The 288,358-nt window shown below is 43.9% G+C and overlaps 4 protein-coding genes across 7 annotated transcripts; all 4 read left to right on the top strand.

Annotated features, from left to right (window-relative positions):
• Window positions 1–100,427: 100,427 nt before the first annotated feature.
• LOC129821522 (V-set domain-containing T-cell activation inhibitor 1-like) lies at window positions 100,428–102,947 on the top strand. The gene is made up of 5 exons (XM_055879195.1): window positions 100,428–100,515; window positions 100,693–100,757; window positions 100,977–101,354; window positions 101,449–101,703; window positions 102,477–102,947. The coding sequence occupies exons 1-5, from the start codon at window positions 100,484–100,486 to the stop codon at window positions 102,602–102,604; spliced, it is 858 nt and encodes a 285-aa protein (XP_055735170.1). The 5' UTR covers window positions 100,428–100,483; the 3' UTR covers window positions 102,605–102,947.
• Window positions 102,948–103,127: 180 nt separating this feature from the next.
• LOC129820989 (tripartite motif-containing protein 45-like) lies at window positions 103,128–110,619 on the top strand. The gene is made up of 6 exons (XM_055878179.1): window positions 103,128–104,017; window positions 104,240–104,991; window positions 106,368–106,497; window positions 106,731–106,845; window positions 106,959–107,085; window positions 107,539–110,619. The coding sequence occupies exons 1-6, from the start codon at window positions 103,524–103,526 to the stop codon at window positions 107,724–107,726; spliced, it is 1,806 nt and encodes a 601-aa protein (XP_055734154.1). The 5' UTR covers window positions 103,128–103,523; the 3' UTR covers window positions 107,727–110,619.
• Window positions 110,620–117,028: 6,409 nt separating this feature from the next.
• LOC129820988 (mannosyl-oligosaccharide 1,2-alpha-mannosidase IB) lies at window positions 117,029–245,134 on the top strand. Of its 3 annotated transcripts, none has more exons than XM_055878176.1 (15): window positions 117,029–117,254; window positions 117,893–117,958; window positions 118,572–119,041; window positions 147,996–148,251; window positions 172,326–172,422; window positions 193,019–193,137; window positions 199,543–199,623; window positions 212,504–212,598; window positions 212,710–212,833; window positions 216,129–216,222; window positions 232,030–232,145; window positions 233,683–233,902; window positions 238,450–238,622; window positions 241,783–241,898; window positions 242,148–245,134. In XM_055878176.1, exons 3-15 carry the CDS (start codon window positions 118,728–118,730, stop codon window positions 242,278–242,280), a joined length of 1,938 nt encoding a protein of 645 aa, XP_055734151.1. In that variant the 5' UTR covers window positions 117,029–117,254; window positions 117,893–117,958; window positions 118,572–118,727; the 3' UTR covers window positions 242,281–245,134. The 3 variants fall into 3 exon arrangements, with proteins under 3 accessions (XP_055734151.1, XP_055734152.1, XP_055734153.1); XM_055878177.1 differs by lacking the exon at window positions 117,029–117,254 and adding an exon at window positions 117,290–117,688; XM_055878178.1 differs by lacking the exons at window positions 117,029–117,254; window positions 117,893–117,958; window positions 118,572–119,041; window positions 147,996–148,251; window positions 172,326–172,422 and adding an exon at window positions 189,791–189,896.
• Window positions 245,135–278,984: 33,850 nt separating this feature from the next.
• Window positions 278,985–284,863, top strand: LOC129820987 (terminal nucleotidyltransferase 5C). 2 transcript variants are annotated; one of them, XM_055878173.1, is made up of 2 exons: window positions 278,985–279,075; window positions 280,341–284,863. In XM_055878173.1, exon 2 carries the CDS (start codon window positions 280,360–280,362, stop codon window positions 281,536–281,538), a length of 1,179 nt encoding a protein of 392 aa, XP_055734148.1. In that variant the 5' UTR covers window positions 278,985–279,075; window positions 280,341–280,359; the 3' UTR covers window positions 281,539–284,863. The 2 variants fall into 2 exon arrangements, with proteins under 2 accessions (XP_055734148.1, XP_055734149.1); XM_055878174.1 differs by lacking the exon at window positions 278,985–279,075 and adding an exon at window positions 279,108–279,347.
• The last annotated feature ends 3,495 nt before the right edge of the window (window positions 284,864–288,358 follow it).

Raw genomic sequence — 288,358 nt, 5'->3', positions numbered from 1 at the left:
GTTAAGGTTAGAAGCACAATTTGATCTCAGGAACAATCCTAAGGTCCTCCCGATCTGTGCAATTCTAACATTGACCGTGTGGCATTAACCCTTAACCTGTTGGGGATGGGGGCGCTGTTTAGACTATTTATGCTAATGTGGCTAATTTTTTAAACGGCTTCCCACAAAATCCTTGATCGTACAATATGCATATTATTATTATTATTGGATAGAAAACAGTCTATAGTTTCTATAGGAGTTGAAATTTTGTCTCTAAGTGGAACAGAGCCCATTCTACAGCAATTTCCCTGACATGGAGTCAGATTTGAGAAACGTTGGCCACTTTTCTGAAGTCATTTAAAAGGGCTCTGTCGTTGCTATGACTATACGGACACTTCTTACGTCTTCCCCTGGATGCCTTTACGTGATGACGATTCCAACGGGCTCGATTGCTCGTTCACAGGCCCTACAAATGAAAAAAACCTTTAGCTAGCAAGTCTTTTCTTGCTGCGTAACGCGCGTGGAAGACACCGACCCTCTCCTGTTCCAAGCGTTAGTTTAGCCTGTTATATTTCTCCGGTCATCTTTTCACTCGTTATAGGAGTTACAAACATCACAAAGTAGTTAATTTAAAGCGTTTTATAGCAATTTATATCCGTTTAGTGCGATTTTGGGACATTTATTTTTGCAACGATGTGAAAAGTTGGAAACGCTTTTCAGTTCATCCCGAACGTAGTTGACATTTCCACATGGCAAGAGGACAGCTTTCCACCAAAAGACGATTGCTCCCAAGAAAGGATCCTTTGCCCAAGATACTGATGGAAGAACAGCTCAAGGTAGGACATTTTTATTATGATAAATCGTGTTTCTGTCGAAACATTTTAGTGGCTTAGGACGCCATGTTTTTTGACGTAGCTTCGCTTGGCGCAAACTGTATTGAAAAGTAAGGATAAATTAAAAAATGTAATAACGCAATTGTATTAAGAATTAAATTGTCTATCAATCCCTGTCCACCCTATATTTTTTAGTCACGTTTATGAGTATTTATGTATAAGAGTAGATCACTGTCTAAGTGGCGCAAGGACGTTTTCTTTACCAGCTTGTCTACATTTCACATTGTCTAACCATGATTTTGGTGGCTAAATATAAACATTTTCGATCAAACTGTATATGCATGTTGTAATGTGATGTTACAGGAGTGTCATCGGAAGAATTCTGAGAAGGTTAGTGAAAAAATTAATATCTTTTGGCGATGTTGACTTTTATCGCTCACTTTGGCTAGAATCAATGCTGGGCTGCTAATTGCTATGTGCTAAGCTAATATAACGATTTATTGTGTTTTCGCTGTAAGACACTTAGAAAATCTGAAATATTGTCTGTATTCACAGGATCTGTGTCTTTCGATTCGTGTATGCTGTGTATTTTTACGAAATGTTTGATGATTAGTAGTTAGGTAAACACGTTGCTCATTGTAATTATTCTAGTCCATTTGTGATGGTGGGTGCAATTGTAAACTATGCCATATACCTGAAATATGCACTTTTTTCTAACAAAACCTATCCCATACCATAAATATGTTATCAGACTGTCATCTAATGAGTTTTTTTGTTGGTTAGGGGCTATAAATATCTTAGTTTAGCCGAATTGGTGATGGCTACTGGTGTTGGTGGACAAATAAAAGATGGTGGAATATGCTAATGTGTTTTTAGGTAATAGATGTACATCTTTACATATTGTGTCTTCCCTGTAAAACATTTTAAAAATCGGAAATGTTGACTGGATTCATAAGATCTGTGTCTTTCATTAGCTGTATTGGACTTTAATGTGTGAAAGTTAAATATTTTAAAAAAATATTTTTTTTGAATTTCGCGGCACTGGTTTTTCAGTGGGGGGGGGGGGGGGGGGGGTGCCGCAAGCCCCACGCTGATCCTAGACAGGTTAACAGTTAAAAGGTGTTTACATCAAACAGTTTACAATGACATGTCTCCCTATTGTAATACATTGACTGCACCTCTAAATTCAACCTGAAGCCTATGTGGGTCATGAATGTCTTATGAACCTGTCTTTGATGTCAGTCCATCAGGCCACCATGAGGTCTACCTGTGTCGATTCTAAGCTTCCTGGAGCAACCAGAAGTGGTTAAAATCACCCTACAAGTGTTTGCAATACCCAACCTGCAGTTTGAGAGAAATAGTGCATTCAGCCCTATGTAAATCAGTCAATTTTTAACATATAGACTTAAAACTCAGGATTCTGTAACAGCATACTCCATTCAAGATATGTGTTTACTTATAGCTTCCTGTGACAACCGGAAGAGCCTTAAGATGGTGTCATAGATGCAGTATTGAAGGGTTAAAAGGTCAGAACTTTTCAAAACTTCATATATGTGATTAGACAACCCTCATGAACTGTAAATCAGTCATTTCTCCCAAAATATGTCAAAGAAAAGCTCTCACACACACACACAGCAGGGATGGAGTGAAAAAGTACGATGCTTAAAGACACACAAAGCCTGCAATGGCATTACTATTATCTCCAGGCCGTGCCGAGTTCAACGAGATGCCCCGCTTGACCGTAGCTCGCTCGGTCTGAGCGCAGCGACCGTTACAAGAAGACGGACCCAAATGACCCTTTGACCTCAATGTCAATTTTATTTGCTTTTGGGAGACAGAGAGAGAACCGTTAAGGTTAGAAACACAATTTGACCTCAGGAATGTTCTTAAGGTCCTCCCGATCTGTGCAAGCCTAACCTTGACCTTGTGGCATTAACCCTTGATAGTTAAAAGTAGGTGTTTACATCAAACAGTTTACAATGACATGTCTCCCCATTGTAATGCATTGACTGCACCTCTAAATTCAACCTGAAGCCTATGTGGGTTATGAATGTCTTATGAACCTGTCTTTGATGTCAGTCCATCAGGCCACCATGAGGTCTACCTGTGTCGATTCTAAGCTTCCTGGAGCAACCGGAAGTGGTTAAAATCACCCTACAAGTGTTTGCAATACCCAACCTGCAGTTTGAGAGAAATAGTGCATTCAGCCCTATGTATATCAGTCAATTTTTAACATATAGACTTAAAACTCAGGATTCTGTAACAGCATACTTCAGTGAGTATATGTGTTTACTTTCAGCTTCCTGTGCCAACCGGAAGTGCCATAATTGGTGTCAAATGGGCTGTTTCGGAGGGTTAAAAATGTCAAATCTTTCCAAAACTTAATATATGTGAATAGACAACCCTCCTGAACTGTAAATCAGTCATTCATCCCATCAGATTTCAAAAAAGAAATTACACACAATTACACACCCACACAGAAATGATGGAGGGGCTTAGAGGCAGACAGTGCATGTAGTAGTTACTTTTGTTCAAACTTTTAAAGAACCGTCAGACCTAGAGTTCTGAAACTTTACAAACCTGTTCTAGACCTCAGGTCGATTGTGCACGGTGAGTTATGTGGCTCTAGAAGGTTCTCGGACCAATAAAAAGCCTTGTGTATTTGCAATGTTTTCAATTCATTTTGAGCTCAACGAAACTGACGACATTTAGAAAAGTCCCAGAGTCTCAAGACAAGGTGCATTGAAACCGGCTCGGCCCATAGAGACGGACCCCAACGATTCTGTCCGATTGCTCATTCAAGCACCCCGTAGCAAGGCAATGAAAAAAGTGGATTTTCAGCACCAATTAAGGTATTGCTCGGGCACCGAATGACCTATCGAGCCGAAACTTGGGATTCGAGGTCGCCTCACATAGGACTAAACATAATGTAAGAATTGGACCCGCAGCTAGAACATAACTACGTATTATTTGTTTTATTATGGTTTAAATAGAAGGCGCTGTGAATATTGGGCCTGCTCTGAAATATGTTATAGTTGGCTTCTAAAGGAGTTGGAAAAAGTGAGTTTGGAGTCAGATGGTATCAGTTTGGTGTCTGAAAATATCCAATTGACTGATGGACACCGACTTGCTAGTTGACTTTTGTGCAAATGCACGTTACATTTGCATTATGATGTGATGTTTTTCACTGTTGAATCATATTGCAAATGTAACGTGCATTCTTTAAATACTCGAGTTGGAGCAATCTTCCTGTCAGCAAGTGAGAAATCTGAAATGAGCCAGGCTGTTCTGAGGTCAGTTTATTCATTTGCATGTCTTCTATTGGTCGAGATGCACTGCATACGACTTCCCCTAGATGTCAGCAAATAGTGAGAATTGGAATGGAGTTGCTAGGCAGATCTGAGGCCATATAAATGGTCTTGGAACGTGGGGTGCAGTCATTTCAACATTCGCCATGACGCAAGACAGACCTCAGGATTGCGTTCTGGAAAGCTCCCGTTATAGGCCTTAGATATATCCGTCTCTGATTTTATTCGATATAGGTGTTAAAGACATCATAATGTTGTTATTTTAAACCGAGTTATATCAGTTCATATCAGTATATTGCGATTTTCGGATATTTCTTAGTGCTGCATTATAGTGAGTTGGACACGTCTTCGCCACATGGCTAATGTTTACTGCTAATTCCAAAGTTGAAGGCGACAATCTACAACCGAGCAACGATTCCTCTGGACAAAGGACAACTTGCCCAAGATTCTGATGGGAGCTCATCAAAAAGTAAGAAGTATTTATGATGTTAATTCGTTGTTCTGTTGAAAAATGTAAAACTCCTATTCCGCCATTAATTTCGGTGCGGTCTCGCTTTAACGCACGCTGTATGTCGTAGTAACGTTAATTTTAAAAATCTAACATTAAGAACTAATGTATCTTTCATTTGCTGTCCAACCTGTATTTTTTAGTCAAGTTTATGATTAGTTACTGATTAGATTAGGTGCCTCTCCCAAGATTTCTCCCGACATTTTGTTGGCAGCTTGGCTACTATTCTCATTGTATAACCACGATTTGTGCCGCTAAATATGCACATTTTCGAACAAACTCTATATGTATTGTGTAATATGATGTTATAGGACTGTCATCTGAAGAAGTTTGAGAAGGTTAGTGAAAAAATTAATACCTTTTGCTGGTTTATTCGTTATCGCTATTGTTGGCTTGAATCAATGCTGTTGTGTGGTTGGCTATTGTAGTAAGCTAATATAATGCTATTATGTGTTTCCGCTGTAAAACACTTAAAAAATCTGAAATATTGGCTGGATTCACAAGATCTTTGTCTTTCATTTGCTGTACGCTGTGTATTTTTCATAAATGTTTTATGATGAGTATTTAGGTAATTCACGTTGGTCTCTGTAGTTATTCTAGTTGCTTTGGTGAGAGTTGTGATGGTGGCTGCAATGTAAAACTATGATTTATACCTGAAATATGCACATTTTTCTAACAAAACATATGCTATACAATAAATATGTTATCAGACTGTCATCTGATGAAGTTGTTTCTTGCTTAGTGACTATTTATATCTTTATTTGGTCAAAATTGTGATAGCTACCTATGCAGGAAAAGAATTGTGGAAAAAAAAGTTGTGTCTTTTGCTATCGTGGTTAGCTAATAGAAATACATATTGTGTCTTCCCTGTAAAACATTTTAAAAATCAGAAATGCTGGCTGGATTCACAAGATGTGTATCTTTCATCTGGTGTCTTGGACTTGTGATTTCATGATATTTAGATGCTAGTATTTACTTGTGATGCTATGCTAGGCTATGCTAGGCTATGCTAGTCACCTTTTTTACTGATGGGGGTGCCCCCGGATCCGGGATTGTGATGAAGTAGAAGTTAACCTGTTTGGGCTGCAGGGGCAGTATTGAGTAGCCGGATAAAAGGTGTCCTTTTCAAACGGCCTCGTACTCAATTCTTGCTCGCACAATATGCATATTATTATTACTATTGGATAGAAAACACTCTCTAGTTTCTAAAACCGTTTGAAATACATTTCTGTGAGTAAAACAGAACTCCTTTTGCAGCAAAATGAGTAAAACAGAACTCCTTTTGCAGCAAACTTCCTGACAGGAAGTGGAAAATCTGAAATCGATGCTCTCTTCTAGGGGCTGCCTATTAAAGTCCTTGATATTTAAAAGTTTAGATTTATTTATTTTATTTCACCTTTATTTAACCAGGTAGGCAAAATGAGAACAAGTTCTCATTTACAATTGCGACCTGGCCAAGATAAAGCAAAGCAGTTCGACACATACAACAACACATAGTTACACATGGAGTAAAACAAACATACAGTCAATAATACAGTGAAAAATAAGTCTATATACAATGTGAGCAAGTGAGGTGAGATAAGGGAGGTGAAGGCAAATAAAATATATATATAAATAAAAATATAAAAAAGGCCATGGTGGCGAAGTAAATACAATATAGCAAGTAAAAAAAAACACTGGAATGGTTGGTTTTCAGTGGAAGAAGGTGCAAAGTAGAGATAGAAATAATGGGGTGCAAAGGAGCAAAATAAATAAATACAGTAGGTAAAGAGGTAGTTGTTTGGGCTAAATTATAGATGGGCTATGTACAGGTGCAGTAATCTATGAGCTGCTCTGAGAGCTGGTGCTTAAAGCTAGTGAGGGAGATAAGTGTTTCCAGATTTTTGTAGTTCGTTCCAGTCATTGGCAGCAGAAAACTGGAAGGAGAGGCGGCCAAAGGAAGAATTGGTTTTGGGGGTGACCAGAGAGATATACCTGCTGGAGCGCGTGCTACAGGTAGGTGCTGCTATGGTGACCAGCGAGCTGAGATAAGGGGGGACTTTACCTAGCAGGGTTTTGTAGATGACCTGGAGCCAGTGGGTTTGGCGACGAGTATGAAGCGAGGGGCAGCCAACGAGAGCGTACAGGTCGCAGTGGTGGGTAGTATATGGGGCTTTGGTGACAAAACGGATGGCACTGTGATAGACTGCATCCAATTTATTGAGTAGGGTTTTGGAGGCTATTTTGTAAATGACATCACCGAAGTCGAGGATTGGTAGGATGGTCAGTTTTACAAGGGTATGTTTGGCAGCATGAGTGAAGGATGCTTTGTTGCGGAATAGGAAGCCAATTCTAGATTTAACTTTGGATTGGAGATGTTTGATGTGAGTCTGGAAGGAGAGTAGGATAGGATAGATATAGTCCCGAGCCTTTTTAAATAACAGGATGTGGAATAACAGCATTTTGTCTGTAAGTCCAAAACCATGAGTCAGTCACGTAGACAAAGGGGAAGTGTTCAAGCAGAATGAGCAAGTCTCATTAGTAGATAATATGACTTTAGTTAAATGTATAGATACACTAGATCAGTTTTTTGCCACCATAAGAGATACCTGGAGTTTCAACCCCAGAAGAGGAAGCCACTGTGTAGCACTGTTTTATTTTCTGTCTGTCTGTGTCTGTGTGTCTTTTCAGCAGTGACTATCAGCTTCCTTATTGGTAAGCTGCCAGAAGTACACACTCCACAGACCGATGTTGATCATTTGAGAAAGACTCTGCCTGGGCCAAAGACGCTAGTCACGAAGGAAGGTCCCGAGCCAAATGATGGTAGATGGTCATCGTAGAAGAAGTCCTGAGCGAAAGGGACCGACGCCGGTCCGGAGTAGAGGCCCAGAAGTAGATGGTCATCATCGAAAGAGAGCCCTGCTCGGCCTTCACAACAAGGAAGACGATTTGTTGTTATCTAGAGCAGAAATGGTTGCTAATGTTACATCTGGACAAAAAGAGTGTTGGGTGTGTGGGTTGAGGCCAGTTAACTTCTTCTGGCTGCAAGCCCGAGGCCGGCCACAATATGACAACAGGCACTTCAAGTGCAGTGCGCGAAATTCAAAATATATATTTTTTAAATATTTAACTTTCACACATTAACAAGTCCAAAACAGCAAATGAAAGGCACACATCTTGTGAATCCAGCCAACATGTCCGATTTTTTTAATGTTTTACAGCGAAAACAGCATGTATATTTATGTTACCTCACCACCAAATACAAAAAAGGACAGACATTTTTCACAGCACAGGTAGCATGCACAAAGCCAACCTAACTAACCAAGAACCAACCAAACTAACCAACAAACAACTTCATCAGATGCCAGTCTTATAACATGTTATTCAATAAATCTATGTTTTGTTCGAAAAATATTTATTTCAGGTATAAATCATAGTTTACATTGCAGCTACAATCAGAAATTGCACCGAAAGCAGCCAGAATAATTACAGACACCAACGTCAAATACCTAAATACTCATCATAAAACATTTCGGAAAAATACATAGTGTAGAGCAAATGAAAGACAGGCATCTTGTGATTCCAGACAATATTTCCAATTTCTTAAGTGTTTTACAGCGTAAACACAATATAGCGTTATATTAGCTTACCACAATAGCCAGAAACACAAGCCATTTCCCAGTAGCAAAAGTTAGCGATCGTAACAAACCAGGAAAATATATATAATTTTTGACTAACGTTGATAAGCTTCATCAGATGACAGTCCTGTAACATCAGGTTATACATACACTTATGTTTTGTTCGAAAATGTGCATATTTAGAGCTGAAATCAGTACATTGTGCTAAGGTAGCATCTTTTTCCCACAACGTCCGGATATTTTTCTGACACTTTTTCTGACACACATATTCTGACCAAATAGCTATTCATAAACATAACTAAAAAATACATGTTGTATAGGAAATGATAGATACACTAGTTCTTAATGCAATCGCCATGTTAGAATTCAAAAAATAACTTCATTACGACATCCAGCTTAGATATAGCGAGAGAGTACCCAAACTCTGGGCGCAAACGACTAGTTCACATGTTCGACAGATATATGAAATAGCATCATAAAATGGGTCTTACTTTTGCTGATCTTTCATCAGAATGTTGTACAAGGGGTCCTTTGTCGGGAACAATCGTTGTTTGGATTTAGAACGGCCTTTTTCCCTCTCGATTTAGCAAGCACATTTGCCAAGTGGCGCGAATCTCTCCATGTCAACAAACGGAAGAGAACGGAACACGGCAAAACTCCCGAAAAAGATTCAATAATCTGATTAAACTATATTGAAAAAACGTACTTTACGATGATATTGTCACATGTATCAAATAAAATCAAAGCCGGAGATATTAGTCGTCCATAACGGCAGCTTATCAGAAGGCAAATCCAGGTCCCTGCTCGCTCTCTCCAGAAAACAGGAAACTGGTGACACGGCATGCCAAGAGCTATCAGATCAAGTTACACACTCAATTTCTTCTCTCACTCCTTGTCGACATCTAGTGGAAGACGTATGAAGTGCATCTGCATTTACTATCCAGGTCTGTTCCCAAACAATTTGAACTTCTACTTTTAAAAATCCACCTCTCTAAAAACAAGTCTCTCACTGTTGCCGCCTGCTATAGACCACCCTCTGCCCCCAGCTGTGCTCTGGACACCATATGTGAACTGATTGCCCCCCATCTATCTTCAGAGCTCGTGCTGCTAGGCGACCTAAATTGGAACATGCTTAACACCCCAGCCATCCTACAATCTAAGCTTGATGCCCTAAATCTCACACATAATTGATTACCTAGACACCTAGGTATCTACTAGGTTATCTACTAATGAGACTTGCTCATTCTGCTTGAACACTTCCCCTTTGTCTACGTGACTGACTCATGGTTTTGGACTTACAGACAAAATGCTGTTATTCCACATCCTGTTATTTAGCAGTAGACTGAACTAAGCTGTGAGAGACGAGCGAGACAAATTGTTTCGGGTTCCTTTTAGAAACAGTGTCGAGGCAATGAGCATCAACAAGACCTCACTACAGGCCAACCGGGGTTTCTCAGTTCCATAGTCCTTTGACTGTACATTAGGGTCACCAACCAGTCCTTCCTCACAGCTATTGTTCTGTCTGTTTGTTACATCACCCAAAGGGGGGTTGTACTTTTTCTTATAAAAACTGAGACCCAACTCTATTTCGTTGGGCTCTTAACTATCCAAATTTTGAGTGATTGTTAACCGCTCCAGATTTGCAAATCTTATAATAAAATAAGTTGTTGCAGCTCGACCTATACCTGGCAACTCCTCTGAGCATGGTGACGCAAGGGGGTCACAAGGAGAGAATTAGTCTCTTCCTCATTGACTCTCCTGCAATTCCCGTGGTGCTAGGCCTACCCTGGTTAGCTTGTCATGACCCCAATGTTTCTTGGCAACAGAGGGCTCTCATGGGGTGGTCGCGAGAGTGCTCAGGGAGGTGCTACCACAGTGGAAAGTCGAGACCAGGTCTCCACTGTGCGCATTCCTCCTTGGCTCTCGCCTTCTCTAAAAAGAGGGTGACTCAATTACCACCTCATCGTCGGGGGGATTGTGTGATAAATCTCCTGGTAGACGCCGCACTTCCCAGGAGTCACGTGTATCCCCTGTCACAGGCGAAGACGGTGGCTATGGAAACATATGTCACTGAATCCCTGCGTCAGGGGTTCATTCGGTCCTCTACTTCACCCGCCTCCTCGAGTTTCTTTTTTGTGAAGAAGAAGAAGGTAGGTCTGCGCCCGTGTATTGACTATCGAGGCCTTAACCAGATCACTGTGAGGTATAGCTACCTGCTAACGCTCATAGCCACAGCGATTGAGTCAAAGCACGGGGCGTGCTTCTTCACCAAACTAGATCTCAGGAGCGCTTACAACCTGGTGCGTATCCGGGAGGGAGAAAAGTGGAAGACGGCTTTCAGTACCACTTCAGGGCACTATGAGTACCTCGTCATGCCGTACGGGTTGATGAATGTGCCATCAGTCTTCCAAGCCTTCGTAGACGAGATTTTCAGGGACCTGCATGGGCAGGATGTAGTAGTGTATATTGATGACATTCTGATATACTACGCTACATGCGCCGAGCATGTGTCCCTGGTGCGCAGGGTGCTTGGTCGCCTGTTGGAACATGACATGTACGTCAAGGCTGAGAAATGTCTGTTCTTCCAGCAGTCCGTCTCCTTCCTAGGGTACCACATTTCCCCTTCAGGTGTGGAGATGGAGAGTGACCGCATTTCAGCCGTGCATAATTGGCCGACTCCCACCACGGTAAAGGAGGTGCAGCAGTTCTTAGTGTTTTCCAACTACTACCGGAGGTTAATCTGGGGTTTTGGTCAGGTAGCGGCTCCCATTACCTCACTGCTGAAGGGGGGCCCGGTACGTTTGCAGTGGTCGGCTGAGGCAGACAGGGCTTTTGGTAACCTGAGGGCTCTGTTTATCTCAGCTCCCGTGCTGGCCCATCCGGATCCCTCTTTTGCATTCATAGTGGAGGTGGACTCGTCCGAGGATGGGATAGGAGCTGTGCGCTCTCAGCGCTTGTGTACGCCACCAAAGCTCCGCCCCTGTGCCTTCTTCTCGAAGAAGCTCAGCCCGGCGGAGCGAAACTATGGCGTGGGGGACCCGGGAGCTGTTGGCTGTCGTAAAGGCCTTAAAGGCGTGGAGACATTGGCTTGAGGGGGCTAAACACCCTTTTCTCATCTGGACTGACCACCGCAATCTGGAGTACATCCGGGCAGCGAGGAGACTGAACCCTCGTCAGGCAAGGTGGGCCATGTTTTTCACCCGTTTTGTTTTCACCCTGTCCTACAGACCAGGCTCCCAGAACATGAAGGCAGACGGACTGTCCCGGCTGTATGACACAGAGGAGCGGCCCATGGATCATACTCTCATACTTCCGGCCTCCTGCCTGGTAGCACCGGTGTTGTGGGAGCTGGACGCGGACATTGAGCAGACGTTGCATGCAGATCCCGGTCCCATACAGTGTCCCGCTGGGCGTCTGTACGTCCCGTCTGCTGTCCGTGGCCGGTTGATCTATTGGGCCCACACGTCACCCTCCTCTGGTCATCCTGGTATTGGTCGGCCAGTGCACTGTTTGAGTGGGAGGTACTGGTGAGCTACCTTGTCTAAGGACGTGAGGGTTTATGTTTCCTCCTGCTCGGTGTGCGCCCAGTGTAAGTCTCCTAGGCACCTGCCCAGAGGGAAGCTACACCCCTTACCCGTTCCACAACGACCGTGGTAGCACCTGTCGGTGGATTTCCTTACTGATCTCCCCCCCTCACATGGTAACACCGCAATCCTGGTCGTTGTGGATCAGTTCTCTAAGTCCTGCCGTCTCCTCCCTCTGCCCGGTCTCCCTACGGCCCTACAGACTGCGGAGGCCTTGTTTACTCACGTCTTCTGGCACTGCGGGGTGCCTGAGGATATAGGGTCTGATCGAGGTCCCCAGTTCACGTCGAGGGTCTGGAAGGCGTTCATGGAACGTCTGGGGGTCTCGATTTCACCCCGAGAGTAATGGGCAGGTGGAGAGAGTAAAACAGGATGTGGGAAGGTTTCTGCGGTCTTATTGCCAGGACCGGCCCGGGGAGTGGGCGGCGTTCGTGCCCTGGGCCGAGATGGCACAGATCTCGCTCCGCCGCTCCGCCACTCCTCCACTAACCTCTCCCCCTTCCAGCGCGTACTGGGTTACCAGCCGGTTCTGGCGCCTTGGCATCAGAGTCAGACCGAGGCTCCTGCGGTGGACGACTGGTTCAGGCATACGGAGGAGACATGGGAAGCTCCCATGTTCACCTTCAGCGGGCCGTGCTGAGCCAGAAAAACAGATCAGACCATTCACCGCAGTGAGGCCACGGTGTTCGCACCGGGGGACCGGGTCTGGCTCCTGACCCAAAACCTGCCCCTCCGCCTGCCCTGCCGGAAGCTGGGCCTGCAGTTTGTGGGGCAATTTAAAGTCCTGAGGAGAGTGAACGAGGTTTGTTTAAGCTGTAACAGCTTCCCCCGATTACCGTATTAACCCCTCGTTCCATGTGTCTCTCCTCAGGCCGGCGGTGGCTGGCCCGCTCCAGGAGTCTGAGGTGCGGGAGGTTCCTCCGCCCCCTCTGGACATTGAGGGGGCACCGGCATACTCCATATGGGTTCTGGTCGAGGACGTGTTGGACCCTCCAATGCTGCAGGAGTTCCACCGTCTCCATCCGGATTGCCCTGCGCCTCGCCCTCCGGGTCCTCCCCGAGGCCAGTGTCGGCGCGCTGCTGGAGCCGCACATCAAGGGGGGGTACTGTCACGACTTCCGCCGAAGTCGGTTCCTCTCCTTGTTCAGGCGGCGCTCATCGATCCACTTTCATTTTCCATTTGTTTTGTCTTGTCTTCTCACACACCTGGTCTCAATTTCCCTCATTACATGTTGTGTATTTAACCCTCTGTTCCCCCCATGTCTTTGTGCGGAATTGTTTATTGTAAGTGCATGTGCACGTTTTCTCTGGTGTGCGACGGGTTTTGTACCCATTTGTTTATTGTTCTGGTTTCTGGTGGTTTTATGAATAATACTGCTCTGTTGATTACCCAGTTTTGCTCTTCTGCGCCTGACTTCCCTGCCGCAAGTTATGCACCCCCTTACACCTTTATAAGAACAAGATTGGGGCAAAGACCACAAAGCCCCTACTATCAATGTCCCAATTATGGATAGCCTGAGCTACAATGCAGCAGGTTTTCTGATAACTTTCCTCTCGAAAGACACGAAAAGATAAGGTTTCCCTGGGAGGAACCCTCCCTAGACTCACTGCATACTTACAAATATTGAATTTGTTTCAGAAACCTCCTGCAGGATGAGCAGTGCACACTCCCCTCACTTTGTGCTCTCCTCCGAGTTTAGGGGCAGCTCTCCGTCTGACCTTCTCGCCTTTCCGAATCATAATTAGGCGTATTGATAAATTATCCAACCCAAATTTAGAATCACAATCACATTGGTTCTCTCACTTGAATATGAAGACCCTCAACTTAGCACACACCAGTACTGGTAGAATATACATTTACATTGACACAGTATATTCACCTTCTTGACTCAATGCTCGCTTCAACTGGAAGCCAGCCGCACCAATGTGTTGGAGGAAACACCGTACACCTGGCGACCATGTCAGCACGCATGCGCCCGGCCCACAACCGGAGTCACTAGAGCGCGATGGGACAAGGACCCTCCCCTAACCCAGACGACGCTGGGCCAATTGTGCGCCGCCTCATGGGTCTCCCGGTCGCGGCCGGCTGCAACACAGCCTGGGTTCGAACCAGAATCTGTAGTGCCTTAGACCGCTGCACCACTCGAGAGGCTTCATCTTATATTTCTAGCATTAACTTTTCTCATCATGGCCCCCATTTGTGGTAATGACAGATTGATATCTCAATGCATTCTTAGTCTAAATTACTATACATTTCGCAGTGTGAAGACCTCCACAATCAACCTGATTGTCACGCCTCCTTCTGCTCCCCCTCCCTGGTGCCAGAAGGCGCCAGGCTCCCCAGCATTACACACACCTGCTTTCCCCCCCATCATGCGCATCGGCAATTATTGGACTCACTTGGACTCAATCACCTGTTTATTACCTCTCCTATATTTGTCTGTTCCCCTGTTCTGTTCCCCGCTGCAGCATTAATGTTCGTATGTCATTGTTACCCGTGTGCTGACGCTGTTCCTGTCTTGTTACCTGTCTGTTCCACATTAAATGTTCAACTACCCGTACCTGCTTCTCATCTCCAGCATCGGTTCTATCACTGATACCCCAAATAAACAATTTTGGACAAGTCTAAATCAAGTACGGGCACGGTTGACCACCCCTCTCCTTCACGGCACTTTTCTTCTGGTGTGTCTTCATTTTCTTCTTCAGATATTGTTACAGTTCGTCTTCCCAATGGCACCCATGTTGAAAGTGGATGGCCCTTGAAAATGTTCCGTTTTTCCATGCATATGATTCTCTCACCTGAGCCACCACTGTCCTTTACGGTCCATTATGTCTTGTCCATCCTCCTACTAGTACACCAGCAGCATGAGAGAAGTTTGGATGGGATCTCCTCCATGCTCACTCCACATGGACTCATGTCGCTCCTGAGAGAAAAGGCAGTTGATAGCGTCGACTGGATGCTGTGTACAGGTTGCTGGCTCGGACTCAGGTCTCACGATAGAAGTGGTGAAGGACAGGGCCATAGTGAACGCCATTTTTGTTAGCGGGGGTGAGCTTCACACTGTTCCCAGACGAATTATCCCTTCCGTGCATCTAGATACAATCTGTGGTCACCTTCACCATAACCTTGAGAGAGGACAGACCAGAACAACAGTTTAGTTGAGGGTATTTCTGATTCAATAAATCCAGACAATTTATTTACTATATGACAAATGGCACATTATTCACTGTATGACAAATTAGTACTACTACCAATATTCTCAATACAGATTTCTCAAGACAAATGTCAAAGAGAATAACAACACACCATTAATAAAACAATTTTTGCAAATTTGTTTATACTCCCTCATCATATTGGCAACCTCACCACAGAGGTACAGGGTCAGGGAGTTAGAGGGCTAATCCTTAGGGAGAAATCCCAACCATACAGACCCAATCTGATGAGATTTGTTTGTTATACAAAAACAAAGAAAAACAAAACAAAGCAACAACAGCAATACACATATATCACTCAAGGTGGTGGAAACTTCAGTCCATTTGGAGTAATTGTCAATCATTATAAACATATATTTTCAGGCAGGCATGTGAAGAAAATACATTTGCACATTTACCAAAGGGCCCCATGGGATTGGAAACTGCCCTTTGGACACATGACTCACATCGTGATTCATATGTCCAAAAAACAACGACAACACTGCCTGTTAAATCAAAATAACAAATAAAATTTGAATTACAACCCTTGATAACTCCATCTCCATAATTGCATACCGTAAGGTAATTCAAGGAATAGTAAAATAGACTAGAGACAGGTGTCCCTCATTTAGGGGCAGCGCTCTCTCTCTGTCCTTCTTGTGGTCCTAATCACACATAGGACTATTGATAAATTGTAAACTTCTTCCTAATCATTAATGTTTACATATTACATTTAAATCTCACCCAATGTCTATAGGCTCTCTAGTGAGGGTGATCAGGTCTAGTAAGAATGTGACCAAAATAGCTTTTTATACCTAAGGAATATTGCCAAGATGTGGACGTTTGTACCTCAGGCTAATACAGTGAGACTCATCCATGCTGTCACGCCCTGGCCTTAGTATTCTTTGTTTTCTTAATTATTTTAGTTAGGTCAGGGTGTGACATGGGTAATTTATGTGGGTTTTGGTGTGTCTAGAGTGGTTGTAAGGTTTAGGGGGTTTATTTAGAGTAGTTGGGTTTATGTTTAGTGTAGTTGTCTAGGTGTGTCTATGGTTGAGTGTAGGTGTTTAGGAAAGTCTATGGTTGCCTGAATTGGGTCTCAATTAAAGACAGCTGGATATTGTTGTCTCTGATTGGGAGCCATATTTAAGGTAACCATAGGCTTTAGCAGTTTGTGGGGAATTGTCTATGTCTAAACGTTAGTAGCTTGTGTGTGCACTTTCGTTTTGTAGCTTCACGGTCGTTTGTTGTTTTGTTAGTTTGTAAGTGTTTTGTTTCATTTTGCCTTCTTGTTAATAAAAGAAGATGGCTTATTTTCCACATGCTGCGTTTTGGTCCGTCTCACTCCCACACGATCGTGACACATGCTTTTATTACAAGCAGGCTTGCCTACTGTCTGGTCTACCCCAAGAAAGCAATTGGTCAACTGCCAAACATACAGAATGCTGCAGTACGGGTACTGACCAAGACCAGACGGAGAGCACACATTACACTGGTTTTAAAGTCTCTGCACTGGCTGCCTGTGAATTTTAGAATTAATTTAAAGATTATTCGATAGGTTTTTAAATCAATCCAAGATTGTGCATCTCAATATACTTTCAGAGATGCTTTTGAGTCATGTACCCAGTAGGTCCCTCAGGTCCTCTGGCACTTGCCTTTTAAACCTGTTATGGCTGCAGCCCGGTGTCGGTACACTTATGACAACAGCCCGTCAAGTGCAGGGCGCGAAATTCAAAAGATATTTTTTAGAAATATTTAACTTTCACACATTAACAGGTCCAATACAGCAAATGAAAGATACACATCTTGTGAATCCAGCCAACATGTCTGATTTTTAAAATGTTTTACAGCGAAAACACCACGTATATTTATGTTAGCTCACCACCAAATACAAAAAAGCATAGACATTTTTCACAGCACAGGTAGCTTGCACAAAACCAACCTAACTAACCAAGAACCAACCAAACTAACCAAGAAACAACTTCATCAGATGACAGTCTTATAACAAGTTATACAATAAATCTGTTTTCTTCGAAAAGTGTGCATATTTGAGGTATAAATCATAGTTTTACATTGCAGCTACAATCGGAAATAGCACCGAAGCAGCTAGAACAATTACAGAGACCAAATTGAAATACCTAAATAATCATCATAAAACATTTATGAAAAATACATGGTGTACAGCAAATTAAAGACAAACATCTTGTGAATCCAGCCAATATTTCCGATTCTTTAAGTGTTTTACAGCGAAAACACAATATAGCATTATATTAGCTTACCACAATAGCCAAAAACACAACAGCATTGATTCAAGCCAAAAGTAGCGATAACGAATAAACCAGCAAAATATATTAATTTTTTCACTAACCTTCTCAAAATTCATCAGATGACAGTCCTATAACATCATATTACACAATACATATATTTTTTTTTCGAAAATGTGCATATTTAGCGGCACAAATCGTGGTTATACAATGTTAATACTAGGCAAAATGCAATAACAATGTCCGGAGAAATCTTGGAGAGGCACCTAATCTAATCAAATAACTATACATAAACGTTACAAAAAAATACATGTTGGACAGCAAATTAAAGATAGCTTAGTTCTTAATGCAATCGGCGTGTTAGAATTCTAAAAATAACTTAATTACGACATGCAGCTTACGTTATGGCGAGAGAGCGCCCAAAATCTGGGCGCAAACTAATAGTACACATGTTCGACAGATATATGAAATAACATCATAAATGGGTCCTACTTTTGATGATCTTCCATCAGAATGTTGTACAAGGGGTCCTTTGTCGGGAACAATTGTTGTTTGGTTTTAGAATGCCATTTTTCCCTCTTGAATTAGCAAGCACACTAGCCAAGTGGCGCGAAGCTCTCCTTCCTGAACAAACGCAGAGAACGCAACACGCCTAACCTCCCGAAAAAATTTAAATAATATGATAAAACTATAATGAAAAAACGTACTTTACGATGATATTGTCACATTTATCAAATAAAATCAAAGCCGGAGATAGTAGCCGTCTATAACGACAGCTTTTCAGAAGGCAATACCCGGTTCCTTCTCGCGCCTTCCAGAAAACAGGAAATTGGTGTCACGTCATGCCAAGAGCTCTTATTCTACCTCAGATCAAGATATACACTCCATTTCTTCTCTCACTGCCTGTTGACATCTAGTGGAAGGCATATGAAGTGCAGGTATACTAATACATATCAAGCAAATGAATAGGGATGCCCTGGAACAGAGCATCGATTTCAGATTTTCCACTTCCTGTCAGGAAGTTTGCTGCAAAATTAGTTCTGTTTTACTCACAGATATAATTCAAACGGTTTTAGAAACTAGAGAGTGTTTTCTATCCAATAGTAATAATAATATGCATGTTGTACGAGCAAGAATTGAGTACGAGGCCGTTTGAAATGGGCACCTTTCATCCAAGTTACTCAATACTGCCCCTGCAGCCCAAAGAAGTTACCTTTTAACTATTCCAAAGCCTAGGACCAAGAGGCATGAAGAGGCAACCTTTAGTTATTATACCCCCACACTGGAATAGCCTGCCAGAGAACCTGAGGGGGGACGAAACTGTGGACATGCTGATTTTGAGGGAGATATTAAAACACACCTTTTTAGCTTTGCTTTTCCTTAGGTTACTTTTTATTCATTCAGTTTTGATTGTTAATCTTTGGTTTTCTATCCTCTTATGTTCTGTAGTAAATATTTTTTTAAATATAGTTTTTTTCATTGTTTATTATAACGTTTTTTCTTGTGAGGCACATTGTGTTGCATTCCATGTCTGAAATGTGCTGTATTAATAAAGCTGGATTCGATTTTATGTCAGTGACTGTGTTGTATCAAAAGAGGCCCATGTGCACCGTCGGCGTGTTTATCCAACTGATTGATTCTTTGACAGTCTTTGAGTGATAGTTATGTTGATTCCTTGAATGTCTGAGAACGAGTTTTGTAGTTCTGCAGATTGTCTGAACTGTGAGATGGAATTCCAGGAGTTGCCAAGGTTCAAAGGAAACAATGTCTTGATCTCTTCTTGGTTGATGTGTTCAATTGTTGAGTCTCTCTTAAACGGTCAGATCTTGTCCAACAGCAGTGTAAGACAACCCAGTGCACGAACACCTCAGTGACAAATCTGACTCAAGGAGCAGTGTCCATCCCTTTCCATGACATACATACAGATCTGTGGTTGTGGGTTACCAATCGAGTTCATAGCTGCTGTAAATGACACATGATGTATGTGGACTAAAATAACCCTGATGTAAAGACTTATCTATAACCCTGATGCAAACACTTACCTATAACCCTGATGTAAAGACCTACCTATAACCCTGATGTAAAGACTTACCTATAACCTTGATGTAAAGACTAACCTAAACTCAGCAAAAAAATAAACGTCTTCTCACTGTCAACTGCGTTTATTTTCAGCAAACTTAACATGTGTAAATATTTGCATGAACATAACAAGATTCAACAACTGATACATGAACTGAACAGTTCCACAGACGTGACTAACAGAAATGGAATAATGTGTCCCTGAACAAAGGTGGGGGCAAAATTAAAAGTAACAGTCAGTATCTGGTGTGGCCACCAGCTGCATTAAGTACTGCAGTGCATCTCCTCCTCATGGACTACACCAGATTTGCCTATTCTTGCTGTGAAATGTTACCCCACTCTTCCACCAAGGCACCTGCAAGTTCCCGGACATTTCTGGGGGGAATGCCCCTAGCCCTCACCCTCCGATCCAATAGGTCCCAGACGTGCTCAATGTGATTGAGGTCTGGGCTCTTCCCTGGCCATAACAGAACACTGACATTCCTGTCTTGCAGGACATCACACACAGAACGAGCAGTACGACTGGTGGCATTGTCATGCTGGAGGATCATGTCAAGGTGAGCCTGCAGCAAGGGTACCACATGAGGGAGGAGGAGGTCTTCCCTGTAATGCACAGCGTTGAGATTTCCTGCAATGACAACAAGCTTAGTCCGATGATCCTGTGATACACCGCCCCAGACCATGACGGACCCTCTACCTCCAAATCGATCCTGCTCCAGAGTACAGGCCTCGGTGTAACACTCATCCCTTCAACGATAAACGTGAATCCAACCATCACCCCTGGTGAGACTCGTCAGTGAAGACCACTTTTTGCCAGTCCTGTCTGGTCCAGCGACAGTGGGTTTGTGCCCATAGGCAATATTGTTGCCGGTGATGTCTGGTGAGGACCTGCCTTACAACAGGTCTACAAGACCTCAGTCAATCCTCTCTCAGCCTATTGCGGACAGTCTGAGCACTGATGGAGGGATTGTGCGTTCCTGGTGTAACTTGAGCAGTTGTTGTTGCCATCCTGTACCTGTCCTGTAGGTGTGATGTTCGGATGTACCGATCCTGTGCAGGTGTTGTTACACGTGGTCTGCCACTGCGAGGACGATCAGCTATCCGTCCTGTCTCCCTGTGGCGCTGTCTTACACGTCTCACAGTACGGACATTGCAATGTATTGCCCTGGCCACATCTGCAGTCCTCATGCCTCCTTGCAGCATGCCTAAGGCACGTTCATGCAGATGAGCAGGGACGCTGGGCATCTTTCTTTGGGTGTTTTTCAGAGTCAGTAGAAAGGCCTCTTTAGTGTCCTAAGTTTTCATAACTGTAACCTTAATTGCCTACCGTCTGTAAGTTGTTTGTGTCTTAATGACCGTTCCACAGGTGCATGTTCATTAATTGTTCATGGTTAATTGAACAAGCATGGGAAACTGTGTTTAAACGCTTTACAATGAGGATGTGAAGTTAATTGGATTTGTACGAATTATCTTTGAAAGACAGTGTCCTGAAAAAGGGACACCCTGATGTAAGGACTTACCTATAACCCTAATGTAAGGACTTACCTATAACCCTGATGTAAAGACTTACCTATAACAGTGATGTAAGGACTTACCTATAACCCTGATGTAAAGACTTACCTATAACCCTGATGTAAGGACTTACCTATAACCCTGATGTAAGGACTTACCTATAACCCTGATGTAAAGACTTACCTATACCCCTGATGTAAGGACTTACCTATAACCCTGATGTAAGGACTTACCTATAACCCTGATGTAAGGACTTACCTATAACCCTGATGTAAGGACTTACCTATAACCCCGATGTAAGGACTTACCTATAACCCTGATGTAAGGACTTACCTATAACCCCGATGTAAGGACTTACCTATAACCCTGATGTAAGGACTTACCTATAACCCTGATGTAAGGACTTACCTATAACCCCGATGTAAAGACTTACCTATAACCCTGATGTAAGGACTTACCTATAACCCTGATGTAAGGACTTACCTATAACCCTGATGTAAGGACTTACCTATAACCCTGATGTAAGGACTTACCTATAACCCTGATGTAAAGACTTACCTATAACCCTGATGTAAGGACTTACCTATACCCCTGATGTAAGGACTTACCTATAACCCTGATGTAAAGACTTACCTATAACCCTGATGTAAGGACTTACCTATAACCCTGATGTAAGGACTTACCTATAACCTTGATGTAAGGACTTACCTATAACCCTGATGTAAGGACTTACCTATAACCCTGATGTAAAGACTTACCTATAACCCTGATGTAAGGACTTACCTATAACCCTGATGTAAGGACTTACCTATAACCCTGATGTAAGGACTTACCTATAACCCTGATGTAAGGACTTACCTATAACCCTGATGTAAGGACTTACCTATAACCCTGATGTAAGGACTTACCTATAACCTTGATGTAAGGACTTACCTATAACCCTGATGTAAGGACTTACCTATAACCTTGATGTAAGGACTTACCTATAACCCTGATGTAAGGACTTACCTATAACCTTGATGTAAGGACTTACCTATAACCCTGATGTAAGGACTTACCTATAACCCTGATGTAAGGACTTACCTATAACCTTGATGTAAGGACTTACCTATAACCTTGATGTAAGGACTTACCTATAACCTTGATGTAAGGACTTACCTATAACCTTGATGTAAGGACTTACCTATAACCCTGATGTAAGGACTTAACTATAACCCTGATGTAAAGACTTACCTATAACCCTGATGTAAGGACGCATCTGTTAGCTGTACAGCTACAGGCAGAAACATGTTCTTTGGACTGGAGGTATGGGTGTTAAGTCTGTTTTACAGATTACATCATACTGATAAGCCCTTTCTCCAATGTTCTGTTTCCTCTGAATCTTTACCTCCCTCTACTCTGTCTGTGATATAATCAAATACTTCACAAAAAACTAATTACAACTTGTCACACCCTGGCCTTAGTTATCTTTGTTTGCATTATTATTTTAGTTAGGTCAGGGTGTGACATGGGGATGTATGTGTTTTGGTTGGTCTATGGGTTTGTATGTTTGGTTCTCAAATAGAGACAGCTGTGGTTTATTGTCTCTGATTGGGAGCCATATTTAAGGCAGCCATAGGCATTTCGGTTTTGTGGGTAATTGTCTATGTCTATGTTCTATGTTGCATGTGTGCACTTAGTTCTATTTAGCTTCACGATCGTTTGTTTTGTTCATTTTGTAAGTGTTTGTTTTTCCCTTCATTAAAGAAGATGTATTTTTCACGCGCTGCACCTTGGTCCTCTCTTTCTCAAGAAGACGATCGTGACAGAATTACCCACCAATCTAGGAACAAGCGGCGTGTCAAGCGGCAACAGGACCCACCTACACAGGATTCATGGACATGGGAGGAGATACTGGATGGAAAGGGACCTTGGGCACAACCGGGAGAATATCGCCTCCCTCGTGAAGATCTGGAGGCAGCTAAAGCCGAGAGGAGGCGATATGAGGAGGCAGCACGGAAGCAAGGCTGGAAGCCCGTGAGTACAACCCAAAAATGTCTTGGGGGGGGGGGGGGGGGGGGGGGGGCTTAAAGGGAGAGTGGCGAAGTCAGGTAGGAGACCTGCGCCTACTCCCTGTACTTACCGTGGAGAGCGAGAGTACGGGCAGACACCATGTTACGCAGTAGAGCGCATGGTGTCTCCTGTACGCGTGCATAGCCCGGTGCGGTACATTCCAGCTCCACGTATCGGCCGGGCTAGATTGAGCGTTGAGCCGGATGTCATGAAGCCGGCCCAACGCATCTGGTCACCAGTGCGTCTCCTCGGGCCGGCTTACATGGCACCAGCCTTACGCATGGTGTCCCCGGTTCGCCTACATAGCCCGGTGCGGGTTATTCCACCTCCCCGCACTGGTCGGGCCACGGGGAGCATACAACCAGGTAAGGTTGGGCAGGCTCAGTGCTCAAGGGAGCCAGTACGCCTGCACGGTCCGGTATTTCCGGCGCCACCTCCCCGCCCCAACCCAGTACCACCAGTGCCTACACCACGCACCAGGCTTCCTGTGCGTCTTCAGATCCCTGTGCTTCCTGTTGCTGCTCCCCGCACTTGCCCTGAGATGCGTGTCCCCAGCCCGGTACCACCAGTTCCGGCACCATGCACTAGGCCTAATGTGCGTCCCCAGGGTCCAGCATGCCCTGTTCCTTCTCCCCGCACTAGCCTGAAGGTGCGTGTCTTTAGCCCGGTACCTCCAGTTCCGGCACCACGCACCAGGCCTACAGTGCGTCTCAGCCGGCCAGAGTCTGCCGTCTGCCCAACGGCGCCTGAACTGCCCGTCTGCCCAACGGCGCCTGAACTGCCCGTCTGCCCAACGGTGCCTGAACTGCCCGTCTGCCCAACGCCGTCTGAACTGTCCGTCTGCCAAGCGCCGCATGAACTGCCAGTCTGTACTGAGTCTTCAAAGCCGCCCGTCTGTACTGAGCCTGCAAAGCCGCCCTTCTGCCATGAGCCTTCAGAGCCGTCCGCCAGACAGGAGCCGCTAGAGCCTTCTGCCAGACAGGAGCCGCTAGAGCCTTCCGCCAGACAGGAGCAGCCAAAGCCTTCCGCCAGACAGGATCAGCCAGAGCCTTCCGCCAAAAACAGGATCAGCCAGAGCCTTCCGCCAGACAGGATCAGCCAGAGCCTTCCGCCAGACAGGATCAGCCAGAGCCTTCCGCCAGACAGGATCAGCCAGAGCCTTCCGCCAGACAGGATCAGCCAGAGCCTTCCGCCAGCCATGAGCAGCCAGATCCGTCCGCCAGCCATGAGCAGCCAGATCCGTCAGCCAGCCATGAGCAGCCAGATCCGTCAGCCAGCCATGAGCAGCCAGATCCGTCAGCCAGCCATGAGCAGCCAGATCCGTCAGCCAGCCATGAGCAGCCAGATCCGTCAGCCAGCCATGAGCAGCCAGATCCGTCAGCCAGTCCGGAGCTGCCGTCCCTCAGTCCGGAGCTACCCATCCGTCCAGTGGCGCCCTCTGGGACGGTCTTCAGTCCGGGACTTTCTACAAGGGTCGCCGCTCCAGAGGCGCCACCAAAGCGGGTATTGACAATGGTGGAGTGGGGGCCACGTCCCGCACCCGAGCCGCCGCCATATTAAGGCCCACCCCGGACCCTCCCCTTCAATGTCAGGTTGTGCGGTCGGAGTCCGCACCTTTGGGGGGGGGGGGGGGGGGTACTGTCACACCCTGGCCTTAGTTATCTTTGTTTGCATTATTATTTTAGTTAGGTCAGGGTGTGACATGGGGATGTATGTGTTTTGGTTGGTCTTGGGGTTTGTATGTTTAACGGGGCAGAGTCCTGTCTAGGTGTTTGTATGTCTATGGCTGCCTAGATTGGTTCTCAATCAGAGACAGCTGTGGTTTACTGTCTCTGATTGGGAGCCATATTTAAGGCAGCCATAGGCATTTGGGTTTTGTGGGTAATTGTCTATGTCTATGTTCTATGTTGCATGTGTGCACTTAGTTCTATTTTGTTTTTCCCTTCATTAAAGAAGATGTATTTTTCACGCGCTGCGCCTTGGTCCTCTCTTTCTCAAGAAGACGATCGTGACACAACTTTATGTTCTGGCCAAGCAATATTAAATCCTTACAAAAACAATACATTATGGTTTGTCAAAGCTTTTTTATGTAATTACTGGATAAAAATGTAGGGTTATGATACAACATACAGTGAATTAATTTCCAAAGTACATAATTTGTTTCATGCCAGTGACAGTGTTGTTTAGCTGTATCATGACTTCTTATCTTCATACACTATATGTCTGAATGGAATCATGTTTGAGACTATTTCGCTCCCTCATGTCTAAATTTAATGTCATTGAGATCTTTGAAATAATCATCTGTGATGGATAAACAGGATCCTATGTATTCAAACCTGGTGAATAACAATTTCCCCACACACCTAGAAAGCCTTTCTAAATCAATACAGCTTGAATCAGAATGTACATTACAACACAAGAAAGGCTTATCCAGATCCTGACGAGCTACCTGGTTGAATAAAACCCTTACAATGTTGTAGGTCTAGGTTGTTCCACTAGACACTGTAACTCTTCATTACTCTTATATTCTTCTGGCAAATTGAATCCTTCAAAATGAACTTCTCCTCTGTTCTTGAATTTTCCTCCTGACCCATGATGATCTATAGGTGTGGGAGACAGATCCTCTTGGCCGTGTCTTTCCTCTCTTCTTCTCTATTGCTTCTCTATTGTTCCTCAAGCAAGGGGGGAGGTCGATGGCATCACAGATTCCCATCAGACCAACTCCTTGAATGCTCTACTTCGCAAAGTTTGCAGTTGTGTCAAAAAATATTTAATTTGTTTTTTATTTTAATTTCATTAGTTACATTTTATTTAACCTGTTTTCACTTTGTCATCATGGGGTATCGTGTGTAGATTGATGGCGATTTTAGAATCAGTCTGTACAAAATGTGGGAAAAGTCAATGGGTCTGAATACTTTCCAAATGCACTGTACATAGGTCAGCAATCTTTAAGGCACAGAGTAGTGTAGAGGGTGATAGCGGGCTAGTGACAGTGTCTAAGGTTCAGGGCAGGGTACTGGGTGGAGGCCGGCTAGTGGTGACTGTTTAACAGTCTAATGGCCTGCAGATACACTATAAGCTGTTTATCAGTCTCTCTGTCCCAGCTTTGATGCACCTGAACTGTCTCCGCTTTCTAGATGGTAGTGGAGTGAACAGGCCGAGGCTCGGGTGGCTTTTTTTATTTATTTATTTTACCGTTATTTTACCAGGTAAGTTGACTGAGAACACGTTCTCATTTGCAGCAACGACCTGGGGAATAGTTACAGGGGAGAGGAGGGGGATGAATGAGCCAATTGTAAACTGGGGATTATTAGGTGACCATGATGGTTTGAGGGCCAGATTGGGAATTTAGCCAGGACACCGGGGTTAACACCCCTACTCTTACGATAAGTGCCATGGGATCTTTAATGACCTCAGAGAGTCAGGACACCCGTTTTAACGTCCCATCCGAAAGACGGCACCCTACACAGGGCAGTGTCCCCAATCACTGCCCTGGGGCATTGGGATATTATTTTTAGACCAGAGGAAAGAGTGCCTCCTACTGGCCCTCCAACACCACTTCCAGCAGCATCTGGTCTCCCATCCAGGGACTGACCAGGACCAACCCTGCTTAGCATCAGAAGCAAGCCAACAGTGGTATGCAGGGTGGTATGCTGCTGGCTGAGGTCCTTGATGATCTTCTTGGCCTTCCTGTGACACCAGGTGCTGTAGATGTCGTGGAGGGCCGGCAGTGTGCTCCCAATGATACGTTGGGGTGACCGCACCACCCTCTGGAGAGCCCTGCAGTTGCAGATGGTGCAATTGCCGTACCAGGCGGTGATACAGGACATACCTTTATATTGACTCTACACACATGCACACCCACTCACATACAATCATCATATACGCTGCCGCTACTCAGTTTATCATATTTATCATACCTTATGCCTTGTCACCTTACCCCTATACATATCTCCCTCTGTCACTTCAGTATCCCTGCACATTGTAAATATGTGTCACGTTCGTGGAAAAAAAAACAACAAAACACGAGAACGAAACGAAACAGTCCTGAACAGTGAAAATACAAAAACACAGGAACATAAACAATCACCCACAACCCACAATACAAAACAGGCTACCTAAATATGGTTCCCAATCAGAGACAACGACTAACACCTGCCTCTGATTGAGAACCATATCAGGCCAAAGACATAGAAATAGACAAACTAGACATACAACATAGAATGCCCACTCAAATCACACCCTGACCAAACAAAACTGTCACGATCGTGTGGAGGATTGACGGACCAAAACGCAGCATTTGGAAAATAAGCCATCTTCTTTTATTTTAGAAGAAGGCAAAACGAAACAAAACACTTACGAACTAACCAAAACAATAAACGACCGTGAAGCTAATAAAACGTAGTGCACACACACAGGCTACAAACGTTCAACATAGACAATTACCCACAACAAACTAAAGCCTATGGCTACCTTAAATATGGCTCCCAATCAGAGACAACAGAAATCAGCTGTCTCTAATTGGGAACCCATTCAGGCAACCATAGACTTTCCTAGACAACTACACCCAACATAGACACAGCTAGACACATTCACTCAACACAAACCCATACACTACACCCAACACCCCCTTTACCATATAACCACCCAAAACCGACAAAACACAAAACATTCCCCCATGTCACACCCTGACCTAACTAAAATAATAAAGAAAAACAATGAATACTAAGGCCAGGGCGTGACAAAAACATAGAAACATACAAAGAAAACTATGGTCAGGGCGTGACAATATGGTACTGGAAGTTACTTTCTTGTGTGTTTTTGTTCTACCGTAAGTTATTTTTAGAATTACGTTGTTATTAATTACTGCGTTTATCAGGTATCAAAGTAAGACCCAGATGCAGACTGTCAAAGTAACAATATTTAATGTTCCAACAGGGACAAACAGAAGACAGGTCAAGGCAGGCAGAGGTCGGTAATCCAGAGGAAGGCAGAGGTACAGGTTGGCGGGCAGGCTCAGGGTCGGGGGCAGGCAGAGTGGTCAGGCAGGTGGGCACAGAGTCCAGAAAACAGGCAAAGGTCAAAACCGGGAGGACTAGCAAAAGAGAAATAGAAAGCAGGAGCAAGGGAAAAACATGCTGAAAACATACAAGACGAACAGGCACAGAGAGACAGGAAACACAGGGATAAATACACAGGGGAAACAAGCTACACCTGGAGGGGGTGGAGACAATTACAAGACAGGTGAAACAGATCAGGGCAAGACAACATTGTTGGGTTTAGAGCTTGCAAGAAAGGCAGTTCACTGTACTTGTGCACGTGACATTTGAAGGGACCATTTCAGGTCCTCAGTAATGTGCACGCTGAGGAACTTGAAGCTTTTGACCCACTACAGCCCCATCAATGTGGATGGGGACATGCGCTTTCTGCTGTCTCCTGCAGTCTGCGATTAGCACCTGTGATTTTTTGAGATTGGGGGAGATGTTATTTTCCTGGCACCCCTCTGCAAGGCACTCACCTCTGCCCTGTAGGCTGTCTCATCGTTGTTTGTAATCAGGCCTACCACTGTTGAGTCATCAGCAAACTTCATGATTGAGTTGGAGACATGCGTGGCCACGCAGTCCTGGGTGAACAGGGAGTACAGGAGGGGGCTGAGCACTCACCCCTGTGGGGCCCCTGTGTTGAGGATCAGTCAATGGCCGTAAGTCAAGTGAGTCTGATTATATTCCTATTTCTTCCCTCTGGTCAAAACGGTTAATGGAAAGTCAGTAAGCAGTGCACACACACCGGTGATGTCTGGTGAGGACCTGCCTTACAACAGGTCTACAAGACCTCAGTCAATCCTCTCTCAGCCTATTGCGGACAGCATGGGGTTTGATATTGCATGAATGACATACAGTGGGTGTGGACTCCACATGTGGAGCTACAGTGTCATGACACAAGGTGAGACCCAAATGCGGACACAGGCGGCAGATGATTGGAGTTTAAGATGTTTAATAAATCCAAAGGATTTTTTTGGACAGGCAAAAGGTCAAAACCAGTGGACAGGCAAAAGGTCAAAACCAGTTCAGAGTCCAGGACGTACCGAAGGGCAGGCAGGCTCGAGGTCAGGGCAGGGCAGGCAGAATTGTCAGGCAGGCGGGCATGGAGTCCAGAAAACAGGCAAGGGTCAGAACCGGGAGGACTAGCAAAAGGAGTACGGGAAAAAACACGCTGGTATGCTTGATAAACAAATCGAGCAGTCAGGTGTCAATCACCTGGACGAAGGAGGTGTTAAGTGAGGTGGTGTACAAGTACGATAAAGGACCAGATATCCCAGTCATAGTGTCACACTGGTATAAAGGATTTGGAGACAGGAGCAGGAATACATCATCTGGGCTTTTAATACACTCAAAACAAACACATATACAAAACACTGGGATGTACCCAAACAAAAGAGCGATTGTCACTCCCTGGCCTTAGTATTCTTTGTTTTCTTTATGTTTTTTAGTTAGGTCAGGGTGTGACATGGGGAATGTATGTGTTTTGTAGTGTCTAGGGGTGTTGTATGTGTATGGGGCAGAGTAGAGTATAGTTGTCTAGTTATGTCTGTGGCTGCCTAGATTGGTTCTCAATCAGAGACAGCTGTCATTCATTGTCTCTAATTGGGAGCCATATTTAAGGCAGCCATAGGCAGTAGGCTTTTGTGGGTAGTTGTCTATGTTGTACGCTTGTAGCTTGTGGTTGCACTTACGTCTTTAGCTTCACGGTTGTTTTGTTTTCGTTTTGTAATAGTGTTCGTTGCATGTTTTTTCCCTTCTCTAAAATAAAAGAGATGTATTTTGCACACGCTGCGCCTTGGTCCACTCTCTCTCACAAAGACGATCGTGACAGCGATGGTAAACCTCGTAGAATGACACGGGACAATGCTTGTAATACACAATGCACAAAACACGCAGCACAGGCTGAGACAACGCATAGGTACTCATATGACCAACGGACATGGAAGCAATAATCAACAGCCCAATGGGGAAACAAAGGGCACAAGTATACAAACCCAATCAGTGAAGAATTGGAACCAGGTGTGCGTAATGATACAGTTTAGTGCAGCCTAGATGGCCGGGGACGTCGACCTCCGGAACTGGTGAACAGAATGAGCAGCAGTACGGGGATCCATGACATATAGCAAGTAAAATGTTTTTGTAACCGTTACTGAAAATGTTATAGTGGAAGTATTCTGTTAGTTGTGTCAGGAAATGTTGAATATGATTAATGCCAGTCCTGAAGCTTTTGAAAAGACTAACATAAATGCAAATGATAGATGGTAGTAATAATGAGCCTGACAATTCTTTCTTCATTAACATTTAAAGGAAAAAATATGTACGGTTGAAATTGCCTAAAGAAAAATCATCAACAAATACGTATTTTCAACGTCTGTAGAAGATGTCCTTTCAGCTTTTATTAGAACTGAAAATGAACTTGATTTCACATCATTTATGTAAAAGACATATTGTCAACAGCCATGAAATATGCATTTTTAATGTCTGGAAAACATGTACGGTGTATTCAACTTTTATTCAGAACTGAAAATTTACATAATTTCAACATCCAGAAAATACATATTTTCTGTCTTTTTAATATCATAACGCTGACTGGGCTGAGTCTTTAGTAACCCATTGAATGAGATGACTCTTCTGTGCCCACTGACTCCTGATATTGGTCTGACAAAAAGAAATCAGAGTTTGAAATATCTTGCCATGAATTCCCAGGATCCCCTCTCCTGATGAACTGAAGGGGCCGAAGACAGATCCTCTCGGCCCTCTCTTTCGCAATTTCCTGCAGTTCATTCTTTAAATGATTGTTTACCTCCTCTGAAAGAATTTCTTCATACAACCTTTCATAATATGGTTGATCAAGATGGCAACGGTTGTTTGTTCTTTTGAGACAGGTGAAGCAGCACTCACACAAATGCCAGAAAACAAGGCCCCCGGTAACCAGAAGCAAGCCAATGACCTGGGAAAGAAAATAGACATCATATATTTGTCCGTAGTTAGGTTTGCTTGCAATTGGCACATATTTCCCAGTGAATGTTGTTACAGAGGTTAGATGGCTAGTTAGCTATAGTAGTTAGCTACTGCCATCAGCTGGTGTTATCATATTTAGCTTATTACACTGTTTGTAGAATATGTTCTGGCATTTGAATATAGCACTGGAATAGGGAATCCGGACACACTGTGGACACGGTAGACACATTTAAATGTAGGTCTAGATGCATGACGTGTTTGGAATTCCATGACCAAAGCTCAATGATCAGAATACTAAAGCCTATCATTCAAGGAACTTGATTTTATTTCACGGGTGCCTGTTTATTTAAGCAATAAGGTCTGAGGGGGTGTGGTATATGGCCAATATACCGTTGCGAAGAGCTGTTCTTACGCACAACGTCTAAGAGTGCCTGGATACAGCCCTTAGCCGTGGTATATTGACCATATACCACAAACCTTTCTGACTCCTGTCGTATTCGTTAGAGGTAGGTTATAGGATGAGGGGTATGGATAATAGCAATATCATTTTATTTGATAATTGGTAGCCAAGCATTCATCATGTCACCAGCTTTCAAATAAAACTAGATATTTATTGGAAATGTGCATCAAGCTCATCACCGTCCATCACTTAAAGGTAGACTCAGCGATATGACATACTGTAGATGGAGAAAGTAAACAGAATAGTGGGTCAATTTCCTCAACAACTATGCTGTTTTGGTATCCTGGCTTCCACACTGTGAACTGCGCGAAGCAAACCCATGCACATGCACGGATACTGCAGTGCTGTTTGTTGCAATGTCATTTTGCAGAGTCTACCTTTTAAAGCTGGAATCCTTAATAGTGAAACAGCCACATTCATTTGCAATATTACAACAACAACAATTACTGCAAACAACGAACAAATTCTTTCCCCCTCGGACATCATCATTGCAAGTGCGATAGAAGAGCACAATATGTAGCCTAGGTCTCCTGATTCCCCCCCCCCTTGCTGCACAATGCTCCTCAGCTTGGCAATATAAAGGTGTAGAGGGCAACCAGTGGCCCTACTGCGGATTCTGTCGTGGAAAATCGTCTCAGAAATATAACACTAGTAAGAACTTGTGAAATCAAAATAGACTTTTTAATACAATGTATCACAAGCCGGAACGATCCGCGGATCCCACCCCTTCCCAGAGCACTGGTTCGCTCTTTATACACATCCACACACATGAGATCATTACATACATTAATTAATTACTTCTCCTATGGTCATCTGCCACCATTATCCTTCATTTCAGGCTTCCTGCTTGTCTACGCCCAATAACGCCTGTATCCGCTCTTGATTAGATTATAATGGGGGCAGGACCCCCTTGTCCCCTAAAATGAATATACGTCTATCTTGCCCTAAGCACTTATGGCCTTTACCCTAAGCACTTATGGCTGTTCCTGTCAATTTTATCTTCATAATGGTGTCCTGCTTTTTCCATACATGCACTTTAAAGCACGTATGAAATTGGCCATCTGCTAATCTTTGGTTTCCTGTATTTACCAGAATGGCAAATGCACTCACGTCTGCCTTCTTCTCCTATTTTCTAGTGTACACCTGTCTATTGTTTAATAGTGTGATATCTACCTACATATGTATCAATTACTCCTACAATTCCAACTTTAACCACCATGAAGTTCATCAAAACTAATTTAATCTGCCTATAAACTCTTAAAGTGACACTACAGTCTCCTTTTCACCACATTTCACACCTGCTTTTCTACATTGTAGTGGTAGTACAATGTAGAATATCATCATGTGACTTCAAGTTTACTTAGAGATTGTTTATTATATCAATATTTGCTGCACATAAAGGACTTTCCACTGCAATTGTCGCATAATTTATTATACAAACAAAAAAATATTTCCCACCATGTCGAATGGAAAAACGAATTGTCTAACATGACATTTTTACACTTTATGCTTCCATCACACCTGTCATGATGTTTGTTTTATAAGGCAAACATGACAATATAAACTGTGGATGAAAATGTGGTTATTGAAAAGATCTGATCCAAATCCCATATATTTAAAATGACAGTTGGTTGTACAGACACTTTTCATCCATCCCAGGGCAGTCTAAATATTTACATTATCAAATTTTAAACCTAAACACACATTCACATTCACATTCCAGAGAGACATCAGAGACTGTAACGTTCTTTGCTTCACGGAAACATGGCTCACTCGAGAGACGCTAACGGAGTCGGTGCAGCCAGCTGGTTTCTTCACGCATCGCGCCGACAGAAACAAACATATTTCTGGTAAGAAGAGGGGCGGGGGTGTATGCCCTTATGATTAACGAGACGTGGTGTGATCATAACAACATACAAGTCATTCTGTTCACCTGATTTAGAATTCCTCACAATCAAATGTCGACCGCATTATCTACCAAGAGAATTCTCTTCGATTATGATCACAGCCGTATATATTCCCCCCCAAGCAGACACATCGATGGCCCTGAACGAACTTTATCTGACTTTATGTAAACTGGAAACCACACACCCTGAGGCTGCATTCATCGTAGCTGGGGATTTTAACAAGGCTAATCTGAAAACAAAACTCCCTGAATTCTATCAGCATATCGATTGTGCTACCAGGGCTGGTAAAACCTTGGATCATTGTTATACTAACTTCCGCGACGCATATAAGGCCCTCCCCCGCCCTCCTTTCGGAAAAGCTGACCACGACTCCATTTTGTTGCTTCCAGCCTACAAACAGAAACTAAAACAGCTAGCTCCGGCACTCAGGTCTGTTCAACGCTGGTCCAACCAATCTGATTCCACGCTTCAAGACTGCTTCGATCACGTGGATTAGGATATGTTCCGCATTGCGTCCAATAACAACATTGATGAATACGCTGAATCGGTGAGCGAGTTCATTAGAAAGTGCATTGACGATGTCGTACCCACAGCAACAGTTAAAACATTCCCAAACCAGAAACCGTGGATTGATGGCAGCATTCGCGTGAAACTGAAAGCACGAACCACTGCTTTTAACCACGGCAAGGTGACCGGAAACTTGACCGAATACAAACAGTGTAGCTATTCCCTCCGCAAGGCAATCAAACAAGCTAAGTGCCAGTATAGATACAAAGTAGAGTCGCAATTCAACAGCTTGACACAAGAGGTATGTGGCAGGGTCTACAGTCAATCACGGATTACAAAAAGAAAACCAGCCAGCCCCGTCGCGGACCAGGATGTCTTGCTCCCAGACAGACTAAATAACCTTTTTGCTCGCTTTGAGGACAATGCAGTGCCACTGACACGGCCCGCTACCAAAACCTGCGGGCTCTCCTTCACTGCAGCCGAGGTGAGTAAAACATTTAAACGTGTTAACCCTCGCAAGGTTGCAGGCCCAGACAGCATTCCCAGCCGCGTCCTCAGAGCATGCGGAAAACCAGCTGGCTGGTGTGTTTAAGGACACATTCAATCAATCCTTATCCCAGTCTGCTGTTCCCACATGCTTCAAGAGGGCCACCATTGTTCCTGTTCCCAAGAAAGCTAAGGTAACTGACCTAAACGACTACCGCCCCGTAGCACTCACTTCCGTCATCATGTAGTGCTTTGAGAGACTAGTCAAGGACCATATCACCTCCACCCTACCTGACACCCTAGACCCACTCCAATTTGCTTACCGACCCAATAGGTCCACAGACGACGCAATCACAACCACACTGCACACTGCACTAACCCATCTGGACAAGAGGAATACCTATGTGAGAATGCTGTTCATCGACTACAGCTCAGCATTTAACACCATAGTACCCTCCAAACTCGTCATCAAGCTCGAGACCCTGGGTCTCGACCCCGCCCTGTGCAACTGGGTCCTGGACTTCCTGACGGGCTGCCCCCAGGTGGTGAGGGTAGGTAACAACATCTCCACCCCGCTGATCCTCAACACTGGGGTCCCACAAGGGTCCGTTCTGAGCCCTCTCCTGTACTCCCTGTTCACCCACGACTGCGTGGCCATGCACGCCTCCAACTCAATCATCAAGTTTGCGGACGACATTACAGTGGTAGGCATGATTACCAACAACGACGAGACGGCCTACAGGGAGGAGGTGAGGGCCCTCGGAGTGTGGTGTCAGGAAAATAACCTCACACTCAACGTCAACAAAACAAAGGAGATGATTGTGGACTTCAGGAAACAGCAGAAGGAGCACCCCCCTATCCACATCGATGGGACAGTAGTGGAGAAGGTGGAAGGTTTTAAGTTCCTCGGTGTACACATCACGGACAAACTGAATTGGTCCACCCACACAGACAGCGTTGTGAAGAAGGCGCAGCAGCGCCTCTTCAACCTCAGGAGGCTGAAGAAATTCGGCTTGTCACCAAAAGCACTCACAAACTTCTACAGATTCACAATCGAGAGCATCCCGTCGGGCTGTATCATCGCCTGGTACGGCAATTGCTCCGCCCACAACCGCAAGGCTCTCCAGAGGGTAGTGAGGTCTGCACAATGCATCACCGGGGGCAAACTACCTGCCCTCCAGGACACCTACACCACCCGATGTCACAGGAAGGCCATAAAGATCATTAAGGACAACAACCACCCGAGCCACTGCCTGTTCACCCCGCTATCATCCAGAAGGCAAGGTCAGTACAGGTGCATCAAAGCAGGGACCGAGAGACTGAAAAATAGCTTCTATCTCAAGGCCATCAGACTGTTAAACAGCCACCACTAACATTTAGTGGCCGCTGCCAACATACTGACTCAACTCCAGCCACTTTAATAATGGGAATTGATGGAAATTATGTAAAAATGTATCACTAGCCACTTTAAACAATGCCACTTAATATAATGTTTACATACCCTACATTACTCATCTCATATGTATATGTATATACTGTACTCTATATCATCTAATGCATCTTGCCATCTTTATGTAATACATGTATCACTAGCCACTTTAAACTATGCCACTTTATGTTTATATACCCTACATTACTCATCTCATATGTATAGACTGTACTCTATACCATCTACTGCATCTTGCCTATGCCGTTCTGTACCATCACTCATTCATATATCTTTATGTACATATTCTTTATCCCTTTACACTTGTGTCTATAAGGTAGTAGTTGTGGAATTGTTAGGTTAGATTACTTGTTGGTTATTACTGCATAGTCGGAACTAGAAGCACAAGCATTTCGCTACACTCGCATTAACATCTGCTAACCATGTGTATGTAACAAATACATTTGATTTGATTTGATTTTTTTAAATGACAGGGATATTTATTAGTATTAAATACATAATTTATCGCATCTATTTTGTGACGCATTTATCAGTAACATTTTTACATTTGCTCAGCATTTAGCCCTTTTGCATGATAAAACAAAGTATAATTCTGAACATAATATAAACCATTACTTACAACTGAGTCAGTCTTGTAATCAGTGATGACAAGTCTCTCATCATAGGTCAGGTTTGTTCTACAGGGAAGTCCAACTTGTTTTGGATGGTTGTTGGTCTGATAGCACACATACCATTCTCCATCTATCAAAACAGCAGCTATCCAGTAGAGTCCTACAGACAGAAATGTGATCCCAAGTTTGGTTAATGAACAGAACCAATTGCAGGGACACTTAATGCATTTCTTGCGGCAAAACGTCTTCTGGTACATCTTATCAACTAGCACGATAGCACAAGTTATTATAGTGGGTGGGCACAGTATGTACAGTAAGCCATGATGGCCTATAGGTCGTGGGCTGTCCCATGCAGGCCTGCAGAAGCACGGAAAGTTCAAGTTCAATATGTACTCCAGAATGAAGACAGCCAGGAAAACAAAAACACCTGTAGCTTTGGTCAGCAGGACGAGAAGTCTCTGAGGAACTTCAAAATTGTGAATATTCGCCATGGCGTCTTAAATACTTTAAAAAAAATTAAATAGCAGTTTTTGATTCTCTGAAGGTCTGATGGATAGTTATGTTGATTGCTTGACTGTCTGAGTATTGTAGTCCTGCAGATGTTCTGAGAAAGAATTACTGGTTGCTGAGGTTCAAAGAGAAAATGTTCTCTTCAAAAAGAGAAAGTTAAATGGGGATTTATTGTCCGAGAGCTTTTATGCAGTATAAAATAACCCAAGTTCTGACTTGAAAGCACTAAAGTAGTTTTGCTCTACCTACTAAAGTTGTCATACATTACAGGAAGTGGTGCTGCATCAACGTAGGCATAGACCACAACATCATCCTGTCCTGCGGCATCCGAGCCCCCTGTAGTATCTGTAACAGCTCTGAACTGGTTCTCCTTCTACCTCTACAATGACTATGGCAACGCTCTGTTCAGCCAAATGAACATCATAGGTTCGAACTAATCCAGAATAGTGCTGCCAGAGTCCTTACCAGGACCAAAAATTCAAACCACACCCCTTTATCCTCTCTGACCTCCACGGGCTACCTGTCAACTATGGAGTGACTTTTAAACCCTCCTCCAACTGTTTAAACCATTGAACGGATTGTGCGGGACCTACATCAGCGACCTAATTTCTATCAACGAACCATCTTGAGCTTTTCGCTCCAACACTCACCACTGCTTCAAGTCCGTATTATTGAGAACTGAGCCTTCTGCCCCCTTCCCTCTCACCTATGAAATGCTCTCCCTGACATTCAGAGCCACTCCATGCCTAACAGAAAGGTCTCAGCAGGTACGAATTCAGTACCAAAGTATGAGTCATAAAACCTGGAAATTGCTCCAGTTGTTTTTTCACCAAAAATTTTACCATCTGGGATTTTAGAACTACTTCATATAAGGTCTTCGTTTTGTTGTAGGCTTACCCTGGCATGACGTTTTGATAACCGTGCAAATCTCTCTGACAAGGCAAAGTTTATCAATAATTAGCATAAAACTCTGCTTGTCCAAGAGAGAATTACAATGCTATAAAAAACATCACTCCAAGGTAGGCCTACACCAAGCACAACATTTATTAGCATTTTTTTTTAAATGAACGGCGGAAAACATTGTAACCATTTCTGGGTTTGGACTGTGCCGGACTGACTATAGACAACACTCTGTCTAGCTCTAGTTAGATACCTGTAATGGATATCTTCCATGCAGGGTTCTAACGCGATGCATCCAGAAGAGTATACCGGTAACTAAATCGAGTCACTACCCACTGGGCACCAACTGGTTGAATCAACGTTGTTTCAACGTAATTTTTGTCAACATCCTGTGATGTGGAATCTACATGCAAAATACATTGTATTTGAAAAATGTATGTTTTGAGGGTGAAATTTCAACCACAAGATTATGTCATCGTGCTAACGAAGTTTCAACAGAACTTGTATAAAATATGTTAAATTTGTGCCTTTAAAACAATGTCACATTTTCAACGTTATGTCCACTAACAGAAATAAAAGGTTATAATCGAAGTCCTTCCAAAGGCAGGGTTTGAGTTTTAGTGAGGTCCAGAAGGGGCATGGGAGGGGTTGTAGTGGCTGTAAAAGTTAAATTAAAAGCCACACAAAATAGTATTTGGGATTGTCTGAAGGTCTGAGGAATAGTTATGTTGATTCATTGAATGTCTGAGTATTGTAGTCCTGCAGAGGCTCTTACATCTTATACTGGAGACCCCCCCCCCCCCCCCCCCAAATGCTATTTGGAGAACATCAAAAACAAGCTGAAATTACCCCTGACATTTTCACCTTAGCTGCTGTGTTTATATACAATTAAACAACTTTAAAATGCTAGTTGGAGAACAGGAAAAACCTTGGCTGTTGTAGGTTCATTCACCCCAATCGATCTACAAACACATTTTGTATTTTGATTGCATTTTAATGAAGGCCTGTAGGGGAGATAAGCAATGTGGAGATGTTTATATTGAAATGTATTCTTTTTTTAAAGTTCCTAGCTTGTTTGATAAGATTAGTACAGATTTTCTCAGGGGAAACCACATGGGGCCCACCGAGCCACCTGACAGACATACACTCTTAGAAAAAGCTTCTCTAGCTGCCTACTTGAGCCGACTACGAGCTGGGGTAGTTAGTTTCACATCTCAGTCCCTCGGCCTGTGCGAAGGCAGAGTTATTTATTTTTATTATTAAAACTACAATACTTAAACAACACTAACGGCTGCTTAATACAAATGGCCCCTCCCATCAACGGGTGCTCTGATCAGTGGATGCGCTTGCCCCCACCTGCCCCGAGATGCCGGCAAGACGAAACATCCAGCCCAGATAGGGCTGAGTTAGCTGTTTGAGAGGGTGATGCTGCAAAAAAGGCAAATCTGAGGGAAGCAGGTGAATATAACAAACAAACCACTCTGCATCCTTCCACTCGTTCGCAAAGGGGCAGGCGCGATCAATCAGGTCCAAAATATATGCAGAGGTCCGAACCTATGTATACTGAACAAAAATATTAATGATTTTACTGAGTTACAGTTCATATAAGGAAATCAGTCAAATGAAATAAATTCATCCGGCCCTAATCTATGACTGGGCAGGGGCGCAGCCATGGGTGGGCCTGGGAGAGCATAGGCCCACTCACTTGGGAGCCAGGCCCACCCACTGGGGAGCCAGGACCAGCCAATCAGAATGAGTTTTTCCCCACAAATAGGCTTTATTACAGACACAAATACGTTTCATTAGCTGTCCGGGTGGCTCGTCTCAGACTGTCCCGCAGGTGGATAAATTGGATGTGGAGGTACTGGACTGGCGTGATTACACATGGTCTGCGGTTGTGAGGCCGGTTGGACGTATTGCCAAACACTCTAAAACGACGTTGAAGGAGGCTTATGGTAGAGAAATTAACATTAAATTCTCTGGCAACAGCTCTGGTGGACATTCCTGCAGTCAGCATGCCAAATGCACGCTCCCTCAAAATTTGAGACATCTGTAGCATTGTGTTATGTGACAACTGCACATTTCAGAATGGCCTTTTATTGTCCCCAGCACAAGGTGCACCTGTATAATGATCATGCTGTTTAATCATTTTCTTTATATGCCACATCTGTCATGTGGATGGATTATCTTAGCAAAAGAGAAATGCTCACTGACAGGGATGTAAACTAATTGGTGCACAGAATTTGAGAAAAATAAGCTTTTTGTGCATACGTTACATTTCTGGGATATTGTATTTCAGCTCATGAAACATGGGACCAACACTTAAAATGTTGCGTTTATATTTTTGTTCAGTATAGTTACGGCCCTGTTCAAAGCGTAGGTTTAACAGAGCAAATGAAATGTGACTATACTTTATCATTCATATATCAACAATTATTAAATGTAGGCCTATAGCATTTGCAAAGTCATCAACAGCAATTGTTTCAATTCAACAAAAAATAGACAATACATATAGGGGTTTCAAGCTCTGGTTGATTTACGGCGCTCAGAACATTAGTAAAATTAGCCGCCATGTTGGAGTCAACAGAAACCAGAAAATACATGATAAATGTTTCCTTACCTTTGAAGATATTCATCAGAATGCCTTCCCAGGAATCCCAGGTCCACAATAAATGCTTGATTTGTTCGATAATGTCCGTTATTTATGTACAATTAGCTACTATGGTTAGCGCGTTTGGTAAACAAATTCAAAGTCACAAAGCGCATCCACTATAACGTGACGAAATGTCCAAAAGTTCCATAACAGTCAGTAGAAACATTTCAAACGATGTATTGAATCAATCTTTAGAATGTTGTTAACATACATCTTGAATAACGTTCCAACCGGAGAATTACATTGACTTCAGTTGAGCGATGGAACGGAGCTGCCTATCACGTGAACGTGCGTGGTCAAAGCATGGTCTGCTCGTGGCAGTGGTGAATCATTCCTGTCTCCTTCGGCCCCCCTTCACATTAGAGTCATCAAACAAAGTTCTATTGACTGTTGACATCTAGTGGAAGCCGTAGGAAGTGAAAACTCATCCATATCTCGCTGTAATTTCAATGAGAGCTTGGTTGAAAATCTGCCACCCTCAGAAAAAATCCAAACAGGAAGTGGAACTTCTGTTATACTCACAGACATAATTCAAACAGTTTTAGAAACTTCAGAGTGTGTTCTATCCAATACTAATAATAATATGCAAATATTAGCAACTATGACTGAGGAGCAGGCAGTTTACTATGGGCACCTCTGTGCACCTTTCATCCAAGCTACTCAATACTGCCCCTGCAGCCATAAGAAGGTTTAACAACCAAACAATTCAATAACACTTTTGAAATACAATGAATAGCCTATTAACTTGTCGACAAGTTAACAAATTATGTTAGAATCCAACTCAACCAAAAATAATAGTTAACGAATGGGATTAAGCCAGTGGCTCAGATGGAACTATCCAAGCAGTTTATACACATCTCCTTTAAATGTTTTGAGGTTATTGTAACTATACTGTACATTCCTTCTTATGTAGTCATGTAAAGCATGTATGTTCAAGATAGCATATGTAGGTCTTCACAGGTCCGTGGAGATCTTCACAATTGCTGTAGTAATCGATGCAGAATCTCATACTGCATTGGTCACATGCACCATATACTTTTAATGTAATCTCAACTACAACATATCAGACATTGTATTCCCAATTGAGCTTTTAAATGATTGAAAGAGCAGTGATAGACATTTGGGTGACAACTAAACCAAAAATCTGATTGTTTTTCCATTGGAATTTGGTGGTGCTTTTAGATGCTTGAAAGCATAACATTACACATTGGAAATTCAACTATCTTTTGGCTGTCTTTTTGAATAAACAGTCACCAGACAGTTCATTAGGTACATCACTCCGTTCATGAAAATGGATCGCTCCTACAGACAGTGGGTCACGTGTCTTTCTATGTAAAGCAGGCAGACAGGCATCAACTGAACGTTAGAATGGGCAAAACGAGTGACCAAAGCGATTTTGTGCGTGGAATGATCGTCGGTGTCAGGCACGCCTGATCCAGTATGGTAGAAACAGCCTCCCTCCTGGGCTTTTCATTCAAACCATTGTCTCGGGTTTACCAAGAATGTGAAAAGTGAAAAACCAAAAATATTCAGTCAGACGGATACCAGGACGTGTACTCCGAGCATGCGCTGACCAACTGGCAAGTGTCTTAACTAACATTTTCAACCTGTCCCTGAGTGAGTCTGTAATACCAACATGTTTCAAGCAGACCACCATAGTCCCTGTGCCCAAGAACAGTAAGGTAACCTGCCTAAATGACTACCAACCCGTAGCACTCACGTCTGTAGCCATGAAGTGCTTTGAAAGGCTGGTCATGGCTCACATCAACATCATCATCCCAGAAACCGTAGACCCACTCCAATTTGCATACCACCCCAAAAGAGCCACAGATTATGCAATCCACACTGCCCTTTCCCACTTGGACAAAAGGAACACCTACATGAGAATGCTATTCATTGACTACAGCTCAGCGTTCAACACCATAGTGCCCTCAAAGCTCATCACTAAGCTAAGGACCCTGGGACGAAACACCTCCCTCTACAACTGGATCCTGGACTTCCTGACATGCAGCCCAGTATGGCAACAGCTCGGCCTCCGACCGCAAGACACTACAGAGGGTAGTGCATACGGCCCAGTACATCACTGGGGGCAAGCTTCCTCCCATCCAGGACCTCTATACCAGGCAGTGTCAGAGGAAGGCCCTAAAAATTCCCCAAAAGTCCACCCACCCTAGTCATAGACTGTTCTCTCTGCTACCACACGGTAAGCGGTACCGGAGCACCAAGTCTACGTCCAAAAGGCTTCTTAACAGCTTCTACCCTCAAGCTATAAGACTCCTGAACAGCTAATCCTCCCCATTTTTACTCTGCTGCTACTCAGATAATAAACAATTGTAGCGTTTTTCAGCACCGGGTTCTTTCTAAGGCAGGGTTTACACATACAAACACACACTGGTCGAGGCCAATTCTGGATCGCAGTGACCTTCTCTTGTGGTTTGATCAACCCTCGCCCTATGGAATAGCCAGATACTTTGCTTCACTTACCACCAGCGTGCATTTCTTTGGGTTGGCTGTGAGTCCTGCTTGCCTAAAGGCATCAATAACCATTGTTAATCCTACTAGGTGCTCCTCCCACGTATGGTTGTGGATTATCACATCGTCCAGGTAGGCTGCAGCATAGGATTGATGTGGGCGTAGAATGTGGTCCATCAGCCTTTGAAAAGTGTGCGGGGGCTCCATGAAGTCGAAAGGGCAGTCACACATATTGGAACAGGCCGTCTGGAGTGGAGAATGTCATCTTCTTACGAGCTGCAGGGGTCAGAGGAATGTGCCAATACCACTTGGTTAGGTCAAGTGTACTAATGAACCAGGCATTTCCCAGTCTTTCTACCATCTCATCTATTCTCAGCATGGAACAAGCATCAAATTATGAAATGGTGTTTGACTTACGGAAGTCATTACAGAATCGTACTGTACCATCTGGTTTTGACACCAGGACTATCGGGCTGGACTTCCAGCTCCAACATCTTCACCACTTCTTATTTTATTGCCGCTCTCTTTTTTTAGATTTTTTATGGACCCTTATCCCTGGAGGCGTGAGGATGTCATGTTGGATGTGATGGGTGTGTCCTGGTAAGAAAGAAAACACATCTTTATTTTTCATAACCAACTCACGTAACTTTTGGGTCTGGGAAGGCGATACATCTCCGAGGGTAATCTCTTCCAGCAGGTTCTCGGACGAAGAGGAAGTGGCCGAAAGTACTAAAGTACCCCCCCACCACACAGTGCTTCTTGACTAACCCACTTTTTTAAACAGGTTAATATGATACACCTGTTCTGGCTTCCTTCTCCCTGGCTGACAGATGAGGTAATTTTACAGGCCCCATTTTCTGCAGCACCTCGTAGGGACCCCGCAATTTGGCAAGGAATTTACATTCCGTCATGGGTACTAACACCATAACCCGATCCCCTGGGGTGAACTCTCGGGGTTGAGCTAGATGGTTTTACATTCGACTCCGGGCTTCTTGGGCCTGCTGTAAATGTTCCTTCATAATGGGCATTACACTGTTTATGTGTTCTCTCATTTCTTCTATGTGTTCTATGACAGTGTTGTGGGAGCTGGGCTGAGGTTCACAGTTTTCCTTCGTCACATCTAACAATCCCCTGGGCCTGTGGGAAAACAATAGCTCAAAAGGTGAAAAGCGAGTGGATGCCTGGGGTAATTCTCTCATGGCAAACATCAAAAACGGCAGCACCTGATCCCAGTTTCGCCCATCCCGCTCCATGGTCCGTCTGAGCATAGAAATCTCTCGACTAGATCGTCAGTCTGGGGGTGATATACAGAAGTGCGCAGTTGTTTGATTTGAAGCAATTTACATAAATCTTTCATCACCTTGGACATGAACACCGTACGTTGGTCCATCATGATTTCTCAGGGTAAACATACCCGGGAGAACATCTGTAGCAGCTCTCTGGTGATGCTCTTGGTGTTGGCACTACGCAGGGGAATAGCCTTAGGATACCTGGTGGCATAATCCACCACGGCCAGTATATGTTGAAAACCTTTCGCAGATCGTGGTAATGTTCTATTTAAATCCATAGCAGATCTATCGAATGGCAAGTCTATCACTGGCATGGGATTAAGGGATTTCGTAAACCAGAAAGGGGTGATGTTCTTTGACAGTCAGGACACCCCTGGCAATACATTACCACATCCACATACATCCCCGGACAGAAGAAGCAATGTAACACCCATACTTGTGTTTTTTCTCTCAGTAAATGTCCTCCCAACATGTAGCTATGTGCCAGGCTCAGCTCTGTCCACTGAAACGTGGTTGGAACCAACAGCTGCTCCACTGTGACATCATTGGACTTTGAAACCTGTTATAAGAGATTGTTTCTCATGAGAAAAGTAGGAAACGTGAGTACATTAGCAGGATTTATAGGTATACCATTTTATTACCTTGACATTCTGTCTGGCGTTCTGTAGTGTGGGGTCTTCCAGCTGAGCAGTACCAAACTTTCCTCTATACTGTGTTAACTCAGCAGGAAAAATCTCATTGGCATAAGAATTTCCAGGCCCCTCGCCCTGCGCTTCTTCTTACACCATTTCTGGCCCATTTAAACCCACTGGGTTTCCTGGGCCAGGGAGTTCTTTGGTAGCGGTTTCATATTCTTTTCACTGGAAAATGTAACTGGTACCTGGCATGCCCTAATACTGGCACAGCCATCTCCTCTGTCCTGTAGTTCTTTCCACAACTCTTAAAAATATGGATAGTTGCAACCCAGTAGCACGGGATATGGTAGGTTTTCAATCAACCCTAGGTTACCTCTGAACCGCCCTCTGGTGGTGTTAATCTCTACATCTGCGGTTGGGTAAGTTATTTTGGTGTCCCCATGTACACAGGTGATGTCCATGGTTGGAGTGGCAGTCCTCTGCGGCTGGGTTAGTAGTGAAGGCATGATGAGGGAGACCATGCTCCCGGAGTCTAGAAGAGCATCTACTTCTTTCCCTTGGACCTGTACCTGACAGGTGTGGTGGATGGCGGTGGGCTTGGACATGGGCAGAAACAACATGGCAGTGGTGTAGATTGGAAATGTCGACCTGCAGTGGTTCCTACTTCTTGGGACAGTTCCATATGATGTGTCCTATTTCTCCACAGCGGTAGCACTCCCGAGTGTCGGTATCAACCACTATATTCCTTGCCTTTGCTTCAGGTTGGAAAACATGGTCCTGGCGCCCACATTCCCCATCGTCCTTTAGATTCTTTCTTTTCAAACCCAGGGAGTCTGCAGTTGGGATGTCTTTCTTCCTCTTTCTTTGAGGCCTCCCTTTTCCTGGGTGGTTCTGTCCAGATGGCTGGGTTTTAGCAGTTTGTCAGTTGTTTGACATCTCTCAACGAGGTCCACCACTCTGTCCACTGTGGTGGGACTGCCCTGGCTGACAACCTTCTTTAGCTCGTAAGGTAAGCCCCGGATGTAGTGGTCAGTCACTATTCTTTCCGCAATGGCCCCATTATTGAGGATCGCAGGGTCTAGGCATTATTTTTGCTAGGTGTGACCTGGGTGCCTTCTCGGGTTGATGCATCCAAGTATGGAACTGCTGTGCCCTCAAAGAGACAGTGACTCCCAACCGTGCTAATATTTCCTTCTTCTGTGTGTCATAATCATTGGCTTGTTGTTTCCGGATCAAACCACACCTGTTGTGCTTCCCCACAAAGAAATGGAGCCAGTATTCCTGCCCATTTTATCTATGGCCATGTCTCTCATTCTGCTGTGCAATCAAATGTCTTTAGGAAAGCCTCAACGTCATTCTGCGTCATTTTCTGCAGATACCGAGTGGCCACGATGGGGAATACTTCACATTGCTTTTTGGCTGCCAGGACCACGGACAGCAAAGAAACCTTGCAGGCACATAAAGTCCATCCACAACACAATCCCTGAAACCGCTACACTATGCATAGTCACTTTATCTCTACCTATATATATATATATATATATATATATATATATATATATTACTTCAATTTTGAAATTAAGTAGTGTGTCCAGTGTGTCCTCAATTCATGTAAAAGTGTCCATTCTTTAATGCTTACCTTGTACATATGTTTGTCCTGTGTAACTAAAGGCTTTTCTTTGAGTGCTGAAATCTGTAGTTTTTGATAAACAATTCTGTGGGAGTATCAAATTGTGGCCTTTAAAATTCACTGTTTTCCATTGGAGTGGAAAGTCACGACTTCAAAACGAACACTACCACTCAATACTTTTATAAATATCCATTCTTTAATGCTTACTGTGTACCTACCTGTGCTTGTCCTGATTGTTATAGTGTTGTCAGTTGGAGTTTGAATCTATAGATTATATAAAATTCCATTCAATGCATTCCCTACCAAAACAAAAAATGGGTTGTGCAGTGACGGACTGCTCCTTCTCCATTAACAAACAATGGCTCCCTTGACAGAGGTTGCGTAAAATGTTACTTTTATAAATAACTACTGATTTCAGCATCCAAAGAAAAGCTTGCAGTTACACAGGACGAACAGTTTTTTTATTTTTATTTAACTAGGCAAATCAGTTAAGAATAAATTCTTATTTACAATGATGGCCTGGCAAAAGGCCGGGGCTGGGTTTAAAAATGTAGGACAAAACACACATCATGACAAGAGACAACACAACACTACACTACATTAAGAGAGACCTAAGACAACAACATAGCATGGCAGTAACACATGACAACACAACATGGTAGCAACACAATATGGATTGGGCACAGACAACAGCACAAAGGCAAGAAAGTAGAGACAACAATACATCACGCGAAGCAGCCACAACTGTCAGTAAGAGTGTTCATGATTGAGTCTTTGAATGAAGAGATAAAACTGTGCCAGTCTGAGTGGAGTCTGAGTTGCAGCTCGTCTGCCAGTCTGAGTTGCAGCTCGTTCCAGTCGCTAGCAGCAGCGAACTGAAAAGATGAGTGACCCAGGGATGTGTGCGTTTTGGTAAACTTTAACAGAATGTGACTGGCAGAACGGTTGTTGTATGTGGAGGATGTGGGCTGCAGTAGGTGTCTCAGATAGGGAGGAGTGAGGCCTAAGAGGGTTTTATAAATAAGCATCAACCAGTGGGTCTTGCGCCGGGTATACAGAAAGTATCAGTTTACAGAGGAGTATAGAGTGCAGTGATGTGTCCTATAAGGAGCATTGGTGGCAAATCTGATGGCAGAATGGTAAAGAACATCTAGCCGCTCGAGAACACCCTTACCCGCCGATCTATAAATTACGTCTCCGTAATCTAGCATGGGTAGGATGGTCATCTGAATCAGGGTTAGTTTGGCAGCTGGGGTGAAAGAGGAGCGATTACGAATGAATCTTAGCCTGCAGCTTTGATATGTGCTGAGTGAAGGGCAGTGTACTGTCTACAAGGTTACTCGATGTAGTTGGCGGTACATTCTTGTGGACACGTCACAACTTAACTCTGTAGAAGACATACAGTATGTCGAACACCGGAGTTAAATCTTAGCTATACTCTGTAGGAGTGCACCACATCAGTCGGGTCTTTGAAGGGCAACCTCTTCTCACCTGTACTATACATACTATATACCGACAGCTGCCTTAGCCAGTTCCCAGGGCACAACCTGATCAAATATGAGATGACACTGATTTGGTCAGTCTCCTCGAAGGGCACGGTCTGGTGCCAAATTATTTCACTGTCTGGTGTGAGCTGTCCCATCTAAATTTAAACACATCAAAAACAAGCATACCATCAATGATACAAGGTAGTAGAGGACTAAAAATACCTCGGGCTAGTCATTGACAACCAGCTGTCCTGAGATCAGTGTACTCCCAGCTAGCACAAAACATTCTCAGAACTATATGTTTCTTAGAGCTTTGTGAGAGCGTGGTTGTCCTAAGGTTATTTTGTGTACAACTTTCCCATAACTTTCTGGTAACGGTACAGGATAGCTGCTTGGCTTTGGAACATTCTTAACACATACAGTGGGGAGAACAAGTATTTGATACTGCCAATTTCGCAGGTTTTCCTACTTACAAAGCATGTAGAGGTCTGTAATTTTTATCATAGGTACACTTCAACTGTGAGAGAAAACAAAAATCCAGAAAAGCACATTGTAGGATTTTTAAGTAATTAATTTGCATTTTATTGCATGACATAAGCATTTGATCACCTACCAACCAATAAGAATTCCGGCTCTCACAGACCTGTTAGTTTTTCTTTAACCTCTACCGCTTCTCTCTCCCGGATCCGGGATACTCCTCATCAAAAAAGCTGACTAGCATAGCCTAGCCTAACGGGACAGGGATATCATATAATATACTTTTCATGAAATCACAAGTCCAATACAGCAAATGAAAGATAAACATCTTGTGAATCCAGCCATCATTTCCGATTTTTAAAATGTTTTACAGCGAAAACACAATATGTATTTCTATTAGCTAACCACAATAGCCAAACACACAACCGCATATTTTCACCATGTTTCCACCGCATAGGTAGCTTTCACAAAACCGACAAAATAGAGATATTAGTCAATAACCAAGAAACAACTTCATCAGATGACAGTCTTATAACATGTTATACAATACATTTATGTTTTGTTCGAAAATGTGCATATTTGAGGTATAAATCATAGTTTTACATTGCAGCCACCATCAAAAATAGCACCAAAGCAGCCATAATAATTACAGAGAGCAACGTGAAATACATAAATACTCATCATAATACATTTATGAAAATACATGGTGTACAGCAAATGAAAGATAAACATCTTGTGAATCCAGCCAATATTTCCGATTTTTTTAGGTGTTTTACAGCAAAAACACAATATAGAATTATATTAGCTTACCACAATAGCCAAACACACAAACGCATTTATTCACCGCAAAGGTAGCTTTCGCAAAAACCAGCAAAAGATATAAAATTAATCACTAACCTTTGGACAACTTCATCAGATGACAGTCTTATAACATCATGTAATACAATACATTTATGTTTTGTTCGAAAATGTGCATATTTAGAGCTGCAAATCCTGGTTATACATTGTGAATATGTAGCAACATTTCCCCAGAATGTCCGGAGATGTTTTGGACACTCACCTAATCTGACCAAAGAACTCATCATAAACTTCACATAAAAATACTTGTTGTATGGCAAATGAAAGATACACTGGTTCTTAACCTCTACTGCCTCAGAAACCCGGATCCGGGAGCACCCCCCACCCCCCACACACTGTTTAGCATAGCTAGCATAGCTTCACAAGTAGATAGTAGCATCTAAATATCATTAAATCACAAGTCCAAGACACCAGATGAAAGATACAGATCTTGTGAATAAAGCCACCATTTCAGATTTTTTAAATGTTTTACAGGGAAGACACAATATGTAAAGATGTAAATCTATTAGCTAAAAACACATTAGCATAATCCACCATCTTTTATTTGTCCACCAACACCAGTAGCTATCACCAATTCGGCTAAACTAAGATATTTATAGCCCCTAACCAAGAAAAAAACTCATCAGATGACAGTCTGATAACATATTTATGGTATGGGATAGGTTTTGTTAGAAAAATGTGCATATTTCAGGTAGCTGACATAGTTTACAATTGCACCCACCGTCACAAATGGACTAGAATAATTACAATGAGCAACGTGTTTACCTAACTACTAATCATCAAACATTTCGTAAAAATACACAGCATACACTAATCGAAAGACACAGATCCTGTGAATACAGACAATATTTCAGATTTTCTAAGTGTCTTACAGCGAAAACACAATAAATCGTTATATTAGCATAGCACATAGCACATAGCAGCCCAGCATTGATTCTAGCCAAAGTGAGCGATAAAAGTCAACATCGCCAAAATATATTAATTTTTTCACTAACCTTCTCAGAATTCTTCCGATGACACTCCTGTAACATCATTTTACAATATACATATACAGTTTGTTCGAAAAGGTGCATATTTAGCCATACAAAACCGTGGTTACACAATAAAAATACTAGGAAATCAAGCCTCAATATGTCTGACGTCATCTATCAGAGTGATCTAGTTTAATTGATAGCTAATCATATACTTGACTAAAAAATACAGGGTTTACAGGAATCGAAAGACAAATTAGTTCTTAATGCAACCGCTGATTTACATTTTTAAAATTATCCTTACTTTTCAATACAGGGTTCGCCAAGTGAAGCTATACCAAACAAAATGGCGAAATATGCGTTTAAAATATTTCGACAGAAACACGATTTATCATATTAAATATTGCTTACTTTGAGCTGTTCTTCCATCAGATTCTTGGGCAATGTATCCTTTCTATGTTATAAACGTCTTTTGGTCGATAGATGTCCTCTGTCCTTCGAAATGTCCACCACCAACGACCGACACCCCAAAACGTGTCCAAAGTTTCAGAGTGCACAACAAATATATTCCTCAAAATCGCACTAAACGGATATAAATTGCTATAAAACGGTTCAAATTAACTACATTATGATGTTTTTAACACCTATAACGAGTAAAAACATGACCGGAGAAATATTGCTGGTTAAAAAACGATTTGGAACGAGGCAGGTCCGATGTCCTTCACGCTTCAGGCGCACGACGAGAAAGGGCGGTCTCTATACATTTTGGTCTTTTATAATGGCTGTGAATGTCCCATCGATTCCATTGAAAACGTGATGACGTACAGACACCCAGAGGAAGACGTAGGCAGTGTCGGTTTCTTCATAGCATTCACTGTCGCCTTAAAAACAGACCCCAGATCAGAGGTAAAAATTTCTGAAATCTGAACCCTGTCATGAAAAGTGCTGTAGAAATTGTTCTGTACCACTCAGAGACAAAATTCCAACTTCTATAGAAACTAGAAGGTGTTTTCTATCCAATAATAACAATAATATGCATATTGTACGATCAAGAATTTAGCACGAGGCAGTTTAATTTGGAGACACAAATATGCTAATGCGGAACAGCACCCCCTATAGTTCCAAGAAGTTAATGCAACCGCTGTGTTAGATTTTTAAAAATAACTTTACTACAACATACAAAAAGCATTATTGTGAGACAGCGCTCACATATTCTACCCCCTGTTGGAGTGAACATATTCCACAGAAATAGAAATAACATCATAAATGTTTTCTTACTTTTGCTGAGCTTCCATCAGAATGTTGTACAAGGAGTCCTATTTCCAGAATAAATCGTTGTTTGGTTTTAGAATGTCCATTTCTTCTGTCGAATTCGCGCCACAATGCTAGCCAAGGTTGCTAACATTCCCATCCTCTCTTGACTCAAAGAACGGAAAACTCCAAAAGTCCCAATAAACGTTGAATAAACTGATAAAACTCGGTTGAAAAAACCTACTTTATGGTGTTATTATCATATGTATCAAATAAAATCAGAGCCGTAGATATTCGCCGTGTAAACCGAACGCTTTTCAGAAGACAATGTCGAGCTCCGCCGCGCGCCTTCGAAGACAAAGAAAATTCCGGACCTGTCACTCCAAAAGCTCTTGTTTGGCCTCAGATCAAGCTAGACACCCCATTCCACCTTCCACTGCCTGTTGACATCTAGTGGAAGGCGTATGACGTGCATGCATATCGATAAATAAAAGCCAGTTGAATAGGCAGGCCCTGAAACAGAGCCTCGTTTTCAGATTTTTCACTTCCTACATGGAAGTTTGCTGCAAAATTAGTTCTGTTTTACTCACAGATAGAATTCAAACAGGTTTAGAAACTTCTGAGTGTTTTCTATCCAATAGTAATAATAATATGCATATTGTATGATCTAGAAAAGAGTACGAGGCCGTTTCATTTGGGCACGATTTTTTCCAAAGTGAAAACAGCGCCCCCCTATTGACAAGAAGTTTTAAGAAGCCCTCCTGTTCTCCACTCATTACCTGTATTAACTGCAACTGTTTGAACTCGTTACCTGTATAAAAGACCTGTCCTGTCCACACACTCAATCAAACAGACTCCAACCTCTCCACAATGGCCAAGACCAGAGAGCTTTGTAAGGACATCAGGGATAAAATTGTAGACCTGCACAAGGCTGGGATGGGCTACAGGACAATAGGCAAGCAGCTTGGTGAGAAGGCAACAACTGTTGGTGCAATTATTAGAAAATGGAAGAAGTTCAAGATGACGGTCAATCACCCTCGGTCTGGGGCTCCATGCAAGATCTCACCTCGTGGGGCATCAATGATCATGAGGAAGTTGAGGGATCAGCCCAGAACTACACGGCAGGACCTGGTCAATGACCTGAAGAGAGCTGGGACCACAGTCTCAAAGAAAACCATTAGTAACACACTACGCTGTCATGGATTAAAATCCTGCAGCGCACGCAAGGTCCCCCTGCTCAAGCCAGCGCATGTCCAGGCCCGTTTGCCAATGACCATCTGGATGATCAAGAGGAGGAATGGGAGAAGGTCATGTGGTCTGATGAGACAAAAATAGAGCTTTTTGGTCTAAACTCCACTCGCCGTGTTTGGAGGAAGAAGAAGGATGAGTACAACCCCAAGAACACCATCCCAACCGTGAAGCATGGAGGTGGAAACATCATTCTTTGGGGATGCTTTTCTGCAAAGGGGACAGGACGACTGCATCGTATTGAGGGGAGGATGGATGGGGCCATGGATCGCGAGATCTTGGCCGACAACCTCCTTCCCTCAGTAAGAGCATTGGAGATGGGTCGTGGCTGTGTCTTCCAGCATGACAACGACCCGAAACACACAGCCTGGGCAACTAAGGAGTGGCTCCGTAAGAAGCATCTCAAGGTCCTGGAGATTTTCTCAATAGAAAATCTTTGGAGGGAGCTGAAAGTCCGTATTGCCTAGCGACAGCCCCGAAACATGAAGGATCTGGTGAAGGTCTGTATGGAGGAGTGGGCCAAAATCCCTGCTGCAGTGTGTGCAAACCTGGTCAAGAACTACAGGAAACGTATGATCTCTGTAATTGCAAACAAAGGTTTCTGTACCAAATATTAAGTTCTGCTTTTCTGATGTATCAAATACTTATGTCATGCAATAAAATGCAAAGTAATTACTTAAAAATCATACAATGTGATTCCGTCTCTCACAGTTGAAGTGTACCTATGATAGAAATTACAGACCTCTACATGCTTTGTAAGTAGGAAAACCTGCAAAATCGGCAGTGTATCAAATACTTGTTCTCCCCACTGTAAGTATTCAGACCCTTTACTCAGTACTTTGTTAAAGCACCTTTGACAGCGTTTTCTTGGGTATGACGCTACAAGCTCAGCACACCTGTATTTGGGGAGTTTCTCAAATTCTTCTCTGCAGATTCTCTCAAGCTCTGTCAGGTTGGATGGGGAGCGTCACTGTGTGCTTATGGTCATTGTCCTGTTGGAAGGTGAACCCTTATCCCAGTCTGAGGTCCTGAGCACTCTGATGAAAAACGCAGAAAAACATCCTCACAGCATGATGCTGCCACCACCTTGCTTTACCCTAGGGATGGTGCCAGGTTTCCTCCAGATGTGACGCTTGGCATTCAGGCCCAAGAGTTCAATCTTGGTTTCATCAGACCAGAGAATATTGTATCTCATGGTCTGAGTCCTTTTGGTGCCTTTTGGCAAACTCCAGGAGGGCTGTCATTTGCCTTTAACTGAGGAGTGGCTTCTGTTTGGCCACTCTACCATAAAGGCCTGACTGGTGGAGTGTTGCACAGATTGTTGTCCTTCTGGAAGGTTATCCAATCTCCACAGAGGAACTCTGGAGCCAGTACAGAGTAGCAGGACTGACGAGACGTGGCCCTGGAGACAGGGACCAGAGTGGGCAGAACTGTAGCGAAGAGGAAAACAGCGCCAGGCAAGGGAAAACAGGCATAATACGAAAACAGGATCTAAGCAGGAACTAACGGCTAAAAAACAGACTGACTAAGCAGAGATTACGATCTGGCAGCATGGAAGTGGCAGGGCTGAGTATTTGTAGAGGTCTTGATTATGTAACAGGTTTCTCTGTCACACCCACACACACACAGGAGAGAGCACTGGGGGAGTGGCGGCAGGTTAGGGAGACACAGGATGAGCAGTAGAGGGGCGTGGCAGGCACAGATGTGACAGTACCCCCCCACCCCATCACCTGGCACCCGAGCAGGCTTATCTGGGTGTGAGGTATAGAAAGCACGTAAGAGGGAGGGGTCCAGAATATGATGGTGGGAAACCCAGCAGCGCTCCCCAGGCTCGTATCCCTCCCAGTCCACCAGGTACTGCCAGCCACGGTCCAGACGGCGCACATCCAGAAGCTGCATGATGGTATAGGGGGTGGAGGAGCTGTGGGGGTGGAGGAGCTGCTGCAGGAGGAGACAGAAATTGACAGGTTTATTCAGGGGTAAGTGGAAGTTAGGGTGGATTGAGAGAGGCTGGGAGTTTCAAGTGCACAGCAGAGGGGTTATTGATAGGGTCAATTTCAAAGGGACTAATGAATCGGGGGGAAAGTTTCTTAGAAACCACCTTCAATGGCAGGTCCTTCGATGAGAGCCATACCTTCTGGCCTGGAGTGTAAGAAGGGCAGCCTGGGCCTTCCTCCAGGTGTGATGACAACGGCGCATATGGTCATGGACTGAGGGTACCGCCACCTCAACCTCTTGGGCGATGAATAAGGGAGGTTGATAACCGAGAGCACACTCGAAGGTTGATATACCTGACGAGGCGTTGGTGAGGGATTTGTGGTCATATTCCACCCAGGGTAGCTGAACACTCCAGGAGGAAGGATTAGCAGAAGTCATGCAGCATAGGGCAGTCTCCATCTCCTGGTTGGCCAGTTCAGTCTGGCTGTTGGTCTGGGGGTGATTTCCAGATGAAAGTCTGACATTGATACCCAGTGCTGAACAGAAGGATCTCCATACTCGGGATGTGATCTGGGGTTCCCTGTCGGAAACGATGTCAGTAGGAAAGCCATGCAGATGAAACACACGGAACACCAGCAGGTCCACAGTCTCTCTGGAGGACGGAAGCTTGGACAGGGTAATGAAGTGAGCCACTTTGGAAAATCTGTCAATTATGGTGAGGATGACTGAGTCACTGTTGGCTGGGGGAAGGCCAGTGACGAAGTTCAGAGCTATGTGTGACCAGGGGCAACGGGATTTGGAAGAGGGCAAAGCAGGCCAGACATGGGTTTAGTGGAGGTCTTGTTCCGTGCACAGACAAAGCAGGCTGAGACAAACTCCCAGACATCTCTCTCCAAGGTGCACCACCAAAAGTGCGGCCGCAGGAAGACGAGGGTCCGGTTTATACCTGGGTGACAGGTGAGTTGAGAAGAATGGGCCCACTGAAGAACATCAGAGTGAACTGAATCTAGAACAAACAGACCATTTCTAGGACCGTTACCAGAGTCAGGCTAGTTTTGCTGAGCATGGACACGATCTCCCAGGAGATGGCGACAACGATGCAGGTGGATGGCACAATGGCTTCTGGCTCGGAACCAGTGTTGTCGGCAGTAAACTGTCAGGAGAGGGCGTCAGGCATTGGTATTCCTAGGACCGGGGCAATAAGTGAGTGTGAAGTTGAATCTCCCGAAGAACAAAGCCCACCTGGCTTGCCGGGAATTCAGACGCTTGGTGGTCTGGATGTATTACAGGTTTTTGTGGTCCATCCAAACGATGAAGAAGAGAATAGAACCCTCCAGCCACTGATGCCATTTCTCAAGCGCTAGCTTCACTGCCAGGAGTTCCCGGTTACCGATGTCAAATTTTCTCTCTGCAGGTGAGCGCTTACGGGAAAATAATACACATTGGTGGAGCTTCTGATCAGAGGGGGAACGTTGGGACAGAACAGCACCTACCACGGTGTCGGAGGCATCCACCTCCACGATGAACTGGAGTTCTGGGTCTGGCTGAGTGAGGACTGGAGCGGAAGTGAAGCGACGCTTGATTTCCAGGTACTGGAAAACAGCAGGGACATTAGTGAGACCAAAAGGCATGAGCAAGTACTCAAAGTGTCCAAACGGTGTGTTGAATGCCGTTTTCCACTCGTACCCCTCTCTGATGCGGACCAGATGGTAGGCATCCGCTTGGTGAACACTGTGGCACCATGGAGGGTGGCAAAAGCAGAACTGATGAGTGGCAATGGTAACTTATTCTTCACAGTGATATTATTCAGCCCACAGAAGTCTATGCACAGCCTCAGCGACCCATCCTCTTCCTTTTCAAAGAAAAAAAAAACAGCATATACATCATCAGATACATCATCAGAGCGCGCAACAGAACATTGTACTGTCTACACTCGGTTTGTTGTTTATACTAAAACATTTTCATTAAATTGATTTTAATCCAAACTAAAGTTTTGTTGCTAAGGATTCCAAGACGCGGTTAGCCTTTACGGCTGGGACTTCAAGTTTGTGTTCCTTTTTTTGCGTGGATCCCGCGAGTGCTAGCTGGCTGTACTACAGACACCTGTTGTCGTCGTGGGAAAGACTCATTGTTATCTTTTTGTAAAACAACTGGTTGCAGTAAAGAGCCAACCTGGATACTAAGAAGATCCTGAGGGAAATCGACGAGTACCAACAGCTTTACGCTATGGAGGAACAACATACTCCATCATGGAAAGATCCGACCACCTCACAAAATAACTTTAACCTGACAAAAAAAAGAAAAAGAGATTCATCTACAGACACAGACGATTTACTTACCATTGAGGTAGAGGCTAGTGCTCTGGCTGGAATCCATGCAAAACTGGAAAAGTTGTGTGAGGAGTTAGCAGGGCTGAGGGGGAGTTTGGAGTCATGCTCCAAAGAGAAAACAAGACACTCACAGCCAAGATAAAGGCCACGATTCCAAAATGGATTGTCTACTCAGGGAAAACAGGGGCATGAAGGAGTCGCTACTAGACATACAAAAGTCATAGCATGCATGAAAATCAATTTTCTTCTGGGATTCCTGAGGACGCATCCAATAATCCAGAGGCCGCGATATGAGAATTCATGCAATCTGCCTTGAAACTTCCTATAGAGACTGTAAACAAGATGGCTTTCCACCGAGTACACAGTCTTGGAGCTCGGAGCGACAAGACCAAGGGTCCCCGACCGATCATCGCAAAATTTGAACACTACCAACAAAATGAGCTGATCATTAGCAGGGGAAGGGAGCTTAAAGGTACCAAATTCGGTCTCAATGACCAATTTCCAAGGGAGATAAACGAATGTCGTAAGAAACTGTATCCGGTACAAAGACAACAAAGGAAGAATGGTAAGCGTGCCTTTATCATTGTGGACAAACTCTTTATAGATGGACAGCTATTCCGAGACAGCTCCATAACACCGTGGCTGTACTAAATCCTACAGGGACTTCAGGTTACAAAAAAAAGAGGGTATGGGAGCTGTAAGAATATCTGAACATTATGAAGTGGATATGAACACACACGTACTCAATTACATGCTTGCTTATACATACACACACCTGATCTCACTCTTTCTCTCTTCTCTCCCTCTCTATTGTCGAGAACTGTTTTACAATTTAATATTTGTCTCTCTTTTTATATGTTTTTTTTCTACAAGTTTATATATGTTTACAACAAGCAAGGGGCAGATATCAGAATAGGGGCACTGGGGAATAATAACATATTGTACGGAATACATTTGTACTGTAGTGAAGCCGTCTCTAGAGTAATGCAAGGTCTCTTTCATGATCATGTGAAACGTCAATTGCTATCGAAATGCCGGGATGTGTTTTTCAATTATGTTAAAGGTAATTATGATGTAACTATGATGGTGATATGGATTACAATTATCATCATGAATATTAAGGCTATACGCACTACATGTTACACACAGACACTCAACCATGCAAATTGGCAGAGTTATTATTTATTTGGACATCACACATTATAGTCTTACTCTTATACAGACATCGTACACACTCTCACTATCACATCCAATATCATACACGTCAACCTACTCAGATTTTCTACAACATAATATCTTGTCTCAATTTTCTAACATCTGTGGCATTGGCTCACAGGCAAACAGGCAAGGGAATAAATACAGCAGTAACTTTACAAGCACTAATTATGGTCAATTTAGACTGAGAATAGTATCTAGTTATGGTAAGGGGTGAAATAAGTATAAGTATCTGATAAACCATTATAATTGTAACGGTTTAGCAGATTATTAAAAAAAAGAAAATAGAAAACAGAACATAAACAAACCGTGAAATAATTGCAGTGTAAACAGGCATTACACAAAAACAAGATCCCACAAACAGGGGCCTGTTGCACAAAAGTAGAATTAAGACATCCGGGATAAATGACTCAGCTGAGCTCAATGAAGCCAAAACATGTGCGTCCAGGCTTAATTGGTTGCACAAAGACCAAGCCAGGATGAGCAGACACGGATTCATTAAGCCAGGTGAAACCAATCCTGGATAGGTGCGCGCTCACGGCTCACTCAAATAGACCCCGCCACAGATCACAGATTAACTGATTTACCATGGCAACTAGAGCCGCGTACTTTTCCCCGTCGGAAGCACAAATCCTCATGGAGGCATACGAGGAGGTAAAAGATATAATTAAGAAGAAAGGCAACACCGCCACAGTGATAAAGCAAAGAGAAAAAGCGTGGCAAAGTATTGCAGACCGCCTGAATGCGTAAGTAGTGCACAATTACACAGTCACCGCTCTGCTGAAACATCACAATTACAATTCAAATATTTAATTCACATCTCCAAAAATGCAGTTGTACTGTAATTATGAAACGGTTAAATTTTTAATTGAAATGCACTGCAGATATGAGTGAAATTGTGTAAAGTAACTCCATCACACTGTATAAAGCTATGATAAATTTGATATTTTTACTGAAAACAAGACAAAAATACCAAGTAATTTTTTGCAGTGTGACTCCATTAAGTGTGTGTGTGTGTGTGTGTGTGTGTGTGTGTAGATTAAACATGAACGGGCCAAAACGGACATGGCAGCAGGTCAAAATCAAATACAAGAACATTCTGCAGAATGGTATGGTCCCTGACTAATATTTAACAAAGCACAAGCATATATTGTACCCAGAAGGTGCCTGCTCACACATTGTCTGTACTGTTTTAGCAGTGAAAAAGAATACCCACAGACAAGGCACGGGTGGTGGGTCACCAAAGGCTGACCTTACCCCAGCAGAGGACATGGCCTTGGAGCTAAATAAAGGCAGGCCCGTCTTAGAGGGGATCCCTGGGGGGAAAGAGACGAGCATAGGTTCCTCCCAAGATGCCACCCGCTTAATTCAAGGTATGTCCTTCCATCTCTACATGGGATACAACCACATTCATATTGAATCAATTTGGACTGTCTGACTTTGGTTTACCTATTGCCTTGCAGTGTCTGGTAGCGCTGTGTTCCTGTTAGAGCCACCAGCACAAGCACCAGACGATGCTGATCCAGTGAGTACACCATCAAAGGCATACTGTAGGCCTGGCATGTCTTGTCTACTAGCTTCAATATGAATCCGATTAAATGTGATAGGGTGAAGGCCCCAGTGCAGCAGCAACAGCACATGATGGAGACGATGATGAGGAGGAGCCCATCTCTCTGGATTCCAGAAGGCATGAGGTATCATGTTAAGACTGTGAAAGTACTATTTACTCTACAATGGTGAGGAGTCCTCATCAAAATCAAAAAATCAAATTTCTTTTACAGGACCCAGATGCTATACAGTGGGAAAACCAGCCTGGCAACATAGTGCGTATTAATAAAAGGACACCACATCCTGCCAAATTCCAGCTGCGCTAATTGTATTGTGTTCACAGAGCTCACAAGCTATCAGAAAGTTGTATGGCAACCACCTCCGGCGCCAAATAGAACTGGCAGACATAGACATTCAGTACAAGAAGAAAAAGATGGAAAATCTTGCACTGGAGTCCGAAATAAAAAAGAGGACTATTAGGAAACTGGACCTTGAAATAAAAAAACTTGAGAGGGAGGTGAGATATGCCTTCAATGTACACTGTATGCTAACTGTAACACATGTATTAATCATTATTTTTCTTTCCTCCCCCAGCTCCAAGAAGATGACACAGCTCAAAATAAAAATTAGGTATATTCTCGTAAAGTGAGCCATGACATATGAGCTCTTATTGTGAGCACACAGGACGGTGGCATCTTTCTAAGGTTTTTTTTATTTTCCCAGCAATCAGTACAACCAAGTCATCGTTATAAGGCATCGCCCTCTTTTGCCCACCCCCCCAGCACCAGGTGTGGCCACTAGCCTATAAGAAGGCCCAAAATTGTGTGTTCCTTTCTGCTCTGACAATGGCATGCCCATTCGTGCGAGATGTGGTGGATGAAGAAGCACTTGTGCTGAGGAGAGCCTTCAGGCGAGAAAGGGTCTTCAGGGACCGGTTGGACCCACTGGCCTTCCCTGATGACCATCTATATGAAAGATACAGGTTTTCTGCAGATGGCATCAGGTATCTATGCAGACTACTGGGTCCCAGGATTAAGCACCGCACTGCACGGAGCCATGCACTGAGTGTGGAGCAAATGGTTTGTGTGGCCTTGCGCTTTTTTGCTAGTGGAGCCTTCCTGTACTCAGTGGGGGATGCAGAACAGCTGAACAAGGCCACAATTTGCCGCACAATAAGGAGTGTGTGTCTGGCTATCAAAGCATTAGCAGATGTCTTCATCTCCTTCCCTGGCCACAGAAGACTCTGTGACATCAAAGAGGAGTTCTATAGGATTGCAGGTAAGAGGATCTACAAATTACAGGACAACTGTTAACACATAGTAGGATACTCATTACTTTGTGTGACAGGTTTCCCCAATGTCATTGGTGCAGTGGACTGCACACACATAAGGTTAAAAGCCCCCTCAGGTGCCCATGAGGCTGATTTTGTGAATAGGAAATCCTTTCACAGCATTAATGTTCAGGTGAACATAACTTTTTGATATTGTCCATTGACGAACACTCTGCATTGCCAGTGATGTGCATTGATTGGTGTAATATTCCTCATCTTATGATTTCAGATGGTCTGCAATGCTGACTGTGTGATCAGCAATGTTGTGGCAAAATGGCCTGGCTCAGTCCATGACTCCAGAATCTTTCGGGCCTCTGAAATCTATCAGTGCCTATCACAAGGTAAGCCACACAACCCCTATTTATAACCATCATGGCTGTGTCAAGAATATCACTGTGTTTATGAGGTAGTAATGATGAGATTTTGTGTTGACAGGTGAATTCTCTGGTGTGTTGCTGGGAGACAGGGGGTATGGCTGCCAGCCTTTTCTCCTGACACCTTTCACAGACCCCCAGGAAGCACAGCAGGCCTACAACCATGCCCATGCCAGGACCAGGGCCAGAGTTGAAATGACCTTTGGCCTCCTGAAGGCACGCTTTCACTGCCTTCACAAATTAAGGGTCAGCCCTGTTAGGGCATGTGATATTACTGTGGCTTGTGCTGTCCTCCACAATGTGGCCTGCCTGAGGAAGGAGAGGGCCCCCAGAGTGCCACCAGCCATGGACTGGGACAATCCGGCAATCTTCCCTGATGACGACAGTGGTCGGCTGCTGAGGGACCAATATGTGTTGAATTATTTTAGTTAGTATGTGTGCTTTCAATTTTGGTTAAATATGTCCTGCGGTGGCAGAGGAATTTGTTTTTTTTGGGGTTCGTTTTTTTACGAATTTGGCCTCTTATGATGTTTGTGCGGTATACTGTGTGTAATACAAGGCTGCAGGGAGGCTACTGCATCCATTCATTTGTCTGTTCAGTTGATGTGTATGGATTTGTCCTGCATTTATTTTAGTGTGCAGACATGCAGGGTGTGTTATATACAGACCTTTGAATGTGTATGTATCATTTTGTATAATATGCTTGGATTCTGTGCTTTCCATCTTGTAGAGTCACTGTGACTTCAGTTTCGAAAGGAGCTGATGGTTTACCTGCTTTGTTTTGTCCTTATTCAATAAAGGAACATAATGTTACACATTGTGTTTTTATATATTCATATGGAATGTGTATTTGTTTATATGACAGAGTACTAGGGCCACACTGAAGAAAAAGGATAAAGTCATAAATTTATGAGGCTGGTTCTTTCTGCAGAAAAGCTACATATTGTTTTTACAGTTTTGATACTTATGACAATGTGATACTTAATATTCTGGCACATCAGCATGTCTTTGTTTATGAAACCATACTGAAGTACAATTTCACGAAATGCCCCACATCTGTCATTTTAACAACTGTCCTCCTTTAAAACAACTGGTTACAATATTATTACGTGTTTTTTTCCCCTCTGTGGCCCTAACATTCTATCATTTTATATATAGCCTTATAGTCTATGGGAAACTGTAAATTATCTAATGATAGCAACATCATCTAAAAATTATTTTTTATCCAAAATCATTGAAATTAATGATCACAAACGTTTAAATAATGACAATGGGTCTAGTTATATGTGATAACAATGTATAGTGAGCAGTGAAATAACTATTGGTTTCCATTTGTGGTGACTGCTGACTGACATTAGGGATGAGATTAAATAGATCCTGGAATTTAGCCTGGTCTGGAGCAGGCTAGCTCCACAGAATAAATCTCCATGGTAATTTATACCATAACATATCCTCCTGCCCCCTATCCATCTTTAGTGCAACCGGATCAATTGAGCCAGGATCACCAAGATATCCTGGCTTAATCCCTTATCCTAGTTTTGTGCAACAGGCCCCAGGTGGGAAAGGCTGCCTAAATATGATCCCCAATCAGAGACAACGATAGACAGCTGCCTCTGATTGGGAACCATACCAGGCCAACATAGAAAATGAAAGAACTAGAATGCCCACCCTAATCACACCCTGACCTATCCAAATAAAGAAATAAAAAGGCTCTAAGGTCAGGGCATGACATTTACAGGAAACTCACTCTACATCCTTAGATGAAGTTGCGTGGGAAAAGGAATGGGGTGGTGAAATTATTTTCTGTCACGGACAAAGGAATTCAAAGGGTGTGAAAATATTAATTAATAAAAATGTCAATCTGAATGTGCAAATAGTCAGGAATGATTTGGCAAGGAAGGTGGATCCTTTTGAATATGAAAGTGGACGAAAAAGAGATTTGACTCATTAATCTATATGGTCCAAATCAGGATGATCCACACTTCTTAGAAAACATTTATACCAATTTATTGAACTTACAGGCAACAAATTATCTAATCATTATGGTAGGAGACTATAACACAGTGTTAAGTACCTCAATGGAACGTAAAGGTAATCACTCTACAAACTATCATCACCGTGCTCTTAAGGAAATCAGAAATATTATGGACACATTAGAAATAGTGGATATTTGGAGACTTAAAAACCCAGACCTAGTGAGATATACATGGAGGAGACTTAATCAAGCTAGTCGTCTTGACTATTTTCTTGTCTCTTTCTCTCTTGCATCAAAGGTTTCAAAAGTTTTAATAAGAGACAGAATGCGATCGGTTCATCTGTCACGCCCTGACCATGGTAAGCTGTTTTTCTCTGTGTTGGTTGGGGCGTGATAGTGACTAGGGTGGGTCATCTAGGTGTTTGTATGTCTATGTTGGCCTGATATGGTTCCCAATCAGAGACAGCTGTTTATCGTTGTCTCTGATTGGGGATCATATTTAGGTAGCCATTTTCCCCATTGTTAGTTGTGGGATCTTGTCTACAGTAAGTTGCCTTTGTGCACTCCAGTAGCTTCACGTTTTGTTTGTGCTTTTGTTGTTTTGTGAGTTTCTCTTTATTAAAATTATGTGGAACTCTATGCACGCTGTGCCTTGGTCTCATCATTACAACGATCGTGACATCATCTAATTGGCATTCACATAACTCTTATAGATTTTCCACGAGGATGTTGGAAATGTAATCAAAGTTTACTGGAGGACAACTCATTTTTAACTAAGACAAAATAATTTATAACTGATTTTTTCCAGTAGGTTCAGCAAATCTCCTTATTGTTTGGGATAACTTTAAAATGTTATTTATTTATTTTATTTAACCAGGTAGGCAAGTTGAGAACACGTTCTCATTTACAATTGCGACCTGGCCAACATAAAGCAAAGCAGTTCGACACATACAACAACACAGAGTTACACATGGAGTAAAACAAACATACAGTCAATAATACAGTAAAAAAATAAGTCTATATACAATGTGAGCAAGTGAGGTGAGATAAGGGAGGTAAAGGCAAAAAAAGGCCATGGTGGCGAAGTAAATACAATACAGCAAGTAAAACACTGGAATGGTTGATTTGCAGTAGAAGAAATGTGCAAAGTAGAGATAGAAATAATGGGGTGCAAAGGAGCAAAATAAATAAATACAGTAGGGAAAGAGGTAGTTGTTTGGGCTAAATTATAGATGGGCTATGTACAGGTGCAGTAATCTATGAGCTGCTCTGACAGCTGGTGCTTAAAGCTAGTGAGGGAGATAAGTGTTTCCAGTTTCAGAGATCTTTGTAGTTCGTTCCAGTCATTGGCAGCAGAGAACAGAGAAGGAGAGGCGGCCAAAGGAAGAATTGGTTTTGGGGGTGACCAGAGAGATATACCTGCTGGAGTACGTGCTACAGGTGGGTGCTGCTATGGTGACCAACGAGCTGAGATAATGGGGGACTTTACCTAGCAGGGTCTTGTAGATGACCTGGAGCCAATGGTTTTGGCGACGAGTATGAAGCGAGGGCCAGCCAACGAGAGTGTACAGGTCGCAGTGGTGGGTAGTATATGGGGCTTTGGTGACAAAACGGATGTCACTGTGATAGACTGCATCCAATTTATTGAGTAAGGTATTGGAGGCTATTTTGTAAATGACATCACCGAAATCGAGGATTGGTAGGATGGTCAGTTTTACAAGGGTATGTTTGGCAGCATGAGTGAAGGATGCTTTGTTGTGGAATAGGAAGCAAATTCTAGATTTAACTTTGGATTGGAGATGTTTGATGTGAGTCTGGAAGGAGAGTTTACAGTCTAACCAGACACCTAGGTATTTGTAGTTGTCCACATATTCTAGTCCAGAGTAGTGATGTTGGACAGGCGGGCAGGTTCAGGCAGCGATCGGTTGAAGAGCATGCATTTAGTTTTACTTGTATTTAAGAGCAATTGGAGGCCACGGAAGGAGAGTTGTATGGCACTGAAGCTCGCCTGGAGGGTTGTTAACACAGTGTCCAAAGAAGGGCCAGAAGTATACAGAATGGTGTCGTCTGCGTAGAGGTGGATCAGAGACTCACCAGCAGCAAGAGCGACATCATTGATGTATACAGAGAAGAGAGTCGGTCCAAGAATTGAACCCTGTGGCACCCCCATAGAGACTGCCAGAGGCCCGGACAACAGACCCTCCGATTTGACACACTGAACTCTATCAGAGAAGTAGTTGGTGAACCAGGCGAGGCAATCATTTGAGAAACCAAGGCTGTCGAGTCTGCCGATGAGGATGTGGTGATTGACAGAGTCGAAAGCCTTGGTCAGGTCAATGAATACGGCTGCACAGTATTGTTTCTTATCGATGGCGGTTAAGATATCGTTTAGGACCTTGAGAGTGGCTGAGGTGCACCCATGACCAGCTCTGAAACCAGATTGCATAGCGGAGAAGGTATGGTGGGATTCGAAATGGTCAGTAATCTGTTTGTTGACTTGGCTTTCAAAGACCTTAGAAAGGCAGGGTAGGATAGATGTAGGTCTGTAGTAGTTTGGGTCAAGAGTGTCCCACCCTTTGAAGAGAGGGATGACCGCAGCTGCTTTCCAATCTTTGGGAATCTCAGACGACCTGAAAGAGAGGTTGAACAGGCTAGTAATAGGGGTGGCAACAATTTCAGAAGATAATTTTAGAAAGAAAGGGTCCAGATTATCTAGCCCGGCTGATTTGTAGGGGTCCAGATTTTGCAGCTCTTTCAGAACATCAGCTGACTGGATTTGGGAGAAAGAGAAATGGGGAAGGCTTGGGTGAGTAGCTGTGGGGGGTGCAGTGCTGTTGACCGGGGTAGGGGTAGCCAGGTGGAAAGCATGGCCAGCCGTAGAAAAATGCTTATTGAAATTCTCAATTATAGTGGATTTGTCGGTGGTGACAGTGTTTCCTATCTTCAGTGCATTGGGCAGCTGGGAGGAGATGTTCTTGTTCTCCATGAACTTTACAGTGTCCCAGAACTTTTTGGAGTTTGTGTTGCAGGAAGCAAATTTCTGCTTGAAAAAGCTAGCCTTGGCTTTTCTAACTGCCTGTGTATATTGGTTTCTAGCTTCCCTGAAAAGTTGCATATCACGGGGGCTGTTCGATGCTAATGCAGAACGCCATAGGATGTTTTTGTGTTGGTTAAGGGCAGTCAGGTCTGGAGAGAACCAAGGGCTATATCTGTTCCTGGTTCTAAATTTCTTGAATGGGGCATGCTTATTTAAGATGGTGAGGAAGGGATATAAAAAAAATAAACAGGCATCCTCTACTGACGGGATGAGATCAATACCCTTCCAGGATACCCCGGCCAGGTCGATTAGAAAGGCCTGCTCGCTGAAGTGTTTCAGGGAGCGTTTGACAGTGATGAGTGGAGGTCGTTTGACCGCTGACCCATTACGGATGCAGGCAATGAGGCAGTGATCGCTAAAATCTTGGTTGAAAACAGCAGAGGTGTATTTAGAGGGCAAGTTGGTTAGGATGATATCTATGAGGGTGCCCGTGTTTACGGCTTTGGGGTGGTACCTGGTAGGTTCATTGATAATTTGTGTGAGATTGAGGGCATCAAGCTTAGATTGTAGGATGGCTGGGGTGTTAAGCATGTTCCAGTTTAGGTCGCCTAGCAGCACGAGCTCTGAAGATAGATGGGGGGGCAATCAGTTCACATATGGTGTCCAGAGCACAGCTGGGGGCAGAGGGTGGTCTATAGCAGGCAGCAATGGTGAGAGACTTGTTTTTAGATAGGTGGATTTTTAAAAGTAGAAGTTCAAATTGTTTGGAGACCTGGATAGTAGGACAGAACTGCAGGCTATCTTTGCAGTAGATTGCAACACCGCCCCCTTTGGCCATTCTATCTTGTCTGAAAATGTTGTAGTTAGGGATGAAAATGTCAGAATCTTTGGTGGTCTTCCTAAGCCAGGATTCAGACACGGCTAAAACATCCGGGTTGCAGAGTGTGCTAAAGCAGTGAACAAAACAAACTTAGGGAGGAGGCTTCTAATGTTAACATGCATGAAACCAAGGCTATTACGGTTACAGAAGTCATCAAAAGAGAGCGCCTGGGGAGTAGGAGTGGAGCTAGGCACTGCAGGGCCTGGATTCACCTCTACATCACCAGAGGAACAGAGGAGGAGTAGGATAAGGGTACGGCTAAAAGCTATGAGAATTGGTCGTCTAGAACAGAGTAAAAGGAAGTTTCTGGGGGCGATAAAATAGCTTCAAGGAATAATGTACAGACAAAGGTATGGTAGGATGTGAATACAGTCGAGGTAAACCAAGGTATTGATTGATGATGAGAGAGATATTGTCTCCAGAAACATCATTGAAACCAGGTGATGTCATCGCATATGTGGGTGGTGGAACTGAAAGGTTGGATAAGGTATAGTGAGCAGGGCTAGAGGCTCTACAGTGAAATAAGCCAATAAACACTAACCAGAACAGCAATGGACAAGGCATATTGACATTAAGGAGAGGCATGTTTAGTCGAGTGATCGTAAGGGTCCAGTGAGTAGAGGTTGGTTGGGGTCACGGCGATTCAGACAGCTAGCCGGGCTATCAGTAGCAAGCTAGCATATGATGGAGGTCTGTTTTTAACCACCTCGTGCGTTTCCGTCGGTAGATTAGTGGGGTTCCGTGTGGTATAGGGGATCAATCCAATTGGCAAAATAGATATAGTTATAGTGACCCAAGAAAAAATTGTCCGGTAGACTTATTCAGATAGCAGCTGATAAGACAGCTAACGATTAGCGGGCCCCAGATGAGCGTTCAGGTAACGTCGCGACAGAGGTGCCAGTTGGATAACTCCCTCGGGCAGATAACGTCGGTAGTCAGTCGTGAAGGCCCGGGTGGGGCTCCGCATTGGCAGTAAAACGGGTCCGGATAGGTGATTGTAGCCCAGGAGTGGCTGATGTAACTCTTCAGCTGGCTAGCTCCAGAATAATTGATGTTTGCTCCGGGATCGACGTAAGCAAATAGACACACGGGTAGCAGCTAGCTAGCTGCGAAATCAAGGTGTAAATGTCCAGAGCTTGCGGTTGAAATCCGGGGATATGGAGAAAAATAGGTCTGGTATGTTCTGTTCTGAGTCGCGTTGTACAAAAGTGGCGATAGATTATCGAGCTAAAGGAATATAGCTGATGACCACAAACCGTGGTTAGCTGAAATACTAACATTAGCCAGTAAACTGGGTAGCTTCTGGGTAGCTTCAGGTTAGCTTCTGGGTAGCTTCAGGTTAGCTTCTGGCTAGCTTCTGGTTAGCTTCTAGCTAGCTTCTATTGTGGATTTTCAGATTTGAGGTAAATAATACTTTTTGTAATTGGTGAGGCGGGTTGCAGGAAAGCGTTTTGAAGTTGAGTTTTTGGTAAATAAAATATATAAAAGATATGCAAAGAAAGGTGTAAATATATATATATATATACGGGACACGACAAGATGAGGACAAAAGGACATCTGACTGCTATGCCATCTTGGATGAACAAATGTACCTTCAGGGGTCATTCAATTCCATATTCATCAATAATAAAAAAAGCAGTTTCTTGCTAAAGAGACAAGACTAACAAGGGAAATCCATGAACTAATAGTACAGGTAGATAACAATAAAAACAATACTACAGCGATACAAAATAAGTTAGAGGAAAAACAAAAAGAACTTGTGGAATTCAAGAACGATCTAATGTAATCTATTACAAAAATAAAGCAAACTGGATGGAATATGGTGAAAAATGCGCAAATTTCTTCCTGAATCTCTAATACAGGAAAGCTAACAAAAATAATTTGCAGAAACTCGTTACTGAAGACGGAGTCATCTCTGATTCTCCGAATGATATTTTAAAAGACGAAGCTAATTATTTTAGGCAGATGTTTTCCGTCTCATCCTTTCGCACTGAATGAAGATTATGGTAAGGAATTCTTTCCAAATAATATTTTAAAAAATTAAATTAACAAAATGTACAGAAAGATCAGTGCGAAGGCCAAATTACAGAGGAAGAACTTTTTGAGTCTATTAAATCCTTTCAGTCTGGAAAAACTCCAGGGCTTGATGGCATACTGGTAGAGGTATATCAAGTATTTTTTGATATACTAAAAGCTCCATTGTTAGATTGTTTTAACTACTCCTATAGAAATGGTAGTCTGTCATGTACTAAGCAGGTAGGTCTGATTTCTCTATTATTAAAACAAGACCCAGATGGCAAATATAATGACCCCATCTTAAAAAACTGGAGTCCCCTTCAATGTTGTGATGCAAAAATACTAGCAAAATGCATAGCACTCAGAATTAAAAGATTCTACCAGGTATTGTTCATCCTGATCAGACAGGTTTTTTAAATGGACGATACATTGGAGAATATACGACAACTTCTAGAAATAATAGAACATCATGAAACATATAAGAAGCCAGGAATGGTAGTTAAAGGAGATTTTGAAAAGGCATTTGACTGGATATTATTTATAAATGCCTGGATTTGTTCAATTTCGGTAATTATTTTATAAAATGGTTAAAATAATGTATAGCAACCCCAGGTGTAAAATAGTGAATAACGGCTACTACTCATAGAGTTTTGACTTGTCAAGAGGAGTTAAACAAGGGTGTTCACTGTCACCATATCTATTCGTTATGGCCATCGAAATGCTAGCTATTAAAATCAGATCCAATAACAACATTAATAATTAGAAATCCAAGGCTTAAAAACAAAGGTGTCCATGTAAGCCGATGACTCAAGTTTTATATCAAGTCCGCAAGCTAGATCCCTGCAATGTCTCATTGCTCTAGATAACTTTTCTGTTCTCTCTGGACTAAACCTAATTATGATAAGTGTGCAATATTACGTATTGGATCATTAAAAAATACAACTTTTACATTACCCTGCTGTTTACCTATAAAATGGGCTGATGGTGAAGTAGACATACTCGGTATTCATATCACAAAATATATAAATAAGCTCTCCACAATGAATTTAAATAGAAAACTTGTAAAAATAGAGAAGATCCTGCAACCATGGAGAGGTAAATACCTGTCTATTTATGGTAAAATTGCCCTTATTAAGTCCTTATTCATATCTCAGTTTGCTCACTTATGGCGCTGCCTACTCCTGATGATTCGTTTTTCAAATCACATGAGCAAAAAATATTTTGCTTTATCTGGGACGCTAAACCAGACAAAATAAAACGTGCCTATCTATATGAATAGGGTGTGTTGAGATTATTAAATATAAAAGCACTAAACCTCTCTCTAAAAGCTTCACTTATTCAAAAGTTTTACTTGAACCCTAAATGGTTCTCAAGTAGATTACTAAGAAAAGCTCATCCATTGTTTAAAAATTGCCTTTTTGCCTTTGTGCAGTTTGCCATGTTTGCCATGTCATACTTTTTTTCAAAGTTTCTCTCTTTTTCAAACAAGCATTGCAGAGCTGGCTACAATTTAAAATTCATACCCCTGAAAAGATAGAACAAATATTATAACAAATATTATGGCGGAACTCAAATGTGCTGGTTGATAATATACCTGTTTTTATGGGAAAGATGTTTGAAAGGGGTATTTTGTTCCTAAACTATATTGTAAATTGGAATGGTAGAGTTGTGTCCTTCATTGAGTTGTCAGAATTGTACGGAAAGGCCTGCTCAATCCAAGAGTACAACCAATTGATTTCTGCATTACCCCCAAAATGTACGAGGCAGGTGGCAGCTGGATGAGGTAGGGAACTGGTCTGTCTGCCCAATATAAAGGATCAAAACTTGCGGAGGAATAAAAATGGCATAAATAGGAAAGTATATCAGTTTCATTTGAGTACCAGGATGTTGACAACTGTGCCATACAGACACAAAATAGTTGGGAAGAGAATTTTGATGTACCGAGCCCATGGCACAGAATTACAGAATTGCACCACAGTGCACCAGAGAACACACACAGGAGAGAAACCTCTTAGCTGTGACCAGAGATAATCTGATAAAAGATCTCAGATCAAATATCAGAAAATGTATATATGAAGGAGTTGTTTCATGATTTCAATGAATTGATGTCACAGTGTGGAGTGTTTTGAGTTGATATATAAAATGACGCAAGATTCAAGACTTCGTGCTTTTCAGCTAAAATTATTATATAGAATTCTTGCCACCAACATAATGTTGAATATTTGGGGCATAAAATCATCGAAGCTCTGCAGATTTTGTTGTGAGGATACAGAATCAATAGACCATTTATTTTGGAATTGCCCTCAGGTAGCCCGTTTCTGGTCTCAGGTTCAGGAATGGCTGAAAAGGCATAGCATTGATCTAAAATTGACCCTATAAATAGTACTGTTAGGAGATCTGGAGAGACCAGGTAAGTCAATTATTAATACTCTTAGTAAAAGTTATCGTCAACTCGCAATCTGTAGATTCTATTCAATAAGATAGATTGAAATTGTAAATTAAACATCACAACATAGTTGAAAGATATGTGTTGCGTAGAAACCCGGAGTGGGTGGCCAGCAGCGATAGATGGGATGGGCTGAGGGTTGGTATGTGGAATTGGAGACAAGTGAGAGTGGAGTTGCTGTGTGGGAGATTGACCATCATTCTAAGATAAAAGTTTCAAAAATTAAAAGTCAAAATAAAAAGTACATTTGAATGACACTAAGTGGCAGTGTTTTTACAACTAATGCCTGGTTTGCCTGAGGCTGATGCCATGCAGGTGTTTGTACACATTGTGGCGTACTGCAGGTCAGCCACCAGGGGAAGACTCATCGAGGCCTGGTGACAAACGAAGTATACATCACAAGGCGATGGCTCCATCTGCTGGATGTGCCAGGTCTCAACAGGCTCTCCGCCCAGGACTAATTGGGGCTGATTGGAGAGTTGGTGAGTAATCAAGGGCTGGGAGTTGGTGAGTAATCAGGGGCTTGTACAGCTCACCAGCTGTACAAGCCCCATAAAGCTGCCAGAAGGGCAGCACACAGGGGAGGACTGGGGGAAGTAAGGTGACTTCCGTGTAGTTGGAGACAGTGCCCGAGCTAAGACGTTTGAGTTTGTGTGCCCGACAGGATACAGCAAGACCTGGAGCCCAGAAGAAGGTATCCCGGAGAGGGTCTCATGGAGGAGACCTATTCTTTTCTTTTGATTTATTATTTAATAAACACCTTTGAAACCGAGCTAATCCTACTCTGTCCGTGTCTGATCTGTGTAAACGTCTTGGCTCAACCCCCTGGTCTGCCACAACATGCATACACACACACTCGCATTCAAATAAACACCTACAAGAACACACATACATGTAATAGTGCCAGACATGCACACAAACATATAGTTGGCATTGCTGTTATGATTTTAGTTGTCCTTGAAGTCCTTTGTTCTAAATGTATATATTGTTTTGCATTGTTTGCTTCTGTCTTTTCCTTTTTTCTCTTGGTTGTTGGTGCATTGGGGTGGGGAATGGAATTAATTGTATTTTTCTTCCTAGGGGGACTGTGGGAGGGGTCTCGAATGGTTGAGGGACAGCTATTGGGGAACTGTGGGGGGTATCATGGAGGGTTTGGGTTCACGTTTTGGGGCCTGGTGATAGATCGGTCAACGTGCCCTTGAGCAGGGCATTGACCCTGGATGCTTCTGTGTGTCACTCTGAATGGGAACCTGTTGGATGACTGGTATGACGTGGTTGATGAGCATCTTCACTGCAAGTATGTTTCGAATATTCAATAAAATTCAAATAAATCAATCTTCTCTTAAAAAAATAAAAAAATAAAAAAACAGCACCTACCGGAGAGGAAGAAGGCCTGATATTTGTATTATTTTTTCTTCAAATCAAATTTTATTTGTTACCATACACATGGTTAGCAGATGTTAATGCGAGTGTAGCGAAATGCTTGTGCTTCTAGTTCCAACAATGCAGTAATAACCAACGAGTAATCTAACCTAACAATTCCACAACTACTACCTTATACACACAAGTGAAAAGGGATAAAGAATATGTACATAAAGATATATGAATGAGTGATGGTACAAAACGGCATAGGTAAGATGCAGTAGATGGTATAGAGTACAGTATATACATATGAGATGAGTAATGTAGGGTATATAAACATAAAGTGGCATAGTTTAAAGTGGCTAGTGATACATGTATTACATAAAGATGGCAAGATGCAGTATATGATATAGAGTACAGTATATACATATGAGATGAGTAATGTAGGGTATGTAAACATTATATTAAGTGTCATTGTTTAAACTGGCTAATGATACATTTTTACATACATTTCCATCAATTCCCATTATTAAAGTGGCTGGAGTTGAGTCAATATGTTGGCAGCAGCCACTAAATGTTAGTGGTGGCTGTTTAACAGTCTGATGGCCTTGAGATAGAAGCTGTTTTTCAGTCTCTCGGTCCCTGCTTTGATGCACCTGTACTGACCTCGCCTTCTGGATGATAGTGGGGTGAACAGGCAGTGGCTCATGGTTGTTGTCCTTGATGATCTTTATGGCCTTCCTGTGACATCGGGTGGTGTAGGTGTCCTGGAGGGCAGGTAGTTTGCCCCCGGTGATGCGTTGTGCAGACCTCACTACCCTCTGGAGAGCCTTACGGTTGTGGGCGGAGCAGTTGCCGTACCAGGCGGTGATACAGCCCGACAGGATGCTCTCGATTGTGCATCTGTAGAAGTTTGTGAGTGCTTTTGGTGACAAGCCGAATTTCTTCAGCCTCCTGAGGTTGAAGAGGCGCTGCTGCGCCTTCTTCACAACGCTGTCTGTGTGGGTGGACCAATTCAGTTTGTCCGTGATGTGTACGCCAAGGAACTTAAAACTTACTACCCTCTCCACTACTGTCCCGTCGATGTGGATAGGGGGGTGCTCCCTCTGCTGTTTCCTGAAGTCCACAATCATCTCCTTTGTTTTGTTGACGCTGAGTGTGAGGTTATTTTCCTGACACCACACTCCAAGGGCCCTCACCTCCTCCCTGTAGGCTGTCTCGTTGTTGTTGGTAATCAAGCCTACCACTGTAGTGTCGTCCGCAAACTCGATGATTGAATTGGAGGCGTGCATGGCCATGCAGTCGTGGGTGAACAGGGAGTACAAGAGAGGGCTCAGAACGCACCCTCAGAACGCACCCCGCCCCAGTGTTGAGGATCAGCGGGGTGGATATGTAGTTACCTACCCTCACCACCTGGGGGCGGCCCGTCAGGAAGTCCAGGACCCAGTTCCACAGGGCGGGGTCGAGACCCAGGGTACTATGGTATCAAATACTGAGCTGTAGTCGATGAACAGCATTCTCACATAGGTATTCCTCTTGTCCAGATGGGTTAGGGCAGTGTGCAGTGTGGTTGCGATTGCGTCATCTGTGGACCTATTGGGTCGGTAAGCAAATTGGAGTGGGTCTAGGGTGTCAGGTAGGGTGGAGGTGATATGGTCCTTGACTAGTCTCTCAAAACACTTCATGATGACGGAAGAGAATGCTACGGGGCGGTAGTCATTTAGCTCAGTTACCTTAGCTTTCTTGGGAACAGGAACAATGGTGGCCCTCTTGAAGCATGTGGGAACAGCAGACTGGGATAAGGATTGATTGAATATGTCCGTAAACACACCAGCCAGCTGGTCTGCGCATGCTCTGAGGACCCGGCTGGGAATGCCGTCTGGTCCTGCAGCCTTGCGAGTGTTAACACGTTTAAATGTTTTACTCACCTCGGCTGCAGTGAAGGAGATCCCGCAGGTTTTGGTAGCGGGCCGTGTCAGTGGCACTGTATTGTCCTCAAAGCGAGCAAAAAAGTTATTTAGTCTGTCTGGGAGCAAGACATCCTGGTCCGCGACGGGGCTGGTTTTCTTTTTGTAATCCGTGATTGACTGTAGACCCTGCCACATACCTCTTGTGTCTGAGCTGTTGAATTGCAACTCTACTTTGTCTCTATACTGGCACTTAGCTTGTTTGATTGCCTTGCGGAGGGAATAGCTACACTGTTTGTATTCGGTCATGTTTCCGGTCACCTTGCCGTGGTTAAAAGCAGTGGTTCGCGCTTTCAGTTTCGTTCGAATGCTGCCATCAATCCAAGGTTTCTGGTTTGGGAATGTTTTAATCGTTGCTGTGGGTATAACGTCTCTGATGCACTTTCTAATGAACTCACTCACCGAATCAGCGTTTTCGTCAATGTTGTTGTTGGACGCAATGCGGAACATATCCCAATCCACATGATCGAAGCAGTCTTGAAGCATGGAATCAGATTGGTCGGACCTGCGTTGAACAGACCTGAGAGCGGGAGCTTCTTGTTTTAGTTTCTGTTTGTAGGCTGGAAGCAACAAAATGGAGTCGTGGTCAGCTTTTCTGAAAGGAGAGCGGAGGGCGGCAGGCAGGGAATCCTGGATGTACCCATCCATAGCCTCCTGGTCGGGGCGAGAGAGGTTATTCAACCGGCTACAGGGGAGAGGACCTCCAGGCGGAAAGTCAATGGCACAGTCGTATGGCCGACGAGGCGGCAGCGACAGGGCGGGGTGCTTGCTGAACACAGGAGCTAGATTGTGATACTCGAGAGGAATTGATGACAGGTCCGGAAGTTCTGGAATGTACTGGGGCACAGACAAGGCAGGGGCAAGGGCAGAACGAAGACAATTTGAGTGACAAAATGTACTCCAAGTGCATTCCGGTGGTCCAGTCGATCTGTGGATTGTGCAGCTTTAACCAAGGATGGCCCAGAACCAGGGAAGAGTGAGGGCAGTCGATTATGTAGAGACTGATCCTTTCCTGGTGATTCCCAGAGAGACGCAGGATGACAGGGACAGTTCTCACAGACATGGGTGAGGAGCTGTCTGTTGAGAGCGTTGGCATCGAGGGGTGAATCGAGGGGTGAACAGTGTCTATGCCCAACTGGATAACGACACCTCGGTCAAAGAAACTCTCGTCGGCACCCGAGTCGATGAGGGCAGGCAGAGGAAAAGTCTGGCTCTGCCACACAAGGGTACTGTCTAGCAAGGGTCTCGGGGGAGATGGGCCAGCAATTTGTCTCAACAGTATATCTCCCACAACTGCTGAGCCACCTCCTTTAGCTGGCCACAGGGAACAAGGAGAGAAGAAGTGACCAGCCTGGTCACAGTATAGGCAGCTCCCAGTGCTGATTCGCCGCTGCCTCTCCTCAGATGAGACAGGCCCGTCCAAGCCACATGGGTTCAGGAAGAGACTTGGAAAGGGAGGCAGTCGGAGGAGGACCAAGCAAAGAAGCAGATGTAGTGATGGGGGCATGCAACCCTACCTGCCCTCTCCCTCCGACGCTCACGAAGACGGTTGTCGATACGGATAGCGAGGGAAATGAGTTCCTCGAGTCCATCAGGCTCATCCCTGGACACCAACTCATCCTTGATGGTCTCAGTGAGAGCTTGCTGAAATGCTCCCTGAAGGGCCTCCTCATTCCAGCCCTCTCAGTGGCGATGGTGAGAAACTCGATCGCCATCTCAGCGACACTATGGGAGCCTTGATGGAGGGACAGGAGTCGCTTAGCGGCTTCCCTACCGCAGACAGGGTGGTCGAAGACTCTCCTCATCTCCTCTGTGAAGCTGGGGTAAGAGGAGCAGATGGGGGACTGTCTCCCATACCGCCGTAGCCCAGGAAAGCGCTGCTCCACAGAGGCTGCCGATCAGGAAGGAAATCTTGGCCCGTTGGCTAGCATAAGCGTAGGGCTGTTGCTCGTATACTAGTAAACATTGTACCAAAAAGGCCTTGCAAGTTCCGAGGTTGCCATTGTAACAATCAGGGGCCAGAACAAACGGCTCACAGGGCAGAGGAGAGGGACTCTGAGCTGGTTGCTAGCTCTGTGCGAAGGTTCAGCCCTGCAAGTTCAAAAGGCTCAGTGAAAACTCATTGACGTGCTCCAGGAGGGTTTTCAGAGCTTGGTCATGTTGCTCGAGCTGGGCGTCTTGGCTGGCAAGGGTTTGGTGGAGAGGATCGGAGTCTGCTGGGTTCATATCTAGGCCAGATCGTACTGTAACGTGGAGCGGAGTAGGTGAACCCAAGAGCAGACTCAGACGAGGTGACTGGGATGAGGTAACCAAGCTATTTATTGAAACACAGGGGGGAGATGGGGTGTAGGCCAGGGGAAGCTCGGGCGGGTTGCAGGAAGCCAGGATCGGAGGCTGAGGCTGGAGCGAGGGGAGTTGGGACTAGGTAAGCAGGTCCAGAGAGGAATCCAAGGAAGCAGTGGAGTGGGGGTCCAGGACAGAGTAGCAGGACTGACAAGACGTGGGGCTGGAGACCGGGACCAGAATCAGAGAGGGCAGAACTGTAGCGGAGAGGAAAACAACGTCAGGCAAGGGAAAACAGGCATAACACAAAAACAGGATCTAAGCAGGAACTAACAGCTAAAAACGCAGACTGACTGAGCAGAGATTATGATCTGGCAGCGTGGAAGTGACAGGGATGAATATTTCTAGAGGTCTTGATTATGTAACAGGTTGCAGCTGGTGGGGATCTGCTCTGCATCCAGCACACCTGTCTCTACCCACACAATCACACACACCTTGTACTCTTAGATTTAAGTGCTGCATGCGACACCTTTGACCATGATGTCCTGTACAGACTGGAGAGTTGAGATGGCCTCTCCACTCCAGTTCTAAATTGGTTTAGGTCCAATTTAACTGGTCGAGAGTTTTTTGTCACCCTTGGTGAACATGACTCAGAGAAAATGCATATCACATGTGTCCGGTACTGTTAAGTTTATATATGTTACTCCTTGGCAGCGTTATCAGAAAGCACAGAATTGATTTTCACTGCTACGCAGACGACACGCAACTTTGCATTTCGTGTCACCAGAGGATTTTAGCTCCATATATAAATTATTAAACTGTATTAGTGATTTAAATACTTGGATGTTTCACAACTTCCTCCAACTAAATCAAGACAAGAAGGAGGTACTAATTGTTGGAGCCAAAGCACAGAGAGAATCTGACTGCACGTTTTAATTCACGGCCAATAAAGATAAAACGGCAGGTAAAAAATCTAGGTGTCATTTTAGATTCTGAACTCAATTCCGGATCACACATATTAGGAATGTGACAAAAATAGCTTTTTATACCTGAGGAATATTGCCACGGTGTCGACATTTCTTCCTCAGGCTAATACAGAGAGACTCACCCATGCTTTTATAACAAGCAGGCTTGACTACTGTCTGGTCTACCCAAGAAAGCAGTTGGTCAACTGCATTAGAATATATTTTAAGATTCTTCTATTGGTTTTTAAATCAATCTACGATTGTGCATCCCAATACATTTCAGACCTGCTTTTGAGTTATGTACCCTGTAGGTCCCTCAGGTCTTCTGGCACTTGCCTTAACCTCTCTGGGATATGTGGGACGGTAGCGTCCCACCTAGCCAACATCCAGTGAAAATGCAGAGCGCCAAATTCAAATAAATTACTATACAAATCTAACTTTCATTAAATCACACATTCAATATACCAAATTAAAGCTACACTTGTTGGGAATCCAGCCAACGTGTCAGATTTAAAAAATGCTTTACGGCGAAAGCAAACAATGCTATTATCTGAGGATCGCACCACAGCTAACAATCACAGACCATCATATTTCAACACTCCCGGCGCGACACAAAACGCAGAAATAAAGTTATAATTCATGCCTTACCTTTGACAAGCTTCTTCTGTTGGCACTCCAATATGTCCCATAAACTTCACAAATGGTCCTTTTGTTCGATTAATTCCGTCGATATATATCCAAATGTCAATTTATTTGGTGCGTTTGATCCAGAAAAACACAAGTTCCAACTTGCACAACGTGACTACAAAAAATAGTTACCTGTAAGCTTTGTCCAAACATTTCAAACTACTTTTGTAATACAACTTTAGGTATTTTTTAACGTAAATAATCGATAAAATTGAAGACGAGATGATCTGTGTTCAATAACAGAGGAAAACAATGTGTAGCATGCTTTCTGGTCACGTGCCTCTAACAAACAGTACACTTCACTGGAGCCTCATTCTGAACATGGCTACTTCTTCATTTCTCAAATGAAAAACCTCAACCAATTTCTAAAGACTGTTGACATCCAGTGGAAGCGATAGGAGCTGCAGGAAGGTCCCTTAGAAATCTGGATTCCCAATAAAAACCCATTGACAAGAGAGTGACCTCAAAAAAAATATCTGAATGGTTTGTCCTCTGGGTTTTGCCTGCCAAATAAGTTCTGTTGTAGTCACAGACATGTTTCAAACAGTTTTAGAAACGTCAGAGTGTTTTCTATCCAATACTAATAATAATATGCATATATTAGCATCTGGGACTGAGTAGGAGGCAGTTTACTATGGGCACGCTTTTCATCCAAACGTGAAAATGCTGCCCCCTATCCTAGAGAAGTTTTAACTATCCCAAAGCCTAGGACCAAGAGGCATGGAGCGGCACCCTTTAGTTATTATGCCGTCAGCCTCTGGAATAGCCTGACAGAGAACCTGAGGGTGGCCCAAACTGTGGACATGCTGATTTGAAACAAGATATTAAAACACACTTTTCTAGCTCTGCTTTCTCTTAGGGTGCTTTTTAGTTGTCCAGTTTTGATTGTTATTCTTAGTTTTTTTAAATCCTCTTATGTATGTTGTGTAGTAAATATTTAAGTTTTTATTGAATCGTTTCATTTTTTAAATATATTTTTCTCCATATGAAGCACATTGCGTTAAATTCCTAGTCTTAAATGTGCTGTATAAATAAATCTAGATTTGATGTCAGTGACAGTGTTGCATCACAAGAGGTCCAAGTTCAAAATTCACTATGGGCGTGTTTATCCAACTGAATGATTCTTTGAAGGTCTGAGTGATAGTTATGTTGATTCCTTGAATGTCTGAGAAAGAGTATTGTAGTTCTGTAGATTGTCTGTGAGAAGGAATTGCAAAGATTCAAAGGAGAAAATTTATTGATCTCTTCTTGGTTGATGTGTTCATTTGGTGAGTCTCTCTTAAAATGGTGATATCTTGTCCAAGAGCAGTGTAAGACAACCCAGTGCACGAACACCTCAGTGACAAATCTGACTCAAGGAGCAGTGTCCATCCCGTTCATGAATGTGCATCCCTTTTCATGAACTGTGGTTGTGGGTTTACAATCGAGTTCATAGCTGATGTAAATGACACATGATGTATGTGCACTAAAAGGAGCAGTTGGACCTATAACCCTGATGTAAAAACCAGGGGTCGGGAGTAACTGATTAGACGTCATCCTTTACAAAAGAACAGTGACTGTAATCTGTTACGTTACCAGCTAAAATATTGTAATCAGATTACCGATACTTTTGAAAAACTAGATGATTACTTCAAGGATTGCGATTCAATTTAGATAAAAAACACAATTCAGAAATGGAACACGGCCGGTTGTGACAGAGCCTGGGCTCAAACCCAGAGTCTCTGGTGGCACAGCTAATACTGCGATGCAGTGCCTTAGACCACTGCGCCACCCGGGAGGCCTTTTGATAGACTGGTTTTTAATGTAAAGATATAATTTAATCTTATTATTATATATAGTAGAAAGAGATGGGTTAGAAGAAGCCTACATAACCAACCCATAAAGTAACATTTAACATCCATATATGTTCAGCTATGTAAGTTTTAACATTGATTTATCCTGCAATAGATGTCATTCAATTGGTAACATACATTTGTGTCTTCTTCTAATTCCTCTTAAGGGGAAAGTAATCTAAAAGTAACTGAATGTAATCCGATTACATTACTGAGTTTGGGTAATCCAAAAGTTGTTACTGATTACTATTTTGGACAGGTAACTAGTAACAGAATACATTTAGAAAGTAACCTACCCAGCCCTGTCCCTTTGTCTCAGTGATATAATGAAAAACTGCCCAAAACCTTATTGCAATTTTATTTTTGACTAAGCAACCTTAAACTCAATACAAAAACACATTATGGTTTGTCAAAACATTTGGTATATATTTACTGGATAAAATGTAGGATTATAATGATACAAAGTAATTTCCAAAGTACATACAGTGGCAAGAAAAAGTATGTGAACCCTTTGGAATTACCTGGATTTCTGCATAAATTGGTCATAAAATTTCTGATCTTCTTCGAAATCACAACAATAGACAAACACAGTTTTCTTTACTGATAACACACAAACAATTATATGTTTTCTTGTGTTTAATAAAGAAGCCATGTAAACATTCATAGTGCAGGGTAGGAAAAGCATGTGAACCCTTGGATTTAATAACTGGTTGACCCTCCTTTGACAGCAATAACTTCAACCAAACATGTTCTGTAGTTGCGGAACAGACCTGCACAACGATCAGGAGGAATTTTGGACTGGTCCTCTGTACAATACTGTTTCAGTTCAGCAATATTCTTGAGATGTCTGGTGTGAACCGCTCGAGGTCATGCCACAGCATCTCAATCGGGTTGAGGTCAGGATTGACTGGGCCACTCCAGGAGGCGTATTTTCTTCTGTTGAAGCCATTCTGTTGTTGATTTACTTCTGTGTTTTGGGTTGTTGTCCTGTTGCATCACCCAACTTCTGTTGAGTTTCAATTGGCAGACATATCGCCTTACATTCTCCTACAAAATGTCTTGATAAAAATGTATTCCCAAGTTTCCGTTGATGATAGCAAGCTGTGCAGGCCCTGAGGCAGAAAAGCAGCCCCAGACCATGATGCTCCCTCCACCATACTTTACATAGTGTTGTGTGTTCCTTAAAAACAACTAAACTTAAGTTATCTGCCCACAGATATTTTGCCAGTAGCACTGTGGAACATCCAGGTGCTCTTTTGCGAACTTCAGATGTGCAGCAATGTTTTTTTTGGACAGCAGTGGCTTCTTCCGTGGTGCCCTCCCGTGTTTTATGTATCATAAACTCATCAGAGATGTTAGTATGTTCCAGAGATTTCTGTAAGTCTTTAGCTGACACTCTAGGATTCTTCTTAACCTCATTGAGCATTCTGAGCTGTGCTCTTGCAGTAATCTTTGCAGGACGGCCACTCCTAGGGAGAGTAGCAACAGTGCTGAACTTCCTCCATTTATAGGCAATTTGTCTTACCCTGCACTAAGCTTTTAGAGATACTTTTATAACCCTTTCCAGCTTCATGCAAGTCAACAATTAATCTTAGGAGTTCTGAGATCTCTTTTGTGTTTGAGGCATGGTTCACATCAGGCAATGCTTCTTGTGAATAGCAAACTCAAATTTTGTGAGTGTTTTTTTATAGGGCATCTCTAACCAGCATCTCTAACCAGCATCTCCAATCTCGTCTCATTGATTGGACTCCAGGTCAGCTGACTCCTGACTCCAATTAGCTTTTGGAGAAGTCATTAGCCTCGGGGTTCACATACTTTTTACAACCTACACTGTGAATGTGTAAATTCTGTATTCAATATAGACAAGAAAAATACAATAATTTGTGTTATTAGTTTAAGCACACTGTTTTTGTATTGTTGTGACTTAGACAAAGATCAGATCAAATTTTATGACCAATTTATGCAGAAATCCAGGTAATTCCAACGGGGTCACAGATTTTTCTAGCCAGTAGGTTTTACATCAGTGACAGTGTTGTCTAAATGTAATGTCATTGAGCTCTTTGAAATAATCCCCAGTGGTGAATAAGCAAAGCAGCAGAATAAGCAGAGTAGCATGCTACAGTACTGGTCATATAACAATTTTCCCACACACCTTGAGAGCCTTTCTAATATTATATAACACTGTTAGTGTGTCACATGAATAAAGACGGATAGCAACACTTGAACTTGGCACTTCTCTTCCTACATTACCTGTTTTAACACATTAGCTATTTATCTCCTCTAAGTGGCAGTATTTACTCTTACAATTATGTATTGATTAAAGTTTCTCTCTTTAATGCTGTATAAACATAGTTTGTTAAGCTTGAATCAGAATGGTTATTGCAGCACAAGAAAATCTAATCAAGAAGAACCTGACTAAGTATCTTTTTTAATAAAACCCTTACACTCTTCTCCCACTGAGCACCAAACACCGGACATCCATGGACGTTGAAAAGTCGTTGGAATTTGGTCGTTCCACCCTGGCCTTGATTTGGCCAACGTTCACAAACGTCATATTTTTGGTCCGGTCAGGACCGGCCTTGATTTGGCCCCTTTTCGGTTCAGATTTGGTCGGGTCCAGACTGGCTTTTATTTAGCCAAAACAGAGGTCTATGATGGGTTCATATTTGGTCCAGTCCAGACTGGCCTTGATTTGTCCCAAACATAGATGTCTATGAATGGTTCTGATTTGCTCCAGATCTGAACCATTCATAGACCTCCGTTTCACAGGTTTCGACAGCACAGTACAGCAGAGCAGAGCACAGTACATAACATTATCAATCATAGACATATGTTTCACAAGTTTGGACAGTGCAGTACATTAAAGTAAAGTAGAGTATAGTTGAGTAGAGTACAGCTCAGTACACTACAGTATGGTAAAGTAGAGCAAAGTATAATGTACTATATTGTGCTATACTGGTCTGTGCTGTCCAAACTTGTGAAACAGATGTCTATAACCCTTTTTCCATAACGTTGGTGAGTGAATTAAGAAGGAAAGTTTATGTAACAACGTAAGAAGTAAACACTGGAATAGGCTACTGAGGATAGGGTCGCAATCACAAGTGTTAATTTCTACATTTAGGTAATACAGCAGACATTCTTATCCAGAGTCAGTGCATTCAACCACATATCAGAATCATAGCAATTTAAACGTTTTTGTAACTGTTACTGAGAATGTTGTGGTAGTTGATGTTCTGTTGGTTGTGTCAGGAAATGTTGAATATGATTACTTTCAGTCCTGAAGCTTTCGAAAAGACTAACATAAGTGCGAGTGATAAATGTGAATAATAAATAATCTATACTGAAATCTTCATTATGTTATTGTAATTTAAAATAAAACTTTTGAGCGTGACATAAGGCTTTCTTCAGTAATATTTAAAGGAAAAACTATGTACCGTTGAAATTTGGCTCTAGAAAGAAATTACCCAACAAATATGTATTTTCAACGTCTGTAGAAGACGTCCTTTCAAGTTTAATTTAGAACTGAATATGAATGTTATTCAATGTATGTAAAAGGCATATTTTCAACATCTGGAGAATGTGCATTTTCAACATCTGGAAAATTTGCATTTTCAACTTTCATTCAGAACCGAAAAATGTACATAATTTCAACATCCGGAAAATTAATTATTAAAAAAAAATATATTTTTAAAATCATAACGCTCACTGGGCTGAGTCTTTAGTAACCTATTGAATGAGATGACTCTTCTGTGCCCACTGACTCCTGATATTGGTCTGACAAAAAGAAATCAGAGTTTGAAATATCTTGCCATGAATTCCCAGGATCCCCTCTCCTGATGAACTGAAGGGGCCGAAGACAGATCCTCTCGGCCTTCTCTTTCGCAATTTCCTGCAGTTCATTCTTTAAATGATTGTTTACCTCCTCTGAAAGAATTTCTTCATACAACCTTTCATAATATGGTTGATCAAGATGGCAACGGTTGTTTGTTCTTTTGAGACAGGTGAAGCAGCACTCACACAAATGCCAGAAAACAAGGCCCACAGTAACCAGAGGCAAGCCAATGACCTGGGAAAGAAAGAAAAGAAACGCTGAAGAACATACGCACATCCAGATACTTTCAGCAGTTGCTGGAGATGTCGGCAAACAGAAAGGAAACGCCGCACACTGCTGCTCATGCTCCCAAGGGATATTTATTCACAATGTTTCAACCCTTAGGTCTTCATCAGGCATCCATATCCCAGGTGGGGGTGGAAGATCCTATATATAGGGGCAGTACTCAGTGACATCACTTCCTGAAACAGGAGGTAAAAATGTATAACATAGTTTCACAATATTAACTGTCAATGTATCAAAATATATGATCATACACAGAATGTGATCAATATTTATGGTAATATACATACAATATTCAAATGAGGATAAAAAAAACAATTTAGAATTATTGAAACTATAAAACCGGTTTCAAGTCAATGCCTGATGAAGACCTAAGGGTCGAAAAGTTGTAAATAAATATCTCCTGGGAGCATGAGCAGCAGTGTGCAGCGTTTTCCTTTATGTTTTCAAAGAAAGTAGATAGCTACTGACAAATTTGACTAGGTTTGCATCCAATTGGCACATATTTCCAAGTGAATATTGCTAGAGGTTAGATGGCTAGTTAACACCGCTGATGGCAGTAGCCAGCATATTTAGCCTATTCCACCGTTTGTAGAATGCATACTGGTATTTGAATATAGAGCGGGATTAGGGAATCTGGACACGTTACACACATTTAAATGTAGGTCTAGATGCACAAACCTTTCGGAATTCGATGATCAGACTACTAAAGCCTACCACACAGTTTATAATATAGGTTAAACACATGTGGTTTAGCTGCACCAATCAAAGCAATTCATCTCAGGGCAACGGGGGCAGCAGGGTTGCAAAATGCAATCATATCAAGCAATTGTACCATTTATATTTTTTATACAGGCTAGCCAAAAGTATAAATTGTTAATGTTCTGGTTAAAAAAAAAATAATAATAAAAGTGGAGGGGCAAAAGCACAAGTTTGCACCCCCTATTTTAATTTGATCCATGGCTCAGGCGGCTAAATCTAGGCTAACGCGAAAAAATTATTTGGCTCAGTCGTGACTCAAGAAGAGGAAGAACTTTGCAGATGTTTCTGATCAATAAACAATGCCATGCTGGTGGGTGGTAACATTCCAATAAAACACAGCCCTGAAAAGAGACAGACTGAAACTATTAGCACGTCATATCGTAAGGGAAACAATCCCGACTTCAAGCCAAAATATGGCATTCTTTACTTAAACAATGACGTCAATCGTTTTGCAACATCATAGGTAAACTCTGCGCATTGCCTTTCAGTTGAAAAAAAAAGGAATTTCTGCTCATGGTACTTTAGGTTTCTTTGTAGGCCTACTGAATAAAAATCAGAAGTTCAATGCGTTTCCATCCAACTCTACCAACGGTTTTGACACAAACTATTGCAATTAATAGAAAATTTGCCCAATCTGGTTGTGGTGCATTTTAAGAAGATAACAGTTCGCTGATAAACCATTGTTAGGTACACCTGGACTTCATCACTACCCCAATTTCTCCCCCTTTATTTAGCCCTCAGTTCTTAAGTGTTGTTGTTTAAATTCACATTCTGCACATAATTTCGAACGCCCGGTGTATTCGTTACAGGGAGGTTATAGGATGAGGGGTATGGATAATATCAATATCATTTAAAAAAAATAATTGGCAGCCAAGCATTCATCATGTCACCAGCTTTCAAATAAAACGAGATGTTTATTGGAAATGTGCATCAAGCTCATCACCGCCCATCACTTAAAAGTACACAGCGATATGACATAGATGCAGAAAGTAAACAGCATACTGGGTCAATTTCCTCAACAACTACGCTGTTTTGGTTCCCTGCCGTGGAGGCGGAACCCGAACCGGCTGCGCGCGTGCGCCATCGTGCATCAATTTATTTTGTCCCCCCACACCAAACGCGATCACGACACGCAGGTTAAAATATCAAAACAAACTCTGAACCAATTATATTCATTTGGGGACAGGTCGAAAAGCATTAAACATTTATGCCAATTTAGCTAGTTAGCTTGCACTTGCTAGCTAATTTGTCCTATTTAGCTAGCTGGCTGTTGCTAGCTAATTTGTCCAAGGAATATAAACATTGAGTTGTTATTTTACCTGAAATGCACAAGGTCCTCTACTCCGCCAATTAACCCACATAAAACGATCAACCAAATCGTTTCTAGTCATTTCTCTTCCTTCCAGGCTTTTTCTTCTAACCAATAACCAATGAGGAGATGGCACTGGGTACCTGCTTCTATAAACCAATGAGGAGATGGGAGAGGCAGGACTTTCAGTGCGATCTGCGTCAGAAATAGAAAGGACTTCTATTTTCACACTGTGAACTGCGCGAATCGAACCCGTGCACATGTGGGGATACAGCGGTGCTGCTCGTGGCAAAGTCATTTCGCCGAGTCTACCTTTAAAGCTGGAATCCTTCATGGTGAAACAGCCATGTCCATTTGCAATATTACAACAACAAATAAGTTACTGCAAACAAGGAACAAATTGTTTCCCCCTCGGACATCATTGCACGTGCGATAGAAGAGCACAATATGTAGCCTAGGTCTACTGCATTTTTTTTTTTTTACCTTGCTGCACAATGCTCCTCAGCTTGGCAATATAAAGGTGTTGAGGGCAACCAGTGGCCCTACTGCGGATTCCAACTTTAACCAATGTGAAGTTTATCAAAACTAATTTAATCTGCCTGTAAACTCTTATTAAAGTGACACTCCAGTCTCCAGTTCACCTAATTTAACACCTGCTTTTACACGTTGTAGTGGTAGTACAATGTAGAATATCATCGAATGACTCCAAGTTTTCTTAGAGATTATTGTTTATTATATCAATATTTGCTGCTCATAAAGGACTTTCCACTGCAATTGTCACATTTAGAATTTTAGAGACAAAAAAAATATTTCCCACCATGTCGAACGAAAAAACAGTTAGATAGTTGATATGACATTTTATGTTTTCATCACACCTGTCATGCTATTTGTTTTATAAGGCAAACATGACAATATAAACTGTGGATGAAAATGTGGTTAGTGAAAAGATCTGATCCAAATACCATATATTTTAAAATGACAGTTGGTTGTACAGACACTTTTCATCCATCCCAGGGCAGTCTAAATATTTACATTATCATATTTTAGACCTAAACACACATTCACATGCCTAAATAATGGCAGGGATATTTATTAGTATTCAATATATAATTTATTGCATCTAATTTGTGACGCATTTGTCAGTAACATTTTTACATTTGCTCAGCATTTAGCCTTTTTTGCTTGATCATTTTTTTTTCTTTCTAAACATAATATAAACTGTTACTTACAACTGAGTCAGTCTTGTAATCAGTGATGACAAGTCTCTCGTCATAGGTCAGGTTTTCCGTTTCTTTACAGGGAATTCCCACTTGTTTTGGATGGTTGTTGGTCTGATAGCACACATACCATTCTCCATCTATGAAAACAGCAGCTATCCAGTAGAATACTACAGACAGAAATGTGATTCCAAGTTTGATAAGTGAAAAGAAGCAATTGTAGCAGTTATAATTCGTGCAGCACCCACTGCATCGCTTGCTGGAAAACGTCTTCTGGTACATCTTATCAACTAGCACGATAGCACAAGTTATTATAGTGGGTGGGCACAGTATGTACAGTAAACCATGAGGGCCTATATGTAGTGGGCTTTCCCATGCAGGCCTGCAGAAGCACGGAAAGTTCAAGTTCAATATGTACTCCAAAATGAAGACAGCCAGGAGAACAAAAACACCTGCAGCTTTGGTCAGCAAGGAGAGAAGTCTCTGAGGAACGTCAAAACTGTGGAGATTCGCCATGGTGGCTTACCAAATGTAAAAATGCCACAAGGAAGTTATTAAAATTGCAGATTTTTATTCTATAAAGGCCTGAGGGGCAGTTATGTTACTTTCTTGAATATCTGATAAAGAATATTGTATTCCTGCAGATGGTCGGAGACGGAATTACTGGAGTTACCGAGATTAAAAAGGAGAAAATGTCCTTGATCTCTTCAAAAAGTCAAAAAAGTTCAATGGTGATATCTTGTCCGAGAGCTTTTATTCAGTATACATTAACCCAAGTTCCCTCTGGAAAGCACACACATCGTTTCACTTCACCTTCTAGAGCTGTCATATTACATTATAGGAACTGCATCAGCATCTGAAGCTGGGAAATGTTTTTTAGTTTTTTATTTCTGTCACGTATTCATGAAAACACTTGTCTACTATCATTATTTGAATTTACATGGTGGTATGATACCATCAGTTTCTAATACATTTCTGTGACCCTTTGTTCAACTGGTACTGTTAGCTGACAAAAAAACAAGTGACAAGTGAAAATATTGACTCAAGGATCAGTGTCCATGTCTTTCTATGAGTGTTCCTCTCTTTCCATCAGTGACATACTGTATTTGTATTTATTAAGGATCCCTATTAGCTGCTTCCAAGGCAACAGCTACTCTTCCTGGGGTCCAGCAACATTAAGGCAGTTACAGTATATACAACTTCAAATATTACATGACATTACATTTCCTAACACTTTTCACAACACATTGAGTTCCCTCAGGCCACTATTCTACTACCACATTACTACAATACAAAGTCTATGTGTGTGTAGAGTATGTGTCTTATCATATGTATGTGTAAGTGTGTTTGTGCTTGTGTGTGTCTCTTCACAGTCCCAGCTGTTCCATAAGGTGTATTTTTATCAGTTTTTTTTATCTGATTCTACTGCTTGCATCAGTTACCTGATGTGGAATAGAGTTTCATATAGCCAAGGCTCTATGAGTCTATGTAGTACTGTGCGCCTCCCATAGTCTGTTCGTGACTTGGGGATTGTGAAGAGACCTCTGGTGGCATGTCTTGTGGGGTATGCATCGGAGTCTGAGTTGTGTGCTAGTAGTTTAAACAGACACCTCGGATTATTCAGCATGTCATGTAATGTGGTTATGGATCAACAATTGATGATTATACTGTTGGTGACACAAAAAAAAAAGATGGCACCGAAGAACATGGTTGACGTTTTACATTCTCCCAACCAATTGTGCAATTTTGTTATTTCGTTTGCGTTTTGTGTAACTTATTTTTTTACTTATTGTGTACACAATGTTGCTGCTACCATCTCTTATGACCGAAAATAACTTCTGGACATCAGAAAAGCGATTACTCACAGCGGACTGGAAGAAACTTTTGAAACCTCTTGAAGCTAAGGGGCAGAATTTTTATATTTGGAAAAAATAACGTTCCCAATGTAAGCTGCCTATTTCTCAGGCCCAGATGCTAGAATATGCATATAATTGACAGATTAGGATAGAAAACACTCTAAAGTTTCCAAAACTGTCAAAATATTGTCTGTGAGTATAACAGAACTGATTTTGCAGGCGAAAACCTGAGGAAATCCAACCCGGAAGTGCCTCTTATTTTGAAAAACCCCTGTACTATTACCTGCCTTTCCTCCATTTAAAGGGATATCAACCAGATTCCTTTTGCAATGGCTTCCACAGGGTGTGAACAGTCTTTAGACATAGTTTCAAGCTTTTATTCTGAAAAATTAGCGAGATTTATCACAACGCGTCCAGTGAAAGCAGGATATCCTGCTTTCACTGGAACAGGCCCGGATCCACAACTTTTGTGTGACGAAAGACGCCGGAAAAGGGGACACAGATCGGGGATCCTTCTGAGAATCCGGAGGCGAGCGAGTAAACTCCCAATGCCTTCCATTTTTCTTGCTAACGTGCAATCATTAGAAAATAAAATTGATGATCTAATATTAAGATTATCCTACCAACGGGACATTAAAAACTGCAACATCTTATGTTTCACCGAGACGTGGCTGAACAAAGAAATTAACAATATAGAGCTGGCGGGATTTTCCATGCACCGGCAGAACAGCAACGCTACCTCTGGTACGATGAGGGGTGGGGGTGTGTGTCTTTTTGTCAATAACAGCTGGTGCGCGATGTCTAATATTAAAGAAGTCTCGAGGTATTTCTCTCCTTAGGTAAAGTACCTGTCGACCGCACTATCTACCAAGAGAGTTCTCATCTGTATTATTCGTAGCCTTCTATTTACCACCACAAAGCGAAGCTGGCACTAGTGATGGGTCGATCGCGAACGAGTCGTCTCTCTTGTAGGTGAACGTTGGGACCCGGCTCGCATATCAGAAGAGCCAAATCTATTTATAAAATGTTTTTAAAAATTAAGATATGATTAATCACAAGATTTAAATGAATAGAATTAACTAATTCACGCACAACCTACATGTAAGTGGTGCATACTGGCGGCAGGGAAGTCAGGCGCAGGAGAGCAAAAACTGGGTTTACAATGGAGCAGTTTATTACATAAAACCACCGGCATCCAGAACAAAAAATGGGTACAAAACCCGTCGCACACCAGAAAAACGTGCACATGCACTTATAATAAACAATTCCGGACAAGGACATGGGGGGAACAGAGGGTTAAATACACAACATCTAATGAGGGACTTGAAACCAGGTGTGTGGGAAGACAAGACAAGACAAAACAAAAGAAATGGAAAATGAAAAGTGGATCGATGATGGCTAGAAGACCGGTGACGCCGACCGCCGAACGCAGCCCGAACAAGGAGACGAACCGACTTCGGCGGAAGTTGTGACAGTACCCCCCCCCCCTGACGCCGGCTCCAGCACCGCGCCAACACCGGCCTCGGGGACGACCCGGAGGGTGAGGCGCAGGGCGATCCGGACGAAGGCGGTGGAACTCCTGCAGCATTGAAGGGTCCAAAACGTCCTCGACTGGCACCCAGCACCTCTCCTTCAGACCGTACCCCTCCCACTCCACGAGATACTGAAGTACCCTCACCCGACGCCTCGAATCCAGTATGGAGCGAACGGAGTACACCGGGGCCCCCTCGATGTCCAGAGGCGGCTAGGAACCTTACGCACCTCAGACTCCTGGAGTGGGCCAGCCACCACCAGCCTGAGGAGAGACACATGGAACGAGAGGTTAATACGGTAATCGGGGGGAAGCTGTAACCTATAACAAACCTTGTTCACTCTCCTCAGGACTTTAAATGACCTCTCAAACCGCGGACTCAGCTTCCGGCAGGGCAGGCGGAGGGGCAGGTTTCGGGTCGAGAGCCAGACCCGGGTCCCCCGGTGCGAACACCGGGGCCTCACTGCGGTGACGGTCTGCGCTTCTTTTCTGGCGCAGCACGGCCCGCTGAAGGTGAACACGGACACTTACATGTAAATATTGACCCAAGGAGAGTCCCTCTCTCTCCTGAGTTGCATGAATGGCATAGTGTGGGTTTGGAAGTAGCTGCTGTTGGCAAAAGATAAGGAGCGACTGGAACTAACCATAACCCCACTGCCGAGAAAGACACCTACGAAGAAACCATGGGTTCACATAAAAAAGTAATCTGCTAGAGGTAAAGCAATAGCTACGAAGTTGTTTTTCCAGGAAAAATATTGTGGTTGCTATTCGAGGCCAGTGATAGCTGTGCTTCCAAGTGCATAGTGAGAGGAACTTGATATTGTGATGCTCAAATTACTTGGATTTGTATTTATTTGCAGCATGATCGTCCTTACTTTCTTGTTAACTGGACTCATCATTATCAGTGGTGCTGAGGTTCAGAGGTCAACATGTCTGGATTATGGGTTGCTGTGTTCAACTGTTGAGACTCTCTAAATAACATGGTCATATTTCAGTTCCCTCTGGAAAGCACCTAAGTTGTTTCAAAAGCTGTCATGTGATCATGGTTTGCACCCCATCCTCTACCAAAATAAAAACTGGGTGAGGTCTGTGACTCAACAATTAACTATTGTCTTTGTAATTTTTTAGATTGCACCAGTGAAGAAGATAGCATGCTATTAGCAGGAATGCACTGACACATCAAAATCAACATTCTACTGGAATACCGAAGTGTGGCAATAACGGGATTAAAGAGAAGTGGAGCTCATTAAAGGGAAGTGGAGCTCAGTAAAAGGGAAGTGGAGCTCATTAAAGGCATGTCATAATGTAACCCAACATTGTGCCACTTCTAAGATGTTTTAATATAAATATGTAGATCTATTAAATCACAGTGTCAATTTCTGTAATAGATTCATGGAGAACATGGTGCATAAATGATATCCAGGGTTGGGGTCAATACCATTCCAATTCAGTCAATTGAGGAAGTAAACTGAAACTCCAATTCCAAATTCTTGAGGAAGCATTGAGGAAAATTGGAATTGGAATTTAAGTTAAGACTACATCCTGAATTGAAGAACTGGACATCTTAAATGTGAAACAGGTGATGTTGTATGGATCCGAAACATGGAGATCAACCAAACAGATGTCAACTGTACTACGCCACCTCAATAACAAAGATGTCGAACCGATTCCACTGATTGAGAAATGGACGGGAACCCATTGAACTACAAATAGAAAGAAGAAAGTGGAGTTGGATTGGACACACCCTACGAAAAGTGGCCTCCAACACCCTTGCGAGTCCCTGAAATGGAAGCCCCATGGGGAAGAGGGGTTGCAGAAACACTTGGAGGGGAGACGTCCAGGCAGAGATGGCAGAGAGCGGCCTCAATTGGAAAAAACTTTCCCTGAACCAAGTCAGCTGGAGGACATTTGTCAAATCAAATCAAAGTTTATTGGTCGCGTACACAGTTAAGTTAATGTTATTGTCACGCCCTGATCTGTTTCACCTGTCCTTGTGCTTGTCTCCACCCCCACCAGGTGTCGCTCATCATCCCTGGTGTAGTTATACCTGTGTTTTCTGTCTCTTTGTGCCAGTTTGTCTTGTTTGCCAAGTCAACCAGCGTTTATGTCCTAGCTCCAATTTTTCCCAGTCTGTTTTTCCTAGTCCTCCTGTTTTTGACCCTTGCCTGGCCTGACAACGAACCCACCTGCCTGACCATTCTTCCTGCCCTGACCTCGAGCCTGCCTAATGCCAAAAATCTCAAATTTGGACTCATCAGACCAAAGGACAGATTTCCACCGGTTTAATGCCCATTGCTCATGTTTCTTGGCAAAAAGCAAGTCTCTTCTTATTGGTGTCCTTTAGTAGTGGTTTCTTTGCAGCAATTTGACCATGAAGGCCTTATTCATGCAGTCACCTCTGCACAGTTGATGTTGAAATGTTTCTGTTAATTCAACTCTGAAGCATTTATTTGGGCTGCAATCTGAGGTGCAGTTAACTCTAATGAACTTATCCTCTGCAGCAGAGGTAACTCTGACTAACTTTCCAGTGGCGGTACTCATGAGAACCAGTTCCATCATAGCGCTTGATGTTTTTTGCGACTGCACATGAAGAAAGTTCTTGACATTTTCCAGATTGACTGACCTTCGTGTCTGTAATGGACTGTTGTTTCTCTTTGCTTATTTGAGCTGTTCTTGCCATAATATGGACTTGGTCTTTTACCAAATAGGGCTATTTTCTCTATAACACCCCTACCCTGTCACAACATTGGCTCAAATGCATTAAGGAAAGAAATTCCACAAATTAACTTAACAAGGTGCACCTGGTAATTGAAATGCATTCCAGATGACTCTCGTGAATCTGGTTGAGAGAATGCCAAGAGTGTACAAAGCTGTCAACACAAAAGGTGGATATTTTGATTTGTTTAACACTTATGCTTACATGATGCCATATTTGTTATTTCATAGTTTTGATGTTTGATTTTGATGTCTTCACTATTATTCTACAATGTAGAAAATAGTAAAAATCAAGAAAACCCTGGAATGAGTACTGTAAGTGTGTACTTTTGACTGGTACGGTATATTAGAGTGAGCTATGTCAAGAATTCAGTATATGAATAAATATGCAGTGTTTATAAACAGTCACTAAAATGCAATGTACAATAGTAGAAATATTAGAATGAGCTATGTCGAGAATACAGTATATAAATACACAGCACAACACCCCATATCAAAATGGAATTGCAGGAAATTAGTTACCAGACCTGAGTCCGGAATCTAAATGTGAATGTGTGTAAAAACAGTATGGACAGTATGTGAATAGAAAAGGTATGTATACCAGTAGTTATGTAGGATGAGCCATGACTAGAATACAGTATATACAGTGGCAAGAAAAAGTATGTACCCTCTGGAATTACCTGGATTTCTGCATAAATTGGTCATAAAATTTGATCTGATCTTCATCTAAGTCACAACAATAGTGTCACGTTCCTGACCTGTTTTCTGTTATTTTTGTATGTGTTTAGTTGGTCAGGGTGTGAGTTGGGGTGGGCATTCTATGTTTTGTGTTTCTATGTTTAGGTCATTGGTAATTAGCCTTATATGGTTCTCAATCAGAGACAGGTGTTTGACTTTTCCTCTGATTGAGAACCATATAAAGGTAGGCTGTTCACACTGTTTGTTTGTGGGTGGTTGTCTTCCGTGTCTGTGCACCACGCGGGACTGTTTCGTTTGTTCGTTTGTGTAGTCTGTACCTGTTCATGCGTTCTTCGTGTATATGTAAGTTCTCTCGTTCAGGTCTGTCTACATCGTTCATTTGTTTTGGAGTTTGTTGAAGTATTTTCGTGTTTCGTTTTTACTTTAATAAATTTCATTGTCATTTCACAACGCTGCGCTTTGGTCCAATCCCTACTCCTCCTCTTCGGACGAAGACAACCGTTACAAATAGACACAGTGTGCTTAAACTAAATACAAACAAATTATTGTATTTTTCTTGTCTATATTGAAAACATAATTTAAACCTTCAGTGTAGGTTGTAAAAAATTATGTGAACCCCTAGGATAATAACTTCAGTCAGGACTCAACTAACCTGTAGTCGAATCAATGAGACGAGATTGGAGATTTTGGTTAGAGCTGCCCTGCCCCATAAAAAAAGATGTGAAAAGACTCAAGATGTGAGTTTGCTACTCACAAGAAGCATTGCCTGATGTGAACCATGCCTGGAACAAAAGAGACCTCATGAAGCTGGAAAGGGTTACAAAAGTATCTCAACGTCAGTCCACGGAAAGACTGTCTATAAATGAAGAAATCTACGCACTGTTGCTCCTCGCCCTAGTAGTGGCTGTCCTGCAAAGATGACTGCAAGAGCACAGCGCAGAATGCTTAAGAAGAATACTAATGTTTCAGCTAAAGACTTACAGAAATCTCTGGAATATGCGCTGTTGACGAGTCTACAATACATAAAACACTAACCAAGAATGGTGCTCATGGGAGGACACCATGGAAGAAGCCAATGCTGTCCAAAAAAAAAACATTGCTGCACATCTGAAGTTCGCAAAAGAGCACCTGGATGTTCCACAGCGCTACTGGCAAAATATTCTGTGGACAGATGAAACTCCAGTTGAGTTGTTTGGAAGGAACAATGTAGAAAAAAAGGCACAGCACACCAACATCAAAACCTCATCCCAACTGTAAACTATGGTGGATGGATCATTGTCACGCTTGTGTAAAGGATTTGGAGAGAGGCGCAGGAATACATCTGAGTTTTTAATACACCCAAAACAAACATTTATACAAAACACTGGAATGTACCCAAACAAAAGAGCGAGGGTAAACCTCGTAGAACGACACGGGACGAGACCCGTAATACACAAAACACGCAGCACAGGCTGAGACAACGCATAGATACTCACACAACCAATGGACATGGGAACAATAATCGACAGCCCAATGGGGACACAAAGGGCATATTTATACAAACACAATCAGTGAGGAATTGGAACCAGGTGTGTGTAATGGCACAGTTTTGCTGCCTCAGGGCCTGGACAGCTTGCTATGATCGACGGAAAAATGTATTCCAAAGTTTATCAAGACATTTTGCAGGAGAATATAAGGCCACCTGTCCGCCAATTGAAGCTCAACAGAAGTTAGGTGATGCAACAGGACAACAACCAAAAAGACAGAAGTAATTCAACAACAGAATGGCTTTAACAGAAGAAAATACGCCTTTTGGAGTGGCCCAGTCAGTCCTGACCTCAACCCGATTGAGATGCTGTGGCAAGACCTCAAGAGAGCGGTTCACACCAGACATCCCAAGAATATTGTGGAACTGAAACAGTTTTGTAAGAAGAAATGGTCCAAAATTCCTCTTGACCGTTGTGCAGGTCTGATCCGCAACTACAGAAAACGTTTGGTGGAGGTTATTGCTTCCAAAGGAGGGTCAACCTGTTATTTAATCCAAAGGTTCACATACTTTTTCCAACCTGCACTGTGAATGTTTACACGGTGTATTCAATACAGACATGAAACATTATAATTGTTTGTGTGTTATTAGTTTAAGCAGACTGTGTTTGTCTATTTTTGTGACTAAGATAAAGATCAGATAAAATGTTATGACCAATTTATGCAGAAATCCAAGGAATTCTAAAGGGTTCACATACTTTTCCCCCCCACTGTACATACAGTTGAAGTCGGAAGTTTACATACACTTAGGTTGGAGTCATTAAAACTCGTCTTCAACCACTCCACAAATTTCTTGATAACAAACTGTAGTTTTGGCAAGTCGGTTAGGACATCTACTTTGTGCATGACACAAGTAATGTTTCCAACAATTGTTTACAGACAGATTATTTCACTTATAATTCACTGTATCACAATTCCAGTGGGTCAGAAGTTTACATACACTAAATTGACTGTGGAATTAAACAGCTTGGAAAATTCCAGAAAATGATGTCATGGCTTTCAAAGCTTCTGACAGACTAATTGACATCATCATGAAGGTACCATGTTCATCTGTACAAACAATATTACGCAAGTATAAACACCATGGGACCACGCAGCCGTCATACCGCTCAGGAAGTAGACGCGTTCTGTCTCCTAGAGATGAACGTACTTTGGTGCGAAAAGTACAAATCAATCCCAGAACAACAGCAAAGGACCATGTGAAGATACTGGAGGAAACAGGTACAAAAGTATCAATAACCACAATAACCACGAGTCCTATATCGAAATAACCTGAAAGGCTGCTCAGCAAGGAAGAAGCCATTGCTCCAAAACCGGAATAAAAAAGCCAGACTACGGTTTGCAACTGCACACAAAGATCGTACTTTTTGGAGAAATGTCCTCTGGTCTGATGAAACAAAAATATAACTGTTTGGCCATAATGACCATCGTTCTGTTTGGAGGAAAAAGGGGCACGCTTAAAAGCCGAAGATCGCCATCCCAACCGTGAAGCACGGGGGTGGCAGCATCATGTTGTGGGGGTGCTTTGCTGCAGGAAGGACTGGTGCACTGCACAAAATAGATGGCATCATGAGGAAATAAAATTATGTGAATATATTGAAGCCACATCTCAAGACATCAGTCAAGAAGTTAAAGCTAGGTCGCAAATGGGTCTTCCAAATGGACAATGACCCCAAGCATACTTCCAAAGTTGTGGCAAAATGGCTTAAGGACAACAAAGTCAAGGTATTGGAGTGGCCATCACAAAGCCCTGACCTCAATTCTGTAGACAATTTGTGGGCAGAACTGAAAAAGTGTGTGCGAGCAAGGAGGCCTACAAACCTGACTCAGTTACACCAGCTCTGTCAGGACCACCCAACTTATTGTGGGAAGCTTGTGGAAGGCTACCCAAAACGTTTGATCCAAGTTAAACAATTTAAAGGCAATGCTATAAAATACTAATTGAGTGTATGTAAACCTCCTACCCACTGGGAATGTGATGAAATAAATAAAAGCTGAAATAAAATATTCTCTCTACTATTATTTTGACATTTCACATTCTTAAAATATAGTGGTGATCCTAACTGACCTAAGACAGGGGATTTTTACTAGGATTAAATGTCAGGAATTGTGAAAAATTGAGTTTAAATGTATTTGGCTAAGGTGTATGTAAACTTCAGAGTGCAACTGTAAGTCAGCAATCTCTAAGGCACAGGGTAGTGTAGAGGGTGATAGCCGGCTAGTGACAGTGTCTAAGGTTCAGGGCAGGGTACTGGGTGGAGGCCGGCTAGTGGTGACTGTTTAACAGTCTGATGGCCTGCAGATACACTATAAGCTGTTTATCAGTCTCTCGGTCCCAGCTTTGATGCACCTGTACTGCCTCCTCCTTATAGATGTCGTGGAGGGCAGGCAGTGTGCCCCCGATGAGGTGTTGGGGTGACCGCACCACCCTCTGGAGTGCCCTGCAATTGCAGACGGTGCAATTGCCGTACCAGGTGATGATACAGCCCGACAGGATGCTCTCAATGGGGCATCTGTAGAATTTTGTGAGGGTCTTAGGGGCAAAGCCAAATTTCTTCAGCCTCCTGAGGTTGAAGAGGTGCTGGCATCAAGTCTGTCACCAACAGGCTCCTCAACAGCTTCTTTCCCCAAACGATAAGACTGCTAAATAGCTAAACAAATGGCTACACAGACTATCTGAGTTGACCCTTTTATTTTTGACCTATCTCTATGCACACTCAAAGGGCCCTACACACTCACACACACTGGCACTCCAACACACACACAAACAAACACTCACTTCATAATTTGCTCACACACACATAATACGCAAATAAATGTATACTGATTCTACACACATGCACACCCACTCACATACAATCATCATATACGCTGCCGCTACTCAGTTTATCATATTTATCATACCTTATGCCTTGTCACCTTACCCCTATACATATCTCCCTCTATCACTTCAGTATCCCTGCACATTGTAAATATGGTACTGGAACTTTCTTTCTTGTGTGTTTTTATTCTACCGTATGTTATTTTTAGTATTATGTTGTTATTAATTACTGCTTTGTTGTGTTTAGAGATTGCAAGAAAGGCATTTCACTGTACTTGTGCACGTGACATTAAAACTTGAAGGGACCATTTCAGGTCCTCAGTAATGTGCATGCAGCGGAACTTGAAGCTTTTGACCCTCTCCACTGCGGCCCCGTCAATGTGGATGGGGGCTTGCTCTCTCTGCTGTCTCCTGCAGTCTATGATCAGCACCTTCGATTTGTTGACATTTAGGGAGAGGTTATTTTCCTGGCACCACTCCACCAAGGCACTCACCTCTGCCCTGTAGGCTGTCTTGTCGTTGTTGGTAATCAGGCCTACCGCTGTTGTGTCGTCAGCAAACTTCGTGATTGAGTTGGAGACGTGCGTGGCCACTCAGTCCTGGGTGAACATGGAGTACAGGAGGGGGCTGAGCACGCACCCCAGTGAGGCCCTCGTGTTGAGGATCAGTCAATGGTCTACGCTCCTATGGAGCCAAGGGCTTAAGCCAAGTAAGTCTGATTATATCCCTATTTCTTCCCTCTGGTCAAAACGGTTAATGGAAAGTCAGTAAGCAGTGCACACACAACTAAGTGACAATATTGACTCAAGGAGAGTCCTCGCTTTCCTGAGTACAGGGTTTGATATTACATGAATGACATACAGTGGGTGTGGACTTCACATGTGGAGCTACAGTCAATCTCATACAGTATGTAGCTGCTGTAGACAACACATCACATGGATACTGTATGTGGACTGGTAAAGGGAGCAGCTGGAACTATCATAACCCTGCTAAAAAAGAGCCAGCTACCATTGAGGAGCCATGGCCTCATTTGGACAGATAATCTTCTGGGGGTGAGGCCTCTATTCAATGTGTTTAAAAATATATATATATGGTTGTTGTTGTTTGAGGCCCAGCAACAGCTGTGCTTTTTATCACCAACAAATGCATAGTGAGATTAATTAATCATTGGATATTGTGATGTTCAATTGACTTGATATTGATATTTTCACCCCCATCTCCATTTTCAGCTTGATAGTCAGTATCTTCGTAACTTCTGGACTCATCATTCTCATCTTGTCTGTGTCATTTTCAGGTATGTAGTGAGCATATATATTGACTTGTGTCACCATCATTGTCAATATTCATGTGATGTCTCTGTTAACATGTATTTGAGCATATGTGAGATTGCATGTGTACCTGTGTGCGTTTGCCAGTGTGTGTGTGTAACTATAGTCCCTACGAACTGCACACATTTCTATGTATGGAAATTAAGCCTCCTGTATGTTGTGTTCTGCTGTGTGCTGTACTCTAGGTCAGGGTTTTGGAGGTTCCAAGGGCACTGTGGATAGCATTGACAAGTGGCCCATCGGGAACTTGGGGGAGGATGTCATCTTGAGCTGCATGTTCAAGACTTCCACTAACAGCAGGGAATCGACCAGTCAGGTGTCAATCACCTGGACGAAGGAGGGGCTAAGTGAAGTGGTGTACAAGTACGATAAAGGAGCAGTCCAGCTGACGGAGCAAAACCCCCAGTTTAAAAATAGAACCCTGCTGTTCTCAGATGCCATAGGTGGAGGCAATGCCTCCCTGTTGCTGAGGGACGTAAAAGTGGGAGACAATGGGGTGTACTACTGCAGTGTGAGCACTCCTAGTTGCTCGGGAACTGCCAGTGTTAACCTCAGAGCTGCAGGTAAGGAGCCAACTTGTTAGGCATTCTTAATATTTCACACTGAATATTGAACTGCACACAAAGTAGCTTACTCTGAAAATATGCTTCACTTCAGCTTTCTCAGCCCCCAAATTCAAGCGGGTAAACACTACCCTAACGGCAGAGGCAGAGAGATGGTTCCCCAAACCAAACGTCACCTGGTTGGACGTCAATGACAACATCCTGAACGAGAGTGAAACTAGCTTCTTCAACAACTCCGCCGGGATAACTCAATTCATCAGCTCCCTTCAGCCAATCAAATTGTATGGCAGCTACACCTGTATCATCCAAAACCCTCTGGTGAAGGCTGTCTCCCAGGCAACCGTCAAAGGTCCAGTAAACACCTTTCAGAGAAAATACAATTTTATACTGAGAAAATACCTGGATGAGAACTGCATGTTAGACAACTCTCACCCAGTTTAAAAACACTTACACAAGTTAAGTCACTCACTCAGAGGACACCTACACCCTCTTCAGTCTATTTCACCACAACAACCCGGCCAAACATGACAACTAAACAAAAAATAAAGATGCAATTAAAGTGGTGTTTAACCCTACCAATGCCTGGGAGCTCTCTAGGACTTTACCAACATAAGTAATTGAGTATACAAAACATTAAAAACACCTGCTCTTTCCATGACATAGACTGACCAGGTGAATTCAGGTGAAAGCTATCATCCCATATTGATGTCACTTTAAAGAAGGATTTTTAAGCCTTTAAGACATGGATTGTGTATGTGTGCCATTCAGAGGGCGAATGGGCAGGACAAAACTTTTAAGTGTCTTTGAACGGGGTATGGTAGCAGGTGCCAGGCACACCAGTTTGTGTCAAGAAATGCTGCTGCAGGGTTTTTCACGGTCAACAGTTTCCCGTGTGTATCAAGAATTGTCCACCACCCAAAGGACATGCAGCCAATTTGACACACCTGTGGGAAGCATCAGGAGTCAACATGGCCCAGCATCCCTATGGAATGATTTCGACACCTTGTAGAGTTCATGCCCTGATGAATTTAGGCTGTTCTGGGGGGGGTCCTAATGTTGGTATACTCAGTGTATGTTTGGCAGTGTGCATACTGTACAGTCAACATCTTTTTTTTATTACAGATACAGAGATATCAGCAAGGACTTTCTTCTCCTTCAATACTTCAGCTGCACCACCCATACTACTACCTCAATGGCACGTTCTCGCAGCTACGGCCAGTGTTTTTCTCTGGATCTACCAGCTAACCTGATAAACACATAGACACCAACTGCTCCTCATAGCCTACAGACAAGGTTACTAAAAGTACTGTGGTAAAGTGAACTAGTCTGACATTATCCACTAGCCTTGGGCTGCCTGGAGTCTGATGGAATTTATGTTGGATATAACACGTGGAAATACAGTGTGTGTGTGTGTGTGTGTGTGTGTGCGCACGTGCGTGCGTGTGTGGCTATAGGTTATCTAATAAGTGGTGAAATTATAGGTACATACAGCAGCAATACTGTAATTACATAATAATAACAATTCCTTTTTGTTTCTATGGGATTCACTGTGGCAATCAGTCTACTGGGCTATCAGTGTAACACGTAAATCTATAGGACTATAGTTTCTTTTTTTACAATAAAATGTAAATGATTTTACATGGTTTGAGTTTGGTGCTTGTTGAAGTTCATTCTGTGATAGCTGCATGGGCCATGCATGGTCTTTCAAACCAGTAGATGGGGCCTGCGAGAAGGATATTCTGTCATTCTGTCTCTGCTGAGTTGAGGGGCCTGGGACGTCGTTTAGTTCTCTGCTTCAGATCGGGTTCAACTTCAAACCACGCCTGGGGGTGTAAAGGCTGTTTTTCATTGGACTGGAGAAGAGGGTTTCAAGTTTCAAGGAAAAGAGAATGTACCTAGTGTGGAGTTTTACGGAAGAAAAGTTGAGGGTGTAGGAAACAGTGTAACAATAGTTATAGGCCTATGTAGTCCTACACCGAATGTTATTTTGTAGTTACGGTATGTATGCTGGGGTTTTATGTTGCCTACTAACGTTAACTGTAACCTAGGCTACTGATGTAGTTGCAAATTGGTAGCCTAGGTCGATTTCTGACACCGGTATTTTTTATTCTTAAACAAAATCCGGCAACAAATTGTTTTGAAAGAAACAAGACAATACTATAAAACACAATGTCACATTGTGACCAAATTTTGGGAAAAGATGTGGATTCCTCGCCAACCGCGACCACAAACTCGAGCTCTAAAAACGGAGATAACGGGGACGTCGTGATCAATGCGAGGGCAGTGTGCCGCGTTTGTAAATGTTTATATCGCGAGCCTAAAATTATGCAGTGTTTACACACCTTCTGCGCAGACTGCGTTCGTCAACTGGAACCATTTTCGGTGTCTTCGGGAGTGCACAATGGTAAAGCGGTCCCTCTGGAAGGCGAGCCGCCCTCCTCTGCCGTCACCGTTCTCTGTCCGGAGTGTGACTCCGAGGTGGACATCCCGTTGTCCGGAGTGGACGGGCTGACCACTGACCACTTGGCCCTGGACGAAGTGTTTCTGGAGACGCTGATGAGCAAGAACTCTGTGGTATGCGACTTGTGCAACGACGGGGACGCAGAGAAGCGTTGTGAGGTGTGCAGTGTCAACCTCTGTGAGTTTTGTATTCAAGCACACAGGTGAGTGCAAAAAAATATATTTATAACTCATGTTCAATGTTTCAACATTGTTGCAAGTTAACTAGTCTAGGATTATGGTTTGGTTCCCGACTTCCATTTAAGCTATGAGCTGGCTACTTTTATTTTATTACATGATAGCTGTAGGAAGGTAGGCTACATGCAATTACAGTGTAATAAAGTGGAACCTATGAGTTCACAATCTCCACCTTCTTTCCTCCCCAGGAGACAGAAGAGGACGTCGTCTCACACAGTCCAGTGTCTGGAGGACCTGAAGACCCAGGGTTGTCTCTCTCGGCCCGTCCTGTGCTCTCTCCACCCTGGCCAGGAGCTGCGTCTCTTCTGTGAGCCCTGTGACCTACCTGTCTGCCTGGAGTGTGCCGCCACCTTCCACCGCGACCACCGCTGCCTCCCCACACGTGATGTCATCGATCGCCATGGGGGCCGTATCCGGGATTTGGTTACCGGGCGCCTGCGGCCACGGCTGGACCAGCTGGAGGAGTCACTGCGGAAGGTGGACCTATCCCAGGAGGCCTTGCAGACCAGGGTGGATGCGGCGGTGGACGAGGTGCGTTCCTTCGCACGAGGCTACGCTAGCGCTGTGGAGTCGCACTGCCTGTTGCTGCTACGGCGCTTAGAGGAGCTGGGTCTGCAGCGCAGGAGTCATCTCCATCTGCAGAGGGCGCAGCTGCAGCAGGCTCTGTCGGACACCCGCGGGGGGGTGGAGTTTGCTGAGCGGCTGCTGACGTGCGGGTCGGATGCAGAAATCCTCAGTGCTAAGGACGTGACCCTCCGCAGGCTGGCTGTCTTGATGGAGACAGGCTACAACCCCCCCCCAGAAACCGCCTGCCCCGATGACGGGAGCAGTATTTGCTTCCTGCCACGGGAGAGTGCAGGCGAGATGGCGGGGTACCCGATGGTGGGGGTGATCCACACCAAGACCCTGGAGCTCAGCAGGTGCACCATTGAAGGGGAAGGTGAGACCCCAACCAAGGTCCCGTCCAGAAACAACCCTTAGCCCCTATGCCCTATTTCCCCTAGCCCCTAATTCTTAGGCAGGTCTCCTGTCCCACTTTTAACAACCCTGAAGGCAACCTCTTTAACTATATTTAGGAGATGCTCTTTTACAACAGACCTACATACGCACGCATGCATGCATGCACAAAAAGGAATTGTTAATATTATGTAATTACAGTATTGCTGCTGTATGTACCTATAATTTCACCACTTATTAGATAACCTATAGCCACACACACACGCACGCACGCACGCACGCACGCACGCACGCACACACACACACACACACACACACACACACACACACACACACACACACACACACACACACACACACACACACACTCAAACAGAGCCCTTAGGCAATTATACAGTATGTAAAGGATAAGTAGTGGATGACATTCCTGGTCTTTATGGAAACATTTCAAGTGGCAGTTATTTGCTTTGTCAAAACACAGGTATTTGAGATATACCCCTCACTCATTCACTCACTCACTCACTCACTCACTCACTCACTCACACACACACACACACACCGCTCTGTAGCAGCATGCCCACTGTGCTATTCCCTGCTGTGGCTAATGTTTGCCTGCTGAGCTGAGCTGGAGATGCATGGCTTCAGCAAATAGAGACTCTCTCTGTGTCAAAGTCAACTGCCACTAGTCGTATTCATTTAAATGTATGGACAGATGTCAATCCATAAAGCAGGTGTGTGTGTTTTGTCTGTGCCTACTACAGGGCCTTGGAGAGTGTTTGTGATAAGAGTTGGAAAAGAGAACCTGCAGCACATGTCACTGTTTCTTTACTTCCCCAGTTTCTGGGCTTAAGGATATAGATGTTATAGGATTGGTGCCCATGTTTAGCGTTTATAAACAAAGCTGTAGATTACACAAGGCTGTAGTATCTACACATCAGGAAATACAGGCTTAAGCCACTCTTATCAATCATACAGTATTTACAAATGTGTGCCCATGTTAAAACCACACAGGCTCTGTGATAAAAGATTGAAGTCAGGGGTTTGGCCCACTGTAGTGTAGGACATGTCAAACAGTAAATTGTGTGTTAAGAGCAACAGCTGCTGGTGCAGTGTGACAGGGTGCATGGCTGTCACCAGAACACACACACAAAGCCACACCACCAGTGTCTAGATCAGTGTGGCTTTATGTGCTTATGTATAGACAGAGCGTTCTACTCAAGCGCTATCCTAAAAGGTCTTTCAGGGGGAAACAATCTTTGTCAGCTCTGAGAGGGAAGAAATACGTACGTGTGTGTCTCTGTTTGTGTGTGTGTGTGTGTGTGAAAGAGAGACTGACCTTTAACCTGTCCCTGCCCCCAGGTCTGCAGCGTGGCAGGGAAGGCCAGAGAGGGGAGTTCACCCTGGTGTGTAGAGACTCGGCTGGGGAGCAGATGGGTCGTGGAGGGGAAGCTGTCCTGGTCAGTATGGTCCACAAGGAGAAGAAAGACTGGTGAGGAACCAGATGATCTGCAGCACACACATCTACCAAGTTCTCTGTACTACTGGGTGTGCCGGGTTTCTGATCTAATTGAGCTAATCTTGATGATCATTTGTTATTGAGTCCGGATCATTATGAGATGATGCTGTTATAAAGGGGTCATACATGCTTTGTAAGTTGTACCATGCGTTATAACTACATCATCAAATATATCTGCTGCTGTTAATTACTTGTGTCCTCTGCAGCAGAGTGGAGGCGGTGGTGGTGGATAACAGTGATGGCTCCTATACTGTCTCCTACACCCCCATGGAGCCAGGGGCCTACTCTGTGTGGGTGTGTGTCAAGGCCCTACATGTTAAGGTACTGTACAGTATTTGATAATGATAATGACGGTAATCATGACAATCAGGATTTAGTAATAATACTAGTAAGCAGGCTTACTTAATGACCCTGGCAATCGCTTCACCCTCCAGGGTTCCCCCTTTGTCCTGAATGTGAGGAGACAGGTCCGGTGGCACCGTGGAACGTTCCACTGCTGTTCCTTCTGCTCCAGTGGGGGTTCTAAAGAGGCCCGTTGTGGCTGCATGGGAACCATGCCAGGTAGGTACAGCAGAGTACAGGGTACTTGGCTAGGTATGTTTAAAATGGGATATATAGGCACGCTGAATAGGAAATATACACTTATCTGCAGAACTCAATGGCAAGGCCACATCTAGTACTGGTGCAGGGAAAATGCTAGGTATGTCCTCTAGGGGCAGTATGCCAAGTATGTGCAGCAGAGTAAAGGCTACTGAAGGACCAGTACGCTAAGTATGTGCAGAATGGGAAATGTCACATCAGGTAACAGTAACTCTTTACGGCTCTGTGTCTGTCATTATGTCCCCCATGACATTATGCACCAGACAGATTTACTAAGCGTTTGCAGATGTGCACCTGCTATTTTCCAAAGTGAATAAAACACAGACGGTCATGGTAGCTTTGCTTTTCATCTCTTACTCTGAAAATATCAGGTACAAAGTATGAATAGTACTTTCGCTTTTTGTGTGTGCACAGGAGGGTTCCAGGGCTGTGGTCACGGCCATAAGGGTCACCCCGGTAAGCCCCACTGGTCGTGCTGTGGAAGTACGGTGGAGGCCTCAGATTGCCTGCCACAGAGTGTCATAACGGCAGTGGGGGGAACAATAACAGCAGTGGGGGGGACAGGCTCGCCCCGGGGCCACCTCAGGACAGTGGAGCTCTGAGGGACAGGGCCAGGACACCTCTACCCCCACCAGACATCATGTGTCTACGAATCAACCCTTTCAGATGATGAACGAAATACTGAGAAAGAAGTGGGACAGTGTGGATAAATGTGAGAAGAAATTAATTAAGAAACAGTAAACTTGAAAGGCCGCAGCATTACTTATGAATTTCTATTTTCAAGCTGTAGATTTTATACACACTACACAAAACAATATTTGTTGTGATCCGCTACTGTAGCTAACTATTCTGTCGTTTCTATTGTTTTGCATGTGCATGTTACATCACAAGACTGACTTAGTGCATTTCATGTATTTGAAAGACCATTATTTATATTGTGAAATAAATAACACTGGAATAACTTAATATGTCGTACAATATTAACAACAGTTATGAGGTTTCTATCCTGAATACAAAGCATAACATACAGTTGAAGTTGGAATTTTACAGTTTACATACACCTTAGCCAAATACATTTAAACTCAGTTTTTCACAATTCCTGACATTTAATCCTAGTAAAAATTCCCTGTCTTAGGTCAGTTAGGATCAACACTTTATTTTAAGAATGTGAAATGTCAGAATAATAGAAAGGAGAATAATTTATTTCAGCTTTAATTTCTTTCATCACATTCCCAGTGGGTCAGAAGTTTACATACACTCAATTAGTATTTGGTAGCACTGCCTTTAAATTGTTTAACTTGGGTCAAACGTTTCGGGTAGCCTTCCACAAGCTTCCCACAATAAGTTGGGTGCTCCTGACAGAGCTGGTGTAACTGAGTCGGGTTTGTAGGCCTCCTTGCTCGCACACATTTTTTCAGTTCTGCCCACAAATTTTCTATAGGATTGAGGTCAGGGCTTTGTGATGGCCACTCCAATACCTTGACTTTGTTGTCCTTAAGCCATTTTGCCACAACTTTGGAAGTATGCTTGGGGTCATTGTCCATTTGGAAGACCCATTTGCGACCAAGCTTTAACTTCCTGACTGATGTCTTGAGATGTTGCTTCAATATATCAACCTAATTTTATTTCCTCATGATGCCATCTATTTTGTGCAGTGCACCAGTCCCTCCTGCTGCAAAGCACCCCCACAACAAGATGCTGCCACCCCCGTGCTTCATGGTTGGGATGGTGTTCTTTGGCTTGCAAGCCACCCCATTTTTCCTCCAAACATAACGATAGTCATTATGGCCAAACAGTTCTATTTTTGTTTCATCAGACCAGAGGACATTTCTCCAAAAAGTTTGATCTTTGTCCCCATGTGCAGTTGCAAACCGTAGTCTGGCTTTTTTATGGCAGTTTTGGGGCAGTGGCTTCTTCCTTGCTGAGCGGCCTTTCAGGTTATGTCGATATAGGACTCGTTTTACTGTGGATATTGATATTTTTGTACCTGTTTCCTCCAGCATCTTCACAAGGTCCATGCTGTTCTGGGATTGATTCGCACTTTTTGCACCAAAGTACGTTCATCTCTAGGAGACAGAACGCATCTCCTTCCTGAGCGGTATGACGTCTGCGTGGTCCCATGGTGTTTACACTTGCTTACTATTGTTTGTACAGATGAACGTGGTACCTTCAAGCGTTTGGAATTGCTCCCAATGATGAACCGGACTTGTGGAGGTCTACAATTCTTTTTCTGAGGTCTTGGCTGATTTCTTTAGATTTGTACATGATGTCTAGCAAAGAGGCACTGAGTTTGAATGTAGGCCTTGAAATACATCCACAGGTACAACTCCAATTGACTTAAATGATGTCAATTAGCCTATCAGAAGCTTCTAAAGCCATGACATCATTTTCAGGAATTTTCCAAGCTGTTCAAAGGCACAGTCAACTTAGTGTATGTAAACTTCTGACCCATTGGAATTGTGATACAGTGAATTAATTATAAGTTAAATAATCTGTCTGTAAACAATTTTTGGAAAAATGACTTGTGTCATGCACAAAGTAGATGTCCTAACCAACTTGCCAAAACTACAGTTTGTTGACAAGAAATGTGTGGAGTGGTTGAAAAACAAGTTTTAATGAATCCAACCTAAGTGTATGTAAACTTCTGACTTCAACTGTATATACTTCCTAATACATTTAGTAATTGTTTAGAATACACAACAGGGTGATATTTAGTTGTCACTGCGGTTCCTCTCTCCGCCACTGTATGGCAGTAGTGGGCTATTCACTCCTACTTCAGCCCATCATACCATCTCAGTATTGGAAATATTCCATTAAATACGAGCTACTTGGAGAATCCTTATTAGTGGGGACAGTGCCTAATCAAGTGCAATACCTATTTAATTACGCTATATTGGAATTGAGTAATAGTGCACTGGCTGTTCTCACCAGATGTAATGTTTAGCTGGTTGTACAGTTGTTGTTGCTGCCTACGTGGAAGCTGTACCACTGCATGTTGGTTGAAACGCTGTTTGACTACTGGTGTTAGACTTAACAAAATGCACTCTCACCCTCCCTGAGGGAGCTGACCCTCCTCTGTACAGTTGTTTAGTGGGGTCAGGGAGGGGTTAAAGATCATTAGAGATGATGATGATGAAGGGTTGGATCAAAAACAGACCTCTGCTACCTGATCTCTCTGAACAACTGCCCCCACCTCTTACATAAGAACACATACACACCAAGTGTTGAAACCACATTACAGTGGTGTCAAGTACTGAAGTTAAAATACTTTAAAGTTCTACGTAAGTAGTTTTTTTGGGTATCTGTACCTAACTTTACTATTTATATTTTTGACAACTTTGACTTTTACTCCACTATATTCCTAAAGAAAATAATGTAATTTTTACTTCATACATTGTCCTTGACAACCAAAAGTTCTCGTTACAATTTGAATGCTTAGCAAGACAGGAAAATGGTTTGAGTGTTGGAGTGTGCCCCTGGCTATCCCTAAATAAAAAAAAAACAAGAAAATCGTGGCGTCTGGTTTGCCTAATATGAGGAATTTGAAATGATTTATACTTTTACTTTTGATACTTAAGTATATATTAGCAATTACATTGACTTTTGATACTTAAGTATATATTAGCAATTACATTGACTTTTGATACTTAAGTATTTTAAAAACCAAGTAGTGGACTTTTACTTGAGTCATTTTCTATTAAAGGTATCTTTACATTTACTCAAGTATGACAATTGGGTACTTTTTCCACCACTGCAGTTGACTATTAAACCATAGTTTTAGGACTGCAAAGTGGACCCAGGAGAGAAGGGGTTTATGTCATGCCACATTAAACTCTTTAACCCCATGATTGAGAACTGAAGTAACGTGTCTTGTAAGCTTAAGAACCTCTTGTAATACAACATAACAGAAAAATGTGATGGAAAATAACTCTTAGTCCCCTATTGCTCTCCCCTCCCTCTCTGTCTTTCTCCCTGTATTTGTATTCCTTCTCTCACAAGGAATCTACCTGTTTCATTCACTGACTCCCTCTCATTCCCTTTCTCTTGGCTCAGCTGAGCTGACCATCATACTCCTGTCTTTCTCATCACTCCTGTGTGTGTGTGCGTTTCTGAGGCGATGACTTCATCTTTATCCCTCTCCTGTCAAGAGCTCGCCAAGTCACATCACCACGACAACCGTGTTATGACACTGTCTGACATCCCACTCTGATAGGCTCTTCATCTCAGGGCTCCAAGAGATGAGCCGCAATGTTCTTCATCATTGCAGAGGTTGAAATAGAGGTAATTTAAAAGAACATGAACCCAGAGCAGTTTGTAATTATAAATGTACAGTGATGGAATGCCAATGCCTTGTAGAGTCTGACCATGCTGAACTTTGAATAATTTAGTTTAATTCATTTATATTAGTTCAACCTAAATTATTCATGTGCATCGCAGGATCCACTTTCTAGCCCGAAATACGTAATATATTAGTCAATTCCCTTTGGACTAGATAGATACAGCACGCAGTCCAGATAGAATGAACCGAGCAGGAGGAATCCACTGCATTGTAGCTACTGCTCCATGGTGCAGTGAGCAGAGTCAGAGATGATTTTCTGTGTGTTTGTGACACATAAAGACTCCGACTATGGGTCACTCTGAACACAGTGTAACCTGATTTCACACAGGGGCCAGAGCCATAGCCATCACACTAATGTAGTTACATAGCTCTAAATGGACCCTACATCACACAGGAGAGTGGAGTGCCCAATGGTTATCTCCAGGCAATAATGTGAACCTGGCCATACAGGACTTAACGTACAGAAATCTTGGGGCTAAAAGAGGTGTGTATACAGAGTTCCTGAATACTACACAGTTTAATTACCCCCACACTGTTCTGACTGACTGAGTCACCAACAGCATATTTTCTGCCGCAGCGTGGGAGCTCATCCTCTTACCCTTGTCCCGGCCCAGATCCCCAGGGTGGTATGATGGTACTCTACGCTGTTGACTGGGTTTAAACTGTCGTAATTCACCCTCCCGTTCACACGGCGCTCCAAAGACAGATGCTGTTTCATTATGTTTACCTGCTGGATGTTGGCGTTTCATTTGCTGCACCAAGGCCTCATCTTTCTAAATCTTTATCTCCCTCACCACCAACCATCTCTTTGTCTCATTTGTTCTCTCGTTGTTTCTTTTTCCCTCCCCACTCTTTTTTTCCTCTCTTGAAGTGTTTGTAATGAGCACTTTGTCTTTGCTGCATTGTTTTATTGGGCTTGAAGTTCACCATGAATCCTCTCCAGGCCAATGATCCATAGCCCTCTGACATTGATAACCAGAGATGCAGTGAAGCAAACGGTCCCCCTCCCTCCGGAACTTGGCGCAGCTTTAAAAAAGCGTCAGTCCTTTTGTGTTTTAGGCAGAGAGCCACCCGCACAGTGTTTTAAATGTACTGTCACGTTCCTGACCTGTTTTGTATGTGTGTGATGGTCAGGGCGTGAGTTTTGGGTGGGCAGTCTATGTTTTCTGTTTCTATGTTGGTTTTGGGTTGCCTGGTATGGCTCTTAATTAGAGGCAGGTGTTTTGCGTTTTCCTCTAATTGAGAGTCATATTAAGGTAGGGTGTTCTCACTGTTTGTAGGTGGGTGATTGTCTCCTGTGTCAGTGTCTGTATGTTAGCCACACAGGACTGTTCCGGATTTTGTTAGTTCGTTCGTTTTATGTAGTCTGTTTTCCTGGTTCATGCGTTCTTCACGTTGTATGTAAGTTCGTGTCCAGGTCTGTCTACATTCGTTTATTTGTTTTGTAATTATTCAAGTGTTTGTCGTGTTTTTCCGTTTTGTCAATTAAATCATTATGTATTCACAACCCGCTGCATTTTGGTCAAATCCCTGCTACTCCTCTTCGGATGAGGAGAAGGAGGAAGCCCGTTACATGTACACTTTTTGAGCGAGCGTTCGTGACTCACATGATCCGTCTCCCAAAAAGGACTCTACATTGATTATGGCACACTCTGTGGAAAAAGTACCCAATTGTCATATGGCACCACACCACTAATTCACTCAGTGAGGGGTGTCACATAAATCAGCTGAGTGGCCCTGTGGTGTGGACTGCAGAGTTGGGCCCGAGCTAATGGCAGCTCAAGGACCCACTGACGGACTCGGGCTCCCCTGACTCAGCAGGACGTGACCGCATTTCAAGATGGATTGACTTCATGTGTCAAGAAATGCTTACTCCGGCCCCCTCATTGACATACTGTAAAATAGGCAGACATAACAACACTAATGACAACACAATCATTATCACAACTTATACTGTCACTAGCCTCAGTGTGAATAGTTTCAGACTTGGGAGAAACAGTGAGCAGGAAAAACATTTTGTCTGGTAGTCGGGACAAAAGTTGCACTCTGTAAACTGACAAATGATTAGGCTAATTGTTTCCACACAAAATGTATTTCTACAAAATTAAAATGTAAAAAAAACATCCACTTTCCCATAATTCTTCCGAGGCCTAAATGCTCCCGTACCTTAATTTAAGACCTTGCAAAGAAGTCTCGGAAATCACAGACCTAGGCCAACATTGTTTGTGTTCCCCTGCACAGAATTTGCATGCATCAACCAATGGTTGCATGCCACATCATCGACTGAGCCGTCAGGTACCAAATTACTATACAATATGATGTGGTTAGCTGATACGTAAAATACCTATCCAGGCGTTGTAAGATCTGGCATTCGTCAGCAAAGTAGGAGCAGGGAAACACGACCATTGTTAACATTGTAAGAGGCAACCCTTCTACCTAGTGTAGTGAGACTACTAAAGCAATTATTGCTGGATCCATACACTGAGTGTAGAATACATTAAGAAGACCCGCTCTTTCCATGACCAGGTGAAAGCTTGAATCCCTTATTGATGTCACTTGTTAAATCCACTTCAATCAGTGTAGATGAACGGGAGGAGACAGGTTAAAGAAGGATTGTTAAGCCTTGAGACAAAAAAGCCTTGGTTTCATGCATGTTAACATCAGAAGCCTCCTCCCTAAATTTGTTTTACTCACTGCTTGAGCATACTCCGCCAACCCTGATGTCCTTGCCGTGTCTGAATCCTGGCTTAGGAAGGCAACCAACATTTCTGAGATTTCCATTCCCAACTACAACATTTTCTGTCAAGATGGAACTGCCAAAGGGGGAGGAGTTGCAATCTACTGCAGAGATAGCCTGCTAAGTTCTGTCATACTTTCCAGGTCTATGCCCAAACAGTTCAAGCTTCTAATTTAAAAAATGAATCTCTCCAGAAATAAGTCTCTCACTGTTGCCGCCTGTTATAGACCCCCCTTAGCTCCCAGCTGTGCCCTGGACACCATATGTGAATTGATTGCCCCCAATCTATCTTCAGAGTTCATTCTGTTAGGTGACCTAAACTGGGATATGCTTAACACCCCGGCAGTCCTACAATCTAAGCTAGATGCCCTCAATCTCACACAAATTATCAAGGAACCCACCCGGTACAACCCTAAATCCGTAAACATGGGCACCCTGATAGATATTATAGCCTCCCGGTAGCCTCCCGGGTGGCGCAGTGGTCTAGAGCACTGCATCGCAGTGCTAGCTGCGCCACCAGAGTCTCTGGGTTCGCGCCCAGGCTGGGCTGGGTTCGCACCCAGGCTCTGTCGCAGCCGGCCGCAACCGGGAGGTCCGTGGGGCGACGCACAATTGGGCTAGCGTCGTCCGGGTTAGGGAGGGTTTGGCCGGTAGGGATATCCTTGTCTCATCGCGCTCCAGCGACTTCTGTGGCGGGCCGGGCGCAGAGCGCGCTAACCAAGGGGGCCAGGTGCACGGTGTTTCCTCCGACACATTGGTGTGGCTGGCTTCCGGGTTGGAGGCTCGCTGTGTTAAAGAAGCAGTGCGGCTTGGTTGGGTTGTGCTTCGGAGGACGCATGGCTTTCGACCTTCGTCTCTCCCGAGCCCGTACGGGAGTTGTAGCGATGAGACAAGATAGTAATTACTAGCGATTGGATACCACGAAAATTGGGGAGAAAAGGGGATAAAATAAATAAATAAACAGATCACTGACCATTTACAATCCCACCGTACCTTCTCCTCTGTGCAATCCGGTTTCCAAGCTGGTCACAGGTGCACCTCAGCCATGCACAAGGTACAAAACGATATCATAACCGCCATCGATAAAATACAGTACTGTGCAGTCATCTTCATCAACCTGGCCAAGGTTTTCGACTCTGTCAATCACTGTATTCTTATCGGCAGACTCAACAGCCTTGGTTTCTCAAATGATGCCTCGCCTGGATCACCAACTACTTCTCAGATAGAGTTCAGTGTGAAATCGGAGGTCCTGTTGTCCGGACCTCTGGCAGTCTCTATGGGGGTACCACATGGTTCAATTCTCGGGCCGACTCTTTTCTCTGCATATATATCAATGATGTCGCTCATGCTGCGCGAGATTCCCTGATCCACCTCTACGCAGACGACACCATTCTGTATACTTCTGGCCCTTCTTTGGACACTGTGTTAACAAACCTCCAAACAAGCTTCAATGCCATACAACATTCCTTCGGTGGCCTCCAACTGCTCTTAAACGCTAGTAAAACTAAATGCATGCTTTTCAACCATTCGCTGCCCGCACCCGACCGCCCGACTAGCATCACTACTCTGGATGGTTCTGACGTAGAATATGTGGACTACTATAAATACCTAGGTGTCTGGCTAGACTGTAAACTCTCCTTCCAGACTCATATTAAACATCTCCAATCCAAAATGAAATCTAGAATTGGCTTCCTATTTAGCAACAAAGCCCCCTTCACTCACGCCGCCAAACATACCCTCGTAAAACTGACTATCCTACCAATCCGCGACTTCGGCAATGTCATTTACAAAATAGCCTCCAACACTCTACTCAGCAAACTGGATGCAGTGTATCACAGTGCCATCCGTTTTGTCACCAAAGCCCCATATACCACCCACCACTGCGACCTGTATGCTCTGGTCGGCTGGCCCTTGCTACATATTCGTTGCCAGACCCACTGGCTCCAGGTCATCTATAAGTCTATGCTAGGTAAAGCTCCGCCTTATCTCAGCTCACTGGTCACGATAACAACACCCACCCGTAGCACGCGCTCCAGCAGGTATATGTCACTGGTCATCCCCAAAGCCAACACCTCCTTTGGCCTCCTTTGGCCACCGATCGCTGCAGCTGTACATAGCCCATCTGTAAATAGCCCATCCAAACTAACTACCTCATCCCCATATTGTTTTTATTTACTTTTCTGCTCTTTTCCACACCAGTATTTCTACTTGCACATCATCATCTGCACATCTATCACTCCAGTGTTAATTTGCTAAATTGTAATTACTTTGCTACTATGGCCTATTTATTGCCTTACCTCCTCACACCATTTGCACACACTGTATATAGACTTTCTTTTTTCCCCTATTGTGTTATTGACTGTACGCTTGTTTATTCCATGTGTAACTCTGCATTGTTGTTTGTGTCGCACTGCTTTGCTTTATCTTGGCCAGGTCGCAGTTGTAAATGAGAACTTGTTCTCAACTAGCCTACCTGGTTAAATAAAGGTGAAATAAAAATAAAATATGTAAGTTCCAGGTTTGTGTCAAGAACTGCAACGCTGCTGTTTTTTTCACACTCAATAGTTTCCGTGTGTCCACCATCCAAAGGACATCCAGCCAATATGACACAACTGTGTGAAGCATTGCAGTTAACCTTGGCCAGCATCCCTGTGAAATGCTTTCTTTTGACCAATCACATCTGATCTGATTATCAAAACACCTATTAGTGAAAAAATATGAGAATTGGGCTGCCTGTCTAAACGCAGCCAGAACACTGCTAATTTACACAGATAAGCACGTTGCAAATAGTCTTTCGAAATTGATAGACGCTCCCTAAATTTACCAGGCTGGAGAATGAGGGGAGGAGCTTTCGTTCTTTGCAGCAGTATCAACATGCCTGAACATAGACAGGGCTAGTTATCCACAACGAAAGAAGCAAAGTGGAAAGCAAAACTCCTAAAGGAAATCATAACTAGCTAGCTGAAGACATGAGCACATTTCTGAAAGCAGCTATTTGGAAACTGTGGACTAGGATGCCTTTCTGCCACCGATTTCCTCAAAGGCATTATTGAGGTGATGCAGCAGCAGCAGCAAAACAATCGTAACGGACCTCCTCTGATAGCTAGTTAGCAGTAGCTACCTAGGTAGATGCCTTTACAGAAAAAGGCGCAGTCTTTTGGCCAAGTCGTTTTACAAACCTCAACATATCCGAAAAAAAGTTGCTAATATTACAATACAATATTGTGGGTTCACATGTATGTGTTTAATCAGCTAATGGTAGATAGTCAGTTTCTCCTTTAGCAATTTAGCTAGCTAGCCATCTAGCTGTGCTAGCCAAGCCTGTCAATTCAGCGGATGAACTTGGTATTCTGTGAAGACGCCGACATCAGGCGTAGGGCCGTGTGAGGAAGCTGACAAAATATATTGGGAGTATTCAACTAGCTAGCAAGACGTGATTGATTTTAACAGCAACATAACATTTTACCTGCGCATTTATTTATGAAATGGTAATGGGGGAATTTCTCGGTAATTTAGCTATTAAGGCTTCATTTCTGTCGATGATGCGACAGTCGCTCGGATGTACATTTTTCACTGTTTGAAAGCTATGTATCCTGCTCAATTAGTTTACAACATTTAGTTAGGTATTAAACAATTGCTTAACTGTATTAATAATTGTGTCGTTGGGTTTGATTCGTTTTTTTGTTATCCAGTTCAGAACGTTAGCGTTCGGATCACAACCAAACACCATGGATCAGAATGACAAAAGGAGTTGCACGGTAAGATTGGTTTCTCCATGCTGATTAACTAAATATTCTTAAGTGTTACTTTGAATTATATTACAGTAACATTATTTTTAAACAATGTGTCGTCTCGCACTACATTTGTTATGTCATAACTGATTAAACTCCACGGTGAAGAAGTGGAGTTTATTTAGTACACTAGGTATATCACTGAAGGGTGGTGGTGATGTGCATTGTTGGTATCACGCGCTCACGCAGGTGTTTCTGCTATCTACGTAGCGCTATTTTATGTAACATCTGCTAGCCTGCATACCTAGAAATATCTTTCCCCTTTCAAACCGGTTTGACTAATATATTTGCCGACACTGCTTGGAAAGTGCTTTCAATTCACCTTGCGTTCTGTATGCCTTATCCTTATAGACAAACTAAGATTGTGTGCTTCATAAATATAGTACATTTCACACTAGTCAGAAGCATGTGCTTATGTTTTCGTACATGTAATGACTTTTAAAAGCCTCCAGTGTATTTTGTGTGTGACCTTTTTTATGCTATTTGTCTGACTGTAAGACAGGCAGTTTTCAGGCTAATCAACCATACGATAATATCGGAGTACCTGCTATTTCCTCATTACTCTCTCCTTCAATTTCAGAATGAAACTCATACATTTACTGGTGTCCAGTCACTTCACTGAGGGACCACGACACTTGATTTCTGGACAAGTACTCGCCGCCACAATGAGATAATACAGCAGCAGATAATACAGCCGTGACATTCGTCCACCCTGAGTTAATTTCCACAATCCAACATGACCACACCAGCTCTACTGCCACTGTCGGGCCGCAGGATACCCACCCTGTCACCCGGTGCCGCCTCATTCCCACACCACAGGGCCACCCTGAGACTCTCAGAGAAGTTTATCCTGCTCCTCATCCTCAGTGCCTTCATCACTTTATGCTTTGGAGCTTTCTTCTTCCTCCCGGACAACTCAAAACACAAGCGCTTCGACCTGGGCTTGGAAGACGTGCTGATTCCGCACATCGAGGCGCCCAAAGGTGCTAAGCATCCTGGTGGACAGGTGGTCATTCATGGACAGGGGGACCATGATGAACACAGACACAGGTAAGAGATGCTGAGGACTGTGCACCTGTTGCACCCTAAACTTTACACATGTCAGTGTGAAATAAAATGTACTACAAAAGTGCAATCTCTAAAGCAACTCCAACTAGGCTACATTTATTAGACACAGCTTTTATTTAAAAAAAAGAAGAAAAAAAGTACCCTTTATCAGTTAAGAACAAAATCTTATTTACAATGATGGCCAAACCCGGACGACGATGGGCCAATTGTGCGCCGCCCTATGCCGGCTTTGAAGAAAGAGGAGCAGAGAAATCATCTATGTAAAACTCAACCGCTTATTGGGCCATCAGTAGGATTTACATAAAATAACACTGTCTGTCTGGTCCTTATCTCCAGCAAATTGTGTGTCCACAGATCTTATTCAAGAGCTACCGGAGTATAGTCACATGACTCTAAAAAGCCAGGTGGGAAAGGAAAGGGAGATACCTAGTGAGTTGTACAACTGAATACATTCAACTGAAATGTGTCTTCTGCATTTCATACCTAGGGGTGAGGGATGGCCACTGAAACCAACACAATGAGAACTCCTGTAGCCTTTATGCATCTGGGTAACTCTCAACCTTGTTCACACAGGCAGTTTAAAGCGACTCAAATCATATTTTTTTTGCGTATTCGAATATGTTATTTTCCATGCAGTCTGAACAGTCAAAAAGCATATCGAATCGGATGTTTCAATGCACATTTCAAATAGAGGTCGACCGATTAATCGGAATGGCCGATTAATTAGGGCTGATTTCAAGTTTTCATAACAATCGGAAATCGGTATTTTTGTGCGCCGATTTGCCCATTATTATTGTTATTTTTTTTAATTATATATTTTATACCTTTTATTTAACTAGGCAAGTCAGTTAAGAACACATTCTTATTTTCAATGAAGGCCTAGGAACGGTGGGTTAACTGCCTTGTTCAGCGGCAGATCGACAGATTTTCACCTTGTCAGCTCTGGGGATCCAATCTAGCAACCTTACAGTTAACTAGTCCAACGCAATAACGACCTGCCTCTCTCTCGTTGCACTCCACAAGGAGACTGCCTGTTACGCGAATGCAGTAAGCCATGGTGAGTTGCTAGCTAGCATTAAACTTATCTTATAAAAAACAATCAATCATAACCACTAGTTAACTACACATGGTTGATGATATTACTAGATATTATCTAGCGTTTCCTGCGTTGCATATAATCTGACTGAGGATACAATTATCTGACTGAGCGGTGGTAGGCAGAAGCCGGCGCGTAAACATTCATTCAAACAGCACTTTCGTGCGTTTTGCCAGCAGCTCTTCATTGTGCGTCAAGCATTGCACTGTTTATGACTTCAAGCCTATCAACTCCCGAGATGAGGCTGGTGTAACCGAAGTGAGATGACTAGCTAGTTAGCGCGCGCTAATAGCGTTTCAAACGCACTCGCTCTGAGCCTTCTAGTAGTTGTTCCCCCTTGCTCTGCATGGGTAACGCTGCTTCGATGGTTGCTGTTGTCGTTGTGTTGCTGGTTCGAGCCCAGGAGGAGCGAGGAGAGGGACGGAAGCTACTGTTACACTTGCAATACTAAAGTGCCTATAAGAACATCCAATAGTCAAAGGTTAATGAAATACAAATGGTATAGAGGGAAATAGTCCTATAATAACTACAACCTAAAACTTCTTACCTGGAAATATTGAAGACTCATCTTAAAAGGAACAACCAGCTTTCATATGTTCTCATGTTTTGAGCAAGGAACTGAAACGTTAGCTTTCTTACATAAAACATATTGCAATTTTACTTTCTTCTCCAACACTTTGTTTTTGCATTATTTAAACCAAATTGAACATGTTTCATTATTTACTTGAGGCTAAATTGATTTTATTGATGTATTATATTAAGTTAAAATAAGTGTTCATTCAGTATTGTTGTAATTGTCATTATTACAAATAGATAAATAAAAATCGGCCGATTAATCGGTATCGTCTTTTTTGGCCCCCCAATAATCGGTATCGGCGTTAAAAAAACCCTAATCGGTCGACCTCTAATGTCAAACCTTCTATGAAGGTGGTTTGAAATCCGATACAAATCTGATTCCTGTCCATGCAACTTGTCTGAATGGACAAATTAGATTTATTTGACCAAGTCGTTTTTAGATTATTTGGCATATCTCGTTGCTTGCTAGCTACTCTGAATTTGACAAGAACATGTGGTAGCTGCTTAAATGACTACTCACGTTGGTAGCCATGAAGTGCTTTGAAAGGCTGGTCATGGCTCACAACAGCATTCTCCCGGATACCCTAGACCCACTCCAATTCGCATACCGCCCCAACAGATCCACAGATGACGCAATCTCAGTCGCACTCTACTGTACACTACCCTTTCCCACCTGGACAAAAGGAACACCTATGTGAGAATGCTGTTCATTGACTGCAGCTCAGAGTTCAACACCATAGTGCCCACAAAGCTTATCACTAAGCTAAGGACCCTGGGACTAAACACCTCCCTCTGCAACTGGATCCTGGACTTCCTGACGGGCTACCCCCGGTAGTAAGGTTAGGCAACAACGCGTCTGCTACGCTGATCCTCAACACTGGGGCCCCTCAGGGCTGTGCTTAGTCCCCTCCTGTACTCCCTGTTCACCAACGACTGCGTGGCCAAACACGACTCCAACACCATCAAGTTTGCTGACGACACAACAGTGCTAGGCCTGATCACCGACAACGATGAGACAGCCTATAGGGAGGAGGTCAGAGACCTGGCCGTGTGGTGCCATGACAGCAACCTCTCCCTCAATGTGAGCAAGACAAAGGAGCTGATCGTGGACTACAGGAAAAGGCGTGCCAAACAGGCCCCCATTAACATCGACGGGGCTGTAGTGGATGGAGCGGGTCGAGAGTTTCAAGTTACTTGGTGTCCACATCACCAACGAGCTATCATGGTCCAAGACAGTCGTGAAGAGTGCACGAGAACACCTTTTCCCCCTCAGGAGACTGAAAAGATTTGTCATGGGTCCCCAGATCCTCAAATAGTTCTACAGCTGCACCATCGGGAGCATCCTGACTTGTTGCATCACAGCCTGGTATGGTAACTGCTCGGCATCTGACCGTAAGGTACTACAGAGGGTAGTGCGTTTGGCCCAGTACATCACTGGGGCCAAGCTTCCTGCCATCCAGGACCTATATAATAGGCAGTGTCAGAGGAAAGCCCATAAAATTGTCAGACTCCAGTCACCCAATAGACTGTTTTCTCTTCTACCGTACGGAAAGCGGTACCGGAATGCCAAGTCTAGGACCAAAAGGCTCCTTAACAGCTTCTTACCCCCAAGCCATAAGACTGCTGAACAATTAACCAAATGGCCGCTGGATTATTTACATTGACACCCATTTGTTTTTTACACTGCTGCTACTCGCTGTTTATTATCTATGCACAGTCACTTCACCCCTACCTACTTGTACAAATTACCTCGACTAACCTGTACCCGCGCACATTGACTCGGTACCGGTATTATTTTTTTCTGTTACTTTTTATTCTTTTTTACTTAGTTTATTTGGTAAATATTTTGTTAACTAACAGTGCAGTTCAATAATAGTTAAGGGCTTGTAAGTAAGCATTTCACTGTAAGGTCTACACATGTATTCGGCGCATGTGGCAAATAAAGTTTGATTTGAAGCTTGTTAATTGTTTACAACAAGATGAGTGAATGTGCTGGAATGCTAAATGGCTACCTAACTAGTTGACTGCTGTGGCAAGACATAAAGGACTTGTTTTAAAAGTTTGATCATCCTTTTGAGGCTTTAAGAGTTTTTGCACTATGATTTTGAACATTCAAAGCAATTGGGACATGTCCATGGCATGCACCGTCACTTTGGTGGTGCACTCAAAAGTTATGTCGCAAACTAATCAGCCTACACTGCTTACACATCCGTCTTTACTATGACAACTAGCATTGCCATGTCATCAAATGACTGCTGTCTGAACACAACACATCTGATTTGGTCACTTGTAACTTGCTGTTTGGACAGCCAGTATTCCAAAACGGCTTTGAAAAAGAACTTATTTGAGCATTAAGGCCTGCAAGGCTTTAGATTCTTACACCTAGCTTTTGGTTAATTACTTTGTGTACAGGTTGTGTAAGACTGAACTTGTAGTGCAGCTGATGCGTTCCTGATTTGGGAGACAAACCTGGCAAATTGGAGAACATTGCAAAAAGAGGTTGCAATCACCATTGACTGACATTTGTCTCTACTGACTGTTCAACTCATTGAACTGGTGAATGAACACACACATACTTTCTGCGGTGAATCTGCTGGAGTTGACAAGTGCTTCACAAAGAATGAAAGTTGGGCACTACTAGCACTATAGAATTTTAGTAACTAGCGTGCCCCTTGTTTTCCCCCTAACTTAACTTTCTGTAATGTTTAGATTTACCTGTAAATTATTTATCACAAAAATCAGGGCCCTTGTTTACTGTAGGTTGCTGTTTGCTTGCCTGTGAGAGGTGGGTAAGGTGGAGTTGTCCCGACAGGTGTATTGTGGGCATTTGTGAAGCAGTCGTTAGATGTAGAGAGCAGTAAGTGTTAAAAGCTTTTTCTCTACTGCTCGCTCTGCAGGGACCTCTGTCACCACCTCTGAGGCGTGTTTTTATTTTTCTGTTTGTCAGAACTTGCCATAGTTGACATGGCCTGCCCAAAATAAAATATTTATTGCTGTTTGATGCCTGGGAAGAGATGAGGCCGGGATCAGAAATAAGTGGTCGGCTACATGTCAGTGTGAACAACACTGCAGTAGTCACTATTGTATAGCTCAAGTAAAGAGGGTTTTGCTATGTTTCAGTCGCTTACTGTAGAGAGTTTTGCTATGTTTCAGTCGCTTACTGTAGAGGGTTTTGCTATGTTTCAGTCGCTTACTGTAGAGGGTTTTGCGTTTAGTTAATCTACATGAAGAATTTTGAACGAGCACTCTGTGTTTAACCTCCCAGAACCATTCATTAGTTTGTATTTGTTTTTTATTTTTTCCCTGGCTGTGTTTTTGTCGCTCACAGTTTATGGAAATATATTCGGCTTTGCATTTTTTTAACAGCTGACTCAAGCCATTAGCAAAACATTGTCATCGTGTGTTAGTGAGGACAGTGTTCAAACGGGCCCTGAATGAGTACAAGGAGGATTAAAAAATCCCCTCAGGAAATATGTTCTAGGAGAATAACTAGAGTCCAGATTATTATTATTACATTGTGCAATGTGTCTTCTTTTGTTCCTGTATATTTTTCAGATATGGAAGTTTGTTTTAAGTGCATGTTTAGCTCCACGTCTGGTTTGGCACTCCCTGTACTGTCCTCTGTTGGATCGGCCCATTGTAGCCGAAGGTGGTGTGATTTCTTGGCAGTGACATTAAATTGTAAAGGACTGAATCCTTGGCTCACATGCTTTTAACTCCCAGCTTGAACTGTGTTCAGTATACTCTAGTAAACATGACTAGATAATTTTTTTTACAGTGTGCTGTGTTCATTAATTATTTATGCCTATGGTTGAGTTGAACGTTAAGCTTGAGGGTGAGTTGAGAAATCCATTAGGAATTACTGACCGATCTGAAGTTTAGATATTTGTTTCCTGTTTTCGGTTAGTTTGTTTTGAATCCTATCAACACATCTAGTTATCTGACGGGTTCAGCCAGTGTTCACCAAACAAATTTTGTGAAAGGACACATGTATTCATAGGCATCACTAATGTTATTGTTCATGAAAGAGCACAATTAATTGTGTTTTGTTATATTTGTATATATATATATTTAGAGGTTGACCAATTAATTAGGGCCGATTTCAAGTTTTTCTAACAATCGGTAATCTACATTTTTGGACACCGATCATGGCCAATTACATTGCACTCCACGAGGAGACTGCGTGGCAGGCTGGCTACCTGTTATGCGAGTGCAGCAAGGAGCCATGGTAAGGTGCTAGCTAGCATTAAACATATCTTATAAAAACAATCAATCTTAATATAATCACTAGTTAACTACACATGGTTGATGATATTACTAGTTTATCTAGCTTGTCCTGCGTTGCATATAATCGATGCGGTGCCTGTTAATTTATCATTGAATCATAGCCTACTTCGCCAAACGGGTGATTTAACAAGCGCATTCGCGAAAAAAGCACTGTCGTTGCACCAATGTGTACCTAAACATCAACGCCATTCTTAAAATCAATACACAAGTATATATTTTTAAACATGCATATTTAGTTAATATTGCCTGCTAACACAAATTTCTTTTAACTAGGGATATTGTGTCACTTCTCTTGCGTTCTGTGCAAAAGAGTCAGGGTATATGCAGCAGTTTGGGCCGCCTGGCTCGTTGCGAACTGTGTGAAGACTATTTATTCCTAACAAAAACAGCCAACTTCGCCAAACGGGGGATGATTTAAAGAATAAATGTTTTGTTTACAAAATGATAGGTTCCGGATTTGACCATATTGAGGACCTAAGGCTTGTATTTCTGTGTGTTATAATTAAGTCTATGATTTGATATTTGATAGAGCAGTCTGACTGAGCGGTGGTAGGCAGCAGCAGGCTCGTAAGCATTCATTCAAACAGCACTTTTGTGCGTTTGCCATTAGCTCTTCGCTGTGCTTCAAGCATTGAGCTCTTTATGACTTCAATCCTATCAACTCCCAAGCTAGTTAGCGGGGTGCGCGCTAATAGCGTTTCAATCGGTGACGTCACTCGCTCTGAGACTTTAAAGTAGTTTTTCCCCTTGGGAAAAATCGGTATTAGTTAACTACTTTAAGGTCTCAGAGCGAGTGACGTCACCGATTGAAACGCTATTAGCGCGCACCCCGCTAACTAGCTCGGGAGTTGATAGGCTTGAAGTCATAAACAGCTCAATGCTTGAGGCACAGCGAATTCTAATGAACTTTTGTGGAGCGATGGGTAACGATGCTTCGAGGGTAGCTGTTGTCGATGTGTTCCTGGTTCGAGCCCAGGTAGGGGCGAGGAGAGGGACGGAAGCTATACTGTTACACTGGCAATACTAAAGTGCCGACAAGAACATCCAATAGTCAAAGGTATATGAAATACAAATGGTATAGAGAAATAGTCCTATAATAACCTCAACCTAAAACTTCTTACCTGGGAATATTGAAGACTCATGTTAAAAGGAACCACCAGCTTTCATATGTTCTCATGTTCTGAGCAAGGAACTGAAACGTTAGCTTTTTTACATGGCACATATTGTACTTTTACTTTCTTCTCCAACACTTTTTTTTTTTTTTGCATTATTTAAACCAAATTGAACATGTTTCATTATTTATTTGAGGCTAATTTGATTTTATTGATGTATTAAGTTAAACTAAAAGTGTTCATTTAGTATTGTTGTAATTGTCATTATTACAAATAAAAAAAAAACGGACGATTTTAATCGGTATCGGCTTTTTTTGATCCTTCAATAATCGGTATCGGCGTTGACAAATCATATTCGGTCGACCTCATCTCTCTCTCACACACACACACACACACACACACACACACACACACACACACACACACACACACACACACACACACACACACACACAGTACCAGTCAAAAGTTTGAACACATCTACCCATTCCTGATTCATGACCTCCCGGGTGGAGCAGTGGTCTAGGGCACTGCATCGCAGTGCTAGCTGCGCCACCAGAGTCTCTAGGTTCGCGCCCAGGCTGGGCTGGGTTCACGCCCAGGCTCTGTCGCAGAGGTCCGTGGGGCAACGCACAATTGGCATAGCGTCGTCCGGGTTAGGGAGGGTTTGGCCGGTAGGGATATCCTTGTATGTAAAATGTAATAAAAATGTATTCACTCTACTGTAAGTCGCTCTGGATAAGAGCGTCTGCTAAATGACTAAAATGTAAATGTAAATTCCAGGATTTTTTATTTTTACTATTGTCTACCTTGTAGAATAATAGTGACGACATCAAAACTAGTGAATAACACACATGGAATCATGTAGTAAACAAAAGTGTTAAACAAGTAAAAATATATTTGAGGTTCTTTAAATAGCCACCCTTTACCTTGACAGCTTTGCACACTCTTGGCATTCTCTCAACCAGCTTCATGAGGTAGTCACCTGGAATGCATTTTAATTAACAGGTGTGCCTTGTTAAAAGTTAATATGTTGAACTTCTTTCCTTAATGTGTTTGAGCCAATCAGTTGTTGTGATACGGTAGGGGTGTTACACAGAAGACAACCCTATTTGGTAAAATACCAAGTCTATATTATGGCAAGAACAGTTCAAATAAGCAAGACTTTAAGACATGAAGGTCAGTCAATCTGGAAAATGTATAGAACTTTGAAAGTTTATTCAAGTGCAGCTGCAAAAACCATCAAGCGCTATGATGAAACTGGCTATCATGAGGACCGCCACAGGAAAGGACAACCCAGAGTTACCTCTGCTGCAGAGGAAGAGTCCAAATCTGAAGAGATTTGAAGAGTCCAAATTTGAGATTTTTGTTTCCAACCGCCGTGTCTTTGAGACGCAGAGTAGGTGAATGGATAATCTCCGCATGTGTGGCGTGTGTTTTCCCCCCCCCCCCGAAGCATGGAGGAGGTGTGGGTGTGCTTTTCTGGTGACACTGTCATTGATTTATTTAGAATTCAAGGCACACTTAACCAGCATGGCTACCACAGCATTCTGCAGCAATATGCCATCCCATCCGGTTAGTGCTTAGTGGGACGATAATTTGTTTTTCAACAGGACAATGACTCAACACACATCCAGGCTGTATAAGGGCTATTTGACCAATAAGGAGAGTGATGGAGTGCTGCATCAGATGACTTGGCCTCCACAATCACCAGACTTCAACCCAATTGAGATGGTTTGGGATTAGTCGGACTGCAGAGTGAGGGAGAAGCAGCCAACAAGTGCTCAGCATATGTTGGTATTCCTTCAAGACTGTTGGACAAGTTGTCCAGGTAAAGCTGGTTTGGAGAACTCCTAGTATGCAAAGGGTGGCTATTTTGAACAACCTCAAATTTAAAATATATTTTGATTTGTAAAGAAAATTGCTTACTACATGATTCCATATGTGTACTTTCATAGTTTTGATGTCTTCACTATTATTCTACAATGTAGAAAATAGTAAAAATGAAGAAAAACCCTTGAATGAGTAGGTGTCCAAACTTTTGACTGGTACTGTATATTTTTTAAATATCTCTGTCTGCCAAGTCGGTAAGAGATTGACCTGGTCCCTTGAAGGAACAATTTGCCCAACCAGTGTCATCATGCCAGAACAAACCAGCCTTAGCAGGGTTGGGATCAATTCATGAATAAAAAAATTGCCTACTCGCAGAGTCTGTGTGCTGGTCTTCCGTAGTAGGTGCATCAGTCTCTGCCAGAGGAAACCCGATACCAGAGCTGTGGTTGCACTGAGCCACAGGTAAATGTAATTACATAAACCTCACAATGCATCTCTAATAATCAGGTTTATTTCCATGGCTGTAGCTAGGTAACCCCTTCACCTCTTGGCTTGTCATTTACTGTTAGTGTGTTGGCATGTATACAGCAGCTGTGGCCTTTCCCTCCCGTTCATCTACATGTCATGTAGCATTGCAGGCTAGCTCCTCTGGGTCATAGTTCGGCCTGACACCCCAGCCTGCTGATTTATCATAATTGGTGTGATCTTAGGAATCATACCTCTGTTCTATGCTTCATTCTCTCCATGTCAGACACAAACAGCATGACTACCGGTAGATTCATCTGCAGCTCTGTGTGTGTGTTTGAGCATTGCACTGAACCATGACTAATTACACTCACACATACACGTGCGCACACCTCTCACATCTCGGTGTGGAGGAGCTTATGGAACAAAACCTATTGGATTGCAGATCTGGTGAAACCAGTGACAGGCAGCCCTTCACACTGAGAAGGAAGCATGCGTGTGTGACTGCACTTCTAAAATGGGTTCCTGATCCACTGGCTCTCAGAATATAGCTGAACACCTCCAGGTCAACATGGGTACTGTTATCTCATCATACATAATTCGTCCTACTACTAATATATGCTGCTTCGGGGGGGGGGGGGGGGGGGTTCATGTGAAATCGATGTAAACAAGAACACCATGCAGAGCAATGGGGAGGCTTTCATTTTCATATTATTTTTTATTAACATGCTGTTTTTTTTTAGCCCCCCCCCCCCACACAAAAAAAACTAAAGAACCTGCAGAACACCAAACAGTCACAGGTTGTCATACACTATTTAGACTGTTGGAAAGCTGGCATTACTGTTTGTTGTGCTAGGGGAACTCATTCAGTGGGTTGAATCCATGGTGAAAGACTATCATGTCGCAGGGATTTCTCTCTGTGAATACACTACACGGGTCAGCGTTGCTGGCTGTTCATGAATAATGTATTATGTGTGGGAACAGCTGGGCATCTGCTTTCACTTATGACCCATAGAGAGGATCTCCTCTCAGGGCTCCTCAGGCTCTGGAGCCAAACATGAGATCTGTGTTTCTTCTCCTCCCCCACCCACCTACCAGTTTCTGCCATCCATGAAATGGCTAGGCAACTTAAGGGCCATAGATCTGGGATTCTCATGCATGTGCTGTAGATGGTTTTTGTCTTTCTGACGATCCAAGAATGTACTCAAGCTGTAAACGGTTGTGTGTGTGTAAGATGAGGGGTAGAGAAGGGCAGACTGGTCTGAGAAGGTGCAACACAAACAAAACCCCAGAGACACAAGACTAACGTGACTGGGAGATCTATGCTACATGGCTATTGAAAGACAACCATAGAGAAATGTGGTTGAAATAAAGTACAAAACATTAGGAACACCTTACTAATATTGTGTTACAACCCCTTTTTGCCCTCAGAACAGCCTCAAGTTGTTAGGGCACGGACTCTACAATTTGTCAAGTGTTCCACAGGGATGCTGACCCATGTTGACTCTAATGCTTCCCACAGTGGTGTCAAGTTGGCTGGATGTCCTTTGGGTTGTGGACCATTTTTGATAACTGTTGGAAACTGTTGAGTGTGGAAAAACCCAGCAGCATTGCAGTTCTTGACCCAAACCGGTGCGCCTGGCACCTACTACCATACCCCGTTCAAAGGCACTTAAATATTTTGTCTTGTCCATTCACCCTCTGAATTGCACACATACACAATCCATGTCTCAAGGCTTCAAAATCCTTCTTTAACCAGTCTCCTCCCCTTCATCTACTCTGGCTGAAGTAGATTTAGCAGGTGACATCAAGGGATCATAGCTTTGGTATTCACCCAGTCTGTCATGGAAAGAGCAAGTGTTCCTAAGGTTTTGTACACTAGTGTATGACTAGACTAATAGTAGGCCATCAAGATAAACATGATGGCTATACACATTTCTAGAGAAAGACACATCTGAAACCCAAGAATCCATGAGTACAGAGCACATTGCTGAAAAGCCAATCAATTCAGTAACACACACTTTCCATGCTGCAGCAGTCAGACTCAGCTGTAAGTGAACTGCAGGGCCCATGGCTAAAACAGTCTGTAGCTGGATTCATCATGGACTTAGTGCTCTGTCACAAAGCGCTGATCAGCCCAGACCCCCTAAGGGAGGGGAGAGACCAATGGATAAGGCTCTCCCAGGATCCTGCACATTACTCAGGGACGACAGTGTCAGCCAGCCATGGTGCCAGCCCCTGCCTGAGCAGAGCAGTGTGTTTGACTCGTCATCGCCTGTTGGAGTGTCTCACTTTGCCTTCGTTTGTCTGCTCCAAGCTGCTCCTGCTCGCTAATGGTGATGACAAGCTTCTTTGAGAGAGAGACTTGTTTGTGTGTCTGACTAACACAATGCTCTCTAAAACACAATGGCTGGCAGGGACAGCACTTAAGCCAAGTGGCATCACTTGCCAGCCAACCGACCGGAGCTGCAGTCTACATTCCATTATGACTCCTGTCAATTCAGGAAATGAGTTCAAACAGAGGCCCAGTGAATTAGAAACCGTATCCAATCTCTTGGCCTTCAATTCAGGACCTTAGAGATTGAAGTGGAATTAACCTCAGCGGTTGTTGGCGACTGGTGTGATAATTAGTACATGCTGATGAGTAAATTAAATTGGTGCTCCAGCAGAGGTTTGTGATTCAGCACCTTATCTAAAACCCACAATTTCCCATTTTGTTTTTCAGTTGACTGGTCTTGCTGTGTAGAGCACCATTTTGTAGCAGCCCACATCATACTCATCTAGCCTCAAGCTTGATGATTGATAATTGAATCATGAGTGTTACTACTTCTGGGCTAGAGTAATTGTACAGCCCTGTTGGTCCCCAAGATTGTAGCGCTGAGGAACGCTGTTAAGAGGCATTAGTCACACAGGCATATAGGTCATGATGCTGTGATGAGGCCATACAGCCAGGGGCTCAGGTGACCAGCTGGAACAATGGCTGAGCAGCCAGGGAAAGTATGTCATTACACACCCCTGAATGCCAAGCTTGGAGTGCTGTTGTCCGTTACACCACCGCTCGCTTTCAGGCATGCCAAGTGGGTCATGGGAAGTCTGGGACGGGAAGTCTATGGCCAGCAGCGGCTTATATGAACACAAGACAAAGGAGGAGAAGAAGGTGGAGGAGGAAGACGGAACAATTGTACTCAGCATGTATTTTATTCACTATCTGTCAGACCTCTCCACTTAAAGGTGAAGTAAAGCTAGACTTGTGTGCATCACTCGATCGATACCATGAGGCTATTGTTCCCAGGAGAGCCCTTCTCTCTGAGAGCAGTTTTGATACAGAGCAAACAAATGCACAGACTTGCCTCTTAGGCCTACGTCAATGGGTTTCACCAGAGAGGGACTGCTTTCACTGACTACAGAGATGGGACATTTTAGCTATCAACTTCGGGTGAGGGTTTTTGTTCAATTCTGTGCTCCTGATTATAAACCCATTATGTTCTCTACCTTGTTTGAGACACTGAAGTGGGCTTGATAACCTTGAACAGTGGACTTTATCCATTCTGCAGTGCGCCTCTTGGTATTTAGCACACACTTCTTCCACCTGCTTGGCATTCATTTATTCCTCTTAAAGAGGGGAAACAATTCCAAATTAGCAGAGCCCAGGTGTGATTTTCCCAAGCAAATGACTGATTCTCAAAGTAAACACTATCAGTAACCAGCGACGATGGCTGCACTGTGAAGACCCTGGCGTAATGAGAGGAGAAAGGGGGAGATGGAGGGAGAGACGCTGTGAATCAGCCATCAAACCCTCCAAGCCACCAGACGTAATTAATTCTGTGGAGCGGGAGGTTTTAAGCGGAGCAGGAGATCAATGGATGAAGTAATTTCCGTGGGTGAGACACCTGTGTGCAGGGGAAGCGTTTCATTGCATTACATTATTCATGTCAACCCCCAAAACAGCATCTCTGCGTTTGCAAATCCTCTACCGTCTTTCACTCTCTACTTCCCGCTCTCCCTCTGTTGCTCTCTGGTTCTAGTGTCAATACTAGGTAGCTAATCCAGCACTCTGCTGTTCCTTAAATCCCTGGTGTTAATTCTCTTTCCGCTACCTTGTAAATAGTCAGGAGAAAAATGGAGGTAAAAAAGCGAAGGCTTACTCAATCCTCCCTAATCCTCATTTTAAAGAGCATATGCCTGGGCCAGGACTAGAGATGAGTAACTCTAAACCCACTGTCCATCCGGGCTGATGTCATCAGGGCCCACACAGATGGAAGGATTGAACACGACCAAACAGAGAGCTGTGGGAGGATGGCAGAAAGCAGGAGAGACAGTTATATGAAGGCTTTATTGTTTCATGTGTTCATTTAATCTAGCAGGCTACACATTCACAGTTAAAAGCTGAATTGCAGTATAGGCCTACTGATAAAGAGAAAAATCAAACTAGACATGACATTTAGGTAGATTAACGAAACAATGAAATTGATGGTGATGAAGCCAGCTTTGGACAGTTTCTTCACAATGAAACTGGTGCTTTTGACAACCCAGTGGAGCTAGATGATTTGATGATAGTGATGCAGTTGGTTTGCTGGCCCTGATGTCCTCAGCCTCTAGCCTGCCTGTGATGCCAGGTGATAGAGTTCGCTTGCTGGCCCTGATGTCGTCCACAGCTCAACCTCTCTGTAGCCTGGACTTAGTAGTCCTCCACAACTAATGTGTAGCATACATCAGTCCGTAGCATTAGTCATCCTCACTACAAGCTCTTTGCCATTTCCACAATGCAGTCAGGTGTCATTGATCAAGGAGCCAGCCGGTGCATCTTTTTAAATGCTAACATTAGCCATCAGCTAGCTATGTAGCTAGCCAAACCAAACAAGGAGACTTGCCATCAGTTTTTCAGCTCTATGAATAAAAACAACCAAACATATCGAAACCAACACTTCATGACTTATTAAAAACAAAAAAGCTAATTTAAACACTTAATCATCTAAAATATGTGCAGAGTTCCTTTGTTTAGGCAGAGTTGCGGCGCCATGGCAGCTATTATTAGGGTTGCCAAATGTCCCGTATTAGCCGGGATGTCCCTGATGTTGGGCTAAATTGGTTTGTCCCATACGGGACCTCCCTTGTCCCGTATATTCATCCAATCACAGTATAGCGTAAACGCGCCAATTTCTGCAAAGTAATTTCTATTCTGTCGGTTTGGCATATCAAGGAAATATGGATAAACCTGGGGGAAAAAAGCAGCTACAACAAACAATGAGGCAAAAACAGACGTGGGTTAAGCCCGTCAGTGGTGACTCAACGAAAGCTTTCTGTACTTTATGCCATCTGGAATTCTCAATTGGCCATGGAGGGGAGAATAACCTAACTCCGCATGCATCCACAGAAATGCACAAAGAAGGCCACGCTAGTTAAAGGTGAAAGCAATATCGGTGCATTCATCGTGATGTCTTTCCTTCAGAAAATGACAAAATCGCGGCAAATTAAGCCTCATATGTGTACCATACGGTTAAACATGGACTCAGCTACAACAGCACCGACTGTCTTAAGCTCAAAGGTGCCTTGTTTCATGACTCAAATGTTGTGAAGCACTTGGGAAGAACGAAAGCTGAGATGATTCCAATTAATGTTTTGGGACAAAATACTGTGCGGGATATTTTGGGTGATCTGTCCCTGACCGAAGGTGAGCCCGTGTATTTCTCAGTTGCCAGTGATGCCTCAAACAAGGGAAATAGAAACAGGTTTCCAGTGTGCGTGAGATATTTCTCTGTCTGATGGAGTGCAGCGCAAGTTACTTGACTTTTATGATGAAACTGCAAATGGCATACATCAAGCTCTGATGAACTGTCTGGAAAAGCATGTACTGGATATTACACACATCACAGCCTATGCAGCCTATAATACCAATGTCAACTTTGGAAAACACCTCTCCGTTTACCAGTTATTGAGCAATGCCAACAATCGCATTCTGAAAGCTAATTGCCCAGCTCACACAGCTCATAATGCCTGCAAGCACGCTTGAGATTAGCGGTCAGTGGATATTGAGACAATTGTTTTCAAGATTTACAGCCACTTCTCAGTATCTGCTTCCCATTGAATGGAGTGAAATTCTGCGACATCTTTGCACACAATGACGCGCTCTTCATCCAACTGTCGCTCGTCTCCTGCATAGCTGGCCAGCACTTACTTCATACTTCAGGTCCCTTGGGGAGACTTGTCCTGTGGCACTGAAGAGTATTTCTGAGCATGAAGAAAAAAAGGACGCTGCTGAGATTTATCTGTGCTTTTTCCACAACGTGGGGTGTGTTTTTGACCAACTCGTAAAGAAGTTGGAGGACACAACGCTCTGCATCACAGATGTTTATGAGGAAGTGAGAAGAGACACAGATCTCATGTTTGGCTCCAGAGCCTGAGGAGCCCTGAGAGGAGATCCTCTCTATGGGTCATAAGTGAAAGCAGATGCCCAAAATGAAGATTCTTCAGCGGAAACAGAACAGCTTTTTTTTGGATCCCAGACCAAGCAGCTGATGGACAAACAATTGTCAGCACAAAGGTCCAAGCAGCAACAGGACTTTGAAGTTCTATGACACTCATTACATACATTGACAAGTGGTTTGATTTCTCACCAGAAAATGTAATGGTGGAACTGATCTGCCTCTGAGGAGCTCTCCTTCACTGACCTGGAGCAGGTGGTGGTTGCCCTCAAAAAAGACAGTCATTATGGACCAAATCTATGAAGAGTTTTGTACTAGCCGGGAGGAAATACAGAAAGCCAGACAGGTTACCACAAAATCCACCAGTGAGAAGTGGGTGGCAGTTTTCCAAAACCTAGGGAAAGCCAACTTGATCAACATGTTCAGGATTGTCTCATTTGTCCTCAGTGTGCCAGGCTCAAATGCCTTTCTAGAGAGGATTTTCTCTCTGATGACCATTTAAATGGTCAGACTCAAGAAACAGATGCAGCACAGAGGCTCTGTGACAGAGCTGATCAAAAATGAACTTCAAATATTTGTGAACTGTGACTTGTCATGTAAGGACTTCTCTCTGGCTATGCAAAAGGACAAAGGACTGCTTGAATCAGTCAAGAGCAGCAAAAATTATCCATGGAAAAAGTAGACTTGGTGAGTGACTCGTGCCCCTTTTTCCTCTTTTGCATTTGAAATGTGTTTTAAAAATGTTGTGATTTCTTTGATAATTTATTTTGAGGTTTATTCACATGTTTACATAAGGATACAATTTTAGTAAAGCTGTAGACTAAATGGAATATAAAAATGTTTTGCCTTTCCAGTTGACTAAGAATATGATATACACTGTATATTCATTCATTCACACAGCACCGTACCCACACCGCCGTGGCACTGTACCTTTTGTCCCTTATTTGTTAGTGAGAAAGTTGGCAACCCTAGTTATTATGGGGATGGGGGGGCAGGATATGGGGATTGGGGTATGGAGTAGGACACATTGTTATATTGGATACTGTTTTCTTTGTCTATTGCTAAATTGCTTTTTGGGACACACAGCATCGCTTACAATGGCAGGGAATGGTAGCTAGAGACTTCCATCAACTTGAGTACCTTAAATATTTTGAATTGTGCTCCTAACTTCCTTTGTGTGCCTATATTCTTCAACTTCGTTGCACATGTGCTCCTTGTACTTAAAAAAAGTTTTTTTTGTTTTTTTTTAAGTCGGCGTAGAGCCCTGCCCATGTTCTCATCTCCAGCTCCTCTGCTTAATGTGAAACCTCAGCCTCCCAAGATACAGCCAGGGGAAGAGAGGTTTTATTTCTTATCCCTGAGAATGACCTCTGATCTAAGCATCATGGCCATTCTGAATAGTACTGTAGTGGAGGCTGTCTCTGTGGGGAAGCTAAGGCAGTCTGCTGCTCTCCACAGCGAGTCATTCTGCCCCGTGTGCCTCGACCAAAAGCCTCGGGATAGGAAGAGTGCCAGGGAGCACCGGGAAATGAAGCATCCCTCTGAAAAAGGGTTTGATCCTTGTACCTCAGATGTCGCCACCGCGTCTGCTCCTATATTTTAGATGAGTGTGTGTGTCAGGGTTTTCATTTGGCAACATTTTTATTTACCGGTTCTTTTGAGAAATTTAACGGACCCATATGCATTGAGTTGCGAAACCTGATTCGTGTGTCAACCCACAGTGCTCAGGATGACAGAAATCACGTTTAGAATATGGTAATTTTAACAACATGCAACGATGTGTTGTCCTTACCGAATTCAGATGTGCACTTTGAACATGTTAGAATAACTGTCCACATTTTACTTTTCCTCAGCCAAGAAGTAAAGTAACGAACGTATAAATCACTAGTCTATGTCAATCTACTATAGTAGAAAAGTTTAGGCTACCTATTCTGTTGGTCATCTTGTCGAGAAAGAAATAGCCTATTCCAAAACACTCTGGGACCTTTGTGGGATGATAGATCTCAAATTCATACAACCAGTAGGAGTAGGCTACATTAAAAAAAATCAAAGTCTGATGCAACAGGCGTTTAGCTTAAAATGCAGATAAACTATTATTTCTTAATGAGCGCAGCAATGTGCACAAGACTGTAGGCTACGGCAAATGTTCGTTCCATAATGCAATTAGCAAGAAAACGCCATTGTCAAAAGTGCACTGCACATGTTACCGGTTCCATGTGACGGAGATTACATTTAGAAAGAGATCTGGTAGTCTACTTTGAAGCAAGTTAAGACATACCTCGTATTAAACATAAAGGTTTCAAACAATTAAGTATATGTTTTCTAAATCCAAACTGCCTCCAGTTCATTGCACAGTGGTGTGACATGCTGACGAACCCTTCCTTCCGTTGCCGTTTGATGACATGTTCAAGTTAACTGGGGGGGGGGGGGGGGGGGAGAACGACCACCGACTGGGAGAAATCGTCTTGAACGGTCATCTAACTCGGAATTCCAACACAAACTCAGGCCTTTATCTTGAGCTCCGACTTTCAGACCTGAAGATCACTGACGTCATGATTTGACCTCAAATTTTTCAGTGTTCCCAGTTGTCTTAAAAGCACCACCAGATGCTGCAGCCGCTCTTGCGCTCTCTGACAGATTCTCCACTTCAGGGCTCTACCTGTATGCTGTACACGTGTGGTAAATAAGCTGCATAACGAATATACTGTACACGGGCCAATTAAATTTCCACAAAATTATGCAAGTGAACCTATAGACCAATAAACCTGACCAGTCATGTATTTCTATCGACTGATATTTCCATCAATGAATAGGTAAACAAATTAATATTCTCCTGGAGCCGGTGCCAATTTTATTTGACTATAAACCTGTCTCCCTGTTTTATTATACTTCTGAGTACTAGAAGTCATCACGAATAATAAAGCAAGGAAAATGCTAACAGGTGAGTACTTTTTGCCGGTCATCACAAGGTAAACTGATATTTTAGGCGTAGCTTTTAGAGTTAGAATTAAGGTTAAGGACAATAGGCTTTTGAATGGGAATCAATTGGTCCTTACAAGTACAGTAAAATGTGTGTGAGAGAGAAAGGAGAAAGCAGCAGTAGGTTAGATGACAACATCTGAGATCAACAATAGTGGTTCTCTTCGGCCATCGTTAAGGGATTCTCTAAAGCTGTGTGAAAACGCCACATCCTGGTATCCACAAATTGCACTGTGACAAAGACTGCCCTCTTTTCTCCCAGCATTATCGCACATATAGGTAATTACTAGGGTTGGGAGGTATCCAGATTTCCATACCTTAATACTGTTCCTGTGCCATCCCGGGATATATACGGTATTACCGGTAGTGTAAACACGGGGCGCTGTTTGTTTTTTCAAATGTAATAAAATCCCCAAAACACATCCCTTACCAAAATGCTAACAAGTACCAAGGACTTCTCATAGCGGAGGCTAGGTAAATGCTAATTTACTACTAGGACAGACAACCCAGCTCATAAAGTGTGGCAAGTATCTCAAAACGCAGTTTGCAGCATGCACAAAACAAATATTAGGCAGCAGGGATAATGTCTCTGCTGCTGTTACCAAGAAGCTTGATCTTGCTAGCTAGCGTTAGCCACTTTAATGACATTAGCAAGTTAGCAAAATGAAGCTGGGGAGAATTTATTTGGCAGAGCTTAGTTAACTTAATAGTTTGTTACAGTGGTGTAAAGTACTTAAGTAAAAATACCTCAACTACTTTAGTACTTTAAAGTATCTGTACTTTACTATTTATACACTGCTCAAAAAAATAAAGGGAACACTTAAACAACACAATGTAACTCCAAGTCAATCACACTTCTGTGAAATCAAACTGTCCACTTAGGAAGCAACACTGATTGACAATAAATTTCACATGCTGTTGTGCAAATGGAATAGACAAAAGGTGGAAATTATAGGCAGTTAGCAAGACACCCCCCAAAACAGGAGTGATTCTGCAGGTGGTGACCACAGGGTCACAGGGAGGGCCACAGGGAGGGTGAAAATCCAAAAACATTCTCTTTTACTCAGAGTATTATTAATATCACCTCCCCTGTCTGATATCTTAACTTTCTCTATGCCACAAAATCTAAAGGTGGAAATGTCATGCTTCATGTCATTGAAATGTACAGCGACTGGATACTCCCTGTCGTTTCTCCTGATTGAACTTTTATGTTCACTAATTCTCTGTTTAAGAGAGCGGGTGGTTTTACCGACATAACAGAGCCCACATGGACATTTAATAATGTAAATAACATGGGTGGTGGAACACGTAATAATGTCATTTATTTGGAACCTTTTTCCTGTGTGTGGGTGACAGAAATATTGACACTTCATCATGTTGTTGCACTGTGCGCATCCTCTGCATTTATAGCTTCCATTTGGTAGAGGGCGTAAAAGTGCTTGGCTAATTTTCTTAAGTGGCTGGCAGTTGGCATGAACCAATTTATCGCGTAAATTGCGACCTCTCCTATACACAATACGTGGTGGATATTTAAATTCAGCCGGCAAAGCTGGGTCCGATGATAAAATATGCCAGTGTTTCTTGACCACCTCTCCCACTTTTCGCGAATTCAAAGTATATGTAGTTGTGAACATTACGGAGTGTTCTGTAGCTTTAGCGGGTCTTTTTTGTAGCAGTTCATCTCGTGTTTTTTCCAATGCCAAGTTATGAGCTTCATCCACACATTGTGATGAATAGCCTCTTTTTAGAAACCTCATGCGCATCTCCGCTGCTTTTTCTAGATAATCATCTGTGGAGTGGCATATACGGCGCAGTCTAAAAAATTGGCTTCTTGGAAGTCCTCTTTTTAATGGCTCAGGGTGGAAGCTGTCACCCTGTAATAGAGTATTTCTGTCCGTTTCTTTTCTATATAGACTTGTAAACAAGGTTCCATTTGATTTCTCAATCCACATATCGAGATAATGAACACGTTTAGTGTCACGTTCAATAGTGAATTTGAGATTAGGGTCAATGTCATTGAGTAGTGCCATAAACTCTGACAGTTCTTCTTCGGTTCCTACCCATATACAAAAAATGTCATCAATATATCGATACCACTTAAGGACTTTATTCAAAAATGGATTCTCGTTTTCATTATTAACAAAACGTTCTTCAAAAAGACCCATATAGAGGTTGGCATAGCTCGGAGCAAATGTAGAGCCCATCGATGTTCCATTCGTTTGGAGGTAGTATTCATCATCAAACCTGAAATAGTTGTACGTCAAAACATATTCAGCCAACTCTAGAATGAAGTTTGTTGGTGGATATTCATTAGTATCTCTGTCTCCCAAATAGTGTGCTAGTGCTGCCAGCCCCCCCACATGGGGAATGCTGGTATAAAGACTCTCGACGTCTAATGTGACCAAAATACAGTCTTCTTTTAAACCCGTTATTGGTGAGATCTTGTTTATGAAGTCTATAGAGTCCTTTACATATGATGGCAATGATTGCACATGAGATTTAATAAAAGAGTCTACAAAGTGTGACAATGGCTCTAGCATTGAGCCTATTCCTGCAACCACTGGTCTGCCTGGATAGTTGCCTTGTTGTGTTTTAGGTTTGTGTAATTTCGGTAAAATGTATAAGCATGGACGTATGGCACATTTTATAATACTCTGAGTAAAAGAGAATGTTTTTGGATTTTCACCCTCCAGACATTGTTTCCAAAAGGACTTAATGATGAAATGCCTTTGTATGTTATGCTGTGAATTGGAACATGAAATGTGTGTCTCTTGTAGATTATTCTGACGTTTTTCATATGATGTATCCAATGACTAATGAACTTGCTATGTCCTCATTGAGATTATACAGAAGTGTTCAATACGCCTTATTTATACACTTTTGTAAGAGTTATGAAATGCACATTGTTATATTTGGTAGCACTTATTTATTTTCCTTTGCTTCCAACCCCCTTCGATGTGTAGAACGGATGTGGGTGGAGCCAGGTCTACATAAGGGTGCAACTTTCAAAAAATCCCAAAAGCTCTGACGAAGGCCGTGTGGCCGATACGTAAGCTTATTAAATATCGGTGATACTATCAAGAGCAGTGTGCGGTTTCCTTTTCCTTCATCTTGTTCAATTGATGCCATGCACCTGCAAATAAGATTGCTCAGATGTGCGAGTGCCTTTTTGTATTTGTATTACTTCACTACATTCCTAAAGAAAATACTGTACTTTTTACTCCATACATTTTCCCTGACACCCAAAAGTACTCTTTACATTTTGAATGCTTTGCAGGACAGAAAAATGGCCCAATTCACTCACTTATCAAGAGAACATCCCTGGTCATCCCTACTGCCTCTGATCTGGCAGACTCACTAAGCACATGCTTCGTTTGTAAATGATGTCTGAGTGTACCCGTCTATCCGTAAAAATTAAAAATGGTGCCGTATTATATATATTCATATATTGCTTAATATAAGGAATTTGAAATAATTTTTGCTTTTGTTACTTAAATATTTAAAAACAAATACTACTTGAGTAGAAGTCAAAGTATTTTACTGGGTGACTTTTACTTGAGTCATTTTCTATTAAGCTGTCTTTTACTTAAGTATGACAATTGGCTACTTTTTCCACATATGTACCAGTCAAGTTTGGACACACCTACTTGTTCAGTTTCTTTTTACTATTTTCTACATTGTAGAATAATAGTGAAGACATCGAATCTATGAAATAACACATATGGAATCATGTAGTAACCAAAAAAGTGTTAAACAAATCAAAATATATTTAAGATTCTTCAAAGTAGCCACCCTTTGCCTTGATGGCAGCTTTGCGCACTCTTGGCATTCTCTCTACCATCTTCACCTGGAATACTTTTCCAACAGTCTTGAAGGAGTTCCCACATATGCTGTTGGCTGCTTTTCCTTCTCTCTGCAGTCCAGCTCATCCCAAACCATTTCGATTGTGGAGGCCAGGATTGTGGAGGCCAGGTCATCTGACGCAGCACTCCATCACTCTCCTTCTTGGTCAAATAGCTCTTTCACAGCCTGGAGGAGTGTTTTGAGTCATTGTCCTGTTGAAAAACAAATGATTGTCCCTCTAAGCGCTAACCAGATGAGATGGTGTATCGCTGCCGAATGCTGTGGTAGCCATGCTGGTTAAGTATGCCTTGAATTCTAAATCACTGACAGTGTCACCAGCAAAGCACTATCACACCACCACCTCCATGCTTCAGGGGGGGAACCACACATGCGGAGTTCATCCATGCGGAGTTCATCCGTTCACCTACTCGGCGTCTCACAAGACACGGCGGTTGGAACCAAAAATCTCAAATTTGGACTCATCAGACCAAAAGACAGATTTCCACCGGTCTAATGTCCATTGCTCGTGTTTCTTGGCCCAAGCAAGTCTCTTCTTATTATTGGTGTACTTTTTAGTAGTGGTTTCTTTGCAGAAGTTCGACCATGAAGGCCTGATTTCAACCAGCCTCTGAACAGTTGATGTGTCTGTTACCTGAACTCTGCTGCCCAAATAAATGGTTCAGTCTGAGGTGCAGTTAACTCTAATTAACTTATGCTCTGCAGCAGAGGTAACTCTGCGACTTCCTTTCCTATGGCGGTTCTCAGAGCCAGTTTCATCATAGCGCTTGATTGTTTTTGCGACCACTTGAAGAAACGTTCAAAGTTCTTGAAATGTTCATTGACTGACCTTCATGTTTTAAAGTAAGGATGGACTGTCATCTGTTTGCTTATTTGAGCTGTTCTTGCCATAATATGGACTTAGCCCTATTTAGTAAAAGACCATCATCTGTATACCACCCCTACCTTGTCACAACACAACTGATTGGTTCAAACACATTAAGAAGGAAAGAAATTCCACAAATTAACGTTTTAACAAGGCACACCTGTTATTTGAATTGCATTTCAGGTGACTACCCCCATGAAGCTGGTTGAGAGAATGCAAAGAGTGTGCAAAGCTGTCATCAAGGCAAAGGGTGGTTACTTTGAAGCGTCTCAAATATAAAATCTATTTTAACACTTTTGCTTACTACATGATTTCATAGTTGTGATGTCTTCGCTATTACTCTACAAGGTAGACAATGGTACAAATGAAGAGAACACCCTTGTGAGTAGGTGTCAACTTTTGACTGGTATTGTGTGTGTAGCTGGCAAACATTACTTGTGAATTTCATGCGTATCACCTCACTTAAGTTGCGCTGCAGGAGTGACTTGTGTCACGAAGCTCCCATTTTGCTCATTATGCTTCTTTGTAAACAAACACGTGGCTGGCTCAAACCGCTGTTTTGGGCAAGCTTCATAAGGAAAAAGCTAAATGAAGAAAAATTATCAAACAGGCAAAATGAACATTCTGCTTTATCTGTTACCTATTGCAGAAGTTGACTGCAGGTATTTATTTAAAGTACTTGCTAATTTTCAAAGCCCAAAAAACTTCATTTACCAAAATGCTAACAAAATGTACTAAGGAATCCTTATAGACAACACTAAATTCTAACAAGCACATTGTGAACATTTTGTACAGTTTCTGACCTAAATTATACAAGTAACTCATGCTACTCAGTTTGCTGCACGCACAAAATGAATATTAGCCAGCAAGGCTTTTGATTCAGTAGGGGTTACCAAGCGAATGCTTGATTTTAGAAGAGGCTTAACATTTTGCCAACTAGCTACTAAATTAGCAAACCAAATGCACAACTGCACAGCATTTAGCCCATTTTAGACTTACCTTAATATTTCTAAGATATCTAGCTGACAAACATTTAGTTGTGAATCCCATACTGGAATTAGATCACCTGGCGCATGCTGCACGACAGTCAGTTTCTCAAGGCTCCGTTCTCTTGTCGTTGTGTGCTTCGCAAACCAACACCACATGACTAGGGTTGCAAATGGTTACACAAGGCAATTCTAGGTCTTGTGGCATATTTTGGTTAAACTGTCCCCAATTCAATGGAATTGCAACCCTCTGCATTCTTCCATCACATGTACAGCTGATTCTGAAGATCTTGCACTCTAATGAGATGCTATTGAGCCCAGACTACTACACTGTCTGAGCCAAGGACTACACGCTTTCTGGAAAGTTTTGATTACAATGCTGGGTGGGGTGAATATATTTTATGACATACATGATTGTTTTGGAGATATAACAACGGAATTTATCGAACAAAAGAACCATTTATGATGTTTATGGACATATTGGATTGCCAACAGAAAATCTTCAAAGGTATGGCATGAATTATATCGTTATTTCTGAGTTTTTGAAATCTGACACGGTGGCTAGATTAACTAGAAGTTAAGCTGTATTTTGGTGTATTGCAAGTTAAATATTTCTATATATATTTTTTTGAATTTCACTCTCTGCAATTTCACTGGCTGTTGTCGAAACGTTCCGCTAGCGGAACCCCTAGCCGTAAAAGGTTAACTATTTATCTGTACATGCAATTGTTTGTTTTTCTACTCGTTTTTCCCCTAATCTTTACATGAAAATGCCACGGGCACTATCTGATGTGTGGAGACATTTCACTGCAGCTAATGTAGAATGAAAAGCTGTGTACATTTGCAAATATTGTGCCAAAACATATGTGAAGAATGCAACAAAGATGCAGAATCATCTGGCCAAGAGCATAAAGTTCCCTCAGCACTGACAACAAGCAACCTCTGAAAAAAGTCCTACTTCTTTTCGAGGTGAAAACGATGAATCGGACACCTTATCGATAGCAACAGCTCACGGTCCTCCTGGAATCAGAAGTTTTTGTTGACTCAATGGAGGAACGTAGTCAGAAATGCTGATGAATGTCTTGCTCGAGCTGTGTATGTAACTGGTTCACCTCTGATGCTCACAGGCAATGTGTATTGGAAGAGATTTCTGAATGTTCTTCGCCCAGCATACACCCCTCCAACCAGACATGCTTTATCTACTCTTACTGGATATAGAGCAAATCATAGAGAGCAGACTATTGCAATCATCTCTGATGGCTGGTAAAATGTTCGTGGGCAAGGAATAATTAACTACATTATCTCCACCCCCATCCAGTATTCTACAAGAGCACAGACACAAGGGACAACAGACACACGGTCTCTACATTTCAGATGAGCTGAAGGCAGTCATCAATGACCTTGGACCACAGAAGGTATTTGCACTGGTGACAGACAATGCTGTGAACATGAAGTCTGCTTGGTCTAAAGTGGAGGAGTCCTACCCTCACATCACACCCATTTGCTGTGGTGCTCATGCATTGAATCTGCTCCTCAAGGACGTCATGGCACTGAACAATGGAAACACTCTACAAAAGTGCCAAGAAAATGGTTAGGTATGAAGGGTCATCGAGTTATAGCAGCAATCTACCTCACCAAGCAAAGTGAGAAGAATAAGAGCACCACATTGAAGCTGCCTAGCAACACCTGTTGGGGTGGTGTTGTCATCATATTTGACAGTCTCCTGGAGGGGAAGGTGTCTCTCCAAGAAATGGCCATATCGCACTCTGCCAATATGGACAGCCCAATCAAGAGGATCCTCCTGGATGATGTATTTTGGGAGAGAGTGTTAACCAGCCTGAAACTCCTGAAACCTATAGCAGTAGCCATTGCACGGATTGAGGGAGACAATGTCGTCCTGTCTGATGTTCAGACTCTGCTTGCAGATGTAAGATAATAAATCCGTACTGCCCTGCCCACTTCACTGTTGCTCCAAGCGGTTCTGAAATAAATCAAAAAGTGTGAAGACTTCTGCCTGAAGCCCATACATGCCGCAGCGTACATGTTGGACCCCAAGTATGCTGGAAAGGGCATCCTGTCTGGTCCAAGCAAGGGCTTTGGGATGGAGATGCATTATGGCAGTCGTGCCAACATCTCATCAGCCACCTGGTGGAAGGGACTTTGTGGATCTGAGAATCTTTCCCCTGTTGCCTACATTTTTTTCTTTCTCATTTTGTCTGTCATAGTTGAAGTGTACCTCTGATGAAAATTACAGGCCTCATCTTTTTAAGTGGGAGAACTTGCACAATTGGTGGCTGACAATACTTTTTTGCCCCACTGTACATCCGAAGCATAATAGTAATTACATTGTGGTGCAGTCTTGACAATCTTTTCTCATAGACCGGCTGCAAGTGTTCTAGCATTACCATGGTTACACCCTGCTGCCTCCGTTTTGCCAGTCATTATTTCCATGGTTAATATTATTTTCCTAGATATGGCAGTGTTCTGCCTTTACCATTGCTGATGATCTCTTTTGACACAGCACCAAATGTTCCTGTAACAATAGAAGATGAGATGCCATTGGAAGAGGCTAATGAAAGCAGGAAGTGACTATGACGATGCACATGACTGCAGGCACTAATCAGGAAGGTTGTGGTGATTTCTCTTGTCTGCTGAAGGGAACAGGAACGTTAGCCGAGGCAGGCTTGATTGCTGGGGCCTGGGCTCATGTCTTCGTCACCATAATTGAGTCGGATGTTGACTCCGCCCATTAGGCCCAGGGCTGTATAGTAATGCCGTATTATTGGTGTTTCATGTTGTCATCCTGGCCTTTCCGTCTCACTAGGAGCCGTTATAGCAAGGTGTGTGATGAAAACACCCTCATTACACGCTGCCGTGCCACACACATGTAAACACTCATGACCGCTAAGCGCTTCAGTCAGTCAGTCTGAACATTTATAACCCACTAAATATCATATTTGAATGCATGTTTGCGAGGGCATACTTATCGATGCATATGACTCCAGCCCTCTGGGGGGTTAGAAATGCCAGTACAGTGTGTCTATCCGGACTGAGTCAGTTCTAAACACACACAAACCTCATCACTGTGTAAACCCATTTCCTATCAATTAGTATGGAGACCGACACGCACATCGACATAAATGTTCTGATGCCCAGGTTAATGTAAGTAGTGTGGCACTGTTATTTTGGCCCTGGGGTGTGGCTAGGCCCACATCAGGGAACCGTATGGTTATGAAAAAAACAGGATCACTGTCTATGCTGGGAGCCAGTCCACTTTGAATGAAGGAAGGGTAATTCATTTAAAATGCCTGTCTGTCTTGGTGAGTTAAAGGTGCTGCATGGTCAATCCCATTTCTGTATTGGCCGTGCAACATTTACAGGGATACGGCCTCTGCAGAAGTCAGGGCATTCATGCTTCTTGCGCTTCGCAGAGCTGTTGTGAAGGAAGATGTCAAGGAAGTGAGTGTGTTTATACAGGACCTCCCGCCCCCACCTACCGTCAACCAATCATGTCAATGCGGAGCTATACGGAGCCCTCCACATTGTTATAACATTTGGGAGGCGCATGGTGATGCGGCAAGGAGCTCAATTTGGCCTCTGCATGCCTCTGGAGGCTCCACAATTGCATCATATCCTCCAAATGGAGCCTGAGACCACTTTTTCGGATCAAGCATAAATTGGATTTTTAATGTTTTAATGGCCGCAATGAAATGCCTCCTGTCTGTGCTACAGTAAGTGATCTGATCTCTGACCCCCCCCCCCCCCCCCCGATGTGCAGCTCTCTATTCTCTGCCGACCTAGGGGCTCATCATAGGTGAAGTGAGCCGTGATGGTGGATCTCGTCAGAGCACGTCTCTATATCCACTTGACCCCTTTTTTGGCTGTGTTTCATCTCGCTCTCTCCTCTCAATTTCATGCTTTCTTTTATCGCTGTACTGCTAGAGATGTTGGCTTTCTGTCTGTTTCTGTGCGTACAGCTCAGGCTGTACTGTGTGTTTTTGTCTGTGTGGCAGTTGCTCTAATGCACTTTGACTCACGGCTGGCTTTTATCTGTCCTGTTCTCTCCCTCTCTCTTCTCCCTCTCTCTCACACACGCAAGTCCCCTGCTCTGTCAGGGTTTAGTCCTCCAGTTCACAGCCCGCATCTCCAGGGCCCTTACTCTGAGAACTGGTAGAGGTGTTTTATAATATCTAACATATCTAGTATATTATAGAACCACAAGAGAATAGGGATTAAGAGGACCATTTTTTTTGTCAAGGCTTTCGATTCCTTTGTATTTATTTTTCCACAATAGGCTGAATATGGCCTTAAGGAATAATCCCAGACATGTGGACCAGATTTTTACTTTGTTATACAATGTTAGGCATATATGTAATATTTCAATCTGTTTGGTTTGATGTAATTTACTTCCTGGTTGTGTTGTAACCTGTGGCTGATTTCCTGTCTCTCTTTAGGGAGGAGGAGGAGAGCCTGCGGGATAAGATCCGAGCGGACCACGAGCGGGCGTTGCAGGAAGCAAAGGAGAAGCTGAGGAAGTCCCGGGACGAGCTGCGAGCTGAGATCCAGACAGAGAAGAGCAAAGTGCTGGAGGACCTGAAGAAGGAGGGGCCCAAGCCGTTACCGCCGGTCCCCATGCCCAAGGTGGTGGGGGTCAACGATGGAGACCCTGGGGAGCCCGACATCAAGGAGAAACGAGACAAGATCAGAGAGGTGAGAGGGAGAAGGGTCTTGCGACGTCGTTGCGTGTGTCTTTTACCTGCCCCTATTTTTCAGCTATGTCCTGTGTCTCGATCTGATCGTGCAGTTGCTATTTCTGAGGTGCTAAGTGGAGACAGACAGAGCCAACCTGAGACCGCTTTCCTTTCCCCCATCCATCCATTCCATGAGATAATTACCTTGTTTAATCCCTTTCTGAACACTTACTGCGGCACAGGGCCAGCCCATTCACTCTAAACCTGCCTTTGTCTTCCAACCTGCCTTTTGTTCCCACATAATTATCATTCAAAGTATGCTGCCGTAAACTCCCAAATGAGGAGCGCTAATAGCTATACGGTGGCCACCTGATTGCTTTGTGACTGTGAGCACAAGTCATATCTCTATAGAACACGCGCTGACTGTCATCAACGATAATGTTTTAATCACGAGGATGGCTATTTGTGTCGCGCTGTTGCAAAATGTATTTTTTTTTTACTTGCATGTTTTGCAGTCACGACTTGTTTAACTTGTTTAATAGAATGAAAATGATGCATACCATCTGTCCAACCAATAACATCACTGTATACTGTACGTCCCTGCTCTGTGTTTACTTGGTAGTGTAGCGAGCCACTAGCCAGGTCAGTGCCCTGTGTTCACCAACAACCTATAGGAAGGACGTCAGAGACCTGGCCGTGTGGTGCCATGACAACAACCTCTCCCTCAATGTGAGCAAGACAAGGGAGCTGATTGTGGACTACAGGAAAAGGTGGGCCGAACAGGCCCCCATTAACATCGACTGGGCTGTAGTGGAGTGGGTTGAGAGTTTCATGTTCCTTGGTGTCCACATCACCAATGAACTAACATGGTCCAAACACACCAAGACAGTCGTGAAGAGGGCACAACTACTCCTTTCCCCCCTCAGGAGACTGAAAAGATTTGTCATGGGTCCCCAGATCCTCAAAATGTTCTACAGCTGCACCATCGAGAGCATCCTGACTGGTTGCATCACCGCCTGGTATGGCAACTGCTCGGCATCTGACCGTAAGGTACTACAGAGGGTAGTGCGTTTGGCCCAGTACATCACTGGGGCCAAGCTTCCTGCCATCCAGGACCTATATAATAGGCAGTGTCAGAGGAAAGCCCATAAAATTGTCAGACTCCAGTCACCCAATAGACTGTTTTCTCTTCTACCGTACGGAAAGCGGTACAGGAACGCCAAGTCTAGGACCAAAAGGCTCCTCAACAGCTTCTTACCCCCAAGCTGAACAATTAATCAAATGTCCACTGGATTATTTATTTCATGTACAAGTTATCTCGATTAACCTGTACCCCCGCACATTGACCCTGTATTTAGCCTCGTTATTTTATTCTGTTGATTTTTATAATTTTTTACTTATTTTATTGGGTGAAATATTTTCTTAACTCATGAACTGCACTGTTGGTTAAGGGTTTGTAAGTAAGCATTTCACAGTTAGGTCTACACCTGTTGTATTTGGCGCATGTGACAGTTTGATTTTTGATCTGTGGAGACACAGGGATCACTTATGGGTTCATGTAGCTACTCCTCAAAGTAGGGCGGCGATCATGCTGTCATGTCACTGGGGTACTGCAAAATTTTGGTAACGTTCCCAAAATTTCCTGGTTTTCCAGAAATTCTATTTGAATGATTCCTGGATTTCTTGCTTATTCTTCGTAATTCCAGGGATCTTCCAACCAGGATTTCTGGAGAACTGGGACTTTTTCCAAAAGTCAACATTCTTTTTTTTCAACCTTATTTCACTCAGCCTGTCCCTAGAAATCCAACCCTCTTCAAAGTTCAGGTTCCCACCATATACCAAATCGCCACCACCATATTCATATTTCCTATAGGGACCAGAGCTGACATGCTAGCCCTCCATTAGCTTGAAAAGAGTGCACTATTCCCCTCCACTTTGGTTATGACAGGGCTGGTGGTGCAGCCGTTATGCTTTTGTCATGAGGAAGATTGAGGAGAACTTTTGAGGGGAGGAAAAAGACCCCAAAAAATTGTGTGGGGGGGGGGTTTATTTGATACAGAGGAAAATAGTGGTCTTTGATTGGTTAGGATTATAGCATTGTGGTGTTTTTAGAAAAAATGGGAAAAGACGTGTTATACTGCATTTATTAGAATTTGTTTGCGTGAATGATTTTGTTACCTAAATAATTTCTTGACCATAAATTATTCAATTATCACAGTTGAGTGAGTGGCTATAGTTATCAAATTTCTGCTTGTGTGTTTTAGAGCTCGACCGATTATGGGATTTTTGTATCTATTTTTAGAGTGGAACTATTCACCGATAACTGATGTCTGCTGATGATAATTATAATAATAGCTGGAATATTAAAACATATATCTTCTGTATGGATTGTGCTTAACAGCCCTACAAAAATACTCAAAGCAGATTTCTTAAATTTAAGGAAGAAACATATAATGGATTTGGAAGCTGAGCATTTTTGATAATTGGCTAACTTATTTTTGACAAATGAGGGCATTGCTGTTTTCTTATGGTCATTTGGTTTATTCCAAAAGTAAATCACACCTGTACAGTATGAATGAAACATGATTTATGGAAGTGGATAATTAAATGATAACAGTAGGGAAAAATGACATAGATTGCAGAATAATTCAAAATTTAGGCAAGATTTGAATTTGTGAACTAAAAGGTTAGGAGCACCACATAAAATGTAGGAGCACCAGAAAGACTAGATTTTCTAATGGAAAAACACCCTACCATGGCACTTCATGTAACAGTACATGGACAATTCACATTTTATTGAGCTGTCAAGCTTCTATATACTCAGTACTTGTAGAAACAGCACCGTAGAAACAGTTCACAGTAGTTAACTCTCCTCTCTGACTAGTGTAACTGCGTTGGGTGATCGCGTCCAGTCTTGCTGTAGCATGCCAAGGCAAGATAGGCTAGGGCCATGTAAAGAGCGCCCTCTTCAGCACAAATATTATCTGTCCTTTTCAGTGGATTAAATGGTGATACAGATACTTCCGTAAACGGCTAATATCGTCCGACCATATCGGTCAGCCGATAAATTGGTCGGGTTCTAGTGTTATTCCCCATGGAGCTGGGTAGTGTGACTATTAAGCCCAGATAAATCAATAGCTAAAGTAGGCCTTTTTTTTTTTTTTTTTTTACGGGATCTAAATGCTGCCTGTACAGAGATGTATGGGCCCATAAAGATGGCACTCAGATGGAGATGTGGAATCTGCTGAGAACTGTTTCCTGAAGCATTCTGGCCTGTTCTGAAAGAACTCCCTGGGTTTACCATCATGCTGTGAATGTTTGTTCAGGACGTGTTGCTTTATTCATTTGTTCGTTTTGAGACTCGTTACTAAGCACTAGCCCCGCATCAAACATTGTGGGCGCTGCTCGTTATTTCTCAAAGTTTGTATGAAAGAGAAACTCATCGCTGTATTTGCGTTTCATGATTGAACTCAGTCAGAACTTGTGGATATCATGAGTCCGTTTGACAGAGGTGAGTGATGGCGTGTGGTAATGACAGTGGCTGACAGCATATCATCTGTTGCTGAACGACAGTGCTGCAGCGTGTGTCGCGGAGTGATCTTCAAGAGAACTGCACAAAAAAGATCAGGTAAACCGCGAAGCACACGGGCATCTCGCACTCACGCAGCTGCCAAACTGAGCAGAGACCGCTGCTAAGCGGAGAGCGCACTGAACCGAGAGCGCAGTTGCACTTGGCCAAATCAATTCCAGTAATGAAATAATTACACGTTGCGACCCACCATTAACAGGTTGCGACACACACTTTAAGAAAGGCTGCTGTAGACCATCTACAGTAAGACTATCCAAAAAACCTCTTACCCAACGTTCCTATAGATTGTTGAGAGCCATTATTTTGTTAACACTAATACAGTATATGCATTATGTTTCCTGCTATGAAAGTATCTGCCTGTTTTGCTGCTGGTTCTCACTCCCTCTAACCACTGTGTGCATAGAGGAGGGAGAGATGCATTCTGAAAAGCACGAGCATATGACTGTTGCTGAAAATGCAGCTACTGTTCTAGTTAGAGTAGAGTCACAGCTTTCTGTGAGGATGTAATGTATTTGTCACCTCTTAATATTGAGTTCATGGCACCAATTGTGTAGTACGGTTTTGATGCACCTGTGGAGCATGCCTTTTGCAGTGAATAGGCCTACATAAGGGATGGGTAACATTGATGGGGGTAGGGGCCACAAAAAAGTTGAACTTATCGGAGGGGCCACAGTGGCTCGTGGGATCTGGCCATAGCCAATTGGGGGCCCTAAATTAAATTGAGGATTTTAACCCCCATCAGCTAAGTCTGTGTGTGTTAATGTGTTAGGTTCTAATTCTCAGAGTAAAAACTCAACGGACATTTATGAAAACTTAACCAAGTTTATTTTGCCCAGAGGGTCAATACAGCTGCATTCAGACAACACATGTTTCCACCACCACAAGTGTATATATACTCCCAATTTAGGCACTCCTCATCTCCTATCCTTACATCTGTTATGGTCCGACAGGAAGACAGAGTGATAGGATAATAAACCATTGTTTCTCCCTTTTTGGGATCTGACCTGACCTCAACCCTCTGGAGGCCTAATCCAAAGACCTCCACCCATCTCCCCTAACACATTCCAAAGCCATCTGGCTCCTACAGATAACCATTAACTTCTCTGGGATATGTGGGACGCTAACGTCCCACTTGGCCAGAAGCCAGTAAAAATGCAGAGCGCCAAATTCAAATAAATTACTATAAAAATCAAACTTTCATGAAATCACACATGAAAGACACCAAATTAAAGCTACACTTGTTGTGAATCCAGCCAACATGATTTCAAAAAGGATTTACGGCGAAAGCACACCAAACGATTATGTTAGGTCAGTACATAGCCACAGAAAAACAGCCATTTTTCCAGCCAAAGAGAGTAACAAAAAGCAGAAATAGAGATAAAATTAATCACTAACCTTTGATCTTCATCAGATGACACAATTAGGACTTCATGTTACACAATACATGTATGTTTTGTTCGGTAAAGTTCATATTTATATCCAAAAATCTGAGTTTAGGCGGGACGCTACTGTCTCACTTGGCCAAAAGCCAGAGAAAATGCAGAGCGCCATATTCAAATAAATTACTATAAAAATCAAACTTTCATTAAATCACACATGAAAGATACCAAATTAAAGCTACACTGGTTGTGAATCCAGCCAACATGTCAGAATTCAAATAGGCTTTTCGGTGAAAGCAAACAATGCTATTATCTGAGTTAGCACCATAGTAAACAAAGAGAGGGAGGCATATTTCAACCCTGCAGGCGCGACACAAAACTCAGAAATAAAAATATAATTCATGCCTTACCTTTGACGAGCTTCTGTTGTTGGCACTCCAATATGTCCCATAAACATCACAAATGGTCCTTTTGTTCGATTAATTCCGTCGATATATATCCAAAATGTCAATTTATTTGGCGCGTTTGATCCAGAAAAACACCGGTTCCAACTCGTGAAACGTGACTACAAAATATCTCAAAAGTTACCTGTAAACTTTGCTAAAACATTTCAAACTACTTTTGTAATACAACTTTAGGTATTTTTTTTACGTAAATAATCGATAAAATTGAAGACGGGATGATCTGTGTTCAATACAGGATTAAAACTGCAATTCTAAACATTTTGTCATATGGTGGAGAAAAATGTTTGTTCAGTTTTATATGATATCCGATGAACAATGGGGGGCCCCCTGGATGGTTATTTGACCATGACTTTGAGATATCAGCTGATGTAAGGGCTATATAAATACATTTGATTTGATTTGACTACTACACGTTTAGTCTAGCAGCCAGCTATCTTAACAATCTAAAAAATGTTAGCTTACATGGGCTAATTAAGTGAATCTGACTGACCTAACAAGAGAAACTGCTGATGTACAACCAAATTTCAAAATTGCTCCTTGTGTATTTTACTATTCTAACTCAAAAATATGTTGGGGAGCAGGGTTTTATCCGAGGGCCTACAAAAGGGTCCAGGCCGCTAGTTGCCTATCCCTCGTCTACATCAAGTAGCCTAGGCCTAGCGCTGAAATAGTTTTTGTAGGACATCTGCCATGTAGGCTAATTGATCATCTAGCAACAATATCATATTGAGAGTTAACAATCTAGCTAAGTGTTTTGAGTTTCCAGGTGGTGAATAATATAGGCTAATATGCACAAAGATTCTCTGAAGAGCCAAAAAGAAGTCTGATAATTCTAGATCCTATTTTGACATGTTGCACATTCAAATATCTATTATGCATTTCCTGGAAATGTTATTTGAAATGGCTTAGGCCTACTTTTTGAATCATAGGCTACCATCTCAGTTGTCTTGCTTGGCACGTTTCTTTTTTGTTGTCTAGAGCACTGCCGCTAATGTGAAGTAACTGTCCATTAAAGATAAATGTTTGTCGTTGTATTTATCTAGCGAAATAGTTACATTTAATGCGTTATGACTTTTTGAGTGTGTCCATGAATATCACACATCTCCTCTAGGGCATCGTAAAGCTCTCTCGCTCTCTGAAGCCTGCTTCTAGCAGGGCCATCTGTACTCATTCTAACACGGTGTAACGACACTTATTTCTCATAGGGTTTACATCTAAATCGATAGTCTAGTTCAACTGATATTTATCTGTTTTTAAGGATGAACCGTCCTCTTCACCATTTGATACTATTTGTGAAACTGCAAAATAGGCATCTAGAGAGCAAATGAGAAAATAAGATCCATTGGCCACAGCACTATGCTATAGGCCCCTTTCCACATCTAACACGACTCATCTCAGGGAGCCAATCTAGGTTTCTGCTCTGTGTGATACACACTGTCGTAAGCTATGCCCACCCTATACAGCCGTATATCCCAAGAAGAGAAACACTACCCGGTGACCAGAATCCATGATTCATGAGAATTTAGACCTCTATATATTATGTATAGATGTCGTGGATCTATATTTCAACAGTATCCTCTCTGCTAGAACACACTTCTGAATATGTATGAGTTGGTAAGTAGGGCTGGCACGGTTACCGTATAATCATGTAACTGACAGTTATAGATGACTACCATCATGAAAACGTATTTTAAAAATAAAATGTAATAACATCAATACATTTTTTTGGGGAAAAAACAGCTGACTGAAGGTGGGCCGGCCGGGCATTCGTGCTTTTGAGTCCGATTCTGCTGTAACATGGATTGTACAACACATTGTACAACATGATTAAACTTTGTTCCTTTTCTTTTTTCGTATTCAAACCGTTATTACGGGGGCAGTGGTCGCTTGACCGTCACTGCCCTATCGGTAAGTGAGGATGTGTTTGGCAACATGATTCCATGACTGTTTTGCTGTCGTTTAGCACTTCTCTTAAATGGAAAGATGGTGAAAAGAGATGTGGTGAAAGGACATGTCTGTATTCCAGGCAAACCACAGCAGCTAAATGCTGAGTATAGGCTTAACGAGTAGCATGGTGATGGGCTGATGAGTGTGACGGAGAAACTGGAAGAGGACAAGACAGACCCACAATGCCACTCACCTCAGGACTGTTGCCACAGTAGCTCATATCAGTGTTGTCTCTGGTGTTTGAACTATGCGCCGATACCGATATTTTCCTTGCAAAAAAAGAACCCGATACCGATATTGAACATTTTAGCAGCCTTTTTAAGCATTCTAGTACAGTTTAAATAGTTGAAACACACACACTGCCAAAAAGTAATTTTGTTGGCGTTTACCTATGTCCCCATTACCAGTAAAACATAATAAAAACCCATTTCTTTCACCTACTTGCTGTGCTGTTTCATTGTTCATTTGTTCAACCAGGATTTCATTTGCACTGTCACGGTGTGCACTGTGTCTGTTTCCATCTTGTTCAGCTGTGGCTGTAACATTTCACGTAAACCCTGTTTCTTGTCTGCATCGAAGTAGCGGTCCTTGTACCTAGCATTGAGCATGGTGGCGACCCAGTAGAGGCTCAGAGAGAATGCCACCGAATCGCTTGTTCTCACAGCCTCTAGTTGAGTACTTTCCCAAGTTAACCTGACGTTCTGTCGGCATTTTTGTTGAACAGGACTTTCAATGTCATGACAGGGTATCATGTCTGCTGCGGACTCAGTTGAGCTTATTTCTCAAGTCAGTTGTTCAAATGGAGCTAGGAGTGTTCATGTTTCAAACATGTTCTCAATGCCACTGAAATGGCAGCAGCAGTGTCATGACGTTGCCCTCTCTGGGTACAGCAAGCCCCATCCCCCTCTCCCTGCCTCTCTCTGCTCCTACAACCAGGCTGCTGTGGTGAGAGGTCGTAAATTCCTAGGGAAGACCCTGCCTCATGGCCACACAGTATAGAGACAGAATGAGTTTTCATAGAGAACAAAGGAATTTCTTCCACCTCACAGACCTTGAGGTCCGAACAACATTTATGTTCCAGAGAAGGTATAAAAGATCGGTGAAGAATCCAGCTACGAACTGGTCCGTTTGTTACATTTTGGTGAAGCTCATGGGAGACGGTGTGGCCACATTACCATAACGCTGTTTATATAATAGCCTCAGATATGAGGTTTACATCTAATTGTTGTATAAGATGAATGAGTGAGGATGATACTGTCTGTAAAATTGTGTAATGTGGTTTTGGACTGTTTAATGAAGGAAACTCCAATTCCCTTTTGAGTTTAACTAAATCAGAGGACTGCCCAGGAGCCCGGTTAGGGTCAAGCATCATGGGACAAGCCCTTTTCTGCAACTCCTGAATAAAACCCCAACTTTGAGAAATTCTCATTAGACCATGTTTTTCTCCATTACGGGAGGACAAAGGTTGCAGACCATTGCTGAATCTTTTAACCATACCACGTGGTTAACCTCTCAGCTAGGGGGCAGAATTTTTATGTTTGGGAAAATAACGTTCCCAAGGTAAACGGACTATTTCTCAGGTGAAGATACTAGAATATGCATATAATTGACAGATTAGGATAAAAAACACTCAAAAGTTTCCAAAACTGTCAAAATATTGTCTGTGAGAACTCCAACCCGGAAGTGCCTTTTATTTGGAAAAATCCCTGTTCCGTTGCCTGCCCCTCCATTTAAAGGGGTATCAACCAGATTCCTTTTCCAATGGCTTCCACAGGCTGTGACCAGGCGTTAGACATAGTTTCAAGCTTTTAATTTGAAAAATTAGCGAGATTTTTTAAAAAGTGTCAGGTGTCCTTTGATTAGTTCCTGCGTGTGACAGATGTAGCTCGACATTTTCTTTCTCTGTAGTATTGAATAGGTTACCGTCCGGTTGAAATATCATCGATTATGTATGTTAAAAACAACCTGAGGATTGATTATAAAAAACCTTCGACATGTTTCTTCTAACATTACGGATACTTTTTGGAATTTTCGTCCCCCCTTCAGGACCGGAACGAGCCTGTGGTTTTCTGAACATAACGCGTAAACCAAATGGCGGTTTTTGGTTATAAAACTAATCTTTATCGAACAAAAAGAACATTTATTGTGTAACTGGGAGTCTTGTGAATACCTGTAACTGGGAGTCCGAAGATTATCAAAGGTAAGCGATTAATTTTATTGCTCTTATAACTTTCGTGACCAAGCTAATTTAAGGCTAGCTGTTCTTAGTGTTTTGTCTAGTGATTGATAAACTCTCAAACGCTTGGATTGCTTTCGCTGTAAAGCATATTTTCAAAATCTGACACGATAGGTGGATTAACAACAAGCTACGCTGTGTTTTGGTATATTTCACTTGTGATTTCATGATTATAAATATTTTATAATTTTTTATAATTTATTTTTTTAAATTCGGTTCTCTGCAGTTTAGCGGTTGTTGTTGATAAATGATCCCGATAACGGGATCCGTGCGTCAAGAAGTTAAACTCTTAGACTATCGATACCGACAGAATAAGAACAAGTCTTTGATATTAATTACTAGTCTGCAGCTAGGAATTCGGTATCATTGAACGCGAAGAACGACAACCGCCGAAACAACCATTCTACAACAACATGAATGAATGTCGCTCTGAACTAGCCACTCTAACCATGACCTAGAGAGAGAGACGGACACTTCTACAAAAGAAACAAACTTTTCAACAGCAATCAAGACGACACACTGAGCGTAAATATATATATATTGATTGCAATTGTTCCCGAATGAGTGAGCTTTCATGTGCAAAGGATTAGTATTTCAATTGTTCTAATTATCAACTTTGTAGTGTCTCATCTCAGTTGACCCCCATTTCCCCTTTTGTCCACCAAGCCGCGATACCGGTTTATCCCACTAGGGAAACTCCGTTATCATTTCCTTGTAACGATCTACTGTTTGTTTATGCATTTCTGTGAATTACTTAGTTAGTAAATAAATTATTTAAGACAATTGATGTATTTGTCTCATAGTGAAGACTGGGTTCGTGCAGATAACCAACAATTTACGACGTTTGGAATGAGACTAACGTGAGGTTAGGTAAATAATTCATTAATTCAAAGACTAATTGATCCGATATAAAATATCTGAAAGGTTATATTAGGAAATTATAACCTCCTAGTTAATTACAGTTACATGATTAATCAGTTTAATCGCGTAATACTAATTACAGAGAATCTTTGCTAAAACTAAGTCTTCAATTTAATGATAGTAAAGACACGACAGCAGTATGAGAAGAACCAGCACATTCTTGAGCATGCAATACGTCTTTCCTCAGTAGGAAATCCTCTTGGACCCACTGTGCTGTCAGACTCCTAATGGTCATGGGGCTGACATCGCTGGTCCAAATGTCAGTCGGGAAGCTAATACCTGTGATGCTCATGGATGTGCGTTTCAACAATACTGTGTAACTCCGGTAGGGCAACATCTGAAATATGGCACCTAATAGGTAGTGGTGCTCGACCAGTCGGCGAAAGACAACATCATCCACGACAGAGAATGGTTGATTGTCAAGGGCAATGAATTCCATTATCTTGGTGTGCATTTGCGTTGTCCCGCTGAAATGTTCTTACTCTTTCAAATGACTGCTCGACTTGATGACTGCTCGAGCCGCTATATTTTTTCATGGCGTCATTACGTCATCTACCTACGTTATATAGGTATTCACGTCAGCTCTGACATTGGTTTTGCGCATCTGCGTTAAACTAGTCATCGGGCCGATGCCAATGTTGGCATTTTTAGATAATGACGGACGATTCCGTCCATAGTTTGAACAGATTAAACGGAAGCAGGGAAAATAATTTATCCTTCCTGGATTAGCGAGAGAGCAAGGAGAGGGGTAGAAATGGAGAGGTTTTGTCTTCCATGTCGTGATCCTTCTGCCTGCATGTGTCGAGGGGTTTGACTGCTTCACTCTTGTTTTTCTAATTCTAACTGTGACACTGAGCCGTGTTTGAGAAGAGGCAGGAGGCTGAATGCAAGAGAGCACCTTGATTTCACGTATGTTTACTGGTTCATTTCTGCTGCCCCATAAAATGTAATGTTCTCCCCATTGTATAATATTTCTACTTCCCTGACCCGGGCAATCTCGTCATTATGATGTAATATTCCATTTTAGTATCCTTTCAACTCAAACAATCATCTGTACTTGGAAATGGATTGGGATGTCCATACCCTCTCTGTGTATGCATGCCTTTTGAAACTCTCAATGACAGGAGAACTCTCCAGTTCGGTGATTTGAACTATAGTCTTGTCAGGGAGCGTCTGTAAACGGACAGCCTGTGATCCATGGTCCTCACCCTTCCGTTAGGGACCGTCTTAGCAGGGAGGTCGAGGGGAGTGGAGTGTCTTTGTTCAGTGTTGGCACGGCTTTCTGGGATCGATAGAGGTGGGGGGCGGCCTGGGATACTGGGAGCCCTGGGGGGAGAGGACTGGGGAGCACAGGGACCAGTGCCATGAGTGCCATGATCATGGCTGAGCATATGCCCAGTATAGGGAGTGAGAAAGAAGAGGCGAGGGAGGGAGCATAGTAGTGCACACGGAAGTACTCAGGGTCAGAGAGACTGGGAGAGAGAGGCAGAATACCAGTTAATATTATCCCAAAGAACAGTCACAGCAAGGTCAGGAGAATGTGCCAGAGGGAATGGGCCCAGTCAGTTTTCATTTGAAGGCAAAAGCTTCTCAACAAAGTGGCGACTCTCTAATATTGTACTACTACCCAAACTTGTTCACCTGACTGCCCTGTTTACTGGCTGTGATTGCTATTCTGACAGGGGTGTAATTCCTGAACCCACCTCTTGTTGTGCTTCCACATTCATTCATTGTGACTGGGTCTGAAACCACGATGAGTGTTCTAGGTGGCTATATCGGTGTGAGAGCACCATATGTTACAATGGAGCAGCAGCTGTATTATCTTATTTGTTAGGACCCGATGCTAAGAGCTGTGTAAGGGACCTATCTGAGCTACTTTACTGTCTCCTTTTAAAATCAATTTGTCACCCTGGGTGTCATGAATGTATTTACAGTGGAGCGCAGATCTGTCACATTTTCACGGCCATTGTGTATCTTGTGAAGGGCCGTCCTTTAGAGCAGATAGGATCCGTTCGAGGGGGGAGGATGGAGGGAGGTTTATAAATCAGGTTGACTCGAGGTTATCCAGGGCAGCACAATCATAACTCCAGATGCAGTTTCCCAAACCTCCAAAGCACTGCAGCTCCCCTCGCCTTTCAAGCTAAGCTGATTTTTAAACAATGGCAGTAGCCTAGAAGAAATGGTCCTGCTCCCGCAGCAGCACTGTGACTCCCATGGATTTATGAATATTTGGCATCAGGTGGGACTTACAGGGTGCGGTGGTGGGGAGTAGCTTCTGCTGTATGAATCACCTGGTGGTGATGGTTGAGGGCAGGCTGTGTCCTGACAGACCCGGGCGGGACATAGGTGCCTGGTGGGCCAGAGTTTGGCTGTCATTGTGAAGGTCAGAGCAGAGCTCCTAGTGGGCAATGTTTCCCAGAACGGGAGACAGGAAGGCAGAGAGAGAGCACTGGCCAGCCGCACTGCGGACCTCTCAGTTTATAGGCTGTCCACCCACGTCCCTGTCCTCCTCCCCTGGCCTGAGTTATGCAGGAACAGGAAATAGTCCAGTAAACAACCGCTTCTGGTCTAACCTGTGGGTGGGGGTGCAACTCAGATTGTTAGACATCATTCAACAGGTAGGTCCTGTTTACATTTACATTTAAGTCATTTAGCAGACGCTCTTATCCAGAGCGACTTACAAGTACATACATTCATACTTTTTTGTACTGGCCCCCCGTGGGAATCGAACCCACAACCCTGGCGTTGCAAGCGCCATGCTCTACCAACTGAGCTACACGGGACTGTTCAGTCACACTGAGTCATACCCCCATCACCCTATCCATATCTGCTCTTGTTTCCATCTGTCTTGCTCTTGCAATCCCCCCTCTTTCTATCCTTCTTCCTCTGCTTTATCTGCTTGGATACTCTTTCTGTAGTGCTCTTTTTGTGTGCTTCTCACTTTCGGTCTCCCTCATCTCTCGCTTCCCTCTTTCTGTGCTTTGCGCCAGTCCTGGCCTTGCTTCTCCAAGAAGTGGTCCAAGAGAAGTGATTTACTCTAAAAGGATGTCACCCTCAAGGTTCTCTGCAATGTTGCGCTGTGGAAAAGTGATCAGCCGGGGAAATAATGTCTTCATGCAACGCGCCCAAGAGCTCAGCCCACAACAGGTAAAACATCAGATATTTAGAACAAAAGTCATATTACCAGAGCTCTCCGACTTGAAATGACAAGGTGACGTGTACTTTAAAGCACAGATGATGAAATCAACCTTTCCTTCCACATCAGTGTGTACATATATATCAGAACTGGTTATGAATCTGTCAGACATTCTCCAGAAATCTTAATAGAAAAATCTGCTGTTTTCATCAGCTCGAAGAGCTGGATAGATATACACTTCTCAGTGATGATGGATGGACAGAGAGGGTGGAGTCCGTTCCAAGCCAAGGTCGACGGTGGCATAGAAGGTGGCGTGATTAATACATCTGCAGAGGTGATATCTGCACCGCTCCATATTAAAATGAGAGATGAGAGCGCCCAATCGTCAATCTGCACTCATACCACATCAGGCCAAATCCTCTCTGGGCAGAGGGAGATGAGCTTATATTAACCTCCTCCTTGGTACTAAAGGCAGATGTTGGTCTACACCGTGATAGATAGTGGGTAGAAATTATTACATAATTATCCTGGTGTGGATATGAACATTGCTTATGTTGACAATGTCAGTGCAAGACCGCATAACCTCTGCTAGACAGACAAAGATAATGATGGTTATTAAATGGATGCTTTTATCCATTGTGACTTAGTTAACACAGGCTATATCCAGTATACACTGAGTGTACCAAACATTAGGATCACCTTCCTAATTTTGAATTGCACCCCATTTTGCCCTCAGAACAGCCACAATTTGTCCGTGCATGGACTCCACAAGGTGTCGAAAGCGGTCCACAAGGATGCTGGCCCATGTTGATGCAATACTTCCCACAGTTTTGTCATGTTGGCTGGATGTCCTTTAGGTGGTGGACCATTCTTGATACACACAGGAAACTGTTGAGTGAAAACCCCAGCAGCGTTACAGCTGTTGACATTCTCAAACCTGTGCGTGTGGCACCTACTACCATACCCCGTTCAAAGGCACTTAAATCTTTTGTCTTGCCCATTCACCCTCTGAATGGCACACATACACAATCCATGTCTCAAGGCTTCAAAATCTTTCTTTAACCAGTCTCCTCCCCTTCATCTACACTGATTGAAGTGAATTTAACAAGTGACATAAGGGATCATAGCTTTCACCTTGTCAGGCAATGTCGTGGAAAGGTCAAGTGTTCCTAATGTTTTGTACACTTAGTGTATGTGTCCCTTGTGTGAATCAAACCCACAAACTTGGTGTTGCAAGTTACCATTTTTAAAACCAACATAGCCAGAACCACAAGGTTGGCTGTGAGTTTCTTACACAGTTTGTGTGTTTGTCTTCATAATCTCTGTGGCGCGTGGGTTTCAGTTAACAGACACTGAGCACCCCACCGCAAGCTGTCATTTCCCTATGCTCCCCTCACCAAGCCCAGAGTTAGGCAGGCGGGATGGCTGCTAACCGACAAGCAGAACGCCTCCAACAGTCACTGGGAATAAAAGCCAAGAGTAGAGAAGTCCAATGGAGCACAAAATGAACATCAGGAGGATAAGGCAGGCACTGACTGAGGGAGACTGAGGGATCTCGATGTGGTCTGTTTAGCTACTAGACTGTTGGAGGGTGGCACTACCCAGGATAGTTTTTATAGTGTGATGGTGGGAGAGATATGGCATGGGGCTAGATAGAAGTTCAATGTTTGAAAAAAATTCTAACGTAAAAGGGCAGAACACAAACAATGCCACACATGAGGACGCCAGCGCGATTGATGCCGTTTCTCACGCCAACCGAAGCTTGATTTTGTTTTTTATTAGAAGCTTGTTTTATTAGCTGTTTTTCTAAGTTGAAATTGCCATCAAACTGAAAGACTTAATGTGTCGAAATATACATGTACGATTCCATTGCTGATCACCTGCTAATCTCCTACCTGGCGTTCTCTCCACCTCACTCCACTGTACCTGGATCCATCTCTGATGCCTAATTCCCAGGCTGAGCTCTGCTGGGACCGCAATAAATCAACTTGGCATTGGACCTGGACACTACAGCTATCGAGCTAGCTATGTGGATTACAGTTATATCGGCACTTGTGTACCTGTGGGCGAGTTTATCCCCTCCCCACTCCATGCCAATATCTTTTTCTACTCTGCTTCCATGGCTCTGCAGTATACACTCCCCGAGCGCTGCAAACTTCACAGCCTCTGCAGCGCAGTTTATGCACAAATACAGGACTCGGGTCTTCTGTGCCCCTCAAAAATCACGGGTGCTGCCCATAAATGTCTTGCACTGCCATCAGAATGGAATTCCCTCAGTCTGGTCTAACCGAGCTAAAGCCTCCACTCGCCGTCGAGGGGCAAATCTGTCAAACCGGCGCTCTATCCCTCGCTCCAAAGCGGGAGCCACCCAATCTCCAATAAAACATTTATTGTCAATTACTTTATTTGTGAAACCAGCTTGGACTTCCTATGTTTTAACTGAGACATGGCACAGGAAGGAGGAAAAATGCCTGTTAAACAAAGGTGCTCCCCGGGGCTACACGTACATTGATCAGGCACGTACAGATGGCCGCAGGGAAGGAGCAGCCTGAAAATTACTCTACTTCCCCTTTCTGATTTACACGTCGTTTGAGTGCATTGCATTCCACCACAAAGCCTCAGTATCCAAGTCATGTATTACACCCTGACAATATATCCTTCATTAATTCATGACTTTTCTGAACATTGGCAGTTTCTACCCAAGATGTTGATTTTAACATCTGTGTTGATAACCCACAGTGCCCCCTTGTTGTCTACTTTTGTAACCTCCTGGACTGCCTGAATTTAGAACAGCATGTTGATGTTTCTTCCCACCCATGGCCATGCATTAGATCTTGTCATCACATACAAGCTTGCCATCTCTGACCTCACTGTGCTTTAAATGGGGTGTTACAAAATCAACTGGGAAATGGCCTTGTCCATCCCAAATCCTCCCCCCAAATGGAAAAACATCCGGTCCGTCAACATCCCCTGGAGTCCGTTAGAGGTTGACACAGGAGTGAAAATTAATTCCTGTCTTTTTTTTTTTTTTTTTCCTGAATTGTCCTGATCCCGCAACAGTTATACAGCTATAACCCCGTAACTTTCCTTTCTCTTCCTGATAATCACTCTCCTCCCGTGCTCATTTTTGCGTGTAGAAATATGTAGACTTATTGTGTTTAAGAACTATTGAAATGTATTTCAGTAAAGCAATTTGCGACTGTGGTAGTCTTCCCTATTTTAGTTAAATGTGTAGGCCTAAATCACTCTGGATAAGAGCGTATTCTAAATGACCTAAACGTACAGTGCCTCCAAAGTATTCAGACCCCTTGACTTTTTCCACATTTTGTAACGTTACAGCCTTATTCAAAAATGTATAAAAATAAATAAAAATCCCTCAGATCTACACACAATACCCCATAATGACAAAGCAAAAACAGGTTTTAGACATTTTTGCAAATGTAGTTCAAATTAAATACGTAAATCACATTTACGCAAGTATTCAGAACCTTTACTCAGTACTTTGTTGAAACACCTTTGGCAGCGATTACAGCCTTGAGTCTTCTTGGGTATGACGCTATAAGCTTGGCACATGTATTTGAAGAGTTTCTCCCATTCTTCTCTTCACATCCTCACAAGTTTTGCCAGGATGGATGGGGAGCGTCGCTGCACAGCTATTTTCAGGTCTCTTGAGATGTTCAAGTCCGGGCTCTGGCTTGGCCACTCAAGGACATTCAGAGTCTTGTCCCGAAGCCACTCCTGTGCTGTCTTGGCTGTGTGCTTAGGGTCGTTGTCCTGTTGGAAGGTGAACCTTCGCCCCAGGTCCTGAGTGGCTTCCGTCTGGCCACTGTTAAAAGGCGTTGCAAAGATGGTTGTCCTTCTCGGAAAGTTCTCCCAACTCCACAGAGGCACACGTGGTCATGTGTGTGTGTAGTTGTGTGGGTGTGTAGTCGTGTGTGTGTGTGTGTGCCGGGTTGTGTAGTCGTGTGTGTGTGTGTGTGTGTGCCGGGTTGTGTAGTCGTGTGTGTGTGTGCCGGGTTGTGTAGTCGTGTGTGCCGGGTTGTGTAGTCGTGTGTGTGTGTGCCGGGTTGTGTAGTCGTGTGTGCCGGGTTGTGTAGTCGCGTGTGTGTGTGCCGGGTTGTGTAGTCGTGTGTGTGTGTGCCGGGTTGTGTAGTCGTTTGTGTGTGTGTGCCGGGTTGTGTAGTCGTGTGTGTGTGTGTGTGCCGGGTTGTGTAGTCGTGTGTGTGTGTGTGCCGGGTTGTGTAGTCGTGTGTGTGTGTGTGCCGGGTTGTGTAGTCGTGTGTGTGTGTGTGCCGGGTTGTGTAGTCGTGTGTGTGTGTGTGTGCCGGGTTGTGTAGTCGTGTGTGTGTGTGTGTGCCGGGTTGTGTAGTCGTGTGTGTGTGTGTGTGCCGGGTTGTGTAGTCGTGTGTGTGTGCCGGGTTGTGTAGTCGTGTGTGTGTGTGTGCCGGGTTGTGTAGTCGTGTGTGTGTGTGCCGGGTTGTGTAGTCGTGTGTGTGTGTGCCGGGTTGTGTAGTCGTGTGTGTGTGTGCCGGGTTGTGTAGTCGTGTGTGTGTGTGCCGGGTTGTGTAGTCGTGTGTGTGTGTGCCGGGTTGTGTAGTCGTGTGTGTGTGTGCCGGGTTGTGTAGTCGTGTGTGTGTGTGCCGGGTTGTGTAGTCGTGTGTGTGTGTGCCGGGTTGTGTAGTCGTGTGTGTGTGTGCCGGGTTGTGTAGTCGTGTGTGTGTGTGCCGGGTTGTGTAGTCGTGTGTGTGTGTGCCGGGTTGTGTAGTCGTGTGTGTGTGTGTGTGCCGGGTTGTGTAGTCGTGTGTGTGTGTGTGTGCCGGGTTGTGTAGTCGTGTGTGTGTGTGTGTGTGTGCCGGGTTGTGTAGTCGTGTGTGTGTGTGTGTGTGTGCCGGGTTGTGTAGTCGTGTGTGTGTGTGTGTGTGCCGGGTTGTGTAGTCGTGTGTGTGTGTGTGTGTGTGTGTGCCGGGTTGTGTAGTCGTGTGTGTGTGTGTGTGCCGGGTTGTGTAGTCGTGTGTGTGTGTGTGTGTGCCGGGTTGTGTAGTCGTGTGTGTGTGTGTGTGTGTGCCGGGTTGTGTAGTCGTGTGTGTGTGTGTGTGTGCCGGGTTGTGTAGTCGTGTGTGTGTGTGTGTGCCGGGTTGTGTAGTCGTTTGTGTGTGTGTGTGCCGGGTTGTGTAGTCGTGTGTGTGTGTGTGTGCCGGGTTGTGTAGTCGTGTGTGTGTGTGTGTGCCGGGTTGTGTAGTCGTGTGTGTGTGTGTGTGCCGGGTTGTGTAGTCGTGTGTGTGTGTGTGTGTGCCGGGTTGTGTAGTCGTGTGTGTGTGTGTGTGTGTGTGCCGGGTTGTGTAGTCGTGTGTGTGTGTGTGTGCCAGGTTGTGTAGTCGTGTGTGTGTGTGTGTGCCGGGTTGTGTAGTCGTGTGTGTGTGTGTGTGTGCCGGGTTGTGTAGTCGTGTGTGTGTGTGTGTGCCGGGTTGTGTAGTCGTGTGTGTGTGTGTGCCGGGTTGTGTAGTCGTGTGTGTGTGTGTGTGTGCCGGGTTGTGTAGTCGTGTGTGTGTGTGTGTGTGCCGGGTTGTGTAGTCGTGTGTGTGTGTGCCGGGTTGTGTAGTCGTGTGTGTGTGTGCCGGGTTGTGTAGTCGTGTGTTGTTGTGTAGTCGTGTGCCGGGGTGTGTGGTTGTGTAGTCGTGTGCCGGGGTGTGTGGTTGTGTAGTCGTGTGCCGGGGTGTGTGGTTGTGTAGTCGTGTGCCGGGTTGTGTAGTCGTGTGTGTGTGTGCCGGGGTGTGTAGTCGTGTGTGTGTGCCGGGGTGTGTAGTCGTGTGTGTATGTGTGCCGGGGTGTGTAGTCGTGTGTGTATGTGTGCCGGGGTGTGTAGTCGTGTGTGTGTGCCGGGGTGTGTAGTCGTGCGTGTTTGTGTAGTCGTGGGCGGGTGTGTCGTCGGGCGGGTGTGTGTGTAGTCGTTTGTGCGTGCGGGCGTGTAGTCCTGAATGTGCGGGCGTGTAGTCGTTTGTGTGTAGTTGCGCGGGTACTTCTGGGCGTGTAGTCGCGCATGTTTGTCCTGGTCTGGCCCGGTGGACTCTTTGGCTGGGGTCTTTTGCGGGCGTTCATCTGACACTGCCTGGTATAGGGGTCCTGGATGGCAGGGAGCTCGGCCCCAGTGTTGTACTGGACCGTCCGCACCACCCTCTGTAACACTTTGCAGTCGGATGCCAAGCAGCCAAGTGGTGGTGATGCCAGTGAAGATGCTCTGTGGTGCAGCTGTAGAACTTTTTGAGGAACGAAGGAAACATGCCATATCTTTTCAGCCTTCTGAGGGGGAAGAGGCGTTGTCGTGTCTTCACGACTGTTGGGTGTGTGTACACCATGTTAATTCTTTATTGACATGGACACCGAGGAACTTTAAGCTCTCGACCCGCTCCACCACAGCCAGTCAGACTCCTTGCAGTCCCAAAGACACGCCTAAAAACAATGCGTGCCCAAGCATTCTGCTGTCTCGGCTCCCGGCTCTGGAACGAGCTCCCTCCCCACCTCTGCATGCCCCAGACCACTAGAAATGTTGTTACTTAGAGTATAAATATCAAGTCTCTCACATCGTGTATTTCGAGAGAGGATCAAGTCTCTTAACGCAGCGATGTCCCTGCCCCACTAGTGCTAGTCTGCCATGAGGAACCACTGAGTCCAGGCTGCATCACCACTTATGCTGGGCAGAAGTGAACACAATAGAATAATGCCACACGGCATGTAGAAATTTTGAAATTGCCCATTACTGTTCCCAAAACACTACAATGCAAGAAGATACCGGTGGAGGTTAACCTTCCTTGCTAGCGTACAGCAGAAGTCAACATCAATTCACTACCCTAGTACCTTGTTTGTGATAATATGCAAACCATAACGCAAAATATTGCTGAGTACAAAGCTGATTGTCACCAAAAACTGTTTATTCACTTCATCTCCTCCACCTCACGTCTATCCCAGTCAAGATCATCTTTGCTCAAGCCTCAAACCGACTTTGTGTGAATGACGTCAGTGGTCTTAGACAGCGCACACTTTTATAATGTAAAACATTGCTTCATCTTTGCAAACTTGACATCTGTGGCATTGTGTTGTGACAAAAGTGCACATTTTAAAGTGGCCTTATAAAGTGGCCTTGTGTAATGATCATGCTCTCTAATCAGCTTCTTGATATGCCACACCTGTCAGGTGGATGGATTATCATGACATAGTGTAAAATGCTCGCTAACAGTGATGTAAACAAATTTGTGCACAAAATATGAGAGAAATAATATTTTGGAATATTTCTGGGATATTTTATTTCAGCTCATGAAACATGGGACCAGCACTTTACATGTTACGTTTATATTTTTGTTCAGTGTAGTTAGATTTGTTTTGTTTTTTAAGTCAAATTGATTGTCAAATTGATTGTCTAATTGATTAAATGAATGCATACATAAAAAAAGTCAAAGGAACTCAAAAGATCTGTCTGGATGAAGTGCCATTATGTGTCTTTGTCTGATGGATTCTGGGTGCTAACTCCTTAACTTGGGATAGGGTTAATTATCAGTTATTGAAATATTGAGTGCTTAGGTTTAGAGGGTCTACACCAGAAGTTAATGGTTATCTGTAGGAGGAAGGTATATGGTGTGTGCATTTAAGCTTGGAATGTACTGAGTGTAGGGAAAGCGATCACATGTGGTAGGCATTGATAACGGGAGAGAGCCATGGACTAGTGATGAAGGGGGTCGAGGTCAGGTCACTTTAAGGGAGAAAAAAGTTTATGGCCGTATCACTTATCTTTACTGCTAGGCAGGAAACTACAATGTTTGTTCAGATGTGTAGGAGGAGACCACATAGGAGAAAGGGTTAAATATCAGTGCTTGTGTTTTATTTATTTTTTATTTTACCGTTATTTTACCAGGTAAGTTGACTGAGAACATGTTCTCATTTGCAGCAACGACCTGGGGAATAGTTACAGGGGAGAGGAGGGGGATGAATGAGCCAATTGTAAACTGGGGATTATTAGGTGACCATGATGGTTTGAGGGCCAGATTGGGAATTTAGCCAGGACACCGGGGTTAACACCCCTACTCTTACGATAAGTGCCATGGGATCTTTAATGACCTCAGAGAGTCAGGACACCCGTTTAACGTCCCATCCGAAAGACGGCACCCTACACAGGGCAGTGTCCCCAATCACTGCCCTGGGGCATTGGGATATTTTTTTTAGACCAGAGGAAAGAGTGCCTCCTACTGGCCCTCCAACACCACTTCCAGCAGCATCTGGTCTCCCATCCAGGGACTGACCAGGACCAACCCTGCTTAGCTTCAGAAGCAAGCCAGCAGTGGTATGCAGGGTGGTATGCTGTGTGAACAATGTCTGTCTAATGCAGCTGTATTAATCCTCTGGGAAGAATAAACTTGGCTGAGTTTTTACTCTGAAAATTAGAATCTAACAGCTAATACGCCTTTTTTTGCCGTGTTATCAATTTGGTATCAAGTGTTGTGATTCTTAACCTGGTATCGAATTCAGAATTCTGGTATCGTGACACCACTAGTTAGTAGAAGAGAAGAGTCCGCAAATACAAGTTCATTTATTGTGATATTGTTTAAGCATGATGAGACATAGTTATAGTTTAAACCTTGTCATACTTAACACAGCTGGGAGCATAGCTAGCACTGTAATATTGCAGAGTGCAGAATCTCCCACTATTTGCTGATGAGCATTATTCCTCTCGCTCATGTTGTGATTTGTAAATCCCTCAGTACTCCCATGGTCTCCGTGAAGAAGTTGAGGCACAGCTAAGCTGGTGAAGAATGTGAACGTGTGAGAGCTGAAACCAGACAGAAACAGAGCCAACCAAAACCCTATCAAATATAAACACTTGCCATGCCACATGAGTTAACACATTACTCTCCTGGCCTGCATCCTAAATGGCTTTACGGTGCACTACTTTTGATCTGGGCTCATAGGGTCCACTATATAGGAAATAGGGAGCCGTATCTGTATGTCTTCAGTGAACCTGACATTCAATATGTGCTCAGGGAGGTAACCTAACCTGTAGGCGCAACGTCTGTTGGAACGTACCATACATTCACACATGAAGGGAGAATTTTTCATTGGCTATTGAATTTTAGATCCGACTCCGTACTACAGAAGTGACGACAGTCAATTTATTGAATGGGATTTTAGGCTTTGAAGTGAGTGTCATGTTCATGAAATGTCCCATCAGTGTAGAATTTGAATATTCTGTTTTTGTACGTCCTATATTCCTCAACATATGGGCCAATCATAATTTGATAAACCGGCCAATTGGACATCTACCTGGTCGTTGGGAGCCAATGGTTAAGTGGCTTTGTCCTGGTGTGTAAATGTAATTTATAATCTCCTGCATGTGGAGACTGTGTGCGTCATGGAACGTCACCAAGCCAAGAACACAAAACTCCCGGTTTTATTGGCTTGGCTCCCTCCCTCGCCCTGGTCTTGCTGTGAGGAGAGCTGGCTATGGCTCGTACAGGAGGAAAAGCTGTCCTGGTTTTTAGACTGCTGCCATGACCGGCAGACAGAGAAGGACCAGGTGACGAAATGCTCTCCTCTGGGATAGCTGATCCCATCAGACTAGGGTGATGATTAATAAGACAAAGGGAAATTGGAAGTAGTGAGAATGCAGTAGAGCTTTGGGAAAGAGTGACTCTCTGACAGTCAGTAGTGTTGTCATCACAGTTTCCCTTAGTGATGCTGACGAGAGATGCACATCCGTCTCCCATGTCAAAACTTGTCTCACGATTCTGTCTCTTTCGCTCTTATCCTGCTCGCCCTCTTTATTCTCTGTTTATTCTCAGTCCAGCTCTTACGGCTCCTCTTTTAAAGGTCATGTTAAGAATAAAGCAGTGTTTTTATCCACAAACGTTTAGTCAGTGCTTCCAGACAGCCAAGGAAAACAAAGCTTAAGAGAGAGAAGGAGCCCCACGGCTACAATTTAACAATGTCTGAAGAGGAGTTACACGGCACGCATAACACACATGCACACACACACGCACAGTGTCGTGTCCTGTCCACCCAGCCTTGTGGTGAGGGACCTGCTGGGCAGTGACCTAGCAACCGAGTGACAGAACAACAGACAGGGTTAAGGCCACACCAGGGGCTGGGGCTCGGGGGGGGGGGGGGGGGAATTGAGTGGAGGTGGGGGCTGAAGGGGCACAGGAATGTCTCTCTTATTAGCATCATTGCCCAGAACAAAGGGCTAGGTATTGTGCCGCCCTCTCTCCTGGCGAGGCTGCAATGATAGTGAAAAAAAGCTAAAGGATTTATTTGACTGTGATAAGCCTGTTGGAATGGTCTCTTCAACTGGTGGTATTAACTCCATAGTTCAAGATGGGTTACTGTTTTTGTGTACCAGATGTTTTGTCTAAACCAGGCTGCTCGTATGTATGTTGTAGATGATGAAGCATGCGTGGGACAGCTACAGACAGTACGGATGGGGACACAACGAGCTGAAACCTCTCGCCAAGAAAGGACATTCCACCAATATCTTTGGTAAGTGTCATGTCGCTATTCACTACTACACGTACAGTACACACACACATTCACATTTCCTGTCCTTATACTCTGGTGTTTGGATGCATCATCCATGACCAGTGGGTCCCACCAAACCCAGTTTCTCACTCCACCAGTTTCTGCTTGAGTTGTTGCTGCTGTTAATGTTCAGCTCTGCAGCTACCTACTGCGGTAAAGTAGATCAGACAACTGCGGCAAATATTTTGCGTGTGTACTTTGTATGTATGTGTGAGCGCACTCATGCGGGTTCTGTGTGGAAAGTTTTAATATTCGGTGGAATCAAATTGTTTATAAGCTCTTGTGGTATTTGATGAGCTACTGTTAACCTTTCTAGGACACACGTTCCGCTAGCGGAACCCCCCCACAACATTCCGCTGAAAAGGCAGCGCGGGAAATTCAAAAATATATTTTTTAAATATATAACTTTCACACATTAACAAGTCCAATACAGCAAATGAAAGATAAACATCTTGTTAATCTACCCATCGTGTCCGATATTAAAAAAAAAAAAAAAAAAAAAAAAAAATGCTTTACATCGAAAACACAACATATGATTACGTTAGATCACCGCCAAGTCCAAAAAACACACAGCCATTTTCCCAGCCAAAGATAGGAGTCACAAAAAGCAGAAATAGAGATAAAATTAATCACAAACCTTTGATCTTCATCAGATGACACTCATAGGACATCATGTTACACAATACATGTATATTTTGTTCGATAATGTGCATATTTATATCCCAAAATCTTTACATTGGCGCCATGTTCAGAAATGCCTCCAAAATATCCGGAGAAATTGCAGAGAGCCACAACTAATAACAGAAATACTCATCATACACTTTGATGAAAGATACATGTTTTACATAGAATTAAAGATACACTTGTTCTTAATGCAACCGCTGTGTCAGATTTAAAAAAAACTTTACGGAAAAAGCACGCCATACAATAATCTGAGACGGCGCTCAGATACAAAAAACATTTCTCCGCCATGTTGGAGTCAACAGAAATACGTAATTACATCATAAATATTCCCTTACCTTTGATCTTCATCAGAATGCACTCCCAGGAATCCTAGTTCCACAATAAATTGTTGTTTTGTTTGATAATGTCAATTACTTATGTCCAAGTAGCTACTTTTGCTAGCATGTGTAGTACACATGTCCAAACGCTCATGCAGATCCATGCGAACTCGGACGAAAACTTAAAGTTATATTACAGGTCGAATAAACTGGTCAAACTAAGTAGAGAATCAATCTTCAGGATGTTGTTATCATACATATCCAATAACTTTCCAACCGGAGAATTCCTTTGTGTCTCTAGAAGTAATGGAAAGCAAGACAATGTCATTTGGAATGTGCGTCACCAGGAACTGGCAATCTGCCAGACCACTGACTGAAACACCTCCCATCCGGCCCCACATCACAGTACAGGCTTCATTCAACGTTCTACAGACTGTTGACATCTAGTGAAAGGCGTAGGAAGTGAAAACAAATCCATATCTTACTGGGATTTGAATAGGCGATGAGTTAAATCAACCAGCCTCAGAATTTCCACTTCCTGTTTGGAAGTTTGCCTGCCATATGAGTTCTGTTATACTCACAGACATAATTCAAACAGTTTTAGAAACTTCAGAGTGTTTTCTATCCAATATTAATAATATGCATATATTAGCATCTGGGTCAGAGTACGAGGCAGTTCACTCTGGGCACGATATTCATCCAAAGTGAAAATGCTGCCCCCTATCCCTAAAAAGTTAAATTGTAGATGAGCTGCAGTACTGTGGTCTGTCTCCTGGTTCTCTGAATTCCTAAATTCCTGTGAAATTCCTTCTATGCTCGCTTTGAGGCAAGCAACACTGAACCATGCATGAGAGAAGCAGCTGTTCCAGACGACTGTGATCTCGCTCTCCATAGCCGATGTGATAAGACCTTTAAACAGGGTAGATGAACAGATGGCAAAGGGGGATACCTAGTCAGTTGTACAACTGAAATGTGCCTTCGTGTTTAACCCAACCCCTCTGAATCATTGATGACCATGATGAATACGCAAAGCATGCGCTAACCCGCTAGCAGGTGTCTTCACTGACATTTTCAACCTGTCCCTGACCCAGTCTGTAATACCTACATGTTTCAAGCAGACCATATTCCCTGTGACAAAGAACAACAAGGTAACCTGTCTAAATCTCCCCATAGCACTCACATCTGTAGCCATGAAATGTTTGAAAGACTGGTCATGACTCACATCAACACCATCGTAGACACCCTGGAACCACTCCAATTCTCATACCGCCCCAACAGATCCACAGATGATGCAAACTCTATTGCACTCCACACTGCCCTCTCCCACCTGAACAAGAGGAACATGTGAAAATGCTGTTCATTGACTATACCTCAGCGTTCAACACCATAGTGCCCTCAAAGCTCATCACTAAGCTAAGGATCCTGGGACTAAACACCTTCCTCTGCAACTGGATCCTGATGGGCCACCCCCAGGTGGTGAGGGTAGGCAATACATCCGCTATGCTGACCCTTAACACAGGGGTCTCTCAGCGGTGTGTGTTTATTCCCCTCTTGTACTCCCTGTTCACTCACGACTCCAACAGCCATCATTACGTTTGCGTATGACACACGGGTTGAGAGCTTAAATTTCCTGTGTCCACATCACTAAGAGATTATCATGATCCTCACACACCAACACAGTCGTTAAGAAAGCACGGCAACGCCTCTACTCCTCAGGAGGCTGAAAAGATTTGGCATGTGCCCTCAGATCCTCAAATGTCTGTAGCTGCACCATTTGAGAGCATCTTGACTGGCAGCATCACCACTTGGTATGGCAACTGCTTGGCATCCGACCGCAAGGTGCTACAGAGGGTAGTGTGTACAGCCCAGTACATCACTGGAGTTAAGCTCTCTGCCATCCAGGACCTCTCTAGTATGCGGTGTCAGAGGAAGGCCCTAAAAATTGTCACTTCAGCCACCCAAGTCATAGACTGCTTGCTTTTCTGCCGCAAGGCAAGTGGTACCGATGCACCAAGTCTGGAACCAACAGGACCCTGAACAGCTTCTATCCTTCAAGCCATGAGACTGCTAAATAGTTAGTCTGGGTAGCTATGGGTTAAAAACCCTGAACAGTCATTCTGAAAACTACTTCTTCTCTCATGGCTAACTACCAGCAAGTTTGAAAAGACCGGCTGAGTCGCCTGGACTGACAGCTCTTTGGAATGCCTATGTCAAGCAACTTGGATGCAGTGCTGCAGTAAAATCATCTCAATGAAATTTGGTGATTCACAAAGCAACTCTAACAACATCGAAATTGCATCAATGAAATTAATTCATTTTTATACATCTCCCGTTTGGGATGTCTCTTGTGATGCAGTTCAATGCAGCGCTGACGGATGTTGGCTTGACAACTGCGTCAGATTTCAATGCCCCCCGCCTTTGTTCCATGCTAGCTGAGGACCTAGCTAGACAGTAACTAACACCAGACACAGATGAAAGGGGAAACAAGTATTTTTGACATAGATTAATTAGGTAAACTTGTAATTATATTTGCTGACACCCTGCGGTAAAATCTTGGCAACAGTAGAGTAGCTATAAACCACTGCCCTCTGCAAATACACCTTCTCCGATGTTGGTAACAAGGCAGTACTTATTTAAATTAGGTAAGAGAATATGTTACCATCGGTGTATTAATCCTCTAGAGTCGATTGACGCACCGGTGCATCAATCTAACTAACATAATACAAAAGTTTGTAAAAAACAACAACATTAGTTTAAGCTAGAGAGCTTTTTTTTTGCATTGGATGTCTCTCAATCCACCGCTGTCGCACTTCTGCATCTGCGGTGCAAGGTGGCAGAGCTAGAGTGGTGTTTGTCAGACCATGAGACATCCCGCAAGTCGGTCTCCTCACAAACATCTGTGGCGTCCGAATGGTTTGACCTACAAACTATTATGACCACTCTGTGTCCCACCTTTCTATATTCTATTACTTTGGTGGCTGGAGTCTTTGACATTTTTTAGGGCCTCATCAATCTATACACAATACCACATAATGAGAAAGCGAAAACAGGTATTTAAAATAAAATATTTACCTAAGTACTCAGACCCTTTGCTATGAGACTCGAAATTGAGCTCAGGTGCATCCTGTTTCCATTGATCATCCTTAATGTTTCTACAACTTGATTTGAGTCCACCTGTGGTAAATTAATTTGATTGGACATGATTTGGAAAGGCACACACTATAAAGTCCCACAGTTGACAGTGCATGTCAATTTAAAAACCAAGCTATGAGGTCGAATGAATTATCCGGAGAGCTTTGAGACAGGATTGTGTCGAGGCACAGATCTGGGAAAGGGTACCAAAAAATGTCTTCAGAATTAAAGGTCCCCAAGAACACAGTGGCCTCATTCTTAAATGGATGAAGTTTGGAACCACTTCTTACTAGAGCTGTCCGCCCAGCCAAACTGAGCCATCGGGGGAGAAGGGCCTTGGTCAGGGAGGTGACCAAGAACCAGATGGTCACTCTGACAGAGCTCTAGAGTTCCTCTGTGGAGATGGTTGTCGTTCTGGAAGGTTCATCCATCTCTGCAATACCACCAAATCACCCCTTCATGGTAGTGGCCAGAAGGAAGCCACTCCTCAGTTAAAGGCACATGACAGCCCGCTTGGAGTTTGCCAAAAGGCACCTAAGATTATCTGGTCTGATGAAACAAAGATTGAACTCTTTGGCCTACATCCCAAGTGTCACGTCTGGAGGAAACCTGGCACCATCCCTACGGTGAAGCATGGTGGTGATGGCAGCATCATGCTGTGGGGTTGTTTTTCAGCGGCAGGGACTGGGAGACTAGTCAGGATCGAGGTAAAGATGAACGGAGAAAAGTACCGTTATCCTTGATGAGAACCTGCTCAGGACCTCAGACTGGGGCGAAGGTTCACCTTGAACCCGATCAAACATCTCTGGAGTGACCTAAAAATAGCTGTGCAGCAACTCTCCCCATCCATCCTGACAGAGCATGAGCGATCTGCCGAGAAGAATGGGACAAACTACAGGTGTGCCAAGATTTTAGCGTCATATCCAAGCATACTCTAGGTTGTAATCGCTGCCAAAAGTGCTTCCCGAGTGGAGCAGCGATCTAAGGCACTACATCTCAGTGCAAGAGGCATCACTACAGTCCCTGGTTTGATTCCAGGTTGTATCACATCAGCCGTGATTGGGAGTCCCATAGGGCGGGGCACAATTGGCCCAGCGTTGTACAGGTAGGGTGTCATTGTAAATAAGAATTTGTTCTTAACTGACCTGCCTAGTTAAATAAAGGTTGTATTTAACTTTTTTGTTAAGTACTGAGTAAAGGGTCTGAATACTTAAGTAAATTATATATATATTTTTTTTTTATATAAATTACAAACATTTTAAGCCGGTTTTTGCTTTGTCATTATGTGGTATTGTGTGTAGATTTTTAGAGTAAGGATGCAACGTAACAAAATGTGGAAAAAGTCAAGGGGTCTGAATATTTTCAGAAAGCACTGTATATGTATACAATGACCTCGTACCCTTGCACGTCAACTTGGTACTGGTACCCCGTGTATATAGCCAAGTTATCGTTACTCATTGTGGATTTATTCCACGTGTTATTTTTCTATTTCAACGTATTTATTTTTTTGCTCTCAAGGCGTCTGAATACTTTCCCAATGCACTGTATGCTAACGTGGGATGAGGTCCAGCAGCAGAACTGCAGTCCTCGGACTATGGTCCTATGACACACAACCAGGACGCCTTCAGCAGGACAGTATGGGCAGGTTTCCCGGACACAAGGTTATTCCTAGACTAAAAAGCTATTTCAACAGAAATTCTCCACTTGAACATGCTTTTTTGTCCAAGACTATGATTAATCTTTGTCTTGGAAACCGGCCCTAGACAGTCCTGTATATAGTCTTTCTGTGGGCATAGTTCTTACCTTGTGGTGGATGATGTAGTTGAACCTACCTGTGGGTGGCTGACTGCTTTTAGGAGCAGTGTCATTTCTCTGTGGTCAGTCCATAGTCATATCCCTCACTGTCTGGCCCACTCACTCACATAACGGGATCATAGTCTCTGTCAGTCCCATTGACCTGAGCATGGATTCAGTTGGAAAGCGTTTGACCTGTAATTGTGGTCATCCATCTGTCACAGGGAGAAGAGCAGCGAAAGAGGGTGTTTCTGTTTACTGTGGATGGGTGGAAAGCAGACTGACAAGGCTCTGATCTTTAAACACACTGACGGACTCTCTGGTGTTTACAGGAAACTGCCCTCTGGGGAGCACAGGGTCGGGTTACATTGATCCGTACTGTAAACTGGACTGAAAGCCACACCACTGGCCTAGCAGTCCCACGGCAGGGCCAGGCCAGGCAGACAATACACACAATGTAACCACCTCAGGTTTATCAACATTAACGGCATTGATGTGGTCAGATAAAGATATGTTATTTTTTTAATCAAGTGACGTTTATGGTGACATTTGACTCCAATTGAATTGGGAGTGTTTTCAGTGCACTTAGGATCTCCTAGCTCATCTATGCAGTCCTTATGTAGTGTTTTTGTAAAAGCGTGTCTGCTTGCATTGCCTGGATGTTGATGGTTCTATGACCAAGCCCAGGAGATCCCACTCCTGAGGATATTATGTAACCAGGGCTGGATCTCATTCCAATAAGTTGCTCCCTCAAGAACGGTACTCTTGGTAAGCACTGTCTAAAGGCCTGCTGAATTGTGGGATAGGATGAGAAATGAGACATGATATGGACACCTGCCTGTCCTTCCTACAACCCCAGACAGCATAGCAGGGCTCACTTTGTATTACCCTCATACAGTAGAATCCAGGTTGTCTTCCAGAAAGGATCTCTCCCTCCAGCCCCACGCTCTGGCTCCCTACTCTGCTCAGCTCAGAGAGCAGTTGCCATAGTGATTAAAGGGGCAGCTGAGTTCAGGTTTGTTTGGACGCCTGGTCTTCCCCAGAGAGGCAGAGGCTAAGCGACAGGAATAACTGGGCCCAAAATCTGTCTTCTCCAGCAGGTTGCGTTTGTTTTTCGCTCAAAAAGCAAGGAATTTTCGTATGGAGGTCAATGAGCAAGTGTCGAATTTGGTTAACAAAAAAATCAGATGCTTATTTGCTCAAATAGAAGTTTTGTAATGCTTACGAGTGCGCTGATATAAATAGGACACGTGACATCCCAGCAAGTTTGAGAATAAACACTTATGTTGGAGTTGTGCCCGTTATTACACTCGTTTCTGCCCTCCCATTGCCTAGAATGGTCCCACCTGATCTTGCCTCTTCCTGACTGCCTTCCATTTTTTAAAGAAATGTGTTTTCATTGTTAGAGCGGCCATTGAAGTATCTGGTCAATGTAATGGATTATCTGTGTCTTCCCTCAGACCCCAATATGCAGATTAAACAGGCTTTGAGCCCCAGGCCTGCTAATCAATTGACACTCTACTGACCTGCTAGCCTTCAGTGCTTTGTTTCTCTGTAATACACTACAAACCTGCTAGCCTAGCTGTTAGCACTTTGCTTTCCACTCAACAGTCCTGCAGGGGAGGATGAGTGAATTGATTAGGTAATAAGATTAGTTATTACAGATTTATTAGATAATAGGATCATACATTTGGAGCCATCCCGTGGTCGACAGCTCCTCTTCCTTCCTCAGTTTGCAGGTCGTTAGTTAGTTAGTCAGTTGGTTGTTTTTTAGCATGTAGGTCATGTCTTCATATGGTCGTTTCCCAGGGCAGAATAGCACATTGGAGCATTCTGGGAAGGGCTGTGAAATGGCGCCATGGCAACACGCCCGTGGGAGAGTTCTGATTAACGCACGTTGGGCGGAGGAGAGGAGATGTGGAGAAACCTAGCAGTGGATGTCTGATAATGGGATGAAGAACCAAATAGGATCATTCAGAACCCAGATGTCTGAGACTCACTGAGAGAGTACACATACCATCTCTGTCCAGAGGGTAGGGTGAGGAGAGAACAGGGGGGAAAAGAGGGATAGAGAAGAGGGAGGTGCTGAGTTAAAGGAGTCGAGGGAGATGGAGAGAAACATGAAGGGGAAGATGAGGAGAGAGCGATGTGGAGGGAATATGCAGCCATATGAGGCTGGAGGAGAGGGAGGTGTGTATGTCAGTTTGTGTTCACTGGTGACAAGATCAGAGTAGAAATCACAAGTGGTAATGTATGGAACACCTCTGGAAAATACACAGGGATGGTTCATAAGAAGCAACCTGAGAAAATAATGCACTCCAGTTAGGTCCAAAGCAAGGATGGTTGAGGGAGGGATCACAGAGCAACATAGGATGTAATACCACTTTGGCGTTCTAAATGATTCCTTCAGTGGCTCTAAACATGAGCAGCTATAGAAAGCAGTGTTTTTGTAGGCATTAACTACGCAATGGCTCATTCAAAGCCAATGGGGAAATAAATGTATCTGTATTTAAATAAATGCCCAAAAGGTCTGTGGTAAACACAGGCTTAGGAGGTCTGATACGTTTTGTTCTATGAGATAATCTTCATCAGCTAATTTCACTTTTTGTGAATTTTAAAGCATTTTATCTCATTGAACAAAACATGTAAGATCTCCTAAGCCTGTGTTTACCTCAGACCTTATTTTCGGCGTTTATCCCAAAACCCCATATGAATGGCTGAACGAACCAGAGGTAACTCATTTCTGTTTTTTAGGACTACAAACTGGGGAGCTCTATTATGACAGAGTTGGATTCCTCTAATCACGCCTCGTGGGACGTGGGATTGACAAGACTAAGTCCCTCCCCCAGGGTTATATCCTCATCTCTCCCCAATATTTATAAGCTCATTACAATATTCCCATTCCCATTAGCCCCCCTGTCGGAGCTCTGATAACATCTCCAATTACACACATACTCTTCTGCTGGTTGTCGAACTGTGCTCCCCGGGTGGCTAATATCCTCCTAATGAACAGTAATTTCCTTGTTGGACGACCGTGTTGGAGAGAGAGCGAGGGAGCATGTCGCTGCTCTTGTGGGAAATGATACAGCAGTGGCGACGTTAGTCTTAAAGCTTCCCAGGCCGGCTGGGCTGGGCTTGTGCTGTGGGATCACTGGGATGGATGCTTTAACTGTGGTAGTGGATGAATCCTGAGTGGGGAGGGATGATGTGGTGGTGATGACTTTATAATGACAGCTGGAGGGGCCAGAGACACTGATTTCAGCTTGAGGGAGTGCAGGAGAAAGAAAGATGAAGAGATGAGGCTCAGCCTGGTGAGTCAGGTTAGAGTCAGCCTGTATCTCGTTTTCTCTAAGTGCTGAGAAACTCCCCAGTCAATACCCGATACTCTGAAATGAGCGAACACCTCCAATAAGCCAGCACAACATTTCTAGTCTCCAGTGTTGGTTTGTTTGCATGTTTATGTGTGTGTTTGTGATATTTCTTATCAATCCATATGCGTTAGTGCAGCAGTGCACAGTACTGAGTACTGTGCCAGTAGTAAACACCTCTCTGTTTGGCACATATGTCCTGTACCGTACAGTGTGTTACATGGGCTCTGTCCTTGGTGTAGTCTAAATCCTCCTGGCCCTCAGAGAGCATGTTTAGGGAGGAATTGTTGCATGTCGCCCTCATTTAATAACCAGTTGCTTTATAGTATTTATTTATTTTTATCAGTGCTGAAGTTGAGGTTGGCCTGGACCTGCTGGCAGCGTTAGAGACCCGGTGAGACAAGAGAATGCGTCCATAATGGCCCACTATTCCCTATATAGCGCACTACTGGTTTGCCCTATGGGCTCTGGTCAAAAGTAGTACACTATATACAGGCTAGGGAACAATTGCAGAGACTGAAGCTAGCTCCGAGTCCCTCACAACAGGATGTTGTCACATTTCCCTCTCAGCTGCTCCAGCTCTCCCCTTTTCCAATATTCCCAGCGTTACATTCTGATTCAACTTTTAACAGGCAGGCTGGTGCCAAATTGGACGGCAGGCAGAAAAGCAAACTGATTTTCCCTCTTCTGAGTCTGTTAGGAATGCATATAAGCCCCTCAAACACAAGAGGAAAAAGGGATAAGGAAAAAGTTAGAACTCTTTTGAACAATCCACTTTAATGACAGCCTAAAAAGGAGCACAAAATGAGCTCCCCCCTTTGTTTGACAAAACATCACATTTGTGACAAGAGTAACTGTTCTTCGGAGTAACGCTATTGGATGGGCCACTCAGGAGCCAGTTCCTCACAACTCTGCAGCTCTGGAGTTATTAACATCTTCTATAAATATTAATATTTGTACTAATGACTGGAAGGGGGAACGCTTAATAATGGTACAGGACGTCACGTTGAGAAGACCCATCATGCAGAGTGAGACCATGGGGAGGAGGAAGGAAGAACATCTGCTGCTCACCACAGTGTAGGTGTCCCTAAAACGAGGCCTCGCTCACATTCACTGCTCCACAATTTCATCAAAGTGCTGTAGCTCAGTAAATATTCATCAGGCCGTATATAGTGACTGGCAGGTCCCACAGCCTCATCACACAGTCCCTCTGGAGATGGGCCATTGTGGCGAGAGGAAGAGGGAGAGATAAATATGGAAAGATGGAGACATTGAGAAGAGACAAGCTCAAAATTTCTCCATAGAAATCAAAAAGCCAAGCTGTTTTTTTCAGGCGCCGACCGAGTTAGGAAGGGGGAGCACCTCTCCTTTGTAATGAAAGAAATGTTGGCGTGTCCGAGGTCGGAGATAATTGTTCTCCTCAATTCTGAGTGGTTGCATCTTCTGCAGGTTTAGTTATCACCCAGGCTAGAAGCCTACGCTGAGAGACTGGATGTGAGAATGGATGTTCTCCGGGTGTGAAAAGTCTGTCAGCAGCTGCGCACATACACTCTTCCATTCTCTCCCACTCTCTCACACACACATACACACACACACACACACACACACGTCATTTAAATCAAGAATCTCAGCCCACACATTTCATTGAGTTCAGGGTTAACCCCAGTGTGTATAAGTACTAGGTTAAACTGAAAACATGACAAAAAATAGCTGAAGAGTTCATTGTACCCGTTACTAATAAAACAGCAACAGCCCTAAAATAGCTGTAGAATACAGGTAACTGCCAAAATAAAGGAAACACTTGAATGAGGTATACAAAGTATATTAAAAACAGATGCTTCCACACAGGTGTAGTTCCTGAGCAATTCCTAAGTAATTAACATCCCCTCAGGCTTAGGGCAGGACCATGTGCCCATTATTTTGGCTACCATGGCTATGCCCCCAGGGCATGAGTGGTCACCAAAGGATTTGATGCGCATGAAAACGATTTAAACCATACGTCATGGCTGTCTCAGATCTCAACTCAATTGAACACTTGTGGGAGGTTTTGGAGCGGCGCCTTTTACACCACTAACAAAAAAACACAAAATTATGGAATTTCTTGTTGAAGAATGGTGTTGCATCCCTCCAATAGAGTTCTAGACACTTGTAGAATCTATGTCCAGGCCCATTGAAGCTCTTTTGGCTCGTGGTGGCCAAACACCTAATTAAGACACTTTTTATGTTGGTGTTTCCTGGTTATTTCCAATAGTCCCTGGTACAGCTATTTGATAAAGGACACTAGAGATTTACCCTGGTTTCCCCTTCTCAAATTCCTTGATCTCAATTTTTGACAGATGGTTTGGTGTACTCAGATTGTGTGATTCGTTTACACTGCCTAAAGTACCTGCATACCGCTGGTGTTTGAAGGATCTGGTTGACCTTTGTTTTCTTCAGCTATGCTGCTGTACCGAATGCACAGAAGTCTCCACACACAGTTCTTGTCGGCCGACTTTGTGTATTCCAACTTTCAAGAAACGTTGCTGCTCTTGCCCTTCAGCCATAGAAGTCATTTGTTGAAAGTTTACACAAGATATGTTAATCTGTGAGGGGCCTGGAACACTTAAAATAACACATTAAATATTACATAGGCTTTTGTAGAGAGATGGAGTGCACAAAAAAACAGCCAGAAGTCAGTTTGTTCCCTTGGTTTGCGGTGCAAAGTCCACATGATCTCTGCAATAGTCATGGACATTAGTCATGTTATAGTTCTTCCTCTTTTAAAAATATCAAATGATAGAATGCAATCACTGTTCCAAGATGGCGTAGCAGTCGGACGTGTGTTTGTCTTGTCCCGTCTTGTCCCGCGTAAATAGTCCTCGTATTTTTTTGTATATATTTTAATTTCACTTTCCATCTAGGAACTGAATATACATTCCTGCAACCCGCCTCACCCAATGTGGTACGGATCTGCTATTTTTTATACTTTAGAACCGTAACCCCAATCAGAAGCTAGCCAGATAACTAGCTAGTAGTCAGTTAGCCACTGCTGCGGTCTTCACCCTTAACTCGGACACCAGCCAGCTTCAGCTCGGGCCAATACCTGCCAGTCTGCAGGCGCCATATCAACCCAGAGCATATAGGACTGCTTTTTCTCTACCACATCACCGGATTCCTGACGCAAGCTCTGGACAATTACACCGGATCATCGTAGCTAGCTAGCTGCAACCGACTGGCTACTACTGGCTAACACCTCTGTCCCGAAACAAGCACCAGTTAGCCTTGAGCTAGCCTTGAGCTAGGCCCATCTGCCGGCTAGCCGAAGAGGTCTACCAGCGAATTCTTGGGCTACAATACCTCTTTTGCCAATTGGACTGGACCCTTTATTGCCGACACGGAGCCCCGCCGATCCATCACGACTGGTCTGCCGACGTAATTGTCCGAGGTGGTTTCAACAGGCTTTTCCATTGCGACGTTTCTGAATACCCATCTGCTAATTATTAGCTGTCTTATCGGCTGCTATCTAAATAAGTATACCGGACAATTTTTTTCTTTTTTTTTCTTGGGTCACTATATCTATTTTGCCAATTGGATCGATCCCCTCTACCACACGGAACCCCACTAATCTACCGACGGAAACGAACGAGTTGACAAAAAATAATAATAATTAAAAAAAAATTTAAAAAAAAACAGACCTCCATCCTATGTTATCTTGTTACCGATAGCCAGCTACCCGGCCAGCTGTCTGGATCGCCGTGACCCCAACCAACCTCTACTCACTGGACCCTTATGATCACTCGATTAAGCATGCCTCTCCTTAATGTAAATATGCCTTGTCCATTGCTGTTCTGGTTAGTGTTTATTGGCTTATTTCACTGTAGAGCCTCTAGCCCTGCTCACTATATATCCAACCTTTCAGTTCCACCACCCACATATGCGATGACATCACCTGGTTTCAATGATGTTTCTAGAGACAATATCTCTCTCATCATCACTCATTACCTAGGTTTACCTCCACTGTATTCACATCCTACCATACCTTTGTCTGTACATTATTCCTTGAAGCTATTTTATCGCCCCCAGAAACTTCCTTTTACTCTCTGTTCTAGACGTTCTAGACGACCAATTCTCATAGCTTTTAGCCGTACCCTTATCCTACTCCTCCTCTGTTCCTCTGGTGATGTAGAGGTGAATCCAGGCCCTGCAGTACCTAGCTCCACTCCTATTCCCCAGGCGCTCTCTTTTGATGACTTCTGTAACCGTAATAGCCTTGGTTTCATGCATGTTAACATTAGAAGCCTCCTCCCTAAGTTTGTTTTGTTCACTGCTTTAGCACACTCTGCCAACCCAGATGTTTTAGCTGTGTCTGAATCCTGGCTTAGGAAGACCACCAAAAATTCTGACATTTTCATCCCTAACTACAAGATTTTCAGACAAGATAGAACGACCAAAGGGGGCGGTGTTGCAATCTACTGCAAGGATTGCCTGCAGAGTTCTGTTTTACTATCCAGGTCTGTTCCCAAACAATTTGAACTTCTACTTTTAAAAATCCACCTCTCTAAAAACAAGTATCTCACTGTTGCCGCCTGCTATAGACCACCCTCTGCCCCCAGCTGTGCTCTGGACACCATATGTGAACTGATTGCCCCCCATCTATCTTCAGAGATTGTGCTGCTAGGCGACCTAAATTGGAACATGCTTAACACCCCAGCCATCCTACAATCTAAGCTTGATGCCCTCAATCTCACACAAATTATCAATGAACCTACCAGGTATCACCCCAATTCCGTAAATACGGGTACCCTCATAGACATCATCCTAACCAACTTGCCCTCCAAATACACCTCTGCTGTTTTCAACCAAGATCTCAGCGATCACTGCCTCATTGCCTGTATCCGTAATGGGTCAGCGATCAAACGACCTCCACTCATCACTGTCAAACGCTCCCTGAAACACTTCAGCGAGCAGGCCTTTCTAATCGACCTGGCCGAGGTATCCTGGAAGGATATTGATCTCATCCCGTCAGTAGAGGATGCCTGGATATTTTTTTTAAATGCCTTCCTCACCATCTTAAATAAGCATGCCCCATTCAAGAAATTTAGAACCAGGAACAGATATAGCCCTTGGTTCTCTCCTGACCTGACTGCCCTTAACCAACAGAAAAACATCCTATGGTGTTCTGCATTAGCATCGAACAGCCCCCGTGATATGCAACTTTTCAGGGAAGCTAGAAACCAGTATACACAGGCAGTTAGAAAAGCCAAGGCTAGCTTTTTCAAGCAGAAATTTTCTTCCTGCAACACAAACTCAAAAAAGTTCTGGGACACTGTAAAGTCCATGGAGAATAAGAACACCTCCACCCAGCTTCCAACTGCACTGAAGATAGGAAACACTGTCACCACTGACAAATCCACTATAATTGAGAATTTCAACAAGCATTTTTCTACGGCTGGCCATGCTTTCCACCTGGCTACCCCTACCCCGGTCAACAGCACTGGCCTCCCCTCTGCTACTCGCCCACGCCTTCCCCATTTCTCTTTCTCCCAAATACAGTCAGCTGATGTTCTGAAAGAGCTGCAAAATCTGGACCCTTACAAATCAGCCGGGCTAGATAATCTGGACCCTTTCTTTCTAAAACTATCTGCTGAAATTGTTGCCACCCCTATTACCAGCCTTTTCAACCTCTTTCGTGTCGTCTGAGATTCCCAAAGATTGGAAAGCAGCTGCGGTTATCCCCCTCTTCAAAGGGGGGGACACTCTTGACCCAAACTGCTACAGACCTATATCTATCCTACCCTGCCTTTCTAAGGTCTTCGAAAGCCAAGTCAACAAACAGATTACCGACCATCTCGAATCCCACCATACCTTCTCAGCTATGCAATCTGGTTTCAGAGCTGGTCATGGGTGCACCTCAGCCACGCTCAAGGTCATAAACGATATCTTAACCGCTATCGATAGGAAACAGTACTGTGCAGCCATATTCATTGACCTGGCCAAGGCTTTTGACTCTGTCAATCACCACATCCTCATCGGCAGACTCGACAGCCTTGGTTTCTCTAATGATTGCCTCGCCTGGTTCACCAACTACTTCTCTGATCGAGTTCAGTGTGTCAAATCGGAGGGTCTGTTGTCCGGACCTCTGGCAGTCTCTATGGGGGTGCCACAGGGTTCAATTCTTGGACCGACTCTCTTCTCTGTATACATCAATGATGTCGCTCTTGCTGCTGGTGAGTCTCTGATCCACCTCTACGCAGACGACACTATTCTGTATACTTCTGGCCCTTCTTTTGACACTGTGTTAACAACCCTCCAGGCAAGCTTCAATGCCATACAACTCTCCTTCCGTGGCCTCCAATTGCTCTTAAATACAAGTAAAACTAAATGCATGCTCTTCAACCGATCGCTGCCTGCACCTGCCCGCCTGTCCAACATCACTACTCTGGACGGCTCTGACTTAGAATATGTGAACAACTACAAATACCTAGGTGTCTGGTTAGACTGTAAACTCTCCTTCCAGACTCACATCAAGCATCTCCAATCCAAAGTTAAATCTAGAATCTGCTTCCTATTCCGCAACAAAGCATCCTTCACTCATGCTGCCAAACATACCCTTGTAAAACTGACCATCCTACCAATCCTCGACTTCGGTGATGTCATTTACAAAATAGCCTCCAAAACCCTACTCAATAAATTGGATGCAGTCTATCACAGTGCCATCCGTTTTGTCACCAAAGCCCCATATACTACCCACCACTGCGACCTGTACGCTCTCGTTGGCTGGCCCTCGCTTCACACTCGTCGCCAAACCCACTGGCTCCAGGTCATCTATAAGACCCTGCTAGGTAAAGTCCCCCCTTATCTCAGCTCGCTGGTTACCATAGCAACGCCCACCCGTAGCACGCGCTCCAGCAGGTATATCTCTCTGGTCACCCCCAAAACCAATTCTTCCGCCTCTCCTTCCAGTTCTCTGCTGCCAATGACTGGAACGAACTACAAAAATCTCTGAAACTGGAAACACTTATCTCCCTCACTAGCTTTAAGCACCAGCTGTCAGAGCAGCTCATAGATTACTGCACCTGTACATAGCCCATCTATAATTTAGCCCAAACAACTACCTCTTTACCTACTGTATTTATTTATTTTGCTCCTTTGCACCCCATTATTTCTATCTCTACTTTGCACCTTCTTCCACTGCAAACCAACCATTCCAGTGTTTTTTTACTTGCTATATTGTATTTACTTTGCCACCATGGCCTTTTTATATTTTTATTTATTAATATATTTTATTTGCCTTCACCTCCCTTATCTCACCTCACTTGCTCACATTGTATATAGACTTATTTTTCACTGTATCATTGACTGTATGTTTGTTCTACTCCATGTGTAACTATGTGTTGTTGTATGTGTCGAACTGCTTTGCTTTATCTTGGCCAGGTCGCAATTGTAAATGAGAACGTGTTCTCAATTTGCCTACCTGGTTAAAGAAAGGTGAAAATAAAAGAAGAACTGTTGGCAAGAAAGAAGATGACTTATCCCATGTAATCTCCAATGTAATGTTCCCTGACCTAAGGCTGGTGTTACACAAAGCAACATTCACACACTTTTTGTTGTAGTTGCAGGTTGCAGGTGAGATCTAAAGCAGCTTTGCTGTTACATGAAGCAACTCAAACACGATTAAAATTGTATGCAGCAGCCAATCAAATTGGTGGTGATGGTGTGGCGCCTACAGTCAATCTGTGTATGTAGGGTCATGTCCTCAGTGGAAGGCCCAGTCAGAGATGCTCATAGGTGCCAGCCAATGGACAGATGGTCCTTTGTAGCTCAGGTGGTAGAGCTTAGCGCTTGTAACGGCAGGGTAGTGGGTTCGATTCCCAGAACCACCCATATGTAAAATGTACGCACGCATGACTAAGTCGCTTTTGGTAAAAGTGTCTGCTAAATGACATATATATTATATTGTTATTATACTCTAGATGCTGCAGCAGCAGATGTTCCCGTGCAGAGCCAGTCATTTGGTGGTGGGCGGAAGGAGCAGAGCGTGGTCTGAGTTGGCCATGAGGAGATTGGCTTCCCTTACTCCACACTGATCATTAAGCCAGACCCACATGCTGTTTACTCAGGAGGAACAGAGAGGGTGAGCTGTTGGAGGGATGCAAGAGAGGTGAGACGAAGAGGTTAGGGAGAATGCAAAATGTGTAGAGGGGAGCATCAAAGAGCAGAGTGGGAGAGATTGCTAGATAGAGGGGGCTGAGAGGAGGCTTTGGCATGGACTCGGTCTCAGCTTCAGCGCAGTAGCTGTCTGGTTCTCCCTCAAACTCCCTCTGCACTGGGCCCAGGGTCTGGTCTGTCTGAGTGGAGCTCTCCCTCCTCCATTTCCCCCCCTCACACACACACACACACACACCCGCCAGTTTATTAGACTGAGAAAATGAGTCTGAATAATGAACCCATCACGTTCCATGCCATGTGTGGATTTCTACTGGAGCGCTAGGAAATCTGTCACCCAATGAAATTGGCAGAGGAGAGGGTAGGGAGGAAGAAAGTAGCTGTTATGATTATTCCCCAAATAAACCTTATCCAGGACAATTTGTTTCAGATTAACAATGTCTGGCATCTTTAAATACTTCCAGGTATAAATGCAAATCCAGCTTCAAATGCAAATCCAGCTTCATTTGATATGATTGGCCCAATTTGAAAGGTTGTAAGTGGATGTTGATAAGACTGATGAAGTGACAAGTACAGAGGGATGATAGGAGGCATGGAGGACAGATGGAGGGAGGGATTAGATGGATTAAGATGTTGAAATGAAAACTATGTAAACCATACATCATGGCCGTCTCAGATCTCAACCCAATTGAACTCTTTTGGGAGATTCTTGAGCGACGCCTGTGACAGCGGTTTCCACCACTGTCAACAAAAACACCAAATGATGCACCACCCGAGTGGCACAGTGATCTAAGGCACTGCATCTCAGTGCTAGAGGCGTCACTACAGACCCGGGTTTGATCCCGGGCTGTATCACAACGGCCGTGACCGGGAGTCCCATAGGGATGCACACAATTGACCCAGTATTGTGGGAGGGTTTGGCCGGGGGGAGCTTTACTTGGCTCATTGCGCCCTAGCGACTCCTTGTGGCAGGCCGGGCGCCTGCAGGCTGAACTCTGTTGTCAGGTGAATGGTGTTTCCTCCGACACATTGGTGCAGCTGGCTTCTGGGTTAAGCGGGCGGGTGTTAAGAAGGGCAGTTTGGCGGGTCATGTTTCGGGGGACGCATGACTCAACCTTCGCCTCCCGAGACCGTTGGGGATTTGCAGCGATGAGACAAGATCGAAATTGGGGAGACAAAGGGCATTGAGTCTGTTCTGCTTCCAGGAGGGCCAATCTGTCCAGATCCCAGGCAGGCCAGAGTCTCAGCCTCAGCCAGCCAGACCGGTGGGTGTATTTTTAGAGTGATTTAGGACTGCTGTCAGTAGTGATAACACTGCAGCTCCAGCAGAACTACAGCCTGGCTGGTTCTCTCCTCATTAGGGGTTCACCAGCAAAGCCACATACACAGTTAACAGCGTGTATTAAAGGTGCAGTGAAATACTTGCTGTAGTGAAATGCATGCAGAGATGTGGGTATAGTACTAGAAATGTATCAAAAAGAGCAACAGTATTACAGCTGTAACATTAAACTGAGCTGCAGTATTAAGATGTAGTATTAAACTAAGGCCGCTTCAGCGGTATTAAACAGAACTACAGTGATAGAGCTTTGCTGTTCAAGTGAATTATAATGACCCACACTCACCACCCTGGGCAGACTGCATCACTCCCTTGGCCTGTGGTCACATTTAGGGAGGGGAGGAGTCTGAGTGGTTTGGCTGTCAGTCGTGTTTTAATGAAGATCCCTGCTAACCGTAATGGTGTCTCTCTCGCTCTCTCCATTGAAGGTGAGCTAGTGATTACCCTAGATTCCAGAGAGGAGAGGGCTGCTCTGCTCTCCCTCTCACTCATTCAGCCTTCACAGTGACAGGGGTAGGTGGGTAGTAGTGGTAATTGTAAAGTCATGGTGCATCCTAGAGATTTATAAACCATAGGCAACCCAATTTGAAGAAGGTAATACTCTGATCATTGGCTGATCGCTCCTTAATGTCTATGCTAAAATGGGATCTCCATCTATCTCTGGTGCATGGGCCCAAAGTCACGCCCGCAGTAGTAGCACAGCACCTCCTACTTTTAGGGGGACAACACCTCTTACTTTTAGGGGGACAACACCTCTTACTTTTAGGGGGACGTTATACAACAAACCAGGAGTGTTCCCTGAACATGTGATCTGACAAGGAAAAACTCTTGGCCCAGGAGTTCTCCCCAAAGAATGTGAGAGGGGTGCTGCGCCACTTAAAAACGTTTCTATGTTATCATTTAAGGCCAGGCACCACACCCTAATACAGTGGTTCCCAAACTGTGGGGCGCACCCCTGTACTCTTGAAAGTTGTTGTCGTAGAATGCACAAGGGGCAATTTCGGGAATTGGGTAATGCATCATGAGTTTTCCTCTTGTCGTGTCAGTCATTGCATACCTATTTATAACTTCATAATGTTTTTAGCTAGGTTCTTTTGCCCATATAATTTGTTGTAATGTTTGAATCACTCAAATATCACATGAATACACATTAGACATGGCAAAATGTATACAATGGCAAGAAAATGAGCTTTAACACGGCAACATTTTCTCTCTGCCAACAAGAGGGGTGTGAACAGTTTGTCATGAACAGTGCTTGTGCCCATATAAATAGAAATGGGGAGTGCAGGATGTTCCCCAATGCTGGAAGGGGGGCGCGGGGTGTTCCCCAATGCTGGAAGGGGGGCGCGGGGTGTTCCCTAATTCTGGAAGGGGGTCGTGAAAGTTGGGAACCCTGCCCTAATAGTTTTTTTGCTCTAGATTGCAGGTACTGGGGGAGATCTACTACGTTTCAGGCCTCCCACTTTCACGGGACTCTGCAGCACCACCTTGTTTAAAAATGCTGGGGAGAACCCTGTGTGGGTTTCATTCATTTGACATGGGCCACACATACTGTGTGTATCAGGGTTGGGGTCAATTCCATTTAAATTCCAGTCAATTCAGAAAATTATCAAAATTCTACTTTTTTCTTATTGATAAGAATTGGAATTTCACTGTACTACCTGAATTGACTGGAATTTAAATGGAATTGACCCCTAACCCTGATATATATGGTAAAAAGTACCTTTGGTTGCATTATTTATTGTTACATGAGAACCTAACCCTGTGTGTCCTCTGTCCAGGTAATTCCCAGATGGGGGCCACCATAGTGGACGCCTTAGACAGCCTGTACATGATGGGACTTCACGATGAGTTCAAGGACGGACAAGAGTGGATAGAGCAGAACCTGGACTTCAGTGTGGTGAGTAGAGCACAAAACCTTTGATTCTGTACTTCAGTAGTGAAAACACTGTACTTTGCCACCTTCTGGCTTGTTGTCTTCATATAAGCTATGGACAGAGTGCTCTGGTTTTTAGTCCCTGTCCAGTAGTAAAGCCTTTTGAGACATGAGGAAAGGAGCGTCTAGCGTTGCTGTGATGGAGGGAGAACTGGACACGCTGGTAGGAGTCATGGAAATGATGTGGGCAGGGAGAGTGTTTCAGACCACATAAAGGGCAAATGGACTGCAATCAGTATACCCCTGACTGAGACACCTGTCTGTTTCTCTGTTTTACCCCTCTCGCTCTCTCTCAGGCTAGGGTTATTAAAGCCCTGCAGATGTAATGACAGCACAGGTGGTGTGGGAATGTTTGACAGGCTGACACTGTGGAATGTAATTAACCTCTGGACTGCTCCGGTCAGCTCTGGGGTAGAGAGAGAGAAGGAAAAGGAAGATTGTGGAAGATGGAGAGAGATGTTAGTGATCTATATGTTTACGTCAGGGATGGGCAACTGACGGCTCGCGGGCCCCCCTTTTTGAAGGCCCTCGGATCAACCACAGTCGGGGTCTCAATTTACTGTTGCAAGTTAGAATAGTATATTACACAAGGTGCTATTTAGAAATGTGTACGCACACATGACTGCCGCTTTTGATTAAAGCATCTGCTAAATGGCATATACAGTGCATTTGAAAAGTATTCAAAGTAAGTATTTTACAGCCTTACTATAAAATTGATTAAATAGTTTTTCCTCCTCATTAATCTACACACAATACCTTATAATGACAAAGCAAAAACAGGTTTTTAGAGATTTTTGCAAGTTTATAATAAAATTTAAACAACTGATCACATTTACATAAGTATTCAGACCCTTTACTCGGTACTTTGTTGAAGAACCTTTGGCAGTGATTACAGCCTCGAGTCTTCTTGGGTTTGAGACTACAACCGTGGCACACCTGTATTTGGGGAGTTTCTCCCATTCTTCTCTGCAGATCCTCTCAAGCTCTGTCAGGTTGGATGGGGAGCATTGCTGCACAGCTATTTTCAGGTCTCTCCAGAGATGTTAGATCGGGTTCAAGTCCGGGCTCTGGCTGGGCCACTCAAGTACATTCAGAGACTTGTCCCGAAGCCACTCCTGCATTGTTGGCTGTGTACTTAGGGTCGTTGTCCTGTTGGAAGGTGATCCTTCGCCCCATTCTGATGTCCTGACCCCTCTGGAGCAGATTTTCATCAAGGATCTCTGTGTACTTGGCTCCGTAAATCTTTCCCTCGATCCTGCCTAGTCTCCCAGTCCCTGCTGCTGAAACATATCCCTACAGCATGATGCTGTCACCACCATGCTTCACCGTAGGGATGGTGCCAGGTTTCGTCCAGACGTGACATTCAGGGCAAATAGCTCAATCTTGGTTATATCAGACCAGAGAATCTAGAATTTTTTTCTGTGGAAATTTATATAGACAGGTCTGTGCCTTTCCAAATCCTGTCCACTGGTATACTCCAATCAAGTTGTAGAAACATCTCGCACCTGAGCTCAATTTCGAGTCTCATAGCGAAAGGTCTGAATACTTATGTAAATAAGGTATTTCTGTTTTTGTTTTTTTTGCAAACATGCAAGCACTGTATATTATATTATCAGTATTATTGACGCTGCGGCAGCAGAAGTTCCAGTGCAGAGCCAGATAAGTTGAATCATTTGGTGGTAGGCCTGGGAGTCTGGAGCGGAGCGTGGTCTGAGTTAGCCAGGGAGGGGATTGGCTGCCTGGACATCTCGCTGATCATTAAGCCAGACCCTTACGCTGTTTACCCAGGAGAAACAGAGAAGGTATGCAAGAGAGGGGGGTGAGGGAGAATGCAAAATATGCAGATTGGAGAGGCAAAGAGGAGAGGGAGAGATTGCTTGAGAGAGGAGAGCAGAGGCTGAGAGGAGGCTTTGTCTGTCTGGTTCTCGCTTATAAACTCCCTCACCAGACCACATACAGGGCCAATGGACTACAATCAGTACACTCCTGACTGAGACACATGTCTGTTTCTCTGTCTTGATTCTCTGTTTTACCAGTCTCTCTCCCTCAACCTCGCTTGCTCTGGCTAGGGTTATTAAAGCCCTGCAGAGGTAATGACAGCACAGGCAGTGAGTGTTTATGACAGGCTGACGCTGTGGAATGTAATTTACCCCTGGACCGCTCCGGTCAGCTCTGAGGGAGAGGGATAGAAGGATAAATATATACACTGCTCAAAAAAATAAAGGGAACACTTAAACAACACAATCTAACTCCAAGTCAATCACACTTCTGTGAAATCAAACTGTCCACTTAGGAAGCAACACTGATTGACAATAAATTTCACATGCTGTTGTGCAAATGGAATAGACAAAAGGTGGAAATTATAGGCAATTAGTAAGACACCCCCAAAAAAGGAATGGTTCTGCAGGTGGTGACCACAGACCACTTCTCAGTTCCTATGCTTCCTGGCTGATGTTTTGGTCACTTTTGAATGCTGGCGGTGCTCTCACTCTAGTGGTAGCATGAGACGAAGTCTACAACCCACACAAGTGGCTCAGGTAGTGCAGTTCATCCATGATGGCACATCAATGCGAGCTGTGGCAAAAAGGTTTGCTGTGTCTGTCAGCGTAGTGTCCAGAGCATGTAGGCGCTACCAGGAGACAGGCCAGTACATCAGGAGACGTGGAGGAGGCCGTAGGAGGGCAACAACCCAGCAGCAGGACCGCTACCTCCGCCTTTGTGCAAGGAGGTGCACTGCCAGCGCCCTGCAAAATGACCTCCAGCAGGCCACAAATGTGCATGTGTCTGCTCAAACGGTCAGAAACAGACTCCATGAGGGTGGTATGAGGGCCCGACGTCCACAGGTGGGGGTTGTGCTTACAGCCCAACACCGTGCAGGACGTTTGGCATTTGCCAGAGAACACCAAGATTGGCAAATTCGTCACTGGCGCCCTGTGCTCTTCACAGATGAAAGCAGGTTCACACTGAGCACATGAGCATATGTGACAGACGTGACAGAGTCTGGAGACGCCGTGGAGAACGTTCTGCTGCCTGCAACATCCTCCAGCATGACCGGTTTGGCGATGGGTCAGTCATGGTGTGGGGTGGCATTTCTTTGTGGGGCCGCACAGCCCTCCATGTGCTCGCCAGAGGTAGCCTGACTGCCATTAGGTACCGAGATGAGATCCTCAGACCCCTTGTGAGACCATATGCTGACACATGCACATTTGTGGCCTGCTGGAGGTCATTTTGCAGGGCTCTGGCAGTGCACCTCCTTGCACAAAGGCGGAGGTAGCGGTCCTGCTGCTGGGTTGTTGCCCTCCTACGGCCTCCTCCACGTCTCCTGATGTACTGGCCTGTCTCCTGGTAGCGCCTCCATGCTCTGGACACTACGCTGACAGACACAGCAAACCTTTTTGCCACAGCTCGCATTGATGTGCCATCCTGGATGAACTGCACTACCTGAGCCACTTGTGTGGGTTGTAGACTCCGTCTCATGCTACCACTAGAGTGAGAGCACCGCCAGCATTCAAAAGGGACCAAAACATCAGCCAGGAAGCATAGGAACTGAGAAGTGGTCTGTGGTCACCACCTGCAGAATCACTCCTTTTTTGGGGGTGTCTTGCTAATTGCCTATAATTTCCACCTTTTGTCTATTCCATTTGCACAACAGCATGTGAAATTTATTGTCAATCAGTGTTGCTTCCTAAGTGGACAGTTTGATTTCACAGAAGTGTGATTGACTTGGAGTTACATTGTGTTGTTTAAGTGTTCCCTTTATTTTTTTGAGCAGTGTATATATATATATATATATATACACACACTACCGTTCAAAGTTTGGGGTAATTTAGAAATGTCCTTGTTTTTTAAAGAAAAGCACTTTTTTTTGTCCATTAAAATATTAACTTGATCAGAAATACAGTGTAGACTTTGTTAATGTTGTAAATGACTATTGTAGCTGGAATATCTATATACAGTTGAAGTCGGAAGTTTACATACACTTAGGTTGGAGTCATTAAAACTCGTTTTTCAACCACTCCACAAATTTCCAACAATTGTTTACAGACAGATTATTTCACTGTATCACAATTCCAGTGGGTCAGAAGTTTACATATACTAAGTTGACTGTGCCTTTAAACAGCTTGGAAAATTCCAGAAAATTATGTCATGGCTTTAGAAGCTTCTGATAGGCTAATTGACATAATTTGAGTCAATTGGAGGTGTACCTGTGGATGTATTTGTAGACCACAAGTCTGGTTAATCCTTAGGAGCAATTTCCAAACGCCTGAAGGTACCACATTCATCTGTACAAACAATAGTACGCAAGTATAAACACACGCTGTTACGCACGCCTCTGTGAAGAGGGAACGCAACACCCTGCTGCAACTCAACTCACCGTGAAGTTTAATAGGTACGGGACTGTAGGTGTGAGAAAGGACGACAAAAGGCAGAATTGACCGTTTACTAGGATTTTATTCCTTTACACGGTAATATGGGGAAAAGGGGCTGGACGGAACCAAAGCAAAGAAAGTAAATGTCAAAGCTCCCCCTCTCCTATCTAACCTGCCTACCCACTACTTACCTAACTTAGCACCACCTGGTGCACTAACCAAAATACAGGGGGTGGTCCGCCCAGGTCTTACCTAGTGTGCCTAGACAATGAATATACTACGGGTATATGTATGCCCACGGGCCTCTTGCCTAAGCACTCCCTAGGTGCCTTCCCCTTCCCCCCTGGGAACAAATGAAACAGAAGAACAAACAATATCTCAACCAAACTAATAAACAAAGGACATCAAATAAGCTCTGAGCAACAATCTCACACAACATACCAACTGCTCCCAGCAACAACTAACACAGTACATACCAACGACCGACATGCTATAACCCTCAGCCATCAACCTCTCTCTCTCAGCAATGATCTATATCACATTCAATATCTCCAGCAATGATCTCAGCCTGCCTATGATCTCTCTCTTCTGAACAACAGAAGGTGTGTGTGTGTGTAACGTGTGTGTGTGTGTAACGTGCGCTCGATGTGCGTGCGCTCGACGTGCGTGCGCTCGACGTGCGTGCGCTCGACGTGCGTGCGCTCGACGTGCGCGTGCACACACACACATTTTGAGCGCGCGCACGCGCTCAAGGTGTGCGCGCGTGCGCTCAAGGTGTGTGTGTGCGTGTGCGCTCAACTTGTGTGTGTGTGCGCGCGCAACGTGTGTTAAAGTCTCTAATAATGAATGATTAAATAGCTGCCATGTTGGCGTGTCCTTTGCAGTGAGTCATTGAAAGCTGGATGGCTCCTGCAAGGCCTGTACTAGACCACCCTGTAGTGATGGATAACTCTGAATGCAGTCAGATCTAATTGACACGACTGAATTTATGTAGTCTGTTAGTCAACGCTGGGGTTGGAATGAATAAACCTGCGTTTTAAAGTAAGTTTTGATGTGAATGGATAGCACTGTGGGAGATGAATTAGGCCTATTACATGATGTCCCACTTGGATTTGATTAACCTGATTTTAATATGGAGTAACATTCCTCATTCACAATTTAAAATGGTTTAAAGGAAAATTCTGACATATTTTAAATGTTTCATGCAAGATTCCTTTGAATATGAAAAGCCAAATCGTATATCAAAGGAGTTGAAATAATGCAGGGGTGAGGAAAGATCATTTATGACTTCTCACGTTTACTTTGTATGAAGTCTTTCAGTATTCACATTCTTGCACATTGTGTTTACAGGAGTCACATGAATGACATGAAGGACTGTGTATGATTGTTACGTTTCTGATTGTCTGCATAACCAGAATGACTTATAGTTACTCCGTTGAGGTTTTCAGTCCCCTGAATGACACTTCTCTTTTTTGGTACTGTGTGTGTCACCCATATGGCAGCTATCATATTTTGGGTTGTGCAGTAGTGTACATAACCTGACCAACCGCAGGCTTTCTAACACAGGATGTTTTACGATGGCGCTCTGCACCTGGCTCCTAAATGTCGTTGGAAACGGGTAGCGGAGCTGGCGGAAGGTGGATTCTGACAGGGCTGCCCCCCCTCCCCACTCCACCTCTTTCTCCACTCTCCCAGGGTGACAGTTGGATTTACAGCCCATTCAGGTTGTTAGAGAGAACGTTGAGGGTATTACACAGGGAACACGTTTGTATTTGTGGTAGTACTTGGAAAGGTACATTTCTTATTTTTATTAGTCTGACATATGAATTTGGTGTTAGTGTTGGTCTGAATAGTAGGCTAGTTGAATTTAGGAATGTGTGCCATTACAAACTGGTGTTAGTGTTACTGTGCAGTATATAGGATGTGGTTTTGGTGCAAGGCTGCTCTGGCAGTACTGTTCTCTGTCTCTGATTGATCCCCCTCTCCTCTGTTTCCTCAGAACGCTGAGGTGTCTGTCTTCGAGGTCAACATCCGCTTCATTGGAGGACTGCTTGCTGCCTATTACCTCTCAGGACAGGAGGTAACAATTCACCTGGGATTAGTTTACACTGTGTGTGTGTGTGTGTGTGTGTGTGTGTGTGTGTGTGTGTGTGTGTGTGTGTGTGTGTGTGTGTGTGCAAAGGGGGGAGTCTTTGCTGTGTGTGTGTCAATTGTGGGAGTCGGGGGAGGGTTTACTTTGTGTGTGTGTGTGGGGGGGGGGGGGGGTGTATTTGACAGGCTGTTGATGAAGCACCAGACTTTGTTCAGCTGAACAGAATGCAAAAGAGGTATAGAAGCAGAGGCAGGGGAGAGCAAAATGAAAAATAGGCTCAGATTAGGAACGCAAAGGGAGTGAAAGCAAGGAGAGAGGAAGAGAAAGGGGGATAGAGTGATCACAGCTTCGTCTTTCATTAGCCATCTGGGGAGTGATGGAGGCTCACAGGTTAGAGATGGTCGCCTGGGAAATAACACTTCAGGTGCACCATGTTAATGAACACACACACCTCCCAACATTCTTATCTGCCCTCTAGCTCTAATGAAAATGACCACAAATCCTCCTCCTGTCCCCCCCTCTCGCTCTCTCCCCCTCTTTTTCCCCTCTCTTTCTGTCTCTCTCCCCTGCGGTATCAGTCATCCCCCTCTCCCTGCTCCTATTAGAGGAATGCGAGTGGTGGAATTGAGCTCCAGCCATGCGTTTCGGCCTCTCTGCCGGCCCCACGCTCCTCGTCTAACAGGAGCAGATCTCTGGCCGCGCTCCATGCTCCCTCTTAATGCTCATCTCTCCTCCCCTCCTTTCCTTCACTCGCTTGCTTAACTTCCACTGTCCTCTTCTCATTCACTCTCTGACGTTACTCTCACCTCTGCCTCTTTTCCCCTCTGAATAAATGGTGATAATTCTGCAGAGGCTGGAGGAGTGGTGTGGTAGGGAATCAGAGAGATGTTGAGACTGGGTGTGGTAGGGAATCAGAGATGTTGAGACTGGGTGTGGTAGGGGATCAGGGAGATGTTGAGACTGGGTGTGGTAGGGAATCAGATGTTGAGGCTGGGTGTGGTAGGGAATCAGAGATGTTGAGGCTGGGTGTGGTAGGGGATCAGGGAGATGTTGAGGCTGGGTGTGGTAGGGGATCGGGGAGATGTTGAGGCTGGGTGTGGTCGGGAATCGGAGAGATGTTGAGGCTGGGTGTGGTCGGGAATCGGAGAGATGTTGAGGCTGGGTGTGGTCGGGAATCGGAGAGATGTTGAGGCTGGGTGTGGTCGGGAATCGGAGAGATGTTGAGGCTGGGTGTGGTAGGGAATCGGAGAGATGTTGAGGCTGGAGGAGTGGTGTGGTAGGGAATCAGAGAGATGTTGAGGCTGGAGGAGTGGTGTGGTAGGGAATCAGAGAGATGTTGAGGCTGGAGGAGTGGTGTGGTAGGGAATCAGAGAGATGTTGAGGCTGGAGGAGTGGTGTGGTAGGGAATCAGAGATGTTGAGGCTGGAGGAGTGGTGTGGTAGTGAATCAGAGAGATGTTGAGGCTGGAGGAGTGGTGTGGTAGGGAATCAGAGAGATGTTGAGGCTGGAGGAGTGGTGTGGTAGGGAATCAGAGAGATGTTGAGGCTGGAGGAGTGGTGTGGTAGGGAATCGGAGAGATGTTGAGGCTGGAGGAGTGGTGTGGTAGTGAATCAGAGAGATGTTGAGGCTGGAGGAGTGGTGTGGTAGTGAATCAGAGAGATGTTGAGGCTGGAGGAGTGGTGTGGTAGGGAATCAGAGAGATGTTGAGGCTGGAGGAGTGGTGTGGTAGGGAATCAGAGAGATGTTGAGGCTGGAGGAGTGGTGTGGTAGGGAATCAGAGAGATGTTGAGGCTGGAGGTGTGGTAGTGAATCAGAGAGATGTTGAGGCTGGAGGAGTGGTGTGGTAGGGAATCAGAGATGTTGAGGCCGGAGGAGTGGTGTGGTTGGGAGGGGTGATATCGTTCGCCCCATTGGGTTATAGCTCTTTGTGAGTCCTTTATTCTGTGTGTGTGTGTGCATGCCAGAGAACTAGCCCTTCCATGCAGTGATGGATGATGTTTACTCCTCTGCTCTCCCCCTCTCCTCTTTCCCTTCTCTTTCTCCATTCTGCCAGTTTCATCACTTTATTTTTTTCTATCACAAACTCCTTCACACTGCCCCCCTCTTCTTTCTCTCCTGAAAGGTGCTTGGTCCTCTGTGATATGTAGTTTAGGTGAAAGGTGCTAGCGCCTCTGGTAGGGCTGGGCAATATTGAATGAATTTCATTTTATAGAATATATGTTTTGGTGCGATATTCGAAATGCCTGTATCGCAAGAACAGTTTATTGTATTTTTTCATGGCCGTTCTTCCTTTAAAAGTTGCGTCGTACTGCAGCACGGCATGCGGGCTGCCGCAAAATTCTATGGCACGTTATTTAAGTGTCAGCCATTGTTGCCATTAATGGTAGTTAGTGCTAGTTTTCCCACCAGAGGGCATCTTTGAGAAGCTAAGTTATTGAAATGACATGAAGCTGTAGGCCTAAGTCAAAGGGAGCCTTGAATAGAACAGACTATGTGGGATTGATTTTTAGAAATGTAGCTTAATTAATTGAAATACTGTTTTTTTTCAATTCCAAGAAAAATGTAAATGTATTTCTTACTGTAGCTGTGGTACTGTAGGTCTAAGCGTTTCCGTTAGGAAGATATGGCACTGGACAACGTGTTTCTATTCCAAGAAAACAAAAATGCATTTGTTAATGTAGCTGCTTTAGCGTAACTTACTTCTTGGCATAAAGGCCTGCTTAAATATACAGTACATCAATCACTCATTCATTTGTGCATGTCATCACACAGCATACAAGTCATCCATGTCTTTAATTACAGTGAAGTATTTTAGTTATAAACTAAATAACAAAGGGAGCCTTGATTTTAATTTTACAATCACAGCTAAAGCGATTTTAATTGAGGGTTTCAGATAGGAAAAGATGGTGCTGTACAACGTGACCGGTCGGGTGTAGGTCTAGGCTACTAAGTGGCTGCGAGTGAAGAGCAAATGAACCCTTACATTTCCACATAAAAATCTGATTTATAAAGACCAGTCCCCATGCTCTGTCATTCAGTGATATTTATTCCCACCATCTGCATTTTGAAAGAGTATTCTTATCATTATTTTATTAACGAAAGCATAAATATGTTGATGAGCAAATACAGTACAATATATGCTTGATCCAACATTTTGCGGTTGCATGAGTTTTAGAGTTAGAAATGTACAACTTTATAGTACTTAATACATTGCAAGTTGGGGCAAACCGAAAATTCCACACCTACAGTAGCCGAGCTATTAGACTATCCTTTTATAAAGGTTGATGTCTATTGTCTTGCTAATGGGAATGTTGTTTGCCTGCTACGCTTGTGAAAAACAAAATGCCTCCAGCTGTCCATCACTACTGTAAATAAAAACACAGCATCTACAGTGCTACAAATATATTATTGAATTCGATAAAAAAATTCAAACGCACATCATTTTCCATTTTATACTAACAAGTGGTTGCCATGGTGAATAATCCAATAATAATTGGTATGGCACGGCTCTCGGAACTCATTAAGAGGTGGCTTCTGAATGAAAATACTTGCAGATCAATAAAATGGCCCTGTAGATATTAATTTAGAATCCTTAATTATATCTAAGGGGCATTTTTCGTTAGGGCAAATCTGGTCTGTGATATTGATTTAGAAATGTTAAACCTTACAGAGAATATCTAAGGGGATTTTCTTGATGAGAACTATGTCAATTTTGTCTGTTTTCTTTGGTCGCAATGTCATTTTTATTAATTTTTTATAAATAGCTCGTTTTTGAATGGTAACTGTGTTAAGGGGGGAGTTTGGGGTGGGGTGAGGAGTACTTGAAAGGTGTGACTTTCAGCTTACAATAAGCCATATGTATACAGCAGATTGCCGATTGTCCTCACTTTGATGCTATAACAACATACTGTAGCACCATGACCAGGATCTCTGTTCATTTAAGTGAGCAGATTAAGGCTTTCAGGAGGAACGGGAAAGTATCTGTCAGTTCATAAACCATGTGCAATAGAATCGGTACATCTCAAATCTCTTCCCAACTACTTTGCAATCTATATGGCACAGCTGTCATTTTTTTGGTCCTTAAATGAAACTGGTATATTTTTATTTATCACAATCTTCTTTAACCAATTTTGGTCTTTAATGCAGGGCCGACAGACAAGTTCCTTACTTTTCCCCCCTTCCACTTGATAAAGGTTCCAATTAATAACGTTTTTTTTTTAATCAATTAGTATATTTGAATTTAACCACACTTTGTTGTATTATTTGTTTTGTCTTTTCTGGTGGATTAAACTGAAATTGCAACCAACTTTCTATGGCTTGTTTAAAAAATTATGATATCTTCATCAGCAAAGAAGGACTTTCTATAGAGGGGCTATCAGTCTTTCACACTGTGGTAAATGAAAACAGTTTGTTAATTAGAATGATTCATTTCTGTTTTTAGAGGGAGAGAAGCCAAAAGCCCACCATGCCTATTTTTCTAAAATCATCATTCCACATGTCAAGTGTAATTCCCCCATTGTATTTACCCAAGTTCTCTCTTAGCCTGTTGAGGCTGGGGGCGCTGTTGTCACTATTTATGGTAATCGTGTAATTTTTGAAACGGCTTCCTACAAAATTCTTGATCGTACAATATGCATATTATTATTATTATTGGATAGAAAACAGTCTATAGTTTCTATAGGAGTTGAAATTTTGTCTCTAAGTGGAACAGAACCCATTCTACAGCAATTTCCCTGACATGGAGTCAGATTTCAGAAATTTTGGCCACTGTTCTGGAGTCAGTTTTAAAGCCAATGTTATTCCTATGAGTATACGGACACTGCTTACGTCTTCCCCTGGATGCCTTTACGTGATGACGATTTGAATGGGGTCGATTGCGCGTTCACAGGCACTATAAATTAAAAAACCCTGTAGCTAGTCACTCTTTTGGAGCTGCGTCATGCGCCTGGAGGACACCGACCCGCACCTGTTCCAAGCATTAGTGTTGGGAGTAATCTTTCTCCGGTCATGTTAAGACTCGTTATAGGAGTTAAAAACATCATAAGGTAGTTAATTTAAAGCGTTTTATAGCAATTTATATCCGTTTAGTGCGATTTTGGGACATTTATTTCTGAAACGCTGTGAATCGCTGGGCACGCTTCCAGTTCATGCTGAACGCAGTTGGCATTTCCACATGGCAAGAGGACAGCTTTCCACCAAAAGACGATTAGACCCAAGAAAGGATCCTTTGCCCAAGATACTGATGGAAGAACAGCTCAAAGTAAGAAATTTTTATTATGATAAATCGTGTTTCTGTCGAAAAATGTTAGTGGCTTAGGACGCCATGTTTTTTGACGTAGCTTCGCTTGGCGCAAACTGTATTGAAAAGTAAGGATAATTTAAAAAATGTAATTCCGCGATTGTATTAAGAATTAAATTGTCTATCAATCGCTGTCCACCCTATATTTTCTAGTCACGTTTATGAGTATTTATGTATACGAGTAGATCACTGTCTAATATGGCGCACGGACATTTTCTCACCAGCTGGGCTACTTTCCCCATTGTCTAACCATGATTTTGGTGGCTAAATATGCACATTTTCGAACAAACTGTATATGCATGTTGTAATGTGATGTCACAGGGGTGTCATCTGAAGAATTCTGAGAAGGTTAGTGAAAAAAATAATATATTTTGGCGATGTTTACGTTATCGCTCACTTTGGCTAGAATTAATGCTGGGGTAATGTTTGCACATGTGCTATGCTAATATAACGATTTATTGTGTTTTCGCTGTAAGACACTTAGAAAATCTGAAATATTGTCTGTATTCACAGGATCTGTGTCTTTCGATTAGTGTATGCTGTGTATTTTTACGAAATGTTTGATGATTAGTAAGTAGGTAAACACGTTGCTCTATGTAGTTATTCTAGTCCATTTGTGACGGTGGGTGCAATTGTAACCTATGCCATCTACCTGAAATATGCACATTTTTCTAACAAAACCTATCCCATACCATAAATATGTTATCAGACTGTCATCTGATGAGTTTTTTTCTTGGTTAGGGGCTATAAATATCTTAGTTTAGCCGAATTAGTGATAGCTACTGTTGTTGGTGGACAAAGAAAAGATGGTGGATTATGCTAATGTGTTTTTAGCTAATAGATTTACATCTTTACATATTGTGTCTTCCCTGTAAAACATTTTAAAAATCAGACATGTTGGCTGGATTCACAAGATCTGTGTCTTTCATTAGCTGTATTGGACTTTAATGTGTGAAAGTTAAATATTTAAAAAAAAAAAAAAAAAAAATTTGAATTTCGCGGCTCTGCCTTTTCAGTGGGGGTGGGGGGGGGTGTGCCGCTAGCGGCACCCTCATCCTAGACAGGTTAACTCCAGGACCACCGACAGTTTGTCGTTGTTGCCTGATGCACAACTCTAGTGCCAGAGAAGAGAGGACTCTTAGACTGAAAACGCCTCCATTCATTTATGAAAAGATAGTCAATTTGTGCCACGATTTAGACTACTGATAGATCAGCGTTCTAACTCCCCCTTGTGGTATTGTGGTGCAATGACAGAATGCCGACAGAATGCCACCATCTACCACTAACGGTCGGGGCAAGCTTGAAACTTTTAAAGGAAGAACCACTGTATGTCCGCTTGTTCATGTCTTTTTGGTCTCATCCCCTTTCGCTCCTTTCTTCGCTGTGTGCACCTTCCCATTTATACACGCACCAAGCCTCTCCCCCAAGACGAGAGATCACTTCTTCCTCTCTGACAAGTGGTTTCAACTCACTATTTGTATTTGAGTTTTTGGTCCAACAGAATGGGTCATATGGAGACCGAAACATGCATTGTTCAGGTTCAATTTGTAACAAAGGGCATTTTCATAGACCGACTTGAAAGACATATCAGTGATTGCAAAAAAGCAGATTCAACTATTTGGATAAAATAATTACGTTATCAGTGGGTTTTATGGTTATGGGAGGCTTATATTTAACCAAGGTATAATTTCACAAGCCCTGAATTCATTTGATTGTGGCTGACTTTGAAATGGAGTGAATTTTATATTTTAATTGTATAACAAAGCTTATTTAAAGAAACGTTTTAAAAGATCAATGTATATATTGTGAATCGACCATAAGAATAAGAAATTATAATAAAAGAAATAAAAATATCCTAGGGTCTGGGATATGTAGATTAGGTGAAAGGTGCTATTGCCTCTGGGATATGTAGTTTCAGTGAAAGTTGCTGGCACTCTACTGTTGAGACCAGGAGGACAACAGCCTGTACAGAGTAATAACCTCTCCGCAGAGAGAGAAACAATGGGGGGGAGCGATGGGGAGAGAGCGAGAGACTGGGGCGGGAAACACAGAGAGCAAGCTGATTGCAGAGAGAAAACAGGAGAAGGGAGCAGGTCTTGTAATGTAAGATAATGAACTGGGACACTGACACACTGCAGCTAGACAGCTGTCTCTACAATACATATTTGTCCTTCCTTTCTCCCTCCCTCCATCTCGCTCGCTCTCCCTGGTTTATCATGTATGCTGTGCTCTACTTTGCTATGTCTTTCAGTTTGGTGCTGTGAGCTGAGGCTGTCTCGCTGGGGAGCGCTTGACTCACTTTCATGTTGTCAAACATGGAGCCCATCAAATACAGAACACCGCTCCCTCTGTCACACTGGCCGGCTGCCATTGCACCGAGGGAGGGAGGGACTGCATATGAATAGTATGCATGTGAGAGAATCAGCTAGGTCTTACAGGCCATATAGAAGATAATCATGCAATTTAATTGGTTAAGTTCGAGGGCCTACAATCTTGATTGGCTACAATCTTGATTGACTCTTTTTACCTGGCCTGAGCCCAGGTAAAACCGCAGCTCAATTGCTTGATCGCAGCTCAATTGCTTGATTAGTAAATTCAGTTACGCAGTTGTGGATAAATTCCCAAGAACACACTCCCATGGTTTTCCAAGCTTGTTTCTGAGGCCTGATACCATAGAATATAGTATATGACAAATAATAAAGGAATGACAAAGGATTAAGTTAAACAATAACTAGCGAAGTAGTAAACGGTGTAAACCCCATCGACGTAGAATCGTGAGTTGACCTAATCCTGTCTCTCCCTGGAGCCTTTGAGGGCCTTCTTACTAAACAGGCTCATTCACCAGATTTCACAGTATATCTTCTGATCATTTTATGGGACTCTATTACATATACACAGTGGCATACTCCCCCAGAGAGAGAGATGACAGAGAGTGTGTGTGTTTGTGTGCCTCTATGTGTGTTAAGGCTGCACAATTAATCTAATTCACATCGAAATCAAAATATTGACATGTGCAGAGATCCAAATTGCATGCAGTATTATGAAACGCATTTTAACCGGGTGTAATGTTCGTTTTTATAGTTAATTCAGTTTTCTCCTTTTGCGGCTGCTTCCCACACACCAACGCCATGCCACTCAAGTACTGCAGTTCCTCCTCCTCGCTGTTAGATTCACTATGTTTTAGAGGTCGACCGATTTTGATTTTTCAATGCCGATACCGATTATTGGAGGACAAAAAAAGCAGATACCGATTAAAAAAAAAAAAAAAAATGTTTTATATATATATATATATATATATATATATATATATATATATATATATATATACAGTATATCACAAAAGTGAGTACACCCCTCACATTTTTGTAAATATTTGAGTATATCTTTTCATGTGACAACACTGAAGAAATGACACTTTGCTACAATGTAAAGTAGTGAGTGTACAGCTTGTATAACAGTGTAAATTTGCTGTCCCCTCAAAATAACTCAACACACAGCCATTAAGGTCTAAACCGCTGGCAACAAAAGTGAGTACACCCCTAGGTGAAAATGTCCAAATTGGGACCAAATTGTCAATATTTTGTGTGGCCACCATCATTTTCCAGCCCTGCCTTAACCCTCTTGGGCATGGAGTTCACCAGAGCTTCACAGGTTGCCACTGGAGTCCTCTTCCACTCCTCCATGACGACATCACAGAGCTGGTGGATGTTAGAGACCTTGCACTCCTCCACCTTCCGTTTGAGGATGCCCCACAGATGCTCAATAGGGTTTAGGTCTGGAGACATGCTTGGCCAGTCCATCACCTTTACCCTCAGCTTCTTTAACAAGGCAGGGGTCGTTTTGGAGGTGTGTTTGGGGTCGTTATCATGTTGGATTACTGCCCCGCGGCCCAGTCTCCGAAGGGAGGGGATCATGCTCTGCTTCAGTATGTCACAGTACATGTTGGCATTCATGGTTCCCTCAATGAACTGTAGCTCCCCAGTGCCGGCAGCACTCATGCAGCCCCAGACCATGACACTCCCACCACCATGCTTGACTGTAGGCAAGACACACTTGTCTTTGTACTCCTCACCTGGTTGCCACCACACACGCTTGACACCATCTGAATAAGTTTATCTTGGTCTCATCAGACCACAGGACATGGTTCCAGTAATCCATGTCCTTAGTCTGCTTGTCTTCAGCTTTCTTGTGCATCATCTTTAGAAGAGGCTTCCTTCTGGGCCGATAGCCATGCAGACCAATTTGATACGGTGTATGGTCTGAGCACTGACAGGCTGACCCCCCACCCCTTCAACCTCTGCAGCAATGTTGGCAACACTCATACGTCTATTTCCCAAAGACAACCTCTGGATATGACGCTGAGCACGTGCACTCAACTTCTTTGGTCGACCATGGCGAGGCCTGTTCTGAGTGGAACCTGTCCAGTTAAACCGCTGTATGGTCTTGGCCACCGTGCTGCAGCTCAGTTTCAGGGTCTTGGCAATCTTTTTATAGCCCAGGCCATCTTTATGTAGAGCAACAATTCTTTTTTTCAGATCCTCAGAGTTCTTTGCCATGAGGTGCCATGTTGAACTTCCAGTGACCAGTCAGTATGAGGGAGTGTGAGAGCGATGACACCAAATTTAACACACCTGCTCCCCATTCACACCTGAGACCTTGTAACACTAACCAGTCACATGACACCGGGGAGGGAAAATGGCTAATTGGGCCCAATTGGGAAATTTTCACTTAGGGGTGTACTCACTTTTGTTGCCAGCGGTTTAGACATTAATGGCTGTGTGAGTTATTTTGAGGGGACAGCAAATGTACACTGTTATACAGGCTGTACACTCACTACTTTACATTGTAGCAACGTGTCAATTCTTCAGTGTTGTCACAAAGATATACTCAAATATTTACAAAAATGTGAGGGGTGTACTCACTTTTGTGATATACTGTATATATATCATACACACACACATTTTTGTAATAATGACAATTGCAACAATACTGAATGAACAATGAACACTTATTTTAACTTAATATAATACATAAATACACACACAGCTCTGCTTAGGAGACAAATACTCTCAACTGTTTGAATAAAAATAGAGTAAGTTACCTGGGATGAATGTTGAAAACAAAAACTCATTTCTATATGCAGGAAATCCTATTTTAATAATGGGCATGGTAAGAATTGACGACCAAAGTGCGAGTCATAATTCCCATGACACCTTCTAGCAAAATCTGAAAAGCGGTTCCTTCATTTATTCCATAGGATATTTTAGATTCATTTAAAATAAGGTCTGTGTTTCGTGTAGGCTTACGCCACCTTGCCAATTTTATAACTGTGTAGATATCCATAGGACAAGGTAACTCTGATCAATATTGGCTAAATATAAGCGAAGATCATTTTTTGTAGAGTGGATTTATGAAAATATGTTGACAAACGTTACCTTTATCCTAGTGAGATATACACGGGTATCAAAACGTCGAGGCGGTTTAAGCCTGCACGAAACACAGACCTTATTTGAAGTAGATCAAGACATTCTCTATGGAAGACATGAACGGTAAAATAACGAAGGAACCCCTTTCAAGTTCAGCCGCAAGTTATTACAGGAATTATAACGCGCCGACTATTTCTCTCTAAACCATATACCTTTGACTAATCCGGAAACTATCACCTCAAACAAAACGTTTATTCCGTTCCGTATTTTATCTAACGGGTGGCATCCATGAGTCTAAAAATTCCTGTTACATTGCACAACCTTCAATGTTATGTCATAATTACGTAAGAACCAGGCGGCCCAAACTGTTGCATATACCCTGACTCTGCGTGCAATGAACGCAAGAGAAATGACAATTTCACCTGGTTAATATTGCCTGCTAACCTGGATTTCTTTTAGCTAAATATGCAGGTTTAAAAATATATACTTGTGTATTGATTTTAAGAAAGGCATTGATGTTTATGGTTAAGTACACATTGAAGCAATGACAGTCATTGATTGATTGTTTCTTATAAGATAAGTTTAATGCTAGCTAGCAATTTACCTTAGCTTACTGCATTCGCGTAACAGGCAGGCGCCTCGTTGAGTGCAATGTAATCAGGTGTTAGAGCATTGGACTAACTGTAAGGTTGCAAGATTGAATCTCCCGAGCTGACAAGGTTAAAAATCTGTCGCTCTGCCTCGCTAGGCCGTCATTGAAAATAAGAATGTGTTCTTAACTGACTTGCCTAAAGTTTAAATAAAGGTATAAAAAAAAAAAATACTTTGGCAAATCGGCGCCCCAAAATACCGATTTCCGATTGTTATGAAAACATTCCGATTAATCGGTCGACCTCTACTATGTTTGCGTTCTGTTAGGTGAAATGCAAACACGAACAATGCTACTTTCCACTTTTTGCTTCTTATTATAAATAATTATTTTTCTATGATTCTAACAATTTACCCAAGTGTTTTGATCTGTATTGCACGTGAAATCGCATTTCATTTTTTTGCCTATATCGTTATGTGTTTGTTATATAGTGTTTTTATTTTTTATAGTGTGTACGTATGTGCCTTTGTGTGTGTGTGTGTGTGCTCCCTGGCAGGCTGAGTGGTCCTGCGGGTCTATCCCTGTGAGACCAGGGCTCATATACTCATATGTGTAATAACAGGATCAGCTCCTAAATTAGAGGATAGGTGGGAGCAGCAGATTAGAGTCAGCACTACGACCAGCCAGCCAGAGCCAGAGTTCCAAATCTGCAATCTGGGAATACTGCCGACCGACCCGGACTGCCAACCTGGCCTTACAGCTAATCATGAGAGAGGGAGAGCTTGTTAACCAATGAGAGTCGAAGCCGGGGGGCGGTTCTTCTAAGCTGTATGGAATTGTTATAAGAAATTCATAGTAAGGATAATTAAGCTATTTGATTTCATGTAGCTATTTGACCGCTGACGTACACTATATGTACCCAAGTATGTGGACACCCCTTCAAATGAGTGGATTCGGCTATTTGAGCCACACCTGTTTCTGACAGGTATACAATCGAGCACACAGCCATGCAATCTCCATAGACAAACATTAGAATGTCCTTACTGAAGAGCTCAGTGACTTTCAATGTAGCACCATCATAGGAGCAACCTTTACAACAAGTCAGTTTATACAATTTCTGCCCTGCTAGAGCTGCCCCGGTCAAATGTAAGTGCTGTTATTGTGAAGTGGAAACGTCTAGGAGCAACAACAACTCAGCCGCGACATGGTAGGCCACACAACTCACTGAACAGGACCGCCGAGTGCTGAAGCGCGTAAAAATTGTCTGTCCTTGGTTGCAACACTCACTACACTAGTTCCAAACTGCCTCTGGAAGCAACGTCAGCACAAGAACTGTTCATCGCAGGCATCATGAAATGGGTTTCCATGGCCAGGCAGCCGCACTTAACCCTAAGATCACCATGCGCAATGCCAAGCGTCAGCTGGAGTGGTGTAAAGCTCGCTGTCATTGGACTCTGTATTGTTACGTGTTATGTATTGTTACGTCTCATGTAAGTATGTTTCCTCTCTTTCTGAAGCTTTTTCTCAACTTTCATTCGCCCTCTCTGTCTCTAGGTGTTTAAGGTGAAGGCGGTTCAGTTGGCTGAGAAGCTGCTCCCAGCCTTCAACACTCCCACAGGCATCCCCTGGGCCATGGTCAACCTCAAGAGGTCAGTCTCAGATCACAACGCAACCCTAGATCTACGTCCGCAACTGCAACAATTTCATTTCAGCATGATTCTGTATGTTACACAAAGTGTGTATGTTTTCCCTGTGTCCAGTGGTGTGGGTCGTAACTGGGGCTGGGCGTCAGCAGGCAGTAGTATCCTAGCAGAGTTTGGAACCCTCCACATGGAGTTTGTCCACCTCACTTACCTCACCGGGAACCCTGCATACTATCAGAAGGTGAGACACCTCCTTAGTACTGGTTTGTGTGTGTCAGAGTGGGTGTCTGGTAGCCTGAGCAGCCGCTAGTGGGCTTTATAGATCTCCACTATCATCTGGGCTTGATGTGTACAGAAGGTAATGCACTCGTTTCCCCATGCGAACGGTTTGTACATTAAATATTCTCCATTCAGGCTGCAAGGCTTCAATTTCCTCAACTAGATTTAATGGCGAGAAGGTGGAAAAAATGGGAGAAATCTAATTTTATTTGTCATATGCGCCGAATAAAATGGGTGTAGACCTTGGCGTGAAATGCTTACTTACAAGCCCTTAACCAACAATGCAGTTTTAAGAAAAGAGTAAATAAAATATTTACTTACTTTTATTTTTTACTTTATTTAGTAACACAATAAAATAACAATAATGAGGTTATATACAGGGGGTACCGGTTAGTCGAGTTAATTTGTACATGTAGGTAGGGGTAAAGGGACTATGCATAGATAATAAACAGCGAGTAGCAGCAGTGTAAAAACAAAGGGGGGGGCGGGGGGGGGCGGGGCGGTCAATTCAAATAGTTCAGGTGGCCATTTTATTAATTGTTCAGCAGTCTTATGGCTTGGGGGTAGAAGCTGTTAAGGAGCCTTTTGGATCTAGACTTGGTGCTCCGGTACCGCTTGCTGTGCAGTAGCAAAGAGAACAGTCTATGACTTGGGTGACTGGAGCCTTTGACCATTTTTTGGGCTTTCCATGGTATATAGGTCCTGGATGGTAGGAAGCTTGGCCCCAGTGATGTACTGGGCTGTACGCTCTACCCTCTGGCGCCTAACGGTCGGATGCCGAGCTGTTGCCATACCAGGCGGTGATGCAACCTGTCAGGATGCTCTCAATGGTGCAGCTGTAGAACTTTGAGGATCTGGGGAACCATGCCAAATCTTTTCAGTCTCCTGAGGGGGGAAAGGTTTTGTCGTGCCCTCTTCGTGACTGTCTTAGTGTGTTTGGACAATGAGAGTTTGTTGGTGATGTGGACACCAAGGAACTTGAAACTCTCGACCTGCTCCACTACAGCCCCGTCGATGTGAATGGGGGCGTGTTTGGCCCTCTTCCAATAGTCCACGATCATCTCCTTTGTCTTGCTGACGGGCGGCCCGTCAGGAAGTCCAGGATCCAGTTGCAGAGGGAGGTGTTTGGCCCTCTTCCAATAGTCCACGATCATCTCCTTTGTCTTGCTGACGGGCGGCCCGTCAGGAAGTCCAGGATCCAGTTGCAGAGGGAGGTGTTTAGTCCCAGGGTCCTTAGCTTAGTGATGAGCTTTGAGGGCACTATGGTGTTGAACGCTGAGCTGTAGTCAATGACTAGCATACTCACATAGATGTTCCTTTTGTGCAGGTGGGAAAGGGCAGTGTGGAGTGCAATTGAGATTATGTCATCTGTGGATCTGTTGGATCGGTATGCAAATTGGAGTGGGTTTAGGGTATCCAGGATGATGGTGTTGATGTGAGCCATGACCAGCCTTTCAAAGCACTTCATGGCTACAGATGTGAGTGCTACGGGCGGTAGTCATTTAGACAGGTTATTCGCTTTCTTGGCCACAAGGACTATGGTGGTCTGTTTGAAACATGTAGGTATTACAGACTCTGTCAGGGAGAGGTTGAAAATGTCAGTGAAGACACCACTTTCCACCACCATGCTAGAGTGGCTAATGTCTAGGAATGCTAGTCCCGGATGTTGCATACCCCGTTCTCGCTATTAAATGTAAGTGTAATTACAAGCATTTCATAAGTGTCAAAGGCTTTTATTGACAATTACATGAAGTTGATGCAAATAGTCAATATTTGCAGTGTTGACCCTTCTTTTTCAAGACCACCGCAATCCGCACCGGCATGCTGTCAATTAACTTTTGGACCACATCCTGACTGATGGCAGCCCATTCTTGCATAATCAATGCTTGGAGTTTGTCAGAATTTGTGGGAGGGGGGGGGGGAATTGACCACAAGTTCTCAATGGGATTAAGGTCTGGGGAGTTTCCTGGCCATGGACCCAAAATATCTATGTTTTGTTCCCCGAGCCACTTAGTTATCACTTTTGCCTTATGGCAAGGTGCCCCATCATGCTGGAAAAGGCATTGTTCGTCACCAAACTATCCCTGGTTGGTTGGGAGAAGTTGTTCTCGGAGGATGTGTTGATACCATTCTTTATTCATGGCTGTGTTCTTAGGCAAAATTGTGAGTGAACCCACTCCCTTGGCTGAGAAGCAATCCCACACATGAATGGTCTCAGGATGCTTTACTATTGGCATGACACAGGACTTATGGTAGCGCTCACCTTGTCTTCTCCGGACAAGCTTTTTTCTGGATGCCCCAAACAATCGGAAAGGGGATTCATCAGAGAAAATAACTTTACCCCAGTCCTCAGCAGTCCAATCCCTGTACCTTTTGCAGAATATCAGTCTGTCCCTGATGTTTGTCCTGGAGAGAAGTGGCTTCTTTGCTGCCCTTTTTGACACCAGGCCATCCTCCAAAAGTCTTCCCCTCACTGTGCGTGCAGATGCACTCACACCTGCCTGCTGCCATTCCTGAGCAAGCTCTGTACTGATGGTGCCCCGATCCCGCAGCTGAATCAACTTTAGGAGACGGTCCTGGCGCTTTCTGAACTTTCTTGGGCGCCCTGAAGCCGCCTTCACCACAATTGAACCGCTCTCCTTGAAGTTCTTGATTATCTGATAAATGGTTGATTTAGGTGCAATCTTACTGGCAGCAATATCCTTGCCTGTGAAGCCCTTTTTGTGAAAAGCAATGATGATGGAACGTGTTTCCTTGCAGGTAACCAGGATTGACAGAGGAAGAACAATGATTCCAAGCATCACCCTCCTTTTGAAGCTTCCAGTCTGTTATTCGAACTCAATCAGCATGACAGAGTGATCTCCAGCCTTGTCCTCGTCAACACACACCTGTGTTAACGAGAGAATCACTGACATGATGTCAGCTGGTCCTTTTGTGGCAGGGCTGAAATGCAGTGGAAATGTTTTTTGGGAATTCAGTTCATTTGCATGGCAAAGAGGGACTTTGCAATTAATTGCAATTCATCTGATCAATCTTCATAACATTCTGGAGTATATGCAAATTACCATCATACAAACTGAGGCAGCAGACTTTGTGAAAATTAATATTTGTGTCATTCTCAAAACTTTTGACCACGCCTGTACACATCAAGCCCAGACGATGGTGGAGATCTATAAAGCCCACTAGTGGCTTCCCAGGCTAAGTGTCTATGTGTTCTCCTGGGTAAGAGACATTCATGTCTCCTCTAACCCTGTCAGGTGATGCACATACGGAAGCTGCTTGCCAAAATGGACCGACCCAACGGGCTCTACCCAAACTATCTGAACCCTCGTACCGGCCGCTGGGGCCAACGTAAGTACCTGTTGTCTCTCACTTCATCAGAGAATAATACTGACTGGTGTGTGTGCCTGTGCTCACCACTGTGGGCTGCTAGACTGTGCAAATGACTGGGTGTGAGTACTGGGTGTTTTTGGAGCTTTAATAAATATGTATAATTAGAAGCTGTTGGTGGGAGGCATCTTAACTAAATGTTAATTACCCTGACTTAGACAGAGCAGTTTAATTACTGTTTCTACCTCTCACTGCTCAACCTGACCACGCACCCACACACACTCACACGCCGGGGTTTCCATTGTGGCACCAGAAAACATGACCGGGAAGGTTATAATTTACCGGCCATTTGAGAAATGTACCGGACCCATAAGCATTGGATGTATAACCCATTAGGGCGTCCACTCAAGGTGCTCAGAATGACAGAAATCACATTTAGAATATGGTAATTCATCTTAACACAACATGCAACTCATGTAATGAAGCAGCCAATAAAACATCATTTTCAAACATTTGCCAAAATGCAATTCTCCAGAAAACACCATTCTAAACAGCGCACCTGATAGCGGTTCCATATGTCACCGAGATTAAAATCTATTTTAGAAACTTAGTGAGATTCCACAGATACAACAACTCGGATGGGTTGATAATACAGTGCATTCGGAAAGTATTGCGATCCTTTGACTTTTTCCACGTTTTGTTACTTTACAGCATTATTCTAAAATATATTTTTTAATTCTCCCTCATCAATCTACACACAATAACCCATAATAATAAAGCAAAAACAGGTAAAATAATTTTTTAATAACAAATTTGAAATTTACATAAGTATTTAGACCTTTTTACTCAGTTCTTTGTTAAAGCACCTTTTGGCAGCGATTACAGCCTCGAGTCTTCTTGGGTATGACGCTACAAGCTTGGCACACATGTATTTGCGGAGTTTCTCCCATTCTTCTCTGCAGATCCTCTCAAGCTCTGTCAGGTTGGATGGGGAGCGTCGCTGCATAGTTATTTTCAGGTCTCTCCAGAGATGTTCGTTCTGGTTCAAGTCCGGGCTCTGGCTGGGCCACTCAAGTACATTCAGAGACTTGTCCCGAAGCCACTCCTATGTTGTCTTGGCTGTGTGCTTAGGGCGTTGTCCTGTTGGAAGGTGAACCTCTGCCCCAGGTCCTGAGTGCTCTGGAGCAGATTTTCATCAAGGATCTTTCTGTACTTTTCTCCGTTCATCTTTCCCTTGATCCTGACTAGTCTCCCTGTCCCTGCCACTGAAAAACATCCCCACTCCATGATGCTGCCACCACCACCATGCTTCACCGTAGAGATGGTTCCAAGTTTTGTTCAGATGTGACGCTTTGCGTTCAGGCCAAAGAGTTCAATCTTGGTTTAATCAGAGCAGAGAATCTTGTTTCTCATGGTCTGAGAGTCCTTTAGGTGCCTTTTGGCAAACACCAAGCAGGCTGTCATGTGCCTTTTTAATGAGTCGCCGGTTCCGTCTGGCCACTCTACCATAAGGGCCTGATTGGGGAAGTGCTACAGAGATGGTTGTTTTTCTGGAAGGTTCTCCTATCTCCGCAGAGGAGCTCTGTCAGAGTGACCATCGGGTTCTTGGTCACTTCCCTGACCAAGGCCCTTCTCCCCCAATTGCTCAGTTTGGCCTGGCGGCCAGCTCTAGGGAGAGTCTTGGTGGTTACAAACTTAAATGGTTCCATTTAAGAATGATGGAGGCCACTGTGTTGGGGACCTTAAATGCTGGGGAAATGTTTTCAAACCCTTCCCCACATCTGTGCCTCGACACGATCCTGTCTCGGAGCTCTACTGACAATTCCTTCGACCTCATGGCTTGGTTTTTGCTCTGACATGCACTGTCAACTGTGTGGCCTTAAATAGACAGGTGTGTGCCTTTCCAGATCATGTCCAATCAAGTTGTAGAAACAACTCAATGATGATCATTGGAAACAAGATGCACCTGAGCTCAATTTCGAGTCTCATAGCAAAGGGTCTGAATACTTATGTAAATAAGGTTTTCTAAAAACCTGTTTTCGCTTTGTCATTATGGGGTATTGTGTGTAGATTGACGAGGGGAAAAATGTATTGAATCCATTTTAGAATAAGGCTGTAACGTAACGAAGGGGCCTGAATACTTTCCGAATGCACTGTATGACTAGGCATGTGCCTTTGGCTTCTGGACAACGGAAGAAGGTTGATATGAAAACCAATAGAACAGGAGAGAAATGGCGTAGCGGTGGGTCCAATAGGGAAGTAAATGGAAATAAAGTTGCGAAGATTATGTAATTACTCCTGTCTATACAGAAATAAATAAAATACTACAGAAAGCATGACTTAGCCACAGAGGAAACAAGGATCATTAACTAAAAAATAAAATAGCTGTGGATTGTTTCAAATCACAAGCTCGTAGTCACGATCATGTGTCTTGAGTATGTGTCCATATGGCAGTGGCTGGTGATCTTGCATTAGTTGCTTTTAACAGTATTTTTTTTACATTTAAATTCATATTTTTATGATTAACAAAGTGACAACAATTTTGAGAAATTACACATTTTTTTTATTGAAATGAAACTGTTCCACGGAAATGTGCATGTGAAAATCAATTTGTAATCTTCCCGAACTTGAAACTCTTGAAGACCTATGAAGTCTTTATTAAAGAATTGCCTAAACATTTCCATGGTCACATTTTGCCTGTACAGTGGTTCCTCCTTTAAAAGTTGCGAGCTGCGGGATATAGAGGTACCCAGCGCCACGGCTCCAGATCACCACAAGGGGGAGTTAGAGCACTCATTATGCATTTGGGTCCCCGGGTTTTTATATGACCTTTGACGCGAGCCACCAGACCCTGGTGACTTTCTTTAGCAAAGATGGCTGACAAAACATTACGATGGAAGCAAATGTAAGTAATTATAACATCTTAACGAGTCAAGCAAAAAAATTGCAATTGAGAGGAATGTGTTAGGAAATGTAGAGAAACTATTTTTTGTCATAAAGTTAATTTACGAAAATCACTATCTAGCAGGTTTTTTTTGGTCATTTCCAATACCAGGTGTATCAAACTCCATTTTTTGAATGATGCTGTGTCTGCATGTATGTATTACAACTATACACTTCAACAGTGTGTACCACTCCTGCTCCTGGGACATCAATGATTCCACATTGTAACTATGCAATAGACTAGAAACACGATTTAAGTAAAGACTGATTTGTAATTCATATATAACAGGGGAAAAACATTACACTACACTTCTTATGCATATCTAACTCCCTTCATCTGCATTAATCTGAAAAGGTTCTCCCAGCCATGTGGATGATTGAAAACAGGGCAGCAAAGTTTGTTTGTCACCAGAGCGGTTTAGAGCATATTACTATTTGCCTGTGAATAACCAGACCTTCATACACTACTTGCTATGCTGAATTATTGACACACAACCACAGATTCTGCCATATCCTGCCAGCACGCCCACAAGTGAGCCACTCCGGCGGAGAATGACGTGTGGAAGAGGGTGAAGAACGAGATGGGAGTAACAATCCAGGCTATTTGCTCTGAGACCGGCATAGTAATGTAATGAAACAAGCAGGGAGCAGGTTTCTAACCCTCAACATTCTAGCCCGAAGTCCAGCACGCTATCGACTGTGCCCAAATATATTAATTGGCGTTGTGGCCGATTGTGGCTAAAAACACTTTATCAGTATTATTATTAATTTTTCACAAGCGTAGCAGGATGGGCTATTAGCTGAACAATAGACTATTCAACCTTTACTAAAGAATTGTCTAATAGCTGAGCTAGTTGTGAACCCCCCCCCCCCCCCCCAACTTACAAATCATTTCTATCTACCTACTAGTTAATGTTTTTCAGGTTAATGTTCTGAAAAACTAGTTTTGGAGGTGTACCTGTGGATGTATTTCAAGGCCTACCTTCAAACTCAGTGGCTCTTTGCTTGACATCATGCAAAACGTAACAAAATATTGCTATAATCCTGCCTTGAAAGAAACAATGTGGTCCCAGAAACACCTCTCTGACATAGGTCCAGCATATCTTTTGATGATTTCTTCCTTAAAGAAATATTGAGCCATGATACCTGAAAAAGGAGGCAAGAGTGAAATATTGTGGAATACATAACAGTCCGTGAGGTGTAGGCTACAATATTTTATGTACCTTTTGCTTTGTAAATAGCCAAGCTTACCATCAAAAATCAAATATGGGCCTGGTCCCTGGCAAGAAATTGCGCCCCACACATGGAGTTTGAGCGGATGCTTGGGACTTGGCTTGCTTGATCTTCTATCTTTTTTTGCTCAAGTGCCACGGTTGATTTGTCTGTGAAGTTGATGTTATTGAAGGTCTCGCCAGCTTTGATCCATGCCTGGGCCTGCAGGACACAAAGTTCTTTGTTTGTCAGACGAATCGTTGGGTCGAAACTACAGAACAGTTCAAAACAAGCGAACACACATGGTTAATGTTCTGAGAATCAAAAAAATTATATATATTTATATTTCATATATAAAAAAAAACATTTCTTACCGAGCGTTTCCATAAGTCCACACAAGTTTCTTCAACTGTCTTCTGTGATTAGAGCGATGTTAATGTTGTGCGGTGATGCCAGCAGATTCCAGATAGCCTTTGCCGATCGCTCATCATTCATCAGTGAGTCGATAGCTTGAATAGTCGTGCTACTGTACCTGTTCGTTTTCCTGGGCTTTCGAGTTGTGGAGAGTCAGGTGGCACTAGTGTTGAGTAATGTGCTCTAGGTCTTATTTATTTAAAGAGCATATTGAAGTTAGAAGCAAAAGACTACAACTATTTTAGCACCGTTTCGCACTGCTCTGAGACGAGCATGGGGACTAGTCTTGACAAATCAATGAGATTTTTATTTTCACTTAATCTCCTTTTGGGTTTTGGTTAGACTAGAATTAGAAAATTAGGTGCAGAAATGTTATGCTCTTAGTGTAACCTTTATTTAACTAGGCAAGTCAGTTAAGAACAAATTCTTATTTACTAGGACAGCCTACTCCTTCCTCCCCGTCGGGGAATTGAATCCCGGTCGCCCACGTGCCCTGCCCGCATGACACGTGATTCTTTAGCTAAATAGCCCAGTACTGTACGGCCGACCGTCACGTTGTACAGCGCCATATTTTCCGTTCCATCCTAACGGAAACCCAGAGGGTTTTTCTTGGAATAGAAACACCATAATATTAATCAAATTAATTAATGAAGTACCAGTCAAAAGTTTGGACACCTACTCATTCCAGAATTCTTTATTTTTACTATTTTCTACATTGTAGAATGACAGTGAAGACATCACAACTATGAAATAACACATATGGAATCAGTTAAGAACAATTTCTTATTTACAAGGGCAGCCTACTCCTTCCTCCCCGTTGGGGAATTGAACCCCGGTCTCCCGCGTGCCCGCATTCTGTAGTACAGACATGGCCTGCTCTCCCTTATGTAAGAAATTAGGCACTTTCCCATGTTTACGACAGTATGTATTGTAGGCTATGTTTACTTGTCAGACTGCACAGTAGCCTAATCAACAAATGCAGGTGGCTTCTCTCTTCAAAATGCTTTATCATCCAAATGTAAAAGCATATACTGTACAGTACTGTCTTTCTTCGTCAGCAACTTTATGCTTTCATTAATAAATAATGATGAAAATACTCTTAATGCAGATGTTGATTTAGTTATGGATCCATAACGAATTACTACGGGAATAAATATCACTGATTTACAGAAATATTGGAACAACGTTGTCTAATGAAGGCAAACCATTTAGATTCCTCTAATCATAATTAGGCTAATTTGAAGCAAGGTAAGACATGCCTCAAAATATGAAGTTAAACATTCCGGTTTCAAACTAAGTACGTTTTCAAAATGAATACTGCCTCCAGCTCACATTGTAAAGCGGTGGGTGACGAGCTGATAGCCTGTTGCCTGCACTTCATGGTGAATGGGAGGCGCGCTTCAATTACCAGTTGCGAAATAGAGAACATGATGAAAGAGGAGACTGCTGTTCTTACTATACTATAGATCCAACATCTAATGCAGTGACGTTTTAAAGGGATACTACGAGATTCTTCTTGTCCAGAGTCTGATGAACTCGTGGATACCATTTGTATCTGCGTGCAGTACGAAGGAAGTTAGAAGTATTTCTAAAGCCAATGCCGACTAGCGTTGGCCAAATGACTGGAAGACTACAGGTACGCTAGACTTCTTGCCCAAGGACCCCTGCCCAGGCAAACTGGCAACCCATTATATGTTAGCAAAAAATAGTAACGTCTTACCAGGTGAATGATAATGGCAACATTTTAAAATAAATAGATTTGGTAGACCGCAGGGGTTTCGTTAGAGTTCAGAAATATGTCTTTTCAAAACTCAGACCATTAAAAGAATCTGTGTTTTTAAACCATTTCACCTGCATTTTTTATTGAAAGTCAAGTATCTTTGCTTCAGTACAGTTATCAGGGACGTGGAACTATAGTTTTCCTTAACAGAAAATACATTTGTGAAACGCATTCGGCAGAGAATAGTTTAATTTTCATCAGATGACAACAAAGTCCAACGCTATTTGGCTAGCAGCCACACAATTTACTTAAAATGAAAAAGCAAAGTCTTTCTTGCAAAAATGATGCATGGCCATCATATTTCTGTTATCAAAGAAATAATGTAGCTACATTTCCTATTGTTTTGCTTGATGTTAAAAGAAAGTAGCTGCAAATCAGTCGGAGTGCTGTCTGCTGAAAGAATGCTCATCAGTGAATTTGCATCAGAGTGAAGTGCAACTGAAGCACAAAATGAGTCTGATGCCGAGCAGAAATTACAATAAGAAGCATTTTAGATTTCTGTTTACAAATGGTGTGAAAACGCAAAATTCAATTTAACTCGAACCCCAGAGTGTCACGCCCTGGCCTTAGTATTCTTTGTTTTCTTTATTATTTTAGTTAGGTCAGGGTGTGACATGGGGAATGTTTGTGTTTTGTCTCGTTTTTGGTGGTTATATGGAAAAGGGGGTGTTGGGTTTAGTTTATGGGTTTGTGTTGAGTGAATGTTTCTAGGTATGTCTATGGTTGAGTGAATGTTCTAGGTATGTCTATGGTTGCCTGAGTGGTTCCCAATTAGAGACAGATGTCTTTCATTTGTCTCTGATTGGGAGCCATATTTTAGGCGGCCATAGGCATCATGTTTTTGTCGGGTCATTGTCTAGGTCTGTGTCTGTGTCTAGGTTGCATGTTTGCATTTTGTTCGGTTATAGCTTCATGGTCGTCTATTTGTTGTTTTGCTTCGTTCGTTCATCTCCTAAATTAAGAGAAGATGTATTTTTTACACGCTGCGCCTTGGTCCTCTCTCTCTCCCATGGTCGATCGTGACAGAATGACCCGAACCACTCAGGACCAAGCAGCGTGAAAGGAGGGAGCCAGAGCCCGTTGTGCAGATACTGGAGGTGAGCAATGGGAAGGATACAGAGGCTGTTAAGGATTTATTGAGGAGTTTGGAGGAGAGTGAAAAGAGGGAGCTGCTGTGTTGGTGCGTGAGGCACAACATCCACCCGACAGAGCGTGTGCGGGATGTGATGTTACCTGAGTCAGCTCTTCATGCTCGTCCTGAGTTGCGTGCTAACCGTCTGGGAATGACAGTTCCACGAACCAGGCCTTCTGTGTGCATTCCTAGTCCTACACCTCCTGTAACACCTTCCCGTCCCAGCCCGGTACCACCAGTTCCGGCACCACGCCCCAGGATTCCAGGGTGTCTCCAGAGCCCTGTTCGCATTGTTGCATCTCCCCGCACTCGCCCTGAGGTGCGTGTCCTCATCCCGGTACCACCTGTGCCGGTACCACGCACTAGGCCTATAGTGCGCTTTGAGAGCCCAGTGTCCTGTTGCTGCTCCCCGCACTAGCCCTGAGATGTGTGTCCCCAGCCCGGTACCACCAGTTCCGGCACCACGCACCAGGCCTATAGTGCGCCTCAGCCGGCCAGAGCTGTCCGTCTACCCAGTGCCATCTGAGTCATCCGTCTACCCAGTGCCATCTGAGTCATCCGTCTACCCAGTGCCATCTGAGTCATCCGTCTACCCAGTGCCATCTGAGTCATCCGTCTACCCAGTGCCATCTGAGTCATCCGTCTACCCAGTGCCATCTGAGTCATCCGTCTACCCAGTGCCATCTGAGTCATCCGTCTACCCAGTGCCATCTGAGTCATCCGTCTACCCAGTGCCATCTGAGTCATCCGTCTACCCAGTGCCATCTGAGTCATCCGTCTACCCAGTGCCATCTGAGTCATCCGTCTACCCAGTGCCATCTGAGTCATCCGTCTACCCAGTGCCATCTGAGTCATCCGTCTACCCAGTGCCATCTGAGTCATCCGTCTACCCAGTGCCATCTGAGTCATCCGTCTACCCAGTGCCATCTGAGTCATCCGTCTACCCAGCCAGCCGGCCATGAGCAGCCGGCCATGAGCAGCCGGAGCCGTCAGCCGGCCATGAGCAGCCGGAGCCGTCAGCCGGCCATGAGCAGCCGGAGCCGTCAGCCGGCCATGACCAGCCGGCCATGACCAGCCGGAGCCGTCAGTCGGCCATGAGTCATCCAGCCAGGATCCGTTCCTCAGTCCGGAGCTGCCGTCCCTCAGTCCGGAGCTGCCGTCCCTCAGTCCGGAGCTGCCGTCCCTCAGTCCGGAGCTGCCGTCCCTCAGTCCGGAGCTGCCGTCCCTCAGTCCGGAGCTGCCGTCCCTCAGTCCGGAGCTGCCGTCCCTCAGTCCGGAGCTGCCGTCCCTCAGTCCGGAGCTGCCGTCCCTCAGTCCGGAGCTGCCGTCCCTCAGTCCGGAGCTGCCGTCCCTCAGTCCGGAGCTGCCGTCCCTCAGTCCGGAGCTGCCGTCCCTCAGTCCGGAGCTGCCGTCCCTCAGTCCGGAGCTGCCGTCCCTCAGTCCGGAGCTGCCGTCCCTCAGTCCGGAGCTGCCGTCCCTCAGTCCGGAGCTGCCGTCCCTCAGTCCGGAGCTGCCGTCCCTCAGTCCGGAGCTGCCGTCCCTCAGTCCGGAGCTGCCGTCCCTCAGTCCGGAGCTGCCGTCCCTCAGTCCGGAGCTGCCGTCCCTCAGTCGGGAGCTGCCGTCCCTCAGTCCGGAGCTGCCGTCCCTCAGTCCGGAGCTGCCGTCCCTCAGTCCGGAGCTGCCGTCCCTCAGTCCGGAGCTGCCGTCCCTCAGTCCGGAGCTGCCGTCCCTCAGTCCGGTGCTGCCGTCCCTCAGTCCGGTGCTGCCGTCCCTCAGTCCGGTGCTGCCGTCCCTCAGTCCGGTGCTGCCGTCCCTCAGTCCGGTGCTGCCGTCCCTCAGTCCGGTGCTGCCGTCCCTCAGTCCGGTGCTGCCGTCCCTCAGTCCGGTGCTGCCGTCCCTCAGTCCGGTGCTGCCGTCCCTCAGTCCGGTGCTGCCGTCCCTCAGTCCGGTGCTGCCGTCCCTCAGTCCGGTGGGGTTAAGGTGGAGGATGGCCATTGGGAGGAGGCTACGGAGGCGGGTAGTGACTATGGTGGGGTGGGGACCCCGACCAGTGCCGGAGCCGCCACCGTGGAAGGAAGCTCACCCAGACCCTCCCCTAGACTGTGTGCTGGTGCGCCCGGAGTTCGCACCTTAAGGGGGGGGTTATGTCACGCCCTGGCCTTAGTATTCTTTGTTTTCTTTATTATTTTAGTTAGGTCAGTGTGTGACATGGGGAATGTTTGTGTTTTGTCTCATTTTTGGTGGTTATATGGAAAAGGGGGTGTTGGGTTTAGTTTATGGGTTTGTGTTGAGTGAATGTTTCTAGGTATGTCTATGGTTGAGTGAATGTTCTAGGTATGTCTATGGTTGCCTGAGTGGTTCCCAATTAGAGACAGATGTCTTTCATTTGTTTCTGATTGGGAGCCATATTTTAGGCGGCCATAGGCATCATGTTTTTGTCGGGTCATTGTCTAGGTCTGTGTCTGTGTCTAGGTTGCATGTTTGCATTTTGTTCGGTTATAGCTTCACTGTCGTCTATTTGTTGTTTTGCTTCGTTCGTTCATCTCCTAAATAAAGAGAAGATGTATTTTTTACACGCTGCGCCTTGGTCCTCTCTCTCTCCCATGGTCGATCGTGACACAGAGACTGTTTTCATTATCTTGACCTCCCCCACAGTTCATTGGAAGAGGAAGTGTATACTCTAACAGTTTATTAGCTAGAAAGATATCTTGGCGGTGTAAAGAAACTGTTGCTGTTTTACAGCTAATTGTCTGCAATTGTACAACCGTTTCCATTGAGCTGAGAGAAAATGTTGCAAATGTGACGCATATTTCCAGCAATTGTAGGCATTTTGCCATGACTAACACTGTTCCTCTGCTCAAACATTACAGAATCAATGTGCCTTGAAGGCCTGTTTTGGGATTTTTTTGTTCTCCTTGTCTAGCTTTTATTTTGATGTTTTTCCCCCAGGGGGTGGATCAGCTTTAATGTTTTTTCCCAGGGGGTGGATCAGCTTTAATGTTTTTTCCCAGGGGGTGGATCAGCTTTAATGTTTTTTCCCAGGGGGTGGATCAGCTTTAATGTTTTTTCCCCATGGGGTGGATCAGCTTTAATGTTTTTTCACCAGGCGGTGGATCAGCTTTAATGTTTTTTCACCAGGGGGTGGATCAGCTTTAATGTTTTTCCCCAGGGGGTGGATCAGCTTTAATGTTTTTTCCCCAGGGGTTGGATCAGCTTTAATGTTTTTTCCCCAGGGGGTGGATCAGTTTTAATGTTTTTTCCCCAGGGGGTGGATCAGCTTTAATGTTTTTTTCCCAGGGGGTGGATCAGCTTTAATGTTTTTTTCCCAGGGGGTGGATCAGCTTTAATGTTTTTTCCCAGGGGGTGGATCAGCTTTAATGTTTTTTCCCAGGGGGTGGATCAGCTTTAATGTTTTTCCCCCAGGGGGTGGATCAGCTTTAATGTGTGTGTGTATGAGTCCCCCCCCCCCCCCCCCCCCCCAAAGTGTTTCTAAAAAATATATAGTAAAATATTTTTATGCATTATTTCTATCTGGTTTTGGTCGTTTAAGTTGACACTGAAACACGGTTTTCCCACCCCAAAACATTACCACTTAGATGGCCGACCTAAGACTTTTCTATGCAGAAAAAACCCTGTAATTAGCTCCAATTATTAATTTCCTCCATTTTAAAGGGTGCATATATATATATATTTATATATATTTATATATATTTATATATATTTATATATATATATTTATATATATATATATTTATATATATATTTATATATATATATAAATATAAATAAATAAATATAAATATAAATAAATAAAACATTCCAACACTTGGATCCCCTGCAATACCTCGGTTGACCCCAGTTTGAAAACCCCTGTGCTAGCGTACGCAACCCGCTAATCTCCCTCACAAATATACTTGTTCAAGCACCCACAAATGTATGACACCACCCATGTAAAAAAAAATAAAAAATGTAATCAACGGGCGATGTTTACTTTTAAATTTGAGTTTGACTGTTTCCATCTGATTTGATGTGACTGAAATGCATCAGAAAGGTATTGGGAAGATCATCAGGCAATAATGTTGAATGATCTTCTGTGTAGAAAAGAACATAATTGATGGTCTTGTCCACTCAGTTCTAATGGTTTATGGGCATAGTAGAGAAACATACTTGTTCCTGAGTCTTATCGTTCAGTGATAGGGTCCTAATTATTTGGAGCTTATACCATTTAAGAGAGAGAGCCACATTTGTAGGAAGAAAACAGAAACCGCTCTGTTTATTACAACCTCCTCTAGCGGCTACCGGAGGTTACTGACGTAATCCCGGTTCTTTTGAACCAAGAGCAAATGTTCTAGTTTGGGGAAACCCTGGGTTACACGTATGCACTTGCACACACACAAACACACTGTGCCCTCTACAGTGTATACCTCTTTCCAAGGTTGTTTGCATTTGGCATTTCTCTCTTTCTCTCGATCTCTGACCCTCCGTACGAGAAAGAATTATTCATTGCAAATTCCCTGTTCTCTGCCAGGGGCACACCAAACCCCCACAGCCATTTGCATAAAAAACATATTTTACCCTGTGTCTGAGTCTCTTCAGCTCTTCAGAGGGTCAGAAGTTTACATACACTCAGTTAGTATTTGGTAGCATTGCCTTTAAATTGTTTAACTTGGGTCAAACGTTTTGCGTAGGCTACCGCAAGCTTCCCACAATAAATTGGGTGAATTTTGGCCCATTCCTCCTGACAGAGCTGGTGTAACTGAGTCAGGTTTGTAGGCCTCCTTGCTCGCACACGCTTTTTCAGTTCTGCCCGCACATTTTCTTTGGGATTCAGGTCAGGGCTTTGTGATGGCCACTCCAATACCTTGACTTTGTTGTCCTTAAGCCATTTTGCCACAACTTTGGAACTATGTTTGGGGTCATTGTCCATTTGGAAGACCCATTTGCAACCAAGCTTTAACTTCCTGACTGATGTCTTGAGATGTTGCTTCAATATATCCACATAATTCTATTTCCTCAAGATGCCATCTCTTTTGTGAAGTGCACCAGTCCCTCCTGCTGCAGAGCACCCCCACAACATGATGCTGCCACCCCGTGCTTCACGGTTGGGATGGTGTTCTTTGGCTTGCAAGCCTCCCCCTTTTCCCTCCAAACATAACGATGGGAATTATGGCCAAACAGTTCTATTGTTGTTTCATCAGACCAGAGGACATTTCTCCAAAAAGTACAGTCTTTGTCCCCATGTGCAGTTGCAAACCGTAGTCTGGCTTTTTTATGGCAGTTTTGGAGCAGTGGCTTCTTCCTTGCTGATTGGCCTTTCAGGTTATGTCGATATAGGACTCGTTTTACTGTGGATATAGATACTTTTGTACCTGTTTCCTCCAGCATCTTCACAAGGTCCTTTGCTGTTGTTCTGGGATTGATTTGCATTTTCACACCAAGTCCGTTCATCTCTAGGAGACAGAAAGCGTCTCCTTCCTGAGCGGTATGACGGCTGAGTGGTCCCATGGTGTTTATACTTGTGTACTATTGTTTGTACAGATGAACATGGTACCTTCAGGCGTTTGGAAAGGTCTTGGCTGATTTCTTTTGATTTTCCCATGATGTCAAGCAAATAGGCACTGAGTTGGAGGTAGGCCTTGAAATACATCCACAGGTACACCTCCAGCTTCTAAAGCCATGACAAAATGTTATGGAATTTTCCAAGCTGTTCAAAGGCACAGTCAACTTAGTGTATGTAAACTTCTGATACAATGAATTATAAGTGAAATAATCTGTCTGTAAACAATAGTTGGAAAAAGTACTTGTGTCATGCACAAAGTAGATGTCCTAGCCGACTTGCCAAACCTATAGTTTGTTAACAAGAAATTTGTGGAGTGGTTGAAAAACGAGTTTTCATGACTCCAACCTAAGTGTATGTAAACTTCCGACTTCAACTGTATATAGATATATGTACTGCGTATACAAAATATTGGGAATCCTTCCATGACAGACTGATCAGGTGAACGCTATGCTTCCTTATTGATGCCACTTGTTAAATCCACTTCAATCAGTGTAGATGACTAGGAGGAGACAGGTTAAAGAAGCATTTTTGTGCCTCGGGACAATTAATATGTAATAATTGGATTAAGCCGTTCAGAGGGTAAATGGGCAAGACAAAAGATTGAAGTGCCTTTGAATGGGGTATGGTAGCAGGTGCCAGTAGCAGAGCCATGACACTCAGAAAGAGTACTGTGTTCTCCCCATGATGCCTGACTCTGTTTAACCTCTCTGTTGTAGGTGGGACGTTTGCGTCCCACCTGGCCAATAGCCAGGGAAAATACAGAGCGCCATATTCAAATAAAATTATATAAAAATCAAACTTTCATTAAATCACACATGTAAGATACCAAATTAAAGCTACACTCGTTGTGAATCCAGCCAACATGTCAGATTTCAAAAAGGCTTTTTGGTGAAAGCATAAGATGCTATTATCTGATGATAGCACAACAGTAAACAAAGAGAGTAGCACATTTCAACACTGCAGGCACGACACAACGCAGAAATAAAAATATAATTCATGCCTTACCTTTGACAAAATTATTTTGTTGGCACTCCAATATGTCCCCATAAACATCACAAATGGTTCTTTTGTTCGATTAATTCCGTCTATATTTCCAAAATGTCCATTTATTTGGCGCGTTTCATCCAGAAAAACACAGCTTCCAACTTGCGCATCGTCACCTACAAAATATATCAAAAGTTACATGTAAACTTTACCAAAACATTTCAAACTACTTTTGTAATACAACGTTAGGTATTTTTAAACGTTAATAATCAATATATTTGAAGACGGGATGATCTGTGTTCAATACAAAAAGAAAACAAACTGACGCAACTTTTCTGGTAATGTGCCTCTCTCAAACAATTTACTTCATGTGACCCTCATTTAAGATGGCCGTACTTCTTCATTACACAAAGGAATAACCTCAAACAATTTCCAAAGACTGGTGACATCCAGTGGAAGCGGTAGGAACTGCAAACAAGTCCCTTAGAAATCTGGTGTCCCAATGAAAACAATTTGAAAAGTCAGTGACCTCAAAAAAATTCAGATTCTGAATGGTTTGTCCTCTGGGTTTTGCCTGCTACATAAGTTCTGTAATACTCAGACATCATTCAAACAGTTTTAGAAACGTCATAGTGTTTTCTATCCAAATCTACTAATGGTATGCATATCTTGTATTCTGGGGAGGAGTAGCAGGCAGTTGAATTTTGGCGTGCTATTTATCCAAAAGTGAAAATGCTGCCCCCTACCCCGAAGAAGTTAACCTCAGTTGTTAGCCAGCAGGGAGGGACTTGAAACAAATACCAAAATATACTTTTTGTTGGAATTTTCCTTTATTAGTCCATTGTTGACATAGTCCCAAATGTTTCGCTTGTCAGCTTTCAAGTTATGTAACTTTCAAAATACAGAGATCGTCTCTGTATGGTGTAATGCTGAATTTTACATCATACGGGGAGGATTTTTATTTGTTTTGAAAGTTACATGTCTTGAATGCTGACAGTCCCAAAATGTTTTGCTTATGTCAACAATGGACTAATGAAACAAATAATAGATCATTTTTGGGTTGAATTTTATTTTAAGTCCCTCCTGGCTAACAACTGAAGCTTAAGAGTCAGGCCCCATGGGGAGAACACGGTACTCTTTTAGTGTCTTGGCTCTGCTACTTAAACTACCACATTATTTAATACTGCAGAATCATGGCTCGGGGTAGTCTGTGACAGAGTGTGTGTGTGTGTGTGTGTGTGTGTGTGTGTGTGTGTGTGTGTGTGTGTGTGTGTGTGTGTGTGTGTGTGTGTGTGTGTGTGTGTGTGTGTGTGTGTGCCTGCCCATCTGTGTCCTCTTGCTGAGTGAGATTTGGCACATTCTCCTGCTCACTGTAATGTGTCCCTTTTTTAGGCCAGCTAGAAAGCCTGAATCAATTTTTACTACGACACTTTGGGTCTTTAAGTAGTACATCAGGGAGAAAGTAAACAACCCAAATCATCTAGTCTCTGCCATCATACTGTTAAACGGGCAAATAATCTCCATAGCCGGTTTGTTGCTGTAACTTAAAACCCCTACTGAAGAATAGTGTTGACTGGTTCTAACTTAAAACCCCTACTGAATAATAGTGTTGGCTCTGGTTGGAGTTTTAAGGAAAACGTCATCCAATGAATAATTATCTTTTTGTCCCTCTGACTACCTCCATCTTTTCTTTTTTCTCTCTCGCTCTTCCTCGCTTTGTCCCTTTCCCCACCCACTTATCTTTCTCCCATCCCTCCCTCTCTTCTTGTTCTTCTCTCTCTCCGCCCCTCCCACCCCCTGTAGACCATACATCAGTTGGAGGTCTGGGAGACAGTTTCTATGAGTACCTGCTGAAGGCCTGGCTCATGTCAGACAAGACCGACACAGAGGCACGCAAGACCTACGACGACGCTATCGAGGTACGCACCACACCTTTTATCTGGTCTCCATGGAGACTGGCTTCCCTTACCTGGTCTCCATGGAGATGGCTTTGATTGGCAAACACACAGCTGTGTTTCAACTCATCTAGCCTACCCTGAAATAGCAACTACCTTGCTCTATATCCTTCAGGCCAGATAGTTAGGATTGTTCCTCAACTCCTCAGTCCTTTAACTTCATTGGGATAGGGGGCAGCATTGGGAAGTTTGGAAGAAAAGGGTGCCCACTGTTACTTAGGCCCAGAAGCTAGGATGTGCATACAATTGGTAGATTTGGATAGAAGACACTCTAAAGTTTCCAAAACTGTTAAAATAATGTCTGTGAGTATAACAGAACTCATATGGCAGGCGAAAACCTGAGAAAAATCCAACCTGGAATTGGAAATTCTAAAGTTTGTAGTTTAAGTGAATGCCTATCCAGTATCCAGTGTCTGTGGGGTCAGATTGCACTTCCTAAGGCTTCCAGTAGTTGTCAACAGTCTTTAGAAGTTGTTTCAGGCTTCTATTGTGAAAGGGGAGAGAATAAGACCACTCAGTGTAAGTGGCTCAGCTGAAAGCCATGAGTTGTTAATCGTTCGTTCTCTTTCCTTTCTAATGAAAACAGTATTGTACGATTGAAATATTATTGAATATTTATGATAAAAAAGATCCTAAGAATGGATTATAAACATCGTTTGAACTGTTTCTACGAACTTTAATGGGACTTTTTTGACTTTTCGTCTGGATGTTGTTGTGCCTTTGGAATACTGAACTAAACATGCGAACAAAACAGAGGTATTTGGACATAAAGAGGGACTTTATTGAACAAAACGAACATGTATTGTGTAACATGGAGTCCTCGGCGTGTCACCAGATGAAGATCATCAAAGGTAAGTGATTAATTTAATCGCTATTTATGACTTTTGTGAGTCCTCTCCTTGGCTTGAAAATATCTGTATGGTTTTTGTGGCTAGGTGCTGTCCTAACAAAATCGCATGGTGTGCATTCGCCGTAAAACCTTTTTGAAATCGGGCACTGTGGTTGGATTAACAAGAAGTTTATCTTTAAAATGGTGTATAATACACCTTGTATTTTAATTATGAGATTTCTGTTTGAATTTGGTGCCCTGCAATTTCACTGGCTGTTGTCGAGGTGGGATGCTATTCCCAGAGAAGTTAACTGCAGGGTCAACTGGGTTCCATGTTTGCCTTTTATTCAGTGTGTGATTTAGTTAACAGTAAGCAGATGCCTGGACTTTATGGCCAGTTATTGATGTTGATTGATCAGGTACAGTAGGTGCCAGGGAGAGGAGAACAGCAGATTCTGCTGCTGCTCTCAAGGACTGGAGCTGAGGACACTTAGACAACATAGTCCCTGGCACAGCGGTGGGAACAGGAACAAAGTACCTGTCCTTTATCTCTCTCTCTCTGCTTCATACACACACCTACCCCTTCTACCATCACCACCCACACACCCTCCTCCCTAAACACACACCTTGCTCTCCTACCACCACCCACACCCTTTCCCCACCTCCCTCCAGGCCATCGAGCGTCACCTGATCCGTAAGTCCAACGGCGGCCTGACGTTCATCGGGGAGTGGAAGAACGGCCACCTGGAGAGGAAGATGGGTCACCTGACGTGCTTTGCCGGGGGGATGTTCGCTCTGGGGGCCGACGGCTCGCCTGACGACAAGGCTGGACACTACCTACAGCTGGGGGCTGAGATCGCACACACCTGCCACGAGTCCTACGACCGCACCGGTGAGACATCTAAACATATAGGGAAATCAAAGAAAGTTTAGGTATAAATGGTAACTTGTTATGGGGTGGTCTTGGTACTATGGATTTGAGTTGTTCCCAGATGTTGAGTTAGATTTAGTGTGAGCTCAGGATAATGTGTTGTTTTTTTTAAAGTGAGGTTACCATTGGAACTGGCTGAACTTCCTGAAAGTAAGGTTTGACTGATGATATTTCGTAGTTTTATCCAGCGTAGGGTTGCACATTTTGGGGAATATTCAGAAGTGGAAACTACGTGGGAATTAACGGGAATATATGGGAATTAACAAAAATATATGCAAATTAATATTAATAGCATTTATATGTAGATGGTTTTTGCATTGGATATATTTACCATATCAAATGGAGACAAACATAAACATTTTACCTTATCATAAGTAGACATAATTGCAAATGATTAAATCCTTCCAATAGAGAAAAATAAATGTAGTTTCGAATTGAACTTTAATTAAATGAGTTGACTCGGGATGGGATGATTTTACTGAACAACAAAAGAAAGAGAATATTAAATGATCCCCAATGATCCATCGCGTCTCCGAGAAATGTTTTCAACATGCATCTGTAAAATGATAGTCTAGAAACCAAAGCTTTGGTTTTCTTCCTCTCAGGCTTCTATGTCTTCTCCCTGGACCTCTTTAATGTCCACCTCTTGCACATCAGACTGAGGCCTCATCTTCACTGTCACTTTCCAACCTTGTTGAGGATGGCTTGTTGTCAGGCTCAAAAAGCGCCAAATTTGCCCGGATGGCCACCAATGTTTCAACCCTTGTATTGGTCAGCCTGTTGTGTGCTTTGGTGTGTGTGTTCCCAAACAAGGGCCAGTTGCGCTCTGAGGCGGCTGATGTTGCTGGGATTTGGAGGATGATGGAGGCAACAGGCGAAAGATTCTCAGATCCACAAAGTCCCTTCCACCAGGTGGCTGATGAGATGTGTTGGCACGACTGCCATATTGCATCTCCATCCCAAAGCCCTTGCTTGGAAGTGTACTTCACCAGACTGCCAAAAACCTTGCACTCATCCAGGCCAAGGTGGCGAGACACGGTAGTGATGACACCATAGGCCTTGTTGATCTCTGCACCAGACAGCATGCTCTTGCCAGCATACTTGGGGTCCAACATGTACGCTGCGGCATGTATGGGCTTCAGGGAGAAGTCTTCACGCTTTTTGATGCATTTCAGAACTGCTTGGAGCAACAGTGAAGTGGGCAGGGCAGTATGGATTTCTTCTCTTACATCTGCAAGCAGAGTCTGAACAGCAGACAGGATGGTATTGTCTCCCTCAATCCGTGCAATGGCTACTGCTATAGGTTTCAGGCTGCTTACCCTCTCTCCCAAAATACATCATCCAGGAGGATCCTCTTGATGGGCTGTCCATATCGACAGACTGTGATATGGCAACATCAGCTGCCTCAGAGCGCAACTGGCCATTTCTTGGAGAGATACCTTTCCCTCCAGGAGATGTCAAACATGATGACAACACCACCCCAACGGGTGTTGCTGGGCAGCTTCAATGTGGTGCTCTTATTCTTCTCACTTTGCTTGGAGAGGTAGATTGCTGCTGTAACTTGATGACCCTTCACATACCTAACCATTTCCTTGGCTCTCTTGTAGAGTGTATCCATTGTGGAGCAGATTCAATGCACGATCAGCACAGCCAATGGGTGTGATGTGAGGGTAGTAGGACTCCTCCACTTTAGACCAAGCAGCCTTCATGTTCGCAGCATTGTCTGTCACCAGTGCAAATACCTTCTATGGTCCACGGTCATTGATGACTGCCTTCAGCTCAAATGAAATGTAGAGACCGGTGTACTCTTGTAGAATACTGGTGGAGGTGGTGTAGTTTATTATTCTTTGCCTAACAACATTCGACCACCCATCAGAGATGATTGCAATACAGTCTGCTTTCTCTATGATTTGCTTGACCTTCACTTGAACTCTGCATCCAGCAAATGAGTAGATAAAGCATGTCTGGTTGGAGGGGTGTAATGCTGGGCAAACAACATTCAGAATCTCTTCCAATACACACTGCCTGTGAGCATCAGAGGTGAACCAGTTGCATACACATTAATCAGCATTTCTCTGACTACGTTCCTCCATTGAGTCAAAAAAACTTCTGATTCCAGGAGGACCGTGAGCTGTTGCTATCGATAAGGTGTCTGATTCATCATTTTCACCTCGAATAGAAGTAGAGGGACTTTTGTCAGAGGTTGCTTGTTGTGAGAGCTGAGGGAACTTTATTCACTTGGCCAGATGATTCTGCATCTTTGTTGCATTCTTCACATATGATTTGGCACAGTATTTGCAAATGTACACAGCTTTTCCTTCTACATTAGCTGCAGTGAAATGTCTCCACACATCAGATAGTGCCCGTGGTATTTTCCTGTGAAGATTAGGGAAAACATTTGTAAAAAAAAAATGAAATACAATTCCATGTACAGATAAATAGTTGAGCAGTTAGATTTAACATCTCCTTTGTAAGCTACATGTTTTAAAATGAAACATGTATGGAAACAGGTGAATTAACACTCCTCAGTTTGCAGGATCAAGCAAGCTAAAACCCACATGGTAGCAAAAATCAGAAATTGTGAACAAGTTAGAAATGATTTAAACACACTTTGCTGTAGGCTTGTATTTACTAGTTAAAACTTCTTATGGCTGCAATCCCGTTAACTGGATGATATGACAACAGCCAGTGAAAGTTCAGGGCGCCAAATAATAAAAATTCCTCAGACATGCATGTGTCTTATGCATGTGTCTTATACCATTTTAAAGGTAATCTTGTTGTTAATCCCACCAAAGTGTCCGATTTCAAATATGCTTTTCAGCGAAAGCACCGCAAACGGTTATGTTAGGTCACCACCAAGCCACAGAATAAGCACAGCCATTTTTCCAGACCAAAAATGCACAAATAGAGATAAAATGAATCACTAACCTTTGATGATCTTCATCAGATGACACTCATGGAACTTCATTTTACACAATACATGTATGTTTGATAAAGTTCATATTTAAAAAATCTGAGTTTACATTGGCGTGTTACGTTCACTAGTTCCAAAAACATCCAGTGATTTTGCATAGCCACATCTATTCAACAGAAATACTCATCATAAATGTAGATGATAATACAAATTATACACATGGAATTATAGATATACCTCTCCTTAATGTAACCTCTGTGTCAGATTTCAAAAAAACTTTACGGAAAAAGCAAACCATGCAATAATCTGAGACGGCGCTCAGAACAAGTCAAATTAGCCGCCATGTTGGAGTCAACAGAAACCAGAAATTACATGATAAATATTCCCTTACCTTTGATCTTCATCAGAATGCACTCCCAGGAATCCCAGGTCCACAATAAATGCTTCATTTGTTCGATAATGTCTGTTATTTATGTCCAATTAGCTACTTTGGTTAGCGCGTTTGGTAAACAATTCCAAAGTCACAAAGCGCGTTCACTAAAACGTGAAGACATGTCCAAAAATTCCGTAACAGTCAGTAGAAACATGTCAAACGATGTACTGAATTAATCTTTAGAATGTTGTTAACATACATCTTGAATAACGTTCCAACCGGAGAATTACATTGACTTCAGATGAGCGATGGAACGGAGCTCACTCATATGAACGCGCATGGTCAAAGAATGGTCAAAATGGTCACCTCATGGCAATGGTGACTAATTATTCTCTCATTCGGCCCCCCTTCAAAGTAGAGTCATCAAAGTTCTACAGACTGTTGACATCTAGTGGAAGCCGTAGGAAGTGCAAACCCATTCATATCTCGCTGTAATTTCAATGGGATCTTGGTTGAAAATCCACCAGCCTCAGAATTTCCAGGATTTTTTCTCATGTTTTTGCCTGCCATATGAGTTCTGTTATACTCACAGACATAATTCAAACAGTTTTAGAAACTTCAGAGTGTTTTCTATCCAATACGAATAATAATATGCATATATTAGCAACTATGACTGAGGAGCAGGCCGTTTACTCTGGGCACCTCTGTGCACCTTTCATCCAAGCTACTCAATACTTCCCCTGCAGCCATAAGAAGTTAACACAAACTCATGTATGTCATATAAAATATATTGTAATCAAAACTTACCAGAAAGCATGTAGTCTTTGGCTCAGACAGTGTAGTAGTGTGGGCTCAATAGCATCTTATTAGTGTAGGGAATAGTTTAACCAAAATATGAATTGAAATAGAATTGCCTTATGTGTATCCCACAAAAATGGTTAACTGTTATAAGCTAACTTTTTTTAATGAATTTAAGCAAAATTCCCCAAATTTACCGGAAAGTTTCCGACCCTTTGCAACCTGAATCCAGTGGTCTCTGGTTCCCATCCACAAGGACAAGGCGTGCAGAACAAATCTGTCATAAGTCTCCTGGCTACTACTTGATCACTGTAATCTGCTCCTATTACTCTAAATTAAACAATTGGCAGGAAATATGTTGTGTACTTATGCTAAACCAGAAAAATCAATGGATATTGAATATCTCTCCCTCCCTCTCTGTAGTGTTGAAGCTGGGTCCGGAGGCCTTTAAGTTTGACAGTGGTCTGGAGGCAGTGGCAGTACGTCAGAATGAGAAGTACTACATCCTGAGGCCAGAGGTCATCGAGACCTACTGGTACATGTGGAGGTTCACCCACGACCCCAAGTACAGGCAGTGGGGCTGGGAAGCAGCACAGGTGAGCCACTGGAAAATCACTCCAAACTATTACTACTATGATATTGCACTTATGCTTTTACTTATCCATCATGCCCAATCCCCTATCACCTCCTGACCCATAGCAGTACCTTCTCTGCACCAGTGTACATCTGAAAGAATTGGATAAGTGCATGGACCCTTTGTAACTTAAAAAAGAGAGCGGATCAGAGTGTCAACACACAACAGACTAATGCTACTTGAGAACTCAATTTTCTCATTTTTTCTCTCCAGTTATAGTCCTATTTTTTCCATCTCTTTTCCCTCTTAAGGCTTTTATTTTCAAAGGTCAAAGTGAAACACTCTTATACCTCTGCTTTCTCTTCATCCTCCTCTCAACCACTCAATCACTCTGCTCTCATTTTTCACTTCCTTTCTCAATCACTCCTCCTCTCCTTCTCGCTACCATTCACCTGTATTATCTCCCTCTGTCGCTCTATTCTCCTCTCCCTCTCCTCGCTTATCTCATCTCCTGTTTCCCCGCTCTCCCTCTGTTCCTGTGTGTTTGTGTTGGTGCTCTTAGAGCTGTTGTTGTGGGACTGAATGCAGCCTCCCTCAGCCTGACTGAGTGGAGATGAGGGAGTTCTCTTCTTTGTTCTAACCTCGACTGCTCCTCTGCACCATGCACATCTCTCTCCTTTCCTCCTCTCATACGCTCTCTCCTTTCCTCTTACGCTCTCTCCTTTCCTCTTACGCTCTCTCCTTTCCTCTCCTCTTACGCTCTCTCCTTTCCTCTTACGCTCTCCTTTCCTCTCTCTCCTCCTCTTACGCTCTCTCTCCTCCTCTTACGCTCTCCTTTCCTCTCTCTCCTCCTCTTACACTCTCCTCTTACGCTCTCTCTCCTCCTCTTACACTCTCCTCTTACGCTCTCTCTCCTCCTCTTACGCTCTCCTCTTACGCTCTCTCTCCTCCTCTTACGCTCTCCTCTTACGCTCTCTCTCCTCCTCTTACGCTCTCTCTCCTCCTCTTACGCTCTCTCTCCTCCTCTTACGCTCTCCTCTTACGCTCTCTCTCCTCCTCTTACGCTCTCTCTCCTCCTCTTACGCTCTCTCTCCTCCTCTTACGCTCTCTCTCCTCCTCTTACGCTCTCTCTCCTCCTCTTACGCTCTCTCTCCTCCTCTTACGCTCTCTCTCCTCCTCTTACGCTCTCTCTCCTCCTCTTACGCTCTCTCCTTTCCTCTCTTACGCTCTCTCCTTTCCTCTCTTACGCTCTCTCCTTTCCTCTTACGCTCTCTCCTTCTCCTCTTACCCTCTCCTCCTCTCTCTTACGCGCTCTGCTTTCCTCTCCTGCTCTTACGCTCTCCTTTCCTATCGTTCTCTCTCTTACGCTCTCTCCTTTCCTGTCGTCCTCTTATGCTCTCTCCTTTCCTCTCCTCCCCTCTCTTACGCTCTCTCCTCTCCTCTTACGCTCTCTCCTCTCCTCTTACGCTCTCTCCTCCTCTCCTCTTACGCTCTCTCCTCCTCTCCTCTTACGCTCTCTCCTCCTCTCCTCTTACGCTCTCTCCTCCTCTCCTCTTACGCTCTCTCCTCCTCTCCTCTTACGCTCTCTCCTCCTCTCCTCTTACGCTCTCTCCTCTTACGCTCTCTCCTCTTACGCTCTCTCCTCTTACGCTCTCTCCTCTTACGCTCTCTCCTCCTCTCCTCTTACGCTCTCTCCTCCTCTCTTACCCCTCCCTGCTTCCCTCTCTCTCTACCTCTTTCTGCCCCCGTCTCGTTTTCTTTCTGCCCCCGTCTCGTTCTCTTTCTGCCCCCGTCTCGTTCTCTTTCTGCCCCCGTCTCGTTCTCTTTCTGCCCCCGTCTCGTTCTCTTTCTTCCCCCGTCTCGTTCTCTTTCTTCCCCCGTCTCGTTTTCTTTCTGCCCCCGTCTCGTTTTCTTTCTGCCCCCGTCTCGTTTTCTTTCTGCCCCCGTCTCGTTCTCTTTCTGCCCCCGTCTCGTTCTCTTTCTGCCCCCGTCTCGTTCTCTTTCTGCCCCCGTCTCGTTCTCTTTCTGCCCCCGTCTCGTTCTCTTTCTGCCCCTGTCTCGTTCTCTTTCTGCCCCTGTCTCGTTCTTTCTGCCCCCGTCTCGTTCTCTTTCTCCCCTTGTGATGAAAATCACCTGACATTTCTATACAGTTTGATCTCCCTACCTGTCTCTAGTGCTCCTACACCATCACATCAGCTCACATTTGATGTCACACACACTACTATTTTACCTGAGGCTCTGTGTAGTAGGCAGTTTACCTTCCTAAGCTTGACCATTAGTGAGAACATCTAAGATCATTGTCTAGGGGCAACTTCATCCTATTTGGTCTAAGCGTGTGCGAGTCATGTGTGTTGTGGTTTGTTGGCCCAGCTGTTGTAGTGCACGGCCCTGTGAAATGAGCCCAGTAGAGAGCAGCTGTACACACACACACACACACCCTTCTCCTCCAGGTAGAAGAGAAACAGACTCTTTATTAACCCAGATGGTATTAGGACTGGATTCTAGTTCAGGTGTGCATGTGGCTGGGTAGTTGTGATGTGCATATGTGGTTGTGCCCAGGCCTGAAGTACAGAGGCAGTCTAGGACGCTATGTGTGTGTGTCTGTGTGTGTGTGTGTGTCTGTGTGTGTTCAGAAGGACAAACGCACACACACATCGGATGCGGTGGTCCATGAAAAATTTAAAATAGTTCCATCTCCTTCTGAGAGATTCTGCTGACAGCTACTGACTAATAGAGGGACATTAAGAGAGAACAAGACAAGTACCGATAGAGAGGGAGAGAGACACTGTGTCAATTAACAGATCCATCTATACCCTCCCTTGAATTACACCTGATGCGGTGCAGAGGGAAGAAGAGATTTAAAAAAGAACTGATTAACTCTGTCTGGACACTTGAGAAAAGAAATACTCTGTGCATTGTAAAATCACAGCTCTAACGCTTTGACTGAGGTCACAGACAGAGACATTCCCTTCAAATCTCAATTACAACAAAGCGATTTGAAATCAAATGTTATTCATCACATACCTAGTTTAGACTAGAGTGGTGATGGATAGAATGTCTCCTCCAACCCTTAAACACAGTGTTTTAATGGTATAAGAGTCTACCCATCTTCTGACTAAATTATAAATGACTGTAATGTAAATGTGTGGTAATTAAGTGCTCCTCTCGGTCTCCCCCTCCAGGCCATTGATAAGTACTGCAGGGTCAGCGGTGGGTTCTCTGGGGTCAAGGACGTCTACTCGTCCAACCCAACCTACGACGATGTCCAGCAGAGCTTCTTCCTGGCCGAGACGCTCAAGTAAGTCTTCCGCCATTTGCTGCTCCTTTACTGCTCCTCTGTGTACTGTTCATTCACATCCAGTTGGTATGAGATGGGGATGTCCTGGCAGCCCCCAGAATGCACTGGACCTGTGTGCTCTGCTCCCCCCCTGCTGGTCGCTCTGCTTGTTGCTGTTCACAAATACTACTACAGCACTGATGAACAGAATATAGCAGCTGAAAATTGTCTGCTCTCCCTCCTCTTTACCCCTCCCTCTCTCGTCTCCAGGTATCTGTACCTGTTGTTCTCCAGTGATGAGCTGATGCCTTTGGAGAGCTGGGTGTTCAACACGGAGGCCCACCCCCTGCCGGTACTGCACCTTGCCAACCTCACCCTCCCAGGGAGCCAGGCCCAGCGGTAGAGACCAGGGGGCCACAGCGGCCCTGTCTGCCTCCATCTCTCCCTCTCACTGCTACAGACAGCAGAAGGAGAGAGCTCAGACCACTGCAGAGTGGAGGGCACTGAAACAATAGCCTTTCTCGCTCTTCTTTAATTCTCTGGCTCGTACTCTTTCTATAGCTCTCTCTGCTTCTCGTCAGGACGGAGGGTGCGTTCGACTTTTGTGATTGGCTGGGAAGTCCTCCTATTCGTCGTTACTTTTTTGTTGAAACACAGAGCCACAATCAGGAAGCTTGATTGTTTTGGCCAAACTGTCTCATAATGGATGCGCACAGGAGCAAGACAGTGTGTACCAACAAACAGACAGATGGACCTTCCTCTGAAGGGATATGTATGTTTCAGACAGACTGACAGTCAAACCGAAGACTATGGGGTTTGTTTTCTTTTGTCATTTTGTGTCCTGGACGCTGATTGGCGGGGACACGACAGACTGCAACCGTCCTAGTCCTTCTGCCATTTCCTGTTTACTGTCTTACTCTGAACTTTGACCTGGAACTGTATCAGTGTCACTTTGTGGACGGGAGCAACGGCTTCATGCCTACCCTTCTGGAACCTTGAAAAGTGGACCGGTGATATGGACCTATTTTCCATAGCATTTTCTATGCTACATTCTGCCGTTCCTGTATACTTTCTCCTCTTTTGTCTCTTTCTGTCACACTCTCTCTCGCTCTGTATCTCCCTCTCCTTCCATCTCCTATGATTAGCAGGTGACGTAGCTTAGCCTGGCCTCATGCTGTTGCTGCTATTCAACCGATGCTGCATCTCTACCTTGTCTTACCACCATTCCAACTCCCTCCATCTTCTCTTTCTTGTCATTCTTCTTCACTTCTCCAATCACGCCTTTCTAGACTGGTAAACTTCCGTTCCTGTCTTTTCCATAAATCACCACCGCTCCACAGGCAGATTGGGACAAGGCTTGTTTTGGCAGTGTTTTCTGTCTGCTGATTAAATGGCCCCTATAGATAAATTGTTATGCACTTTGTTGTTTGTATTACTAAGAGGGAAAAGAGTTACACCACTGTCGGAGCTGAAGACACAAAGCCCTCCATTTATAATCTCTGTGTCTTTGACAAGGACCCATAGTGTTGCACTGCCACTTATGGGGAGGGCCTGGAGTTGTTACTGTTTAGGAACAACTCCTCACCCTGCTGATAGGATTCTACCCAAACTGTTTCTTGTTCTTATCCTAATCACCACTCTCAAATTAGGACTTTGCCTCAGTCACCTGTGCAATGAGTGTAATGAGTGTATGTTGAATGTTAAGGCATTCATTCTCTATGGACTTGTGTGTTCTAAATTGATCTATTGTGTTTTGTGTGAATGTGGTTCCTGCAACAGTAGATGGAACGCAAGGAAGTCTGCTGTGTTCAGTGATGAATCTGTGATTGGTGTGTTGATGTGGATGGGGAGGGGAATACTTTAGGTTTAGGGGCTGAAGGTAACACTAGGAAATAGAACGGTACCTTGCAAGAAATAACATTTTTGTTGGACCTATACATTAATTTAAAGCCTTATCAAGTGTTACTACGTGATGCCTTTCTCCAATACTGTGCTTTTTCATTATAATTTTTTTACAAAAAGTTATTCATACACCAGTTCCTTTTCTATGAGCCACCCTGCTGTCCCTCTAGCAGAGACACCCTGCTGTCCCTCTAGCAGAGACACCCTGCTGTCCCTCTAGCAGAGACACCCTGCTGTCCCTCTAGCAGAGACACCCTGCTGTCCCTCTAGCAGAGACACCCTGCTGTCCCTCTAGCAGAGACACCCTGCTGTCCCTCTAGCAGAGACACCCTGCTGTCCCTCTAGCAGAGACACCCTGCTGTCCCTCTAGCAGAGACACCCTGCTGTCCCTCTAGCAGAGACACCCTGCTGTCCCTCTAGCAGAGACACCCTGCTGTCCCTCTAGCAGAGACACCCTGCTGTCCCTCTAGCAGAGACACCCTGCTGTCCCTCTAGCAGAGACACCCTGCTGTCCCTCTAGCAGAGACACCCTGCTGTCCCTCTAGCAGAGACACCCTGCTGTCCCTCTAGCAGAGACACCCTGCTGTCCCTCTAGCAGAGACACCCTGCTGTCCCTCTAGCAGAGACACCCTGCTGTCCCTCTAGCAGAGACACCCTGCTGTCCCTCTAGCAGAGACACCCTGCTGTCCCTCTAGCAGAGACACCCTGCTGTCCCTCTAGCAGAGACACCCTGCTGTCCCTCTAGCAGAGACACCCTGCTGTCCCTCTAGCAGAGACACGATGATGATGATGATGGGCTGATTACAGAACCACTCACCTTGCCAATCAATAAAGCCATACAATGTGTGTCTCTGTTTAGCTAATTGGTTGGTTTCTGTCACTCATTTCTCATGTGTTCACTTAGTACCACCTGGCTGCACATATATAACACCTGTCCCACCATCTCAACATTCCTTTTTACTCTGGCACACCCTTTCTACTCCTTCATATCCCTACAATTTTCTATTTGTCTCTTTCTCTCCAGCTATCCCTCCTCCTGTCCCCATCTGTTGGCAGCTCAGTGTCTCCGTCTCGTGGTGGAGGCAGTAGCAGCAGCCTACTGGTGTAGAACGTTATGAAGTATATGTATCACTGTTCGCCCCCCTGTCCCCACCTTACTCTCTGACATTACTGCTTTCTGTCTGCGGAGGAAGCCCAGGCCTCCTTTGGCGCTGTCAGTCGCCGTGAGGATGTTGATTTTGGGAAAAAAGTGTTCTGTATTTGTATTTTTACTGAACAAAAAAAGACATGTAAATATGTTTAAATGAGACACAAATTCAATAAAGATGTTATGAAAAGTGAACAGAATAACTAAAGCGGTGTGTTGGTGATGATTGTTACCTGTTGTTCACTCTGTTCCCTTAACTAATGACGTTTACATGTAGGTGTTAGCTTTCGGTGTTCAGCACCTTTTTACTGTACCTCTTTATAGAAGGTGAAGTCAGGTCTTCTCTTTCAGCTCCTATCCTGAGGGGGCAGTCTTGGTTAACAAAACATCAATCCAACAGCTAAGGCTTAACAATAACATTTCATTGATTTCGCAGATTTTAAGATCCTATTTCAGACGTTCCACACCAAAACCTTGATCTGATGCTCGGCAGAGATCACTGGTTGGTGTTATAATTCCAGTCCCAAAAGATGAGCACACCTGTGTTCTGTCTCGTGGTGCTGCCAGGGAATTAGTTCCACAGTTCAATTCTTTATAAGAGAACTCCTGCACACATCATCTCTATACGTTTAGTGTATTGTCTGATGACGTTGGGTTCTGCGACCTTTTTGCCCCAGTCTTTTTGCCCTGCTTTTCACGTTATCTTAGTAGGAAGACCTACAGTTACAGGGAACAGGTATGTCACAGCCCTGGCATGCAGCCTCTGCCTACAAAACCACCACATGTCACACTGCCCCCTCTCTTCCTCCCGCTTTCTGACAGATGTCTGCTTGGCGCCACTACACTCAACCACCCCTGTTGTTCAAAGCCTAGACATGACATGACCGATGTCATGACAACTGGTGTCGATGGAAGACAAGTGATTATACTATTTAATTGAGTCATAAAATGTCAGTGCACAGAGTCCCAATGTAGATGTTCGTTTCTGTTCAGATTAGTGATTTTAGCCGTTCAGTAATGTTTCCTACAATGATTTTGTTCAGCCTCTGTCCAGATTGGGATGGCGGACTTTCCTGCTCTCATCCACCCCTCATCAGTCTCATCAGTTTTAGTGACAGGCTGACAGGCCAGGATGGATAGACAGAGAGCAGGGCCTGACCACCTATCTGACCTGAGGAGAACCCTTATGTCAGATGCTTTCCAGGACCTTCAGACACACAGGCTGCATCTCAATGGTCTGAAATGGCTTCCACTTTTCATCTGCACTGATCTGAAATGACAGGTGGAAGCACTATGGCGTTTTAAACTGCTGCTTCGCTTCCACCTGTCCAGTAGAAGAAACAAAGCCACTTAAAGCTATTGAGATGCACCCACTACAGACATACTGGTAACATCACTGCATTTACAAATGGCCAGAAAGAGGACTGGCAATAATACAGCATAGCAAAGCACATTAGTAAATCAACTATCCACCTTGTCTTTGTTCCTGGAAAGCATTTCCATTATGTTCTAAGGATCTGTTGGACTGATGTGCTCCTGAAGAAGGGAGTAGTCGGATGTGGGTAATGAAAGAGCATGTGAAAATATTTGGACATTGATTTCTATCGCTGGTTATTTGCCCACATCAGTCCAACAGATTCTCCACAAAATGTCATAGGTTTATTTCAAATATTTGTGTTGTCCATGTCCTGCTCCTCTAGGCTGGCTCATCTGCACACACCCTGGAGTGGAACAGACAGTGTGTTTGTGTGTAGAGGAACAGGACAGGTGTGTCGAGAATGGGACTCTGCCAAGGTTACAGTGATCTGAATGGGTAAATAGACTTGTCCCAAGCAAACAACCCTATTTCACTCTTCACATCATACATACAGTACACAGTAGTAGTACACTCTTATTTTCACACAAATGAGATTTTGCAACTGCAGGCTTTTTTTGTTTCAGGTGTAGATTTTTTTTGCCTCGTACTAACCATCCTGATCTGGCAAGCTTACAGTCTGTTTCACTACACAAGTACAAGGCTAGAGATTTATTTTTTTTATTTTTTTATTTTTTTCTTATTTTACACACACAGTGCATTTGGAAAGTATTCTGACCCATTCCTTTTTTACACATTTTGTTAAATTACAGCCTAATTCTAAAATTGATTAAATACATTTTTTCCCTCATCAATGTACACACAATACCCCAAAATGACAAAGTGAAACAGGTTTTTAGAAATGTTTGGTAATATAGATTAAAAAAAAGAAATACCTTATATACATAAGTATTCAGACCCTTTGCTATGAGACATGAAACTGAGCTCAGGTGCGTCCTGTTTCCATTGATCATCTTTGAGATGTTTCTACAACTTGATTGGTGTCTACCTATGGTAAATTCAATTGATTGTATGTGATTTGGAAAGGCACACACCTGTCTGTATAAGTTCCCACAGTTAACAGTGCATGTCAGAGCAAAAACCAAGCCATGAGGTCGAAGGAATTGTCTGAATTGGCTTGTCGCCTAAAACCCTCACAAACCTTTATAGATACACAATTGAGAGCATCCTTTGTGCTGCATCACCACCTGGTAGGACAACTGCACCGCCCAGAGGGTGTGATTGTGCGGTCTGCACAATGCATCACTGGGGGCAAACTACCTGCCCTCCAGGAAACCTACAGCACCCTGGCTGGTGTGTTTACGGACATATTCAATCAATCCTTATCCCAGTCTGCTGTTCCCTCATGCTTCAAGAGGGCCACCATTGTTCCTGTTCCCAAGAAAGCTAAGGTAACTGAGCTAAACGACTACCGCCCCGTAGCACTCACTTCCGTCATCATGAAGTGCTTTGAGAGACTAGTCAAGGACCATATCACCTCCACCCTACCTGACACCCTAGACCCACTCCAATTTGCTTACCGACCCAATAGGTCCACAGACGACGCAATCGCAACCACACTGCACACCGCCCTAACCCATCTGGACAAGAGGAATACCTATGTGAGAATGCTGTTCATCGACTACAGCTCAGCATTTTACACCATAGTACCCTCCAAACTCGTCATCAAGCTCGAGACCCTGGGTCTCGACCCCGCCCTGTGCAACTGGGTCCTGGGCTTCCTGACGGGCCGCCCTCAGGTGGTGAGGTAGGTAACAACATCTCCACCCCGCTGATCCTCAACACTGGGACCCCACAAGGGTGCGTTCTCAGCCCTCTCCTGTACTCCCTGTTCACCCACGACTGCGTGGCCATGCACGCCTCCAACTCAATCATCAAGTTTGCGGACGACACTACAGTGGTAGGCTTGATTACCAACAATGACGAGATGGCCTACAGGGAGGAGGTGAGGGCCCTCGGAGTGTGGTGTCAGGAAAATAACCTCACACTCAATGTCAACAAAACAAAGGAGATGATTGTGGACTTCAGGAAACAGCAGAAGGAGCACCCCCCTATCCACACCGACGGGACAGTAGTGGAGAGGGTAGTAAGTTTTAAGTTCCTCGGCGTACACATCACGGGCAAACTGAATTGGTCCACCCACACCTCAGGAGGCTGAAGAAATTCGGCTTGTCACCAAAAGCACTCACAAACTTCTACAGATGCACAATCGAGAGCATCCTGTCGGGATGTATCACCGCCTGGTACGGCAACTGCTCCGCCCCCAACCGTAAGGCTCTCCAGAGGGTAGTGAGGTCTGCACAACGCATCACCGGGGGCAAACTACCTGCCCTCCAGGACACCTACACCACCCGATGTCACAGGAAGGCCATAAAGATCATCAAGGACAACAACCACCCGAGCCACTGCCTGTTCACCCCGCTATCATCCAGAAGGCGAGCTCAGTACAGGTGCATCAAAGCAGGGACCGAGAGACTGAAAAACAGCTTCTATCTCAAGGCCATCAGACTGTTAAACAGTCACCACAACATTTAGTGGCCGCTGCCAACATACTGACTCAACTCCAGCCACTTTAATAATGGGAATTGATGGAAATGTATGTAAAAATGTATCACTAGCCACTTTAAACAATGCCACTTAATATAATGTTTACATACCCTACATTACTCATCTCATATGTATATGTATATACTGTACTCTATATCATCTACTGCATCTTGCCATCTTTATGTAATACATGTATCACTAGCCACTTTACACTATGCCACTATGTTTATATACCCTACATTACTCATCTCATATGTATATACTGTACTCTATACCATCTACTGCATCTTGCCTATGCCGTTCTGTACCATCACTCATTCATATATCTTTATGTACATATTCTTTATCCCTTGTTTTCTTTATCCCTTTATCCCTTGTCACTTATCCCTTGTCACGTGTGTATAAGGTAGTAGTTGTGGAATTGTTAGGTTAGATTGCTCGTTGGTTATTACTGCATTGTCGGAACTAGAAGCACAAGCATTTTGCTACACTCGCATTAACATCTGCTAACCATGTGTATGTGACAAATAAAATTTGATTTGATTTGGGTAGTTGTTGTGGAATTGTTAGATTACTTGTTAGATATTGCTGCGCTGTCGGACCTAGAAGCATAAGCATTTTGCAACACGTATATTAACATCTGCTAACCATGTGTATGTGACCAATAAAATGTTATTTGATTTAGAGCTCCAAGACAGGATTGTGTCGGCACAGATCTGGGGAAGAGTACCAAAACATCCCTGCAGCATTAAAGGTCCCTAAGAACACGGAGGCCTCCATCATTCTTAAATGGAAGAAGTTTGCCCAGCCAAACTGAGCAATCGGGGGAGAAGGGCCTTGGTCAGGGAGGTGACCAAGAACCCGATGGTCACTCTGACAGAGCTCTAGAGTTCATATGTGGAGATTGGAGAACCTAGATTCCGTCTCTCACAGTTGAAGTGTACCTATGATAAAAATTACAGACCTCTACATGCTTTGTAAGTAGGAAAACCTGCAAAATCGGCAGTGTATCAAATACTTGTTCTCCCCACTATCTCCACCTTCAAGAAAAGTAACTTTGAATATGTCAAGATAATATTATTTGTCATTACCTGTAACTAGATCTTCTATTTTAAAGAATAGTTCTCATTATGTGGTTGAAATGTATCATATGATAGCTGATCATATTAACCAGGTAAACCTTATGGCCTGGCAGTTAAATCCACAAAATTTGCTAATTGTCTTTACAACAACATTATGTGGTTAAATCCATTTATTGTCAAATACAATGGTCACAGCCAATAGCAGTTTCTGTTAATAAAGTATTTATGTTGATAAGTTTGTTTCAGGAAACTAAGAAATGCCAAAAGTGCCGGTAGTTGCAAAATCCCCCACATACATTTCCTCCACATTGAGAAAGACTTGTTCATATTTTTGAAGATCACATTGACTATCACCTGTTTCACTCTATGCAATGCCCCAGCTTGGTCAGAGGAGGGAGCCTAGTGCTACTCTCTTTGTTGCAATACCACCGAATTAAAACATATATTATATACATATATGATGGACAATTACCAAGCTGATTTGTCAATACCAGTTCTTGGCTCTGATTCGCAAGGGCCATGTAGGATATCAAAAGTTCAGTAAGGTTTTGTTCTGCTGCACCAATACTGTATAGATGTGTATACAATTAATATTATGAATACCTAGTTATGTCTTCCACCCCTAACATTTGGGCTGAAACATATTTAGTGTATTACAGTTTTTCTCAATCACGGACAAGCATTTCTTTGGAGTCCACAAGACACAGAACTCACTGGCCTTTTACAAAACAATACATTTATTTTCAAAACACAAGGGTCGTTCCATGAAATGAGTACATTTTAGGTAGTGTAACTTAGTCAAAACAAATGTTTTATTTCACCTCATTTTAACCATCACACTACCACCACCATGCTTGACCATTGGTATGAGGCTCTTACTGTGGAATGCAATGTTTGGTTTTCGACAGACATAATGGGACCCATCTGGTCCAAAAAGTTGACTGAAGTTTTCCAAAAAGCACCAGGAAGCACCTGGATGATCATCAAGACTCGTGGACAGTGGCGGTTCAAGCTTGTATGGCTCTTTGGGCACCATTTTTATTCTGACATTTGGAACATCACAAATAAATATTCATAACATTTGAAACTATAACTATATAACTATATAAGACTCATAAATATCAAAAATAAATAACAAAGACAAATAGAAACAAATTTGTGTTGATTTGGCACTCGGAGCATCAATACATTTGGAGTGCTGCAGAGATGGTTGTCCTTCTGAAAGGCTCTCCCATTTCCCCAGATTAACTCTGGAGGTCTATCATAAGAACCATCGGGTTCTTGGTCATCTCCCTGACCAAGGCCCTTCTCCCCCAATTGCTCAGTTTGTCCTGGCAGCTCTAGGAAGAGTCTTGGTGGTTCCAAACGTATTCCATTTAAGATTGATGGAGGACACTGTGTTCTTGGGGACCTTCAATGCTGCAGAATTAATATTTGCAAAAATTTCTAAATTTCAATTTCTTTGTCATTATGGTGTATTATGTAGATTGATGTTTTTTTTAAATGTAATCCATTTTAGAATAAGTCTGTAACGTAACAAAATGTGAAAAAAGGGAAGTGGTCTGAATACTTTACGAATGCACTGTATATACACTGCTCAAAAAAATAAAGGGAACACTTAAACAACACAATGTAACTCCAAGTCAATCACACTTCTGTGAAATCAAACTGTCCACTTAGAAAGCAACACTGACAATAAATTTCACATGCTGTTGTGCAAATGGAATAGACAACAGGTGGAAATTATAGGCAATTAGCAAGACACCCCCAATAAAGGAGTGGTTCTGCAGGTGGTGACCACAGACCACTTCTCAGTTCCTATGCTTCCTGGCTGATGTTTTGGTCACTTTTGAATGCTGGCGGTGCTTTCACTCTAGTGGTAGCATGAGACGGAGTCTACAACCCACACGAGTGGCTCAGGTAGTGCAGCTCATCCAGGATGGCACATCAATGCGAGCTGTGGCAAGAAGGTTTGCTGTGTCTGTCAGCGTAGTGTCCAGAGCATGGAAGCGCTACCAGGAGACAGGCCAGTACATTAGGAGACGTGGAGGAGGCCGTAGGAGGGCAACAACCCAGCAGCAGGACCGCTACCTCCGCCTTTGTGCAAGGAGGAGCAGGAGGAGCACTGCCAGACCCCTGCAAAATGACCTCCAGCAGGCCACAAATGTGCATGTGTCTGCTCAAGCGGTCAGAAACAGACTCCATGAGGGTGGTATGAGGGCCCGACGTCCACAGGTGGGGGTTGTGCTTACAGCCCAACACCGTGCAGGACGTTTGGCATTTTCCAGAGAACACCAAGATTGGCAAATTCGCCACTGGCGCCCTGTGCTCTTCACAGATGAAAGCAGGTTCACACTGAGCACATGTGACAGACGTGACAGTCTGGAGACGCCGTGGAGAACGTTCTGCTGCCTGCAACATCCTCCAGCGTGACGGGTTTGGCGGTTGGTCAGTCAGGGTGTGGGGTGGCATTTCTTTGGGGGGCCGCACAGCCCTCCATGTGCTCGCCAGAGGTAGCCTGACTGCCATTAGGTACCGAGATGAGATCCTCAGACCCCTTGTGAGACCATATGCTGGTGCGGTTGGCCCTGGGTTCCTCCTAATGCGAGACAATGCTAGACCTCATGTGGCTGGAGTGTGTCAGAAGTTCCTGCAAGAGGAAGGCATTGATGCTATGGACTGGCCCGCCCGTTCCCCAGACCTGAATCCAATTGAGCACATCTGGGACATCATGTCTCGCTCCATCCACCAACGCCACGTTCCACCACAGACTGTCCAGGAGTTGGCGGATGCTTTAGTCCAGGTCTGGGAGGAGATCCCTCAGGAGACCATCCGCCACCTCATCAGGAGCATGCCCAGGCGTTGTAGGGAGGTCATACAGGCACGTGGAGGCCACACACACTACTGAGCCTCATTTGACCTGTTTTAAGGACATTACATCAAAGTTGGATCAGCCTGTAGTGTGGTTTTCCACTTTAATTTTGAGTGTGACTCCAAATCCAGACCTCCATGGGTTGATACATTTGATTTCCATTGATAATTTTTGTGTGATTTTGTTGTCAGCACATTCAACTATGTAAAGAAAAAATTATTTAATAAGAATATTTCATTCATTCAGATCTCGGATGTGTTATTTTAGTGTTCCCTTTATTTTTTTGAGCAGTGTATATACAATTGAAGTCGGAAGTTTACATACACTTAGGTTGGAGTCATGAAAACTCGTTTTTCAACCACTCCACAACTTTCTTGTTAACAAACTATAGTTTTGGCAAGTCGGTTAGGACATCTACTGTGTGCATGACACAAGTCATTTTTCCAACAATTGTTTACAGACAGATTATTTCACTTATAATTCATTGTATCAAAATTCCAGTGGGTCAGAAGTTTACATACACTAAATTGACTGTGCCATTAAACAGCTTGGAAAATTCCAGAAAATTATGTCATGGGTTTAGAAGCTTCTGATAGGCTAATTGACATAATTTGAGTCAATTGGAGGTGTACCTGTGGATGTATTTCAAGGCCTACCTTCAAACTCAGTGCTTCTTTGCTTGACATCATGGGAAAATCAAAAGAAATCAGCCAAGACCTCAGAAAAAAAATTGTCTGGTTCCTCCTTGGGAGCAATTTCCAAACGTCTGAAGGTACCATGATCATCTGTACAAACAATAGTATGCAAGTATAAACACCATGGGACCACGCAGCCGTCATACCGTTCAGGAAGGAGACGCGTTCTGTCCCCTAGAGATGAATGTACTTTGGTGCGAAAGTGCAAATCAATCCCAGAACAACAGAAAAGGACCTTGTGAAGATGCTGGAGGAAACAGGTACAAAAGTATCTATATCCACAGTTAAACGAGTCCTATATTGACATAACCTGAAAGGCCGCTCAGCAAGGAAGCACTGCTCAGCACTGCTCCAAAACCGCCATAAAAAAAAGCCAGACTACGGTTTGCAACTGCACATGGGGACAAAGATTGTACTTTTTGGAGAAATGTCCTCTGGTCTGATGAAACAAAAATAGAACTGTTTGGCCATAATGACCACGTTATGTTTGGAGGAAAAAGAGGGTGGCTTGCAAGCCGAAGACCACCATCCCAACCGTGAAGCACGGGGGTGGCAGCATCATGTTGTGGGGGTGCTCTGCTGCAGGAGGGACTGGTGCACTTCACAAAATAGATGGCATCATGAGGATGGAAAATTATGTGGATATATTGAAGCAACATCTCAAGACATCAATCAGGAAGATAGCCCTATTTGGTAAAAGACCAAGTCCATATTATGTCAAGAACAGCTCAAATAAGCAAAGAGAAACAACAGTCCATCATTACTTTAAGACATGAAGGTCAGTCAATACTGAACATTTCAAGAACTTTGAAAATTTCTGCAAGTGCATTCGCAAAAACCATCAAGCTCTATGATGAAACGGGCTCTCATTAGGACCACCACAGGAATGGAAAACTCAGAGTTACCTCTGCTGCAGAGGATAGATTTACCAGCCTCGGAAATTGCAGCCCAAATAAATGCTTCTTAGAGTTCAAGTAACAGACACATCTCAACATCAACTGTTCAGAGGAGACTGTGTGAATCAGGCCTTCATGATCGAATTGCTGCAAAGAAACCACAACTAAATAATAAGAAGAGACTTGCTTGGGCCAAGACACACGCGCAATGGACATTAAACCAGTGGAAATGTGTGCTTTGGTCTGGAGTCAAAATTTGAGATTTTTGGTTCCAACCACCGTGTCTTTGTGAGACGCAGTGTGGGTGAACGGGTGATCTCTGCATGTGTGGTTCCCACCGTAAAGCATGGAGGAGGAGGTGTTATGGTGTGGGAGTGCTTTGCTGTTGACACTGTCTGTGATTTATTTAGAATTTAAGGTACACCTAACCAGCATGGTTACCACAGCATTCTGCAGCGATACGCCATCACATCTTGTTTGGGCTTAGTGGGACTATCATTTGTTTTTAAACAGGACAATGACCCAACGCAACTCCAGGCTGTGTATGGGCTATTTTACCAAGAAGGAGAGTGATGGAGTGCTGCATCAGATGACCTGGCCTCCACAATCCCCCAACCTCAACCAAATTGAGATGGTTTGGGATGAGTCAGACCGCAGAGTGAAGGTGAAGGAATAGCAACCAACAAGTGCTCAGCATATGTGGGAACTCCTTCAAGACTGTTGGAAAATCATTCCAGGTGAAGCTGGTTGAGAGAATGCCAGGAGTGTGTACAGCTGTCATCAAGGCAAAGGGTGGCTATTTGAAGAATCTCAAATATAAAACATATTTTGATTTGTTCAACACTTTTTGGTTACTACATGATTCCATATGTGTTATTTCATAGTTTTGATGTCTTCACTATTATTCTACAATGTAGAAAATAGTAAAAATAAAGAAAAACCCTTGAATGAGTAGGAGTTCTAAAACTTTTGACCGGTGGTGTCAATATATATTTATGTATATATATGTATTTATTTATATATATATTAATGTATTAACATCTCTAGCCTGTCTTATCTAGGGGTAACAGTTATGCAACAGTTATGCTGGAGCCACTCAGTTTTCCACCACCAAACACCAGAATATGGCCAAAAAGAGTAGAACCAGCTCCTACCTACTTTTACACTATGATTTGACTATCAGATGATCAATGTTTCTTGAAACACCATATTAAAGCTACATTTCAGTTCATGTAATAGGGTTGACCTGAAAATAAGGAAAATACATTTAATGTTATTTAAAATAATAATCCTCAGAAATTACTTTGTCAAAGCAAGAAAATAACTTGGGCTTTACAATGATGGTGAACAAAGGGACATGTCAAAATGCAAAATGTTGGCACTTTCGCAAGTCTTTATTCATATTTATAAAATGTTCCATGTGGTCTATATCAAAGTGCACTTCATTTAATATAACAGGCTACTTAAAATATAAAAGGGATGCAAAAGGCACTCTTTTCGTGGAATGACCCATAAATACATTCATCTAAACTATATTAGACTGTCAAAATTGCAAATACATTCATCAAAAGAACATGACTGCTTGCAAAAAGATTAACGCAATCATATCCCTTGAGTCCAAGTAGAAAAAACAAAGTTAGTCTGTCTTTTAAAAATCCCAGGAGATCAATAGATTTTCTTTCAAATAAAATCAAACATTAATTGTCACATGCGCCGAATACAACAAGTGTAGACTTTACCGTGTAATGCTTACTTACAAGCCCTTAACCAACAGTGCAGTTCAAGAAAATATTTACCAAGTAGACTAAAATAAAAAGTAATAATAAAAAGTGACAAATAACAAATAACAAAAAGAATAACAATAACGAGGCTATATACAGGGGGCACCGGTACTGAGTCAGTGTGCGGGGGTACAGGTTAGTTGAGGTAAGATCAGTCACTAAATGATGATCAAATGGAAGTACAACTATCTAAAGATGCAGAATTATGGGCAATTACTCTCCCTTTATGCATATTCCACCCAAAAATGTCATACACATCAAGTCAGATATTTTTGTATATATTTTTTGTTATATTAAATAACTGTTGACATTGTGTGCAGGATTCCTTCATCGATATCATCACAATCCAATTCCATGTAATCAATACGAAGGCTGGTTTACTCATATTTTATTAGAATTTCCATTGGTGCACAGAAAAACAATCCACAATAGAAAAAAGGAAAGGTGAATTGAATGGAGGATCACAACTGATATGACTGTACATGCATAGGCCTCAATCCATACCAAAGCAAAGCTCTATGATGGAAGGTCACATGTTGGAGATGATGACTGAGGAGTAACCCATCTTCCAACTCTGCATGTCCTCAATATTGTAAAAAATCATAACAGTTTGTCTCCATTGACTAGATCTTTCCATATATAGTATTGTACATGGTATGACACTGATGGGGGGATTGGTGGGGTGATTGATGGAAACAGTGAACACAATTGCACACATTTCTCTTCTGATGAAAACAATGTGTTCCAATTTTGCAGTCACTGAATACATTTGCATTTAAAGTTTTGCAAAAGGTGGTCTAAGATATGCAAGTCGGGTACTATGGCAAGATTATTATCAGAGGTTCTGTAAATGTATTTGATCATTGCTGTTCTGCTATAGATATGTTTCAATACAGATCCCCAAAAATGTTTACAATTGACAAAAACTGTAGTGAGTGTGGGAGATATTTGGGAGACATCCTCCCTGATGGATTGGGCTTGTGGTTCCTGCTGTGTTTATGTTATTAGTCATCCTAGTGTTTTATCTGGCTTCAGTCTCCTACAATGGGCTCTGTATGTTAAGAGAAGGGGGATCAACAAATTGGTGAGGGAATGAGAGCAGGAGGGAGAGAAAGAGCAGGGATAAGAGGGAAGGAAAAGAGAGGGAGAGATAGTCAAAGAGTATAGGCGCAGCAGTCTAAGGCACTGCATCTAAGTGCAAGAGGCGTCACTGCAGTCCCTGGTTCGAATCCAGGCTGCATCACATCCGGCCGTGATTGGGAGTCCCATAGGGCGGCGCACAATTGGCCCAGCGTCGTCAAGGTTGGCCGGGTAGGCCGTCATTGTAAATATGAATTTGTTCTTAATTGACTTGCCTAGTTAAATATAGCTTAAAATAAAAAAAATCTAATTTGAAAAAAATAAAAAATAAAATAGGGGCAGGGAGAAAGAAAGGGAAGGATGGAGACTTTCTCTCATGAGGAAAAACTGACCCCTTTCTCTCTCTCTCTCTCAGACAGCTTGGAGTGAGGTTACTGGAAAAAGTGACGGTGAATATGAATTAATGCAACAGGTTTGGTAACACACAGACCGCGTCCCCATAAATATGGCAAAGCGCAAACAGAGTCCACATAAGGCGACAGTTTATGGGACCAATATTCCTCTGTGATTATCATTTAGAAAGTGTCAACCTCTGCTCTCCCAAATGAATGGTCGGAACTGGGGACTGATCCCTTTTGGGTTGCGGCTTCATTTAAGTTCAGTTAAAACAGGGGTTTTGCTAGAAAGACTCATTTTGTTTACCTCATTGATCAGAAAAATGACTTCAAAATATTTACATGGGTGCCTCCCAGTGCAAGGGGGATTGAAAATCACTGTCATTGCATTGAGGCTCAAGTTAGACAAGGTGACTTTTGACACTAGTGACAACAAGAGGATCATTCCAATTAAAGACAACATTCTCACCCAAACGAACGCACCTCTTTCAGCTCAGCCCATCACAACAGACCAATGCACCTTTTCAACTCAGCCAACTCATATTTTATTTACCTATTTTTAAGTCAGTTAAGAACAAATTCTTATTTACAATGACGGCCTACAGAACAGACCAATGCACTTCTTTCAACTCAGCCCTCTCACTTTCATTCAACACCCCATTAAGTTCAGTTCAAGGGGAAGCCTTGTAGCCTATACTCAGCTCAGTGCCGCAATTAGAGCCAAAGCTGTTTCACAGAAATGTAAGTATGTTGACCCCTGGATTACCTCATGGCTCTGTAACCTCAGCCTCTGCACTTTCTTAATGTGGCTCTGTCTTCATGGAGAGTGACAGCCACATTTATTTTCAGCTGTGCTCTATTAAACAATTGCTGAGCAAGGAAAGGGCCAATAGCAGTCAGAAGGCATTACAGCGGGGCCTGATTCTTTATGCATCACGCCGATAGAAATAAACTTCTCTCTGGGAAGAAGAAGGGCGGGGGTGTATGCTTCATGATTAACGACTCATGGTGTAATCGTAACAACATACAGGAACTCAAGTTCTTTTGTTCACCTGACCTAGAATTCATTACAATCAAATGCCGACCATATCTCCCAAGAGAATTCTCGTCAATTATTATCACAGCCGTGTATATCCCTCCTCAAGCCGATACCACGACGGCCCTCAAGGAACTTCACTGGACTCTATGCAAACGAAACCATTATCCTGAGGCTGCATTTATTTTAGCTGGGGATTTTAACAAAGCAAATTTGAGAGAAAGGCTACCTAAATTCTTTCAGCATATTGATTGTAGCACTCGTGCGGGCAATAGGCGTCTTTCTTTTTCTCAATGCAGTTAAGCCAAAACCACACGACGTTATTCAGAGGGGCATTTTACAACACTTTGAGGGCTCTCCAAGTCTCCGAGTCCGGAAGTGATTATCACGTAGCGTGACATTTCAGTCACTGATTAATAACATTTGCCCTTGTATTTCAAGATTGAAAATATAATAACATAATGTTGTGGACCGAACTAGCCATTAACATCCCTTAACGCTCAAAGACAGATTCAATGGCTGTAGCATAGAGTATTCGACTGAATGATTAGCTAATAAATTAGCTAACTCATTGAAACTCAAAAAATAAATACATGGGCAAATGTTACCAAACATGATAATAGTAGGTCTGCATTACGGTAGGCAGCTGTCTCTGCACTGATCGCCTGTGAATGAGACAACGCTAGCTAGCCAATAGGAGCATAGTAGAATGCCTCTCTGAATAATGGGGCGTGGTTGACACGGTTGACAACTCCATTGTGTCCTCCTCCCAGAGCGCTAAGAACCTTGGCGTGATCCTGGACAACACCCTGTCGTTCTCAACTAACATCAAGGCGGTGGCCCGTTCCTGTAGGTTCATGCTCTACAACATCCGCAGAGTACGACCCTGCCTCACACAGGAAGCGGCGCAGGTCCTAATCCAGGCACTTGTCATCTCCCGTCTGGATTACTGCAACTCGCTGTTGGCTGGGCTCCCTGCCTGTGCCATTAAACCCCTACAACTCATCCAGAACGCCGCAGCCCGTCTGGTGTTCAACCTTCCCAAGTTCTCTCACGTCACCCTGCTCCTCCGCTCTCTCCACTGGCTTCCAGTTGAAGCTCGCATCCGCTACAAAACCATGGTGCTTGCCTACGGAGCTGTGAGGGGAACGGCACCTCCGTACCTTCAGGCTCTGATCAGGCCCTACACCCAAACAAGGGCACTGCGTTCATCCACCTCTGGCCTGCTCGCCTCCCTACCTCTGAGGAAGTACAGTTCCCGCTCAGCCCAGTCAAAACTGTTCGCTGCTCTGGCACCCCAATGGTGGAACAAACTCCCTCACGACGCCAGGGCAGGGGAGTCAATCACCACCTTCCGGAGACACCTGAAACCCCACCTCTTTAAGGAATACCTAGGATAGGATAAAGTAATCCTTCTGACCCCCCCACCCCCCTTAAAAGATTTAGATGCACTATTGTAAAGTGGCTGTTCCACTGGATATCTTAAGGTGAATGCACCAATTTGTAAGTCGCTCTGGATAAGAGCGTCTGCTAAATGACTTAAATGTAAATGTAAATGTAAATGTTTTGACTTGCAAGGCCCTCCCCCGCCCTCCCATCGGCATCTCTGACCATGACTCCATTATAGGCAGAAACTCAAACAAGATGGACCTGTGACTTGAACTATCCAACACTGGTCTGAGCAATTGTAATCCACACTTCAAGATTGTTTTGATCACGCAGACTGGGAAATGTTCTGGGCAGCTTCAGAGAATAACATTGATTTATACACTAACTCTGTGAGTGAGTTTATAAGGAGGTGTCACGTGTGCTCCCTCTCCGGCCTCTAGGTCACCAGGCTGCTCGTTATGGCGCACACTTGTCACCATCGTTACGAGCATCAGCGCATTATGACACTCACCTGGACTCCATCACCTCCTTGATTACCTGCCCTATATATGTCACTCCCTTCGGTTCCTTCCCCAGATGTTATTGTTTCTGTTTCAGTTTTCTGTCTGTGCGTTGTTCGTGTTTCTTGTTTTTTTCATGCTTCCCAGCGCACAAGTTATAGGAAGTGATTCTGACATGTTGTACCCACTGTGACTATTAAAACGTACATTAACCAGAAACCGTGGATAGACAGCGGTATTCGCGCAAAACTGAAAGCGCAAACCACTGCATTTAACCATGGAAAGGCGACTGGGAATATGGCCGAATATAAACGATGTAGTTATTCCCTCCGCAAGGCAATCAAACAAGAGAAATGTCGGTATAGGGACAAAGTGGAGTCGCAATTCAACGGATCACACATGAGACGTATGTGACAGGGTCTAGAGGCAGATACGAACACAAAAAGAAAACCAGCCACGTCACGGACACCGACATCTTGTTTCCAGACAAACTAAACACCTTCTTTGCCCGCTTTGAGGATAATACAGTGCCAGCAACATGGCCCGCTACCAAGGACTGTGGGCCTCCCCTCTCCTTCTCCGTGGCCGACCTGAGTAAGACATTTAAATGTGTTAACCCTCGCAAGGCTGCCGGCCCAGATGGCATCCCTAGCTGCATCCTCAGAGCATGCGCAGACCAGCTGGCTGGTGTGTTTACGGACATATTCAATCTCTCCCTATCTCAGTCTGCTGTCCCCACATGCTTCAAGATGGCCACCACTGTTCCTGTACCCAAGAAGGCAAAAATAACTGAACTAAATGACTATCACCCCGTAGCACTCACTTCTGTCATCATGAAGTGCTTTGAGAGACTAGTCAAGGATCATATCACCTCCACCTTACCTGCCACCCTAGACCCACTTCAATTTGCATACCGCCCTAATAGGTCCACAGACGATGCATCGCCATCACTCTGCACACTGCCCTATCCCATCTGGACAAGTGGAATACCCATGTAAGAATGTTGTTCATCGACTACAGCTCAGTATTCAACACTATAGCTCATCTTTAAGCTTGAGGCCTTGGGTTTCAACCCCGCCCTGTGCAAATGGGTCCTGGACTTCCTGACGGGCCAAGAACGACGAGACCGCCTGCAGGGAGGAGGTGAGGGCACTCGGAGTGTGGTGGCAGGAAAACAACCTCTCACTCAATGTCAACAAAACAAAGGAGATGATCGTGGACTTTAGGAAACAGCAGAGGGAGTTTTAAGATACTCGGCGTAAACATCACGGACAAACTGAAATGGTCCACCCACACAGACAGTGTGGTGAAGAAGGAGGCTGAAGAAATGTGGCTTGTCACCTAAAACCCTCACAAACTTTTACAGATGCACAATTGAGAGCATCCTGCCGGGCTGTTTCACCACCTGGTACGGCAACTGCACTGGCCACAACCGCAAGGCTCTCCAGAGGGTAGTGAGGTCTGCACAACGCATCACCGGGGGCAAACTACCTGCCCTCCAGGACACCTACACCAACCGATGTCACAGGAAGGCCAAAAAGATAATCAAGGACAACAACCAGCCGAGCCACTCCCTGTTCACCCCGCTACCATCCAGAAGGTGAGGTCAGTACAGGTGCATCAAAGCTGGGACAGAGAGACTGAACAACAGCTTCTATCTCAAGGCCATCAGACTGTTAAACAGCCATCACTGACACAAAGAGGCTGCTGCCTACATACAGACTCTAAATTATTGGACACTTTACTAAATGGATCACTAGTCACTTTAATAATGCCACTTTAATAATGTTTACATACAGTTGAAGTCGGAAGTTTACATACACCTTAAGCAAATACATTTAAACTCAGTTTTTCACAATCCCTGACATTTAATCCTAGTAAAAATTCCCTCCCTGTCTTAGGTCAGTTAGGATCACCACTTTATTTTAAGAATGTGAAATGTCAGAACAATAATTTATTCCAGCTTTTATTTCTTCCTCACATTCCCAGTGGATCAGAAGTTTACATACACTCAATTAGTATTTGGTAGCATTGCATTTAAATTGTTTAACTTGGGTCAAACGTTTTGGGTAGCCTTCCACAAGCTTCCCACAATAAATTGGGTGAATTTTGGCCTATTCCTCCTGACAGAGCTGGTGTAACTGAGTCAGATTTGTATGCCTCCTTGCTCGCACATTGATTTTCAGTTCTGCCCACAATTTTTCCATAGGATTGAGGTCAGGGCTTTGTGATGGTCACTCCAATACATTGACTTTGTTGTCCTTAAGCCATTTTGCTACAACTTTGGAAGTATGCTTGGGGTCTTTATTCATTTGGAAGACCCATTTGCGACCAAGCTTTAACTTCCTGACTGATGTCTTGAGTGTTCTTCAGGTTGCAAGCCTCCCCCTTTTCCTCCAAACATAACGATGGTCATTATGGACAAACAGTTCTATTTTTGTTTCATTAGACCAGAGGACATTTCTCCAAAAAGTACGATCTTTGGCCTCATGTGCAGTTGCAAACCGCAGTCTGGCTTTTTTTATAACGGTTTTGGAGCAGTGGCTTCTTCCTTGCTGAGCGGCCTTTCAGGTTATGTCGATATGGGACTCGTTTTACTGTGTATATAAATACTTTTGTACCTGTTTCCTCAAGCATCTTCACAATGTCATTTGCTGTTGTTCTGGGATTGATTTGCACTTTTCGCACCAAAGTACGTTCATCTCTAGGAGGCGTTTGGAAATTACTCCCAAGGATGAACCAGACTTGTGGAGGTCTACAATATTTTTCCTGAGGTCTTGGCTGATTTCTTTGATTTTCCCATGATGTCAGGCAAAGAGGCACTGACTTTGAAGGTAGGCTTGAAATACATCGACAGGTACACCTCCAATTGACTCAAATGATGTCAATTAGCCTATCAGAAGCTCCTAAAGCCATGACATAATTTTCTGGAATTTTCCAAGCTGTTTAAAGGCACAGTCAACTTAGTGTATGTAAACTACTTCTGACCCACTGGAATTGTGATACAGTGAATTATAAGTGAAATAATCTGTCTGTAAACAATTGTTGGAAAAATTACGTGTCATGCACAAAGTATAGTTGATTAACAAGCAATTTGTGGAGTGTCTGAAAAACGAGTTTTAATGACTCCAACATAAGTGTATGTGTCACGTTCTGACCATAGTTCTTTTGTGTTTTCCTTGTTTTAGTGTTGGTCAGGATGTGAGCTGGGTGGGCATTCTATGTTGTGTGTCTAGTTTGTCCGTTTCTATGTATGGCCTGATATGGTTCTCAATCAGAGGCAGGTGTTAGTCATTGTCTCTGATTGGGAACCATATTTAGGTAGCTTGTTTTATGTTGGGGTTTGTTGGGTGGTTGTCTTCTGTCTTTGTGTTCTCTGCACCAGATAGGACTGTTTCGGTTTTGCCACGTTTGTTACTTTGTATTGTGTTCGTGTTCGTGTTCTGTTGATTATTATTAAAACATGGACACCTACTACGCTGCGTCTTGGTCCGATCCCTGCTACACCTCCTCTTCAGATGAAGAGTAAGAAGGCTGCCGTTACAGTATGTTAACTTCCGACTTCAACTGTATCTTGCATTACTTATCTCATATGTATATACTGTATTCTATACCATCTATTGCATCTTGCCTATGCTGCTCGGTCATCGCTCATCCATATATTTATATATATATATATTTATATTTACTCCATTCCTTTATTTAGATTTGTGTCTATTAGGTAGTTGTTGTGCAATTGTTAGATTACTTGTTAGATTTTACTGCACTGTCGGAACTAGAAGCACAAGTATTTCACTACATTCACATTAACATCTGCTAACCATGTGTATGTGACCAATAGAATTTGATTTAGATTTGATTAACATGTTGTCTCTGACCTAGTCAGTGTGGAATGTCACAGAGGGATCGGACTGTTCTATTTGTTCCATTAGAAAATGTCCTGCCCTCTCCAACTTAGACCCATTCTGAATCGTTAGCCCCCTAACCACCAGGCACTTCTTTAGGTCTGTAATGTAGCCCAGAGCTTTCTACATTATGCAGATTGGAGTCCTGAGGAAGTGGCTCCTTTCTTCACGCCTGTGTGTCTGTGGTAGAATCCTCTCCAGGCGGCTTCCTGAAGATGTTTTGTATTTCATTGTTTACTACCACTGAAAATCAATAAGCCTTGGGGGCTGCTGATGTTGTAAGAGGAAGTGCTGGGTTATCAATATGACACTGCATGAGTCACGCTGTCACGACTTCCGCCTAAGTCGGTACCTCTCCTTGTTCGGGCGGCGTTCGGCGGTCGACGTCACCGGCCTTCTAGCCATCGCCGATCCACTTTTCATTTTCCATTTGTTTTGTCTTTGTTTTACACACCTGGTTTCAATTCCCCAATTACAGGTTCATTATTTAACCCTCTGATTTCCCCATGGTTTTGTGCGTGTTTGTTTATTGTAAGTTCGGTCCGATGTTTGTGGGCTTGGTGTTACTTTATGTATTTTGAATTTTTTTGTAAAGTTCCTTTTGTTACTCATCTCTGCTGTCCTGCGCCTGACTCCTCTACACCAGCTACACCCAGATCCTTACAGACGCTGTGGAGTGAGACGAGATTTGCATGGACTTCAGCAAACATACTGGAGTGTTTAATGTGTAAATTGTGTGTGTTTGTGTGTACCTACTGGTTTGATTCCCACCGTAATAATGAGTGTGTTTACTGTGCAAAAGAGTGTGTGTGCGAATTGAATGGCTGCTGTGCACGTCTGTCCATGTGTGTGCGTGAGTGTATGTGTGTGTTTAATCTGTTAATGGCCCCTAACTACCCATCCGTGGCATGGACAGTGAGTCACATCCATTTGGCACAGGGCCCAACAGCAGCGCCTGGCAGTGTTTCTACCTCTCCACACAGTGAGCTCTACAGGATCAACAGCAACCCTCTGCAAAACACACACTGTAACGGTTGTCCTCCTCCTCTTCGTCCGAAGAGGAGGAGTATGGATTGGACCAAAGCGCAGCGTTGTTATACGACATGATGAATTTATTAAATTAAAGACGAAACACGAAGAACACTTGAATAACTTACAAAATAATAGACGAAGTCAACAGACCTGAAACAAACGAACTTACATATACACGAAGAACGCATGAACAGGTACAGACGGCACAAACGAACGAACAAATGAAACAGTCCCGTGTGGTGCACAGACACAGACACGGAAGTCAACCACCCACAAACAAACAGTGTGAACAGCCTACCTTTATATGGTTCTCAATCAGAGGAAAAGTCAAACACCTGTCTCTGATTGAGAACCATATAAGGCTAATTACAAATGACCTAAACATAGAAACACAAAACATAGAATGCCCACCCCAACTCACGCCCTGACCAACTAAACACATATAAAAATAACAGAAAACAGGTCAGGAACGTGACAGAACCCCCCCCTCAAGGTGCGAACTCCGGACGCACCACCAAAAGTCTAGGGGAGGGTCTGGGTGGGCATCTGTCCACGGTGGCGGCTCAGGCTCTGGGCGTGGTCCCCATCCCACCATAATAAATCCCCGCTTCTTTAGCCTCCTCCCAATGACCACCCTCCAAATTAACCCCACTGGATTAAGGGGCAGCACCGGACTGAGGGGAAGCACCGGACATGGGGGGCAGCACCGGACTGAGGGGCAGCACCGGACTGAGGGGCAGCACTAGAATGAGGGGCAGCACCAGAATGAGGGGCAACACCAGAATGAGGGGCAACACCAGAATGAGGGGCAACACCAGAATGACTGGCGGATCCTGGCTGGCTGGCTCTGGCGGATCCTGGCTGGCTCTGGCGGATCCTGGCTGGCTGGCTCTGGCGGATCCTGGCTGGATGACGGCACTGGCTGGTCATGGCTGGCTGGCTCTGGCGGATCCTGGCTGGATGACGGCTCTGGCGGATCCTGGCTGGATGACGGCTCTGGCTGGTCATGGCTGGCTGGCTCTGGCGGATCCTGGCTGGATGACGGCTCTGGCTGGTCATGGCTGGCTGGCTCTGGCGGGTCATGGCTGGCTGGCTCTGGCGGATCCTGGCTGGATGACGGCTGTGGCTGGTCATGGCTGGATGACGGCTCTGGCTGGTCATGGCTGGATGACGGTTCTGGCTGGTCATGGCTGGATGACGGCTCTGGCTGGTCATGGCTGGATGACAGCTCTGGCTGGTCATGGCTGGATGACGGCTCTGGCTGGTCATGGCTGGATGACGGCTCTGGCTGGTCATGGCTGGATGACGGCTCTGGCTGGTCATGGCTGGATGACGGCTGTGGCTGGTCATGGCTCGCTGACGGCTCTGGCTGGGCATGGCTCGCTGACGGCTCTGGCTGGTCATGGCTCGCTGACGGCTCTGGCTGGTCATGGCTCGCTGACGGCTCTGGCTGGTCATGGCTCGCTGACGGCTCTGGCTGGTCATGGCTCGCTGACGGCTCTGGCTGATCTTGTCTGGCGGAAGGCTCTGGCTGATCCTGTCTGGCGGAAGGCTCTGGCTGATCCTGTCTGGCGGAAGGCTCTGGCTGATCCTGTCTGGCGGAAGGCTCTGGCTGATCCTGTCTGGCGGAAGGCTCTGGCTGATCCTGTCTGTCGGAAGGCTCTGGCTGATCCTGTCTGGCGGAAGGCTCTGGCTGATCCTGTCTGGAGGAAGGCTTTGGTTGCTCCTGTCTGGCGGAAGGCTCTAGCGGATCCTGTCTGGCGGAAGGCTCTAGCGGCTCCTGTCTGGCGGAAGGCTCTAGCGGCTCCTGTCTGGCGGACGGCTCTGAAGGCTCATGGCAGACGGGCGGCTTTGCAGGCTCAGTACAGACGGGCGGCTTTGAAGGCTCAGTACAGACGGGCAGTTCATGCAGCGCTTGGCAGACGGACAGTTCAGACGGCGTTGGGCAGACGGACAGTTCAGACGGCGTTGGGCAGACGGGCAGTTCAGACGGCGTTGGGCAGATGGGCAGTTCAGGCGCCGTTGGGCAGATGGGCAGTTCAGGCGCCGTTGGGCAGACGGGCAGTTCAGGCGCGTTGGGCAGACGGGCAGTTCAGGCGCCGTTTGGTCAGACGGCAGACTCTGGCCGGCTGAGACGCACTGTAGGCCTGGTGCGTGGTGCCGGTACTGGAGGTACCGGGCTAAAGATACGCACCTTCAGGCTAGTGCGGGGAACAACAACAGGGCACACTGGACTCTCAAAGCGTACTATAGGCCTGGTGCGTGGTACCGGCACTGGTGGTACCGGGCTGAGGGCACGCACATCAGGGCGAGTACGGGGAGAAGGATCAGTGCGTACAGGGCTCTGGAGACGCACATGAGGCTTGGTGCGTGGTGCCGGAACTGGAGGCACTGGGCTGGAGCGGGGAGGTGGCGCCGGAAATACCGGACCGTGCAGGCGTACTGGCTCCATTGAGCACTGAGCCTGCCCAACCTTACCTGGTTGTATGCTCCCCGTCGCCCGACCAGTGCGGGGAGGTGGAATAACCAGCACCGGGCTATGCACACGTACAGGAGACAACATGCGCTCTACTGCGTAACACGGTGTCTGCCCGTACTCTCGCGCTCCAAGGTAAGTACAGGGAGTGGGCGCAGGTCTCCTACCTGACTTCACCACTCTCCCTCTTAGCCCCCCCCAAGAAATTTTTGGGGTTTACTCACAGGCTTCCTACCGCGTCGTCGTGCTGCCTCCATTCGCCGGTATCCCTCCTCGCACTGCGCCAGAGAATCCCAGGCGGGCTCCGGCACTCACCCTGGGTCGATCGCCCACCTGTCGATCTCCTCCCACGTAGTGTAGCCCAGATCCTTCTCCTGCTTCCGAGCTAGCTCCTCGAAACGCCGCCTCTCTGCTTTCGCTGCCTCCAACTCAGCTTTGGGGCGGCGATATTCTCCTGGTTGAGCCCAGGGTCCCTTTCCGTCCAATATTTCCTCCCAAGTCCACGAGTCCTGGTTCTTTGGCCTCTGCTGCTGGTTCCTCTCACGCTGCTTGATCCATGGTAGGTGGGTGGTTCTGTAACGGTTGTCCTTCTCCTCTTCGTCCGAAGAGGAGGAGTATGGATTGGACCAAAGCGCAGCGTTGTTATACGACATGATGAATTTATTAAATTAAAGACGAAACACGAAGAACACTTGAATAACTTACAAAATAATAGACAAAGTCAACAGACCTGAAACAAACGAACTTACATATACACGAAGAACGCATGAACAGGTACAGACGGCACAAACGAACGAACAAACGAAACAGTCCCGTGTGGTGCACAGACACAGACACGGAAGACAACCACCCACAAACAAACAGTGTGAACAGCCTACCTTTATATGGTTCTCAATCAGAGGAAAAGTCAAACACCTGTCTCTGATTGAGAACCATATAAGGCTAATTACAAATGACCTAAACATAGAAACACAAAACATAGAATGCCCACCCCAACTCACGCCCTGACCAACTAAACACATACAAAAATAACAGAAAACAGGTCAGGAACGTGACACACACATACAGTACACTTACTCCTGCCCCACACACACACGTCTTGCTATGCACACAATCCTCTCGCTACACACACTCCTCATGCCATAAATACACTTAGACTACACACACAATCATCCTGCTACACACACATTCCTGCCACGCTTGCCCACCCACTCACTCCACACAAATGCATTGTTCCTGTTCTAAAGAAAGGTCAACCTATGATTGACTGAAGTGGTTAAAAGGAAGGCTTTTGTTAGCCTGATTTATTGAGTGTTTTTTTCCATAATGATCATGGTTAAAGAGTAAATATGTCTAACATCTGATTATATTTATAGGCTAAATCAGGACAAAAGGAGTGGAGGTACATTAATGACTGATTGGTCTTCTCACTTCTCCCCTTCTTACCGGCATATACAGTGAGGCATTGTATTTCCACAGTTGATGAGACGCCAGAAGAGGCTGGAGAGTCAGTTTAAACGCAATTCTGCCACTTATGAGTCACTAGAGACTAGTTTGTGTGTGTGTGTGTGTGTGCGTGTGCATGTGCATGTGTGTGTAGTCCCAAGAGAGAGTGAAAGAACCAGGTGCAAAATTGCTGTGAAACTCCAGAGAGAAAGGCAACACAAACCTCCTTAATCTGTGGTGAACAACACACACACTTATTTACCTCACCCTCAAGCTCCTACACAAAGTGAAAATGCACACTCCACTTTAAGAAACCACTGAGCATTGCCAGCACCTTCACAGAAAAATGTGTGGATGTAGGCCTACTGTAGAGTAGAATACACTTTCATTGTGGGCAACAATTGAAATCAAAGGGAAAGAAGATGAGAGGAAAACAGAGGAAGGGACAGTGGCATATGTTATTAGTTACTTTGTGTTGCCACATTTTTCGGAGTGTCTGTGGCTGTGCGTTATTGAAATGTACTGTAGTCATACCGTAGACATTAGTGCATCCCTCCCACACAGAACATGAGGAACATTAAATTACCTGCCATACCTGGTCAGCACATTGCACAGGTTATTTGGGGTCATATAAAAATTATATTCAAAAAAAAAAAAAATTGTCACATACACATGGTTAGCAGATGTTAATGCGAGTGTAGCGAAATGCTTGTGCTTCTAGTCCGACCACGCAGTAATATCTAACAAGTAATCTAACCTAACAATTTCATAACAACTACCTTATACACACAAGTGTAAAGGAATGAATAAGAATATGTACATAAAAATATATGAATGGGCGATGGCCGAACGGCATAGGCAAGATCCAGTAGATGGTATATTGTACAGTATAAACATATGAGATGAGTAATGTAGGGTATTTAAACATTATATAAAGTGTCATTGTTTAATTAAAGTGGCTAGTGATACATTTATTACATAACATTTTTCATTATTAAAGTGGCTAGAGATGAGTCGGTATGTTGGCAGCAGCCACTCAATGTTAGTGATGGCTTTTTAACAGTTTGATGGCCTTGAGATAGAAGCTGTTTTTCAGTCTCTCGGCCCCCGCTTTGATGCACCTGTACTGACCTCGCCTTCTGGAAGATAGTGAGGTGAACAGGCAGTGGCTCGGGGGGTTGTTGTCCTTAATGATCTTTTTGGCCTTCCTGTGACATCGGGTGGTGTAGGTGTCCTGAAGGGCAGGTAGTTTCCCCCCAGTGATGCGTTATACAGACCTCACTACCCTCTGGAGAGCCTTACGGTTGTGGGCGGAGCAATTGCCGTACCAGGCGGTGATACAGCCCGACAGGATGCTCTCGATTGTGCATCTGTAAAAGTTTGTGTGTTTTTGGTGACAAGCCGAATTTCTTCAGCCTCCTGAGGTTGAAGAGGCGCTGCTGCGCCTTCTTCACCATGCTGTCTGTGTGGGTGGACCATTTCAGTTTGTCCGTGATGTGTACACCGAGGAACTTAAAACTTTCCACCTTCTCCACTACTGTCCCGTCGATGTGTATAGGGGGTGCTCCTTCTGCTGTTTCCTGAAGTCCACGATCATCTCCTTTGTTTTGTTGACATTGAGTGTGAGGTTATTTTCCTGACACCACACTCTGAGGGCCCTCACCTCCTCCCTGTAGGCCGTCTTGTCGTTGTTGGTAATCAAGCCTACCACTGTAGTGTCGTCTGCAAACTTGATGATTGAGTTGGAGGCGTGCATGGCCACGCAGTCATGGGTGAACAGGGAGTACAGGAGAGGGCTGAGAACGCACCCTTGTGGGGTCCCAGTGTTGAGGATCATCGGGGTGGAGATGTTGTTACCTACCCTCACCACTTGGGGGCGCCCCGTCAGGAAGTCCAGTACCCAGTTGCACAGGGCGGGGTCCCAGGGTACCCAGGAAGTCCAGTACCCAGGGTCTCGAGCTTAATGATGAGTTTGGAGGGTACTATGGTGTTAAATGCTGAGCTGTAGTCGAGCTGTAGTCGATGAACATAGATCACTGCTAGTTCAACTGAAACTGGAACTGGTGACACTTCTATCAGAGTTTCTACTAGATTGGTTGCCAGGAGAAGAATGGTTATGGTGGCAGAGGTTGTGGCTAACTCCAAAAAGGGAAGTGAAATGATCGAGTAAATCTATCTATATTTCTCAGTTGAGTCTTTTCTTTTCTTGCATTTTCTTGTTCAGCTGCTGTGCCACATTTGACTGTGTGTAATAACTTTATTTTGTTCTGCTCTGTCGTGAGTAATTTCCTCTATTGTGTCAGACAGATTAGAATTTCCCTTCCCCTGTTACACATCATGATATATCAAAATGAGAAGTTATATGGAAAGTGCATCATGAGAAGAGTATATTGAGTTGGAACCTCCCCTGAAGCAGGCACCATCACAAAGCTTTTCTCAGAGGTCTTTCTATTGACCCAGAAGGGCCGATTGCTATTTTATTATTTATTATAAAACATTTTTATTTAACAATACGTGAAGCAAATGCAGTGCTCACAGGCACTACACAAAAACAAGATCCCACAAACAACAGTTGGGAAAAGGCTGCCTAAATATGATCCCCAATCAGAGACAACAATAGACAGCTGCCTCTGATTGGGAACCATACCAGGCCAACAAAGAAATAGAAAACATAGATTGCCCACCCTAGTCACACCCTGACCTAACCAAATAGAGAATAAAAGGATCCCTAAGGTCAGGGCGTAACAGTACACCCCCCCCAAAGGTGCGGACTCCGGCCGCAAACCTGAACCTATAGGGGAGGGTCCGGGTGGGCATCTACCCTCGGTGGCGGCTCCGGTGCGGGACGCAGACCCCGCTCCGCTCGTGGCTCCGCCAACTTCGGTGGCACCTCTGGTGCGGGGATCGTCGCCGGAAGCACCGGACCGTGAAACATCATACGGAGGAATCGAACCGTGGATCATCGCCGGGGACTCCGGACCGTAGATCGTCGAAGTCATGGGTCATCACTGGAGGCTCCGGGCCATGGATCATCACTGGAGGCTTCGGGCCGTGGATCGTCGCCGGAAGCTCTGGACCGTGAATCGTCGCCGGAAGCTCCGGACCGTGAATCATCGCCGGAGGAATCGAACCATGGATCATCGCCGGGGTCTTCGGATTGTAGATTGTTGCCGGGGACTCCGGACCGTAGATCGTCGCCGGAAGCTCCGGACCGTAGATCGTCGCCGGAAGCTCCGGACCGTGGCCGGAGAAACCGGACCGTGGGTTGTCGCCGGAGACTCTGGACCGTGGATCGTCGCCGGAAGCTCCGGACCATGGGTCATCACTGGAGGCTTCGGGCCATGGATCATCACTGGAGGCTCCGGGCCATGGATCATCACTGGAGGCTCCGGGCCATGGATCATCACTGGAGGCTCCGGGCCATGGATCATCACTGGAGGCTCCGGACCATGGATCATCACTGGAGGCTCCGGGCCATGGATCATCACTGGAGGCACCGGACCATGGATCATCACTGGAGGCTCCGGACCATGGATCATCACTGGAGGCTTTGGGCCATGGATCATCACTGGAGGCTTCTGGCCATGGATCATCACAGGAAGCTCCGGACTGCGAACCGTTGCTGGAGGTTCCAGACTGTGAACCATCGCCGGAGGTTCCGGGCTGCTGACCGTCGCCGGAGGCTCTGGACTGGGAACCGTTGCCGGAGGCTCTGGACTGGGAACCGTCGCTAGAGGCTCTGGACTGAGAACCCTCGCTAGAGGCTCTGGACTGGGAACCCTCGCTGGAGGCTCTGGACTGGGGATCGTAGCAGGAAGCCTGGTGCGTGGGGCTGGCACTGGTGGTACCGGACAGGTAACACGCACTTCAGGGCGAGTGTGAGGAGCAGGCACAGGACGTACTGGACTGGGGGGGGCGCACTGGAGGCCTGATGCGTGGGGCCGGTACAGGTTGCACCGGACTGGTGACACGCACTTCAGGGCGAGTGCGAGGAGCTAGCACAGGACGTACTGGGCTGGGAAGGCGCACTGGAGGCCTGATGCGTGGGACCGGCACAGATTGCACCGAACTGGTGACACGCTCCTCCAAATGCCTACGTTGCCACATACTCCTCGCCAACTCCATTCTCCGGTATCCCTCCTCGCACTGTTCTATTGAATCCCAGGCGGGCTCTGGCACACTCCCTTGGTCGAGGATAAACGATACGTGAAGCAAATGCAGTGCTCATACGTGAAGCAAATGCAGTGCTCACAGGCACTACACAAAAACAAGATCCCACAAACAACAGGTGGGAAAAGGCTGCCTAAATATGATCCCCAATCAGAGACAACGATAGACAGCTGCCTCTGATTGGGAACCATACCAGGTCAACAAAGAAATAGAAAACATAGATTGCCCACCCTAGTCACACCATGACCTAACCAAATAGAGAATAAAAGGATCTCGAAGTTCAGGGCGTGACATCACCACGAACTGCAATAAGCTTTTTCCTTTAACGAGTCCGACGAGAAAGATATACTGCTCTCCCGGGAACAGGCCCAGATACCCGTCATTTGCATGAAGAAAATACGTAGGAAAAGAGGACGCAGATCAGGTTGCCTTTTGTGAATCCTTAGGCGAGCGATTAAACTCCCACTGCCATCAATTCTACTTGCTAACATGCAATCATTGGAAAATAAAATTGATGACCTACAATTATGATTATCCTACCAACGGGACATTAAGAACTTTAATATCTTATGTTTCACTGAGTCATGGCTGAACGATGACACGGATAAATGTAGAGCTGAATGGATTTTCAATGCACCAGCTGTCACGTTCGTCATAAGGAATGGACCAAGGCGCAGCGTGCGTAGAGTTCCACATATTTTAATAAATAGAAACTCACCAAACAAAACAAACAAGCACAAACGAAACGTGATGTTCTGGACTACTCACAGGCAGCTACACAAACACAAGATCCCACAAGGCACAAAGGGGAAAGGCTGCCTAAATATGATCCCCAATCAGAGACAACAATAAACAGCTGCCTCTGATTGGGAACAATAACAGGCCAACATCGACATATAAACGCCTAGATGACCCCCCCTAAATCACACCCCGACCTAACCAAAATAGAGAATAAAAGCTCTCTATGGTCAGGGCGTGACACCAGCAGAACAGAGAATGTACGTCTGGTAAGACGAGGGGTGGGGGTGTGTGTCTTTTTGTCAATAACAGCTGGTGCGCGATGTCTAATATTAAAGAAGTCTCGAGGTATTGCTCACCTGAGGTAGAGTATCATATGATAAGCTGTAGACCACACCATCTACCAAGAGAGTTCACATCTATATTATTCGTAGCCGTCTATTTACCACCACAGACTGATGCTGGCACTAAGACCGCACTCAACCAACTCTATAAGGCCATAAACAAACAAGAAAATGCTCACCCAGAAGAGGCGCTCCTAGTGGCCGGGGACTTTAATGCAGGCAAACCTAAATCAGTTTTATCAAATTTTTTACCGGCATGTCACATGTGCAACCAGAGGAAAAAAAACTCTCGACCACCTTTACTCCACACACAGAGATGCATACAAAGCTCTCCCACACCCTCCATTTGGCAAATCTGACCATAATTATATCCTCCTGATTCCTGCTTACAAGCAAAACTAAAGCAGGAAGTACCAGTGATTCGCTCAATACGGAAGTGGTCAGATGAAGCGGATGCTACGCTACAGGACTGTTTTGCTAGCACAGACTGGAATATGTTCCAGGATTCATCCAATGGCATTGAGGAGTATATCACCTCAGTCATCGGCTTCATCAATAAGTGCATCGATGATGTCATCCCCACAGTGACCGTACGTACACTTCCAACCAGAAGCCATGGATTACAGGCAACATCTGCATCGAGTTAAAGGCTAGAGCTGCCGCTTTCAAGGAGCAGGACAATAATCCGGATGCCTATAAGAAAACCTGCTATTCCATCAGACGAACCATCAAACAAGCAAAGCGTCAATACAGGATTAAGATTGAATCCTACTACACCGGCTCTGACGCTCCTCGGATATGGCAGGGCTTGAAAACTATTACGGACTACAAAGGGAAACCCAGACGCGAGCTGCCCAGTGACACAAGCCTACCAGACGAGCTAAATGGCTTTTATGCTCTCGTCGAGGCAAGCAACACTGAAGCATGCACGAGACCACAAGCTGTTGGATGTAGCCGATGTGAGCAAGACCTTTAAACAGGTCAACATTCACAAAGCCGCAGGGCCAGATGGATTACCAGGACGTGTACTCAAAGCATGCGTGGACTAACTGGCAAGTGTCTTCACGTCAGTGTCTTCATACCTCTCCCGGTCTGGGTCTGTAGTACCTACATGTTTCAAGCAGACCACCATAGTCCCTGTGCCCAAGGAAGCGATGGTAACCTGGCTAAATGATTACCGCCCCGTAGCACTCAAGTGGGTAGCCATGGAGTGCTTTGAAAGGCTCACATCAACAGCATCCTCCCGGATACCCTAGACCCACTCCAATTTGCATACCACCCCAACAGATCCACAGATGACGCAATCTCAATCGCACTCCACACTGCCCTTTCCCACCTGGACAAAAGGAACACCTATGTGAGAATGCTGTTCATTGACTACAGCTCAGCATTCAACACCATAGTGCCCACAAAGCTCATCACTAAGCTGAGGACCCTGGAACTAAACACCTCCATCTGCAACTGGATCCTGAACTTTCTGACAGGCCACCCCCAGGTGGTAAGGGTAGGCAACAACACGTCTGCCACGCTGATACGCACACTAGGGCCCATCAGGGGTGTGTACTTTGTCCCCTGCTGTACTCCCTTTTCACCCACGACTGCGTGGCCAAACACAACTCCAACACCATCATTAAGTTTGCTGACGACACAACAGTGGTAGGCCTGATCACCGACAACGATGAAACAGCCTATAGGGAAGAGGTCAGAGAACTGGCAGTAAGAGGTTAGAGAACTGGTGCCAGAACAATAACCTTTCCCTCGACGTGAGCAAGACAAAGGATCTGATCGTGGACTACAGGAAAAGGCTGGCCGAACAGGCTCCCATTAACACCAACTGGGCTGTAGTGGAGCGTTTCAAGTTCCTTGGTGTCCACATCATCAACAATCTTTCATGGTCCAAACACATCAAGACAGTCGTGAAGAGGGCACGACAACACCTTTACCCCCCAGGATACTGAAAAGATTTGGCATGTGTCCCCAGATCCTCAAAATGTTCTATAGCTGCACCATCGAGAGCATCCTGACTGGTTGCATCATCGCCTGTTATGGCAACTGCTCTGCATCTGACTGTATGACGCTACAGAGGGTAGTGCGTACGGCCCAGTACATCGCTGGGGCCAAGCTTCCTGCCATCCAGGACCTATATAATAGGTGGTGTCAGAGGAAAGCCCATAAAATTGTCAGAGACTCCAGTCACCCAAGTCATAGACTGTTTTCTCTGCTACTGCACGGCAACCGGTACAAGAGTGCCAAATCTAGGACCAAAAGGCTCCTTAACAGCTTCTACCCCCAAGCCATAAGACTGCTGAACAATTAATCAGATTGCCACCGGACTATTACATTGACATTTACATTACATTTGTTTTGTACACTGCTGCTACTCGCTGTTTGTTATCTATGCATAGTCACTTCACCCTCACCTACATGTACAAATGACCTCTAACCTCACACTGACTCGGTACCGGGCCTCCTTTTATATAGCCTCATTATTGTTATGTTATTGTGTTACTTTTATTATTTTTTACTTTAGTTAATTTGGTTAATATTGTCTTAACTCTTCTTGATCTGCACTGTTGGGCTTGTAAGTAAGCATTTCACGGTAAGGTCTACACTTGTTGTATTCAGCACGTGACAAATAAAGTTGGTTATATTTGAGTTAGCAAACCAGGCCAAAGACCCGTCAGAGACACCAATACTCCTTAGCCGGCCCACAAGAATGGAATGGTCTAACGTATCAAAAGCTTTGGCCAAGTCAATTAAAATTACAGCACAACATTGCTTAGAACCAAGGGCAATGGTGACATCATTTAGGAACTTTAAGATTGCAGTGACACATCCATAACCTGTGCGGAAACTAGATTGCATACCAGAGAGAATACTATAGACATCAAGAAAGCCAGTCAGTTGTTTATTGACAAGTTTGTCCAATACTTTGATAAACAGGGCAAAATAGAAATAGGCCTATAACAGTTAGGATCAACTTGATCTCCTCCATTAAATAAAGGAACGAACTGTGGCTGCCTTCCAAGCAATGGGAACCTCCCCAGAGGGGAGACAGGTTAAAAAGATCAGAGATAGGTTTGGCGATGATAGGGGCAGCAACCTTAAAGAAGAAAGGGTGAGTCTGCCCTTTATTCACAAATCCAACTCTTCCATGAAAAAAAATGATATATGCTGTGTTCAAAATACATATATTGTCCAGATTTTTGTAGTTTGTCTCAGTTATGAAATAGTCTGTTTGATTTGTGAAAGATACAGTATCTGCATGTGTTTTAATGCTCCCGAAGTGGCGCAGCAGTCTAAGGCACTGCAACTCAGTGCTAGAGGCATCACTACAAACCTTGTTTTGAGTCCATGCTATATTACAACCAGCTGTGATTTGGAGTCCGATAGGTCAGCGCACAATTGGCCCAGCGTCGTCCGGGTTAGGGTTTGGCCGGAGGAGGCCGTCATTGTAATTAGAATTTGTTCTTAACTGACTTGCCTAGTTAAATAAAAGTTAAATAAAGGTAAAATAAATAAATAAAATAGGTGACCTATACCATTCGGGGGTAGTTTATACAGTAGGCTACAAGCAATCTTTGAAAGCCCATTAATGTCACACCTTTACCACTACGTTCTAATAGTCACTGAATTAATAGTCATAGGACATATCAATTTTGCAAAGGGCATCAACCTACATAACTCATCATGTGTAACAAGAATCGAAAGTAAGTAGCTGTAGACATAAAGTGTATACACATGCATAAAGCTAGGCTAAGTATACAGATGCCAGCACATCCATTGTTTTTTTGTTGTAGAAAATGTTCTTAAAATGACTCAATTTAACTTGATGTTTCATGCACGACATGTATTGTAGCTGAATATCTAAGGTGCATTTGATCATCTATACATGGATAAAGGAAGTGTCTGCATGTTATGAATGGCTGGATGGCCAGTGTCAATGCTTAATTTATTTCCAGGGCTTTTTTCCTTTCCATAGAGATTTGCCATTTAAAAAAAAAACAGACTACTTTTCAAATAGCTAGATTACCAAAGCAACCAGGATTTGATGGTTTTCAAAAATTGCAAATCAATGCCCTACTAACCATTTCCATAAATAACATAGCAGTTCAAAAAGGAAGAACTTAGTTTTGTTCAGGAGAGTGGAGTGCAGCAAATATAGTTTTAAAATGTCTGTTAAATTTGGTAAATCAATGTGTAAAGTTGTTCAACCAAGATATCGAATGAACGTAAAAGACGCTACTGGTAACCTGGCAACACAAAAACCTCCCTGACCAATCAAGGGCTTCGCTCAGCGTATTAATATCATCAAATAGGAAGCCTAGCTAGTTAGTTGTTTTACAAATCCAAGGCTGCCAATGCTGTGGTATTTGAAGCACGATTATTGGTAAATATTTTGTATTCTAATTTGTATTGATTCATCTGAAGCTAGCTAGGTTTCTGTGACTAGAAAAGGTACATTGTAGTGCGACATTGTCGAGGGCTGTTCAGCCAATTGATCTTCCGTTTATAAGAAGGCGTTTCTTTAGTTAATGCGTAGCTACAAGAGCTGAAATTTGTGTTTGACACACGAGGGGATTAATTGAAGTGGCCTCACGAATGCTCAGTTAACATCTTATTCTTGTGCAATTTGAATGTCCTGAGAAGATATTTATAACCGTATGTATATTTTTTGTTATTAGCTAATTCAGTGTTTGTGTGCTCCCTTTTGCTAGCTAAATCCTTGGTCATCTATATCCTTGCAAACCAAACTGTTTGACGTGTCTATTTGTGAGATATACATTTTAGGCTCGCAAGCAGGTAACTTATTACATGTTTAGTTTATACATTTTACAGGCTGTAGCTGCCTATCAAACATAGTTTGCTGTTGCTTGAAGTGCTTTTTACTAGATACTTTAACTGTTAGTTGTCTGCCAGGTATAGTATCTGGCTGGCTCGTATGTAGCATGAGCCAGTTCTGTCGATTTTCAGGTTCAACTACACTGGCGCGTGTTGTAAAAAAAAGTAACTAGGCAGTCAATTTGTAATACAGAATTGTTGCTGTTATTCATCATTCATTCTTTCCCCAATTGTAAACACTTCGTAGATGTATTAGAAATAATCCCACCACCCCCGAAATTAAATGTACATTGTTACGTTAGTCTTAACATTTAACAAAGTATTTCATTGTTTTATTATTTAAAAAAAATTTTAAGCACGATGTTCGCGACATCCAAAATATTGCTCTCGGGAGCGCCTTTTCATTTTCCTCTGCTACTTAGCTAACTAGTTCTCGAATGAAAGCATGTTCTCTGACTGTTCGAGAAGTTCAGGGAGGTATTATTTTGTAGAATAACGTGAGTTGCCTTATTATTTTTTAACATGTATCGTGGTCATTCTGCATTTCAATACTGCTATTTGTAATCAAGTGTCATGAATGGCCATCATGCTCATGTCATAATTGGCAAACACCATCTATTTGGTTTGACGTAACCGTAATTATTTATATTATTATAGCTAGCCTACATCAGTGATATATCATGCCCAAGTCATCTCACAACGGCATGTTTTGGCATCTCGTCCCAGACAAATACATGTTCCGTGGGTTCAATAACTACTGTAATTTTTTTGTATCTCAAACTAATTGTGCTTTTTCTTCACTTTCTGTCCTAGTTAATTTAAATACATTTAGATGATGGCTAACATGGCAGAGTCCACTATGAGCACTAGTGCGAGTGTGTCCCACAGCGTGTTGAGCTGGGACCAGGTGAGCCGTCTTAATGAGGTCCTGACAGAGGTGGTGCCCGTCCATGGCAGAGGGAACTTCCCCACTCTGGAGGTGAGGCTGAAGGACATTGTGCAGATGGTGCGCACCCGGCTGCAGCTAAGGGGGATTAAAGTGAAAGACGTCCGTCTGAACGGCTCTACAGCCAGCCACGTGCTGGTGCAGGACATTGGCTGGAGCTACAAGGACCTGGATGTCATTTTCAGGGTGGACCTGCCCCAGGAGTCAGGATTCCAGCTGGTCAAAGACGTGGTGCTAGGCACGCTGCTGGACTTCCTCCCTGAGGGGGTGAACAAGGAGAAGATCACCCCCATGACTCTGAAGGAGGCCTACGTTCAGAAGCTAGTCAAGGTGTACACTGAGCAGGACCGCTGGAGCCTCATCTCCCTCTCCAACAACAACGGACGCAATGTGGAGCTCAAATTTGTGGACTCTATCCGCCGGCAGTTTGAGTTCAGTGTGGACTCATTCCAGATCGTGCTGGACTCACTGCTGACCTACTACGACTGTTCGCCAGGGAACCCCATGTCTCGCCACTTCCACCCCACCGTGGTGGGCGAGAGCGTGTATGGGGACTTTGGCGCGTCTCTGGACCACCTCATGAACAAGCTGATTGCCACCAAACGGCCAGAGGAGATCCGTGGTGGGGGCCTGCTCAAGTACTGCAACCTGCTGGTAAGAGACTTCCGGCCCACCTCGGAGGAGGAGTTCAAGGGCCTGGAGCGCTACATGTGCTCCCGCTTCTTCATCGACTTCCCCGACATTGGCGAGCAGCAGCGCAAGCTGGAGGCCTACCTGCAGAGTCACTTTGTGGGCGAGGAGAAGAGCAAGTATGACTACCTCATGATCCTGCGGCGTGTGGTCAACGAGAGCACGGTGTGTCTCATGGGCCACGAGAGGCGGCAGACCCTCAACCTCATCTCACTGACGGCCTTCAGGGTGCTGGCTGAGCAGAACGCCATTCCCGACGCCTCTAGCGTCACCTGCTACTACCAGCCGGCGCCCTACGTCCGAGACCACAACTTTAGCAACTACTACGTGGCCTCGTGTAACCAGAACATTCCAACATGGCTGCCATGTAACTGAAAGACACGCACACAAGAGAAGACTGCTGCTTTGAGGGGGAAAAAAATTAAAAAAAATAGATAAATATGCTCCCCATAAACATAAATTGGGCCATAACTGGGATTTCCCTCTGGTCATAAAGGATCTATTTAAATGGGCAAGTGGTTTTGTTTGTTTTTTTGGACTCCCTTCTCCTTTCTCATTCCTTATCTACAGAAGTGTCAAGATAAATTGATCCAAAGTGATTTTTAAGTGTTATTTGGATTCATGTTATTTTGCCTTTTTTCATATTGCAATGTTTTTGTTCCCCCTTTTCCCCCTAATTTGAGTTTCAAATTAACGTCCTGATTCAATAATGAATTGTCCTTGGTGCCTTACTTTCTTCCCCTGACGTTAAGTATATTTGGTCCATCTTAATAGAAAGGAGGGGGGGGGGATTGTGTATTTAAGAAATGTGAAAAAAGACTGGTGGTGCAGAATGTTAATTGTGTAGTGACCAAAAACGAGCATAACAAATGTGAAATGATTCCTGAGCTGACATGGATGTTTAGCTTCCTGATGTGCAGTAGGGGTTTGCTCATCAGTGTTTGGGGATTTTTCTATTAGTGAGATGACTTCATCTTCATTTCCTTTCGAAGGCATCCAAGGTAAAAGGGAGGCCAAGGAACTGCTCATTTTGTTTTAAATCAAAGGTGTAAATTGGGAAAGTCATATTACCAGCACAGCAGTGTTCTCTAGCGGCCAGAGTGCCTGTGCCGTGTAGACTTTGTAGAGAAGAATGTGTAAATTGTATTTTCCACTGTGAATGTTGGTGACAGCCTCCTAAATCTGTTCAGGCCTTTTTTAGAACTTTATTCAGGCAAGACTGAATTTGAGTGTATACTATGTAGGGTGTAAAGTGGCTTCCTCTCCTTGTGTCCACTCCTCCATGCAACAGGTCAAATAGAATTGTAGCAAACCTATCCAAACCTTTTGCCTGTTTGTGTAAATGCTTGAAAGGAGACTAGGAGAGGACCCCATGAATGAGTATTGACAAGCACCCCCATACAGTGACTGTTGGGCCTTTATTTGCCCACTGATCTGGGCTAATGCATGTTGTGGGGAGTTACTATTTTCTTTTAAACTTCTTCCAAATTGTCAGTGTTCATGGGCCACCTGGTGGGGTATATACTGTAGGCTCATTCAGAGGGCAGGACAGGGCCTTCCTCTCTTCCTGGAATCTAATCTGAGAGGCAGGGAACTACTGTCCCGTTCCTTAAAAGGAGCCCCACTTGGCTGGGTCTGGAGCCCCTTTCAGGCTTCAATGGCTGAAATGGGATCCCAGTCTGGTGCAGGCTACCCAATAGCTTTAACAGCAGTTTATAATTATTGTGGGAGGGTAAGGAAGATGGTTGTGTGTGTGTCACTGGCTCTTTACATGTGCGAGGGCTTACTCACTTTCCGCTCCACTCTCCACCACCCTCTAAGGGTTTGCTAGGGGCAGGCGTGAACCGTTTTCTGGTCATGGGAGGACAGGGGAACATGGCTGCTTGCCTAGCACATTCAACGAAATGTAATGGCTGGAATTCTGTTTTCAATTTAGCCCTCACGCGTTTTGATTTATATGGCAGAAATTGTACGCAGATCTACGACTGGCATCCCAGTCCCCCTTCATACATTAAACCCCATTTAGTAATTGCCCCCTACCATCTCCCTTTCGACTGACCTCTATTATAATTTCCAGTCCAGTAGCCAACTGTTTTCCTTTAAGTGTTTGTACATCCAGAAAAGGGGTAAGATGTGGTTCTGCCCTGTTCACAGGCGTGGGGGTGGTTTTTGGGGGGTGGTCAGCCAGCATGGTCTTCTCTGGAGCTGATCACACCCCTGGCTCAGGGCATGTTGAGCTGGCTCAGCAGCCCAAAACGTAGACACTGCTTTTAACCTGGGTTAGCCTTAGCTTAGATTTAGTCACCATGTAGGCACGTTCAGTGTTGGGGCACATTCAGTGTGGGCCAAAGTCTGAACCACCAACTGAAGTGCCTTCATATTTTGGCAGGATTTGTTTTTGGGAGGTTGGGAGAGGGGTAGAAGAGGGGAATTGGCTCAGTTTGCAATGTTTTTTATTTTGTGTTTTTTTGAGGGGGTGGGGGAGCAAAAAGGTTTGTCATTTGCATTGGGTAGATTGTCATTTATGGGTTTAGACACTGGCATTGAATTACGGATATAGCCTTTTTATTTTTGAAGTTTATTATTCTTCCTAAACCCAACCCCAAAACAGGCGTAACTTAGCTGTCTAGTCATTCCAGTATTTCTTTGTCATGCTGTATGCATTTTCCCCCCTTCATTTAGACCCCTTACCCCCTTCAATTTATCCAAACCAAAGCAACACTGACAGGTAATGCATGATAACTGTCTGAGGTCAAATTACTTGTATACCCCACTCTATGGAAGCACTTTAGAGGCCTTGACTTACTCAACCCAGCTAGCGGAGAGTGTACATGAACATACGCTCTGAAGGAATCTGAATGTGGGAGGTGAGCTGGTTCTCAGGGAGGTAAAATGTGTTGAAGGGCTGTTTCTATACTTTTTGGGGGAGTGGGGTATGAACTTTCTGAACCTGTTTTTGTATTGTGCCCCCATCTTGGCCACCAGATTCCTATATTTGGTGTGACTCCCTCTAGTGTGTATATTAGAAGATCTGTGTGTCTTTCTCTCTGTGCCGAGACCATTTTAAAAGCTTGTGGCATTTGGATCAGGTGGTCTTCAACCTTGGTTCTGATTTTTTTTTTTTTTTTTCACGGAATTGATTAACTTCATCATTCAGGTGGAAAGTCCCCTTGTCTCGCTTTATTCAGGTGAGATGCCATCTCTAATGGAGAGACGCTCAGTCATTCCCAGATATGTTTACCACCATGCAAAGTGATGAATCAATTAAGCTTTGAGCCAGAACCAGCAGACCATTAGTGCTACACAACCAGGGCTGAAGACCTACTGATATTGAATGGGTGTAAATCCTGTATTTTTCACTACCTGTCCCTTACCCTGCCTGAATGTGTTATGGTTTGTGTCCTTTTCCAAAGAGCAAGTCTTATCTTTTTTGGAATGTGACTGAGGCCTTTGACTCTCTACTATTTTTGCATTGAGTTTTGGAATTTGCAGCAGATACGTTGTTTGTATACGTGGATGTGGTTTAAGTGAAAGATGAAATTCTTGCTGTGTGAGGTCTTGCATTCTCTGTCGGCTTTGACTGACTGCAATGGTGAGGACGTTGATTATCATATTCATTTCTCAGCACTTTTACCTCACTAGTTTTCCTTTTTGGATCAGAAATGTTTGAAGAGGGGAAAAAAATAAAGTTTGAACCCCACATCTGCTGTCCTAGTAATGGTGTTACTATTGAGTTCTGTTCATTCGTACATTTAAAAAATACAAAACACAATGCAAAGGTTTTAAAACGTGGTTGCACTGAGTTAATATCAATGGGGACATTGTGTGCCTTTGGCTTTGTAGTAGTGCTGGCTTTGTAGTAGTGCTCACGAAGGCAATAGCCAAGATTAGTTTTTCAACATGTAGTAAATCAATTTGTTGAATGCATCCTTTATATTATCATTATAGGACTAAAGCTTGAGGTTGACCAAGTAGCTTAATTGTCACCACTACTTTCACTGACAGTTAGCTTTGTTTACACTTGCTGCACTACTCCTGCATGCTCCCTGCCATTATGAATAAAAAAAAATATGTCTTGACCACAATAAGGAAATGTTTACTAACTCCAACTACATACCGGTTTAGGCCTTATTCCCAACTTTGTTTAGAAAAGTTGATGGGGTCAATATTTTCAAATGGGTGGAACATTGTTTTCCCAACATGCTGTATTTGATTACTTCAAAGCATCTGGGCCTACTTAGGGACTAACTAGACCTCAGTATTCACTCGAGAGCAGGTCAGCAGAAAATCTCTTGTTTCAGCTGTAATGGTATTCGAGTGCTTTCATACCCTGAAGTGTGAACCTGATCAATCACACTACCTTTTTGTGAGGTTGGAGTTGAACTGCCTAAAGTGTTCAAACTATCCATCTGTACGTAATGCTGTTCACACAGACCACTCATTTTCCACTCGCTGGAAACTTCAAGCGTAGACACTGAATCACACTGCGCTGCCATTCAGAAAAAGGTGATTTATCTGCTGGGAATTACTCATGGTGTGACGCAGCTGCCCTGCACAACATCTAACCCACTTTTTCCATCTGTCATTGCCGTAAACCGAGGCACTCTGTGTGATGCTGTATAAATCAAACTCTTTCTCCCTGACTAGTGACTTGATCAAATAACCATCTCCCATAAGTCAAGTCGTTCAAGTGTAAATCAGACTCCACTTGCATATGATGAATACCTATCAACATGCTGACGGCATTGTGACATCCCTGCTGTGCTATCTAAACATGAACAAATAGTCTTGAAAGCCCTGTGGTGGACTGGCTCAATCTGCATTATCTTTAAATAGCCTCTACAATATTATCACTGAATTCTAAAGCATGCTTTACTCTGTGGCGGTGTCCTCAGTATAAAAGCATGCCTGTCGTGCTCTAAAGGCTTCCTCGACTAGGTGTTAAATCTCTCGTTTCCTGTGTGCGTCAGTGGCCACGTAGAGAGAGGTGACAGGTTGCCAGGGGATTGGAGAGGGAGGGTGGACATTCAGGCACACAATGCGTCCTGGGCAGCCCAATGGACAATCGCCATCAGAAACACACAAAAAAATAAACAGGGCAGTGTATGGCCAGGCCAAACAATGCATGATTTCTGGAATACTGCAGATAGAAATATGCATGGAGAGACAATGAAAAGGCAGCAGCAGCAGAATGCTTAGAGAGTGAGGAAGGGGGTGAGAGAGACCCCATCGGGACAGGGCCACAATGAACCTGAGTGTCCTCTGCTTTAGACATTCTCTCATACACACAAGCACGTACACACACAATGTAATTTATCCTAAAAGCTACAGTATCTCTCCCTTCTCTGCTTTACTTATCATCCTTGATCATCAAATTGTCTGAGTATTAATGGGGTGTATACAGTATGTGAGTAACATCAACTTTAATCAGCCACAGAGCTAATTAGTTACCTATGGCCCAGAGACCTCAGATACAAGTCCAGTTAGCACCGATCACATCTGTTTTATAGGGGGCGATGACATGACGGATTGTGTGTTTGTTGTGCTTGATGCAAACACCACTCCTGGCCTGTCCACGTAGTAGGCTCAAAGTCAGGACAAGTTCAGAAAAGGGGGAATAGATTCAGGTTAACACAGCCTCTGCTACAAAAGTAGTCCTGGAGGCAATGTAATTCTGCTCTGCATGGAGCAGCGTAAAACACTGATCTAGTGTGTGAAAGGGGGAAGAATAAAAGTGTTACCCCTTTTGTTATCTTAATGAGTCCTGAGTCAGAGTGACTGTACAACACCCTAAAGCATCCTCCTGACTCCGCAGGCCTGTCGTGTCCTGTGTCACTAACTTCTGAGAACTCTAGCAGCTTGAGCAAACTGTCCCTCCCGTTCAGGAAATGGACAAGCTGCGCAAACATCACCCATTTCCCCACAGCAACAACAGCCCTGAAGCAAGGAGTGCCATTTATAAGAGGAGACCGACTCAAGGTCCTGAGAAACAGGTGATGGGTGGAGGGGGGTCGCAGAAGACAGATGCCACTGTGGTCGAAACAGAGAGAGCAAGTGAGAAAGAGAGAAAAAAGAGAGAACGGATTGCATGACCTCTGCATGTTTCCGGTGGAGTAATTTCTCAGAAGCACTCCTATTCTTATTTCACCATATGACCCCCTCCCTTAGCCCCACCCACACTTCCAGATATACACTGAGTGTACAAACATTAGGAACACCTTAATAGTGAGTTTTACCCCCTTTTGCCCTCAGAACAGGCTCAATTCGTCGGGGCATGGACTCCACAAGGTGTTGAAAGCGTTCCACAGGGATGCTGGCCCATGTTGACTCCAATGATTCTCACAGTTGTGTCAAGTTGGCTGGATGTCCTTTGGGTGGTGGACCATTCTTGATACACGCGGGAAATTGTTGAGAGTGAAAAAACCAGCAGCGTTGCAGTTCTTGACACACTCAAACCGGTGCGCCTGGGACCTACTACAGTACCGTAAACTGTTCATAGGCACTTACATTTTGGCACACATGCATGTATCAAATGTCTTAAAAATCCTTCTTTAACCTGTCTCCTCCCCCTTCATCTACACTGATTGAAGTGGATTTAACAAGTGACATCAATAAGGGATCATAGCTTTCACTTGGATTCACCTGGTAAGTCTATGTCATGGAAAGAGCAAGTGTTCCTATTATTTTGTGCACTTAGTGTATGTGAGTATAGAAAATGCATATGATCTGTGTATTCCTAACAATTACTTTTACATTTTTTTTAATTTTTTTATTTCACCTTTATTTAACCAGGTAGGCTAGTTGAGAACAAGTTCTCATTTGCAACTGCGACCTGGCCAAGATAAAGCATAGCAGTGTGAACAGACAACAACACAGAGTTACACATGGAGTAAACAATAAACAAGTCAATAACATGGTAGGAAAAAGAGAATCTATATACAATGTGTGCAAAAGGCATGAGGTAGGCAATAAATCGAATAATTACAATTTAGCAGATTAACACTGGAGTGATAAATCATCAGATGATCATGTGCAAGAAGAAGATACTGGTGTGCAAAAGAGCAGAAAAGTAAATAAATAAAAGCAGTATGGGGGTGAGGTAGGTAAATTGGGTGGGTAGTTTACAGATGGACTATGTACAGCTGCAGCGATCGGTTAGCTGCTCGGATAGCAGATTTTTAAACATACAGTACCA

Source organism: Salvelinus fontinalis, chromosome 23 (genome assembly GCF_029448725.1).
Source record: "Salvelinus fontinalis isolate EN_2023a chromosome 23, ASM2944872v1, whole genome shotgun sequence".
Classification (NCBI taxonomy): domain Eukaryota; kingdom Metazoa; phylum Chordata; class Actinopteri; order Salmoniformes; family Salmonidae; genus Salvelinus; species Salvelinus fontinalis.
Note: the sequence above shows the minus strand (reverse complement) of the source record. Positions and strands in the feature narration are given on the sequence as shown.

Coding starts and splice junctions, on each gene's coding strand:
- LOC129821522 (XM_055879195.1), top strand. CDS start 100,484: ATGGCCTCATTTGGACAGATAATCTTCTGGGG. Junction 101,355..101,448: donor TGTTAACCTCAGAGCTGCAG/GTAAGGAGCCAA, acceptor GCTTCACTTCAG/CTTTCTCAGCCCCCAAATTC. Junction 101,704..102,476: donor CTCCCAGGCAACCGTCAAAG/GTCCAGTAAACA, acceptor TTTTTATTACAG/ATACAGAGATATCAGCAAGG.
- LOC129820989 (XM_055878179.1), top strand. CDS start 103,524: ATGTCACATTGTGACCAAATTTTGGGAAAAGATGTGGATTCCTCGCCA. Junction 104,992..106,367: donor GTGCACCATTGAAGGGGAAG/GTGAGACCCCAA, acceptor CCCTGCCCCCAG/GTCTGCAGCGTGGCAGGGAA. Junction 106,498..106,730: donor CACAAGGAGAAGAAAGACTG/GTGAGGAACCAG, acceptor TGTCCTCTGCAG/CAGAGTGGAGGCGGTGGTGG.
- LOC129820988 (XM_055878176.1), top strand. CDS start 118,728: ATGACCACACCAGCTCTACTGCCACTGTCGGGCCGCAGGATACCCACC. Junction 148,252..172,325: donor AACGAGACAAGATCAGAGAG/GTGAGAGGGAGA, acceptor TGTATGTTGTAG/ATGATGAAGCATGCGTGGGA. Junction 212,599..212,709: donor GCCATGGTCAACCTCAAGAG/GTCAGTCTCAGA, acceptor CCCTGTGTCCAG/TGGTGTGGGTCGTAACTGGG.
- LOC129820987 (XM_055878173.1), top strand. CDS start 280,360: ATGATGGCTAACATGGCAGAGTCCACTATGAGCACTAGTGCGAGTGTG.